The 268878-nt window shown below is 45.3% G+C and overlaps 1 protein-coding gene across 2 annotated transcripts; it reads right to left on the bottom strand.

Moving 5' to 3' along the window:
* Window positions 1-110569: 110569 nt before the first annotated feature.
* On the bottom strand, window positions 110570-264175 carry Stac (SH3 and cysteine rich domain). 2 transcript variants are annotated; one of them, XM_045136795.1, is made up of 11 exons: window positions 264046-264175; window positions 206235-206478; window positions 168093-168193; window positions 166047-166128; window positions 164940-165055; window positions 160979-161057; window positions 146224-146357; window positions 144904-144992; window positions 126998-127049; window positions 125978-126115; window positions 110570-111562 (listed from the first exon to the last, which is right to left on the bottom strand). In XM_045136795.1, exons 1-11 carry the CDS (start codon window positions 264160-264162, stop codon window positions 111464-111466), a joined length of 1251 nt encoding a protein of 416 aa, XP_044992730.1. In that variant the 5' UTR covers window positions 264163-264175; the 3' UTR covers window positions 110570-111463. The 2 variants fall into 2 exon arrangements, with proteins under 2 accessions (XP_044992730.1, XP_044992731.1); XM_045136796.1 differs by lacking the exon at window positions 206235-206478 and having other exon boundaries at window positions 264046-264072.
* Between the last annotated feature and the right edge of the window lie 4703 nt (window positions 264176-268878).

Below are 268878 nucleotides of genomic sequence, written 5' to 3'. Positions count from 1 at the left end.
ATCTTGGTGCAAAAACTGCTTTGTTAACATGTTGACCTGACATGTCAGTTACAAACACTGGTTGAAAACCACAAGCATGCAAGAGACATCGCTACTTTTGTTGTCTGTCTATCTGATTCCACTTGGGCCGTGTCACCCCACCCTGCATGGGGGTGGATGGCATTCATTCCACAGGGGACCACAGCTGTGAAGCCTGAAAAGAGAGCAGCTATTCTGACCCTCAGCCATTAGGCCCTCAGGGGCTCCTGCTCGGGCACCGGGCCTCACGGCTCGCGTTTTGTCGTCTCTCAGTGACCAACGCAGTCCGCTGTCCGGTCTCGTCTCTTCTGAGTGCCACACGCACGCACCATTGAGGGTTCTGCAGGCGGCCAAGCCACATCCCTTCTCTATAACTGTTCAGTCTGTAGCTGAAACTCTGGGCCTTGGTTCATGTAAATGGAGCCCCCGGGGACTTTAGTCCAGCACCATGAACCTGAAACTAACTGAAACCCTTGGAGAATGTCTTGACACCACCCTGTGATTTTCTTTTTCCTTTATCAGCCAGATAACATGGCTTATGTTTATATGAAGAACTTGTATTATCATACATACGGGCACGTATTCAAATAGTTTACAAATCTTGAAGAGAGCTTCAGGTCCCCAGCAAAGTCCTCAGGGTTGGAACCTGTTCTATGGCCGCACAGCCTTTTTTGTTGATGGTGAAACAAAGAAATGGAATTTTCACCGTTTGGGCAGCAGGTGGCGCTGCTGGCATTTGGGATGGCACTGGCGCTTCAGCCCTAATCCGCGGGAGTTGCACTGCAGTGGGCAGAGCCTAATGGGTCCGTCACATTTCCTTATTGTTTATTTTATTTTATTTATTTATTTAGATTTTTAGAGGTAGGGTTTCACTCTAGCCCAGGCAGGCCTGGAATTCACTATGTCGTCTCAGGATGGCTTTGAATTATTGTTACTATTATTTTTTTGAGACAAGGTCTTGTTATGCAGTCCAGGCTATCATTGAACTTGTGATCCTCCTGCCTGAGCCTTTTATACCCTGCGGGTTTGTAGCTGTTTAAGCTTTTTTTTTTTTTGAGGTAGGGTCTCCCTGTAGTCCAGGCTGACCTGGAATTCACTATGTCACCTCAGGCTGGCCTCGACTTCACAGCAGTCCTCCTACCTCTGTCTCCTGGGTGCTGGGTTTAAAGGCGTGTGCCATGTTTAATCATTTTAAAATACCCTTTCTGGCGGGGGAAGGGTGTTGGGGAGATGGTTTAGTGGTTAAGGGTCTTGCGTGCAAAGCCAAAGGACCCAGGTTCAGTTTTTCAGTAACTACCTAAGGCCGGTTGTACAAGGGGGCACATGTGTCCTGAGTTCACTTGCAGTGGCTGGAGGCTCTGGCGTGTCCATTCTCCCTCTCTCTCTAACCTCACATAAGTAAATAAATAAAATACTTAAGAAATACCCTTTCTGTAATGAACTTATGTGGGCTTGCTAAATCCCACTTGTCCCAGGCCGAAGAGGGACTACATTCTCTTTTTCCAGTGTGTGTGTTCATGTGTGTGAGCGCAGGTGTGCATATGCCATGACTCACGTGTGGAGGCCGGAGGGTAACCTCTGGCATCGAGTCCTCACCTTCACCGCAACCTCCTACACTTCAGTTGGGTATAGCTCATTTTCCAGAACATTCTGTCTCTTGGCGCTCTCTCTCTCTCTCTCTCTCTCTCTCTCTCTTTCTCCTAGGATTGCTTTAGTAAGACCACGAGTGGCCATGGCAGAGACATGGAGATAGCACTTTCTTGTCCTCACCTGGGTGAAGGGACCCACCCAGCACATCCTGACTCCTCTGTCAGAGGTGATGTTTAATGGTACCTCAAGAAAGAAAGTATATTGATTTATTTTAGAAGGATGAGCTGATATTTGTTGAGTTTTCCCTCATCATGCTCAGTAACGGGGCCAGTGACATCTTGACAAATGGACAGGAGTGAGAAAGGATTGACAGCACAGAGAAGCTTTTGAGTTTCTGGAAACAGTCTTTTGGTTCAGATACCGAGGGATTCTTCAGGCCCAATAGGCTGGCATTCCACAAGACAGTCACCAGGTGGCGCTGTAGACAGCGTTCCGGGCGGCGTCTCCCAGGTGAGCGGGAACTGTCCTTTCCTACTGGACCCTGCCAGTCTGGCCTGGGGAGCTAGCCTGGTCCTCTCATCAGGGAGGGCAGAGGGTTTTGCCTGGATGTAGTAGGGCCTGGGCTGACCCCGTCCCCGAGAGATTGGAGCTTTACTGGCTTCTGATAAATGCTTTCTCGATAATCTGCCTTCGGTATCTTTCTCATTTTCTGCCCTGCTAGGTTGAGTGTCTCAAAATAGGATGTTTCCGTCTGACAAGATAAGGGTTGCATCATCACGACAAGATGTTCTCGGCTCAGACAATGAGCAGACTCCGCAGTGTGAAACCTCCTGGAGCTTTCTCTCACCAGAGGGCAGGGTGAGAGCAAGGTTGGGGGGCCCAGGCCCAGATGTGGCCTGGTGCTGGGAGAAGGGATGGGGTGCAAGAGGCGAGCGTGCCATGGAGAAAGGTTCAGATTCGGAATTCTTTTTTTTTCCGCCACATGTTTTATTTATTTATTTATTTATTTATGAGAGACAGAGAGAGATGCGGATAGAGAGAAAGGAAGAATGGGTGTTCCAGGACCCTTTAGCCACTGCAAACAAACTCCAGATGCATGCACCCCCTTGTGCATCTGGCTTCCGTGGCTCCTGGGGTATCGAACCGGGGTCCTTAGGCGTCACAGGCAAACGCCTTAACAGCTAAGCCAGAATTCTGCTGAAGGGCACAATGAGGCTGCAGGAGGGTCTTAGGTATACTGGCAGAACACCACAAGTGCCTTTTATTTATAGATGCTAAAGAGGCCAGACAAAAACGTGCTGACGTTGGAAGTGTCCATCGCATTGCTGCTTGCAAACATGTCTCCTCTGGCCTCACCAGGAATCACTTGTAATATAGTGGTTCTGATAGGGTGGTGGGATGGGAAGAGGGGGCAGAGCCAGCCGTGGGCTGTGACTATAGCTAAGGGCTGCAAAGCCATCTGGGTTCACCTGTGGTCAGTCTCTGAGAGAAAGTTGGAGAGGATTTGAATATGGGTTCTGGAGATCTCTTCTTTTCTCTCCCTCTCTCTCTCTTTCCTTTCCCTTCAATTTCTGTTTTCCTTGCCATCTCCAGCCAACAGCCCAACTTCTGAATCAAGGAAGTTTTGCTCAGGATAGTCCAGAACTGGCTGTCGTGAAGGAGAGAGAAGGTCTTGGGACTGAAGTATTTGTATTGTACATTTTTTTTTCTATTATTTTTTCTATTGCTGACAGTTGTGAGACCTACATACTTCTAACCTTTAAAAAGGCTAAAGGATCAGCCAACATTTTCAAATCAGAAAACCGAAACATGTTGAACATGCCCAAGACACTCACTGCATAGATTGTGAGTTTTCATATTCTGAAAAAGACCAGTTTGTTATAAAAGAACTCTCTATTTGCATTCTTTTAATTTCTGAATACTGCAACGCCTGAGCTTTGGAAATTGGGAAATTGTGTGTGTATGCGTGCGTGCGTGTGTGTAAGGTGTCACCGTTTGGGAATTTACTATATTTACTTTTGTAGGGAAGTTTACTTATTCATTCTCTAGGATTGGTTACACACTTTCTAGAGCCTTCTAGAATGCTCCTAAGTTCTAGGAAAAAGCACTTTTTTTTTCTACAGAGACAAGTTAGGCCAGAGACATGGGAGGGTGTGAACACATGATAGGAGGGGTGTGAACATATTGTTCAAAGTTAAAGCATCTCACAGCCGCTCCCATAGCTCCCTGCCTGTCCTTCCACCGGAAGAGAAGGACCCAGACTTATCTCCCAAGTCTCCGTGGCTATCCCTGCATTGACTAGCCTCTTAATTAACTTAATTTTATTTTTATTTATTTATTTAAAACAGAAAGAGTGAGAGAGAGGAGAGAGAGAGAGAGAGAGAGAGAAAGAGAGAGAGAGAATGAGAATGAATGGGCACACCAGGGCCTTCAGCCACTGCAAATGAACTCCAGACACATATACCACCTTGTGCATCTGGCTTACATGGGTCCTGGGGAATCAAACCAGGGTCCTTTGGCTTTGCAAGGAAATGCCTTAACTGCTAACCCATCTCTCCAGCTATCCAAGTAGCCTTTTTGACAGGGTATTTCATGAGGTTTTTATTTGCAGTTGTGTGTGTGTGTGTGTGTGTGTGTGTGTGATACAGAGTGTCTTTCTTGATCACTCTCAACGTTACTTACGGAGGCAGGATCTCTCACTTGAACTCGGAGCTCACTGGGTGCTGGGATTACACACAGGATGCCACAGTTTACCACAATTTCTGTGGGCCTTGGGGGTTAAGGTCCAGTTGTCATGCTTGTGTGATGCTCTGTCTACGGAGCCATCTCTCCAGCTCCTTTTGTGAGATTTATGTTCTTTTATTTTTTTGAAGAAAAATATAATGATTGTCTCGGCCAACTAAAGTCTCAGTGACATCCGTTTCTTTAGCGCATGCTGGGACAGGTCAGCTAGATGTGTGGCTTGTCCGGAGGAAGCAGCGTAGGGCTGGGCTGTTCATCGCTGGCACATCTTTGTACTGGCAATTGCAGTGGTAAAGATGGAAGGTCCCAATGCAAAAGCCATATTTCGATCCCTCACTTTTACACTCAGATTCCAAGGGCCAAAACAAGTTTTATAGTTGATCCTAAAAACCACAGAGCTAAGATGCCCATCCAGGGGGAAATGCAGTCTATGAAAAGTATATGGATGGAGGTAAGTGAAGAAAATTGGTCCCCAGCATGGAATCAACCACAGTGTGCGTGAAACTCTGCCTTGAAGATCTCAGTGGCTCTGCATTACCTTTAGCCTGATACTCATGGCTAAACACAATCTTTCCCTCACCGTATCCTAGAGCCTCCTTTTAATAATTCCTCCCGCCTCAACTCCTGGCCAAACATGTTCTAGCCGTGCTTACATTTCTCGGAGGGCTCCTGTCTAGGTTTTGTTTGCCTTATCTCTAGCCTAACTCCATAGATGGATTCGGGCTCTGCTTCCTCCAAGTTGCCCTGGCCTGCCTGTCGACTTGCATTATTGATCACTCCCTGTGGTTACGGGGGAATGGACCAGTCCAGCGGCCATCATGCTGTGAAGTGCTTAGCACAAAGCTTTTTTGCCCAGGAGCTGGGAGTGAAGCAATGATAAGAAAGTGGCTGGGCTGGGGAGATGGCTTAGTGGCTAAGGCGCTTGCCTTTGAAGCCTAAGGACCCAGGTTTGATTCTCCAGGACCCATATCAGCCAGATGCACAAGGTGGTGCATGTGTCTGGAGTTTGTTTGCAGGGGCTGGAGGCCCTGGTGCACCCATTCTCTTTTTATCTACCTCTCTCTCTCTCTGAAATAAATAATAAATAAATACAAGTAAATAAATAACACATTTTTTAAAGAGAAAGAAACTTAAAAAAAAAAAAAGAAGTGATGCTTGTAGGTCAACTGTAAAATGCTCCCATAGGCTCCTGTGTTTGAACACTTTGTTCCCAGACAGTGGCACTGTATGGGAAGGTTGGAGAACCTTAAGGAGGTGGAGCCTTGCTGGAGGACATGTGTCACTGCGGGTGGGTCTTGAGGTGTGTAGCTGGCTCCACTTCTTTTTAATTAATTAATTAATGAGAGAGAGAGAGAGAGAGAGAGAGAGAGAGAGAGAGAGAGAGAGGGGGAGGGAGGGAGGGAGGGAGGGAGGGAGGGAGGGAGGGAGGGGGGGGAGAGAGGTACTTACATGGGTCCTGGGGAATTGAACCTGGGTCCTTAGGCTTCTCAGGCAAGCATTTTGACCTCTAAGCCATCTCTCCAGCCCTGGCCCCACTTCTTGCTCTTCCTCGGTATCCTGTGCTCCCGCCCCAGCCTGTCACACTACAGTGGACCCCGCCTCTGGAGCCGTAAGCCAAAATCAACTCTTTCCTTCTGTAAGGAGCTTCTGGCCAAGTTCACAGTGATGAAGGTGACTGATACAGTGGCCCTTGTAGACTTGGGGAGGCTGGACCTCCTCCAGCCCTGACACGCTTATCTTTCACACCCCTGTTCACGTTTGGACCTGGCTGAGACAGAGCAAGTCACCTGATGCTTTCAAGTCCCGCTTGACACCCTCAATCCTCAAGTCCATTGCTATTCTGTTTGATACCTGATTCCCAGCCTCATCGATCTGCTTCTATTTGTTTGCTTAGAATTGATTAGTTGGCACTCTAATTCATTTGTATTAGCTGGATAATAAACTATGAGCTTATGAGTTGCAAAACCACTTTTTAAGAGTTTCTGACCTGCCCTAGGATTACCTCAGGGTGTTTTCATCTGCTGTCCCCATTCCTGGAGAGCTGTCATGTGGCCTTTCTCAGAGTCAGGGAGCACAAAGAGCTGACGAGTTACTGAATTGCTCTACCCCCCTAGATTTTTGTTTCCAGTTTTAAAGATAACATGAGAGATGGTGTCAAGTACTGAGTATCACATGTGCACTTACAACAAACACGTGTTTTTTGCATGTATATGTGGTGTCCATGTGTTCGATGTATGTGAATGCACATGTGTGTGTGTGGTCAGCCACTTATGAATTCTCATGTTTGTGGAGACTCCATGTAGATTTCGAATCTCTTCCTTAGCTTCTCCCCAAGTTTTGAGTTTTCAGCATGCGTGTGTGTGTGTGTGTGTGTGTGTGTGTGTACATGCCAGAGTCTTGCTATTTGTAAATGAATGCCTGACCAGCTTTATGTGGGTGGCTGGGAAATTGAACTTGGGCTAACAGGCTTTGCAAGCAATACATCTTCCCAGCCCCTCCACCTTATTTTTGGAAACAGGGTCTCCTATTGAGCTACGACTCACTGATTGGATGAGACTAGCTAGCCAGTGAGCCCTAGAAATTCCTTGTCTCTGCCTTCTCAGTGCTGGGGTTGCAAACCTGTCTTCTTTTATTTTATGTGGACATATAGACTCAGACCCTCATGTCTGCACCACAGTACTTTAATAAGCCTTCTCACCAGCTCCAAACACCCTGTTTCTCTCTTTTTGGTACATATATATATATATATATATATATATATATATATATATATATATATATATTTTTTTTTTTAAATGAGAGAGATTCTTGCCAGGACCTCAGCCACTGCAATCAAATGCCAAATGTTTGTGCCACCTTGCGGGCATGTGCGATCTTGCACTTGCCTCACCTTTATGTGTCTGGCTTATATGAGATCTGGAGAGTCCAACATGGGTCCTTAGGCTTCATAGGCAAGGGCCCTAACTGCTATGCAATCTCTCCAGCCCTGGTTAATAACTTTTTATAAGTGTATATATTGTATTTTGATCATAATCTCCTCTTGTTACCTTCTCTTTTTCCCCTACTTCCTGCCCCCTTCACTATATCTCTTCTTCCTTTCTTTCTTTTTTTAAATTTCTTTATTTGAGAGAGAGACAGATGGACAGACAGAGAATGGGCACACCAGGGCCTCCAGCTGCTGCAAACTAACTCCAGATATATGCACCACCTTGTGCATCTGGCTTACTGGGGTCTTGGAGAATCAAACCTAGGTACTTTGGCTTTGCAGGCAAGCACCTTAATCACTAAGCTATCTCCCCAGCCCTAAACCTTTTCTTTTTTCCAACTAGTTCCTTTTCTACTTTGATGTCTTTTTTGCCCCTCTCCATTATCCATGACAGAATCTTGTTGAGCCCAGTTTTGTGCAGATCTTGTATGGGTAATGATAGCTGAATGAAATGGCCACTTCATGTCCAGGAGACATTGTTTTTGAGTACACCTTTCCACCCTCTGTTCTTTTTTTGTTTTTTCTTCACTTTGTTTTGTTCATTTTTATTTATTTATTTGAGAGTGACAAATAGAGAGAGAGAGAGAGAGAGAGCGCATGGGCACACCAGGGCTTCCAGCCACTGCAAACAAACTCCAGATGCATGCGCCCCCTTGTGCATCTGGCTAACATGGGTCCTGGGGAATTGAGCCTTGAACCAGGGTCCTTAGGCTTCACACGCCAAGCCATCTCTCCAGCCCCTGCATCCTCTGGTTCTTAAATTCTTTTTTTTTTTTTTTAAAAAAAATTGTTGTTTATTTTTATTTATTTATTTCACAGCGACAGACACAGAGAGAAAGACAGAGAGAGAGAATGGGCGCGCCAGGGCTTCCAGCCTCTGCAAACGAACTCCAGACGCGTGCGCCCCCTTGTGCATCTGGCTAACGTGGGACCTGGGGAACCGAGCCTCGAACCGGGGTCCTTAGGCTTCACAGGCAAGCGTTTAACCGCTAAGCCATCTCTCCAGCCCTTAAATTCTTTTTTTAAAGAATAATTTATTTACTTATTTATTTTCAAGCAGAGAGAGATAGAAGACAGACCAGACAGACAGAGAATGGGTCTGCCAAGGGCCTTCAGCTGCTGTAAATGAATGCCAGATGCATGTGCCACTTTGTGCATCTGGCTTTTTTCGTGGGCACCAGTGAATTGAATCAGGGCTGTTAGGCTTTGCAGGCAAGTGCTTTAACTGCTAAGCCATCTCTCCAGCCACTTTTACATTCTTTTTAAATATGTTTAGAACTGGGCATGGTGGCACACACCTTTAAAAATCCCAGCACTCAGGAGGCACAGAGGTAGGAGGATCACAGTGAGTTCAAGGCCACCTTGAGATCAACTAGTGAATTCCAGGTCAGCCTGGACTAGAGTGAGACCCAGCTCAAAAAACCCCCCAAAATAATTTATTTATTTGCAAGGAGAGAGAGAGGGAGAGAGAGAGAGAGAGAGAGAGAGAGAGAGAGGAGAGTGAGTAGGATGTGTCAAGGCCTCTTGCTGCTGCAGACTAACTCCAGATGCATGCCCCACTTTGTGCATCTGGCTTTTCATGGTTCTTGGGGAATTGAATTTGGGCAGCAGGCTCTGCAAGCAGTGCTGTTAGTTACTCAGCCTCTTACAGTTTTCCTGCCCCCTCTTCTGCAGTGGTCCCTGCGCCTTGGTCAGCATGACAGATGTCGCAGTCATGATACTCTCAGTCCCCTGATGAGCTTTCAGTCTTCCCAGGCGTCAGTGCCAACAGCCTCTGTAGGCAAGTGCCGTGCTGATTGGTGGGCATTCATGTGACTATTGAGAGGGAAATTTGAGGGTCACCACGCAGTCTTTTAGCCAAACAGCAGCAGTAGCTTGACCCTTAGGAACTTCCTAGCCATGGGGTTTTGACTAGACTTTTAGTACAAGTCGTGAATTCTCTTCCATGGAGCAGAGACCTCACGTCCACTCACAGAGAGGCTTGTTACCCCCATAACAGGCATGCCACTATTGTACTGGCGGGGGCATTTTTCCTGGCTGGTCAGCTCTGTGGCTTGTGGGGTCTGCTGCTATTGATGGCTTTCCTCCCCTAGTGGCTTAAATAGCACTTTTTTTTTTTTTTAAACCAGCACTGTGATAACTAGCTAGCAAGGAGGCTTCCAGCTTAGTTTCAACTTGATTTTCAGGCGTCTTGCAACTTAAGCATGAACCCCTCCCCTATAATTTTATAGTGGAAAAAATTTCAGATATCCCCTCAAATAGAGAAAACCATGAACTTTCATTTATCTCACCCAGATTTAACAATTAGAGCCCTTTTTTTTTTTTTTTTGCCAGTCTTGCTTCATTATTCCTTCCACCTTCTATTTGTGGAGATTGAAAATCGAAATATTATGCCATTTCACCCATTTTATTTTAGGGAGGAAGGGAGAGAGAGAGAGAGAGAGAGAGAGAGAGAGAGAGAGAGAGAGGGGGAATTGGTACATCAGGACCTCAGCTACTGCAATCAAACTCCAGATGCTTGTGCCACCTAGTGAACATGTGTGACCTTGTGCTTGCCTCATCTTTGTGCATCTGGTTTTTGTGGAATCTGGAGAGTTAAACCTGGGTCCTTATGCTTTGCAGACAAGTGCCTTAACTGCTAAGCCATCTCTCCACCTGTCACTCTTTTCTTTAAAAAAAAAATTCTTTTATTTATTTATTTAGTTAAGAGAGAGAGGCAAATAGAGAGAGAGAATGGGTGTCCCAGGGCCTCTAACCACTGCAAATGATCTCCAGATTCATGTGCCACATTGGGTATCTGGCTTACATGGGTCCTGGGGAATCGCACCTGGGTCCTTTGGCTTTGCAGGCAAGTGCCCTAACTGTTAAGCCATCCCTCCAGCCCCATTTTCCTCTTGTATACTTACAACGGTCTGTCGATAAATATTCCCCCTGACCACTATATTTCCCATTGTCTGTAGGTCTCTGGTTTCTGCCCAGCGTATTTTGCATTTAATCATGTAGTTGTGCAATGTTTTTTCTTTGCTTCTCCAGGAAAATTGCAAACAAGAGAGAGGAGGAGATTGCTTTAGCCTTGACCCCATGATTAGCCAGATGGCTATCGTGGTAGAATCATTATGTGCAAGAGAAAGTGTTGCAACTAATCAATGATAAGGGAGGGTGGCACCACGGGAGATGCCACTGATACATGGTACATATCCAGGTGGCTGGACTGTTTATCAGCCCCTTAGCCTCAACTGCTGGTTGATAAGTGAGTTACCTATACCATGTGAAGGAAACTGTAAGCCTAGGGGAAAAGTAGCCATAGATGAGCCCACGAGACCATTAGTGGTGACATGGCTCACTCAGCATGACAGGTTGACAGATGCCAGGCTGGTCTAGGCACCTGAGTATCTGATACTCGGTCTTTTATTGTTGATTTGCCTCTATGCCGTGTACAGTCTTCAGCATTCTTGGAAGAGATTCTGAGGCCGCCTAAGGCCTTGAAGGAGCTCTCGGGTGGGGATGGTTTGAATGACATCTCTCCTTTAGGCTCCGTGTCAGAATTCCTCCAAAGAAAAGTTTCCATGGGGAGGGGGCTGGGGAGATGTCACAGTGGGTGAAGTGCTTGCTACATGTCATGGTCTGACTCAGGTGTCCCCCATAAACTTTGGTGTTCTGCATGCTGGGTTCCCAGCTGATGGAGATTTGGGAATTAACGCCACCTGGAGGCGGTGTGTTTTTGGGGGCGGGCATGTGGGTGTGAGAGCCAGTTTCCCTTGCCAGTGTTTGGCACACTCTCCTGTCTCTGTTGTCCATCTTACGTAGGCCGGGGCTGATGTCCACCCTCTGCTCATGCCATCATTTACCCCGCCACCATAGAGCTTCCCCTCGAGTCTGTAAGTCAAAATAAACCCTTTTTCCCATAAGCTGCTCTTGGTCAGGTGATTTTTGCCAGCAGTATGAACCTGACTGCGACACATGTCCTTCCCCAGAGCACTGTCCCTCCCCTTTGCTTTCCCTCAGAGTCCTCTGAAGCGGTCAGAGGTCACCCAGCCTCACGTAGGCACAGTCCAAAAAGCAGAAGAGCTGCACCTGTTTCTTTCTCATTGCGTGAACAAACCCCTGACCAGAAGAAGCAACTTAGAGGAGGGAAGAGTTCACTATGGCTCACAGCTCCAGAGGGCAGAGCCCATCTCGGTGGGGGAAGGCGTGATAGGAACGGGAAGTGGTTGTCACGTGACAGGCAAGAAGCAAAGGATGAGATGGAAGTGGAGCCAGGCTAAACAAAAATTTCAAGGCCCATCCCCCCAGTGATCCACTTACTGTGGCATGGCTCCATCTTCCCAAATAGCATCACGGACCAAGCGTTCAAGCACATGAGCCCTTGTGCGGGGGTGGTCAGTTTGCATTCAAATACCAACAGGTGTAATGCCCGGGTGGCAGCTGCTATGTGAAGGAGAGTAAAATGGACTGAATTCTGTGGCCTCTCCATCTTCTTCTGGGGTGATGTTGGGGTGTGGTTTAAAGTATGGACAGATACAGAGCACTCACAGGTGGCTCACTTCCTGGTCGCTGCCTGTGGTGCCCTTAGATTGGGGTCTTCTGGCTACTCCATCCTTCATCCTTAACTCAGGCCTGTTCCTCTAGGAGCCTTAGGTCCACTGATTTCGGCGAGCCCTTGGTATTGTATGGCACTCACTTGCAGCTGGCCACTTTAGCACCCGTCCACCCCCACATCCAGCTTTTACACACAGCCTAACATTTCCAGTTACAAGCCATCCTATGCCTTTACTGGGAGATGCAGCCCAAGGGAGTTAGAAAGGGCAGGTTTCCAAGGGGTGGCATGATTGTTATCATAATGCCTTCTAATAAGTAGTCTGTTTTAGCAAGGTTTTAGATTAGCAGAACCACAGAGAGTCCTTCTGCATTCCTTTATCCCAAACAGTTCCCCTTAGTGTGGGAAACTGGTACTTGTCAACAAACCAACTTGGGTATATTTCTAATAACTATAATTTGCCCCTTTAGGTTAAGCTTGATTTGGGGCTGTATAGTTCTATAGGTTTTGGTATGTGCAAAAAGACATACACCCTCTGTATTAATTACTTTTCTCATTGGTGCTTAAGGGAGGGAACAGACTAAGGGAGGAAGGGTTTATTTTGGCCCACAGTTTGAAGGCACACAGTCCATTATGGTGGGGAAGTCATGGGAGGGACGAAAGCTTGTTCTCAGCCCTCTTTCTCCTTTTTTCTTTATTTTGTTTAATAGAGACAGAGAGTGAAAGAGAGAGATGGTCATATCAGGGTCTCTAGCCAGTGCGAATGAACTCCAGATGCATGTGCCACCTTGTGCATCTGGCTTACATGGGTCCTGGGGAATTGACCCTGGGTCCTTTGGGTTTGCAGGTAAGGGCCTTAACCACTAAGCTATCTCTCAAGCCCCCTTTCTTCTTCTTATTTATTAGCGCTTCCTACCCTTAGGGTGGGTCTTCTCAGCCTAATCCGTAAGTTCCCACACAGACGTGACTGGGGGTTTGTGTCCTCTGTGATCCTAGATCCTGTAGCCATCACTGCGCGTCATAGGGAAGTGTTTTACCACCCTCAGCCTCACCCACGCTTTCCTGACTCATCCTTCCTTCCCTCTCATTCACTTAGCCCTTTGCCGAGTTCCAATAAATGGATGGGAAAAGGCAAGGCCGTATTCTCAGATCCTGGAACTACAGGAATAGCTTTTCCTCCTGTCTCTGGCTACATCAAGTAGGCTAGATGGGCCCCTTCAAGCCGTTCATTCATTCATGTGGAAGGGCTCCTTACACGGAGCAAGTGGATAAAGTGCCCAGCATGTGGCAGGACGTTCATGCCAGATAATGCCTCTCCCTGTGCCTCTGCAGTAGTCAGCTGAGGTCAGGAAGTTGGGCAGAAGGTTGCGCTGTAACCCAGATAATTACAAATTTGTGTGTGTGTGTATGTGTGTGTTACTTTAAACTGCATCTCTGAGATGCTGAACAACAAGGATTTTGGGTCCCAGGCCTGGTGGGAAATTCAATTTTCTTTGTGAGTTTATGAGAATCAGAGGCTGAAACTCACTCATCACCGTGAGAGCCCTCTTTTGCTGTCACGCTCCTGAGCAGCACCTTTCAATTTTCTTGGGGTCAGCTGTTCAAAGACGCCCACATTAACTTCTCACATTCGTTTCTGACGCACCCTAAGGCCACCTGCGGCAGGTCAGCTCCCTTCATCGACACGTCCTCACCTCTCACACATTGCTTTGCCAGTGAGCTGCTTCTTTATGTGGACTTTGCTCTTGATTTTGGTTTGTTTTTTGAGGTAGGGTCTCGCTGTAGCCCAGGCTGATTCACTGTGTCGTGATAGCCTGGCCTTGAATTCATGGTGATCCTCCTACACCAGCCTCCCAAATGCTGGGACTAAAGGCATTGCACCACCATGCCTGGCAGGATCTCATAACACTGAGATTTCTCTCATCTCCAGCTCCCACAACACAGATCAGAAATGATGTGATAGGTGAATTAGGAAGTTTAATTTACAGTGTAGTGATAGATAATGGTTCTAACATGAAACTCAGACTAACACTCCACCTGGACAGGAACAAAGTTGTTGCTTACAACTCTGACTTCGTCTTAGAGTGGGTCTGGGCTCAATGTAGGCCAGGAGCAGTGATCTTGTCAGGAGGCAGGGAGAGGGGAGGCACATGCAGATATAATTTAGGACAGTTTCAAGAATGGGTGTTTGCAAGGGTGTGGATGGACACAATGCTTCATCGAGGACTAACAGCATTACAGAACCCAAATCAGTAGAGGCCACAGGGCTTTCTCCTCCCTGAACAAGTCAGAGATGAGAGTGGTGATAAAGGGGCCAGGGGAGATGGTTCAGCTGTTAAGTGTTTGCCTGTGAAGTCTAAGGACCCAGGTTCGAGGCTTGATTCCCCAGGACCCACGTTAGCCAGATGCACAAGGGGGCACATGCATCTGGAGTTCGTTTACAGTGGCTTGAGGCCCTGGCACACATTCTCTATCTATCTGCCTCTTTCTCCCTCTCTCTCTGTTGCTCCCAAATAAATAAATAAAAATAAATGACAAAAAACAGAAAGAGAATGGTGATGAGATGTGGAAAAAGCTACAGCTGCTGGAGAGGGATTACCCAGAATGAAATGTGACCTTAGGCGGTATGGTGTTCTGAATCACATGTCCCCCCATAAACTCATGTTGGGGAAGTGGATCCTTGTCAGAAGGAGGTGTGTTTCCGGGGCTGGGTTTAGGGGTGTTACAGCTCAGCTGATAGCTCTTCTGCTGTGGCAAGAAGTGATATTGAACCTCTGCTCCTGCCATGCTTTCCCCTGCCATCGTGAAGCTTCCCCTCAAGACTGGAAGCCAGAATAAACCCTCTTTTGGTTACCTGCTCCTGGTCAGGTGTTTTGTCCCAGCAGCGTGAAGGGATCTACGACAGGTGGCTAGAGATAGAGCCAGAAATACACACGTAACTTGCCCTTCATTGCTTGTTAGTAACTCCACTTGCCAAATACCACCAGAATCCAGAGGCTAAAAGAGCCTAGGTTGGTGCATCCCACACAGGGCAACGCTATGGGACTCACAGGAGGCCGGTCAAGAGCTGGAGAGCAGTAAGTGGAGAGATCCCTTGCTCAGATGGAATCCTAAGCTAATCAAGCTGGGAGAGTGGGGGCTGGGGAGTGGCTCACTCGGTGAAACACTCGTCTTGCAAGCACGGGGACCTGACTTAGGATCTCTAGTGTACACACGAAATGCTAGACACGGCGATGTGTGCCTGTAATCTCACACTGGGGAGGCAGACGCAGGGAATCCCTGGGCCAAGCTGGCTAGAGACCAGCCGAAAATGTGAGCTCTAAGTTTAGTGAGAGACCCTGTCTCAAATAACAAAACAAAACAAAACAAAAACCAAGGTGGAGAGTAAGTCTGACCTCCATGCACACACACATACATGTGCATGAGCAACTGTGCCCACATGTGTACCCACACACATACACACATGCATACACACACATGCACACCACAAACACACACCCAGCAACATATCCAATTGTGATGTGTTCCCCTCCGGACTTTAAAGGACTAACAGAAGGATTTAGAAATATATATTCTTTCCAATACATGTTATAGGATTCTGATATTTTCAGTTTACATTAATCAATGGAATTTTTTTTCTATATAAGAAGAAAATCTCACTAAAATATCCACAGGAAAGTAACATGTGAATCTGATATTCTTTAAAAATTTTTTTTTAATGTATTTGCAAGGGAGAGAGAGAGAGAGAGAGAGAGAGGGAAGCTAGCCACTCCAAACAAACTCCAAACTCATATAACACTTTGTGCACGCCCCCTTGTGCATCTGGCTGATGTGGGTCCTGGAGAGTCGAACCTGGGTCCTTTGGCTTTGCAGGCAAGTGCCTTAACTGCTAAGCCATCTCTTTACCCCGGGTCCACACCTTTTTAACACGTGGGCTTTCAAGGAGACATTCACTCAAACCAAAGGAGAGTCTGTGGTTGTAGCAGAAGTGTCGATCTCCTGCTTCAACAAGTATATTGCCAAGTCTCTCTTTACCGGAAGATGGTGATTTAGTTTTTTGGTTAGCTATGCAATTTGACATCACTTTACTTTTTGTTTTCCTCTTTGACGCAGGGTCCCATGTATCCCAGGCTGGCTGGCTTTGAGCTTTCTACATGGCTGGGGATGACCTTGAACTTCTTTTTTTTTTTTTTTTTTTTTTTTGATTTTTTTAAGATAGGGTCTCACGCTGGCCTCAAACTCACTGCAGTCCTCCTACCTCTGCCTACTGAGTGCTGGGATTAAAAGCATGCGCCACCACGCCCGGCTGATCTAGAACTTCTGATCTTCCGGATATTTGATCTTCCTGTCTCTACCTCCCAAGTTCTGGGATTTACAGGCTTACACACCACCGTGACCCATTGACATGGTTCTGGGAATGGAGTCAGAGCTTTGTGCATGATACATAGAGCTGCATGCTCCGGTAATGATCACATCCATCAGGGGATGAGGGGGTGAAAAGAAAGGAATGGAAAAATCACATGGGCTTAAAAATTCAAACAAGCCTGGTTTGTAAGGGGCTCCCTTATTACGCTATGCCAAATCCTTCCACATGATGTTTGTATCCATTCAGATGGGACTCATTTCCCTAAAAGTCATTGTAAATTTTAGTGATGTCACTGACCATTTTCGTATCGATTTTGCATGTTGAGGGCAGAGGCACATTATTGATTGGTCTTAGAAGATCAAGGTTGCTTCTGAAGGCAGTGGGCATGTGGATTACTTTTTCCTGTCTGGCAATGGGTGGGGAGAGGGTGGAGGCGAGGGCGTAGCAGGGTCTTCTGACGTCTCCCTCTCTTACCCTTCCCCCACTGCTCATGGTTTTGCACGTGGGCAGGTCCTTGGCTGGTGTGGCAAGAGCTCACCCATCCGCTCTACACTCTCGCCCGAGCAATGCATTTGTGGCCACTCTCTTTGTCATGGTGCTTCTCGGTCTGTCACCACTGTTACCGATGCTTCAGGTGTCCTTCCACAGCTGTAACAAACTCTAATTAACATCGGTGACGCTGCCCTGGCACAAGTCTAGTGCAGGGAACGGCCGTTCTCGGCAGCTCTAGTTCAGAACGTTAAGGATCCGTTGAAGACAAGAAATCAGATGTCGTGCCAACAACTCTGCTAATAAGCGACTCTCGGAAGGCAGTTTAAATGCGTGTCATTGACGACTATAAATCTTATATGCTTCCCGCTGATAAGGTTAGCGATGCCACATTATTAATGACTTTGCAAGCTGGGTATCTAATCCAATTAAATTTCTCTGTTTTACATCTGTGACCATGCTGCTTTTATTTCTTAATTAATGCTTACCTATAACGAATGGCTGCGGACTGAGGGCCTTTCAGAAGAGGCATCGGGCTTTCAGAGCTTAAACGAAGGGATGCCCAGGTGAGGAAGAAGGATGAGCTGGTTCCCTCAGAGCACACAGCCCATGGGGTTGGGCAAACTTAGAAACCGACCTCTTTGAGGTGGGCATCTGAATTCATTCTGCCTAGCCTTCTTTGGACCATTCAATTCTTTCCCTATTTTTCTCTGTTCTGACTGCTCTGAAACGTTTGCAGGAAAAGGGTTTAAAAATTATTTACAGCATACTGTTATAAAAAGACAAGTTATCTTGTTAATATCACTTCTATCAGATCTAACTTTCTTCCGAGCTTCTTCCTTGCTATGCGAGGAAGACCTGTCTGGGGCTTCCGGGGCTGACTGGCTGGGTTCACTTTTTTCTTTTAGGCGTGAACCTTCCTTCCTCATGTCCCTTTCTTGGCTGAGAGAGCATTTGCCTTGTTCTCTTTTCAGGGCATCATAGATGCAAGAGAGGAAGACACTTGTTTTCTGATAAGGGGATATGAGCCAGATGATACCTAGGAAAAACGCACTTGTATTTGAATTAAATGTGCTATGAGACTTTTCTTGCTCTTGGGTGAAATTCAGATATAAATGTCACAATGTGGTACAATGAGAGACTTCTGCTAGTATTTTCAGTGCATAGCTTTAGTAGATGGAATAATTAAGATCAAGATCCTTTTTTTTTCCTAAGGCAGAGTCTCATGCTAGCCCAGGCTGGCCTCAAACTCAAAGCAAGTGCTGGGACTAAAAACATGTGCCACCGTGTCCAGTTCTGTTTTTCTTTTCTTCTTCTTTTTTTTTTTTTTCTTCTGAGGTAGGGTCTCACTCTATCCCAGGCTGACCTGGAATTCCCTATGTAGTCTCAGGGTGGCCTCGAACTTGTGGAGATCCTCCTACCTCTGCCTCCTGAGTGCTGGGATTAAAGGTGTGCGCCACCACGCACAGCTTTTTTTCTTTTTTTAAATTGAAGTAGGGTCACAATCTAGCCTGCTGCTTTCTCCAGGTAAGGTTTCACTCAAGCACAGGCTGACTTGGAATTCACTATGTAGTCTCAGGCTGGCCTCAAACTCATGACAATTTGAGACAGGGTCTCAAGTAGCCCCTGCTGGCCTGTAAACTTGTCATATGGCCACAGATAAACCTGATCCTCTGGGCAAAGCTTCTGAGCGAGTACCGGAATTGCACGTGTTTGCCACCATACCCGGTTGCTCAAGGGCTGTTAGAATGATAGTTTTGGAAGAGTCTTTAGTCTTGCTGATAAAATATCTTTATTTATTTATTTGTTTGTTTACCCGTTGGAGACTGGTCCCAAGCTTCGGTGGTGTGCTCTGTGAGCCAGTGACCACTCTGCTGTGATAGCGGGAGGTGGGTATGGGGCCTGTCTGCTCTGTCATTATAAAAGGGTCTTCACCTCAGCCACAAGTTTGCTGCCACAGAAGCTTCATCTCTCACTGCCTCCGAGCCAATCACAGGAGAGGGTTTAAATTCTCCAATGGGGCGAGTGTGGCTTTCAGTGAGCCAATCACAGGAGAGGGTTTAAATTCTCCTACAGGGGAGTGTGGCTTTCTGTACTTCCTGCAGAATAGCTTCACACAGCCACTTCTTTCAGAGGAAGACTCTTAAAGTTAGTTGAATTCATTGTCCCCATGGCGACAGCTCAAGGTTTTTAATTTTTTTATTTATTTAAATTTTTTTTTATTCCATAGGATGTCATCCTCCCTGTCACTCACTGCCCAGCCTCTGAAACTGTAAATGTATGTTTGACTTGTAGATTTTTTTTTTTTTTCTGATTGGCAAATATTTGACTTTCTCTTTTGGTTATAAGCACCATGCTGAGGAGGCAGAGCATGAATTTTGGATGTAAGCCTGACAAGATGAATGCTCGAATGGCCCCAGTGGTTCATATGCAAAGTACAGATAAACCTTTCTTCCTTTTCTCTTCTATCTTTCTTTCTTTCTTTTTCTCCCGTTTTTTCACAGTATGGTCTCACTCTAGCTCAGACTAACATGGAATTCATTACGTACTCTCAAGACTAACCTGGAATTCATTATGTACTCTCAAGGTGGCCTTGAACTCACCATGATCCTCCTACCTCTGCCTCCCAAGTGCTGGGATTAAAGGCGTGCGCCACCTCACCCGGCCCTTTCTTTGTTTTCTTCGCTCTAAAGCACTACGATTCCTTTTTGAATCTATGTAGTTATTTTGTTTGTACATATGGTAGAAATGTGTGTGTGTTATGTATGCGTCTATGTATATGTGTGTGGTGTGTGCGCACACATGCACGTGCACAGGTGTTTGTGTGCAGGTCAGAATTTGATGTTGGGTGACTTCTCTGATCACAGATAGGCCTTCTCAGTTGAACCCAGGGCTCACTGATCCACTAGGTAATCTAGCTAGTACATCCTGAGGACCTTTGGGTTTTGCTTCCCAGCACTGGGATCATAGGCATGTTCTAGGCTTGGCATTTACACAGGTGCTGGGGATCCAAACTCAGGTCTTCCTGGTTGCAGGGCAACTGAGCCATCCTCTCACCCCTCTTTTGAAGCTTTTGTTTTCCCCTTAAAGTTCAATAGTGTAACCGTAAAATCCGGACAGAGGCAATCACTCACTATACGTAGAGCTTGAAAGCAACTGTATTTGCATGGTAGATAAACCCATCATCAAAGCAAGCACATAGCATGTTTCATGAGCACAAGTTAATGCTCAGACATTTAATGATGACAAAACAATACATTTCTTGGAAAAAAATAGTTTTTCAACTTATTTATTTATGTATGTGTGTGTGTGAGAGAGAGAGGAAGAGAGAAAGAGAGAGAGAGAGAGAGAAAATGGGTATGCTAGGATCTCTAGCCACCCCAAACTCCACATTGCATGCACCACGTTGTGCATCTGGCTTACATGGGTCCTGGGGAAGTGAACCTTGGTCCTTAGGCTTTGTAGGCAAGCACCTTAACTGTGAAGCCATCCCTCCAGTCTGGAATTTTTTTTTTTAATTTTGTTTTCTTTGTGTGAATAACCTTACTTTAAACCCAAGACAGGCGTGCTGGTTATATTTCCATGTAACAGACTGCCACAACTTAGTTTAGAGCAATATGATTTGCTGCCCACTCTTGTAGATAAGGCGGGTTCTCTGCCCAGAGCCTGCAGGTTGCATTTTCACCTGGTGCTTTAGGGACGAATCCATTCTCAAGCTTGTTAGGGATATTGGTAGAGCCCAGTTTCTTGTGGTTGTCAGACCAAGGTTCTGTCTTCTAGTGGGCCCAGCTGATCAAGTGTTCTCTTAAGTTCCTTTCTTTATTTTCAAAGTCACTGGACCCTGGGGGATCTTTCTGCACCTGTGACTTCTCTTCCCGTCAGCGGGATAGAACACTCTGATAAAGCTAGGCACGTCCCACCCATCTCCCATTTAAAAAGTTATTTTGAGAGAGAGAAAGAGAGAAAGAGAGGGAGAGAGAGAAAGGGGCAGCTAGAGAGAGAAAGAATGGGCCCGTCAGGGCATCTAGCTGCTGCAAATGAACTCCACCTTGTGCATCTGGCTTACATGGTCCTGGGGAATTGAGTCCTTGTCCTTTGGCTTTGCAGGCAAGAGCCTTAACCACTAAGCCATCTCTTTAGGCCCCCCCTTAAACATATTTTTTCCCCCATCTCCCATTCTTAAAGTCAATGGTGCCATTTAACAAAACTTAATTACGGCAGGGATTTCTCATTCTAGTCACAGGGGCTGCCCACTCATAGATGGTTGGTCTTCATGGTTAACATCAACTTGACTCGATGCAAAATCACATAGGAGACATGCCTCTGGCTGTGTCTGAGTGGGCATTTCTAGAGAGAATTAACTGATGGTGGAAGAGCAGCTCTTAGTTTTGGATGGCTTCTTCCAACAAGTGGCCCGGAGTGAAGAGGCCTGAGAAGCTGTCATGTGTATATGATACCTACATCCACTTCTTCAGACGTCCTCTGCTGACACCAGGCTCCAGCGTCTTTCACCTTCCAGTGTGGACTCCGTCCCAGTGACTCTCCTGGGAGCATTGTGTTGGGACTGCAGAGGCCTCTGGCTCCCTGTACTGAGCAGCTACTGGATTTTACACTGTCCAGTGCAGACAGCCAATGTTGGACTGCCCAGCCCCCACTGTGTAAGTGAACCCGAGAGATCCCACTTAGAGAACGCTGCCTCATGCACAGGGCTTGGAGAAGGGCACACATCATTGAGGAGTCAGCTTAGTGTTCTGCCCGCGATTATCACGGTGGTGACAATGGCTGTGTGTGGCAGTTATTCTCTCTGGCTCTGGCAAGCAGATTTGAGCACGCAGATCTGGTAACATGAGCAGAAGTATTTAGTTTTGGAAGAGAGGAAAGGTGACCATCACGCTCCCCCTAAAAACAGGATGGAAGTGAGTGAAATTGCTAGAGGTTAATCAGATGTTAGTCTCCCCCATGTTCACCATATGCTTCTGTTACCACCAGGTGTAGTGGCTCACGCCTGTAATCCCAGCACTCAAGAAACACAAGTAATGAGCCGGGTGTGGTGGTGCATACCTTTAATCCCAGCACTTGGGAGGCAGAGGTAGGAGGATCGTTGTGAGTTCGAGGCCACCCTGAGACTACACAGTGCATTCCAGATCAGCCTGGAAGTGAAACACTACTTCGAAAAACAAACAAACAAACAAACAAACAAACAAACAAACAAACAAACAAACAAACAAACAGAAACTCAAGCAATGATGGCCATGAGTTTGATACTCACAACATAAGATACATAATATGTTCTAGGTCAGCCTAGCATACTGAGTGAGATTCTGTCTCAAAAAACCAGCTGGCCACCTCAACAAATGAATGAACAAACACAAATCAATGCAATCTTTTTTTTTTGTGTGTGTGTTCCACGTACTGACCTTTCTGAGAGAAGACAAGTAGGTTGGACCCTGGTCTCTTTGCTCTTTGTCCTGATCTTTGTGATCCCAGAAATTCTGGTCTTCATTTGGCTTTTGAGGATAATCACAAGTCTTTCACCGATGGCTCTGTGGTGGGTGAGCTTGCTGACAGTTTCCACTCTCCCTCGTCTATCAGAGAAAGGGAAAAGTTTCAAACCTAATTATTTTTTTCTGTTGGTATATTAAAATGCAGAAATGCTTGAAGCTGGCTACTTTATTTAAAAAAAAAAAAGAAAGAGAGAGGAGAGAGAGAGAGAGAGAGAGAGAGAGAGGCTTCTTGAACTCAGGTTTGGAGACTGAAGGACCACATCGGGCAGTCTTCTCTGTTGGGTCTGCAGTAAGGGCCTCATTGAAGGCTGGATCACAGAGGTGGGAATACATACAGCGAGATCATGTGATGAGACCAGAAACCAGGGCGATTCACCTGTCAGGCTCATCCATTTTCCTCATAACCATTCCCTTGGGAATTAGCTGGTTTTGTGAGATCAACAAGAATTCCTTCAGAAGGCAGGGCTCCTGAGAATTGACCACCTTCTGTCAGGTTTCACATTTTTCAAGGCTCTACAACCTCTTTTTTTCCCACATATACCTGTATCATGTGGATGCATGTGTGATGTACACATATGTCCATATGTGTATATACACATGTGTGTGGGTGCACATGTGTGCACATAGACCTTTTTTCATGCACACATAAACCTTGCGCATGCACGTGTGATATACATGTATGTTCATGTGTGTGTGTGTGAGTGTGCAGGTGCACGTGTGTGCACATGTGTGTGGCGACTTGCTAGCCAGCGAGCCTCAGAGTTTCCTGGTCTACATCTCTCCAGTGCTGTGATGAGCCACCTCTCTCCACAGGCCATCTACCACCTTTCAACACTACTGTGCTGTGTACAAAGCCAATTGCAAATAACTCTTTGTGGGGAGGGGGTGGGGCAAGCTGCAAAAAAAAAAACCCCAACAACCTGAACCAAGTCAATAGCATCCGATGGCCCAAGGACAACGAAGTCCAGTGGAGGAGGAGGAATTCTCTAGTCCCTTAGTTTGCTTCACAAGGCTTCCCCAGGAGGTTCCCAGTACAGACCTGCTCTCCCTGGCTGGACCCACCTCCATCACTGTGGCTCCTGAGATCCTGGGGTGTGTATCACTGTTACCCAAGTCCAGACCTGCTCTCCCTGGCTGGACCCACCTCCATCACTGTGGCTCCTGAGATCCTGGGGTGTGTATCACTGTTATTGTAACAAGGCATTTAGTGACTTTAGAGGGTGAGAAGTGAAGCAAAGCGATTCCACCATTCTGGTTATGTATCTGTCATATTATAGAGAAAAAGATGTGAGTCATTTCTTTCTTAAGTTTTTTTTTTTTGTTGTTGTTGTTTGGTTGGTTGGTTTTTGAGTTAGAGTCTTGCTGTAACCCAGGCTGACCTGGAATTCACTATGTAGTCTCAGGGTGGCCTCGAACTTATGGCGATCCTCCTACCTCTGCCTCCTGAGTGCTGGGATCAAAGGTGTGTGCCGCCACGTCTGGCTCTCTTTTAAAAATTTTTGCACGTGTTTATGCGCATGATTGGTGTGCATGTATGCCTATGCATATGCATGTGGGCGCACGTGTGGGTTGGGGGGGCTGAGGTTGATATATAACATCTTCCTATATCCCTTTCCACCTTATTATTATTTTTTTTTGTGATAGAGTCTCTCAATGAACCCAGAGCTCACTGATTAAGCTGGACAAGTTAGCCAGCAAGGTCTGGGTATCAGCCTGTTTCTGGCTCCTCAGCCCTAGGATTCCAGTCACATGCCTTCACACTCAACATTGATACATGGTGCTGTGGACTGAATTCAGGTCCTCATGCTTGTGTGGCAAACACTTTACCTACTGAGCTATCTCCCAGCCTTACTCGAGTAATTTCTAAAAGAAAAATATCTAAAATATAAAATTGCCTTTGTATAAAAGTCTACAGAGAAAATAGAATGAAAATAGAAATTCATAAAAAAGCTTATATAAAAGGCAAGGAAAACGTATTCATGTATTTAAAAATATTTATTTATTTATTGAGAGAGAAAAAGAGAGAATGGGCATGCCAAGGCCTCTAGCCACTGCAGACAAACTCCAGACGCATTTGCCTCCTTGGGCATCTGGCTTACGTGGGTCCTGGAGAATCAAACCAGGACCCTTAGGCTTCTCAGACAAATGCCTTAACAGCTAAGCCATTTCCCTAGCCCTCATGTACTTGTTTTTAAATTGATTTGGTGGTTGATAGATTATCAAGTCATGATGGCACCTAATTTCCATTGGCAATAGTTAAATGAGTTATATATAAGGTCTGATTGTAAAAACATCAACATTCATCATATACTTAATAGGATAGCCTTTATAATGATTGAAGCTTATAAAGAAATGTGTGATTAGGTACATTGTTTGTAAGGTTTTCTTTAGGATATATTTGAAGATCACCATATAGAAAGCTAAACTTGAATGGCATGTTAACAAATGACTCTTCAGTATAAAAACTTTGAAGACACTAACGTGCCAAGTTCAAGTTTTGTTCTGCACATGAGGCATCTGAACTGCTTTCTGAATGTGCTCTAATGTCTCTTCAAATCTGAGGTTTCATTGTTAAGGAAGAGAGCTAAGTAAAACTCTATCTATATCTTTGACCTATGATCTAGCAATAATAACACAAAGGCAGGCTGAAGAGATGGCTTAGCGGTCAAGGTGCTTGCCCGCAAAGCCAAAGGACCACGGTTCAGTTCTCCAGGACCCATGTAAACCATATGCACAGAGTGGCACACGTGTTTGGAGTCCGTTTGCAGTGGCTGGAGGCCCTGGTGCTCCCATTCTCTCCCGCCCTCCCCCTGTCTCTCTCAAATTAAAAAAAAAAAAATATATATATATATATATATATATATATATATATACACACACACACACACACACATATACATATGGCTGTGTGTTTTGAATACTTGGTTCCCAGCTAGCAGCAATTTGGGAAAGTTGTGGGGCCTTTGTGGGGTGGGGTCTTGGAGGAGGTATGTCCCTGGGACAGGCTTTGAGGTGATCTGTCCCAGCTCCAGGCCCCGTTGAAGAGGTTGCTTCCTTCCCTTTGATGTGGAAATGTGACCCAGCATTCCTGTCCCGGCCTGACCTTTCTCTGCCGTCACGGAACTTACCCTCTGAGACTGTAAGCTGAAATAAACATTCTTCCCAGGTGCTCTTTTGTTTTGTCCCAGCAATAAGAAGGTCACTGTGACACAGTGTGAAGGAATGGGCTGATTTGATTAAGAAATGAGGCATTTTAGAATATTGTGTAACTCAAAGTAATGGTTGTTCTTATTCATTTCCCTAATCTTGGTACTAAATGAAACCATCTCCCTTTAAGAAACTCTCTAAAGACAGAGTCTAAACTCTGAGAGCCTTATGGTGGGGTATACGAACCCATGAGGCTTTTGTGTGGCTGGAAACCCTAGTTTATTAGTTGTTCAGGAGATATGGTGGGATAGGGTGCAAAATGTAAGATACAAAATTTAGAGATATCACACTCGACTTTTAGGACGCTGTTGTGGTAGAGTTTTGTAGCCATGTCTACAGGTCCCCAGAATAGATGAGTTCATCTTTCTCTCTTACTGGAGAGAATTTCACTGAGAATGTTTGAGGAAACTGTGTCATTCATCCAAGGTGGCCCATAGCAACATGAGGGAAGACCCCAGGTGCCATCAATGTTGCATTTCTCATTGTACAGATGTGGTCCTTGTCTGGTCAAATCTCTGGACAGAATATCTGTGAGAAGTTTGCAGAATCTGCAGGACTCCTGGAAGCGGTTTCTCCTGGCCTGACATTCAAAGAGCCACTTTCTTCGCTTGGGATATGAGGAGGTCGATACCTCATTAACAGTGGTGACAGATTGTGGAGGCTCCAAGACAACCTCGTGGCAAATGTGAAACAACCAATATGCTTATGAAATCATTTAACCCACAATTATGGCATGTAATGAAAGAGCCGGGCGGCTTGGCATTGACATTTATAAGACGCTTGCTGTGATGTGTTTTTGTGGATTTAAAAACTGTAATTTAGAAAGCAATGAGAGAGAGAAAAAAAAGGATTCATCTCTCGGTAATTCTTGAAGCTTGTTGAGGCAAGGGTGATGTCTTTAATCAGCCCAGGTATGTTCACAATTCACACGTCAGAGCTTTTTTTCTGTTCTTCACAATCACTGTGACTCACATCACCTCTGGTCCTTGGCATTTTATCAGGGGTTTGGGGAAGCAGAGGGGGAGACACTCTTTTTTTATTTTTTTTTTGCTGATTACAAATTTGCTATTTTCCAAAGAGTCAATAGATTTTTTGTATTGCAATTCGGGGACAATGAAGCTACGACGTTGAACCCACTGCTTACACTGACCTTGAAAAATTACCCAAGTTGCCCATTATCGGATAAACCGAGAGTAGTCATCTGGCCTTGAGAAGACAGCAGACAGAGCATCTGTGAGGTTTCTATACACTCTGCGCTTCCCCATCATTTCTCACAGTAGAATGCAACCTCTGTCTGAACTTTGGCCACACTAACCTCTAGTTCAGATGGCTGTTAATCCTCACAGCTTTTTAATTCCTTTATGACTGCCTTAGAAAGACCTCTCTGTCATTATCCATCATAACATATCTACATCATGTTTTGGATGATAGCAATATATATATATATATATATATGTGTATATATATATATTTGTTCAATGAGGCCCTGTCTACTGTGGCCTTTGGTGTCTAGTTGGAAGGGAATGGTACTGTATTAATTTGGACAGAGGTTATGAGGATTAAACAGTCAGCAGGTGCTTTACATCCAGCACCGTGGTGCTCAGCCATGGACACCACCACATCATGAAGATTGGCTTGGGCATGGAGGGCAGCGGGAAGGGGCTCTTTGTTCTCTAGGTTTTTGTGGGGGGAGGTGACCCCCAGAACTCATCAAACCGAGGATGTGAGCATGTAGGTTGCACTTCAATAATACCCAACAACGATCTGATGTGTGTCCTTGCTGCATGGGTTATGCATGCATTTTTATAGCTTATATGTATTTTTAATGCACATGTATATGGGAGTTGCACATGAGGTGTGTAGGCGTGTGTGCACGTCTGTGTGGTGGCCAGAGGACGACCTTGGGTGTCATTCTTGGAAACACAATCCATTTTTTTTTTTCTGAGACAGAACCTCTCATTGGCTTGGAGATGGCCAATTAGGCTAGACTGGCCCCAGGAATTTTCCTGTCTCCATCTCCCTGGTGCTAGGATTACAGGTATATACCATCATGTCTGATATTTTATGTGAGTAGTGGGGAATCAAACTCAGGTCCTCCTTTTTGCTGAGTGAGCTATTCTTCCCAGCTCTGTGTGTTATAAGATCTGTATTTTGTGGAAGAAAGAATCCTTTGGTTTAAGTTCCAGCTATTCCCATGGCTTTTGAATACATCGCTGTTTATGCTACCATTTCATCACTAGTCCTCTGGGTTTTAGTATCACAGCTTGTTCTGATTTGGATCATAAATGTCCCCTGGAAGCTCATGTGTTGAGGGCTGCGTCTTCAGCTGATGGCATTGTTGAGTGGTGGTGAAAATATTAGAATGTGGGATTTGGTTGGAGGAAATAGATCACTGGGGGAAGGCATGAAGGGTATTTTATTTTTTTTGTTTTTCGAGGTAGGGTCTCACTCTAGCCCAGGCTGACCTGGAATTCACTAGGTAATCTCAGGATGGCCTCGAACTCATGGCGATCCTATTACCTCTGCCTCCTGAGTGCTGGGATTAAAGGCGTGCGCCAACACGCCCAGCTACGAAGGGTGTTTTTTTTTTTTTTTTGTTTTGTGCCAAGCCCCTTCCTCTCCCTTTCTGCTTCCTATAGGTAGTGAGGTGAGTGGCTTTGCTCCACTCTACCCTCCCTGACATGATGTTCTGCCTCAACACAGGCCCACAATGATTGGACTAAATGATGAACAAAACCTCTGAACCTGTGAGCCAAGTAAATCTTTCCTCTAAGTTGATCACCTCAGGTATTTGGTTGCAATATCAGAAAACCGGCCAACATAAGAGGGAGATCTCTGGGGTCTGGATCCATGGCTCAGTGGTGCTTGCTTGCAAAGCCTGATGATGTGTGTTCAATTCCCTAGTACCCATGTATAAAGCAAGATTCACAAAGTGGTGTGTTAATCTGGGGCTTGTTTGCAGTGGCAAGAGGACTCGGCACACCCATATTCTCTCTCTCTTAAATGATAAAAAAAATTTGAAAACATAGTAATATTTCTGTGTCAAAAATACTGTCTGAGAGTAGCAGAGGTCCGTGGAGTGGAAGGGTTGGCACTGGAATTCTGTTTTTACCATGCGTTATCACAGTGCCTCACTGTATTTGTTTGGGATGTTTGAGTCATCCCAAGTGTTGGTGACAGATGTTGCCTGGAGACCTTAAGATGATGCTTCACAAACCTTACTGTGACTCAGCATCCTTAGATGCTTTTCTTTGTAGCACAATACGATTGTCTAATACTCATTAGTTTAGTCTTGGTTAGCATAAAAATAGGAATGTTTGTCCAATTTCTCCTTAATCTTTTTTGGTCATTTTTATTTATTTATTTGAGAGGGACAGAGAGAAAGAGGTAGGAGAGAGAGAGAGAGAGAGAGAGAGAGAGAGAGAGAGAGAGAATGGGCGTGCCAGGGCCTCCAGCCACTGTGAACAAACTCCAGATGCATGTGCCCCCTTGTGCATCTGGCTAACGTGGGTCCTAAGGAATTGAGCCTCAAACTGGGGTCCTTAGGCTTCATAGGCAAACACTTAACTGCTAAGCCATCTCTCCAGCCCTCTCCTTAATTTTTTGAGACACACACACACACACACACACACACACAGAGAGAGAGAGAGAGAGAGAGAGAGAGAGAGAGAGAGAGAGAGAGAGAGGGAGAGAGAGAGAAAATTGGCATGCCAGGGCCTCAGCCACTGCAATCGAACTCCAAATGCTTGTGCCACCTAGTGGGCACATGCAGCCATGCACTTGCTTCTCCTTTGTGCATTGGCTTACGGGGCATCTGGAGAGTTGCACATGGGTCCTTAGGCTTTGCAGGCAGGCATCTTAACCACCAAGCTATCTCTCCAGCACCCCCCCTTTTTTTAAGAAAGAGATGCTTGTTATCTTTACAGAAATAATGTGGAAATGGTTGTGCTGATAAGAATGTTCAATGTAGCTCTGTTTAAATAATAACAGTGAATAGTAACAGTAATAATCAGGGATCAGTCAGTCATTTGGGGCCAGAAGAGGATTTCCCTTTTGGTACCAAATGCCTGGATGGGGTACTTAGGTGTCCCTGGCAGAGGGACCAGATGCAGGCTGGCCTTCAGTGAAGGAATGGATTCTATCCATTCTTGGTCTAAAATCAGGCAAATACAAATAATACAAATACATCCAAGAACTGGAAAGGGTTAGGGAGCTAACCCACTTAGTTAAGTGATTGCCTTGTAAACACAAGGGCCTCAATTGGATCCCTGGAACCCATGTTTTGTTTTTTATTTTCCATGCTGGACATTGTGGTGTACACGTGTAATCTCAGTATTGGGAAGATCGAGACAGGTGAATCCCTGGGGCTTGTTGTCTAGCCCAGTTTAGCCTGCTTGGTGAGTTCCAGGCCAATGGAATACCCCTGTCTCAAAAAAAAAAAATGTAGATAGGAGGCTGGGGAGATGGCTAAGTGGTTAGGAACACTTGTCACTTAAGCATGAGTGCTTCCTGGGCCATAGACTGCCAAGAAGCCATGGAAAAGGTTGATTATGGTCACATATGTCCCCATGGCGGTGGAGACCAGAGAATTGCTGGGTCTCACTGATGGGCAGCAGCTGGAGGGCGAGGGAAACAGTGGGTGAGTGGGACACCAACATTCTCCTCAGACTTCTGTGCTCACATGCATGGGGCACATGTGCCTGCATATGTGCGAACACACATACATCACACACACGCCACACCACATCACACGTACACTCTACACACACTCACCTCGCCTCCCTTCTCCACAACAATGTGGACTGTATTTCTTTTTTCTTTTTGTTTTTTAAATTTTTTGTTTATTTTTATTTATTTATTTGAAAGCTATGGTCAGAGAGAGAGAGAGAGAAAGAGGCAGATAGAGAGAGAGAGAGAATGGGTGCACCAGGGCCTCCAGCCACTGCAAACGAACTCCAGATGCGTGCGCCCCCTTGTGCATCTGGCTAACGTGGGTCGTGGGGAATCGAGCCTCGAACTGGGGTCCTTAGGCTTCACAGGCAAGCTCTTAACCACTAAGCCATCTCTCCAGCCCTCTTTTTTGTTTTTTTAAGGTAGGGTCTTGCTCTAGCCCAGCTGACTTGGCATTCACTCTATTCTCAGCATGGCCTTGAAGTCACAGCGATCCTCCTACCTCTGCCTCGCAAGTGCTGGGTTTAGAGGCCTGCGCCCCCACGCCCGGCTGTGGGTGGTATTTCGGAGGGTAACACCCCAGGCTGTCTTCACACACACACTTGCACTCTCCCCCACACAACCCAAATACCTGCAGAAGCTTGTCTCTCGACTCACTTGGCACAAAAGCAGTGCCAGTCTTTGGGTTTGTCCGGTTATGGGATGGTCCCCTGGACTGGGCCCTTGGTCGATGCTGGGTGCAAGGACAAGCGGCGACCGGCAGTGAGGAGAAGAGCGAAGGGAGAGGAGCCTGAGCAGGATCGCCCGCCAAGGAGTAATCAGCGGTGCTCCGGGGGTGACTGTGTTAAGGAAAGCTAGGGGACTGGCTAAGCTTTCACTGAAGTTTCAGCTGGAAGTCAATGAGGCGACATCTGGCAGATTTATAGTGTGTGAGTCATACACGCAGGACAGGGAGGAAAGGGATTTGCGGGGCTTCATAACTCATTACGATGGTTTGGTTTCCCCGGGAGGGAGACGGCATCTCACTTTCTTTAATCAGAAGAGAAACAGGGGCTTATTTTGCATGGGAGCCACAGCCTGGTCCTCTCGTTGCCTGGGAAGGAGAGTCGGACAAGGATGGTGAGTAAAGGTCAGGTGCGTGAGGCCGGTGGAGGCTTCTGGGGAAATTCCTTTGAAGCCCTGCCATTGTATCTCTCAGTTCCTACATGTCAAAACTGTATGAAAACAAAAGTAAATTCTGGGCAGGAGAGATGGCTTAGCGATTCAGGCACTTGCCTGCGAAGCCCAAGGACTCATGTTTGACTCTTCAGATCCTATGTAAGCCAGACTCATGAGGTGACGCAAGCACGCAAGATTGCATGCGCGTACAAGGTGGCACGCACACACATGTCTGGAGTTCGATTGCAGTGGCTGGAGGCCCTGGTGTACCGATATTCTCTCTCATAAAAATGTAAATTGCAATGTATTTAATTTATATTTAGCAAGACAATAAATAAAGCATAAATAAAAATAAAACTAGAGGGCTGGAGAGATGGCTTAGTGGTTAAGGCGTTTGCCTGCAAAGCCAAAGGATCCGGGTTTGATTCTCCAGGACCCAGGTAAGCAAGATGTACGAGGTGGCACATGCACCTGGAGTTCATTTTCAGTGGCTGGAGGCCCTGGCATGCCCATTCTCATACATACATTCTCTCTCTGCCTCTTTCTCAAATAAATAAATAAAATATTAAAAAAATAAAGCTAAAAATATTAAAAAATACCTGATCCTACAAAACAATGTGAGTATTCTTAGCTCTTTTTGAATGTAATGTAAATATGTACATATTAGTTAACATGAATATTCAAGCGCTGTGTAAATAGCACTGTATTTTCCCCTACACATTCTTTTTAAAAAGGTCATTTAGTTAGAAAGTGGCCCCTGAGATATAGCTCATTGGGTAAAGTGCTTGCCAAGAATGCATGAAACCCAGTGTTTGATTCTCCCCAGCACCGTATAAAACCTGTCATGGTGGAGTATGCCTTGTAATCCCAGCACTTAGGAGATGGAGGCAGGAAGGTCAAAAGTTTAAGATCATCCTTTCTACACAGTGAGTTCAAGGTTTACCTAGGATAAATGAGACTATGCTTCCAAAAAGGGGGCAGTAGTGTATTTTTTTGATACATGCATGAAAAAATAACTTGCATGTAACTAGGCCCCATGGTGTTCATTGTGAATATCAAAATAAATAATTTTCATCTTCACATTGGAATTCTTTTAAAAACACACTTATTTTTTAATCTCTATTTATTTATTTGAGAGCAACAGACAGAGAAAGAGGCAGGTAGAGAGAGAGAGAGAGAAAGAGAGAATGGGCATGCCAGGGCTTCCAGCCACTGCAAATGAACTCCAGATGTGTGCGCCCCCTTGTGCATCTGGCTAACGTGGGTCCTGGGGAATCAAGCCTTGAACCAGGGTCCTTAGGCTTCACAGGCAAGTGCTTAACCGCTAAGCCATGTCTCCAGCCCCTCCTTTTTATATTTATTTATTTTAGAGAGAGAGAGGGAGAGAGAGAGAGAGAGAGAGAGAGAGAGAGAGAGAGAGAGAAAATTGGCACGCCAGGGCCTCAGCCACTGAAATTGAACTCCAGACACTTGTGCCACCTAGTGGGCAAGCGCGACCTTGTGCATGCCTCATCTTTGTGCATCTGGATTATGTGGTATCTGGAGAGCAGAACATGGGTCCTTAGGCTTTTCAGGCAAGCGCTTTTACCGCTAATTCATCTCTCCAGCCCCAAACACACTTATTTTTGTGTGTGCACATGTGTGTGTGTGCGTGTATAGTTGTATGTTTGCCATAGCATGCGTATGAAGGTCAGAGGATAGCCTTGGGGTGTTTGGTCACCTCTTTCCACCTTGTCTGAGAGAGGGTCACTCTTGTTTTGCCTTGGGAAGGCCAGACCTGCTGGCCCACAAGCTTCAGGATTTTCCTGGTTCTGCCTCCCGTTGTCAGAGGCGCTCTGGGATCACAGGTGTGCGCACGTTTGCATCCAGCTCGACACTGGCGCTGGGGATTTGCACTCTGGCTGGCAGGCTTGTGAGGCAACAAGCACCTCGCACTGCTGGGCCATCTTCCCACTGTCAACTCATTGGAATCCTAACATCTAATTCTGGAATGAACGTTTTAACTGTTCTGGGTCACATCAAGCAGATTTTCTTTTTTTTAAAAAAAATATTTTCTTTTTATTTATTTGACAGAGAAGGGGGAGAGAGAGAGAGAGAGAGAGAGGGAGGGAGAGAGAATGGCCTCCAGCCACTGCAAACTCCAGATCTGTGCGTCCCCTTGTGCATCTGGTTAACCTGGGTCCTGGGGAATCGAACCTGGGTCCTTTGGCTTAGCAGGCAAATGCCTTAACCACTAAGTCATCCCTCCAGCCCACATTAAGCAGATTTTTTTCCCCCTTTGAGATAGGGTCTCATTCTGCAGCCTGGGTCTAGAACTCGCCTCAAACTCATGGTGATTATCTCGCTTCTGCCTCCCGAGTGCTGGGAGCCACCATGCCTAGTTCAAGCAGAAGCATTTCGTGGTCCTAAAACAGAGTGTTCACTCTCACCTCTGAAAGAGATGCTTCCTGGCTGTATAGACTTTCCAGGCCACCTTTTGCAGAGCTTGTTTAACTTTGGAGATGAGGACGAGTACTTCTTGAAGGCCAGTCTCATAGAATTTCCCATTTTTCACTTTCTTTAGGAAGCCAGTGAAATGATATGCTACATAGGATGTAGGTAGATCTGCCACACCACCACGACCATCATCACCACCACCATTTCCATCAGTTACGAATGACAGATTCGTTCACTAACGTATCTATGAGTCAATGCATTGCGCTGTTAGATAGTAAACTGAATCAGCTTCATGCTGTTGCTAACATTATAGTGTTAGGTCAGGGGCCATGGAGATGGCCCCCCCCGGTAGGGCTTTGTGTGCCAGCATGACAACCTGACTTTGATCTCAAGAACCCATGTAAAGAAGCGGGGCATGGTGACACATGATTGTAACCTGGGGTCTGGGGAGGTTGGTACTGGAGGCTTCCTGAGGCCCCCTGGCTAGCCAGTTGTTGCAGTCAGATTTGCATTGCTGGTACAAATCACCCAGCTGAGAGCAGCTTCTGGGATAAAGAGGTTTATTTTGGCTTACCGGCTCGAGGGGAAGCTCCACTATGGTAGGGGAAAACGATGGCATGAGCAGAGGGTGGACATCATCCCCCCCACCCGCCGGCCAACGTAAGGTGGACCATAGCAACAGGAGAGTGTGTCAAACAATGGCAAGGGGAAACTGGCTGTAACACCCATAAGCCGGCCCCCAACAATACACCGCCTCCAGGAGGCATTAGTTCCCAAATCCCCACCAGCTGGGAACCTAGCATTCAGAACACCTGAGTTTATGGGGGACACCTGAATCAAACCACCACACCAATTAAGCCTAATTTGGTGAGCTCCAGGTCAATTAAAAAACAAACAAATGAACAAACAAACAAAAAACCATCTTCCTGGGTATGGTGGCGCATGCCTTTAACCCCAGCACTCGGGAGGCAGTGGTAGGTGGATCACAGTGAGTTCAAGGCCACCCTGAGACTACACAGTGAATTCCAGGTCAGCCTGGGCTAGAGTGAGACCCTACCTTGAAAAAACAAAAAACAAAAACCAAACAAACAAAATCTCTAAAGAAATGTGGACAGCACCTCAGAGGAACAACACCCAGAGTTTCTTCTGGCCTTTTCATGCACATGCACATGCACACACTTGCATCTGCACATACATGAACAAGCATGCACACAGACACACACACTCACACACACATGAAACTTGTCAAACTACCAAGGAATTCAAATTGTATAAAAGCATGTTAGATGCATTGCAATGAATGCTGTCATGTACAGTAGAAGCTCTGAGTTAACACAGGTGCTTTTCAAACACAAACTAATAACCAGAAACAAACAATCAGAACAATCACAATAGCATAAAGTGTACAAAAATCTCCCCAGGGCTCTGGAAGGAAAGATGACAATTTTGTGATATTTGGAGAGAGGAATGATTCTTCAAGTTTGTGTTTAAGCAGATGATTAATGCCCGATTTTAGAAGCCCAAAGGACAATTCTGCCTGAGATGCTTGTTGGTATTGTCATTATGTCAACATTTTGCTGATTTTTATGCACAAAGGAAAACAAACTTTTAATGAGCCAAGGCTCTTCCTCATGCTTTGTTCACATCTGATAAGCTTCATTCCGTGACCTGAGCACCGTATGAGGGTGTGTGTGAGCTGGGATTGAGTGAGCTTCACCAGGTTATTTTCTGGGTAAATTTGAATAAGATGATTTGTTTTCTCCCCTTAGCCTTAGATTTTTCCTCTGTAAAAATTCCTGTTTGGTTTTTAGATAGCATTATATGGATTAAATAAGATAGTCCATCTAATAGCATTGAACTCCAGACACACGCACCACCATATGTATCTGACTTTACGTGGGTCCTGGAGAATCGAACCCAGGCCATTAGCCTTGTAGGCAAGTGTCGTAACCACCTGAGCCATCTCTCCAGACTCTGAAGATGTTATTTTTTTATGTTATGGGGTTTTTTTTTTTTTTTACAATCACTTCTTATTGAGAATTTTAATACATGAACATAGACTGCAATTTGGTCACTTGTCTCCTGGAGATGGGGTTCCATAGTGACCCTAGAGTTTCATGTTTTTGTGAGCTCCAACAATTTTCTTGTCTGTGCTCCCCATTGGACTGGAGGTATAGATGGACGTGGGCACACAGCCTATTTTATTATTTTTTTGCATGTGCTTGGGGCTCATATGCGCACATGTGGGCATGTTTGTATGTGGGTGGACATATGCGGTTGAATGCCCAGGCACATGTGGGTCTGTGGAGGGGCACAAGCTGATGTCATGTGTTCTCCTCTGTCACTCTTCACCTTAGGTTTTTGAGACAGGGACCTCACTGAACCTAGAAGTGACTGATTCAGTAAGACTGGCTAGCCAGTAAGCCGATGGGACCTGCCTGTCTCTGCCTCTCCAGGTCTGGGATTATGGGCACGTGCCAGCAAATGTGGGATTTTACGTATATCCTGGGGAATCTGAATACAGGTCCTCATATGTGCTTTAACTTCATACGGCGACCTCTCCACTTGTCCTTCACTTCCTTGTACGCCCATAACATTTCCTGTGAAATGATTTACCTCCTACATAGGTTATATCCTTTGAATCTGATATAGGGATGTTGGAAGTAAATTCTTTGAGCTTTCGTTTGAAAATCTTTTTATTTCACTTTCATTCCTAAGGACTTTGGGCATAAAGTTCTAGGTTGGGGGCCTGGAGAGATGGCTCAGCAGTTCAGGAACTTGCCTGCGAAGCCTGACAACCCAGGTGCAATTCCCCAGTGCCTGCGGAAAGCCAGATGCACAAAGTGGTGCATGCATCTGGAGTTTGTTTGCAGTGGCAGGAGACCCTGGCGTACTTACTCTCTGTGTGTGTCTCTCCTTTATCTCTCTCTCTCTCTGTTTGCAAATAAATAAATAAATAAAAAATATTTTTAAAAAGCTCTGGGTTGGAAGTTTTTTTTACTAAGCACATTGAAATTATGATGTCATGTCTATTTTTTCTGTTGCTAGGAAGAATGCTGGCCCTGACTTTTCTTGTTTCCTTTCTCCATCTGTGGTATTTTATTTTGTAGCCTGTCTTTTCTTCAGTTTGGCTACTATATGTCCAGGCATGAGCTCAGTTTTAATTTATTCTGCTTGAAATTCATTTAGCTCCTTTATATCTGTGAAGTGATAGTTTGATTCAGCTCTGGAACATTTCCAGACATGTTCCTTCCCATCTTGTGCCTGTCCCTCTTTTCCTCCAAGGAATCTGTGAATATGTGCACTTGATCATCTTATTGTATTTTCTACATTTTTATGTTTTCTTTGATTAGTTTCCATATCTTAACTTCTTTTATGAAAGAGAGAGAGAGAGAGAGAGAGAGAGAGAGAGAGAGAGGGAGAGAGAATTGGCACACCAGGGCCTCTAGCCACTGCAATCAAACTCCAGATATGTGCCCCACCTTGTGCGCTTGTGCAAACTTGCACATGTATCACCTTGTGCGTCTGGCTTACATGGGATCTGGGGAGTTGAACATGGGTCCTTAGGCTTCGCAGGCAAGTATCGTAACTACTAAGCTATTTTTGTGTTTCTTTTTGAACAATATATTCTCTATAAACCAGGATAAAATTCCTCTTCAGCTGAGTCTAACTACATGACAATTTTATTTAGCGTATTTAAAAAAATGCTTAATTTCATTGCTGGGAAGATAGTTCAGTGGTTAAATGCTCTTGCTTGCATAACTTGCCATACTGAGTTCAATTTCTATGCCAAAAAAGATGCAAAAAAGTGGCACAATCATCTGGTGCTCATTTGCAGTGGCATGAGGTTCTGGTACGCACACACACACACACACACACACACACACACACACACTCCCACAAGCAAAATAACCTTAAAACTTCTTAACTTCTATTTAGTTATTTGACAAATCCGTTATGTTACTCATTAAAATTTTCACTTTTCCCCCAAAAGTTTTAAAGTTGGCTTTTTAATGTTGGAATCAGCAAGCTACATAAGTCTGTGTTGGAGAATTACAGTAAGTGAAGTCTGTGGGAACTTGCTGTGTCCAGTGTCTGTTGGTCATTGGTCATGGTGGCTTGTTTGCTGGTGTGCCAAGGTGTCTGGTTACATGTTGTCTGTTACCCTCTTTTTTCCTCTTAGGAATGGCTTCATGCCAAATATGGTTCTTTTCCTTAAGAGAGTTTCTCCTTTTTTGTTGTTGTTTGGTAATCTCTCTTTTTTGTAAAGACAAAACGCTTTGTCTAACTTTTTAGACCTCTTTAGCTGGAGGCATGAGATGACTCATTTTGACTTCCATTATGAGAAGAACGAACTCATGCAAGGTTTTTGAGTGGAACATGACATATTTGGTATCAAACACTTAAAATCCACTCTGTGGATGTGGGAAGAAAGGCAAGAATGACAAAAGCAATAAAAGATAAGAGTTGTTTGGGCAGAATGGGTAGGTGGGAAGTTTTTGACATCGGACCATGTGTGAGATTATGGATGAGCAGCAGGTAAATACAAAGGGGGGAGGATAGGGTAAAAGCCAGCTTCCCAGTGTAGCAGTACTAACTCCATACGGGTTATGCCATGGGAAAGATGTTCCTCCTTCATTCCTCATGGGCTGTCCCTATGCCTCTTGAGCTATGCTTTATACCATAAGCCATTCATTGTTTTTTAAAGAATATTTTTATTCATTTATCTAAGGGGGGGAAGCACATAACGAGAGAGAATGGGTACACCAGGGCCTCTAGCCGCTGTAAACAAACTCTGGACCTATGCACTACCTTGCGCATCTGGCTTTACGTGGGTACTGGGGAATTGAACCCGGGTCCTTAGGCTTTACAGGCAAGTGCCTTAACTGCTGAGCCATCTCTACAGCCCCACCCCTGTATTCTTTAGTTAATTAATGCGTATTTTTTGCACGTGTATTGAAGTGCAGGTGTGTACGTGTCACAGTGCACTTGTGACAGTCAGAGGATGATGTTCAGTTGGTCCTCACCTGCTCAAGTCATTAGAGGCGAAGTTTCTTGGTCTGGATCCCAGCTCTGCCACACTTGCTGTGCTTGCCGTGATCTTCTGGGAAGTTCTCCTGTTTCTCTCCCATCTAGTCAGAGTAGGCTTGTTGGGATTACTGCAGCTTGCCCATTGCTTCAAAATTTAAAAATATTTTTTTTGTTACTTTTTATTTATTTATTTGAGAACAACAGGCAGAGAGAGAAAGAGGCAGATATAGTGAGTGAGAGAGAGAGAGAGAGAGAGAGAGAGAGAGAGAGAGAGAGAGAGAGAAAGAGAGAGAGAGAGAAAGAGAGAGAGAAAATGGGTGAGCCAGGTCTCCTAGTCACTGCAAAGGAACTCCAGGCATGCTTGTATTTGGAGTTTGTTTGCATAGGCAAGAGGGTCCTGGCATGTCCGTTCTCTCACCCTCTTTCTCATTAACATATAAACATATAAAGATATTAAAAACATTCCCGGTATTAAAATCTCTGTGTTGGAAATACCTGGAGAGATTTGGTGACTAGATATTAGCTGACACACCTGGAACTAAGAGTAGTTGTTTTGAAGGAAAAGTGGAAACAAGGACTTTGCTGGAATCTGGGACATCCTTTGGCTGCCCGAGTGCAGAGGTCAGGAAGGTGGATGGACACGGACCTAGACTTCACAGGCAAAGTGAAGAGGTCCAAAGTCAGGACCCACACGTGTATACATTTCACTGAAACCTAGGAAGAGAAAAAGAAAACAAAGGGGCAGGATCTGAGGGCTTCCCCGACAAATTCTCGCATCCAAACGTTCAGGAGGAAGGAGAGGTAACTGGCAGAGGTAAGAGGAAGGGAGTGGTCAGGGAGGTAAGAGGAAAACCAGGGAGGTGTGACGTTGCAGAACTGGAGAGGGGACTGCAAGAAGACATTCCAGAAGGCAGCAGGAGACCCAGTAAGAGGAGATGCGCACAGGACCCTTCAGCATTGAGCAGCGCTCTGTCTTGGCAAGAGTGGGTTTTTGGCAGGGGTGTGGATTGGTCGGAAGAGAGCAAAACCAGCTCTGAGGACTCTTTTGCTACACACGGACGTGGAGGACTCTCTGGCTGCCCGCTACTTCTCCAGCGAGGCCCTTGATCACACTGGACCATGGGCTATGGACAAGGGCCTCTCCAGGGCCGAAGATGAGCAAGTGAACTTATCCATTCAAAAACGAAATTTCTTTCCATGTGGGAGACATGAATCAGAGGGGCTAGCTTGCGAGCTTGCCAACCATTTCATTCTCCAGTGCCCATGGTCATGTCAGATGCAAGGTGGCCCATGTGTTTGTGACCTCGACATGTCTAGGACAATGGGAGGCGGAGCAAGGAGATAACGGGAGCTCACAGGCCAACTAGGGGAGAAGCCATCAGGAGAAGCCTGTCTGCAGCTGAGTGGAAGGAAAACAAAGAGCCCACAGTGGTCCTCAGACCTCCGCATGCACGTTAAAGCTAGCTGCCTACACAACATACACAACATACACAACACCACATATGCATACACCACACACACACAAATATACACATATACAACACCACACACACACACACACACATAGCACCACACATACCACACACACATATATACACACACAAACACACACACATACAAAACACCACACATGCATACACCACACACACACACAAATACACACATATACAACACCACACACACACACAGCACCACACATACCACACACAAATACACACATACACAACACACACACATGCATACACCACACACACACAAATACACACATATACAACACCACACACACATATATGCACACCTCATATATACAATACCACACACCCACAGCACCACACATACCACCCGCACGTATACACACAAGCACATATACAACACCACCCACCCACATATGTACAACAGTATACCTCCCAAAACACACCCACATATACATATACATACACATGCATAAAAATGAAGTCTCTTGGACTTACATTTAATAGCAGAAGGGGTTGGTATGAGAGGCACACTGGACTGTGCTGACAGGGCAATGTTCGCAATGGTGCAAGCTCTGAAGAAGTGAAGCAGGTCACTGGGTGTGTTTGGTCCTAGAACAAAGCCTCAAGGTGGCCTTGAGGGCGCTGCACACCCCACGAGTGAATTCATTTCCCCCCATCCGTTCTGCTATTGGTTTATTGTCATCCCAGTAAGGAGCCATTCAGACATTTCTTTTTTCTTCAGACCTTTCTTTCTTTAAATTTTTTTCTTCTATTTATTTGAGAGAGAGAGAGAAAGAGGGAGAGAGGGAAAGAGAGAGATAGAGAATGGGCATACCAGGGCCTCCAGCCACTGCAAGTGAATTCCAGACACATGTGCCACCTTGTGTATCTGGCTTACGTGGGTACTGGGAAATCAAACCTGGGTCCTTAGGCTTTGCTAAGCCATCTCTCCAGCCCCAGACTTTTTTTTTTTCTAATTGCCACCCTATCATAAAATTTCAAATCATAAATATACTATATATGTGTGTATACACATATACTGTATGTATATATCCGCTTTACTCATGACATGATTTAATTTATTTTTGTTTAATTTGTTTATTTATTTTTTTGAAGTAGGGTCTCACTATAGCCCAGGCTGACCTAGAATTCATTATGTAGTCTCAGGGTGGCCTCAAACTCATGGGAATCCTCCTACCTCTGCCTCCTGAGTGCTGGGATTAAAGGTGTGAGCCACCATGCCCAGCTCTATTTTTTATTTATTATTATTATTATTATTATTATTATCATTATTATTATTATTATGTGTGTGTGTGTGCGTGTGTGTGTGCACATGTACATGCACATGTGGTAGCCAGACACTGACATTGGGTGTCTTCCTGGATTGCTCCCCTTGTTATGTATTGATTGAAGGTCTTTCTCTCACTTGAGCCCAGAGCTCACTGATTCAGGGTCTCTCTCTCTCTCTCTCTCTCTCTCTCTCTCTCTCTCTCTCTCTCTTTCTCTTACATAAGTGCAGAACTCACTGATTTGGCTAGTCTGGCTACCCAGCTTGCCCAGGCAATCTTCTCTTTCCACCTCCCATGTGCTTGGATTATTGGTGATCTCCATGCCCACCTAGTATTGATGTGGGTACAAATTCCAGTCCTCGTGCAGGTAGAACAAACACTTTATCTGCTCAGTCATCACTCTAGATCCTCAAATACTTTGCCCTCCTAAAAATCAATTTTAGTAGGGTATCACCTCTATAGAGAATTCATGGTCTAGCATAACTTTTTATTATCTGTAGCAGGGCCCAGTACAAATTTTCTGTAAAGGGCTAGATAGTAAATACTACTTGCATTTGCTCTGCAGTCCTCGTCAGGTCTCCAGTCTCTGTGATGTGCCCTTCTTCCTTTCACCGTCCCTCTCTGTCTCTCTTCCTCCACCCCTCCTTCCTTCCCTTCATCCTTCACTCCTCCCTCCATTAACTCGCAAAATGGTTTTTATATCCTCTGTTTTCTTGGCCTAAGAATGAGCTTTGAATCAGAATTGACTCCCATGGTAGAACTCGTTCACTCCTTGATGTCTAACGATAAAACAAGGTTAAAAAAAATCAAGTTTAAGCCGGGCGTGGTGGCGCACGCCTTTAATCCCAGTACTCGGGAGGCAGAGGTAGGAGGATCACCGTGAGTTCGAGGCCACCCTGAGACTGCATAGTCAATTCCAGGTCAGCCTGGGCTAGAGTGAGACCCTACCTCAAAAAAACAAAAAACAAAAAACAAAAATCAAGTTTAAATAAACATCTTCTCAGGTTTGTTTCCTAAAAGTTGTAAATGTATAACTGAGTTTTCTATATTTTTTAATCTTTAAAAAAACCTGTATTTGTTCATTTACAAGGAGGGGGCGGAGGATGGGCATGCCAGGGCCTCTAGCCAGTGCAAACAAGCTCTAGATGCTTGAGCCGCTTTGTGCACCTGGCTTTACATGGGTCCTGGGGAATCAAACCCGGGCTGCTAGGCTTTGCAAGCAAGTGCCTTAACCATGGCGCCATCTCTCCACCCTGAGTTTCATATTTTAAAGTTTATGCAATATTCACTCATTTGCCATCTAGTGACAGACCACTTCTCGTGTGTGTGTGTGTGTGTGTGTGTGAGTGATGGTCAAGCAACCAGGTAATATCCTATCAGAGTAAAATCAGTCGTGAGTTCAGTTCAGCGTGTGGTGTGGGGGTGGAAGAGGGATGTGAGGGATGACCTGGGGACTAGACTCAGGGAGAATCAGGTAGTTGGAATGACTCTGCACTAAGCTCTGTCTAGTCTCATGAGCTTTGACACAACCCTGGGACCGGGGACATGGCACAGCCGGTAAGGGAGCTTGCCGTGCAGACGCGAGGGCCCCAGTTCAGTCCTCAGCACCCGTGTAACAATCCAGGCATTAGTTAAGTGGTGGTTGCACACACCTTTGATCCCAGCCCTCGGGAGGCAGAGGTAGGAGGATCTCCACGAGTTCAAGGCCAGCCTGGGACTTTGTAGTGAGTTCCAGGTTAGCCTGGGCTACAGCCACACCCTACCTTACAAAACAAAACAAAACAAAACAAAACAAAACAAAACAAAACAAAACAAAACAAAACAAAACAAAACAAAACAAAACAAAACAAAACAAAACAAAACAAAACAACAAAACAAAAAGGCCAGGCGTGGCTATGAACACTTACAACCCCAGTCCTGTTCTGGGGTGAGGCGGGGTGGGGGGAAATTTCTGGCACTCAGTGGTCAGCCAGTCTGACTGAGAAGCAGCAGCTTTGGGTTCAGTAAGAGGCTCAATCTTGAGGAGAAGCATCCAGAAGAGCAATCGAGGAGGACACTGGATGCTCTCCTCTGGCCTCTGCATGCATGTGTGTGGGGCAAACACATCTGCACCCACACGTGCGTATGGTATGCATACACATCACATCATGTCACACGCACCACAGACACACACATACACACACATGAGTATTTAACCTTTTCCAGCCTTATGGTCTTTAGCTGACAAGGCAGGCGGCAACAGAAGCATCTGGCAGGTTGCTGGGTGGCTTGATGTTGGGAACGAAGGAAAGGGCTGGGTCCCTATAGTGGCACTTTCTACTCTTTGTTTGTTTTAAAGATGTTTAATTAATTAATTTAGGAGAGGGAGACAGAATAGGAACGCCAGGGCCACCAGCAACTGCAAACAAACTCCAGACGCATGCGCCCCTTTGTGCATCTGGCTAATGTGGATCCTGGAGGGTCGAACTGGGATCCTTAGGCTTTGCAGGCAAATGCCTTAACCGCTAAGCCATCTCTCTCCAGCCCCTCTTTATTCTCTTCTCCTATGATGGGGGTGGTTCCAATGCAAAGCATTCCCCGTAGCCTCATGTACTTGTGGTGAAGCCTCCCAGTGAGTTCCCCCGGCTGGAGGAGTCTTTGGGAGAGGTGGAGCCTTGCTGGAGGAGGTGTGTCGCTGAGGGCAGGCTTGGGGATTTTATGGTCCAGTCCCTGCTGCTGATTTGACACGAGGTGACGTTGTGCTATGTGTTCCTGCCGTGCTTACCCCACTACGAGGAGAGACTTTGCCTCCAAGACGTAGGCTGAAATAAGCCCTTTCCTTCCAGAGGCTGGGCTTTTTGTTCCAGCAATGGAAAGGTTGCTGCTGCCTACAGTCCGGGAAGCGTGTGTGAGCGCTGTCACGAAGTACATCAGAAAACCAGGCACAGTTGGATTGCCCCCCAGAGATGATGATGTTTAGTGACAAGCTCTTTGTAGCTCTTTGAATTTCTTAAGGAATTCAGGAAGCCCTTAATCAGCTAAGGCAAGTCTCTGAGGCTCTTGAGAGCTTCTGATGTTGACCCAGTGTGGATGACCCTGACGAGGTGCCACACGTGCTCCATCCACAAGAACCAGCCCCCCCACCCCCGCCCCCCACCCCCAGAAACACAGGTCTGGCACTGAGAGCCCTGCTGAGGGTCTGTGGCAGTTGCTTTCTTGTTTGTGGGTCAACCAACTGACCAGGAGCAGTTAAGGGGAAAGTAAGGGCTTATTTCTGGCTTATAGCTTCAAAGCAAAATTTCATCATGGCGGGAGAAAGCGTGGGAGGAACAGGCATCTGGGCATCCATCTTCACATCAACAGGAAGGAAGTTGAGAAAGTGAGCTGGGCTGTGCAAGTTAGGCTGGGCTGTAACGCCGTAATGACTACCCCCCCCCCCACCAGGGACATACTTCCCCAAGCAAGGCTCTGCCTCCCACAACTTTCACAAACAGTGCCACCAGCTGGGGATTAGGTACTCAAGCACATGAGGCCATGGGAGACATTTTACATTCCCATCTGCACAAGGGCCAGGGATCCGAGGAATACATCGTTTTCTCACCAAGTTTCCTGGCATTTCTTTGGCAGGAAAAGGGTGAAACGTTAACAGGTTTCGCAGAGAAACATGGTCTGTTTGATCCAGGCGCAGGTTGACAGGCCTGGGTGCCAGGAAGATGTTGGCCCCACAGTATGGTCTGAGCATCTCACTGGTTCGAGGCAGGGTCTTGGGCAGGGGAGGGCCCAGGCAATGGGACTAAAGTCAGGAAGAGGGGATGAAAAAGATGGGTTTCTTTGGACTCAGCCTTACACTGATGGGGAGAAGCAGGACGGAACCACTTTTATCATTCCCTAGCTGGATAACCGTTCCACAGCCCTTCGCTTTCACAAATGCAGAGCAGGACAACTCGTAAACAGAATGCTTAACACACGTGGCGCGCTGGGGGTTTGGATCCCAGGCACGTGTGTGAATGCCGGCCGTGTTGGTGCATCTGGACTCACAGCACCGAGAAGGCAGAGGCACCAGGACCCCTGGGGCTTGCAGGCTAGGCTGTCTGGCTGAATCAATGAGGCCCAGGTTCCGTGTGAGATCTTGTATGAAGAAAAGTTGGTGGTGAGCATCAAAAGACATCTGACCTTGACCTCTGGCTTCTACACACACCTGCTTGCACACACACACACCCTCCCACACACAATCTCTCTCTCTCTCTCTGACACACACACACACACACACACTATTTTTCACAGACATCAGTGCTCAGAAACAATTCCCAAGCCCAGGGAAGACGTCTGTTTTGTTCGCTGATGTCCCGCACATAGCGCGCGGGGTCTCAATGCACAGCTGGGTGTCGTGTAGCTGGAGCTCTCCAGGGGGCCTAGCTTTAGCGGTCAGGAGAGGAATTCAAATGAGCCTTTAGCATCCACTCTGCCTCTGCTGGAAGACCAGAGTTTATCCCCGTGATTCCATCTTTTTTTTTGTTTGCAGACGGAAGCACAATATGTTCATACTAATCGGATTGGTCTGTTTGAAACTGTTTTCTCCCATCCTAACGAATGCAGAACGACCCACCATTATTTACAAGAGCTCCGTGTAAAAATGTACTCCTTATACATGAATGCAAAGTTAATTTTGTTTGGAAACAGTGGAGTTTAAAAATGAGAGACACAAATGTCTGTCAGCTCTTTTGCCATCTGCATGGATTTGAAAGCATCAAGCGCTTTTAATGCACTGCTCCAAACATAGCGAGTATTCAGAGCCTTGAGCACATGTCTGGCCTTTGAAAGGGCCTCAGTTGCGTGCTGTGAGTTTGTGCAGGATGAGAAGGACAGAGAGGCCAGGCAGGGGGTCAGCCGGCACTGTTCCGGATATGTGGTCTGAGAATGACCCCAGCCTACCAACGGTGCGACTTGCCCTGGAGGAGACAGGTGACTGCAGAAATGAATCAAACTCTACAGTTGGCCACACCCAAGGCATGACCTGTGATTCTGTCCTTGAGTGGAACATAGTCCTGCTGGCAAGCTATGTGGTGAATCGTGGGATGTGCGAACTGTTAATGAATTGCACTTAATAGGGCCCCATTAAATGTTAAAAGGGACTATTTTGAGCTTAGTGTTGCGTGGCAATGAGCATTGATGTGAGATTGTTGCTGTGATACGTTGACTTGGAGTCCCAGGTGCATAGCCAGGAGTGGCTAAGTCATATAGAAGATCTATTTTTATTTTTTTTTGAGGGACCTCATATTTATTTCCATAATGTTTCTATTATTATTAGTTATGTACACAGTGTGTATTCAGCCATGTTGGTACCATCGTTAGCCTCCTCTCTGTCCCCTCCCTTTCACAGGGACCCTCCTGGTTGGGGAATGTGAGTCATGCATTGTGGGGTTAGCCATCAGTTAGGGGGAAGAGGCAATGTCTCCATGCATAATGTCCCAAGGTGTGGCTCTAACAATCTTTCCGCTCCCTCTTCCATGAATTTCCCTGAGCCATGGTGGGTTCGTTTTAGGTCTACTTCAGTGATAAGGTCTTGGGAGCCTCTGTGTCTCTGGATCTCTGGTTTGGTAGGAGCTGAGTGTTCTCTGTGTCTGTCTCCTTCACCCTTGTGTTGGTACCAGGTTCACCAAGCAAGCAGCACCCTTGCTCATTTCCCCAGTTCCTCTATGGTTTCAGCTGGGGCCCTGGTGAGGTGCTGTTGCAGTTCCTTCCTTATTGCAGGGACAAACGCCTGACCAGAAACAGCTTATAGGAAGACAGGGTTTAATTTGGGTTTACAGATTCCAGGGGAAACACTATCAATGGAGGAGGAAGCTGTCTCACTTTAGCATTTGAGAGAGAGAGAGAGAGAGAGAGAGAGAGAGAGAGAGAGACCCACACAGCAAACATGAACAGCCAGAGCTCAAACCAGCTCTTTACATCTAGTAGGGTTGCACTAAAAGATCTACCCCCAGTGACACTTCTTCCAGTGGGCAGCTGGAGAAAAATCCCTAAGGCAACGGGGGACATTCAAACCTCCACACTTCTCCTTTTAATGGTTTGATCAGTCATCTTCCAGCTGCTCATTCTCTACTCAGGGAAAGTTCCTGACCAGTGACTATATATTACTGTTTAAATCTACCACTTGGTGATCCCCCTAACCCAGCTCACTTATCGAAATATTCATTCAGGGAGATGGCAGGAGGCACTGGGGAGACTCAAAACTCAGCAAAGCAGAAAATCAGGGGCTGCCAAGTGCTCACTGCCAAAGGAGACCTTTAACACGCCTGCCAAGGCTCAGGGAAGGTACGAGCCACAGGGTGGAAAAGTGTACTCTGAGGAATTGTCATTGCCCCTCCCCACAGGAACCGGCTGGTGCATTCCTGACCTCCCGGTGAATACCAGTAACCCCACTGAGGAGGGCTCCCAGTGGAATGAGGGCAGGGGAGAGGGAACATATGAGAATATGACCAGTTTGCAATATGTTCGCATAATAAAGTTCTCAATGATAATCATAATAATAACTAGGTGGTTTCTAAACTAGAATTCGACTACATGAGAAAGGGTTCTCACCCACTATTGTGGGTGTAGCAGGCACAAAGCGGGAGCCCATGGTTGGTGCTTCTGCTGATTGCTCTTGTCAGCAGCCATGTGGAACAGAAGTGATTCCAAACCTATCTGCACACGTGCTACCATTCTAGAACAATGATTCGCGTGTGTGTGCATGGATGTCTTAGTTCACGTGTGCGCAAGTACGTATGTACATGTGTTTACGTGGCGGCCAGAGCGCAGTGGAGCGGGGGTTCCTCGCCTGTTCTGACGCAGGGTCGCTCACTGGCCACGAGTTCACCGACTCGACTAGGCTAGAGCGACGACTCTGTGCGCCCCAGGGTTCTTCCTGCCCCCACCTCCCCAGCCTACCAACGGTGCGACTTGCCCTGGAGGAGACAGGTGACTGCAGAAATGAATCAAGTGTGCCCTGCTATGCCAGCTGTGGCGTGCAGTGGCCTCCACAAAAACTTTTGAACACGGGTTTTTTGTCAAAAAAAAAAAATCTTTACTATGTCTTCTGTGTACAACTCACCACAGTTCTTCAAAAACAGAATAAGCCTTTGGAAAGTCTTTGCATGAGCCACAGTGAGCAAGGCCCATGCACCCCCCCCCCCATAAATCACGCTATTGTGTTGGGGTGCACCGTCACGACAGGCCACATTTATCTCCCCAGAGCAATCCTCCCAGGAGCATGTTCGGAAAGCACTGTCGTGTTATCTTTCCAAAGGTTAAGCGAGGGATTTGCTTATCTATAATGATTTATGGAACTGACAAATGGGTGTACCAATGTGACCGGGAAATGCACAAGAACAGACAGAATGGCTTAAAACAAAATTATGGTGTCAGGACATGAAACCAATAGCTCCATTCTGTAATGGGACAAAGGAGTCGGGATTCATAAATCACATTTGTCAAGAATAAATAAAAGAGCATGCAGTGAGGCCAGTGGCCTTGTTGTTTCTATCTTGCTTATAATTTGTTGTTCTGACCTGCCAGGCTCCGCCCAGCTCTGAACTCTGTCGGGGATAAGAGCTTCTATTGCTGTCTTGCTATCTCCAGATCAGGTCTAAACGCCAATAAATAAGACACACCTGGCTCTGTGAGTGTGTCTTGTCCACATTTGACTTTCCTAGTGACTGCCAAATGATTTTCTGTGACTGAACAATTTAAGCCATGAACAGAAATGACTGGGCAAGACCTACGCCAGCTCATCTGAGGAACAAGCTGTGTGTGCGTGTGGCTACAATGGCAAAAATGATGGATTCCAGGAGCTTCCTTTGCAACACATTTAGAAAATATGCTCTTCACCCACCCGTTTGAGGTCTGAGAGCAGAATGGGGAAGGGTCAAGAACTATCTGAAGACACTCTGGGATGCCCAGACCCAAAAGTGTTTCATTACCAAACAAGTGTGGGGGGAGGCAGGAAAATATGGGCCAAGTCAATTTGAATAAAGACATGTTTGACATCTCTTAAAGGGAGAAATGAAGTCAATGTATGCTGGATTTGCCAGTCTGTCAGAATTAATTCTGAAATTGTATCATTGAATTTAGAAGACTGGCATATCATTTGCAGACTTAATTGACATTTTATTTATTTTTTTAAAAATATTTTTACTTATTTATACCCAGGCAGAGAGAGTTAGAGAGAAGAGAGACAGAGAGAATGAGTATTCCAGAGCTGCCAGCAGCTGTAAATGAACTACAGATGCATGCACTACTGTGCATCTGACTTTATGAGGGTCCTGGGGAATCGAACTCAGGGTGTTAGGCTTTGCAGGCAAACACCTTAGCCGTAAGCCATCTCTCTACCCCTCAATTGACGTCTTAATACTGAACGAACTGTTTTGGAATAAAAATATTTCAGAACTTTTTGGGTTTTGCAAAACATTGCCTCCTGCATTTTATTTTATTTTTTAAAATATATTTTATTTATTTAACAGAGAAAGACATAGAGAGAGAGAGAGAGAGAGAGGAGGAGAGAGAGAGAATATGGGTGCTCCAGGGCCTACAGCCTCTGAAAATGGACTCCAGACACATGCATCCCCTTGTGCATTTGGCTAGCGTGGGTCCTGAGGAATTGAACCTAGGTCCTTTGGCTTTGCAGGCAAATGCCCTAACTGCTAAGCCATCCCTCTGGCCCAGCTTCCTGCATTTTACAATGGTCCTAACAAAATTCAAAGACAAACAAATTTTCAACATTAGTGGCTCTCCTACCCCTTGGGCTATTTTAAGCCCTCACTTCACCACAGGTATCAGTTGGCATAAATATCTTTTCAGAAACCCTTTTTTAATCCCCTAGGAAGACTGCATTCAGCACAAGCGGTGAGGCTGGTACCCATGCATGTATTCATTTGATGTGTGAGTTGAGGACAAACGTCATCTCAAGACCATTGTCAGGACTGTAATATGGAAGGCATCACTACATCAGACTATCTTCCCGAGTCCCCCTGGCAGCTCCGTTCCATGCCTGAGGACCTCTATCCTCAAAAACCAGATGTCCCTCTCCCCATAGCCTCAGATCCACCCTTACAGTGACTGGCTCCTGACTTGCAAGCTTCATCTCCATCATCCAGATTAGTGCCTACTATGGTCTTTCTTTTTGCATGTGCATGTTTAGTGTGTGGTGTGTGTGTGTGTGTGTGTGCTCTGTATGCATGAATGTGCAGATGCATGTGCCCCATGCATGTGTCCAGGTGGAGGCCAGAGGAGACAGTTGTGTGTCTGCTGTCACTTATCCTTGTATTTTCTTGAGATGCTGTCTCTTTTTTTAATCTATAACTGCTGTTCCTCCCCTCCCCTCCAGTGATTCTCTGGTTTCTGCTCCCCACAGGACTTGGGTTACAGGCATGTGTGTTGGGAATCAAACTCAGGATGAGTCAGGCCCTCTCAGGCCCTCATGCTTGTGTGGCAAACTCTTGCTCACTAAGTCAACTCTCCAGGCCCTCGATGTTCTTCCTTTCTTACATGTTTCCATGGACTCCACCAACAATGTCTCAGATAAGAAGCCCATTCCCAGTTCCAAAGACCCATATTTGGAAACTGCCTTTAGAATAGAGGGACTTTAAGTGAGATATTGAAGAGAAATGGCATGTGTGTGGCCTTTGGGAAGAGCCCTTCCCTACCGCACGACAGCGATACTGCACGCCTACAGAAAGGCTCTACCAGCCCTGTGGGAGATAGCTCAGTTGTTCAAGTGCGCGCGGCACACAAGATCGAGGGACCTGAGTTCGATCCCCAGAACCCGTGTAATCAAAGCCGGGCTTTGCGCGCATGCCTGCGTGGTAGAGATGCAGAGTGTGGAGCCAAGCAGGGTGGACACTGGTCCTCCACTGTCAGTGGGATGAACGTGGACAGGTGCCTGTCTTGAGTCCACTCGGTTTTCACATAAGCAGTTAATGTGTCCCTCTGAGTGTTAGGGGAGTTAAAAGAGAAAGGAGCCAGGCCTACAATGCTGCCTTTTTGTCCTGCTGGGTGTGCAGACTCAGGGCGGTCGCCCCTTCTCCTCGGCCACAGCACACGGCCCCCCTTGTTTCTATGGAGCCTCCCTTGTTGCTCTGTTCACAGCCCCTTTCCGTCTCCCCTTCTCGGGCCTGTGCTCTGCCCGCGGCGGCCCCTGCTGCTCCGAGTCTCCCCCCCCCCCCCGTAGGCTCACCTGACTCATGGTAATAGTCCTTATCCACAGGGGAACATCAGTAAGTCTACATTTTAGTCTCCAAATTGTCTGACCTGAGGCCATGTGCCCGTGGGTTGAAGGGCTGAGCTGGGCTTTCAGGGCTGGTTTTCAATTTCATTTAATCTACACAGTAGCCAGATAATGTACTTCAGTGTGGGCTGGGCTCTGCATTTCAGGATTATCTCTAAACAAATTCTTTGTCTCTCTGAACACACACACACACACACACACACACACACACACACACAGACAGACACACAGACACAGACACACACTCCACGCCACATTTTCTTTATATTTAGCCCTTTTAAGCATTGCAGTTTGGAACTGACTCTGAGCTGATGGACTGAATGCAGAAGTTTTTTTTTTGAAAGTAACACCTGGAAGAGTTAACACTGAACAGAGAGAAGACTTAATTTCCAGGTAGTCAGAACACAGGCCTCAGGAGGTGCGTGTCCTGTGGAGAGCTATGGAGTTGGGACAGACTCTCCCAATCAGGTAAGGGGCCCAGCATCCGTGTACTTGGAGCTTAGTTCACCGAGGAGGCTAATGTTTGGATCAGGCCAGGCCCTTTGCCCAAGGGTAGCTCCTCTGGAGGGACAACAAGGGAATCCATCTCCACTCTGAATTGGGGATCAGGACAGGCTCTGCAAAAATCTGCTGAGGTCAGAACGCGTCTTTATTCTGGAACTTGGTTTTGCTAACAGCTGTAGCAAGAGAATTTAAGAGAAACTTTATTTGACCAGAAACTCCTGGGGGCAACTAATTGGGCACAACAGACCCGGGTAGCTTGGGGTAAAGCAGAGTGATTTGAATTATTCCAGTGGCTAGGGATGAGACTGGATAAAATTCTCTGCCAATGTTATCAGAGGAGGGGCGGCGGTTCGAACGAAATGTCCCCCGTAGGCTCCTGCGCTTTGAATACCTCGATGCCAGCTGGCGGCAATTTGGGAAAGGGGTGAAACCTTTGGAAGCCTTGCTGGAAGGAGATGTTTTATGGAGGGGCAGACCTTGAGGTTTATTAATCACTCGGACTACTTCCTTCCAGCTTCTGTGACAAGATGAGAGCCAGGTCTCCTGCTCAGGCCTGGTCCCTGCGGCGATGAAACGTCCCCTTGAAACGGAAAGCTGACCTAACCCTCCTCTCCCACGCGCTCCTGGCGCAGGCGGATGTGCGCGCGGACTTTCCTCGCTGCCTTTTCATCAGTGCGGCGGAGCGGAGAGTGTGGGACTTAATGAGGAGTTAATGGCCAAGTACAAAAAAAAAAAAGATGTGGAATCATTACTGCAGAGCTTGAGAACGCAGTTAGTATTAGCTCCATTTAAAAACAAAGTTGTTGCTTGTTGAGCCGGAAAAATGGCTCAATAGCTCTTGCAAAACTTATCAACCCTGGTGCAATTGCCCAGTACCCACGTAAAGCCAGAATGCACAAAGTGGCACATGCCTGGAGTTTTTTTTGTAGTGGCTGGAGGCCTTGGCACATCCTATTCTCTCTGTCTTTCTTCTAGCGTGTTCTGCTTGCAAATAAATAAATAAAGTATTAAAAAGAAAACCAACAAACCAACAAGCTTGCGCCAAGGACACACAGTCAGCAAATGCTACAGCAAGAAATTCTGTTTCAAGCCCTGTGATATTTTCAACCCCTTTGATCTATAAGTACATACTATGCTTTGTCAGGGTTGCATGCCTCACAGAAGATGAGGGTATAAATAAAGCCACCACTCTTAAAACGTGTGTGTGTGTGTTTTTTTTTTTTTTGAATTTATAATACTATAAAGAAAGATTATGTGTTGGGGAGTTTTGTGACAAGATTGGAAAATGCTGGGTTAAGCCAATTAAACTGGTTTCTCTCTTTCTTTTTTTTTTCCCTAGCAGAATTTAGGTTACTGTGAATCTTGAAGAGGAGTCTGCAAAATTTGCCAATTTAGTTCACTATGAAATACCCTTTTCTTTAGCAATACACTTTTGGGAAATGCTGTAAAATACTGGTCTTACTGGTAGATGTGATTCTATTTGTGTCTGTGTACACAGAATTAAAAGACCCACGTAAACTTGATCTTGATAGTTGGCTAATCCTTCATTTTACTTGGTAGTTTTCAAAATTAATCCAGCTTTCTTTTATGAAAAAGCTATTTTATTAGAAGATTTATACCAGTGAAAGGGCAATCAGAAGCTACCCCAACCTTACATTTGTGGAGTGATATTCACATTTTTTAAAAAATTTTTATTTATTTTATTTGAGAGCGACAGACACAGAGAGAAAGACAGATAGAGGGAGAGAGAGAATGGGCGCGCCAGGGCTTCCAGCCTCTGCAAACGAACTCCAGACGCGTGCGCCCCCTTGTGCATCTGGCTAACGTGGGACCTGGGGAACCGAGCCTCGAACCGGGATCCTTAGGCTTCACAGGCAAGCGCTTAACCGCTAAGCCATCTCTCCAGCCCGATATTCACATTTTGATACATATTCTTTCAGAAACTTTAAAGTTCTGAAACTTTATCTACTTATAACACATCTGCTGATATTATATTATTATATTATATCTACTTACAATTACCAAAAATGAGATTATATCCTCAATTATGTGCCATCAATTTTCAGTGAATAATAGGACATATTTTCACTCAAAGTCTGTAGCTAATTTTTAAAAAATTGTTTTGTTTTTATTTACTTATTTGAGAGCAACTGACAGAGAAAGAGGGAGAGAGAGAGAGAGAGAGAGGGAGAGAGAGGGAGAGGGAGAGGGAGAGGGAGAGAATGGGCGCGCCAGGGCTTCCAGCCACTGCAAACGAACTCCAGACGCGTGCGCCCCCTTGTGCATCTGGCTAAGGTGGGTCCTGGGTAATCGAGCCTCGAACCGGGGTCCTTAGGCTTCACAGGCAAGTGCTTAACCGCTAAGCCATCTCTCCAGCCCTGTAGCTAATTTTTTTTGTTGATAATTTTTATATGTGTATGTAATGTGTTTTGGTTACAACCTCCTCTATTTACCTTCTTTGGTCCCCTCTACCCTATTCTACCTTGACTGAACTCCCTTTTTCCCCCCAATGACTCTCTCTTCTATTTTGATAACTTTGTTTTTTGTTATCTTCCACTATCAGTGGTGGAATGTCGATGGGCCCAATATAGTGCAGGTTTATTTACACAATGCTGTGAGATCAGGAGTGTCACAGCCACTTGATAGCACCTCTCCTCATCCTCTGGCTCTTACGTTCTTTCTGCCCTCCTCTCCAACGTTCCCTGAGGCTTGGAGCAGTTGTTATTCCCATAACAGTCACAGCACAATTGCACCAGTGGGCCCATCTTGCCTGGCTACATCGGTTGTGTAGCTTGCAGTGTCCACTGTTGGGTAAGACTACTGATGCCTTTTCTTTAGCAGCCTGCATAGCATTTTCTAGCCCTATGCCATCTCCCGTATAGCTAACTCTTTATGCATACTCTCTCTTATGTCTTTATTATGAATCTTGAAGAATTTTTAAATGCTCCTTCTCCATTATTGTCCTCTTTGAAATAGGACACTGTGTGTGTGTGTGTGTGTTTGTGTGTATGCACACATGCACATGTGCACATTTGACATGTGTGTAGATACACGTGGAAACCATAGGTTAGTGTCAAGTGTGTCTTATTGCTTTCCACTTCATTGAGACAGCGTCTTTGAGTTGAGGTCAGAGCTTACTAATTCCGTTAGTCCAGCTGCCCATCTAGCCGCAGGGCTCCTCCTGCCTTTGCCTTTACCGTAGTGGGCTGCTATGCCTACTTGGCATTTACATGGATGCTGGTGATTGAACTTCAGGTCCTCATCCTTGCGTGCGGGCACCTTACCCACTGCACCATCCTCCCAGTCCTGGATCGGACTTTTGATGTTAACTTATCCTGCAAGGATATTATGAGGATTAAGGTAAGGATTCTATGTGACTCTTTAGATTACTGCCTAGCATTTAAGAGATGTTGGATATTGATAGTTGATCATGACATTTAGTAATTTGTCATCCTAACTGGCCGGGTCACTATTGCCTTTATCCATCAGGTGCAGGTCAGTGTCTTTCTCCCCTCACCTCCCAAACCGCCTTCTTTGCCCAGTGGAGCCTTCTTCTGATAGTCTGAGATCCACGTCTATAGGAACCTTCATAGGGGTATCCAGAACATCGTACAGGGGCTGCACCTCATCCCCACACGAGTCCTCAAGGGCCTGAGCCAAGAGCATGGCTTCGTCATCCTACATGGGTTACTTAACTTCATAGTCCAAAATGATAAGTTTAGGTGCATGCTCTGCCCACATTAGCCCCTCTTTCTTGGTTAAAGGAGAAAAAGGATGTGAACACGGTCATCTCTTTCATTAGTACAAATTGCTCTTTTTTAAAGCTTTTTTTTTTATGTGAGAGAGTGAGACTGAGTGAGCGAGTGAGGGAGAGAGAGAGTGTGAGAGAGAGAGAACGGGCTTGCCAGGCTCTTCAGCCACTGCGGTCGAATGCCAGTGCGTCCCCTTGTGTTCATGTGCCCCCTTGCGGCCTTGTGTCACTGTGCGTCTGGCTGATGTGGGTCCTGGAGAGTTGAGCATGGGTCTGTAAGCTTTGCAGGCAAGTGCCTTAACTGCTAAGCCATCTCTCCAGCCCAAGTTGCCAATATATATAACTTTATTTATTTAGTAGAGAGAGAGAGAGAGAGAGAGAGAAAAGGGCAGAGAGGAAGAGTGGGTGCTCCAGGGCCTGTAGCCATTGCAAAGGAACTCCAGATACCACCTTATACATCTGCCTTACATGGGTACTGGGGGACTCAAACTTGGGTCCTTAGGCTCCAGAGGCAAGTGCCTTAATCACTAGGTCATCTCCCTAGCCCCAAATTGCACTTTCTTACCTTGATACACAAATCACAAACACATGAGGCCACTGGGACACTTTGTATTCAAACTGCCATACTTGGTCCAGGCCAGCTTTAGCAGGCTGCTGTTTGGGTTGGAAAAGTGTTTTACTCACACTGCTGGGATGTCATTTCAGAAACCTAGTGCTGTGATCTCAGCAAAGGCCACTGGTGAGCGGTCCTCTCATTCTCCAAGGAAGGAGAAGAAAGCGAGAATTACTGACGGTAAGGGAAGGACTGTGTATATAGAGCCCTCTCCCAAAGAATTTGGTGGTTAAGGCAGTGCAGGTGTGATATCTTGCAAAAGTCATAGGTCAAGGGACCTCTCCTCCTTTTCCTTTCCTTTTCCCTTCCCCCTTTCCTTCCGTTCCCTTTCCTTCCCTTTCCTTCCTTCTCTCTCTTTCCTCCTTCGCTCTCTCCTTACCTCCTTCCTTCTCTCCTTACCTCTCTCCTCCTTCCTTTCTTCCTTTCATTCTTCTTCTTTCTTTATTCCCTTTTTTCTTTTCCTTATTTTATCTCATGTATTCTCAGCTTACCTCAAATTTGCTAAGTAGCTGGAAGTTACCTTGAACTTTGGTTCCTCCTGCCTCTGGACACCACCATGTCTGGTTTATGTGGTTCTGGGCATTCAGCCCAGGGCTTCAGGTATGATAGACAAACACTGTACTAACTGAACTACAGTTTTGGTTCACTTCTTTTAAATGGAGGGAATTTTTCTTTGCAGAAATTCCAGAGGGATAATAGAATGAATGGATACTTTTAGCTTACATTCATTGAGAGATTGTATGGCTGATGCTGTTATTTTGTTTTTATTAATCAAGGCCTTAAAGACAGGATTATATAATGTTTAGTCACTGGGAAAGTGGATGACTTCAGCCTCGCGTGAGTGTGTGTTTGTGTGTGCGGAGGTTTGAGGAGAATTCAGGTGTTATCTTTGGGACATGAAATCCACTCCATTTTGAGACAGGGTCTCTCAGTGGCCTGGAGCTCACCAGTTAGGATAGACTGACTAGCCAGGGAGCTTCAGAGATCCCCCTGTCTCCTTCTCGCCAACACTGCCATGCCTGGAATTTTCTGTGGAAACTGCATCAAGCTCAGGCCTTTGTGCTTGTAAGGCAAATACTTCAACCCACTTAGCCATCTGTGGTAGTTTGAATGTGTGTCCCCTATATATTCTTTCTTGTTAACTAGATGAAGATGATAAAAACACCTTTCTCCCACCATCCTGCAACTCCAAAGGGTTCATCATGGTCATAGAAGAGGTAACTTACATGTCCCAGAGCAGGTGATAAATGTTTGTAGTCACAGAGAGGCCCAAATCAGATCAGTCTGCCCCCGCGGACATCTGGCCCTCCTGTCTGCACTCCTTCCAAGCGTGGGCATAGGGTGGCTTCTTAGCAAATGCACTGGTTCTCTGGCGAGAAGTTCTGTTTCTTGGCTAGATGGGGCCAAGACAGCTGGAACCCTGGACGATTGCATCCAGATGTTGCCTTTAGCTGGAAAACGGAGCCTCCCTCTGGGCCCAAGAGAAGGGAGTTTGGGTTTGACTGTGCTTCTCGGTGGGTTTGCTGATGTATTCCTTTTCATTTGGAACCAAATGTTCTGAGCTCAGAGTTTGCATTGTGTTTGCCAGCTATGCATAAGAATGCAAACAAAGCCGGTGTCTGCACACCCCAAAATAAGTGCTCTTTATACCATAAGTGCCACAGTGTGCAAGCTTTCTGAACCATTCTCCATAACTGTGTATGAAAGGATATATATTCACAATTGCATGCATGTCTTCAATTTCCTTTGATTACATGGCATTCTCTCTCCTACCCTCTGGCAATGAGAACTCTTTATTGCACCAATTACTTCCTAAATTTGATACGAGTTCCTGTGGGGTGGCACGAGGGGCATTTTCTGATTGGAGCTGGGGTGAAAGGAGCAGAAAGAAGACATGGAGGAGACATCAAATTCTGAATGCCACCAAGAAAAAAAACCCAGGTGGAAACTATTGCATCCCACTATTCTTCTCCCAAGAACCTCTGTGGGCAGAATAGACTGGCACTGCGGGTGGGGGCACTTCTCTCTGGGTGGCACACTTGTGTAGCCCTATGTGGAATCTGGTGTTTTGTGAGGTTTGTTGGGTAAATATAAACCTTGAAAGGACTAACCATAGGCAAACAAAAACAACAACCCCCAAACAATAACAATAACAATAACAACAACAACAACAAAAATACACGGAGAAGCGGTCCCCAATGTCCACCCCCATCATCCATGTTGGGGACAACAGTGAAGAAGTCTTGTAGGTGACCTTGCTACCTGACTGCAGTTTTTCAGCGATTATGTGTGTGTGTGTGGGGGGGGAGGGTGCTGGAGAGAATTTTCAGGATCTGGTAAGCATCTCTTGTCTACATTTGATTTCTCCATACTGCTTATTGGGAATTCATGCTCCTTATTAGAAGGTAGGGGCTAGGAAGGTGACATAACACCATCTTGGTTTTCTTTTGTTTTATTTTTTTGGGTGTGTGTATATGGGTTTACATGCATGTGCATGCTCATGTGTGTGGGGGTCAGAGGAGAATTCAGGTGTCATCCTTGGGACATGAAACCCACCTCCTTTTGAGATAGGGTCTCTCACTGGCTCGCCAATTAGTATAGACTGGCTAGCCAGGAGCTTCAGAGATCCTCTTGTGTCCTTCTCTCTCCTGGCATTTTCTGTGGAAACTGTGGATCAAACTCAGGTCTTTATACTTGCAAGGCAAGTACTTTAACCCACTTAGCCATCTATGATAGTTTTGAGTGTGTGTTCCCCATACATTATTCGTTGAAAATTCATGGCACATAATTGAGGATATAACCACATTTTTGGTAATGGTAAGTAGATATAATATAATAATATAATAAATAGATGCGTTATAAGAAGATAAAGTTTCAGAACTTTAAAGGTTCTGAAAGAATATGCATCAAAATGAGAATAGCATTCTACAAATGTAAGGTTGGGGGAGCTTCTGGTTGCCCTGTCACTGGTGCAAATCTCTGGGGGGGGGGCCCTGTTGCTTGCTGCCCTGTCATGCTTGCTGCTTTTGGATTTTCTTTTTTAATTTTTTATTTATTTGAGAGCGTCATACACAGAGAGAAAGACAGCTAGAGGGAGAGAGAGAGAATGGGTGCGCCAGGGCTTCCAGCCTCTGCAAACGAACTCCAGATGCGTGCGCCCCCTTGTGCATCTGGCTAACGTGGGACCTGGGGAACCGAGCCTCGAACCGGGGTCCTTAGGCTTCACAGGCAAGTGCTTAACTGCTAAGCCATCTCTCCAGCCCTGCTTTTGGATTTTATGGGTTGTTTGGTCTTTTTCTCTCTGCCTGGATGTGTGGAAGAAGCTTCTTCCACCATGGATGGAGCTTCCCCTGCCTGGATCTGTAGGCTTGTAACAAATCCCTTCTTCCCCTAAACTGTGCCTGGTTTGGATGGTCATCCCCCAGACAGGAAGCTGACTACTGTATGATCTCCTCGGCCCTCATCCTGCTTTTCCCAAGCCTCTTCAATGCTGGTTATACAAACTTCACTCTGGCCCAGGCTGGGCTCTGCAAATTTTCTATTCTCTCCTCTCTACTTACCCAGCACCATCTTCCTGCTCCTTTCCCGAATGCTTGATATCTTTGACTATTGCTACCCATATATTTTTCAGGCAAAAGGTTACTCTACCAAATACAGTTCTACTTTTCTTTCCTAGGTAGTTGTTCACACTTTCTTTCTTTTTCTAAAAAATGTTTTATTTATTTTTTGGAGAGAGAGAGAAAGAAAGAAAGAGAGAGAGAGCACACTGGGATCTCCAGTCACTGCAAATGAACTCCAGCTGCATGTCCCATCTTGTGAATCTGGCTTATGTGGGTATTGGGGCATCAAACCTGGGCCCTTAGGCTTTGCAGGCAAGCGCCTTAACTGCTAAGCCATTTTTCCAGCCCATGTCTGCTTTCTTGATTAACATCTGCACGTCTGTAGCTTTTCCTTTGGTCTTCTATGAATAAATCTAATACAGTTTCTTGGACTTTGGTAATACAGGAGCTCAATGACTGGGAGGTTAATTCTTAGAGAAATCTACCACTGCTATAAAACACCACTTACTGGGTTGTGTATGCAGTGAGATAACACTGCATGTGGGTATTCCCCCAACATTTCCTCCTCTAGCTGAGGTGCTAGGCATACATCATTATCCCATGGTAGTCAGTGGAGAGACCATCAGTACATTTCCAGACTTGGGAATGTAATTGGATCTGTTTGGAACAGGAAGACTGGCCTTTCTAATAACAACCTAGCCCATTTTGGGATTTCCAGGGTTTTTCTCTGTCCAGTTATAGTTTCCTTTGTGTTCCTTGTCCCCGGTACTCAGTGTGCTTGGGGACAAGTTTCATACGCTCCTCTAGGGAATCCAATATGGGTCCAACAGCAATCATTTATACCATTGCATTGCTGTTTTCTTCTTTCAGAAACAGGATTCTGAGGCCAGGCCCATGCAGCGAGATCTTTCTAAGGGACAACACTAAGGTTCTTGAGGTGCTGGAATAGACGAGAATGAGGTGTCAGACCATATTCTGGAATGTGATTATGCAGTGTACCCGGCGGTGGCCCTCCTTAGTGTTGGGCTGGTGTGCCTACCTTCCTGGTGCCTGTGGATACCAGCTGCTGGTGTTTCGTAACTCCTCATCTTGTCTGGGATATGATCCTAGGCTGCAGGGAGTCACCTGGTCTGCAGAAGTATGGGAGTATAGTTCTTTTGCCTTAAGAAAGGCACTTTAAAAAGAACTTTTAAGAAAAAACTCACTGACAACATTCATGCGTCTACATAATGCGCCCTGATCATCACCCTCTCCTACTCCTCTCCTCTGTCAGCCCTCCCAGGCCCTCCCCCACCGAACCCCCTCTTCTTTCCAAGTAATCTTTCTTCTATTTTTAAAAATATTTTTGTTCATTTATTTGCAAGCACAGAGAGAGGAGACATACAGACAGAGAAAGGACCTGCCAGGGCTTCCAGCTGCTGCAAATGAACTCCAGGTGTACGCACCACTTTGTGCACCTGGCTTTTAGGTGGGTCCTGGAGAATTGAGCCCGTGTTGTTAGGCTCTGTGGGCAAGCATCTTGAACCATTGAGCCCATACCCTATTCTATTTTTATGTCTTTTTTTTTTTTGCCCTCCTCCATCATCCATGACAATGTATTGATGGGGCCAATATTATTCAGGTCTTGGGCAGTAGAGACAGCCCCAGTGAGGTCATGAATGGAACCACCACCGTATCCTGAGGCACTCACCATTCTTTGGCCTCTACATTCTTCCACAGCGGCCTCTGAGCCTCAGAGGGGATGGAAGAGGTGTCCCACCTGGTGCTGAGCACTCATAAGAGTTTTCATCTCAGAACACAGAATCTCTGACTCTTATTCAGTACTTGTTTGAAGTTTATCTTGAATATTGTTAGGTGATTGGAAAAGTACTTGGTGACAAATCCTTGTTGTTGGGGACAGCATTTCTTTCCTCACTTTAAGGGCTTTTGCCATCTTCCCGGGGACTCATCATTCATTGTCTGTGGCCCCAGTGGTTTGCTTTGATTTACCCCATCTTTTTTTTTCTTTTTCTGGAAGGATTAAATGGGACCCGAAATAGAAACCAATCCCTCTTGGGAATAAACCAGGGGAGTATGGTAATTCCTGTGCAACAGTCACTCTTCTAGAAGATTAGAGGGTTTAACTGTTAGGTTACTTCATGTGCAACACACTTGAGAAAATCACTTAGTTTAGTATGCAATTTTTGATGTTTGAGAGAAAATACTGCCTGTAAGAGTTTTGAAAGTCAGTCTTCCTTCTGGCTTGTATCTTTCCATACATATAGCAACTCTCCACTCACTGGTGAGCTCTTTTTTTTTTTTTAATTATTTATTTGAGAGCGACAGACACAGAGAGAAAGACAGATAGAGGGAGAGAGAGAGAATGGGCGCCCCAGGGCTTCCAGCCTCTGCAAACGAACTCCAGACGCGTGCACCCCCTTGTGCATCTGGCTAACGTGGGACCTGGGGAACCGAGCCTCAAACCGGGGTCCTTAGGCTTCACAGGCAAGCGCTTAACTGCTAAGCCATCTCTCCAGCCCACTGGTGAGCTCTTGTTACTCTCCTACACCTGCTGAACCAGTGGTCACTGGCCCTTGCTCATACCAGCTGCTCTTCTGTCTCCCGTAAGGCTGCATACAGCGCAGCCTTTCCCAGCGCTCAGTGGGCTGGGCTACAGGGACCAGGAGCTCTTGAATGTGTCCAGCTCTTCTCTCCACTCTGCTCTGTCTTGTTCATATTCCCTGCTCATATCCCAGCGTCCTTAAAAAGTCCGTTACTAGACTGTGGTGCCCAGCTGTTTTCTCTTAGGTGAGTTCAAACGTTTTCTTAGAAGTTATCCAAGAAAATTCCCTGAGTATCATCTATCTATGTGATATTGGCATATCAGCAATGTTGTACAGCCCCCCCCCCCCCCCGCTCTGACTGATTGGTTATGGCTACCAGGTGCATTGTGTTGAGAAGACATTAAAATAATAATAATAATAATAATAATAATAATAATAATTTTGGTTTTTCAAGATAGGGTCTTGCTCTAGGCCAGGCTGACCTGGAATTCACTATAGAGTCTCAGGGTGGCCTCCAACTCATGATGATCCTCCTACCTCTGCCTCCTGAGTGCTGGGATTAAAGGCGTGTGCCACCACACCCGGCTAAAGTCATTGTTTTTATTCTTATCTTTTTGTGTGTGTGTGTGGTGTGATATGATGTATGTTTTATATACATGTGTGCAGATCCACTTACCCTATGCGCACATGTGTGTGCAGGCCAGAGAGGAATGCTGGGGGCTCTCCTCTTTTCACTCATCCATGTGACTCTTTGAGACTCACTCAACTCAGACCTAGTGTTTTCATCTTTTTTATTTTATTTTAATTAGTAAGCCCTGGATATTATCTGGTCTCCATACCTTTCCTCCCCAGGACTGGGATTACAGGCATGTGTATGTAGCCTAGCTGTTTACATGGGTGCTGGGGAACTGTATTTGGGGAGTCTCAAGCTTTTATGCTTGTGTAGGCAAGTGCTCTTAACCCCTGAGCCATCTTCCCAGCCCTGAGAAGATATTAAAACAAAAGTATGCAGGCTAAATGGGAAAAGCAAGTGCATGGGATTCGATGTTTAAATTTATATGCGGATGTTTGCCCTCAACATGATGGAACTTGGAGGTGGGGCTTTGGGAGGGATCATGAAAGGTGAAGTCCTTCTGATTAGGAGAGCCTTGACAAGGAGAGAGCGAGAGAGAGAGAGAGAGAGCGAGAGCGAGAGCGAGAGCGAGAGCGAGAGAGAGAGAGAGAGAGAGAGAGAGGGAAGAGCTAGTATAATTATTCAGGTCTTGGGCAGTAGAGACAGCCCCAGTGAGGTCATGAATGGAACCACCACCGTATCCTGAGGCACTAACCATTCTTTGGCCTCTACATTCTTCCGCAGTGGCCTCTGAGCCTCAGAGGGGATGGAAGAGGTGTCCCACCTGGTGCTGAGCGCTCATAAGAGTTTTCATCTCAGAACACAGAATCTCTGATTCTTGTTCAGTACTTGTTTGAAGTTTGAAGCCATGAGAACACACAGCGAGGAGGCAGCTGTTTATGAGCCAGGAAATGACTTTCACCTGGATCTCCTCACATCTTTACCTTGTATTTACAGACTCGAGGACTAGCAGGAATACAGGTGCATCATTTAGCCCATAGAGTCTACTGTATTTTTGTTACAGCATCCCAAATCAGACAGGAGGTATGTATGAATCGATAGTCATATGCTCATGTGTTGCACAGCAGCTGGCTCATCACGGGAGCCTAGAAAGAGTGCTGTTATCTTCAGTTAGACCTGCAATCTGATGGCGCTGACTTCCAGGGTGGTGTGTGAGTGTAAAATGTCCTACATCGTCTCGTGGGTTTGTGATTAAGCCTCACAAGTAATCCCATCTAGTGGAGCCTTTGTGCGGGAGAGCCTCGCTGGAGGAGGTGTGCGCCTGGGTGTCTGCAGCTCAGTCTTTCTGCTACCTCCCCTGGTTGATGTGAAGCCTGGCACTCTCCTCCTGCCATGCTTCCTCCTGCCCCCCGTCGTGTGTAATGTCCTCTTGAAGCTGTAAGCCAGGAATAAACCCTTTCCTTCTTGCACAGGCAGCTTCTGGGCAGGCGTGTTGTCCCAGCCACGAGAACATGACTGCTACATCTGGTGCTGCATGAGCTACGTGAGGTGGAACATCTCCATGAATACTATGCTCGGCGTACTAGCTCTGCACCATTGGTGAAGCCGTTGTGTGCCTCTTGCCTTGCATTGGAAGCATTTTTTGAGACCTTCTTCTAGATTGAATGCTCACTGGGCAATTCAACAATGTGTCTCTGAGGCCTCCGAGCTAGTTTCTGGCACATAGAAAGCATTCTTCGCAATGGACCATTAATGACTTGTCTAGACAAACAGTACCTGTTGGCTCCAAAGGGATTATTGTTTTCTAGTCAAGAGCTGCTCCTGGAACCTTTCCAGAGTGCTTAACCTACAACCAGGGAGAGAGACATGATTAGAAGAACCAGAAGCAAGGCTACAGCTTTCCCAAGGGTTGAAAGGAAGCAAGTGAGGCTTCAGTTGACCCAGACATTCAACACATATCCATTTTCCAGTCGGGGCGTGTGGGGGGTACTTTTTATTTTGTTTTCAAAAATTTTCCATGGCAAACAATGATTTACAAAAGAAAACCACTAATTAAAGTGGACTTTAAACTTAAATTGGATCTCCTCATGGAAAATCCATTACAAATTATGTCTTTATTAAATACATGCCCATGAGTACGCAAAACCACCAAATTTAAGAACATTTTACCCATTAAAAGCAATCCTAGGAGAGATCACATTACTCAAGGGACAAATAACATATATTCACAATCTAAACTCATTAAACAAGTTGGGACCAGGGTCAGCCATGAATGAGAAACCTTCCTGTTGTAACCAAAGACAAAGGGTTTGCATTTGGGTAAAACCAAAACAAGTCCAGCCAAGTGACAAAAAAAGAGCCGAGGAAAACTGTTACTTCTGCATGCAGGGGCTTTCAGGGAATCGCTCCTACAACGGTGCTCTCCCTGAGTAACGGGAGGGCTTCATTCATGAAACCTGTGTCTATGGAAAGGCACGTGAGAGAGGCTGGGGGAGATGGCTCAGTCAGTAAAGTGCTTGCATTGTAAGCGTGAAGACCTGAGCTTGATCCCCAGGACCTATGTAAAAAATAATAAAAACAAAAGTCCAATTGTGGTGGCATATCTTTGTAATTCCAGCTCTGGGGAAGCGATGACAAGCAGATCCCTGGGGCTTGCTGGCCAGCCTGTCTAGTGTATGTGGTGACCTCCAGGTCAGTAAGAGACCCCGTCTCAAGAAAAAGGAAGTTGGGTGGCGACTGAGGAAGGACACTTGGCTTGTCCTCTGGCATGTACTTGTGCATGCACACTCATCCAGGAATGTCACGCACAAAGGAAAAACATGTGAGGGGTGTCATGCGCAGTTTTAAATGAACATTACTGGACGTGCTTCTTTTTTTAAAATTTTTATTTTTATTTTTTTTATTAGAGAAAGGGAGAAGGAGGGAGAGAGAAAGAGAGAGAGAGAAGAGAGAGAGAGAATGGGTACAGCAGGGCCTCTAGTCACTGCAAATGAACTCCAGACAAATGCATCACCATGTGCTCCTGGCTTATGTGGGACCTGGAAAATTGAACCGGGGTCCCCAGGCTTTGCAGGCAAGTGCCTTAACCACAAAGCCACCTCTCCAGCCCTGGACATGCTTCTTGAACTATGGCTCAAGAAAGAAAGAAAGTGTGCAGGAATCCTTCTGGATATGTTTAGCTTATGTGGTTAAGACGGTGGGCAGGGAGACTTCTGGGCACAGTTAGCTAGCCTCTCCAATGATCCATAGAGAACTCCTGGACACACTTTAATTACATCATAGAGGGATGAATGAAAGATTCTTGGGCATCCTTAGCTTGTATTATAGATAAGATACAAGGATTGTCCCAGAAAATTCCTCATGCAGAGGTCATTAAGCTGTGTCCAAAGGAAAGGCCACTTTGAAGGTGATTTAACAGTGAACTCCTCTCCCTTGGGTTTCCTAATTCTCATAGCTGCTAGAACTATTTAATTTGTAAACATCCAAAGTTTTTTTTTATTTTTTAAAAATATATTTTATTTATTTATTTGAGAGAGAGAGAAAGAGGTACAGAATGGGCCTCCAGCCACTGCAAACAAACTCCAGATGTATGCACCTCCTTGTGCATCTGGCGTATGTGGGTCCTGGGGAATTGAACCAGGGTCCTTTGGCTTTGCAGGCAAATGCCTTAACTGCTAAGCCATCTTCTCCAGCCCCAAAGTTTTTCGTAAACATTTAAAAAATATTTATTTGTAAGCAGAGTGAGAGAGAGAAAGAGAGAGAGAGAGAGAGAGAATGGGTACACGAGGGCCCCCAGCCACTGCAAACACACTCCAGACTCATGTGCCCCCTTGTGTATCTGGCTTTATGTGGGTCATTAATCTTTGCAGGCAAGCACCTTAACCACTGAGCCATCTCTCCAGCCTGATTCCTGAAGGTTTTGATGTACTGAAGCTCACTTGTTTATATTTGACAAAAGTATCCAAAAGCTATGGGACAGACAGAAGCATTTGATTGTTTGGGGAAAAGCATGGAAAGAAACGGTAAGTTTGAAGCTCATTCAACAAGACAACATGGAGGTAGGCTTTTGGTGACACTGGCCAGTGAAGGAGTGAACACTATGGTTTTATTATGACCCCAAAATGCACACAAATGAGTTGGCTAATGGGAGCCAGACACTGTTCCAGGCACCACAGGCCTTACAAAGATGAGCAGGCACAAAGCGGCGGGAAAGAGAGTGGGTCTTAGGCTCACACAGTTGCAGATCCATATCTGGTGTGGTAATTAATTGAGGGAGTCTGGGGAGGTCACTGACATTTTTTTTTTTTATTAGATCTATAATCCAGTGATGCTGACTTCAAATGCTTCATGAACTGGGTGAGGGGGAAAAGCTGTAAGGACAGTTGAGAAGGAAGAAAAGCGTCTTGAATACCACTTGGGGAGCTGTGGTAAAAGACTGCATGGTGTGGGGTGGGCGCTTTGCTTGGTAAAGGGAGGTGCGTGAGTCAGAGAAACCAGACCAGTTGGACACAAATACGCACACACACACATATACATGAGTACATGTATTTGCATGCCTCTATAAATCTTTCCTTCCCCTCTCTGTTATGGAAGTGGCTCGCAGTACATAGGGAGGAGACATGTCTGAAATCTATAAAGCAAGCCATCACTTCGAGTTTCTATGCTGTTATCCTGAGGCAAACTTCTTTTTATCACAAACCTCGGTATTTCTTCTAGAAGCCTTTGAGTGGTTGGTTGAAGCCCACTCATGTAATCATGAGTAAACTTCCTACTTAAGTTTGATAGACTTAAGTGTTCATCTTGATTCAACTTCTACTTAAAAAGATCCCCACAACAATGTTTAGAATGGGTGTTTGCAAAGCAAATGGGTGCTTTGCCTAACTGGATGGTCACGTACGACCACAGGGGATTGAATTTTGTGTGACTTTTGTATGAAGTGAGGAGAGCGCTGGGGAAGTTGGTGGAAGAGCGGTGGTATAGTCTTGGGTTGGTAGATTGTGCAGTAGGATGTTTTGCAAAACGGCAAATGATACCCGAGGAGAGGTGAGGAGAAGCCGTCCGCTGAGATGGGTGACTACACACAGGAACGGAGGCTCCAATAGCAAAGAAGGAACAAAACCCTCCCTCCCCACCCCCTTTCTCTCTCTCTGGGCACATGTGCAGAGTTCAGAGGACAGCCTTAAGGTACTGGTCCCTTCCTCCCACCTTCTCCGAGACAGGGCTTCCGCTTCTTGTTTTGCTGCTGCTAACACCAGATCAGCTACCCTCCCGCCTGCAGGGTTCTCTTGGCTCTGCCTTCCATCGCCATAGGTGCAGTGGGATTACAGATGTTTGCCCTCCCGAGTCCAGATGGAACTTGAACTCGGGTTGTCAGGGTTACTGAGCAAGCACCTTTAGTCATTGAACCATCTCACCAGCCACATGGAAATAAACTTTAGAAAGTAAAACAGGAAGAGAGAGAGAGAGAGAGAGAGAGAGAGAGAGAGAGAGAGAGAGAGAGAGAGGGCGCATTTGGAAACTCATCTTAAAGGCAAAGAGAGCCTTGGGAAGTGTACACCATATGTTCAGTGCCAGATAGTCTGGACGGCAGTGAGAGACAGGGACAGGGAGGTGGTGGAAGGGACAAAGGCTGAGGGAAGGGCAGAGACCAAGGGGGAGTCAGAGACTCAAAAAACAATTAGTCCTGGGTTGGAGAGATGGCTTAGCGGTTAAGTGCTTGCCTGTGAAGCCTAAGGACCCCGGTTCAAGGCTCGGTTCCCCAGGTCCCATGTTAGCCAGTTGTGCAAGGGGGCGCACACGTCTGGAGTTCGTTTGCAGTGGCTGGAGGCCTTGGCGTGCCCATTTTCTCTCTCTCTCTCTCTCTGTGTCTGTCTCTCTCAAATAAATAAATAAAAATTAACAAAAAAACAATTAGTCCTTATCACAGAAATCTTGGGCTCTGCATACCATAATAGTGGATCCTCAGGCTTTGCAGACAAGCATCTTCACTGCTAAGCCATCTCTCTCCAGCCCTTGTGAGTCCCTTTGTTGCAGCCTTCTGAGAGCTGCGATTATTTAGGTTGCCTGGATTTCTTTTCCTCTTTCTTTTCCTACTGCACCTTTAATGGATCTGCTCTGTAGCCTCCCATCTTTGTTGTTCCCTCCTCCTATTTTTCTCTATCGCTCTAATGCTAATTGCTGCCCTTATCCAGTACATTTTCTTTTCATTCCTAGCCTTAGGCAATACTACCTTCATGTACACCACACAATTCTTGTTCTTTTATTTCCCCAGAGTTATTGGAGTTGAAGGGGCATTTGTTGTTGACTGGCTATTTCTGTGTTTTCGTAGTGGGTTTATCCATCAGTCATGGTTCCTTCTGTATGTAGGCAGTTTCAACTATAAGGCTAGTGACGGGGTCAATCACGATCCAATGTTGCAGTATGTGCGCAGAGGATGGGCACCCTAAATTCAGTCAAGAGAGACTACCCCACAATCCCGCTACAACGTCATCCCATTCAACTCTTGCCAATAACAATTCAACTGAAAGAACAGTTGTGATTAAAAAATCCAAGCAGGGCTAGAGAGGTGGCTTAGCAGTTAAGGCACTTATCTTACCTTCAAAGCCTAACGACCTGAGTTTGATTCCCCAGTACCCACACAAAGCCAGATGCATAAAGTGGTATATCAGAGTTCATTTGCAGCAACTAGAGGCCTGAGCATGCCCATTCTCACTGTCTGTCTCTCTTGTATCTCTCTCTTCTTGCAAATAAATAAATAAACAAACAAACACATAAATAAACAAACACATCGAAGTGGAGTGGAGGAAACGATGATTGGCTGAGACAGGGTGGAGGAAAGGTCATTGAAAGTAAGGCAAGGGACTGCGTGACTCTGACGATGGCTGTTTTATGTACATGGATGTGGCAGTGACCAAGGATGAAGAGGAGAACCGAGAGGAAGGTGAAGGCCGGGAGGCGGTGGGCCGCTCTGGAGGCCTGCAGGCCGGAGGGGCCGCAGGGGCCTTAAGCTGTTGGCATGCTTTGCAAAATAGCTGAGGATTTCAGAGGTGGAGGGAGGGAGAAAAAGAGTTCCAGACGGATCCATGAGGAGGTCGAGAAGGTGGACAGATCTTTATCTGCCTCCCTTTTTTGGTGAAAAGGAGTTGGATATGGGAGAAGTCAGGCAGCTCCTGGGGGGACTGGCGCACTCGGTGTCCATAATGTCAGAAGCTGAGAGAGTTAAAGGAGGTACTTGGAAGATGGCTCTGTGTGTGAGCTGCTTGCCATACAAGCATAAGGGCCTTAATTTGGATTCCAGCACTCACATAAAATGTCTGACATGGTGGCACATGTATTTAATCCCAGTTTAGCTGAGGCAGAGATGTGTGGAGCCCTGGGCTTACTGGCTAGCTACAATAGCTGAATGGGTGAGTGTTAGGTACAATGAGAGACATTTTATCAAAAAAAATAAGTGGCAGGCTGGAGAGATGGTTCAGTGGTTAAGGCCTATAAAGCCAAAGGACTCTGGTTTGATTCCCCAGGACCCAAGTTAGCCAGATGCACAAGGGGGCGCATGCATCTGGAATTCGTTTGCAGTGGCTGGAGGCCCAGGTGCATCCATTCTCTCTCTCCCTCTCTTCCTCCTTCTCTGTCAAATAAATGCATAAATAATAAAATAAAATAAGATAAAAAAACAAGTGGAAAATGACTGAGGGAGACACCTGACATTGACCCTTGGTTTCTGCACGCATATACACACATAGGCATGAACACTCACATACCTGTGTGTATCCATATGCATATGAACACACATAAATATGTACACACAAAAGACCTGAGGTGGAATACTGAACCCCTTTCAAGTGAATAAGTTGCAATTTCCAATCATCAGAAAATTGTTAATAGAGACATGGACATCAGGTCTAAGGAGAGAACTTACTTGAATAAGTTGCTGAGAGCTCTTTTTATCCATGGCAATAAGCCTAAATTATAGTCTTTTGGGGTGAATGTTCAAAAGAGAATTGCTCTTTTATCCCATTGAGAGTTCTTACAGACATATTCCGTGAGTTAGAGGCTTTTAGTTCTATAAGACTATAACTTTTACATCAAAGAGAATCAATTGTACTCCCCCCCCAAAAAAAATCAGAAGGAATTTTAATCTGTATTTTGCCTGGAGGAAGATGTTCTTTTTTATTAAGATTTTATTTTTGTTTATTTATTTTTTAGAGACACAGAAAGGGAGGGAGGGAGGGAGGGAGGGAGAGAGAGAGAGAGAGAGGGAGAGAATGGGCACATCAGGGCCTCTAGCCACTGCAAATGAACTCCAGATGCATGTGCCACCTTGTGCATCTGGCTTACGTGGGACCTGGAGAGTCGAACCTGGGTCCTTAGTCTTCTCAGGCATGCACCTTAACTGCTAAGGTATCTCTCCAGCCTGGAAAGTGTTCTTTTTAAAAATGTTTTTGTTCATTTTTATTTATTTATTTGAGCGTGACAGAGAGAGAAAGAGGCAAATAGATAGATAGATAGATAGATAGATAGATAGATAGATAGATAGATAGAGAGAGAGAATGGGCACGCCAGGGCTTCCAGCCACTGCAAACGAACTCCAGACACGTGTGCCCCCTTGTGCATCTGGCTAACGTGGGTCCTGGGGAGTCGAGCCCTGAATCGGGGTCCTTAGGCTTCACAGGCAAGAGCTTAACCACTAAGCTGTCTCTCCAGCCCTTAGTCCCAAAGAGAATGCTTTTTAAAAGGGCATTGCTTTTTTTTTTTTAATTTGTCATCATTTTCCTCTAATGAACACTGTGCCAAAGGTCTCAGTTTTGGATGAATTTGCTTGAGGAAATAATTTAGAAGCATTGAACATGAGAGTGGGTTAGAAGCAATCTTATTAAATTTTATTTATGTATAGAAAAACAAGGCGCCATCTGTTTATGGTAGAGCTGGAAGGAGAATTCATCTCTGTGACCTTTTCTCCTGTCACCTCCTTCCTCCGACAGCCCAGAATGTTCTTCCCCCAGCTCGGATGTTCTATCACCTTGTCTCAAAGTTGAAGCAAAGCTGAATATGATGTTATATTCCCATATGTAGAAATACAGGAATGAAGTAGCTTTTATAACTGGAAGCCAATTGAAAGCAAGTAAATAGAAATGGGTGCACAGAGTGTTTTTTTTCTACCTATGCATACCACATTTACTTATTTATTAACAGATTATGCTCTTTGTTTTCCCTCTCATCTGTTCCCATTTCCCTGGGGCCCTCCTCTGTGGGGTTATAGGATTCACTGTGGGGTCACAAGGGTCCCAGTCAGTCCCAATGGGATAGTCGGGAGGGGTGTGCCTCAGGGTATTCCTACCCACTCTGTGGCTCTTAAAATCTTTCTGCCCCTTCTTTTGCAATGTTCCCTGTCCCATGGCACACCTGTTGGCAGTCTGATTTCATGTTGAGTTCTTTGTACCCTCTGGCTTCTTGCCTTGATGAGTTTTTTTAAATTAATTTTGTTTATTTATTTGAGAAAGAGAAACAGGTAGGGAAGGAGAGAGAGAGAAAGAGAGAGAGAGAGAGAGAGAGAGAGAGAGAGAGAGAGAGAGAGAGAGAGAGAGGGAGAGAGAGAGAGAGAGGGAGAGAATGGGCACTCCAGGGCCTCCAGCCACTGCAGACGAACTCCAGATGCATGTGCCCCCTTTTGCATCGACTTACGTGGGTCCTGGAGAGTCGAACTGGGATCCTTTGGCTTTGCAGGCAAACACCTTAACCACTGCTAAGCCATCTCTCCAGCCCCTTGATGAGTTTTACTTGATCACTGTAGTTGTGGCCACCACCATGGAGAGCAGTAACAGTGGCGTTCATGGTGCTTCCTCCACTGCAAGTTCTCCCGGGCCATGGCAGATGTGGACATGTGTCAAGTCTTGTGGTGGGTGGCCGGTTATCTTCCTGTCTTACGGGTGGATCTGGACTCTCCTTCATTTTCTCTGCCATCTGTAAAGTAAGGCAGATTCTACAACCAAGAGTGAGAGCAGCTTGGGTTAAGGAGGTGGGGAGATGCAAAGTTATGAGAGATATTTTTGGTGTGCAGGCCCACTCTTCTCCAGAGAGCAGTGGGGACTTCTCTCTGATGTCTGAGTTTCCTGCCCATGGGATCTCTGACTTGATTCCCAGCACCAGATGTGAGTTCTGTCCCACTGAGTGAACCTCATGTCACGTCACAGAACGGTTGGTTGCCTGCGTGGGCTGTGGGCACTACTGCACACGTGCCTCTGGCTGGTCGATGCCGTAGTCTGCAGGGTCCCCTGTTTGTTCACCCTGATGGTGGCCATTGTCTCCCAGCAGCTCCCCCAATGCTTTCCAGCTCTAGGAGGGCTAGTCAGGTGGGACGTAATTTCCCTTTTGTTGTAGCATACATTGTACCTTTTAAAAAATTATTTATTTGTTTGTAAGCAGAGAGAGAGAGAGAGAGAGCGAGAGAAGACAGACAGAGGGAAAGAAAATGGGTATACCAGGACCTCCAGCTGCTGCAAACAAACTCCAGATGCACGCACCATTTTGGATATCGGGCTTTATGTGGGTTCTGGGGATTCAAACCTGGGTTGTCAGGCTTTTCAGGCAAGCCTTAACTGCCGAGTCATCTCTCCAGCCCCATACCACCTTTGTTAAAGGAAAGAAGGGAGAAGCTATCAGTTACGGCGTGCAGAATGTTCAAACCATGTGTTGCAATTGCTTTTGGGAAAGAAAGAAAGCAAAATTGTAATCTGTTTATTGTGCCTCAATTTTTATAGTTTTAGTTTATTATGGGAAAACAAACTTCTAAAAGCCAATGTCAAGAGAGTGATTTCTTTGCGTTTTTCTCTCAGGTTAACATGTGATTATTCTTTTTGGAACAAACAGACTCTGTTATAAGTGTACGTGGGTTAATCTGAATTACTTAAGATTGCTTTACTTAAAAATACTCATTTTACTTCTGTTGTGCATATGGAATGTCGTCTATCAATTCCTGCCAAAATGCTTACAGAAGCCTCATTTTAATGGCCCATAATTGTGGTACTTATACTTATTTAGCTTATCATATGTCATATTTGAGAGCTTTTCCTTTGAATTCCGAGTCAATAAATAACCAGTTTTATTGTATGCCTTCTTATGTTGCAAATTCAGCTTTTCTTTCTCCAGCACACAAGAAATCAACCTGTTGTTTGCAAAGCAGCTGGTGCTCACTGTAACTGATCTTTTCCAACAAGAGTTAAGGTTAAGAAAAAAATGTAGAAGGAAGAAGGTGGGAAATTTGGAACTTAAATTTTCAACTTCACGAGTAGGTTAAGTGCATTTTCACATTCCCCTTGACGCTTTACAGTCCTTGGTAGAACAAACCCACACTGATTGGTTAATTGTTCATGAAACTATGTGCTGATAGGATAGAAAAGTGAGGGCATAGCAGCGATGGCTAATTTCTGCTGTTAACTTGACTGGGTCAGGTAAGAGACACGCACCTTGGGCAGATCTGGGAGGGTATTTCCAGTAAGAAAAGCCTTCCTCCAGAGTGTGTAGTCCTTTGTTGGGAGCCTAAAGGCAGCCCCTTTGGCCTGCCTGACCTTGCTACTTGCTGGATGAGTGCATCTACCCTGCTGCTGCCGTCCTTCATGGACATCAGGACCCGGCTTTTCGGCCTGTCAGCAAGGAACTGTGGACCCAAGACCAGGAGCTAACTAGGAATCCTCCAGGCTGAAGCACCAGATTGGGACTGCTGAGGCCTCCAGCCCTGCGGATGTTCTCAGACCCTCCAGCACGCCAGACAGCCATCGTCGGACCAGCCAGCCCGCATTGTGCAAGCAATCTAACTGATCCCTCTTGTAAAGTATATCCATTCCATCCATTCTGCAATAGAGTCACAGCCCCGAGAGAATGAAAAGGGTCAGTGGTGATGCCCTGGCAGGTCGGAGTGGAACAACATGGCATGGATGTGTGAGTTTGCCACAAAAGCCAGCTTAAGTGTGAGCCTGAATGCCAGCATCAGCGTGGCTGAAGAGATGACCAGGGGGGCTGAAGAGCCGCCGCAGGTCTGGGAGGAGGGTCAGGAGGGAGCTTTGTAAAAGCACAGGTTTTCCACCCTGCGTGGTTGGCTTGCTACCCTTGGTATACGTGGTGCTTGGGATGAAATGGCACCACATGCTCCTGTGTTTTGAACGCTTACTGCTCAGTCGGCAGCAATTTGAAAAGTTTGAGAGCTTTTGCGAGGTAGAGCCTTGCTGGAGGAGAGAAGTCACTGGGGGCGGGCTTTGGGGAAAAAAAGTCCAGCTCCACACCCAGTACATAGACTACTTCTTTCCCACTGGTATGGAGATTGGACCCAGGCTTCTTGGTAAGGACTGCCATGCTTCCTCCACCATGACGAAGCTGCTCTCAAGAGAGGACGCTGACAGACGCCCAAGGGGGCGCACGCGTCTGGAGTTCCTTTGCAGTGGCAGGAGGCCCCGGTGCACCCATTCTCTCTTTCTCTTTCCCTCTCTCTCTCAAGTAATTAAATTAAATTGAAAAGAGACAGTCAGCCAAAACAAACCCTTTCTTCCCATGTGATTTTGGTCTGGTCTTTTGCCTCAGCAACAGAAAAGTGACCGCTCCCATATGTAAGCACCTGGCATTGGAACTGTCCCAAACGCCCCCCCTCCAACTTTTCTGTGTATGACACAACTTGACGACTAAAATTCATATCTTTATGTGAAGTTGAGTGTGGGGGAAGATGTGTTTACCTGTGACTATGAATATTAAGTGACGATCATATACATATAATCCTTATAGTCATGCCCGTGTTATGCTAAACAGCATAGTCTGATTTAGTTTTCTCGTTGTTGTGACAGAGTACCTGACCAAGCAAAAAAAAAAAAAAGCAACCTAAGGAAGGAAAGGCTTACCTAGGCTCATGGTTTGAGGGCGCGCAGCCCGTCATTTGTGGAGGGCACCGCAGCAGGAGCATGAGGCAGTTACACCTGAAGTCAGGTGGGGGAGAGATGAGCGCTGGTGCCCCTCAATTTCTTTTCATTCTTTTTGGGACCCAAACCCATGGAACGGAGTTTCCCATATTCAGAGTAGATCTTGGCACCTCAACTAAATCCCCCTGGAAATGACTGACCTTACAGACATGGCAAGATATGTATCTCCTAGGTGATTTTAGATCCCATCAAATTGACAGGAAAAAAAAATTATTGAGAACCTTATTATATGAACTTATTGCAAATTGTTCCTATTACTGTTGGGTTATAATTATGTACTTTTAATTAATTAATTAACTTATTTTTATTTATTTATTTATTTTTTGGTTTTTTGAGGTAGGGTCTCACTCTAGCTCAGGCTGACCTGGAATTTACTCTGTAATCTCAGAGTAGCCTCGAACTCTCGGCGATCCTCCCACCTCTGCCTCCCGAGTGCTGGGGTTAAAGGCATGCGCCACCACGCCCGGCATATAATTATGTACTTTTTTTGTTTTGTGTTTTTTTGAGGTAGGGTTTCACTCTAGCCCAGGCTGATCTGGAATTCACTATGTAGTCTCAGTGTGGCCTTGAACTCATGGTGATCCTTCTGAGTGCTGGGATTAAAGGCATGTACCACTATACCTGGCTAATTGTGTACTTTTTAAAGTAAAAAGAACATTATAAATTGGAGGGAGAAAAGGAGAGAAGGATTAAGATCTATCTATTACACACACAGACACATATAGCTAGAGAGAGAGAGGAGAGAGAGAGACAGACTGAAAATCGAATGGCATCATAATTAAGCCTCTGACAACAGAAGACAAAAATTCTTGAGGGAAGAAAAAAAACCCAACAATTTGAAAGAGCATATTTTGAGAGAAAGTATCTTGAGAGAGCAAAGAAAATAACTAAGTTGGGTGTGATAGCTCATGCCTATAATCTTAGCTCTTGGGAGAAAGGGGGTTGATATAAGGGCATCATTTGCTGTATATGGTGAATCCAGACCAGTCTGTGTGACAGAGTGCCATTCTGTCTCAAAACAATGACAATGACAATTGGCATGGTGGTGCATGTCTTTAATCCCAGCACTTGGGAGGATTGCTGTGAGTTCAAGGGCGACCCTAAGTTGAAAACTAACCAACCAAATAAAACAAAGTTAAAAACAATAGAGAGGAGCAGTATATAATGATGAAATGGTCAGTCCATCAAAAGACACATAATTTGAAGGACAAAGGATCCATAGGTACCAAGGCAGAGTGGCTTGGTTGTTTTCAGGGGTGGAGAGAAAAGGAAAATTAACCTATAATTCTGCACTCTGTGAAAATATCCTTCAGTGATTAGGGTAAAATCAAGACAATTTCACACGAAGGAAAGCTAAAGAATTTGTTACCAGTAGACGTATCCTAAAAGAAGTTCTCAAAAAACGTCAGTGTTGCACTCAGCCATTCATTGCTGGTAGAAAAAACCCGACCAAGAGCAGCTGTGGGAGGAAAGGTGCATTTTGGCTTGTAGATTCGAGGGGAAGCTCCATGATGGCATGAGCAGAGGGTGGACATCACCTCCTGGCCAATGTCAGGTGGGTAATAGCAGCAGGAGAGTGTGCCAAACACTGGCAAAAGGAAGCTGGCTATAACATCCAGAAGCCCACACCCAACAATACATCACCTCCAGAAGTCTCCAATTCCCAAATTGCCATCAGCTGGGGACCTAGCATTCGGAACAATAAGTTTGTGGGGGACACCCAAATCAAACCACCACACTCACCATATAAAGGAACCCTGAAACATGATGAAAGAAGAAAGAACAAAGAACGTGGTAAGTCAAAGCATGAATAAACTATAATGGCCTCTTCTTCCTCTTCTGAATTTTCTTTTTTAAAAGCATTTTTCATTTCTTTATTTATTTGCAAGGAGAGAGAGGAAGAGGGAGAGACACTGAATATGGACAGACATGCCAGGGTCTGTTGCCACTGCAAACGAATGCTAATTCCATGTACCCCTTTGTGCATGTGGCTTTATGTGGGGCCTGGGGGATTGAACCTGGGCTGTTAGGCTTTTCAAGGAAGCACCTTTAACCACTGAGCCATTTCTTTAACCTCTTTTTTTTTTTTTGAGTTTTCTAAATTGTGGTTCTACTTTAGACACTGAGGAGATACTTAAGAGTATTGTGTAAGTGGGAAATCTGTTTTCTATTCAGCAGAGTAAGTTTTCTACACTAGAACCTGCAGATGTTGAGCTTGAAAAACTACAACAGGTTTTGTCCATACGACACAGTATCTGAAGAAAACCCTTAAAACTTGTGAAAAACCCTCAGAAATGCTGAAGATAAATCTATAGGAAGTCAGAAGATGAGACCAAGGAGATAAAAGTAGAGCAGAAAAAAAAAAAAGCTGGCAAACTTAGGCATTATAACATCAATACTTATATTAAATATAAACTTCCTAAATATACCAAGGTTACTTACAAGAAACTCACTTCAAAATTGTCTATAAGCAGATTGAAAGTAGAAGGATTGAAAGATGTATTATGTAAACACTATTCAAAGTGAAAGAGGGATGATTATGCTAATATAAGATATAGTGAATTTCAGAGCAAAGAAAATAACTAAGATGGGTGTGATGGCTCACATTTGTAATCTCAGTACTGGGGAGGCAGGCAGTTGATGAAAGTTCAAGGCTAACCTTGGCTACATAGGGATTCCAGGCCGGTCTGGGTTACAGATGCCACTTTATGATAAAATAACAAGTTAAAAATAAAGAGGTATAGCATGTCATGATGAAAAGATCAATCCATCAAAAAGACATACAGAGCTGAAATGGGCATATAACAAACATAAATAAATATACCTGTCTCTTTCAATCTATATATCTGTCATCTATCCATCTATCTTTACTACATATATAATAATTATCAACTATATATCAGTTTTGAGGTGGGGCTTGAAGTCCTCAACTATCATTATAAATTTTATGTGTATATCAGAGATATTACACATAGATTTATAATACATGATATTATATGCAATTAATATATAGTTATATTATATGTAATTATAAATTCAATATTTGATAGATATGAATTGACACAAAATGTGAGCATATTAATATAAATGTGGGTGCCTTCTGCATGCGTATAGTATATCATGAATAGTTTACTCATGAATAGTTTTAATGTAGAATGATAACTCCATTCTGGAAAACAATTCATCAGTTTCTTAAAACACTTAAAAACATCCAAATATTGGGCCTGGAGGGATGGATTAGCAGTTAAGGCATTTGCCTGCACAAGCCAAAGGACCCAAATTCGACTCTCCAGGACCCACATTAACCAGATGCACAAGGGGGCACATGCATCTGGAGTTCATCTGCAGTGGCTGGAGGCCTTGGTGCACCCATTTTTTCCTCTCTTGCTCTCTGCCTCTCTCTCTCCCTCTTTCTCTGTCAAATAAACAAATAAATAAAAAATAAAATATTAAAAAATATTGTAGTATCACATGATTTAGTAATTGTACTTCTGGGCATTTATCCTAGATAAATAAAAAAATTAAAACCACATGAAATTTTTGCATAGATGTTTTTCTATAACTGTGGTTCACAATACCCCCAAACTGAAAACAACCTAAATGGTTGTCAATAAATAAATGTTTAAAGAAACCATGGTATATCCAGGTCATAAAACAGTATTCAGCAATAGAAAGGGAAGCACTGTGCATAATGGCGCACATTTGGGTAATTCCGGCACTTGGGAGGCTGAAGTTGGGGGACTGCCGAAAGTTCAGGTTCAGCTCAGGCTACAGCACGTTCCATGTCAGCCAGGACTACACACTAACAGCACATCTCAACAGTAAATTAAAGAAAAAAAAAAAAGACGAGGACTGGACGACGACTCAGCGGTTAAGGTGTTTTCCTGCTAAGTCAAAGGACCAAGGTTTGATTCCCCAGGCCCCACGCATGAGGTGGCGCATGCGTCTGGAGTCCGTTTGCAGTGGTTGAAGGCCTTGGCTTGCCCATTCTCTCTATCTGCCTCTCTCACAAATAAATAAATTTAAAAAAATTTTAAAAATGGAACATGCTTTTGATACATGAACTAATCTGCATGAAACTCCTTGTTATTTCTTTTTTTGTGTGTGTGAATATATGTGTGTGTATGTATGCATGTATGTGTGTGTGTGTGTGTGTGTGTGTGTGTGTGTGTAGGTCAGAGGATAACCTCAGGTGGTGTGGTGTTGTGGATGTAAAAGGTCCCTCAGTCTCATGTGTTTGAATGCTTCATGCCCAGCTGGTGGCGCTGTCTGTGAAGGTTATGGAGCCCCAGGGAGCCCAAGCCTTGCTGGAGGAAGCATCTTAGGTGGGGTGGGGAGTCTGGAGTTTTATGCTCTGGCTCCACTCAGCTCTTTTCACCTCCCGCTGGGGTGCAGATGTGGTGTGGGCTGTCCGCTCCCGCCATGCGCAAGTTTCCCCTCCAAATTATAAGCTCAAATAAACCAGTTCCTTCCTTAAGCTGGCTCTGCCCCAGCAAGGAGAAGGTAAGTGATACAGGCGCTATCCGCAGGAACACATCCACTTTTTTTTTTAAATGTGTGCTTGTGTGTGGTATCTGTGCGTGTGTGCGTGTGTCATGTGGGCACGTGTGCTTGCAGCGTGGAGGCCAGAGGATGATGTTGAGTGAGTTTCTTGATCATTGACCCGAGGGAGCATCTCTCACTGAAACTCAGGGCTCACACATCGGGGTACTCCAGCTAACCAGGGTTACCTCCTCTTTGCCTTCAGTTCTCTGGGGTTAATTGTGGCCACTGTACCTACTTGTGGGTTCTGAAGATCTGAATCCTTTATAAAAAAATATTTAAAAGACATTTTATTTATTTATTGGAAAGAGACAGAAAGATAGAGAACAAGAGAGAGAGAATGGGCACCCCAGGGTCTCTAGCCACTGCAAAGGAACTTCAGACACACGTACCCCATGTGCATCTGGCTTATGTAGGCCCTGGGGAATCAAACCTGTGTTCTTAGGCTTTGCGGGCAAGCACCTTAACCAGGAAGCCATCTCTACAGCCCAAGTTCTTTTTCTTCCTCTTCCTCTGCACCCTCCTCCTCTTTCTCCTCCTTCTCCTTCTTCTTCTTTTTGGTTTTCCAAGGTAGGGTCTCACTGTAGCTCAGGCTGACCTGGAATTCACTATGCAGTCTCAGGGTGGCCTTGGACTCATGGTGAGATGATCCTCCTACCTCTGCCTCCCCAGTACTGGGATTAAAGGTGTGCGCCACCACGCCCGGCTCAAGTTTTTTTTTTTTTTTAAGGTAGGGTCTCAGGCTCAGGCTGTCCTGGAATTCACTATGTAGTACTGGGTGGCCTCAAGCTCTTGAGACCCTCCTACCTCTGCCTTCTGAGTGCTGGGCCCTGCATTATTATTATTATTATTATTATTTTTTGGTTTTTCGAGGTGGGGTCTCACTCTGGTCCAGGCTGACCTGGAATTAACTCTGTCATCTCAGGGTGGCCTTGAACTCACGGCGATCCTCCTACCTCTGCCTCCCGAGTGCTGGGATTAAAGGCGTGCACCACCACGCCCGGCTCCTGCATTCTTTATATCATGCTGTGTAACAAGTGCTTTAGCCATGGGTCTGCCTCTGCCCTTCTTAACTGTTTCTTCTACCTGCACACGAGTCTATGACAATCTCAAAACAAAAAGTCTAGGTTTAAGTCCACCAAGACTGCAATACTTTCAATCTTAGCTGTTCTAATCCATATTTACCTGAATGTCACGGCTCAAATGTAATCCAAGTTAATTGTTTAGGCAACAGTAGCAGGCCGGTCTGGGAGAAGGCAGGCTCACCTTCCCCATCTCACGACTCAGGACACACGCTCCTATCTGTGGCTCCCGCCCTGGCTAAGGCCTCACTAGTAAACCCAGGATGAGCTTGGTGAAAGAAGCAAGAGTACAGAGTGACACCGACCTTGAGTGGCTGACCTCTCGGCTGACATTCTGTGGCGGTGTGGGATACGGCAAGCGCTCCGGGCCAGAGGCCTTCAAACCACAGCGAAGGACGAGGGTCACAGGCTTTCGTGGATAGGCTTGTGCCTGGAGTCAGCATACGTTCAAGCAACTTGGAAGTAAGTAAAAGGACACAGATGCTTTGGCTTTCTTGTTCTGTGTCGAGGGCTTGCAGTGTTTCTTTTCAGACTCGTCCTAGGCATTCACACTTGTCACCACGGGCAGATAACCCAGGAGAGACTCACGGGTGAACCCGTGCATTGTAGAACAACTTGCTCTTCTCTAACAAGGACTTTGTTTTTCTATTGTTCGGTCCCTGCTCCCCCACCCTTTCTCTCTGTGCCTCCCTCCCTCCTCACCCTCTTTCTCAATCCACATACACACAATTTTCATGTAACAAAAAAAGTTTGGGCTGGAGGGATGGCTTTGCAGTTAAGGCATTTGTCTGCAAAGCCAAAGGACCCAGGTTCGATTCCCCAGGACCCACGTTAGCCAGATGCACAAGGGGACGCACACGTCTGGAGTTCGTTTACAGTGGCTGGAAGCCCTGGTGTACCCATTCTTTCTCTCCCTGTCTTTCTCTCTGTCAAATAAATAAATAAAAATAAAAATATTAAAAAAAGTTTGCCCTCAGGTTGTGGTGATGGCTCCGCAGTAAAGGCACTTGCTTGTAAAGCCTGATGGCCCAGGTTCAATTCCCAAGCACCCACCTAAAACTAATGCAAAAAGTGGATCATGTGTCGGGAGTTTGTTTGAAGTAGCAAGAGACCTTACACACTTGTGCAAATAAATAAAAGTTTTAAAAGTCCGCCTCACATTCTGTGGCGGAGCCTTGTTTACTTTAGTCATTCCCTCTGGCCCCATATATCGGCTGTTTCCACATTTTGCTATTACAAGCAGTACTCAGTCAAACAACTTTGGGCAAAATACTGTTTCTCTGTTTAGTAGTTTTCCATTTATGAGAAATAGAATTCTTGGGCTTAAGACTACTGAATTTAAGGGCAGCAAGTTTATTTTGTCATTCCTGCTTCTTCTAATTTTTTTTTTTTTTGATACCCTCGTAAGTTGCTGGTGAGCTACATCATCCTCTCGTGGGCTTAGCAGTTCTGAGGAGTTCGAGAAGCTGAGTTCTATTTCTGGATCTGGTGTGAATGCCGCAGTTTGACGTGTGATTAGGGTCTGCTAGTCAGCATGCAGGAAACTAGGCCTGAGGCGCTGTCTGCTTGCATGGCCGCCTCTCATTCTTAAGAGGTCCAGTAATATTGAACTCTGGGTCAATCACCCTTGAAGTCTCAGAAAGGGGAGGAGGGGTCAGCATTGTTGATGGGTCATTCACATTCACAGTTCACCCCTCCTTCCTTTCTTCCTTCCTTCTTTCCTTTCCTCTCTTTTACTCTCTCTCTTTCCCTTCCTCCTTCCCTCCTATATCCCTCCTTTCTTTCCTTCCTCCTTCTTTACCTCTTTCCCTTTCCTTTCCTTTCTCTCTCTCTTCTTTCTCCCTTCCCTTCCTTCCTTCCTTCTCTTCTCTCCCTCCATTTCTCTTCCCTTTTTCTTTCATTTCTTTTAAAAAATAATTTATTTATAAGCAGACAAACGAGACAAATGAGAGAGAGAGAGAAAGAGAGAGAGAGAGAGAGAGGGAGGGAGAATGGGTGTGCTAGGCCTCTTACCACTGCAAGCTCCAGATACATAAGCCACCTTGTGCATCTGGATTTATGTGTATACTGGGGAATTGAACCCAGGTCATTAGGCTTTGCCCCTCATTTCTTTTGTTTTTGTTTTTTCTTTTTTTCACTTGAGAGCAACAGACAGAGAGAGAAAGAGGCAGATAGATAGAGAGAGAATGGGTGCGCCAGGTCCTCCAACCACTGCAAACGAACTCCAGATGCATATGCCACCTTGTGCATGTGGCTTATGTGGGTCCTGGGGAATCGAGCCTTGAACCGAGCTCCTTAGGCTTCACAGGCAAGTGCTTAACTGCGAAGCCATCTCTCCAGCCCTTGTTTTTCTTTTTGAGACAGGGTTTCATGTGCCCAGGCTGGTCTTCAACTCACAGTGTAGCCATGGATGGCCTGGAACGATCTATCCTCCTGCCTTCTCCTCCAAAGTGCCATGGTTACAGGGGTGTGGCCCAAGATGCCGGGGATCAAACTCAGAGACCTGTGCGCACTGGGCAAGCAGTCTACCAACCGAGCCCTATCCCTATCCCCATCTCTCTTTTACTTTTTATTTTGTTTTTTTTTTGAGACAAGGTGTCATGTAGTCCAGGCTGGTGGCTAAGCGACTATGTAGCTGAGGGTAACACCTTCTTCCCACCGTCCTGCTTCTGTCGATCCAGTGCTGGCATCGCAGGGAGGGGCACACTACCACCCCTGGTCGAGTCACGCTTCTTCACTCAGAACGTTTTGAAGGACCGAACAGCTCCTTCCTGGGCGACCGCTTTTACAGGCCCCATGGGTGCTGGCAGTGCCCCCATCACTCAGGCTTTCGTCTCCCTGGTCCCAGGCCCTGGTCGTTTGTTGATCAGCTTCGTGCTGGAGCTGCTCTTCCTGTCCAGTCAGCTCTCCAGTGCTTCTCTTGTGGCCTTTCTGGTTTCTTTTCTCTGGGAACTCCACATGTTTTTTTTCCTCCTTATCTCTGGTTTGTGAACTAAATGTACCCTTTCTCTCTATAAATGCATCTCTGGCATTTTTCTCTTAGAGGACTTTATTTCTGTCTTAGAAGAGTTTGCTGGGTCCCGCCCTTGCTCCTCTGGTGAGGTTGCTTGAGGGTTTTCTCAGCTTCCCCTCATCTCGTGTCTGTCCCTTCCCTTCTCTTTACTCCACACGTGATCTCTTCTGCTTCCTGTTAGAACGCAGCAGGGTAGGACCCGGATGCTCCAAAGAGGAGACGGCAGAGGCCTGGGTTAGCGGAAAAGGCTGACAGACCACTGCTGGGCAAGCAGTGCGGTCTAAAGAAGTGAGTGTGCACTTTCCAGCTAGAGGGATGTGTGCACATGTGCACACACATGTGTACATGCATGTGCATGCGTGTTAGACAACAGAAAGTGGAGAAGCAAGTAAAGGAGAAAGAAAACACACCTTTGGGTAGTTAAAGGGCAGACATAAATCATCAGGAGCTTTAGAAACTCTAGAAGAAGGATGAGAAGTGTTGAGAAGTCCTGTTGTTTAAGAAAAAGAAGAGTGGGCTGGAGGGATGGCCTAGCTGTTAAGGCACTTGCCCGCAAAAGGCAAAGCCCAAGGACCCAGGTTCAATTCCCCAGGACCCACATTAGCCAGATGCACAAGGGGAGGCATGCATCTGGAGTTTGTATGCAGTGGCTGGAGGCCCTGGAGCACCCATTCATTTTCTCTCTCTCTCCCTCTTTCTCTCTGTAAACTAAATAAATAAAAAATAATAAAATATTTAAAAAGTAAAAGCAGAGTGGGGAAACCAGACTGCTTGGAGGTAAATAAAGAAGGAATAAGATGGCCATGCAGGCGCTGCTACTGTATGCCTGGGTTCAAGCCCCAGCCCCAGCACACACGAGCTAATTGACATAGGACCTCGCCTCTCGCCTTGCTTTTCTAGTTCTTCACCGTGAAGCAGGGACAGTGACGGTGCAGCCTCCTTGGACTGACGTGAGGACTAGAGCCCGCCCATGCCTGACACTCAGCTCAGGATTGACCAGGGACTCTTCAAAGTATGAGAAGATACAGATTTTCTCTCAAGACTTGACTTTTCACTTCTAGAAGCCAGAGGACAAGTCTTTGCTACTCTGGGTTCTCTTCATCGAGCGGCAGCCGTTATAAAATAGTCGTGATGGTTAACCTCGATTGCTGACTTGATTGGATCGAGAATGACCTCGGAGACAAATCCCTGGGTGTGTTGGCGAGGTGGTTGGTAAATTAGGTTAATCGAAATTGACTCTAACAGTAGGTGGCGCCATTCCCTGGGCTAGGGTCCTGGACTGAACAAGACAGCAGTCATCCCTCTCCTTCTCTGCGTCCCGAAGGCAGAATGCAATGTGACCAGCTGCCTCACGCTCCTGCCACCATGCCTTCCCCCATGGCGGGCTCTATTTTTTCCAGCTGTGAGCCGAAATAAACCCTCCCTCCCTCCCTCAAGTTGCTTGCTGTCAGGTACTTAGTCACAGCAATGAGAAAAGTCGCATATGGTAAGTGTTAGCTCCATCTTCCTGATAGCAGCTGGGCAGGATAGCTGGGTGGGGTGTGAGGCAGAGGCCAACCAAGACCTACAAGAATGATCAGGACCTTCTCCCCACATCTCTCTTCTACCCACAGAGCCGGTCAGTGGTTGATGCGCAAAGCTGGTGTCCTCGACTGAGAGGCAGCAAACACATGTGGAGAAGATGAAGGAGGGGCCTCTAAGAGAAGAGTCCCTGGTCAATCCTGAGCTGAGTGTCAGGCATGGGCGGGCTCTAGTCCTCACGTCAGTCCAAGGAGGCTGCACCGTCACTGTCCCTGCTTCACGGTGAAGAACTAGAAAAGCAAGGTGGTGAGCCGGTGGTGAGGGACTCTCAGCGACACTGTGAACAGGTGCTTGGTCTCAGGTGCCTCTCACTGGACTTTAGTGCACAGAAAGCATGGTGGCTGCTCCTTACCTACATTCCAGACCCCACGCACGCTTGCTTTTGTGACCTACCCAGAGCATCTGCTGTGGTCAGAATGCAAAATGTCTCCCATTAGGCTCACGTATGTAAACACTTGGTCCCCAGCTGGTGGTGGTATTTGAGAAGGCTGTGGAGCCTTTAGGAGGTGGAACCTTGCCAGAGGAAGTGGGTCGCTCCAGGAAGACGGTCAGGTTTTGCAGCCTGGCCCCACTTCCTATTTCCCTCTGCTTCCTGTCCGCCATTGGGAAGATCGAGCTTCCGTTCCTGCCACCACGCATTCCCCAGCACATGGATTCTAACTCCATGGAACTGTGAGCTAAAAATAAACACTCTCCTTCGTTAAGTTGTTCGTTAAGTTGGGCATGTATTTGTTCATAGCACCAAAAAAAAAAAAAAAAAAAAAAAAAAAAAGCCGATACACCATCCAGTGCAGGAAATCCTGGCATGTAGCGCCAGCTCAGCTATGTCTTTGTGGGATACACGTTAGAAGCGGAGCGGGCAGTGTGTGATCATACATGTGGACTACCAGAATGTCTCAGAAGAAAGGTGGAGGGCTTTTGATCGGAGGAAACTAGCAACAGAAAGAAAGGTAATAGAGATGTATGTTTGGGGCGCAACAGGGTGCTGTGAACCTTCTCCCCCTTTCCTGCCACAGTAGCTGACAACCATATCAAGCTGGCAGCCTGGCGAGAACTCTACCCTTCCCTAGGCACAGAGATCCTCTCTTAGCCTCTTAACCCCCTCTCACTTCTCCTTTCCTCCTAGGCAGAGGGCTACTCTGCCATGGACGCTTGGTCCCAGATGGAAAGTTTGTGTTTCCCATAACGGATACCACAGTGCACACCTTTGGCATTCTGGCTTAGTTGCTCACACTGACTTTGACTCCGATGCTCTTATCCACTTATGGCAACCTCTGCCGCAGCACAGCCCCTCCTGTATTCCATACCCGGCCTGGCCATGTTAGGCCAACTGTGGACGTTGTCTCTAAGGAAGCCAGTCATGTCTCCAGGACTTCTTACCACCATACCTGGACCCTCCCCAAAATGCTGGTTTTCCTATGTAAACTCAATGTGTGTGCACATAAGGAGCGAAGAGCCTGCTGCAAGTCCTCTGATTTATTCCCTTCAGGCCTCAGTTTATTTGTGCGGAAGATAAGGATGTCAGCCGCTTCCCTCAAAAGGATATTCTGAGATTTTCGTGTAGAAGATTTGACATTTATTATGTGGGGGCATATGAAAGTCCTGATTTAATCTCTGGAAAAAAAAATGCTTTGAGCGTTTCAGGCATAGGGACCATATAAGCATAAAGAATTTTGTCAATAGCTCTCCAGAAGAGGCAGTAGTCAGCTGACAGGGGTGTGGGCCAAGCCTGAGCTTGCCTACCTTACCCTCAGGTCTAGACATGTGAAGGGGAGAGTCAGAGGGGGCAGGCACACTATGCTGGTTTAAATTTTTTTTTTTTTTTTTTTTAGCTCTTAGCCACTTACATTCTGAACAAAGATATTCTGAGACTATTGGCCATGTACAAGGATAGAGGCCTATAGTCAAAACTTAATAGGAAGGCAATAGTTTGGGGAACAAAAGCAAAATGATTGTTTAAATCAGCATATATTCATTGTGTATAATTCTGGGTTTCCTAAGAACATTTCCACACAAGTATATGATGTGCTTTGAGCATATTTCTCTCCATTCGCTCCACCCTCCCCTCTCAAGCCCATTATCTCCTGCCTTCTAGTCAGCTTCACGTTTACCTTCATGGCATATATACACGGATAATTTTATGTATGTGAATAAAATCTAGGATCCATGTATGCTAGAAAGCACGTGGTATTTGTCTTTCTGAGCCCGACTTAATTTGGCTAAATGATAACCTCCACTTACATCTTTTTTTTTAACCTATTGTAAACAATGATACAATAAACATTGACTTGCAAGTATCTCTGTGATTGTTGTCTTAGAGTTCTTTGGGTAAACATGGATGATGTAATTTTAGTTTTCTGAGCAACCTCCATTGTGATGTCCAACCATAAAACTTGAGATTTCTCTAAAGGGAAAGTCACTAAACTATTCCCTTTCACATAAATATCTTCCATAATTCTTTCAACAATCTTTCCAGGTAGATATTATTATCTCAGAAGTTCAGACAACTTAAGTGATCTGTTTAAGACCACAGCCAGTAAGGCGCTAATCAGAATTTAAGCTTATATTGCTCATATAAAAAAATCCATAAAGTTCTCACAGTATTATTAAACATTAATAGTTGCCTTTGGGTCCATAGCTGTATTGTTTATCACTTATTACTTATGTTGGTTTCTTTGTGGTGAATTAGAAGTATAAATAAAATAAAGATTAAGTAAGTTTAAAGGATGATATGCTTTATAGGTATTGTATTTTATGGTACACACTTGAATTCATAGTATATTAAGAGCAAATAATATCACTGTTCTTGGGTATTGATCAGATAATACTCCTTGGGAGAAAGATAGTGTTTAGATGGATGCCAATTACAGCCGAGCTCCTGTTAAGGGCAGGCCAGTGAATTCAGTGCGGGGAGTTCCACGGAGCTGAAGAAATATAGCTGTTAAAGTTTCAGAAAGCGAAGACATTCTACTTTTTTTTTACATGTAGGGACTGGCTGTAGCCCAGGCTGACCTAGAATTCACTATGTAGTCTCAGGGTGGCCTCGAACTCATGGTAATCCTCCTATCTCTGCCTCCTGAGTGCTGGGGATAAAGGCATGTGCCACCATGTCCAGCTGCAAAGACATTCTAAACTCCACTCATCAGCTCAAGTAAACCCATGAAGACCCAGGTCATTCCATTTCTGTGGTTTGGTTGGGGCTATAATTTATATTTTTCTAACAGTGAGCTATCACCAAGAGTTCCTAATTGCTTCTTGCCCCCCAGTGTGCCGGAAAGGATGTTTTCCAAAAGTAATTTATTTCCTGTAACTATCCAGATGTTAAACTTGTGGGCGGTCACACCAGCTGTTAGCCAAGGAACTCTGTAGAATGGTCTCTTCTGGACATGGCATGGTCATTGCATTCAGGAGCTCACAGCCGCTGTGGTTAGCCACATAAGACCTGCCCAGGACAGGGTCCATCAACATTGGACTGCAGACAGGCGGAGCTCAGGAAGAACTAAGGGCAGTTAATGGTTGTTGGGGGAGGGGAGTCATTCTCTTTCACTGTGTAGCCACTGGTGAGTGGCGGGCAGAGGGAGGGTTTCAGTGGGAGTGGTGGAGGGATAAATGACAGCCATGAGGGAGTACATGACCATGCTGTATGACAGGGCCAAAGAGCAAAAGAATACAACGAAAGAGAGAAAGTAGTGAGGTGTTCAGAGGTAGGTGCTAGGAAGGCGCTGTGAATTCAGCGAGGGGCATCTCTGCTTGCTGGCCATGGCACATATTGGGAGGGGACCCTCCATGCTGTGGACAGAGGTACGTCTTCTAGGACAGCTGCCTGAATAAGGGCTTGGAGAGAGGGAAGCCCCTTGGTGCGTCTCCAACTCACTGTTCTGAGTGGCTGGATGTGTGACTAATGACGATCATATTTACGTAATTTGTAACTTTAACTGTCACTTAAGCTTTTTTTTTTTCACAGAAAAGAGGGCTTGTCACATGCTCTGAAGACCCCTGGTCTTGCTGAGTACTTTCATGAGCTGATGTGCACATAACAAAAGGAGCTCTTTCTGCTTAGAAGGCAGGAACTTGAAAGTGAGGGCGGCAAGGTGGCGGAGAAGGCAGAGAGAAGCCGGGAGGTGGTGGAAAAGCTGAGCACTTGGGGCCTCTCCAGGGTCTTCTTTACTGATCCCGCCAGATCAGGTCTGCTAAGCTCAGCACGTGATTCACGGGGTGGATTTCCTGTAAACAGTGGCGGGAAGACGGGAATATTTCTGCCAGCTCTGGGCAGCGCAGCTCCGAAACAACTTGGAAGGTCAAAGAAAACAGGGTTCCAGAAAACAGTATTTAGGACTCTCTCTTATTTTTATTGTTGCATGCTTATGGGTGTATAACGTACATGTGTGTGAGTATGTGTGTGGGTGTGCACGCATGTGCGCATGTGTACCTGTGCATGTGGAGGCCAGACGTTGATGTTGGCATCTTCCTTAATTACTCTTTACTCTTTGTTTTTTGAAATAGGGCCTCTCACTAGACCTAGAGCTAATGGATTTGGCTACATTAGTTAGCCAGCAAGCCCTGGGGTTGTCTTTGCTTCCCCATGCAACAGGCGCACGCTGCCGCACTCAGCTCTTACGGGGTTTTTGGAATCTGAATTCAGGTCACCAGGCTTGCGTGGCAAATATTTTACTAAGTGAGTCATCTGCCCCTCTTGGGGATTTTCCAGAGATTATGATAAGGGCTTTATATCTGCCCAGACTATATACGGACTTGGAACTTTCAAGAAACTCTTTCAGATTCCCAAATAACTCAAATTGGTATGTCTGTTTTGGATACATATTCAATTTAATGAAAAATGCTCACTGGTTATTCAACACTTAGTGCCGAGTACAGGGAAAACAGATTTGGTGATATATTCCACAAATGTGTGCTGCATAAACTATGGAAAAGATGGCTTTCCCTCCATACAATGAGAGGAGGACAAGCTTCCAGAGCAGAGTAAGGTAGGTAGTCCTGGCAGGGCACGGAAAACCAAGAAACAATAGATTGTAATGAGAAGAGGGGCTCCAGAGGCTACAATGTCGTGTCTGATATACCAGGATAGATATGTCTCACTGAGTAATAACTGTGCACCATAACCCGTGCTGAGATCTTTGTATCTAGTTTTGAACCACCCTGTAGGAAATGGCATTGTTGGTTCATGGCTGAAGAAATGGCCAACACGTTCACACTGTTGGTGAGTGTTGAGTTAATGTGGAGGCTGCCTAGTCAGAGCACAGAGCTCACATCATTGCTGCCCTCTTTGGGAGCATCTGGATGGAATGTGTACCCTTCCTCTTCTGGGTACCAGCACAAGCAATCCCACTTGTTTTCAAGAACAGATTTTACTCAGCAGACCTCACTTTCAGCATCGCTCACAATATGAGACAATCATGAAATGCCAACAGTTTCTATTTCCTCAGCTTTCCCCTCCTTGCCCCAGCTGTCCCTGAAAGGCTGGAGGAGTTAGATGTACAGACGGGTCTGCTGGGACAGCCTGCCAGCGAATGTCCTTAGGTTCTTAGTCCAGAGGCGGGGGTGGAGCTACAGCTTCCTTCCTCTGCCTATGACTGGCAAGGCTGAAGTCCCAGCCAAAAACAGGCACAGTCACGTCTCTAATCCAGACTGTAAACTTGATCTCTGCGATGGCTAACCTCTGATGTTAACTCTACGGGGCTAGGAATCAAGTAAGAGATGTGCAGGTCTTGGGTGGCTCTGTGAGGAAGGAAGGATTGATGGAGAGATGAAGAGCTTCCCTTAGAGCGGGACAGCATTTTCAACGGCAGGCTGCACGTAACACAGTCTCAAGGGATCACAGTGCCTTTTGCCTGGCTTCACCTCTTGCTAGTGCGCCCACATACTCTGTTGCTACCCTTCATGGGTACTGGTCCCCAGCTTCATTACATTACAATGTGGGCTGAAGACCAGTGGGCTGAAGGTTCTCTACCAATCCAGGCCTTCGGGGTCACATTGGGACTGACAAAGCATTCAGCCTCATGGACTGCATAGCTGCTGGGTTTTTCATACTCTCCAGTCTATAAATAGATACTGTTGGATTGTCTGCTGCCAGTCTAGTGAGACTCCATCATGCATATTCATTCTGTTGGTTCTGCTCTTCTAGAGAACCCTGACTAATACGATCTCTCTTATGGGCTTTTTTTTTTTTTTTTTTTGGCAAGTTAAGAGAGATTTATTTTAGGAAAAAAAGTAAAATAGAAAGCAGCTCCCGGGTTGGGAGGGTTCCTGAGTGCATGGCAACTTGACTCAGACTTTTTTGTAGGCTAGGGGATGTCAATTAGGTGTCAAGTTGGGATGAGCTTTATGGGTTAAGTTTAAATGTGTATGGAGGGCCTTGATTAACTGGTGGCTCAGGAAAAAGAGTGTAGACTCAGAAAGAGCTTGCCAACGGGGAAAGAAAAAATAGCTGGTGAAAAATTTCAGGAAGAACCAGGAAGTAAAACCAAAGGCTGACCCTGATCGCCATCTTGAATCAGGTTCAGGTTCAGACTAGAAATTTTTGTCTCACCAGGTATGGCGGTTTGATTCAGGTGTCCCCCATAAACCTGGATGTTCTGAATGCTAGGTTCCCAGCTGATGGAGATTTGGGAATTAACAGCTCCTGGAGGCAATATATTGTTGGGGCAGGCTTATGGGTATTATAGCCAGGGTCCCCTTGTTAGTGTTTGGCACACTGTCCTGTTCCTGTTATCCACCTGATATTGGCCAGGGGATGATGTCCATCCTCTGCTCATGTCATTGTTTTCCCGGTCATTGTGGCGCTTCCCTTGAGTCTGTAAGTCAAAATAAATCTTTTCTTCCCCACAAGCTGCTCTTGGTTGGGTGATTTCTACCAGCAAACCTGACTGCAACAGTAATGTTGGTGCCAGAAGTGGGGTCATTTGCTGCTAGACACCTGACTGTGTGGTTTTGGCCTTTTGGAACTGATTTTCAAGAGGAATGTGGAAAGATTTGAAACCTCAGAGATGCCTTGCAGTGTTGTAAGTACAGCTTGATGGACTATTATGGTCAGAGTTGAAAGACCTGAATGCAGTAAGAACTATGGACTGTGAGATTTGGCTTATGAGGGTGAGAAAGAGCTTTGCTTGGACTGGGCTTGAAGCAGTTTGTGTGGGAAGCTTGCTGTTTTGCCCTTGTCCTGAGAACTTGTGCAGGGTTGCATTTCATAGAAATAGTCTGATGTGAGCAGAGGGATATGACACAAAAATGAAATATTTGGGTTGAAACTTTTGCCCATTCAGCTGCAGCTATATGAGAGATTGCAACCTTTGAGATTTGGCCAGTTGACCTGCACTGGGGCAACAAGAAGAAGGTAGACTCTTTAGAAGGGGCCTGAGTGCTCAAGGAGTGTCCTGTTCTTCAAGGTCTGCTTTATTCCCCTCTGGATTAACAAATTGGCACCCTACCTGGTATTATGGAGTATAAGAAATGCAGGAAAGAGAGGGTCATTGAGTTTTCAATGTGGTCTTGTGTTTTCTAAACTGCCATGGGCAGCGTGAAGTAGGCTTGCTGGATGCCTGCATGGAGATTCAACAGAGGATGGACTGTGGATTGCGGTGGGGACCCAGGGGAGATGCCAGGACCACAAGATGGCGCTAAGGAAAGCTGCTGGTCCAGATGAAGTTTTCCATGATTGCGAGTAGCCTAGCTGGAGGGACAGAATTGGAATTCCAGAGACATGTTGCTGGTTCAAATTATTGGACTTGGAGACTTCACTGACTAGAGTTGTTGGACTTGGAGCTACAGAGTATAATGTTTGCCCTGTTTAAATCTTGTATTGATAGAATATTTCTTTGCTATGCCCAGTGCTATCTTTGGCAGTGTGAATGTTTATTCTGTGCTATTATGGGTTATTTGGGTATTATAGCTCAGCTAAAAGATCTTGGATTATGGGGATGTTTGAACATCATTGGTAGTGATGGAAACTGTGGGGACTTTCAAAGTCGGATGAATTCGTCACATTTTATACCATGTATGCTTATCAGTTTATGGGGACTGGGGGTGGAATGTGGTGGTTTGATTCAGGTGTCTCCCATAAACTTAGGTATTCTGAATTCTAGGTTCCCAGCTGATGGAGATTTGGGAATTAATGCCTCCTGGAGGCAGCGTATTGTTGGGGGTGGGCTAAAGGGTATTATAGCCAGTGTCCTCTTGCTAGTGTTTGGCATGCTGTCCTGTTCCTGTTGTCCACCTGATATTGGCCAGGGGGTGATGTCCGCCCTTTGCTCATGTCGTCATCTTCCCTGCCTTCATAGAGCTTCCCACTGAGTCTGTAAGCCAAAATGAACCTTTTTTCCCCACAAGCTGCTCTTGGTTGGGTGATTTCTACCAGCAAAGCGAACCTGACTACGGCAACAGGGTAGGCCAGTCTCTATGGTCTTTTAGGCTTGCATGCCTAACCAACTACTTACAGAAGAAGGCTACTTTACTCCTAGTCTCTATCATTTCCCCACTCCCTGACCACCATTAGGGAAATGGGATGAGGACCATTCTAACTTCTTCAAACTGAGCAGGATTGCAGGCTGTGGTGGTCAGTGTTCTCCTAGAGGGAATCTTATCTAAAGGTCCAATCCCATCTTATAGGCGTTGTTGAGTGACTTACCTTGCTATACGCAGAGGCCATGGTCACTACTGTCACCTCCTGAATATGCTTAGAGCTGGGAGATAGCTGACAAGCACAGGTGAGGTTTTTGTGATGTTGCTGAAAGTGTGAGTAGTCTGAACTTATCTAACTTGGGATCCTGTCCTCATGGAGTTTCTAGTCTATTCACTGGAATGCATTGCACAATTTACTGCCAGAGAAGCATGAAGTGATCACTGTCAATTGAGCCACTCTGCAGAGTTCTGCAGTCTCAGCCTGTGGGGCTTTTCCAGGGAAAGAGTGGATTATAGGGGATGGGCTGCCTTCTCATGTAACCCTGGACTGGTCCTGGAGAGGTTTGTTTGGAGAGAAAAAGAGAGAGAGAGAGAGAGAGAGAATTGGCATGCCAGGGCCTCAGCCACTGAAATAGAATTCCAGACATTTGTGCCACCTAGTGGGCATGTCCAACATTGCACTTGCCTCAACTTTGTGTGTTTGGCTTATGTGGGGTCTGGAGAGAGATCAAACATGTGTCCTTAGGCTTTGCGGGCAAGCGCCTTAATTGCTTAGCCAGCTCTCCAACTTCCTGGAGAGTTTTGAACAGGTCAACAAGGGAATCAAAATGAGACAAGGTTGTCTCTGAGGAGCAACCAGCACAAAAAAGAAAGAAAGAAAGAAAGAAAGAAAGAAAGAAAGAAAGAAAGAAAGAAAGAAAGAAAGAGAAAGGCTGTGTCAGGATGGGGGCATTGAGAGTGCACAGTGCCCGCAGGATGCTGTCAGGCAGGCCGGCTAGCCTCGCTGCACCACCATGGAATTCCTGTTGCTTCTCTGTATGGCTACACGCAAGGCTTCCTTCTAACACGCTCCCTCCCTCGTTCCAGAGAGTGTCTTACCTTCTGTTTCATCCCAAACAAACTTTATTTTCATCCCAACTCATTATAGAATATTGATGTCATCCATCCTTAATGGTGATCCATAGGCCTCCTGTGAGATTTCTTCTGACCTTCATCCCTTCAAGCATTCTTCTTATTTCCCACAATCCTCTTTTGATTGGACACCCTTTCCTCTCACGCTTTGTCTGTTTTTCATATAAATCGAAGACATATCTGAGAAACAAGTCGCAGCCCCAGGTAGCAGCATGACTTCTCTAAACATCTCTCACCCTTCAGCTCGAGCTCACCTTTAACTCTGCCTGCCCTGTGCTGAATTACACGAACGCTTAACTTCGGTCTTCCCAGAGAGAAATAGGGATTTAGAGAAAGAAAGCATACTGGAGTCCTCTGCTGAGGCCTTGAAATTTGTAAGATGTGTGAGATGTATTAGTTTCTTAAGGAGGCCTGGGTCATTTCCAGGTTTTGGTACAGTTCCAGGGTGATCATGGTTCAGGGACAGTGAAGGAGGAAAGGGTTAAAGAGAGCTACAAGCAGGGAGGGTGCAGGATACTCCCCAGCGGCCGGGCGGACACACTCTTTGGTGTGGTTACTGGCTATGGTCTCATCCTCAGTAGAGGAGACAAATGATACTGACATTACCCCTCCGTGCAAGCTACTGGCCACATCTTTTCATGGTCAGAGGAGAGCTGCGTGAGGGAGTAATAGTCCTCCTGCATTGGTTACTCATCTTGTTCTCTCTTTTTGAGTTTGGAAGCCTTCCCCCGCCACCCTCCCCCCCCCCCCGCGCCGAGGTAATTTTTTTTTCTTTTCAAGGTAGGATCTCACTCTAGCCCAGGTTGACCTGGAATTCACTATGTATTCTCAGGGTGGCCTCGAACTCACAGCTATCCTCCTAACTCTGCCTCCCGAGTGCTGGGATTAAAGGCGTGCGCTACCACGCCTGGCTTCATTGTAGGGTTTGCTTCTCCTTGGCAGCAGTCTTAAGGCACAATTGTGGGCTGCATTTCTCCCAAGTCTCTCTACCCTTCCTGTGTGTTTCCTAGATATGCTTTTAACAAGTGACCACAAACTCAGTGTTTTAAAAAATATTTTATTGTATTTTAATTTTTTTAAAAAACTATTTATTTGAGAGCAACAGACAGAGAAAGAGGCAGATAGAGAGAGGGAGAGAGAATGGGCACACCAGGGCCTCCAGCCACTGCAAACAAATTCCAGACGTGTGCACCCCCTTGTGCATCTGGCTAACGTGGGTTCTGGGGAGTTGAGCCTCAAACCGGGGTCCTTCAGCTTCACAGGCAAGCGCTTAACCACTAAGCTGTCTCTCCAGCCCTTAAATATTTTATTTTTATTTATTTATTTGACAGAGGGAAAGAGGCAGAGTGAGAGAGAAAGAATGAGTGCTTCAGGGCTTCCAGCCACTGCAAATGAACTCCAGCTGCATGCACCACCTTGTGCATCTGGCTTACGTGGGTCCTGGGGAATCGAACTGAGGTCCTTTGGCTTTGCAGGTAAGCACCTTAAATGCTAAGCCACCTCTTTATCCCAAACTCCGTGGTTTTAAATGATAGAGTCTCACCAGGACACAAGAGACCCAGGAGAATTTCTCAAGAGTTCAAGGAGAATCATCAGTGGTCTAGGGTGTAGGCTCTTCAGCAAGACATGCTTTCCTAGAGTCAGGTTAGGCTTAAGCTATTGCCACTTCAGTTGGTCCCTTGAAGGTCTCACAGCCCAAGCTGAGGACCCTCGAAGTGTTTCTTCTTTCAGCAGACACTGACCCCCCCAAGAGGTCTGATCACTGCAGTCTGCTCAGGCTTGCTGCCTCGAGGGCACCTGGTGCCCCATCAGAAGGGTCCAGTTCTCTTCCTGCTGCTGCCCTTTCGCTGAGGCCTTGAACCCTCGCTGCCCCACTTCTCTTTCTGTAGAGCAATCACTGTGTCACAGATGGCAGCTGGATTCTTTCATGATTACAGGAAGGGTTTCTCGGTCCTATGGGTCCCATCGACTGACTTCTAGTCCTGGCTCAATATGGATGCTTCATTTCATTGAAATTTTATAGATTTGTTATCACATGTTGTTTTTACGAGCTGTAAGTTTTTTTCTTAGTGTTAAAAGCTTTACTTTCAGGGGCTGCGGAGGTAGGAAAGTGCTTGTTTTGCAAGTACGAGGACCTGAGTTGATACCCAATTCCTGTGTTAAATGCTTGGCATGGTATCATACACCTGTAATCCCAGTGCTAGGGTGGCAGAGTCAGGTGGGTCCTGGGGACTCACTGACCAGCTAGTCTAGCCCAATTTTTGAGCTATAGATCAACAAGAGACTGTTTTGGATGGCACTCCTGAGAATAGCCTTGAGGTTGTTCTCTAGTCTCTACACATGTGTGCGCATACATGTATATCCAACTGTACATATATGCACTGTCCCCACGCCAGAATGCATATATACATGTGTACCACACACACAGGCAAACACTTTCTTATATAACTTTCAAATCAGAAATGATGAAACTCACATTGAATAGATATTCCTGGTGTGTGTGTGTCGGAAGTGGGGGTGACTTTACCATGTGAGGGGTAAGAAACTTTAAGTTTGGAATTGCTCATTGGAAGTTGGAAGGCTCGCATGAGACCCAGTATGAAGGTGACAGAATTCTGGCCCTCCTCCTCACAGGATGCCTGGACCCATTTTTAGAAAATATTTTTATTTATTTAAGAGAGAGAGTGAGAATGGGTGCACCAGGGCCTCTAGCCACCGCAAATCAACACCAGACGCATGTACCACCATGTGCATCTGGTTTACGTAGGTTCTGGGGAGTCGAACCTACGTCCTTAGGCTTCACAGGCAAGTGACTTTACTGCTAAGCCACCTCTCCAGCCCCTGAAACCTTTTTTATGCCTCTGTTCTACTGGCTATGAAGAAACCATTGTCTTGGTCTCTATCTTGACGGTATTTTAACCATTATTATTCTGTGTATAATTCTTTTTTCTGGAGTCCTAAACATAAGGACAGATATGAAGAGAGTGGGGCTTATGTAGGTGGCTCATTCTTTTGGGGTCTTTTCTTATGAACTGAGATAATGAGTCATCTTTGGAGTGAGGTATGGCATGAGTAGGAAAGCCATTTCTCCCTTCTGCCCCCATGCCTCCGAGTAGCCCCACGCAGCCCCTTAGCTCTTCCTTGCAGGCCCGTCTTTCCCTCCCGGTCTTTGACTACCACTGGACTACCACTGTCAGAACTCCAACAATATTTGTGCTAGAAGTTAAAAGGCCTGAGGAGGTGGCTCAGCAGTTAAGAGCATGTGCCACTTCAGCATGAGGGCTTCTTGGGCCAGAGGCAGCCAAATTGTACTTCCAGGAACTCACACACAAAGCCAGATGTGATCATGCATGTCTGTAATCCAAGTCTGGGGAGAGGCAGGTGGTGGAGGTTGGAGAGTCACAGCTCTGGGTTGACTGAGAGACCGTTTCAAGGAAATACATAGGTGAGCCATAAGAGGACACCCTATGGGGTGTGGTGGTGCACACCTTTAATCCCAGCACTTGGGAGGCAGAGGTAGGAGGAGCACCATGTGTTTGAGGTCACCCTGAGACTGCATAGTGAATTCCCGGTCAGCCTGAGCTAGAGTAAGACCCTACCTCGAAAAACCAAAAGGAAAAAAAGAGGACACCCTATGGTCTTCTCTAACTTCTACATACATGTACATGGGATATATGAATCTGCATACACACATGTGCATATTCCACATATCACACACAAACCATGCCACACGTGTGTTACACACACACACACACACACATAAACACACATACATGCTGTTTAAAAAATACCTAATCTTGGGCTGCAGAGATAGCTTAGTGGTTAAGTGCTTGCCTGTGAAACCTAAGGACCCTGGTTCGAGGCTCGATTCCCCAGGACCCACGTTAGCCAGATGCACAAGGAGGCGCACACGTCTGGAGTTCATTTGCAGTGGTTGGAGGCCCTGGTGCGCCCATTCTCTCCTCTATCTGCCTCTTCCTCTATCTGTTGCTCTCAAATGAATAAATAATAAAAAAATACCTAATCTAATTTCATTTCATCTCCACAAAATCTATATTCAAGTTCAGGTGAGACTGAGTTACTTCACATGTTGAGAAATTAACACAGAAAGATTTAGAAAGCTATGAGGTCACTTCATATTTGAAATTGTGTTGGGAATTAGAGAGCATTTTTAGTATGAATGTTTTGAACTTTTGCAGACTTGGTTCTAGTGGAGCCCACAAAAACTCCAGCATGCTATTGTGGTTCCTTCTGTTATTGTTGTGACATTTAAAGATATTTTATTATAATTTGTGTGAGTAAGTCTTTCCCAATAGATTGCAACAAACATATATTGATCTCACAGCAAAAATAACAACCATTATGTCTTGAGAGTATTTTGCACAGCTGTAACAGAATGTCACAGACAGGGTCACGTATAATGAGCGGAAATTTATTGGCATTTTGTCCTACCATTCAGTATCAAAGTACGAGTGTCTAGTGAGGGCCTTCTCACCACATGGTGGAACATGTGAGCACAAAGCTCGAGGGCAAGGCCAGACTCTGTAATCATGACAATCCTGTTATGACGGTGGAGTTGCCACAGCCCTAGCACCTCTCATGAAATTCCACTTCGGGCTGGGAGTGTATCTCGGTGGTAGAATGCTTGCCTAATATCCATAAGACCCTGGATTCAAGCCCCAGCACTGCAGAACAAAGAGAACAGAAGAAACGAGTATCTCTTAAGCCCTATCTGCAGTAGTGCTTCATTGAAGATCATGTTTGGGGGGGCACGTTGATGCCATTGCAGATTGTAATGGCCGACAGAAAAATTCCATGTCCAGCCAGCTTCTCCATGTTACTCCCTGTGCAGATCTAGAGACTCTCAGGCGCGATGACTTCTCATAGGTTCATGGTGTGCTTCTGCCAGTCTTGGAGGGGATTCATTCATCAGATATGATTGACATGAGGTCTACCCAAAGCCCAATCTTTGGGAACTTGGACATGAGGACATATTTTTTTCTTTATTATTATTATTATTAACAACACATTTCATGTGGATACATCATGTGTTGGTACCCTCTTTTCCTTCATCCCTGCCCCCATTCCACTGGGGACCTCGGTGGGGTTGCAGGTGTTCCTGATGGGGCTGTGGTTTATGTGTTGTGGGAGCAGCAGTCAGTTATTTTGGTGGGGAGGGAATGCCTCTGGGCATGATGTCTCAACCTGTGGCTCTTACAATCTTTCCGTCCTCTCTTCTACAAAATTCCCTGAGCCATGGTGGGTGAGTTTTAAGTCTACTTCAGTGATGAGATCTTAGGAGCCTCTGGATCTCTGCTTTGGTAGGTGTTGAGTGTCCTCTGGGTCTGTCTCCTTCACCCTGGCGCTGGTTATCAGGTTCACCATGGAAGTGGCATTCTTGCTCGTCTCCCCAGTTCCTCTGTGGATTCAGCTGCGGCTTGGCTGACGCGTAAGTAGTAGTTTCTCTCTTTCAGTCTCGCTACCTTCTGGAAAAGAAGAACAGATTTTCCAATGGGGAGTGAAGTCAGCATAGTTTAAATGGAGTAAGCATTATTAATTTAGGGAGAATTTGATGTAAACGAGGGTATATTTTTGTCTTTAAACTTAAACTGTACAATTAACAGAGATTGGATCAAACCAAGAGCAATGCAACTCATTTTGAAAAGAGACACTTTGTGTTTAGCAAGGCTTGGAAGTAAGGGGCATGTATGTCCTATGGGCACCTAGGGAGATATGGACAAGAGATCACAGAACAAAAGTAAGCACTAGCCACAAAACCCTGGGGTGCAGGACAGGGAGTCTTGTCCAGCAGCAATTCCCCTTGGTTAGAGCATTTCCGTGGTGCCTTGATGCTTCCAGGCTGTCATTGAGGTGTCGTCAAAAAATTCCCATGGGTTCTTTTCAGTGTATAAGTGACATTCCACGAGGCTGCTCTGAATGAGAGAAAGTGAAGTTTGTCTGTCAGCATGGTGACTATGCTGTTTTCAATACTGGTTCATAAGCGAACTTAGGAGGCAGTCTTTGTCTGGGTATGTGTAATGTGGTGTGTGTGGTGTATATGTGTGTTTGGGCCCCTGTGTTCCCAGTGGGGGCTTCTTGCCTGTGGTGGTCTTGTTTATGAGCCAGAGTTTTTTTTTTTTTAACTGATTCTGGAGCTTGCAGGGTTCTGACAGTTCTCAGATCCCTTCTTCCCTGTGGGGCTCAGGGATCCTATAGGTATGTATGGTCATGCTAGCTGCTTCATGTGGGGTCTGGATGTGTAAACTTTGGTGGTCTCAGGAGTCCTCAGGCCCTCATGCGTGGGGAGGAAGCACACTTAGCAGTTGAGCCATCTCTCTAGCCCTTATGTGAATTCAACAAAAAATATTCTCCATGTCAAGCTCTCACTGGTTTTTGGCTAAAAGACAGGTTAATCCATCAAACTCTCTCTAAATTATTAATGCTCAGCCCATTTGAGTTATGCTGACTTACTCTCCATTGGGGCATCTGTTCTTTTCTAGAAGGCAGCAAAACCTGAGGAGATAAACTACCCCTCACACTTCAGGCAAGCCCCAGCTGAAATCACAGAGGCATTGGAGAGACGAGCAAGAAGGCAGCTTCCATGGTGAGCCCGACAATCAGTGACGGGGTGAATGGCACAGGGAATTTTGCAGAAGAGGGGGCAGAAAAATTGTAAGAGTCACTGACTGCTGCTCCAGCAATGCATAACCCACAGCCCCATGGGAAATACCTGCAACCCTACTGAGGAGGGTCCCCAGCAGAATGGGGGCAGAGATAAGGAAAAAGATGGTATCAACACATGATGTATCCATACTAAGTATGTCTGTACTAAATAAAAAAAAAAAAAATATTTCCATTTATTTATTTGCTGGGGGGGGGAGAAAGAGAGAATGAATGAATGAATAGAAGAATTTGTATGGTTGTGTCAGCGACTCTAGCATTGCAAATGAACTCCAGATTCATGCACCACTTTGTGCATCTGGCTTTATGTGGGTACTGGGGAAATAAACCTGGGTTGTTAGGCTTTGCTGGCAAGTGCCTTAACTACTGAGCCATCTCTCCAGCCCCTTAAACTCTCTCTCTCTCTCCATATATATATATCCTCTTTTTTGAGGTAAGCCCAACAGATTGGCCTTTTATTTTTATTTTTAATTTTTATTAGATATGGACATGTTTAGTATGTAAGTAACACATGTTGGTACCATCCTTTATCTCCTCCCTGCCCCTTTTCTGAAGATGCATTCCTCATTGGGGATGTAGATCAACCCCATGGAGATTATGGGAGACTTAAACAATGATCTTGAGGTTGGTGGATATAAATTTTACCCTGAGAGGAGTTCCCCTCAGTGCACTGACCCATCAGATGTCTGAGTCTGCAAGGCTTGAGAGTGTGTCCTATGCATCCTGGGAAATTCATGGATCTAATGCAAAGTCTTTTGGTAACGTCTTTTAAATATTGAATGCATTTTATCGCAGTCATCCATAAACTCATGAGCTCAAACCTATTTCTATCACCATCAAAATGATAATAGTGTTTTTTAGTAAGATATGACACTTATGATACTTGTTTCTGTCCAGAGTTCTGTGACTAACATATTTGACCTTGAAACCCAACTTCAAACTGCCTAGAAACACCAGAGTTGCTGTTATAGGTCCAAAGCTGGGTTCTACCCTTTACTCAGTTCTGTGACCTAATGTTTTTGAGCCTCAAATTCTCCATCTGTAAAATGGTTGCAGTAAGATTCAGCTCTTAGTATTTCTTTCAGAAATAGATGAATTCTTTTATTTATATTTATTTATTTATGAGAGATAGAGAGAGTGAGAGTGAGAGCGAGAGCATCAGGACCTCTAGCCATTTCAAATGAACTCCAGATGCATGTGTCACCATGTGCATCTGGTTTCCTTGGGTTCTGGGGAATTGAACCTAGGTTCTGAGACTTCACAGGCAAGTGATTTAACCACTAAGCAATCTCTCTAGCCTAGGAATAAATGGATTCTTAATATAAAACATATTTTTTCTTACAGCAGAATTCACTCAAATCAACATTAGCAATTCTTGGCTATTCCTCTACTGGAAGTTATTTGTCAGTGTTTCTTTTCTTACATGCCTATAGAGAAGAGCTCCATTATCTTATAATTAAGAACTCATGAAGTATTCTGGGTTTCTCAGAACAACCTTGAGCAGCCTTTTAACAGTGATTGAAGGTTTCACTATGAAGTTTCTGATCAAACTCACTGATCCAAATTCTCTGTCTTTGGTGTTGATTATATCTAAACCTTTTCACTTAAAAGTGGTCTCTGTATAGGTTAGTTCATGAGGTTAAAGAAAGCATTTATTTAAGACATGACCAAAACAATTCATTCTAAACACAGAAAGGGGAGTCCTGGTGAGATGTTGGCTGCCATTTTCTCCCTCCAGACTATACCAGGGAAATGACTGGTGGGCCTGGGAAGATGTTTGCATTTTGGCATCCCTGTTGATGGTTCATTTTTTTTCTTTTTCAAGGTAGGGTCTCACTCTAGCCCAGGCTGACCTGGAATTCACTATGGAGTCTCAGGGTGGCCTTGAACTCACAGCAATATGCCTACCTCTGCCTCCCAAGTGCTAGGATTAAAGGCGTGTGCCACCATACCCGGCTGATGGTTCATTTTTTAAAAAATAGTTTTTCAAATTTTTCATTTATTTGAGAGCAACAGGCATAGAGAGAAAGAGGCAGATAAAGAGAGAGAATGGGCCTCCAGCCATTGCAAACGAACTCCAGATGCGTGCGCCTCCTTGTGCATCTGGCTAATGTGGGTCCTGGGGAATCAAGCCTTGAACTGGGGTCCTTAGGCTTCACAGGCAAGTGCTTAACCACTAAGCAATCTCACCAGCTCTAGTTCTTTTTTTTTTTTTAAAGTTTTAAATGTTTACAAGAGAGAGAGAGAGGGAGCAAGTGGATGAGAGAGAGTGAATGAGCGTGTCAGAACCTCCTGTCATTGCAAACAATGTCAGATGTATGCTCCACTTTGTGCTTTTGGTTTACGTGAGTACTGGAGAATTGAACCTGGGCTGTCAGGTTTTGCAAACAAGTGCCTTTAACTGCTGAACCATATCTTTAGCTCTCTGTTTATTTATTTTTTTGTAAATTTTCTTCTTCCATGACAACCTGTTGATCAGCTCAGTATTGTTAGGTAATGACAGCTGCTGTGAGGTCATGAATGCAATGGCCATTTGTGTCTAGAAGATAGCATTCCAAAGCATTCCTTCCTATTCTCTGAGTCTTAAATTTTTTATCCTACCTCTTCCACAATATTTCCCAAGCCTTGATTGGTTGGAGTGCTGAGCTCTCAACTGTCACTTCTCAACACTGGTGTAAGTTTTGGGTCTTCCTAGTAGTCATAGCCATGAGCCAAAGAAAGGTTCTTTGACCAAAGGTGAAAGCATGTGGGCATAAGCATAATAGGGTAATTTTATAGGCTCCATCCAGTTAGCCAAACAACAGTAGTAGCTCCTCCCAGCTTGCTACACCCACCCCACCAGGGACTATGACCTTCCAAGCCATAGGCTTTTGAGTAGGTTTTCAGTACCAGACATGACTAATTACCTCCCATGGAATCCAATGAAAGAGTAGTTAGTTACTCCAATACCAGTCATGCCACTATTGCATGGGTGTGACACTGCTTGCCCTGCTGGCCATGTGTGTAGCTCATACGCCCATGGCTGGTTAAGATTATTGATGACCTTTATCCTCCAGCAGCCTGCATATCACTTTCCAGCACAATGACATGTTGCTGGTTCTAAACAGAACACATAAGCAAACAATAAATACGAATACAGATAATCTGAATACCTTAAGGATTTATTACATAGATACATATTGAACTGATACATGGAAGACTTGATAGGTCTATCCCCCTTCCCCAGCATCGATTGAATTCTATAGATATTGATCACATGTTAGAACACAAAACAAATTGCAATTCCTCAAAGTAGAAACCATGCAGAACATATTTTCCAGCCACAAAGGACAATGGCTCATTTATACACACAAATACAAAATTTTAAATCAAAACTATAATTACATAATATTTAGAAATGAGTGAAAATGGATATAGTTAGTTAAAGTTAAAATTAGAAAAAATAGCCTTAGATTGCCTTTTTACTTCAATAAAAATAAAAATAAGTGACACAAGCACACTATTATCCATAAACTGACAGAAAGAGAAGATAAAGAAAAATTTGGCCATGTATAGAAAAAAATGGAATCAGGAAATTAAACCAGAGAACCTGAGTAGATGATGTGGTATAAAAATTCTTCTTTGTCTTTTTAGCTTTTGGGACATGGTCTTATTTTTATTTACCAGTACTTGGAACTTTCTATGTAGGCCAAGATGACTTTGAACTTTCTGTAATCCTCCTGCCTCTGACTCCCTAGTGCTGGAATTACAGGTGTGCACCAATAACTCTGGATCAATTCTAAGGATAAACTACCATTGTCCTTGGAAATGTATCTTTTCATTTGCAGGGTATATTTCCATTTCCAGTACTTTCCAGTACAAGTACTGCCTGACTTCCAAAATGACATGAAAGATGCTCAGTAGTTATTTAAGTATAATAACATGATGTTTAAAAATGTATCACGTCTTCAACTTTACAAAGGATCTTTTAACATAAGTTGCTATGATTTTTTGAACATTTCGAGTTGTGGCTAAAAGTTACCATTACCTACAGGAAGACTGAAGACTATTTAAAACTCTTCATTGGAAGCAAAGCACAGAAAAACACATCCTAGGGGGTCAAAAAACACCAGGTGTTGTACAAAATACACAACGGAATGGCAACCGAGAAGAATCTCAGAGACAGTTGGAGGATGCCACTTATTAGTTTGAATTTTCTGTCCAAGATGTTTTTAAGGGCTTTTGTTTGTGGTGAGTCTACAGAGCACACCTGCTCACTTAGCCACCTGTGGCTGCTATTTTGAGCAAGGCCGAACTTTCTTCTACTGCTTCATTTGTACCAGCCTGATGCCTGCTGGTTCGCATTCACTAACGCCCACAGCGTGTGACAAACCCACTGGACCTCCTGACGTTTCCCCCTCTGGAGTCCACTGGCGTCCACTTTTTCTGGCTCAACTATGGTCCCAGACTCCAGAGCATGTGCTCGTGAGAGCTAGTCCTTTCCAGTTCTTCCCCTTTCAGTGAGATGCTGGAAGAGCAGGGGATGCGGGGGCGGCGAGGTTGTTAGGAGACTCCATATTGTATGAGAACTCTCCACTGCAGAGTTCTCCAAATCATACGCCAGGAGAGGCTGTTCTCCTGTTCCAAATCCTACTTTTGGATATTTGTAAACGGAAGGCTTGTGGAAGTCCTGAGTAAGGAAGGTCAGTGAAACCTCAACTGGAGCATGTGATAATTACAACTGCCTCTGCCTGGGTTTGGCTCTTGGCTTGGGCTGGCCAGGATATTTCCTCTCTAGCTCTCTCTCTCTCCTCTGCACCAGATTTAAAATGTATTTTATTTATTTATTTGAGAGAGATAGAGGTATAGAAAGAGGAAGATACAGAGAGTGAGTAGGGATGCACCAGGGCCTTCTGCCACTGTAAATGAATTCCAGACGCATGTGCCACTTTGTGCATCTGGCTTTACATAGGTACAGGGAATCAAAACCAGTCCGTCAGTCTTTGCAAGCAAGTGCCTTTAACCTCCAAACCCATCTCTCCAATCCTGCACCAGCATTTGAGCCTCAAGGTTGTGTGTGTGTGTGTGTGTGGTTATGCATGCATTCATGTGTGTGTGTAGTGATGCATGCATTCATGTGTGTGGTTATGCATGCATTCATGTGTGTGTGTGGTGATGCATGCATTCATGTGTGTGTGTAGTGATGCATGCATTCATGTGTGTGTAGGCTGGAGGATGGCTTCAGGTGTCCTCTTTAATTACTCTCCACCTTCATTTGAGTCATGGTCTTTCAGTGCACGTGGAGCTCACCAAACTGACTAAACTAGCTAGCCCGCAGGCCCCAGAGGTTTCCTGCCTCCATGTCTCCAAAGCGTGGGATTACAGATACATGGCACCATACACAGCCTTTCTGTGGGTGCTGGGGTCTGCACACAGATCCTTATAATTGCATGATAAACACTTTACTGAGCCATCTACTTAGCCCCTCATTTTTTGTACTAGTCTGTGTACATGTACGACTTTCCCTTTTTTTTGTAGGCATTCCCTTGAACAGCCAAGAAGACGTGCTCTATTAAGTTCCTGCTATATATCACCCAATCCATTCCTTTAGCTATGAAATCCGGATGTTGGACTCTTCCTCACAAGGGGAGTGCTCCACCCTCTCCCTCCTTTTTCCCTCCCTCCCTCCCTCCCTTTCTTTCTGTATGTATCTGATGAGTAGCTAGGGGAGAAAATGACCTACGAATCATCTCTGATGGTAGCCATGTGGACATCTATTCATGGTCTCTTTGCAGCCCTATTGTCCACATTAAAGGTCCTACAGAAGTCTGGTACTGATGAGGTTAAGAAAAGTTCTATTCTCCATCTTCTGGATCCTTGAGAAATGTTCAATTAGGTCTTCATCCCAAATTTGCCTTGGTAGAACCATGTCCTTCAGCACTGATGGTGAAGTGCAGGGCACAGCAGCCCTGGGGTAAAAACAGGCTCATCCTCCCTGCTGCTGGAGGCAGTGCAGGAAGTGAGGAGACACAGGGTGACCCTCACACTATGGTCAATATCCCCAAGCCCTCTGTCTTCTTCATATGGACATTTCCTATACTTTACAGTCCCCACACCAGAATTTGTGTCTTAAGGCCTTCACCTTGTCTCCCTTCCAGCCACTTCTTTTGAAAAAATTCATTTATGGGCTGGAGAGATGGCTTGGCAATTAAGGCACTTGTCTGTGATGCCGATGCCTAAGGACCCAGGTTTGATTCCCCAGTGCCCACGTAAGCCAGAGGCACAAGGGAGCACATGTGTCTGGAGTTTGTTTGCAGTAGCTGGAGGCCCTGGCATGCCCATTCTCTATCTGCCTCTTCCTCTGTCTTTCTCCTTTCCTCCCTTCCTCTCTTCTCTCTCTCAGATAAATAAATAAAAAAAATTGTTAAAAACTGCTTTATATAATTATCTTCCTTATAGATTTGTGACCTGGACAAAGGACCAGTAGTGCTCTGGTACATTCTGGAATGTGTGATCTCTGCATAGGCTCTGTTGTGTATAGTGGCCTCAAATATACACTCCTCACATGGAGAAAGGGTATAATGTGACGTGATGGCCTAGGGTTGCCACAGTGAATTTTCAGAGAGATGAAGGCAGAAGCAGTAAGTTTTGTCATGTACTGTCACTTCTGGAACATTTTACTGGCCACATAAGACCAGCCTTGATTCATTGTGGAAGAGGTTGTCAAAGGCAAGCAAATGAGGAGGCTGGGACCATTTCAGGGACTATGCTGGGGGCTTGATACCACATCCTCTTTCCGTTCAATCTGAAAGGCAAAGGGATGTTTCAGTGCAAACTAGACACCACTGTACCCAAGACCTTCAAAGGACATCACTTTCAAGAGAAGAGGTCAGGACGCATTGTTTTCTTTAATACTCCTTTTCATCCACTGGGCTGTCTTTATTAAATGGAAAATTGAATTGGTGGCAAAGAGTGTCTGCATTCAGCATTCAGTTTGACAGAAAGGCAGTCATGTGATATATGCCTGGGCTCCCAGAGAACTCATCTTAACCCTGCAGCTGGTTTTGCATGTGGTATCAGAGAGGGAGGAGCCCGGATGCTGGCTACGGAATGGCAGCGCCACATTCGACCTACTATGAAACCAACACCTGTTCTTGTCTCAGCTCCCAACTTCATGCTGGGCGGTGGCAAAAGGAAGGCGGGGAGACCAGTGGCGTTTGGTTTGGGGGAAATACTTACGTGTACTAGATGGCTCCACGTAAGTCCTTTAAAAACCAACGTTTCTAATGACTGTATTTGCTCAGTGGCAAAAATCAACCGAACCGAACCGACATGAATTCCGAAGTCACTGAATTGCAGTAGAAGCATATCAGTGACTGCTAAGGAGGCAGAGCTGAGTGCCTGGAGGGGACTTGGGGAGGAAGGCATCGTAGTGTAATATGTTTTCGTAAACATCGGTACCAGCACGGAGCGGCCAAGACTCCCTTAGATGGTGTAGATAGGCCCCTGCTTCATTCCACAGGGATGAAGTATTGCGGGTTTGTTTTCTTCACTTTACATCTGTCAGAGTTAAAAAAAAAATGCTGCCAAAAAGAATAGATTCTGGGCTGGAGACATGGCTTAGCGGTTAAGGCGCTTGCCTGTGAAGCCAAAGGACCCAGGTTTGATTCCCCCAGGACCCACATAAAGCCAGACGCATAACATGGTGCATGCATCTGTAGTTCATCTGCAGTGGCTGAAGGCCCTGGTGTGCCCATTCTACCTTCTCTTCTCTCCCTCAAATAAATAAATAAAAGTAAAAGAGTAGATTCCAATTTGGCTACATTTATTCTAAGATGTTGTTGTAGGCAACGCCCCTGCCCCTGGCTCCCTGCACGCTGTGTGTGTGTGGCGGGGTGGGGGGGTGTGTGTGGGGGTGGGGTGGGGTGAGGGTGGGGGTTGGTCTCAGTCTCCACAGTGGAGTCCTGCGAGGGAAAAGCAACGGCCCTAGGACATAGCATGTGAAATGAAAATGGAGTTTTGTTCTACCTGCTCTTCCCTAGCTCCTCATCCTAGGTGGACGGGCTTCTTCATTTTCAATACATAAAGGCTCATTTCTCAGCTTCACCCATCTATCCTCTGTTTGTCTCTGTCACCCATGTGGGTCACCAGAGCAACAAGGCTGATGGCCTGTTAGCAAGTGAGGGTATAAGTCAGATCTCTGCATTTGGTGCCACGTCAGCTTAGCTGTCCTGCGGACTGCGCATCACTAAGATGTGCCCCGAGGATTGAGGAGGAAGGAAGAGAGATCCCACTAGCACATTCTCAATGGGAGCAGGGCCCGGGTGTGAGCCCCGGGATGTCAGGAACCCAGAGGTCAGCCATCTTGATTCTCTGCAGGAGTGGACGTGATGTTGATCGACCAGCACTGGGGACAGTAGTCTGGAATCTAGAATAACATTTGGCTACCCAACTCCCAACCTGTCACTGGGATCACACCACTGAGACCGGGAACACACTGCCAGCCTGGCACGTGTAGAAAGGGAGGGAACTGAGTCCTGGGGCAGCTGAGGCTTAAGCCCTGCCGCCTCTGCCAGCTGCCCACAGCTCCCCGCTGCCGCTGTCGGCTGGGCCCTGCCTTGGGCAGCCTGAACACGTGGTGCGGTGGGCCCGCTTTGAGGATGCTACTGTATTCTCAGATCCTCCAGTCTAGTCTCCTTGTTTCCTGGGGGCTGGTCAGTGCGGCAGCTCCTCTGGGTGGGCACAGTGATCTCAGCAGAGGTGGCCTACTGCAGGCAGAGGGGGTCCCCACAGTCATACGTTTTCCAGGACATCCAGTGGGACCAGGCCTCTCTTCTTCCCGCTGAGGACTCTGATGAAGCCATCTTGCTCTTCTTCAGAAGTCACACAGATCTGAATGCAGTGGGAGAAGAGACAGAAGCCTGGGAGTCAGACATGGAGACCTGTGGCTTAGGTTAATTCTGACCAAGGGTAGAGGAACATCACCCTGGGGAAGCAGAGATGGCTCAGGGTGGGAGGACATGATGACACGAGGAAAAATTTGATAAAACATTAGATGCAAACCTGGCTTTGGAGGCAGGACCCCACACAATATACATATACATATACATATACATATACATATACATATACATATACATATACATATACATATATATATGTATGTATGTATGTATGTATATTGGTTCAAGCATTATGAAAGGGGATTCACAAAGTGTAATTAAATACTCGGGTTTCCTGAAAAGTTGTGGTAAGAATAGAATGATGAAATGTGTATCATAGAGCCTGACACGGGGCATGCAAGCTTTCAACACACGATTCTGAAGAACCCAGATAATGGCTATCGTTCACAGGCATGTACTCGGCATTTTACATCTGCCTCATACGATACCAGAAATCAAGGGACCGTGTCATTCCTAGCTCCAGGAAAATAGATGTGAGCATCTCCCACATTCTAGCATGTGAGTTTTAAGAGGAAGTAGTATGTATCAATTTGGGTACTGTATTGATTACTCATTGCTGTGACCGAAGTCAAGAATCAGTTTAAGGAAGGAAGGGTTTGACTGACAGTTCCAGGAGACCCTTTCCATCATGACACGGAAGGCATGGTGGCATGGTGACATGGTGGCATGGACTGGGAGATCTGTCCGTCTCAGTGCACTCAGACAGGAAGCAGAAAGTGATGAATACTAGTGCCCAGAAGTTAGTGTTCTAGATGATTCTAGGTCCTGTCAAGTTGACAACCAGTATAAGCCACCATTTATCTTTGTCATCCACTGCTGGCTATTTCTCAAGGGCACAGAGGGGATGTGGTCAGACGTGAGTAAAAGCAGATTTCTGGGGCTGCGGAGATGGGTCAGTCAGGAAAGTACTTGTCTCCCGGGCATGAGGACCTGGGTGGGGGTGTGGCTCAGTGCACAAAGTGCTCACCGGAAACAAGTGTGAGCGCTCAAGTTTGGAACTCTAGCGCCTACAGAAGCGGTTGGATGCTGTGGCAAATGTTTGTTTTCCCAGCTCTATCATTAAGTGTGATATCTTACTAAAAATCATTATTTATCATTTTGAAGGTGACAGAAATATGTTTGAGCTCATGAGTTCATGGATGACTGTGAGAAGATGCGTTTGGTCATGTAAAGATGTTGCCGGAAGAGTTTGCATTAGATCCATGAATTTCCCAGGATGCATAGGACACTCTCTCAAGCCTTGCAGACTCAGACATCTGATGGGGCAGTGCACTGAGGGAAACCCTACAGGTGAGAAGGAAAGGTGAGATGGGAGAATCTGCCAGAAACTCGGGGGCCAGCTACCTGCCCGACAAAAGCCACAGTGAACAATGTGAGATGGTATCTCACAGGAAGTGGAAGATGAGGACCAACGCCTGAAAATTGTTCTCTGACCACCACACATGCACTGTGGCACTCACATACCATCCCCCACAAATAGACACATGTACAACAGCCCCCCAAAAGGCATGAAGACCTGAGTTTGTTCCCTAGTACCCATGTGAAAAAGCCACGCATGGTGGCATGTGCTTGTAATCCCAGCCCGGGGGAGATGAGACAGATGGACCCCAGGGGCTCAGCGGCCAGCCAATCTAGCCTAATGAGTAAGTAAGCTCCAGGCCTAGAGAGGGCAGCGGGATGGGCAGAGGAGGAGCCTAGCAAGGCTGTGGGCTCAGCTGGAGAGGAGCCTGTCTGACCCACAGGAGCTCTAGAGCATGGGCTGCCTCGAGCAATGTCTCATTTTGAGGCAAAAGATCTGGTTGACTGGGCCTTGGGTCAGGTGGCACTTGGTGCTGGCTGGGCTGGGACAAGAGATAGGTTGATGCAGTCTCTAAGGTGAGGCAGCCCTGTTCTCTTAAGAGGGCTGGAGAAGGAGCTAGGTGGTGGTTGTCTCTAGGGGGCAGGTGTGTCCACCAGTGAAAGCACCCCCCGCCCCACCACCAGGGCTTGCCAGAGTGGATTCTCAGTCACACAGACAGTGATAAGGCATCATCTGTGACTTGAAACACAGCGGAATAGTATGTGAGTTGTATTTCGGAAACCTGCAAAGGGGAGGAGGCCATGTCATGACAGCAGCTAGTACAAGATAGCAAAGGTGTCTGGGGTGTTGGTCATTTGTGAGAGAGAAATAGTCAGTACCATGTTGGGTCTTACCTGAGCCTAACAGGTAAGCTGAGCTTTAAAGTGAGGACCACCTGATTCTGAAAGGCTGACACCTGCCTTTGCCCATTCCAGAAATGCTATAGGATGGGCAGGGAGCGTATGGTACATGTCTCTCATCCCTGTTCTTGGGAGTTAGGGAGGATTAGGAGTTCAAGGTCAGCCTTTGCTACCTATAAAAGCTTGAGGCTAGCTTGGCTACATGAAAGTCTGTCTCAATAAACTAAAATTAAAAAGCTTCATACATTATGTTTAATATAAATATTGGAGACAGTTTGGGTATAGCTATGTATCTTGAGTGCTGCTGGGAAGAGACATCTAGTGAGCAATTACAAAGTGGTATAAGTGCCAAGGCCTCACTGGTTTGCCCTTTGTCCTAGGAATGACACTTTCTAAGCTGGAAGTCTAAAACACTACTTTTACTTGAGGAATTAATGAATATATAAAAGGATGCTAGTGGGAATATATACATGGTAGTCTGAATCAGAGGCCTCCCATAAACTCATGCGGTTTCAATGCTTGGCTCCAGATAGTGGCAATTTGGGAGGTGGAGCCTTGCTGGAGGAGGTGTGTTGCTGGGGCAGGCTTAGGGGTGTTATAGATAACTCCTCTCTTCTCAGGGCTTGGCTCATACTCTTGCCACTGTTTTCCACCTGGTATGGCAAGGTGACGTCCATCCTCTGCTCATGCCATGCTTTCCCCTGCCATCATGACGCTGGAAGTTCCCTTGAGACTATAAGCCAAAATAAACTTTTTGTCCCATCAGCAGCTTTTGGTTGGGTGTTTTATATCAGTAGTGTGAATATAATTACATGATAGTAGATATCATCTATCTACCCACCTACCTACCTAATCTAGCCAGGGGGGTGAGGAAGACCTTGAAGAATCGACATTTAAGCAAAGAGAAATGAATACCAATACACAATGGGCAAAGTTTAGAGCAGCCGTGACAGGTGCAGGGGTGAGGAGTGAGGGAAGAAGCCATCCTGACCCCTAGTAGGTTCGTCTAGCCAAACAATTGCAGAATAATGTAAAATATCATTCATTTCTCAAGTCAACAGAAATCAGAGACAGTCATGTTGCACTTTGGCAAGGACGTGGTGACCTGAATGTTCTCATAAACAACTGGTGTGGACATGAAAGTGGCCTTTCTGGGGGGCAATTTGATACTACATATCAAGAATGGTAAAAGTCTTTGATCTGTGTTTTCTTATAAACGCTGAGGAAACAATGAGAGTTACAAGGATTTAAATTGAACGATGTTCATCATCGCTTTCAATAATGGTTGAAAAGAAGCCTCATGTGGGAGACATGGCGCAGTGGGTTACACACTTGCCAACAAGCATGATGACCTGTGTAAAAGCCAAGAGTGGTGGTACATGCCTGTCATCCCAGCCTGTGGTGGGGGGCAGAAACAGGAGGCTCCCTAGGGCTTGCTTGCTAGCTAGTCTGGTTGCATTGGCGAGCTCCAGGTTCAGTGAGAAGCCCTGTCTCAAAACACAAGGTGAAGGGGTGATTGAGGAAGATCCCTGATGCTGACCTCCTCTGGCCTCCAAACACACATGCACACACACATATGTGTTCTCACATACCTAGGAACATGCACATGCATGTGCACACCATACACATGCAAAAAATTAGAAAATTGTGTGTTCAGCAAATAGGGGATCATTAAATACATTCTTGTACATCTAGACTAGTGTTCAACAAATTTAGTCCACACACAAAAAACCCACAAAGTATTGGAGGCTTTGTAGGTCACATGATTTTTGTTGTAGTGGCTCAACTCAGTAATTGCAGGGTAAAAGAAGTCACACATGTATATATGCATGCATATATGTGCAGTATGTATATATGTATATGTATGCATATGTGTGTGTACGTGCATGCGTGCTACAGCTTTTGCAATACTGGGATTAAACCCAAGGCCTTGCATTCTAGGCAGTCATTCTACCACTGGCAAAGCCCGGTGTATGACAAACCCTGGTGTAACTATAGTCTACAAAAAATTATTTAAAAACAGGGTTGGCCAGATTTGGTCAATAGGCCATAGTTTGCCACCCCAATTCTATATGTAACTTATAGAAACTGTGTTTTGTTGAGTATGCAATGACTACTTTAAAACTGGAAGTCTAAATAGAATATGAGATTAGAAGATGAATTAAGGGCTGGAGAGATGGCTCAGTGGTTAAGACGCTTGCCTGTAAAGGATAACAACCCAGGTTCAATTCCCCAGGACTCACATAAAGCCAGACACACTAAGTGGTGTATATGTCTGGAGTTCATTTGCAGTGGCTAAAGGACCTGGCTTGTGTGTGTGCATGTGTTCTCGCTCTGTTTGCAAATAAATACATAAAAATTTTAAAAAAGGATGAATCAAAAAGAAAGTTTGGTTTAAAATACATCAAGGTGTTTATGTTAGTAACTTGATAGTTGAAATGCTTGTGGTTGCTATTTTCTTCCATTTTTAAAAATATTATTTTCCTTCACAATAACTGCATTTTAGTTTGCTAACCTAAAATAATTATAAAAAATTTGATAAGACACAAAGAATCAATGACAATATTGAGAGCTATGATAGAACTGTGGATGAATTTATAGAAATAGTTTTAAAGTTTTAAATTTGATTTAGTTAGGATACTTACTTATAAGTTTAAAATAGGAAGAAAAATTTTCTAGTGTCAATGAAAACTCATGTGTTCATAATGAGTAACTTAATTCTGGTTGGATGCTCAGTGAAAAAATAATACAATTATGAGAGATTAACCCCAGAGGCAGAAGTGTGATTTAATAAAAAAATGCATTGCATTTATTTTCAGAATCAATTTTCTTCTATTTCCCTGTTAATGACCACTTGCCTGTTTATATTTTTAGAGTCATAAATATCACTGTGGCTATATTATTGTGCTTACCGGGGTAACTCAGGGTGTCATTAACTACTGCAGATGAATTCTTTGTTTAGATTTTGCGCTAAGTTACTCTGGTGGGAAATGACCTTTGTTAAGTACTTGTGGCGTCCAGGCACTCTGATGGCTTTATACAGGTGGCTACACTGAATTCTCATGTCAAAAAGGAGATTTTACTATGCTGATTTTATAGGTGACTTTTAGAAGTGATGGTCTAAACCACAGAGGATACAAGTCAATTCCTGCATGACATTGGGATCTGTGTTCTTTTTGCTATATTACATTTTTTTAATTAGTAAGTTTCAAAATCTTCCATGTGAAATGATGTATGGTACTAATGTGGAGGTCAAATTTAAAATTTGTTTTTAATAGCAGATTTTTTAATGCATGTTTTCTTAGAGTCAGACATGTTACCATTGTATCATGAGGTCCCATCACCACTTTCCTTTGAGTGGTTGATCTAGTTCATAATCGGTCTTCATGGTAATGGTAAAGACTGAGAACAGAGTTTGTATAAAGAGACTCTCAGAGCCTTCCGTTGACTGTATGTCATTGGATATGACCCATAATAAAGACATACAATGCTTCTTGTTGTCAAATACCTGCAGGCCTTAATGTGAGGTGAGAGAATTGAAGGGCATTCTTAAATTTTAGCTTTGGTCAGAATACCCAAGGAATTTGTGACATAGACGGATGAGGGCCTTTATCGGAAAGTTTGGTTTAACAAATCTGGGCTTGGATCCAGATATCTGCATTTTCTGTCATTCTCTCTCTTTTTTTTAAATTTATTTATTTATTTATTTGAGAGCGACAGACACAGAGAGAAAGACAGATAGAGGGAGAGAGAGGGAGAGAGAGAGAATGGGTGTGCCAGGGCTTCCAGCCTCTGCAAACGAACTCCAGATGCATGCGCCCCCTTGTGCATCTGGCTAACGTGGGACCTGGGGAACCGAGCCTCGAACCAGGGTCCTTAGGCTTCACAGGCAAGCGCTTAACCGCTAAGCCATCTCTCCAGCCCTGTCATTCTCTTTTTTAAAAAAAATACTTTTATTTATTTGACAGCAACAGACAGAGAGAGAGAGAGAGAGAGAGAGAGAGAGAGAGAGAGAGAGAGAGAGAGAATGGACGTGCCAGGGCCTCCAGCCACTGCAAACGAACTCCAGATGTGTGCGCCACCTTTGCATATGGCTAACATGGGTCCTGGGGAATCGAGCCTTGAACTGGGGTCCTTAGGCTTCACAGGCAAGTGCTTAAACGCTAAGCCATCTTTCCAGCCCTGTCATACTCTTTTTTCCCCTCTTTTTTTTTTTTATGAGAAAGAGAGAATTGGCATGCCAGGGTCTTTAGCCACTGCAACTGAATTCCAGATGCATGCACCACCTTGTGCACATGTGTGACCTTCTATGGATCTCTCACCTTGTATGTCTGGCTTACATGGGTTCTGAGGAGTTGAACCTGGGTCTTTAGGCTTCATAGGCAAGTGCCTTAACCACTAAGCAATCTCTCCAGCTCCTCTTTCTCTTTTTTAACAACTGTGTATATGTGTACATGAGGGGGTCAGAGATCAATGGTGGGTGTCACCCTTAGGAACACTGTCCATCTTTACTGAGATAAGGTCTCCTGCTGGCCTGGGGCTCACCAGTTGGGCTAGGCAGGCTGGTAATGAGCCCCAGAGATCTTCCTCTCTCTGCCTCCGCAGGCCTGGGATTATAGGTCCATGCCATCAAGCCCAGCCTTTCTATGTTGGTGCTGGGGCTTGAACTCAGGTCCTCACGCTTGTGAATCAAGCACTTTACTAAGTGAGCTATGTTCCCAGCTACTGAAGGCTACATCTTCTGGCCTGGATGAGTTACCAAGGGTTCTTGCATTTCCTGGAGGTGTGCGCAGGCCCCTTTGGTTCCAGGCTCAGGCTGTGAAGCTATGCTGTATCTTGAGCCCACACAATTGAAGAGGCTGGTTGTCCACATCACAGCCTGATGCAAATGCCTGGCAGACTGTCATTTCTAGCCACAGGGATGCAGTGCGTGGGGACTTTGAGGGTGAGACCCACCCCCAGAAAATTCGCTTTGAGGAAACTGCCAAAGGATGGCACGAACAGGTGTTCCGCTTTTGAAAATCTATCAACCTGGGAAAATTATAATTTTCCTTCTGGCTTCACTGATCTTTATTTTAATAACATAAAAATCGTGCTTATATGTGTGAAAATACCATAAAGAAACCTGTTACTTTGTATGCTGGTTGAAAAGTAAGAAACAAAAAACATCTCTTAATCTCAAATAGGGGGAAAAAGTGGGTAAATCCACATTGTTCTGTGTCAAAAAAAAAAAAATCAAACATGGCAGGACTAGAGAGATGGCTTAACAGGTTAAGGCGCTTGACTGCAAAGCTAAACGACCCAGGTTCAATTCTCCAGCGCCCATGTAAAGCCAGATGAACAAGGTGGCGCATATATCTGTAGCTCATTTGCAGCAGCTAGATATCCTGGTGTGCCTATTCTCTCTCCCTCTTCTCTCTCTTTGTTTGCAAATAAATAAATAAATAAATACATAAATAAATAAATAATATTTTAAAAAGCAAACATAGTAAACGGAATTTTTTTTGGTAATAAAGATGAACATCCTTTCTGCATATATTTTACTTAAAGAATTTCTATTATTTTGGAACAGGAAGGATATAGTTGGGAAACTTACAGAAACCAGAAGTGCTGGCACCGAGGTGAAGCAGGACATGGGAGTCAAACTGGACTAACTGTGCATTTGCTGTGTGGCGTGGGCATGGCATTATGGATGGGCCGCAGTGCCAGGATGATGGTTCTGATACTGGGAACGTAGGAGAGCTCCACACGGAGCCCACGTGCCCTCCCGGGCTCCTCTGGTCTCCCGGCGCTTGCCTTTACGACTTTCCCTTACCCCGTGAGTCTCCGTGGTTCTTGGTGGCTCAGAGGTTTTCCCACATTGGCCAGGCCGCAGGGCTCCGTGAAGGCGCTCGCTGGGATGCACAAGTTTGTGTTTATGTTCCAGGCAGGCCTCTGCCCCTTGAGCAGGGCGTTATGACCTTGGCGACCCTTTGTTCTCCCTTAAACAGTATTTTATTTATTTAAGAGAGAAAGAGCAGAGAGAGACGGAGATGCGGAGGGAAAGAGAGAGGAGAGAGAATAGGCTTGCTGGGTCCTTTAGCCACTGCAAACCAACTCCAGACGCGCGAGTCACTTTATGTGTCTGCTGCCGGGGAATCAAGATTGTCTTTAGGCTTCACAGGCAAGTGCCTTGACTGCTAAGCAATCTCTTCATCCCTGTTCTCCCTTTTTTTAAAAAAAATTATTTATTTGAGAGGTACAGACAGAGAGAGAAAGAGGCAGATAGAGAGAGAGAGAGAATGGGTGCACCAGGGCTTCCAGCCACTGCAAACGAACTCCAGACGCATGTACCCCCTTGTACATCTGGCTAACGTGGGTCCTGGGGAATTGAGCTTCGAACCGGGGTCCTTAGGCTTCACAGGCAAGCGCTAAGCCATCTCTCCAGCCCTGTTCTCCCTTTTTATCCAAACATTTTAATTTATTTATTTGCAAGGGGGTGGGAGAGAGAGACAGACAGACAGACAGAGAGAGGTAGAGAGACAGAGAGTGGGCATGCCGGGGCCTTCCACCACTGCAAACGAGCCCCAAGGGCAAGCACGACTTTGTGCATCTGGCTTTACGTGCATACTGAAAAGTCAAACCCAGGCCATCAGGCTTTGCAAGCAAGCTCCTTAATCACTGAGTAATTTCTCTAGCTGCTTCCTCTTTGGTACAACAGGAATACTGCACACTGAATCCACAAAATCTGCAGGATGTGTTCATGAACTCAAAGAAAATGTGGGTCTCTAAGCTCTGTGAGTATTGCATAATCTCTACGTATGACCTAGCTGAATGATGATGACTTAAGACACTACTCAGAACAGTTCTTAGGGAGGCAATGTGTAGGGCCGTATGCATGCTCCCTTTCAGGAGGCGGACCCCGTGCAAGCTATCACAGTCTAAAACGTGGCATCAGTGTGAGGGTCACGTGTAGGTTACAGGGAACAGCCGTGCGTGGGTCTCTGCTGGTGGGGGAGGACTCCTCATGGGTGCTATCATGCCGGGGTGTCCGTCACAGGTAGATGATACACCCTGCTGTCACCTCTCTGGGGAGTGTGTCTGCAAGGGGTGTGTGCTGGCAAATGCCACTCGCAAGGCTAGGCAGCAAATTTGGGTGGAAAATCTTGCTAGCACATCCATGGATTTTGATGCTCCATCTGCAGCGATCAGGTAAATAGAAGTTGTACAAGCTACAAAAACACAGTGTTCTCTCAAAGTAAGCATACTGTGTAAGCAATTTTGCCCCAAAACTTTATCATTTCTTTACTTGCAGGTAGGTAGGTAGGGAGAGAATGAACTCCAGATGCATGTACCACTTTGTGCATCTGCTTTATGTGGGTACTGGGGACCTGAACTGGGGCTGGCAAGCTTTATAAGTAAGCTCCTTTAACTGCAGAGCCATCTTCCTAATCCAATAATTTAAAAAAATTTAAATTTTTTATTTTTAAAATTTATTTATTTATTTCAGTGGGGAAGAGAGAGGTGTGTCAGGGACTCTTGCCACTGCAAGTGAACTCCAGATGCATGTGCCACTTTGTGCATCTGGATTTATAACTTTTTTTTTTTCATTTATTTATTTGAGAGCAACAGACACAGAGAGAAAAGGCAGATAGAGAGAATGGGCACACCAGGGCCTCCAGCCACTGCAAATGAACTCCAGATGCGTGCGCCCCCTTGTGCATCTGGCTAGCGTGCGTCCTGGGGAATTGAGCCACGAACGGGGTCCTTAGGCTTCACAGGCAAGCGCTTAACCACTAAGCTATCTCTCCAGCCCCCAGACTTATAACTTTTTTTTTCAATGAAAGTAAAGCATTTTAATTATAAGCAAAGTTATAAAACCAAGGTAAATTCATAGAGACCAGTGTCTCAATTTCCTATATTAGAACTCGTAATACCTCCAAAGCACCACAGAGCATCCATCTGGGTACATCTGGGGGCATTTGTGTTTAGATAAGTAGCCATGACTGCCATGGGATATGTCAATGTGGGGGGTCTGTGTACCCACATTCACGCCTGAACTTGCAAATGTGAACGTGTGACCCCAAGAAGTTTTCATGGGAGCCTTCTCCTTTTACACGATTAGATTCAAAAGATAAGCTTGAATGTCTTTGTTTGTCTTGTATTTAAATTTAGTTTTAAAAATTTATACTGTGGGGCTGGAGAGATGGCTTAGTGGCTAAGCACTTGCCTGTGAAGCCAAAGGATCCAGGTTCAATTCCCCAGGACCCACATTAGCCAGATGCACAAGGGGGCACATGCATCTGGAGTTCATTTGCAGTGACTAGAGGCCCTGGTGCACCCATTCTCTCTCTCTCTCTCTGCCTCTTTCTCTCTGTCTGTCACTCTCAAACAAATAAATAAAAAGAAACAAAATTTATACTGTGACTATGATTTAAGAGGAAAAGAAACATACCCTTAACTAAATCCTGCATTTCTTCACCCCCTAGCTATTTATATTAACTTTTCAGTACTGTTGAAAGAGACCCCAGGTCCCTCTTGCCTCTTTAAAGGGAGGTCTGCTCCAGCCCACAGCCCAGGGATTGGCCACTGTGAAAACCTCCTCTGAACGTTCTCTCCGGCAGGCCACAGGGCTACCCGGTATTCTAGGGTTAGGTGTGATTTACTCCTTTCTGATCTTTTACTCTACTCTGGGCCACCTGATGCCATTGAACCCCAAGCTTCAATGCTGCCCACAGTGGTGATGAAGGCAAAGTGGACAGTGACAAGGAAGCCTTAAATGTCTCTGGGCCACACCTGGCTCCATCTGGCTGTTCACTGTGATTCCACCGATGGACCCAGAGCTCCGGGTCCCTCTGCATCTCTTTCAGAGAATTTTCCTTCAGAGATCTTTTCACCTGGGAAGACCACTTCCAATGTTCTGTCCATAGAAACTACCACCACATCCTCAGAACTACGTTGTTTCCCAACATTCCCTAAAGTAAGCATTATTGTTAAGTGACCGTCTATCATTGTGCAAGGGGTCCTAACTGTCACTAGGAGCATCACTCTCGTGATTTTTTTTTTTTTCTGGCATAATTTCTCCTCTGTGCATATAGTATTTTTCTGAGTACATTATAGAAAGTGGAGTTACTGCATGCACGAGGTTGAATAATTAATACACAGCTTCCAATCATTACTAAAAATGAGCGGACTGATGTAACTTAGCATTCGCAGTAAGCGAATCTCACTGTCTCCATCTGCCACCTTTATTAAATGTGTGGAGATTAGTTGGGAAGAAGGAGAGGCTGAATGGAAGGAGAAGGGGAGTAAGAGAGGAATATTGGAGGGGTATGTTCAAGCTATATCATATATAGGTATAAAACTGTCAAAAAGAAAAACTTTATAGAAAAAACAATGCTTAGATTAACTGGTGTACTTTCTTTTTCTTTTCTTTCTCTGTTGTTTAAAAACCTTTATATTGGGCTGGAGAGATGGCTTAGCAGTTAAGGCACTTGCCTGCAAAGCCAAAGGACCCAGGTTTAATTCCCCAGGACCCATGTAAGCCAGATGCAAAAGGTCACTCATGCGCCTGAAGTTTGTTTGCAGTGGCTGGAGCTGGGGTACCCATTATTTCTCTCTGCCTATTTCTTTCTCTCTCAAATAAATACATAAAATAAAATATTTTTAAAAACTTACTATTGGGCTGGAGAGATGGCTTAGCAGTTAAGCGCTTGCCTGTGAAGCCTAAGGACCCCGGTTCGAGGCTCGGTTCCCTAGGTCCCACGTTAGCCAGATGCACAAGGGGGCGCACACGTCTGGAGTTTGTTTGCAGAGGCTGGAAGCCCTGGCGCGCCCATTCTCTCTCTCTCCCTCTATCTGTCTTTCTCTCTGTGTCTGTCGCTCTCAAATAAACAAATAAATTTAAAAAAAAAAAACAAAACAAAAAAACTTACTATTGACAACTTCCATATGTAGAGACAATAATATCATGGTCATAGTCCCTTTGTTTTCCCCTTCCCAAATGCCCCCTCCTCTGAATCCCTTCTTTCCAACTAGCCTCTCTTCTATTTTGATGTTATTATTTGCTTTCCTCCTATTATGCAGGCTTGTGTAGGTAGCATCAGACACTATGAAGTCTCGAACGATGGCACTTTGTGTGTGGCAGCCAGTCTTGTAAACGGCCCTCCCCTTCCTTTGGCTCTTAAATTCCTTATTCTACCTCTTCATTAATGGAACCTGAGCCTTGGAGGGTATAATAGAGATGTCTCATTTAGTGCTGCCTACTGAATACAGCACTTTGGTGCATGTTGCACTATTTTTTAATAATTTTTATTTACTTGAATCTAAAGCAGTAGGTATTAAGCATTTGTAAAATCTATCCTTCATGTTATAATTTTTTCTTTAAATGTTTCTTTTTAGGGAATGGCCTCAAAAGAAAGATAGATTATTATTATTATTTTTTTTTGAAAGCCTTTTCCTCCCAAACTGGGGATCAAACTCAGGGCCTTGGGCATGCTAAGCAAGTGCTTTGTCACCAGGCAACCTTACCAGATTTTTTTTTGTGTTTTGTGAGACAAGATCTTGCTATGTAGCTCAGCCTGGCCTTCAAAATTCAGTAGGTAGTCCAGGTGTGTTGGTTTGAATCAGATGTCTCTCATGTGTTCTGAATGCTTGGTCCCCAGCTGGTGGGAGTTTGGGAGGCGGAGCCTTGGTGGAGGGAGTGTTGTTGGGCAGGCTTATGGGTGTTAGAGCCCAGCCTACTCCCTTGCCAGAGCTTGGCTCACTATCTTGCTACTGTTTTCCACCTACTGTGGCAAGACATGATGCCCAGCTTTAGCTCATGCCATGCTTTCCCCTGCCACCATGAAGCTTACCCTTGAGACTGTAAGCTAAAATAAACTCTTTCCTCTCATCCGCTGCTTTTGTCCCAGCAATGAGAAGTCACGTACCATGCCAGGCTAGTCTTGGTTTTGAGATCTTCTGGTCTTTGTCTCACAAATGCTGGGATTACAGGTGCGAGACATCATGTTCGGCTTGAGGATGTGTTTGCTATTTGGATAAAGTCATTTGGGGCCACACGTGGCATATAAAATTGCTAATCAGCTGGGTGTGGTGGCGCATGCCTTTAATCCCAGTACTCAGAAGGCAGAGGGAGAAGGATCGCAGTGAGTTCGAGGCCACCCTGAGAATACATGGTGAGTTCCAGGTTAGCCTGAACTAGAGTGAGACCCTACCTCAAAAAACCAAAAAAAAATAAAATAAAATAAAAAAAAATAAATAAAATGGCTAATCAAGTTGGGTCAAATGAAATTTAAGAATGATACATTGGGGGGCTGGAGAGATGGCTTAGCGGTTAAGTGCTTGCCTCTGAAGCCTAAGGACCTTGGTTCTAGGCTCGGTTCCCCAGGACCCACGTTAGCCAGATGCACAAGGGGGCGCATGCGTCTGGAGTTCCTTTGCAGTGGCTCAAGGCCTTGGCACACCCGTTCTCTCTGTCTCTACTGCCTCTTTATCTCTCTGTCACTTTCGAATAAATAAATAAAAATTATTACAAAAAAGAATGACACATTGGGAATAATTATAAAGTTAAAATAATGATGTGTGTGTGTGTGCACGTGTGTATGCACACGCATGCACACATGTGCCTATCTCTGAAGGCAATTCTAAAAAGAAGAATACATTCAGGGTATGATTTAGGGAACTATTGAATAGATAAATATGAAAATTATGAATGCATTTGTTTATGCCAGGGCTCATCCATTCCACCTAGAGTCATCCACCATTGCCTTGAGAAATATTAGCATTGTTATGGCAAGAATGTAGAAAGAGGCAAAATTTTGACTTTGAAAAGTCCAAAGTTGGACATTGAAATCTATTGTGAGACTTTGTTGGGAGAGAATGAAAAGAGATTTCTAATTTTCCACATCCGTCTCCCAGTACTTCCACAATAACCTTACAAGTCTGAGTGTGTGATTGTGTCTTGTAGGAAGGACACAGCCTGTGACACGAGAGGAGGAAGGCATGGGGAGAAGGGCACCTTTCCTGTGATGGAAGAAAACAGAGGGGATCAGGACAGAGCTGGCATAAGACTAGCTTTTCTCACCTGGAACACTTGGTACCCTCACTTACCGCGGCTGGTGTGTTTGGTGGTGTTAGTTTTGGTCACAGTTGGTGCCTTGCTCACCTGGTTTTCTTTCAGTGTTATCTGTCCCTGGTCCTTGCAGCCGATGAAGGTTCTAACACACCTAAAAATCTTCTCATGTTGTTCTACTCTCTGAACAAAGTTCGCTGGAAAGAAACCAATCCTGTCCTGAATTTTTCCCTAAAAGGAAAGAGGAGGTATGCTTGACTGTTGCAGCACTTACCATACCCATAATTACCAAAGGAATTTTCCCTTCTTTCCTTCCTTCCTTCCTCCTTCCCTCCCTCCCTCCCTCCCTTCCTTCCTTCTTTCTTTTTTTTTGGCATATGCATGTGTATGTGTGTGTGGTATGCATGAATGTATGTATGCATGATCATATGTGTGTGGGGGAACTTGCACATGTGTCAAGGTCAAGGTCAGTGTTGGGTGTCCTTTTCAGCTGTTCCCCCCCCAGGTTTTTTTTTTTTTTTAAGACAGGGTCTCTTACTAAGCTTAGAGCTCATAGACTAGCTAGCCATAGTGGTTTTCTAGTATTTTCCTCCCCTGCTCTGGGATTATAAGCACATACCACTATGCCGGACATTTTACATGCGTTCTAGAATTCTGGACCTGGATCCTAATGCTTGCATAGCAAGCACTTTACCCACTCAGCTATATTCCAAGCCATGATTTTTTTTTTCTTTTTTTTAGGTAGGGTCTTACTCTAGCCCAGGCTGACCTGGAATTCACTATGGAGTCTCAGGGTGGCCTCGAACTCACGGCAATCCTCCTACCTTTGCCTCCCAAGTGCTTGGATTAAACATGTGCACCACCATGCTTGGATGATATTTTTCTTTTTTAAAAAAGAAATAGTAGGCTGGAGATATGGCTTAATGGATAAGGTACTTGCCTGCAAATTCTAAGGACACAGGTTCAATTCCCCAGTACCCATGTAATCCACATGCATAAGGTGGTGCATGTGTCTGGGGTTAGTTTGCAGTGGTTAGAGGTTCTGATGTGTCCATTCTCACTCTCTCTCTCTCAAATAAATAAATAAAATATTAAAACAAGAGAAATACCTACTTTCCACCAATCTTCATTGGAATCTTCTAGAAGAGTAATCATGTCTCCTGGCCTAAAATGAAGAATGGATAAGTCAGGTGGGGAACTAACAGGAAGAAGAGAAAATATACTTTAAAGCTAGTGGGGTAGTTTTTCATTTATGCAAATAATCCTAAGATAAATAGAAGTAAATTAAGATTTCACTGGTTCTTCCCACATAAGAGAATAAAAGAAAGTATAATTTACATGCTTTGGTTTTTTTTTTTTTTTTTAACCCAAATCTCTAGAAGGCAAATTTAGGGGCACAACATATAAATTTAGCCAAAACATAAGTAGTGTGTTTTCCTCTAGGGCTTATGACTTTGACAGCCACAAGCTTTTGATTAGGTTTTCAGTACCAGACATAGACTCCCTCCAGTGGAGCTGGCCTCAAATTCGATGGGAGAACAGTTGTTTACCCTTGTAACAGTTGTGCCACTATTGCACCCGTGAGCACATCTTACCTACTTAGTTGGTTATGTAGCTTGCAGCATCTGCTGCTTTATTATTTTTTAATGATCATTGTCTCTATTTTTATGTATTGATGAATATGTTTACATTTCAAAAACTCTACAACTTAGAGGTTGATAAGCATCAGAGTATATTTTTGCCCTACACTCTTCCTCTCATGTTCTGTGCATCTTCCTACTTTCTTTTCCATGCACTTAAACTTATGTGTAGATTTGTGCTTATATTTTGTTTTTATGTTACTGTGTAGTACTGAAACCTAAAATTAGTTAATATGGTTATCTATATCTAGCTTTTTTTTTTTTTTTCTTTTTTTGGTTTTGGAAGGCAGGGTCTCATTCCAGGCCCCTCCCTGCTTCCTGGTCCATTGTAAGTGATGAGTATCAACCGTCTGCCAGTCTCACTATAATAAACTCTGTCGTACCTTCCCCACCGCAATGGGTTGTACTGTAAGCCAAGATAAAACTCTCCTCCCTTAAGCTGCATTTCCTCAGGTAGTTGGCTCATAGCTAATGCAGAATCTTCCCAAGACCATCTTGAAATTTAGAACATGTTGGCTCAGTCCCTCTTTCCCTGCCTGCAGCCATTGTTTGGTGGTATAACTTGGAAATTTGGTCTAGATTTGTGCTCTCGTGTTCACACTGTCCACAAAAAAATCATTAGTCTTTTACCTGATGGAAGTGCTTTGTGGCGAGTGCCCGTGTAGATGTGTGTGGCCATTACTGGACACTTCTTTCTTTTTTTTTTTTTTTTCACACCCGATGTGTATGTTCAAGTGTGTGAGTGTGGGCTTTCATAGCTTTTCTTCAAGGAGCTGTGACAATCTGGAGACACTTTTCACCTTGGGAAATTTCCTTTCCTGTATCTTTCATGATTTTCTCTCACCCATTTCTTTCTTTTTCTCTTTGAGGAAAAGTTTTATTTTATTTGTTGATTTGTTTGGTTGTGATTTAGGGTCTTATGTAGCCCAGGCTAGCCTTGAACTTGCTATGGAGCCAAAGATGACTTTGAACTTCTGATCCTCCTTGCCTCTATCTTCTGTGTTCTAGGAACACAAACCTGTGCCAGCTACCACGATAGGCTCTCCTTCAAGAGCTTCTAGTTGGCACATGCTGGATGTTCTGTCCACCCTCTCTTACCTTGATCATCACATATTTCTCATATGTTTTTGTCTCATATTTCTTTTCTCAATTTAACCCTAATCATTCATTTTTATCTTTAGGCTCATATCTTCTATTATTTATCATGATGCTGAGAATTAGAAATTTTTTTATTTTTAGAAAAAAACATTGATTTTTTTAAAAGGATTCTTTGTTATTTTCTGACAGCTCTCTTTGTTTTCATTTCTTGACTGTTTTCTGAAAATGCTCTTAAATTTGCTTTCTATTATGGAGGCAGTATAATAATAAATCTCTGAGACTATTATTATATATCAAAACAATATTTGGGGGCTGAGGAAATGGCTGAGCAAGTAAGCGTACTTGCAACACAGGCGTGAAGGTTTGATTCGTCTTGAGTTCCATTTCCAGCACCCAGATAAGTAGTTGGGCATGGTCATGCAGGCCTGTAACCCGAGTCCTGTGAGGAACAGAGACTGAAGAATTGCTGAAGCCTGATGGTCAGCCTGTCTGACCAATAAAATGCTATCTCCCAATTCAGTGTGAGACTCTGTCTCAAGGAAGCACATGGGTATGTGATGGCAGAGGACACCCAGGGGTCTCTTCTGGTCTCCTCCCAAGTGTGCACCAGGCACACTTCTGCAATACACATGCATAGCACACATACCCTGCACATAAAAAGAACAATATTCCTTTCCCCTTATTGAGACCTTGTGTCCTCTAGGATTCGGGGAGGAAGCAATTGTCTCATTACTGCTCCATGCCAGACAATTTCCTTCAATGTCTGCTGTTTCCTGTCTGTAGTAAGGACTGAAATGGAAGCAGGTGGGTGTGGACAACTGGACTCTATGGTTTCTCTCCAGCCGGAAGGGCTGTTTTCACGGAGCTTGGTGTAAGGCAGCGGGTGTGTCCATCAGGGCATTTCACTTTCGCATACTTGAAAACCTGGCCGACAGGCCACCGGGCTTCCTGCCGCTGTCCCAGTGATGAATCAACAGTGTTTTCTTCACCCTTGTGAGAGGGGGGTTCAGCGTAAGTCTATTCTGCTCCTAAGGAGAGACTGCTTTTTTTCCCCGGGGTTCCAAATGCAGGTCCTCATGCTTGCAAACACTTTAATCATGGAGCCAACTCCCCGGCCCTGGAAGATATTCTCAGGAGCTTAAACAGAGATAAGTAGATTCATTGTGCTCATTTTGCTATTCTGATTCAATTTCCTCTGCTGCCATGGCCAATGTTCGGTTAATATCTATTTTCACCTGGGATTCCAACAGAACAGATGGGTAGTACTGCTGAAATCTAGGTGTCACGCTCCTCCTCACACGAGCTCTATGGAAAGTTCTGGAGGTAGAAGTTAGTAGAAGGAAATGGACTAATTCAAGGGCAGCTGTGAAGAATTAGACAATTTTCTGTCTTGAACTTTTACCTTTAGGAGGCTCAGGGATGTGAAGGGCTTTTTATAGGACACTAGGTGGCTAAAGTGAGGCAATGGGTGGGGAATCTCTGTGCTGGGTGCTGTTTTTCTTGTCTGTTTCTGAAAATGTTCTGAAATTTACTTTCTTATTTTTTGTTTATTTTTATTTATTTGAGAGCGGCAGACAGAGAGAGAAAGAGGGAGGGGGGAGAGAGAGAGAGAGAATGAGAGAGAGGGAGAGAATGGGTCCTCCAGGGCCTCTAGCCACTGCAAATGAACTCCAGATGTGTGCGCCATTTTGTGCATCTGGCTTTAGGTGGGCACTGGGGAATTGAACCCAGGCCATCAGGCTTTTCACGAAAGTATAACTGCTGAACCATCTTCTCAGCTTGACTTTGTATTCTTGATCTCTTTTGTAGAGATTTTATATTTGAACTATTTATCCCCCTCCCCATTTTTGGGACAATGTAATGGCATCCCAAATACTTTAAACACACTTGCTTTTAGTCAGAGCATTCTGAGTTCAGATGAAAGTTATTTTGACACTGCAAATTATAATTTTATATCATACCACAATATATAATGCAATTCATGACAATAAAAGCATTTGTTTCTTACTTGGTGAAGACAGATCAAGGTTACACTATTGGCCCTTTGCCTGTTTTTTTTTCACAGTAAAATTTGTTGTAGGCTCAGAGGAAGATTTTCAGGTTGGCTAACATAATGTGCTGTGGTTTCAATGTGCAATGTCTCCTATAGGCTCACGTGTGTGAATACTTGGACCCAAGTTGGTGGTGCTATTTTTGGAGGTTATCAATCAAACCCTTTCCCTCCCTCCGTCCCTTCCTTCCGTCAGGGTCTTACTCTAGCCAAGGCTAACCTGGAACTCATAATGATCTCTTACCTTGGCCTTCTGAGTGCTGGAACTAAAGGCATGTACCACTACACCTGATAACTGTTCTTTCTTTTCTTTTTTAAAAAATTTTTGTTTATTTTTTATTTATTTGAGAGCGACAGACAGAGAGAGAGAAAGAGGCAGAGAGACAGAAACAAAGAATGGGCATGCCAGGGCCTCCAGCCACTGCAAACAAACTCCAGATGCATATGCCCCCCCTGTGCATCTGGCTAATGTGGGTCCTGGGGAATCGAGCCTTGAACTGGTGTCCTTAGGCTTCACAGGCAAGCGCTTAACCACTAAGCCATCTCTCCAGCCCCAAGCTGCCTCTTGACAAAACTCAGTAAGACCTTCCCATGTCCCACAAACATCCCTTCATGGTGGCTGAGGGCCCGAGGAGCTGGTGGCAGTTAACCATTGCTGGGGGTGAGGGCCACGGTGTTTTCAGTGGCATAGTCACACATATGTTGCATGTGCTCAGATAAGTAACACCCACACTCATGCAAGCAGCCCTAACTAAGCTCAGCCCTTTTTTTCCTCTCTCTCTCCCCCACAAGACATCGAGGTAGAATAGAGACTAGCTGGGAAGAAGGGGTTTAGAGGGAGAAGAGGGTGAAACTGGAAAGTCATGGGAGGTGATTATGTTCAAAACATATGCATGTACAAAATTATTAATAAAAAAAATAAAAACAAAAAGTCCACATTACGATGTAGGCATTTTTACCATTTAAAAAAAAATTTTTTTTAAATTTTTTTATTTATTTATTTGAGAGCGACAGACACAGAGAGAAAGACAGATAGAGGGAGAGAGAGAGAATGGGCGCGCCAGGGCCTCCAGCCTCTGCAAACGAACTCCAGACGCGTGCGCCCCCTTGTGCATCTGGCTAACGTGGGACCTGGGGAACCGAGCCTCGAACCAGGGTCCTTAGGCTTCACAGGCGAGCGCTTAACCACTAAGCCATCTCTCCAGCCCCATTTTTACCATTTTTAAGATCTCTTACCCTTCCCATTGATTAAGCAAAAAGAAACCCTAGATCAAGCTTACAGCAATGTCATGACTCAGTAAAACTAAGCCAGTGGGAGCTGCAAAGGGAGCTGGCCAAACGACTCCATCAATTAGAGAGCCACTGTCTTTTCTAACCTCCATCCTAAATCTGGGAGTGCTTCCCGTCTGGGCACAGAAGCGGGCAGTCAGGAAATCCTGGACTTTGCAGTTTGATTTTCATCTTCAACCTGAAATCCTTAGGGCTGTTTGCATTTTCCCAAGTCCATATACCAGCAAGAACATTCGGCTGAAGGGCTATTTGGAGGGGATTTGGGCAATATTCCTGAACTGCTGTGGATCACGCTCTCTAGAACCTAATTGAGAGAGGCGTTTGAGTGAGAGGCAGGCTGCTAAACTCATTAGTGGCATTCGGGAAGATCTGGGCTTCTTGACATAGTGCAGTTTCAGAACATCATATGCATCAGAGACTTTCCTCAAATAGCCTTAATTGCATTTTGATGTCCTGGTGACTGTGAAGATTATTTTTAAATCAAATTGGTGCATTAGAATTACATTTAGTTTTAATTAAGTTGATGCATTTGCCAAGTGGTAATGTACTTAGAGAATGGAAAGGAGTCGCTGGGGGAGTCTTGTTCTGTTTTACTGTCTCCAGCGCTCCTCGTATTTTACAGAGGGTGTGTAAAACCTGGTGAGGCGAAGGGCGTGAGAGCAGGCCAAAAAAGAAAAAAATCAAGTGCAGACCTAGGCATAGACTAACAGCGGGGAATCAGAAAACCTTCGTTCTGTTTTTAAGTCGACCACTGACAAAAGGTGTCACAGCTGGATGAGTCATAAGCAATCAGAATCCAATGGGACATTCCAAGCAGGATGTGACTTGAGGTGGAGGTTGACTCTCCTTTAAAAAAATTTTTTTTTGTTCATTTTTATTTATTTATTTGAGAGTGACAGACACAGACAGAAAGGGAGAGAGAGAGGGAGAGAATGGGCGCACCAGGGCCTCCAGCCACTGCAAATGAACTCCAGACACGTGTGCCCCCTTGGGCATCTGGCTAACGTGGGGGATGGAGCCTTGAACTGGGGTCCTTAGGCTTCATAGGCAAGCACTTAACCACTAAGCCATCTCTCCAGCCCATGACTCTCCTTTTAAATAATATTCTCCAAGAGATTTTTTTTAAAAACATGTGCATGTGAGAAGTGACATACCATAACATGCTGGGATCTGCTACTATACTGTCTAAACCCCTTGGCCACAACTAGGGAGGATGGATAACAAGAACAGGAGGAGAGAGCAAGTTTCCTGTGTTCTGTAGCACAATAGGGAAGCCATGGTTGACAACTTTAACTTTATACTCCAAAGCAGCCACTAGACAGGATTTTGAATGTTCCCAACAAAAAGAAGTGGCAAAACTTCTAGGATGATAGGCATGCCAATCAATCACCCTGAAATTCCATCAAAACACATCATATACATTTACTCAAATAACTGTATCTCACAAATACATACAATTATGTGTCAAGAAAAAAATAAAGTGAAAAAAAAATAAAATCAAGCCAGGCATGGTGAGGCCGAGGTAAGAGGATCACCTGAATCTGAGACCAGCTTGGGATACATGAGTTCCAGGTCAGCCTGAGCCCCAGTGAAATCCTTCCTCAAAAGAAATAAATTCTGACTCCTGGGTCTAGGGAGGTAGTTCAACAAAGTGTTTGCCATGCAAGCATAAGGACCTGAGTTTGGAACATGGGCACGCCTGGAAGAGCTTGGCATAGTGGCATGTGCCTGTAATCCTAGTGCTGGAGTGACAGACAGGAGAATCCCTGAAACAAGCTGAATTGGTAAACTTCAAATTCAACAGAAACTCTATGTCAAAGAAAGAAAAAAAATATGCTGGAGCGGGAATTAAGGAAGACACCTGACATTAACTTATGGCTTCCATACATACATCCTTATGCATACGTGCACACCTGCATTTATGCTCCCACACACTATGAATACACACACACACACACGTGCATGCACACCACATACATGTTCCACACAAAAACTGCTGACTTTCTCGCAGAAGAAATATACTCCCATTAACACAGAGTAGAAAATGCAGGTGGAAGAAAGGTGACAGGAGCCAACCTTGGGCTCCAGCCTCAGACTCTACTTCCTGTCTGTGAGTTCTCACGTCTCCCTCTCCTACCTGGCGTGGGAGAAAAGCCTCAGAGGAAGGTGAGCCACTGGCTGGGTGCTTACGTTAGAGCCATCTCTTCAGAATCATCAGGGGAGTGAATGGCTAGCTATATATGCTCTGCCCTAAATGTCCAGCATCCCTTCCCCCAATTTGGTACTCCTTACCAAAATCCTTTTATTTAGAAATTTAACTTTTCTTCCTTATCCTTTCCGTGGGAGGTTCACAGCCAGGCTTCACAGGCCCCCTGATGGCTGGGTGCTTTGATGTCCCTTTGGGATGGGATGCAGCATCCTGACAGCGTGCCCCTGTAGCAGACGTGACTTCTGTCTACTCTCCTGATGTCCCTTCCTCATGCCACTTGATCCCTTCACCTTATTGAGGACACATTCTTGGAACAGCCCCCACAAAGATTAAAATGACGACTTTCAAATCCATGTCAAGTTGTGCTCTGAGAAAATCCAGAGGAAACGAGCCCAAACCGTGTCATCTCTAGAGACCCTTGCAAGTAAGAGCTGATGAGACAGCAGACTGCCTGGTTTCACTCACGCTCGCCCCCAGAAGCCTGAGGCTCGCTGCTTTCGAAGAGTGGTGACTCATAACTCAAAATCCTGTTTTGGGGGGTTAAAAAGAAGATGTGTTGTTTTTTGAAAGCCCCTGTCCTCATTGAGGTGTTCTGACATATACTGAAGTGGTAATTAACTTTTGCCTTTCCTAGTATTTGATAATACTGAGAAAGAAGTTCTTGCCTTTTGTTTCTTAGCTCATAAGCCCTCTTTCCCCTTCATATTTTCCCCCTTAAGACAAATGGCCAGTATCATATAAATCTGCTTGGAGGAAGCTAATAAAACAGAAAATGACTTAGATATGGAAAGTCAAAATAGATTCTCTGGAATAGCATTACATGGCCACTAAAATAGGCATTTGAGCATTTAATCTTACTCTCAATCCTTTATTTCCAAGTCCCTAAGAGGCTTTAAGTGTTTGTGTTTACTTGGAGTTATTTGCATATTCTGATTAGTTACATGAAATATCGATGTGGCAAAGCTGCAAAGGTTTTTTTTTTTTTTTCTCTTGTTTTAAAAATAGTGCCAGGGTGTGAATATGAAGTAATGACAGAGCGTTTGTTCCGCAGACTTCTCAACCCTAAGGCAGTCAAGGTACTGGGAGTGGCTACGTGGTGAGTGTGGAGCATCGTTCTTTCCTGGAAAAGCTCAGCATAGGTTATCAAGCTTTAGCGTGTGGGAACAAATGTGCACCTGACTGTGCCTGAGTATACGAAAGTATGTATGCATGTATGTGACTCAGGGGCTGAGCACACACACACACACACACACACACACACACACACATACACACACCACACAAATAAGTGTACACACTCATACGACTGGGAATATATTATGGGGGAAAGTATATACAGATGAGTGTCTAAGACACACTTACACACTCAGTAGACCAGAAGAATGATTTGAGATGTTCTCTATGTGAATTCATAGGACAGTGTATAGATGATGAGGTTGTCATGGCCCATTCTTTTTGGTGTGCATGTGTTCACGTATGTGAGAGCAAAAGTGCCTGTCACGACGCATGTGCAGAGGTCAGAGGGCAACTCGGGTTTCAGTCCCTGCCTTTCCCCTTGCTGGACACTGCTGGGTTAACCAGACTCGCCGGCCTGTGCGGTTTCTGGCCGTTCTCCTGTCTGCGCCTCCCTTCCTGCCCTAGGTGCACTGGCGTCGCAGACGTTCGTGCTACGGCATACCCACTTTGTGGGGGGTTCTGTCTGACCTCGGGCACTCAGGCTCGTGCGAGTGCTTCTAGTGGGGTTCTCTAGCCAGTGTTTCAAGTAGCATCTTAAAGAGCTCTCCTCGTGAACTGAGCTGGCAGTTCAAGTATCATTCCCAGGCTCTCTAAAAAACCGACAATACAGATCACAAAGCTAAAATGATGTAAGACCTTTAATTACAGGCCCTCGGCAAGCCTGTTATGTACCCTCATAAAAAACCCTCTACTCCACAAGCCTGTTAAGCAACCCCCCCAAAGAAAACCTGGATGATTCTTTAATGTCACCAGATTTCAAATCATCAGCAATGGCTTAGAGACTCCAAGCACAATGGTGTCTCTCTCTATATATATTTTGGTTTCTTGAGGTAGGGTCTCACTCTGGTCCAGGCTGACCTGGAATTAACTAAATAGTCTCAGGGTGGCCTTGAACTCACAGCGACCCTCCTAATCTCTGCCTCCTGAGTGCTGGGAATAAAGGCGTGCGCCACCACGCCCAACTCTGGTTTCCCATCTTGAAAACACTTACAACATGTTATGCCACTGGTTGCAAAACTTAGTTCAAAGGTAAGAACTGAGCCCCACAGCCTCCCTGTAACTAGACTGATCAGGCAGCTTCTCAGGATAGGCTCATGGATGAGAGACAGCCTTGGAACATGTTTTCTATGGTATCTGTAGGGTGATGTTTATGAGGTTGTTTGGGAGACTCTGAATAAAACATATAGTGAAAAGATGCAAATCAGGAGGCTGGGAAGATGGCTAAATGGCCAAAGGTGCTCCCTTGCAAAGCCATCTGGTCTGCGGTTCAATTCCAAGCCACCCACATAAACTGGATACAAAAAGTGGCCCAGGCATCTGGTGTTTATTTATAGTGGCAAGAAGCCCTGGCACACCCTGTATGCTCATATAAATAAGCCACAGTCAAATAAATAAATAATTTTTCATATTTTATTTTTATTTATTTGAGAGAGAAAGAGGGAGAGAGAGTGAGAGAATGGGTGTGCCAGGGCCTCCAGCCACTGCAGACAGACTCCAGATGTGTGCGCCCCCTTGTGCATCTGGCTAACGTGGGTCCTGGGGAATCGAACCTGGATCCTTTGGCTTTGCAGGCAAACACCTTAACCGCCAAGCCACCCCTGCAGCCCATAAGTAATTTTTAATAAACTCCAACAAAACATTTTTTTTGAGAGATGCATATTAAGAGAAGATATCTAAAATATACTACGATGTCATTTCATCCTGGCCATGAGATTCCCACATTTTATTTGTCATTTTGTTTAATACCCAGTCTTTCTAGGAATGAGAAAAACCGAGCTCCAAGACATGAAATATTCTGTAAATTGATGCAAACAGTAAATGTCAGAGCTGGGTACCAGACCTCATTGATCTGGCTCCCAGATTCTGCTTTCTGGTCTTCTCTGACCACCGGGCTCTCTCCCACAGTTGCTTGTGGTGGTGGAAATGTGCCAATCTGTTGTGGGCACAGCTCCAGAGGGATGGGTGGGTGTGATGATCAACCTGTCTACTGGTTACTTGACTCACTGCTGTGACCAAATACCAGACAAGAAGCAGTTTAAAGAAGTAAATGGCTGTCGTTCGAAAAAGCCCATCATGGCAGACAAGGTGCGGCAGCGGGGGCAGGTGGCTGGGTGGTCACTTCATGGCCAGCAATCAGAGCTGGAACAGGAAGTGGAGCCAGGCCACAAAACCAAAAGGCTCACCTCCAGCGACCTACTTCCTCTACTCGGGCTCCACCTGCTACTGAGCCGACTCCCCAGCCCCCGCTAGGACTCATTCTAACGGGGGGGGGGGGGACTTATAGTTAGTGTTTAGGTTCCACAACCTTCCAGAATAGAACCACTAGCTGAGATCCAAGTGCTCACACACATGAGTCTATGGGGGACGTTTGACATTCAAACTACACTAATCTCTGCCATCAACTCGATCCGAGCTAGGGTCACCTAGGAGACAAATGTTTAGGCACGTCTGTGAAAGGGTTTCTAGGTTAGCTGAGGTGGGAAGACCCTCCCTGAATGTGATACCATCTCATGGGCTGGGGCGGACTGAATCGAAAGGAGAATACTACCTGAGCATCGGCCTTTATTACTCTCTGCTTCCTGACTGTGGAGTGAATATGACCAGACATTTCATGTCTCTGCCACCATGGACCCTGATCTGGGACCCAAAGGATGGATAATATTCAAGAATGACAGGTTTTGTGAGCGCCAGAAAGAATTACAGACCAAGGAAGAAAAATCCCCTGACCCATGCCAGTGTGATCCTTTTGGGGGAAAAAAAAAAAAAAAAAAAAAAAGGCCCATGTAAATGAAACAGAAATTGAAAGCAATGACAATGTCCCAGTCCTGCAGTTCCCATAAATTCTGCTTTAATCCAAGGGCAATGGGAGGAGACTGGAGTATTTGACAAGGCTGAGTGCTATAAGGCAACATAGGATTAGTTCCTTCTACTTGTCAGGAGGCAGAGGCTCCTGATGGCTTATACAACTTCTCCAGGACTCACAGGGTCATGGCTAGGATCTAAATCACGTCAAGTGATGCCTATACTTTCACAGTTTTTATTCTTGAACATTATGTAATGCTGCTATTCTCTCTGTCTTTCTCTCTTTCTATCACCGTCTTCCTCCCTCCCTCTCTTTCCTTTCCTCTCTTTCTTTCCCTCTCTCTGTCTCTTTCTCCCTCCCTACCTCCTTCCTTCTTTCCCTCCATTTCGAAAAGAAAGAAGGTACTTTTGGAGCCTATTGGAGCTGGACATGATGGTACATGCCTATGAGCCCAATGCTCAAAAACTAAGACAGGAGAGTTCAGAGTCTGAGGCCAGCCTGGGAATATATATGTATCTGTATGTAAGATTTTATGTGTGTATGTAATATTCTTATCTCAACACAACAAGAAAAGGCAACAAGCTTCGAACCGACTGAAATTGACATGGCTCCATCCCTACAATGTACTAGATATTGTCACTTTTGTAATAACTTCATCCTAGAAGGGCAGACCTGGCTAACTCATTTTCAGTATGAGAAAACTGACGCTTGGGGTCCAGCAGTGCGCCTTATCGTTAGGAGAGGAAGAGGAGGCTATGAAGGCGTTACCTGTCCCCCACAGTTTCAGTGCATCCGCGAACACTGCACTGTGCCTTAGCGCACCCTCCGTCCACAGGGGGTTGGGGTGCTAGCACGCAGACTTGGCCTTCAACAGCAATACGGTGTTGGGTTGGGGGGACGGCTATGGTGGGCGTTAGCAGAATATGTCGAGCATGGATATCAAATACGTTACAGGCTGGGGGCAGAGGGCGACTCTAGGAACAGGCTTGTGGGAGGGAGGGAGGGAGGCAGTGCTGATGCTCTGTTGCTGAGGTAGGATGGAAGGTGGGCGGATCTGGAGGTCGGTGGTGGGCAGGTCTGAGCCACTGGCCTCTGGTAGAAAGAGCTTTCCTTATTATTGGGCAAATATGTGAGGAATACTTACTGAAGTCATGGCACATCTGTGGCTGCTGAGGCCTTGGTTTGGCCATCTGGGCATTTCTGACCTCGAATTCACATTGCTAACATTCCCTATACCTCATGCCTTTGTTCTTTCCTGAGAACCCAGTATGTTCCCCTGGGTCAGCATGCAGATAGATAAGAATGACATCTTATTGAAAGGAATTTTTCCCCTTTATGGTTTTAGGAGAGAGAGAGACAGAGAGAGAGAGAAAAAAAAGATAATTCACAAAGTCACAGTTTACTCCAGGAATTATATAAAATTCTCAAAGTCTTGCTTTATATGTTTTCAATCAAGTGTCTGTTTTTTTTTTTTTTAAATGGGAACCTACCATGTCTTGGAAAAATAAATAAATAAACAAACAAACGAACTAAATAAAATGAGTGTGATTTATCACTTCACTCCTGCAGCCTATAGAACGCAGACATTTCAGTCCTGGGAATGAATTGCCCTGGTTGCCTGGAAGCGGACTGCAAATGGTGGAGTCGTGACGAGACGACTTGACTTTTAATGGCCTACAGCCAACAAGAATAAACCACAGCGCTAGAACCACCAGCAGAAAGCCAGACGCTCCTCAGCGTCCTTGGTGACATTGGCACTGCTCTGCAACTGCTTTTTAAAATCTGGTCACTTCGGAATATTCTTCTAATAAAACTGTGGGATCTGTATAGTAAAGTGGTTGTTGCATCTTAGATTTTAAACACCCAGACGGGAATCTCAAGGATCCTCAACTTAATGCAGGTCACCGTTTTCAACAGACAGCTCATTGTAAGCATCATCTAAAGGTCTCATTTCAGCCACAAGACATAGGCAGACTCCGCTGTGACACAGTTTGTCCCATCTCTGATAGAGTAGTGTGGTGGCTTGACTCAGGTGCCCCCCATAAACTTAGGTGTTCTGAACCCCAGGTTCACAGCTTACGGAGATCTGGGAATTACTGCCTCCTGCAGGCAGTGTATTGTTGGGGGAGGGCTTATGGGTATTATAGCCAGTTTCCCCTTGCCAGTGTTTGTCACCCTCTCTTGTTGTTGTTGTCTACCTAATGTTGTCCAGGAGGTGATGTCCACCCTCTGCTCATACCATTGTTTTCCCCTGCCATCACAGAGCTTCCCCCTGAGTCTGTAAGTCAAGATAAATCTTTGTTACCACAAGTTGCTCTTGGTCAGGTGATTTCTGCCAGCAATCTGAACCTGACTGCAATAGTAAAGTTGGTACCTGATAGACACTTGATTGTGTGGTTTTGGCCTTTTGGAGCTGATTTTCAAAAGGAACGTGAAAGGATTTGAAATATTGGCCTAAGAGATGCAAGTACAGCTTGGTGGACTATTCTGGTCAGAGTTGAAAGACCTGAATGCAATAAGAACTATGGACTGTGAGTTTTGGTTTGTGAGGGTGAGAAAGAGCTTTGCCTGGACTGGGCTAGAAGCCATTTGTGTGAGAGGCTTGATGTTATGCCCATGTCCTGAGAATGTGTGCAGGGTTGCTTTGGGTAGAAACAGACTGATGTGAGCAGAGGGATATGGCACAGAAAAAAATGGAATCTTTCAACTGAAGCTGCTGCCCATTCAGCTGCAATTGTGTGAGAAATTACAAAACATTGAGAATGGGCCAGCTGACCTGCACTTGAACAACAGACAGAATGCAGTCTTTTGAAGGGTTCTGAATGCTGAAGGAGTGTCCTGTTCTTCAAAGTCTGCCTTATTCCCCTCTAGATTAACAAATTGGCATCCCACTAGGTATTATGGAGAATAAGAAATACAGGAAACAGAGGGTCATTGAATTTGAAACATGGTCTTGTGTTTTGGAAATGGTTATGGGCAGTGTGAAGCAGGTTTGCTGGGTTGCCTGCATGGAGGCCCAGTGGAGCCATGAGGATGGAGTGTGTGTTGCAGTGGAGACCCAGTGGAGAGGCCAGGACCATGAGATGGCTGCTAAGTAGAGCTGCTGGCCCCAGAGGAAATTTTCCAGGACTGTGAGTAGCCCAGCTGGAGGGGTGGAATTGGAACTCCAGAGATAGGTTGCTGGTTAGAATTATCGGACTTGATTTGTTACTCACCAGAGTTGTTGGAGTTGGAGCTATAGAGTTTGATGTTTGCTCTGTTTAAATCTTGTATTGGCTCCAGGTTTGCTGGCACACACCTTTAACCCTAGCACTCAGGAGGCAGAGGTAGGAGGATCGCCATGAGTTCAAGGCAACCCTGAGATTACATAGTGAATTCCAGGTCAGCCTGACCTGACCTAGAGTGAGACCCTACCACACAAAACCAAAATAAAATAAAATAAAATAAAATAAATAAAAAAGAATCTTGTATTGGTTGAATATTTCTTTGCTATGCCCAATGCCATCTTTTGCAGTGTGAATGTGTATTCTGTGCCATTATGGGTTTTTCGAGGTTGTTTTGGTATTATGGCTTAGTTAAAAGATCTCAGACTGTGGGAATGTTTGAACATCATTAAAGATCTCAGACTGTGGGGATATTTGAACATCATTAGGACTGATTAAAAACTATGGGGATTTTTAAAGTTGGATGAATGCACTGCATTCTACTTCATGGATGGTTATCAGTTTATGGGGGCCAGGGTGGAATGTGATGGTTTGATTCAGGTGTCCTCCATAAACTTAGGTGTTCTGAATGCTATGTTCCCAGCTGATGAAGATTTGGGAACTAATGCCTCCTGGAGGAAGTGTATTGTTGGGGGCGGGCTTAAGGGTATTATAGCCAGTGTCCTCTTGCTAGTGTTTCGCACACTGTCCTGTTCCTGTTGTCCACCTTATGACCCTCTCCTCAGGCCATCTTTTTCTCCTGCCATCATGGAGCCTCCCCTCGAGCCTGTAAGCCAAAATGAACCTCTTTCCCATGAGCTGTTCTTGGTTGGGTGTTTCCTATCAGCAGTGTGAACCTGACTGCAACAATATTATAGCCAGTTTCCCCTTTCCAGTGTCTGGCAAACTGTCCTGTTGTTGTTGTCCACCTGATGTTGACCAAGAGGTGATGTCCACCCTCTGCTCATGCCATCGTTTCCCCCTGCCATCATGGAGCTTCCCCTTGAGTCCGTAAGCCAAGATAAACCTTTGTTCCCACAAGCTGCTCTTGGTCAGGTGATTTCTGCCAGCAATGTGAGCCTGACTGCAACAAATAGGTCCTCTTGACAAATGCCATGTGCCCACTACCGCCAGCATACCGAGGGCTGATCAGGCAATGTTCAAACCCTGGCAAGTTCGCCAAACAATGAATGGAGGAAACTCAGAAATACAGTGTCAAGAGAGAAGGGTGGAGAGTGATGTCAAAATTAGTGTATCAGGGCTGGAGAGATGGCTTAGCGGTTAAGCGCTTGCCTGTGAAGCCTAAGGACCCCGGTTCGAGGCTTGGTTCCCCAGGTCCCACGTTAGCCAGATGCACAAGGGGGCGCACGTGTCTGGAGTTCGTCTGCAGTGGCTGGAGGCCCTGGCGCGCCCATTCTCTCTCTCTCTCTCTCTGCCTCTCTCTCTGTCTGTCACTCTCAAATAAATAAAAATAAAAACCAAAAAAAAATTTAAAAAATTAGTGTATAAAAGAAATAAGACTAGACTGTCCACCGATACCAACATGCAATAGACAGAGCTTGTGCAGAAAACGTGTGTGCTATTCAAAGAAATGATGAGAGACCGATCTCCATCTGCCACGCCTGGGTACTGCTGAGCTCTCTTCTGTCTAATTCCTTCCTGAGAAGGGCTCTCTTTCTTAACAAACTGTCTTCGCTTCTACCGCTATTGATGTGCCCTTGTTCAGTTTACTGTTCCAGGATGCAAGAGCCTAGAAATGTTGATGAGTGACCTCCTGATTCACAGCCTCGCCTAACACACATCCCTGTGTGAACAAAGTCGGGGAGAAAGGACGCAGGCCTTGCACTCTGGAAATGTCTGCGCATCATTTGGAGGCAGACCATAACCTATTACCGAAGCGAAACTGAGCTGCCGTGTGAGGCAGGGTCATGGCCAGATCCAAGTACCACCTGCGGACCTGTTGGTGGGGTTTTGCTGGTGTGCTGTGCACATCACAGAGTGGCTGACCTGTAGAGGATGACTGCAAAGGTGCTCAGAACCCCGGAAGCAGGGTCTGGCTGTGGCCCTTCAGTGGCTCTGATCTTCACCTGGACTTTGGGGAGAAAGCTAATGTCTCTGGAGTGAAGAGCATGATGGGAAAGGCCAGAGGCTGAGGAGGTGGAAGGCCTGTGAGCTCTGTGGTGGAGAGGCGAGGCCTTCTGGAGCCATCTGCTGAGGTGACTGCTGACTGGAAACCTTGCCTACGCGTATCCAGAAAGCCACATTCCGACGGAGGCACCTTCCCCAATGCTCTGGCAACAAAGTGGTTTTCCGTGGGGGTCTGCCTCTCGCCATTATCTTCAGAAGAGAGGAGAGCGAGTCTCCAAGGGCTCCTTTCACTAGGAAAGTGGGCTGTTTTGCCCTTCTTTAGGGTGGGAGAACACAGGCGCTCTCTCCAGAGATCCTGTATGACCTAGGGTCAGGATGAAGGGATGACAAGGGCCTTTTCCTTGTGCACGCCATGATAAAAAGAAAAATGCAACAGTTCCCAGTTTCTCAGAGAGTGTGTGATGCCTGGGCTCAGAACCATGCGTTCACACACTGGCCCCGGCTTACCCCTCCCCGAGTCACCTCAAGCTGTGCCCAAAAGCAAAGCTCGGGTCTATCAGGCTCCCAAGACTCACTGAACCCCCCAGAGGGCCTCAGTTTCACAAAGCCCATGGTCCAGGTCACGCCGACAGTTTTAGCTCAATTTTTCCAGTAATGCTAGTTTAGGGATTAGACAGATTTGTGTGTGCATGCACTTGTATCCTGCGTGTGTGTGTGCATGGGTGTGCACATGCCAGGGCTCACGTGTGGAGGACAGAGGACAACCCCTGTTGTCCGCCCTTGCCTTCCCACCTTGTTTGGGACAGGGTCTTTCTTGTTCCCCACTGGGAACACCAGACCAGCCGGCCCGTGAGCTCTGGGGTTCTCCAGACTCTGCTGCCCATTGCTGCAGGTACGTTGGGCTCACAGACACGTGCAGTACGTGTGCTCACTTTGCTAGAACTCCTGGCGGGGGGGGGGGTCCAAACTCATGGGGGGGTCCAAACTCTCTGGCTATTAGGCTTGTGCAGTAAGCACTTTGAAATACCGAGCCATCTCCCCAGCCACATATTAATTTTGATGCTCTATTATGCTCAAATGGGTGACAAGTGCCTCGAAGGATTATCTTTGGGGAACTACCCATTAGTAGCCCTATGTACCATGTACTACAGCAATGCTTCCCAAAGTGTGGTCCTCAGGCCAGCAGCTCACACAGTTCTACCTAGTCAGAAGCCCTGGGGACAGGACCCAGCAGGCAAATTATGTGTTAGCCCTGCAGATCAGTGGATGGATGTGAACACTGAAGGATCACTGTCATGCACAACTATGGAATTGCTGAGATCATTATCTTTTTTTTTCCACATAGAATAAACACCGTAAAATTGTCTTTCATTCACCTTTTTCCTTTAACAAACATGTTTACCTCATCTCCAAGTCCTCATTCTCCTGTGGTACAAATTTGTACAAGGCAACATAGGTGTTCATCTGTAATGGGTCTTTGGAAAGAGATCCCTGGAAGAGAAAATGAAAGGCAAATTGGAGAAAGAAACTGAGATAGAATAGAACAAAAAAAAAAAAAAAAAAGAGGAATGGAGATGTTACCATAACAACAATTTTGTTGTATGGTTGTCAGGTGTAAAAATATCTGATCACAATTAAGATTTTCTCTCAACCTTGGGTGTACTTATAATTTCTGAGTTCTATTTTATTTCAAACCAGTAGAAAAATTACTTAGAATTCATTGTTAGAAATACTGTGATGTACAATAAATTGTAAATAATTTTAATATAGTTCATTATAAAAAAGTCATACAATTGGCCTCAGGAGCAGGAATACTCTTTATGAAGAATAAGGGACATGCCCATAGGAATAGACAGCTCTTGCTCCCTAAAACTGACTTTTTCTCGGTTGGCTGGAAAGGACATTGGTATTCAGTACATCAACTCACGGTAGGTGCATCCATCAGGCAGTTAGACCATTCACATTGAGGTAAAAAAAAGGTTTTGGCATCTGACTTATATCATGGTACCACCATCTACTGATTTTGAACTCTTACAAAAATGATAATGAAAGTTACCAATTTTGATAGTTTACTGGGTTCCAGGCATTATATTACTTGCATTTGCATATCTGAATCTTACAACAATCCTGTTTGGTGGATTTTATTATAGTCTCCAGTGTACTAGACTGTAAAGGGTTCTTATCAGTGTTACATAAATAGTAGACATTATTGCTGACCAAAATTTTAGTGTGATAGACACATTTCTTTCTATTTTATGATATACAAGTTGAATGTGATGCAATATGTAATGGCACAATTCATTTGGTATATCATATAATAAATTTATGCTATATATGAACACAAAATGTGAAAAGCACTGCTGTATGCATCCTTTTCTACCTATGATGCAGCTTATTATTTAAGGCTCAAGTGCCTTATGCCACATTATTCTAATCGATTATACTTATATACATATATGTGAACAGACATATAACTATAATAACCACAAACTGCATAGGATAAGTACTATCATAATATAATTCTATAACACATCATGGAGTGTGCGTGAACTTGCATGTAGCACATGTAACAGAAACAAGCTGTAAACAGTTCAATATTTATCATTTTTACCTCTCATATGTGGTGACATTTCTATTAAGTGTGTGTTATTGTGCTACATTCTGCTCTATTTTATTGTCTGACAATGCTGAGCCAGACCCTTACATAGATTTCATGACCTACTTGGGTGATGTCTAGCAGTTTGACCTGAGAACTCCCTCTTGATCTGTCTTCTGTGACTTCCGCAGAGAGCTGGTGGTTTGTGGTCTTTGTTTGGTCTCTGAAGTCATCAGTGCCGTTTTCTGGATATGTGAACACTGAGGGAGGCAAGAGAGAGAGACAGAGAGAGGGTGCTTTGGGAGGCCCGGCACCAAGTGCGGACACACTTGAGTGTTTATCTTATGCACCAGAGTGTCAGCTTGCCTCCTTGCCACCCTGTCTTCCACCCACTTCCAGGAGACGCTTTCCTACCTCTTTACCGAGCACCCTGTGTTCCCACTCTCCACAGCCTGCGAGCACCCGGCAACACATCCTGGTCATTGCCGGGCAACTGTGCCTTCAACACTTAGTCTTGTTCATGGGCTGGAGAGATGGCTCAGAGGTTAAGGCGTTTGCCTGTGAAGCTGAAGGGCCCAGGTTTGATTCCCCAGGACCCATGTAAGCCAGATGCACAAGGTGGCACATGCCTCTGGAGTTTATTTGCAGAGGCTGAAGGCCCTGGTGTGCCCATTCTTTCTCTGAAATAAACTCAATAATAATCATAATAATAAAACTTAGTCTTGTTCAGCAGTGTTTTTCTCAGAATCAGGGCCATACTGTTCATCCTCGCTGAGCTGTGTGGAATCACTTGTTAATGGAATAGTCGTGGACAGCTGTGGTTGAAATTTAGTTGCTTTTAAACTGTCTTTTCAAAGTAGGAGCTGTATATTCAGTAACTGGAATCTTATTTGATAATGGAATCTATATTCTGTTTTGAAGATTAAAGCTTTTGTTTTACACTTCAAAACATTTCCCTGATTGCTTACTCCTGGTGCCTTGGGGCTATTACCTGGTTTTCCTTTGAGCTTATTCTTGGAATGTAGAATACTTTTTTTTTTTTTTTTCTTCCCTGCATTTAAGTAGTCCTTGTGGCAGTTTGAGTGTAAAATGTCTCCCACAGGTTCATGTTTTTGAATACTTAATCCACAGCTGGGGGTGCTGTTTGGGAAGGTTCTGGAACCTTTAGGAGATAGAGCCTTGCTGGAGGAAGTATGCCACTGTGGGCTGGCCTTGAGGTGTTACAGCCCCTTCCTGCTTACTTTCTATTTCCTCCCTCCTTATGCAGTGACGGTGACATTGGCTTTCTGCTCCTGTCATGATTTCTCTGTAATGGTCTCTTCTCTATGGAACTGCAAACCAGAACAAACCCGTTCTTCTCATAAGCTGTTTCTGATGGGGTATTTTGTCACAGCAATGAGACAGTAGCTGATACAGTCCCCTTGAAGAAGGCCTTGGATAATAAAGCAATGTCACTTCATGATAGCTATTTCTCACTGTCCACATGTACAACGGCTGGGGCTCTTTACTGAGGCTTAGTGAGCTGGACTAGCCTGGTCTCATTCGACAATGCCATATCCATGTGACTCTCACCAGATGCATCTTCCTTACGTTGAAAATATGGGAAGTATTCCCAAGTCACAAGGTACAGTTGTGGTGTTTAAATTAATCAACATTAAGATGACCTGACATTTTATAATAACCCATGGATTTTTCATCTGTACCTTGTACTTCCCTTCAGAGCATCAAGAAAATATCAGTACAAGGGGAAACCCACCATGGGAAGCTATTAGTCTGGGCACACTCTCTACTGTTGTCCAAATAGACTCAAGCAACAGTGATGCAGAAGTCATATTAGGAACAAGAGTCCCTGAAAATTCTTACCCCATTTACAATTCCAAAATTTAGGGTTACCATTCTATCACCCCAAGGATGCCCATATACAGTCACCGGTGTTACTCTAGATTGTCAGTAGGTGGAAGACAACGTTCAAGTCCACAGACTTTGTCTGACTCAGTATTTGGTCATTTAACTTGGTGTTTACCACTCTAAAAGGGGTGCAGACCAAGGGCAGTTTTCTGGTATTGTATCACTCTCTGAAATCCTGGTAAACACTTAATTCTATAATTCTAAAATGGGATTTTTTTTTCCCAGAAGAATATTAAATATTGGGTGGAAACATTCCAAAAGGAGTTAGAAAATTCTAGATTGTGGTTATTAAAAGAAATGCCTTAAGATGTATGCATACTCAATGTTTGGGCTGATTTTACAATTTTGTAATTTCACACAGTTTTAGACTGCTATTCAATACCCACCTGGGCTTCTGGATCAACATGAGTAGCTTTTGTTGTGAACTATACTGAAAATGATTTGAAGCAAGCTTCAGTTTTTGGCTACGCATGTGGTTGTAAGAAGAATGGAAACAGGAGAAACAGGAGGATTTTTCACCCGCTCCCATTGCCTTCTTTTTACCATCTCCTCCCTCCCCTTGAACCCTCTCTTTCCAGCTAGTCATTCTTCTGTTTTGATTTCTTCCCCCTCCTCCATGATCCGTCTTGTGCAGGTAATGGCAGATGCTGAGGGGTCATGAATACAACAGTCACTTCATGTTTGGAAGACAGCATTCCAAAGCACTTCTCCGTGTCTTCTGACTCTTACATTCTTTCTACCCTCTCTTCCTTAATGGTCCCTAAGCCTTGAAGGGCACGGCAGAGATGTCTCATATAGTAATGACCAGTCAGTCCACAGTCACTTATTATCAGTATTTTGCAGAGACCTGGGTCTCCCCAGTAGCAGCAGGAGTTTCGAAACCAATTCCTCCAAGCCACGTCTAAGATTGATTTAAGCAAAAAGGAGATAAGTAAAGGGGTTATCTTACTACAGTGTAACTTCTATTTCTGGCATTTTAACTTCTTTTGTGGAAAATAAGTTGGTTGCTTATTCCATGACAGATATGCAAAGAATCTGTCCAATATGTACGTATTTTTGTTGTTTACAGAAGCAAAATAAGTCTTAACTATTGCCACGTCCTCCAAAAGACTTTCTTCTTTTATTTTTCCATCTTCTATTTCGCTTTTACTTTGCAGACCTATGAGGCCCATGACAACAATATTTCCTGAGATGACTACTTACATTCTTTTTTTTTTTTTTTTAAATATGCTTTATTTATTTGAGAGAGAAAAACAGGCAAGGGAGGGGGGAGAGAATGGACACAATAGGGCCTCCAGCCACTGCAAACAACTCCAGATGCATGTGTCCCCTTGTGCATCTGGCTTATGTGGGTCCTGGAGAGTCAAATCAGGATCTTTTAGCTTTGCAAGCAAATGGCTTAACCGCTAAGCCATCTCTCCAGCCCTTGTATTCTTTTTTTTTTTTTTTTTTAACATGGTCATAGAGTAAATTAAATGACTGAATTATCTGATATTGGCCAAAATATGAGTTCTTGGGATAAGTCCAATGTGATTATTATGCAATAACCTTTACAAATACATCATTGGATTCAGCTCACATGAATTTTACTTCATATTTCTGCATCTATATTCAAGAGAGAGACCAGCCAGTGATTTTCCCCTCTCCGACCTTGTTTGGTTTTGAAGTGCTGTAATAACCTCATAAACCAAGTTAGAGAACGCGGCTGCCATTCCTCCTTGCTGTGCTTCGCTTCTCGGAAAGAGCTTATGTAATCTGGAAAATTTTTTTTGTTGTTGTTCCTTAAGTGTTTGGTAGAATTTACCTATAAAGTTGTCCAGGCCTGACATTTTTAACTATGCAAAAATTTAAATATTGATTCAGTTTCTATAAGGATTAGAAACACATCAAATTTTCTATTTCTATTCCTTCTGGAGTTGGGCCATTGTCATTCATACCTTTTTGGTATTGACCCAGTTAGAAAAGCTTGCATGAATTTGGTTATGATATTCTTTTTTAAAAAGTTTTTGGTTTATTTTTATTTATTTATTTGAGAGTGACAGACTTTTTGATCCTCCTGCCTCCACCTCCTGAGTGCTGAGATAATGGGCATGTGCCAGCACGTCCTGTTTCTGCGGTGCTGGGCACTGGACGTAGGCTTCGTCCATGCTGGGTGGCCCGCTTCCTGCTTCGCTACACTCTCGGCTCTTAGATCAGTCCTTTTTTTTTTTTTAGACTTTATTATTTTTTAATAAAATAAATTTAAGGCTAAATACATTAGCCCCAATTTTAATGCTGCTCTACTCATTATGATAGAGTGTCTTAATTATTTGCTTTGCATACCTTCCAACTCTAATTATGAGTTCCTTTTGACATATTAGCATTCATTGGTTGAAGTCTTCACTGTATGCATATATTATATATTGGTCATATTCCCTTCTCCCTGCCCCCAGTCCACTGAGGGCCCTTCTCAGCAAGGCTGCCAATGTTCACTGTGGGGTCATGAGTGTGCCAGTCAGTCTCTGTGTGGGGAAATAATGCCTCAGGATACTCCTTCCTGCAATTTTTCTTCCCCTTCTTCCACAACACTGCCTGAGCCTTGGTGGGCATGTTGTAAGTCTCCTCTATGGCTGAGCACTCTGCCTCTCTGATTTTCCACTTTGATGAATTGTGAGTCTCTGCCATGTCCACTGCCACCTTCCTGGAGGAGGGTCTCAGGCTTTGGAGTGAGAGCAGCATTTGGACGCGTGAACATTTAGGAAGAATGCCTTCATTTGCTAACGGGCTGAAGATTGATTTCTATCTTATATTCATTATAGGCAGAATGATGTGTTCCTCATAGTATTTGTTCTTTGAAATTTATGAAGCTGATTTTGTGGCCTGCTAGGTGAGTGCTTTTTACAATTTTTTCCATGAGTTTTTAAAAAGACTGTGTTAGATGGAGTCTTTTTTAAGTTTATTTTTATAAGTTTTTAATATTATTTATTTATTTATTTATTTATGAGAGGGAGGGAGAGAGAGAGAGAGAAAGAAAGAGAGGACGGGTGTGCCAGGGCCTCTACCCACTGCAAAGGAACTCCAGATGCATGCACTACCTTGTGCATCTGGCTTACATGGGTACTGGCAAATAGAACCTGGATCCTTAGGCATTGCAGGACAGTACTTTAACCACTAAGCAATCTCTCCAGCCCCGATGGAGTGTCTCTTAAAAGTCAATCAGATTAGGATATATCAGTAAGTCATGTACATCTGCAATGAACCTTTTCATCTAAGAGGTATCTCACTATGAATGGATGCTCATTTTCCTAATGAGGTGGTCAATTTCTCAAGTTTCTGTCATCTTGAGACTACATCACACCGTAACAAATTTAGAACTTGTAACTTCTGAAGTGAAGGTGCCCACAGAATGATGATTTTGGTCTCTAGTAAAATATATTTTTGCTCTTATTGTCCATTTTCCTTATATTAACATAGCTGTCTATTTTTTCTTTTGCTTAATATTTGCACAAAATTTCCCCCATTTGTTCATATATCTGAAAGTTTCTTCCTGATTTTTCTTTTTTTTTAAAAAAAAATTCCTGTGGTAACTTAAAGCACACTTTACTTTACAACTTCCTATGTCCATTATAGTTTAGATATTAATTAATAGTGCATGCCCATAAAAATATATTCTGAGGAAGCTGGGGATGTGGCTCAGTGGACAAGGAGTTCGCTGCTCAAGCTTGACCACTTGAGTTTGATCTTTAGACCCCAAGTCAAAAGCTGGAAGCCATGGCAGGCGCCTGAGTCCCAGAACTTTTGATGGTGAGATGAGAGGTGAAGACTGTAGAATTTTCTGGAAGATCTCTGTGAATACAGCAAAAAAAAAAAAAAAGAACAATAGCAGAGTGATGTGGAGAACCATGCTTCAAATGAGGTGCTAAGGAGAGGCCTGAGTGTTGCCTCTTACCTCTGCACACATACAGTGGCATGTGTGTGCCTGCATTCAAACGCATGAACACACATATACATGCATACACATGTGCACATAAATAAGTAATAAAACAAAATTAAAAATCTACTCTGAGCTAGGCGTGATGTTGCTCATCTGCAATCCCAGCGTTTGGGAGGCTGAGGCCTGAGGATCACAGGGAGTTTGAGGCTGGCCTGAGTCACCTGGTAAGTTGAAGGTTGGCCCTTAAACTCCTAAACAGCAAGGCCCTATCTCAAAACAAACTAATCTAGTCTGATATATTGTATTTTTAATTTAAAATACTTAGTTATTTTGTATTGATTTTGATTACTCACATTTGGACTGCTTCTTCCCAGTCATTTTATCTAGGAATTTCAATCATTTAACATTTTCCAACCTTCAACTTTCTTACTTCACCCACTTCCTTCCTTCCTTCCCTCCCTCCCTTCCCTTCCCTCTCCTTTCTTCACTGTCACCTCTCTCCCTTCCCTGCCTCTTCCTTTCCTCCCCTCCCCTCCCCTCCCCTCCCCTCCCTTCCCTCTCTTCTCTCCCCCTCCTTCCTCTCCCCTTTTCTCTCTGTCTCTCCAATTTAACATCTGAGAGCAAATATTATTGTATGCTAAAGGCAAAATAAATCCGAGCTTACCATTTTCTTTTTTTCAAGTAAAATTTCTTCACTTAAGTGCAGTGAGCTAATACCGGGTTTTGTAATACCCTCAAGTGGATAGGATTAACCCAGTTCTTTTGAAAGAAAATTTCTAGGAATTTGTAGGGCTTGTGTTCTGAACTCTGTTCCTCTTCCAGGAAAGCTATGATCACATACAGTCAAACCGAAATGCAATTATTGAAGGCGGACATTAATGTCATTATTTGACATTTTGAGCTGAAATGGATAGCTGGGTATTGCTTCTCCTTTTGCTTTGTTACGGGGAAAGTTTCTAGGAGTTAAGCCACGGTAAAACCCAACAACTTTCCCTGACTCTGTCTATGATGTATCCAGGAAGAGCATCGAAAACAGCAACTGGAAACATTCAGATGTGCCCAAGACAGTTCGTGAGACAGAAAGCAGACTGCTGTCCAGTCGAGAAGTTAATACTCAGCCTCTTCTAACGGTGGCTGCCCAGGTATTCGTTAGGAAATCTGTCATAATAACAGACTAGAAAAGAGAACATCTGCTTGTATTCTTCATGTTTTCAGGACATAATAAAGCGTGTAATACATCACTGATTGTGACCCATACCCTTGCTTTAGAAAAATCCAAGCCTCTTTGTCCTGATCAAGAAGCCAATAGTTCAGCTAGAGAGACGGCTTAATAGTTAAGGTGCTTGTCTGTGAAGCCTAAAGGACCCAGGTTCAATTCCCCAGTACCAATTTAGTCAGATGCATGAGGTGGCACATGTGTCTGGGGTTTATTTGCAGTGGCTAGAGGCCCTGACATGCCCGTTCTCTCTCTCTCTAACTGCCTCTTTCTCTGTCTCTCATCAATAAATAATAAATAATAATAAAAGAAACAACAACACTTGCACCATGGGAGGGTATTCATGTCTTCTCTTAAAACCTAATCAGTAGCCTGTGGCTGGGAGGCCATACATCCAATAGTAGAAGCTAGTAGTGTTATCTGGCTAAATAGATGCCCACTAGTATGCCCACTAAAGTGTCCTCTTTGTGCATCTGGCTAATGTGGGTCCTGGAGAATTGAGCCTTGAACTGGGGTCTTTAGGCTTCACAGGCAAGCGCTTAACCACTAAGCCATCTCTCCAGCCCTATGCCCATATCTTTTAAAAATATTTTTGTTTATTTATTTGAGAGCAACAGACAGACACTGAGAAAGAGGGAGGGAGAGAGATAGAGAGAGAGAGAGGGAGAGAATGGGCACACCAGGGCCTCCAGACACTGCAAAGAAACTCCAGATGCATGTGCCCCCTTGTGCATCTGGCTAACGTGGGTCCTGGGGAATCGAGCCTCAAACCGAGGTCCTTAGACTTCACAGGCAAATGCTTAACCACTAAGCAATCTCTCCAGCCCCAAATATTTTTTATTTATTAAGTTGAGAGACAGAGAAAGAAGCAGAGAGAGAGGCAGATAGAGAGAGAATGGGCATGCCAGGGCATCCAGCCACTGCAAAGAAACTTCAGACACGTGTGCCACCTTGTGCATATGGTTTATGTGGGTCCTGTGGAATTGAACCTAGGTTCTTTGGCTTTGCAGGCTAGCACCTTAACTGCTAAGCCATCTCTCCAGACCTTTGCCCATATGTTTTTTTTTTTTTTTTGAGGTAGGGTCTCAGTTTAGCTCAGGCTGACCTGGAATTCTGCTGGGATTAAAGATGTGCGCCACCACTCCCGGCTTTGCCCATATCTTAATGCTGTTGTAACTTTTGGTTAGAAGGGCTTCTCTTTTCAGATGGCAGTGATTACTGGGGTAACTCCAAACTCACCAACGTGCTAAGAAGTGACAATGGCATGTTCAGTACTAAGTGAGACATCTCTATCACGCTCACATCCTCCAAGGCTTGGGATCATTACAGAAATGGCAGGAAGAATATAAGAGCTCAAGGCAGGGCAGGCATGCTTATAAATACCGTCTTCCAGACACAAAATGACCTGGGTAGTCATGGACTCACAGAGGCTAAAGCTACCTATGCCAGACCTGCATAACAGGAGGAAAAATGTTGAAATCAAAATAGAGGAGAGACTAGCTGGAAAGAAGAAGGAAATCAGTGGAAGGGGGCTTGGGGAGAAGAAGCAGGGTAGGTGGTGGGAAGGGACTATGGTCTATGGAAAGTATATGGTATATATGGAAGTTGTACATATGAAAGTTGTGTTTTTTTTTTTAAAGATACTGGAGAGGAATTTTTCCATATTATCTCTCAAACCGCATGGGCAGGGATTAAAAATCAATCCAAGGGAAATATTTTGAAGCAAAATGCTGCATAATTAATCCCTTCAGCTTCTCAGGGCATATTGTGAAGAAAGCTACTGCTGATCAGAGGAACTGGTAACAGACGTTCAAAGCTTGTTGGAGGTTTGTAGCTTGCTAAATTCTTTGAACCAATTTCTTTTTGTGTGTCACTTTAAAACTTTCTTTCCTCTCCCTTCTTCCTTTCCTTTCCTTCCTTCCTTGAGACAGAGTTAGGCTATGTAGCCCAGGCTGGCATGGAACCTGTGACTCTCCTGCCTCAGCCTCCCGAGTGCTGGGATCACAAGCATGTGCTGATGCGGCCAGTTCAATGGATGCCATTCTTTGCTAATGTATTTGTTTTGGAGGAGAGAGAAGGTAGGAAGTGTGGATACACCATGGCTTCTCATCACTGCAAATGAATTCCAGATGCCTGCACTACTTTGTGCATTTGGTTTTGTGTGGGTATCACAGAGTTGAACCCAGGCTGGCAGACTTTGTTATTAGCAAGTACTTTTAAGCACTGATCCATCTTCCCAGCCCCAGAGATCTTTTAATAAAGCCGGGAGACGCCCCATAGCGTGGAAGGGATAGAAAACAAGCAACTCAATCAACTTTGTGTCTTTGACTGTATTACTTTCTGAGCCTTTCTTTTAACTGTATGAAGTGGTGTGTGTGTGTGTGTGTGTGTGTGTGTGTGTACGTGTTTGCCTATTGGAGGGAAGGAGTAGGAGTGACCTCTTATCATAGTCCTCAAGCTTTGCACAGATCTCTATGCACATTTTGACAGCCCACCTGACCGGCCTGACATTCTGAATTTCTAAGAGACTCCCAAGTGATGTGGGGTCTGCTGGTCCACAGACAGGTGGGGATAGTGTCTCTAGCCTTTGGGGAGCTTTGATCATGCCGTGACTGTGCTCCTCATAATGTTTCCCAAGGGCAGCCTTTGCACTCTAAAACTCTACTTAAGACCCCCTTTTCAGGGAAGAAGTCTCCATGGTAAAGGCGGGGCAGGGGAGGTGGTCAAAGTAATGGGCTTCTCAAAAGCACACTGACGTAGCCAGACCAGGATGGTTGAGTCAGGGAGTGAAACGGTGAGCCTTCCATGGGTATTCTGAGGTGCTACGGATGGGTGGATCGCTGAAGGGTTAGATGTGGAACTGTGAGAGCCGCAAAGAAGAGTTGGGGCTGACACCAAGGAATTTGGAATTTGGCCTCATCAGCTCTTCAAATGGAATTCCTGTTTACTGAGCAGAGACTGGTGAGGTGGAGGTGGGTCGTTGGCTAACAAAGAATAGCTGGGCATGGTGGCATACGCCTTTAATCTCAGCACTCAGAGGAGGCAGAGATAAGAGGATTGCAATGAGTTCGAGGACAGCCTGAGACTATATAGTGAATTCCAGGTCAGCCTGGACTGGAGCGAGACTCTACTTCAAACAAAACAAAACGACCTTGTGTGTCAGCTTTAAGGTGGCTGTTCTGGGGCAGGAGAATGGAATAGACTGCGAGCTCTGGAAGACCTTACTCGAGGCCTTACAAAAATCAGCATATGAAGCCAGGCGTAATGGCGCCCGCCTTTAATCCCAGCACCTGGGAGGCAGAGGTAGGAGGATCGCCATGGGTTCGAGGCCACCCTGAGACAACAGAATGAGTTCCAGGTCAGCCTGAGCCAGAGTGAGACCCTACCTTGGAAAACCAAAACCAACCAACCAAACAAACAAACAAAAAAGCATATGAGCAAACCAGAGGAAGGCTGAAAACACTTCAGCAAGGCCCAATAAAGGCAGTCCCTGGTGCAGCAGAAGCACCCCACAGTGGCTGAGGTGACCTACGGCTCATTATGATACTAATACACACACCCTTGGGTGAAGACTTAAGATGGTTATAAGACATGAGGTAAGTGAAATTGCTTGTATAAGTGTGTATAATACTTAACAGCATTCATGGGCAAGCTCAGGCTCTGCAAATGGGCCCCAAGGCCCAGTACTCTGTGGACCCCCACCATTGAGCTCCTAAGCTTTCTTTCTGTGCTCTGAGCAGCTCTGCCGTCCTGGAAGTGTGCTGTTCCTTAATAAACTCCCGCTGCTTCCGCTGCAATGTCTCATTTGGGGAACACAAGAACCTGAGAGCCTCTGGGTACAAGCTGAGGCAGCTCCTCTCCGAGCTTAGGAGACGACAGCCATGGAGGGGGGCGCGGCATAAAACCCCAATGCTCCTGAGCCTGGCCTCACCTGTGTGCGCGCGTGCGCGTGCGCGTGCACGTATATGTGGGCATGTGCTTGCGTGTGTGTATACGTGTACGTGTGTGCACGTGTGTGTGCGTGCGTGTGTGTGTGTGTGTGTGTGTGGTATCGTGTTGCTTATCTCATTCAACGATCCCAGTAGCCTGGTGGATTTAGTTACTGAAAGAAGCTTAGACGAAAGAAGAAGGAGGAAGCTGCTTTTGCAGAAAAGTACTGGCTTCCCACGTGAGCCCCTGAGGGAACTAACAGCAGAATAAAGGTCTGGCATCTCTGACTTCATTTTCTTTCTGCGCCTTGGCTGCAGAAGCTTAGAAATAAGTGATTGTCCTTAACCTTTCCTCTTGAGTCAGCATGAGTTCTAGGAAGAGCAAAACCTTCCTGATGAGGACAATCTTGAAGCTCGGCAGCACCGCCAACGAGCAGAATAATAACTTACGGACACATTGGGACACGGTGTCGAGTGAAGCTGAGCTAATGAGGAGTCATTGATGGGCCGAACTACTTAATGACACCTCTTGCCCTGTATTTAAGCCTGAATCTCATGTCATAACCCTGAAGATGGACTTGAATTATTGGGTTCTTTTTAAAATATATTTTATTTTTATTTTTTATTTTATTTTATTTTTTTTAAGAGAGAAAGGGGGGGGGGAATGGGCGTGCCAGGCCTTCAGTCTCTGCAAACAAACGCCACAGGCATGTGCCACCTTATGCATCTGGCTTATGTGGGTTCTGGAGAATTGAACCTGGGTCCGTTAGCTTTCAGACCAGTGCCTTAACTGCTAAGCCATCCCTCCGGCCCCACTGGGTTCTTTTATCTGAGTTTCTTTCCAATGAGGCCACACTGAATAAATCTTCCTTCTCTGCTTTTTGCCATCATTTGTCTTTTTTGTTGGTCTGTTGCAGATGAGTAGTGAAGCCCAGCCTATTCTGACTACTGGAGCCTAGCTTTTGCTATAAAAACCTAGTATCATAATTATCTTAGTTTTTTTTACAATGGGGTGACTGAGGTAGAGAGAGGCCAGCCTGTGCCTCCAGATCACATGGTCACTAAGTGAAGTCCAGAGAGTGGTTTGCCCAAATCCCACATGTCAAGGGTAGTTCGTGGAGGAGAAAAAAGAAAAAAATATCAGAAAATGGGATGATGGTAGAGATCAGACTTGGTACTGAGTGACTGACCAGACTTGAGGCAGGAACATGCGAAGCTGGTTTATACGCCAGTCTCTGGGGACTTAGTTTTGGCGATCTTGAAGTCTGAGGTTGTGAACTCCATTCAGCTGCTGGATGTGCCAATGCCAGACAGACGTGAGCTAGGAGAGCTCCTGTTCCTTCCTGCTGTAATGTGTCTCTGTCAGGAGACTGCTAAGTGTCCAGCAGCAAATGCTTGCTTTCTTCCAACACCGCGGTTTTTCTGTGCGATGGTAAAGAACCCTTGCCTTACTAATGCTTGTTTAGATAATTTTGTTTTTGAAGTACCTGGTGCAATGCCTGCTATATGCTGTACTTAATTTTTTATGATATACTTTAAATAACATGCTTTACATTTTGTTTTTGTTTATGATCTATGACTAATTCAATGAAATAAAGATTAAGATATATATAATAAGGATAAAAAAAGAATCCTTGCCCTGGCAGTGAACGTTAGCAGATGTTTGTGGGGACTTGTCAAGGGGACATGGCGGATGCTGGTGCTGATGCAGCTGAGTCCTGGAGGCAGCTGAACACATGGGGCCTTTGGGACTTGCGGAGCACCAGGGAAAGACATAGCGAATTCCCAGCGTTCAGGATGTGGAAACCAGACTTCCTAAGATGGTTACAGTGAAGGGGCCAAGGGGCTCAGGTAAAAAGGTTTCTGCTTCCAGGCCGGAAGAGGCCAGGTTCACTGACCAGGAGGAAAATCTGTCCAAGACAGGCGTGCAGGGATTGGAGCCTGGAGGGTCACTTCTGCCATGAGAACACATTTGGCTTAACCTGAGTCAGGACCTGCCCTTTGACTCCAAGCCAGTTGAGGACACATGTTGTGACTGATGTGTTTTTGCTAGTGATAGCAGATGCCTCACAGATGTGTTTTTTTTAAAAAAAAAATTATTTGAGGGTTGGAGAGAATAAATAAATAAAAATTGGTTAGGAGCTGGCCTGCAAAGCCAAAGGACCCAGGTTCCATTCCCCAGGACGCAGGTAAAGCCAGATGCGCATGATACATGTTCCTGGACTTTGCTTGCAGTGAATCAAGGCCCTGGCACACCCAAATTTATCTATCTAAATCTCTATCTATCTATCTATCATTTATCTCTCTCAAATAAACAAATAAATAAAAATATTTAAAATAAAAATTTAAAAATTAAAATAAAACCCAGGTAAAAATGCTAGGCATGGTGGCACGTGCTGGTAATCCCAGCCCTGAGGAGATGGAAACAGGAGGATCCCTAGGGCTCGCTGACCAGGCAGTCCAGCCCACTCAGCAAGCTACAGCCACAGCCAATAAGAGACACTGTCTCAAAAGGAACAGGAGGAGGGAATTCCACTGAGAGTTGTCTTCTGCCATCCTTCCATACTCATGTGAAGGTGCATCTGTACCCGCCCACACATGCACAGCAAGAGGCGGCTTTTAATATTAGCAAGCAGGGCTGGAGAGATGCCTTAGCAATTAAGGTGCTTGCCTGCAGATCCTAAGGACCCAGGTTCGATTCTCCAGGACACATGTAAGCCAGATGCACAAGGTGCTGCATGCATCTGGAGTTCATTTACAGTGGCTGGATGTCCTGATGCACCCATTGCCTCCCTTTCTCTCTTTTTCAAATAAATAAATAAAAATTTAAAAATACGAACAAACGCCAGGCATGGTGGCGCACACCTTTAATCCCAGCACTTGAGGAAGAGGCAGGAGGGTCGCTGTGAGTTCGAGGCCACTCTGAGACTTCATAGTGAATTCCAGGTCAACCTGAGCTAGAGTGAGACTGTACCTCGAAAAACAAACAAAAAAAAAACCCCAAAACAAAACAAAACAAAATACTAACAAGCAATTTATATAACTAGCACTCCATAACTCTTTTAGAAATCACTACAAAGGATTATTAATAGAAGATATAATATTGATAAAAAATTATCCAAGTAGATAATATATGTTTTTTTTTTTCCAAAAGAAATTGTGTGTATGTGTGTGTGTATGGACATGCCAGGGACTCTTGCCACTACAAATGGGATGCCAGAGGTTTGTGCCATGTTTTACATGCAGCCTTATATGGTTGACTGGGTAACTGAACTGGGATCAGCAAGCGTTGTGAACAAGTACCTTTAACTCATGAGCCATCTCTCCAGCCATATATATATATGTATGTATGTGTGTACATATATATATATATATATATATATATATATATATATATATATATGTGTGTGTGTGTGTGTGTGTGTGTGTGTGTGTGTGTGTGTGTACATATATATATATATATATGTATGTATTAGGTCTAAGTGTCTTCCAGGAAAGGAAGGGCATTTCTTCTTTCCTGGTTAGTGTCATCACTGACCTGCTTCCCCTACCTCAGATGTGTGCACCAAGTAGTGTCCCTGTTCTGGGGTTACCAGATCTGATCCAGGTCAGTGGAGGAAACAACAGTTTCACAAAGACTTGAGAGGGACTCATGAGCCTCTGCATAGCCATGCCAGAAGGCCTGGGAGCTTAGGAGGCAGAGCACCAGGACATAGAGGCACTAGAATCACACAGAAATGATGATGCCCGGTTGCCTTCTAGAATACTAAGACTCTTGCTCATGTCAGGTTCCAGAGCCGGCAGAGAGAGGGAGGGGCCTGGGAATGGACTCAGCCTCCGGCACACCTTGGCTACAGCACGCACGCTCACATCTGCACGCGGAGGTGGGCGGGGCAGGGGTGTTCCTTCACTCACCACTGTTGCTGCGTGTTCTTAGGTCAGACGCGTCTCCTGGCCCATCAGCTTCTTCAGGAACCTCCACGAGATCTGAAGTCTTGGAGGAAAGGGGACACAGTACGGCATGAGCAATGGCACATCACGAGCCCACCGAACAGTGGTCGGATGCCAGTGACAACAGCGAAAGCAGGGGCTGGAGAGATGGCTTAGTCATTAAGGCACTTACTTGCCTGCAAAGCCAAAGGACCCCGGTTCAGTTCCCCAGGACCAGATGCACAAAGTGGCACATGTGTCTGGAGTTTGACTGGCATGCTCATTCTCTCTCTCTCTCTCTCTCTGTCTCTTTCTCTCAAATAAATAAATAAGTAAATAAAATATCTTTTTTAAAATGACAAAATGGAATTTCATGGTGCTTGTGAATGTGATGAAAGCTGCCTTGTCCGTGTGGGCTGATTTCAGAGAACCTGTGTTCTCCTTCCTGTCACCGTGCCTTTCATCAGGTCTCTGCAGCAGGCTGGGAGTTGACCTTGACAGTGCTGTGTTGAATGGTGAGCCCAGGTGCACAACCACAGTTAGGCTTTGGGCAGGTTTGAGGGGAAAATCCCCCCCCCCCAACACTCACTGGCTCCTATGTTTGAGCGCTGTATCCTAGGTGGTGGCGCTGTTCAGGAAGGCTGTGGAACCTTTAAGGTGGAGCCTTGCTGAAAGCAGCGGATCACTGCGGGTAGCCTTGAAGTTTTATAGCCTGTCCCTGCTGGCTCTCTCCCTACTTCTTCCCTGATGATGTGACAATGTGAGGCCTTCTGTGCCCTGTAAGTCAGAATAATCTCTTTCCTCCATAAGCTGTTTCTGAGGTATTTTACCCCAGAAATGACAAAGTAACTGATGTAGGCTTTTGCCCAGGAGCAAATAGCCAAGAGAAATCTGAATTTCTGCTCATGTCCTGTTCTTGATTTTTTTTTTTTTTTTTCAAGGTAGGGGCTCAGTCTGGCCCAGGCTGACCTGGAATTCACTATGTAGTCTCAGGGTGGCCTCGAACTCATGGTGATCCTCCTACCTCTGCCTCCCAAGTGCTGGGATTAAAGGTGTGCACCACCACGCATGCCTTTTGTTCCTGATTTTTTTTTAATTTTTTGTTTTCTATTTTTATTTATTTATTTGAAAATGATGGAGAGAGAGAGAGAGAGAGAGAGAGGCAGATAGAGAGACAGAGAGAATGGGTGCGCCAGGGCCTCTGGCCACTGCAAACGAACTCCAGGCGCGTGTGTTCCCTTGCGCATCTGGCTAATGTGGGTCCTGGAGAATCAAGCCTCGAACCAGGGTCCTTAGGCTTCACAGGCAAGTGCTTAACCACTAAACAATCTCTCCAGCCCATGTTCCTGATTTTTAATAAAACTATAGGTTTTTTTTGTATGTGTGTACACATGTGGTTTGCATGTGCGCATGTTTGTATGCATGTGGGGGCACAGATGTGTGTAGGTCAGAGGACTACCTTGGGTTCCATCCTCAGAAAAGATGTCCATCTCTTTCTGAGACAGGATTTCTCATGGCCCTGGAGCTCACTGATTGGACTAAACTGGCTGTCCAGAGAGCTCCAGAGATCTACCTGTCTCTGCCTCCCTAGTGCTGGTGTGACAGCCCATAGTAGACCTTTGTAGTCTGCAGAGATGGATTGAGGGTTATAAAGTGCTTGCCTGCAAAGCCAAAGGATCCAGGCTCAGTATTCTAGTACTCACATACAGGTGGCACACGTGTCTTGGAGTTGATTTGCAGTGGCTAGAGGCCCTGGTGTGCCCATTCTCTTTCTCTCTCGCAAATAAATAGATAAAATACTGGGGTGGAGACATGGCTTAGCAGTTAAGGCGCTTGCTTGAAAAGAACACATGCTCAAGTCTCCAGGTCCCACACAGCCAGACGCAAAGTGACGCAAGTGTGCGGTGTCACACATGCGCACAAGGGCCTCACACATCTGGAGTTCATCCCCAGTAGCTGAAAGGCCCTGGTGTGTCCATTCTCTCTCTCTCTTTCAAAAATAAAATTAAAAAAAATTATTCATAACCTAGGTAACTCATGCCCAGAATGGTTTCTTAAATTCACTTTTTGCTGTCCTCCCCCAAACCATGCCTCAGTTTATATTCTAGAACATTTAAAAGCATGTTAAAGAAAACATAATGAGAGCTGGGCGTGGTGGCACACACCTTTAATTCCAGCACTCGGGAGGCAGAGGTAAGAGCATTGCCATGAGTTTGAGGCCACCCCGAGACTCTATAGTGAATTCCAGGTAAGCCTGGGCTAGCGTGAGACCCTACCTCGAACCCCCCCCCCCAAAGAAAAGAAAACATAATGATTTGGAATAGAAGGCGGCTTCCTAACAATGTGAAGCAATTGCTCCACGGCTTTAGGAGAACGGATGGCCTAGGGAGAAAATAGGTGTGCCAGACTGCTCCGCCATGTGGGAAGTGGCTGTGTCAGGGAATGGTGAAGGCCTGAAGTTCATTAACATCTCCTTAACTGCAGGAGAAGGCCAAATTACTTAAGAATACCAATTCATTGTTTCTGTTTCCTTCCACTGAGGCAAGTAGGACTTGGGGTAAAAGAGGCAGTGACAGGTAATTTAAGTAGAATTTGATTTGCCTTTGTCTCCCTGAAACTCTCAGAACAATGCCATCCGTGAGAAAAGAAAAAAAACCAACGAACGTTTCCTGAGGGAACCAAGGCCAGCAAAGCTAAGTGATGGTGAATGACGAATGACGTCATACTCATGCGCAGAGGCTGCACTTTCCAAAGCTGAAGTCAGGGGCCAGAGGGCCGGACCGCGTAGAGGTCATCTGGGTCTTGCCTGAAAGTTCCCAACCTCGCAAGTGCCGTGTCACAGGAACCAGCAGCTGGGCACAGTATGCCCTAAAGTGGCAATGTGAACGGGAGGGTCTTTTTCCTCTACGTAGGAGGATTGGTGGCCTTCTGAAAGGGCTGCGGATTTGAAGGCCCTCTTGGAGCATGGTTGGAAATTCCGAACAGGGCATCCAGAGGAAGAGTAACCCCAGGTCACTGCAACGTGTGGGCCAGTTTATTATTATTTATTTGAAAGAGAGACAGAGAGAGAGAGAATGGGCGCGCCAGGGCCTCCAGCCACTGCAAACGAACTCCAGATGCATAAGCCACCTTGTGCATCTGGCTTACGTGGGTACTGGGGAATTGAACCTGGGTCCTTAGGCTTCACAGGCAAGTACCTTAACCGCTGAGTAATCTCTCCAGCCCATTCCTTTCCTTTCCTTTTCTTTTCTTTCTTTCTTTCTTTCTTCTTCTTCTTCTTCTTTTTTTTTTTTTTTCCGAGGTAGGGTCTCGCTCTAGCTCAGGCTGACCTGGAATTAACTAAGTAGTTTCATGCTGGCCTTGAACTCATGGTGATTCTCCTACCTCAGCGCCCCAAGCGCTAGGATTAAAGGCGTGGGCCGCCCTGACTCCCCGGCAGTCTTTTTGGATCAGATAAAGCCTAAGGGAAGTATTTGGAAAGGTGAGTGCCCTTGGAGTGAGGTTCCCCCTGAGTTACAGGAAAAGCACCTCTGGGAAGGCTGGTTTTTTTTTTTTTTTTTTTTTTAATATATATAAAATCAAGGGATGTCCTCTACCTTAGAAAGGCCTCACAACACGTGGGAAGCCGTTTTCTCTGAACTGGGATGTAGCTGCAAGGAGAGAGGCAAACAGGGCTTTTTTTTTCTGCTCTGTTTGAGCCAAATATTCCCTATTGGTTGATGGACACACTTTGCAAAGCCGGCAGGAGGCTGGAGGAGGGCAGCTGCATGGGAAGATTCACGGAAGAGGGTCTGTGAGCAGGAAAGACAGGCTCTCTGAGTGTGGGCAGCAGAAAGATAACCCTTAGTGGGGAGAAGGGGGTGCAAACTTGGTGAGATTTCCTGCCCGAGGCCAGCCCTGCTCGGATACCCCAGGGCACCCGGGATGGAAAGCAAAGGCTGGTTACCGAGGTTCTGCGGGGCGAGTCGGAGCCGCTGCCGGAGCTGCTCTTCTTGGTCCTCTGGGCCAGCGACGTGCCGAAGCGCAGCGTCTCGTAGACGGGGTCCACCTTGTTTCCACAAGCTGCCAACAGCAGAAAGGAGAAAGGCTCCCCTCAGAGAGCAGAAGCGGGCTGTCTGCAGCCGGGCCTGGCTCGCTCTGTAAGGTGGATGCCGCACAGGCAATGTGGACCCGGGCCCGGATCACCCAGCAGCAGTGGAAAAGGTTTTACATGCCATGTGCACTGCATGGAGGTGCACGTCTGTGGTCCCATCGCTGGGGAGGTGGAGACAGCGGCGCTCCCCGGAGCCTGCTGGACACCTGGTCTAGCCAAATCCGTGCACCCCAGAGCCCTTGCCATAACAAATCAGCTAGTGTGGGACGGGGGTGGGGGGGCACTCGATACTGACCCCTGGTCTCTGCACTTACATATTTATGTGCATGCATGTGTGCTTACACACATGCAAACATGCTTACCACATACACGCCAAAAAGAGTACAGGGGATGGAGGAATGGCTTGCCGGTTAAGGCGCTTGCCTGTGAAGCCTGAGGACCCAGGTTCTACTCTCCAGATCCCAATACGCCAGACGCACAAAGGTGACGCACAAGGTCGCATATGTGCACAGAGTTGCCCACGGGTCTGCAGATTGATTGCAGTGGCTGGAGGCCCTGGTGCGCCAGTTCTCTCCCGACCCCTCCCATAGAAAAAGAGTATGAAAATTGACCGCCTTCATCTAATGGAAAGCTTTATGGTTTATAAATTTCTAGTTTAACATCAGTCCCACCATAGGCATAGAGATTTTCAGGAACAGAAAATAAAATAAAACAAGCAACCAAACAACAACAACAACAACAACAAACCAAAAAGCACACACATGTACACAGAACTTAAAATTCAAAAGCAAATTAATGAATTTATAAAACTGATAAACCAATAAGAAATCAGAGGCAAACTAAAGGATATTGTAAAAGAAGTCCATTGCCAGGAGTGGGTAAGAATTAATATTCACCGAGTTCCCATTCTCAGCATGGGCTTTTAAATATGTGCGCACATGCGTCACGGTCCCAACTCACCGATGGGCATGACTTCTTTAATGCACCCGAACTGTTCGTGAATGAGCAAGGGGGAGCTGTAGTAACGTCGGAAGCCCTTGGGCTGCAGAGAGAATGAAAAAGAGAAGGGCTTCATGGTTACAGAAAAAAAATGGAGAAAATGGAGAAAACCATGTAACAATTCTAAAAATAAAGCCAGCTGTTTTTTTTTTTCTCCTTTTCAAGTGCTGATGTGTCCTATCAATTTTCTAGTTCACCACTGAGGGGAAGGGGGAGGGAAGAGCAGCTGGCGACAAGCTTTGGTTCGCGCAGAAGGCAAGCTCCCGGCCTCACCAGCTCTGCCTCCCGCCGCCTCCTGACACCCCCCTGCAATGTGCAGGAACCCCATTATTTCCCAGGGCATCAATGCACCGCTTTTATGTATTTCATGACGGTTTTTATTTTTCTTTCTCTTGGGTCCTTAAAATTATGAAAGTTCAGGGCAGGGGGAAGTAGAGCTCAGGGAAGTCCAGAGGACCCTTGTATTTATTCAGAACATCACCAGTTTCCCAGTCTCTGCTCTCTCCACATTCTGATGTTTTCTGGCCTCTCACCCAGGGCCTTTTACCTTTGTGGACACCATATTCTGGGAAAGCCGAAGGGGCCGGAACAAGACAGGCAGGAGTTTAAGAGAAGGGACCGCTGCAATACAGAATTAGCTAGGGGACTTTGCAAGAATCAGGACTTACTGCACTCCAGGGCAGGAGGGATATAGGTGACCTGGTTCCTGCAAACATCTTGGATTCTCTCACTTGGTTCTGGAAAGCACTATCTGTCTTTGTGTGACCACTTCCAGTGATTGGAGGAGGTAGGGACGGGTACAACTACCCAGCCCTGGAGGAAGGTCTTGGGGTGACATTCTACTGTCAGAACACTGTCTGCACCTATCCTGAGTATTTTCCACAGAGCCATCAAAGATAATGGGATTTAATTTCCGTGATGTGACATTCTCAGGAGATGGTTATTTATTCTCTGCGGTATGTGCAGTCATCCTTTGACCATGCTGGTTTGAAGGACCTTCAAATGTTCTCTGGGTCACAACAGGACTGAGGCCCACGCCACTGAGATGGCTTAACCAGAATGCTCCAACATTGTGATGATGGCCTTTACTCTGGCCAGCATGTTTCTCTCACTCTGAAGTAGGGTCTTATCACTATGTGCAAATCTGTGAGGGGTAAACTCCAGGCCTGGCTTGGCATCCATGGAGCTGAAGGTTAGTGAAATGTGGGGTAACAAAGCACCCTACCTTGCCTCTGGTTGAAGGGGCTCCTGTGATGCATTAACTTCCACCTTGAGAACCTGAACCATCTCGGGATTAGAGGCTTATGTTGTTAGAGCTGAGGAAAGCCCAGGTGGGGAAAGCTGACCACTCGGTCAAGGAACCTGACTCTTTTCCAGTGAGGCGCATTTGAGCATGGGCTTGACACAGCTCCTCTGAAGGACAGCCTCATTGGGTCATTGGGGCAGGCAGGAGAGCTGGCCAGGGAGTTCTGGGGGTTACATCTGGCATTGGTCCTGTGGTGGTTCGAATGTAAAATGTCACCCACAGACTCATGTGCTTGAATCCTTCATCTGCAGTTGCTGGCGTTGTTCGGAGGGCTTGTGGAACCTTTAGGAGGTAGAGCCCAGCTAGAGGAGGTGTGTTGCTGGGGTGACAGGTCTTGGGGTGTTATAGTGTAGCTCCACTTAGCCTTTTGAGTTTTCTACTTCCATTCAGTAGATGTGAAAATGGGGTGCTGGCTGTCTGCTCTGGCCATGTTTTCCCCCACCCATGGCAGACGTCAAAAGTGAATGCCAAATTGGGCGTGGTGGTGCACACCTTTAATCCCAGCACTCGGGAGGCAGAGGCAGGAGGATCGCCATGAGTTCGAGGCCAGCCTGAGACTACATAGTGAATTCCAGGTCACCTGGGCTAGAGCGAGACCCTACCTTGAAGATACAACAACAAAAATGTAAGCCAGAATAAGCCCTTCCCTTCCATAGGCATTTTGTCCCGGCAATGAGCAGTTGGCGGCGACAAGCCCTTACCAGCTTGCCCATGCACCGCTGGGGAGCGAGGCCGTCCACACACTTGTGGTGGACGCCCATCTTGCAGGCGCGGCAGCGCAGTCCGTGCTTGGCATTTGTTCCTGTCAGGCACATGGAAAACTCTGGTTAGAGACAACCTGCCCTATTCTACTGACCGATTTCCAATTGCTGAGAAAGATCTACGCCTCTAGCTAGGTAATTCTTTACAGGGATTTTTTTTTTTTTAAATAGATTTTATACATTTATTTGAGGGAGAGAATGGGCATGTCAGGGCTTCTAGCCACTGCAAACAAACTCCAGATGCCTGCGCCCCCTTGTGCATCTGGCTCACGTGGGTCATGGAGAATTAAACTAGGATCCTTTGGTTTTGCAGGCAAACGCCTTAACAGCTAAGCCATCTCTCCAGCCCCTGGGATTTTTTTTTTTTTTAATGAAATTTCCACAACAACAACAAAGATAGATTCTGTCCCCTACACCTATGTTTTTTTTTACCTCAGGTATCAGCTCTGGTTCTCTCTACATTTTTTTCGTATTCATGTGCTAGTAAATCTGAGACATCTTTACTTTATTTGTTTCCTTTTTTTAATTCAAGCTAGTAAAATCCACATTAAAAATATTTATTTGAGAGCTGGAGAGGTGGCTTAGCAGTTAAGGCACTTACCTGAGAAGCTTAAGGACCCAGGTCCAATTCCCCAGAACCCACATAAGTCTAATGCACAAGGGGGTGTATGTGCATCTGGAGTTTGTTTGCAGTAGCTAGAGGTCCTGGCACACCCATTCTCTCTCTGTGTCTGCCTCTTTTTTTCCCCCTCTCTTTCTCTCAAATAATAAACAAATCAAATATTTAAAATTATTTATTTGAGAGAGAGAAGAAGAAGGGATGGAGGGAGAGAGAGAGAGAGAGAGAAAAGACGGGGAGAAAGAGAAAGCATGGGCATGTTAGGGCCTCCTGATGCTGCAAGTGAATTCCAGACTCATGTGCCACTGGAGACTTGAACCCAGGTCATCAGGCTTTGCAAGCAAGAGTCTTTAACCACTAAACCATCTCCCCAGCCCTAAAATCCACACTCTTTGCTGTCCATATAGGTTATCGTTTTCTCCTCTCCTGATTCTGAGTGATGATGAGTCTAACGTAGGATTTGGGCTCTCAGAAAACTGGTGAAGATGGATGGCAGGGTATGTGGGAAAGGAGGCCCATAGTCTTCCCATGGTTAGGGAGTGCGGGACTCTGTCAGAAACCACACGTGCCTAGGGAAATAGGAAGAAGGCTGGTTGCCACAAAACCTTTGGTGCACAGTCACGTGGATCCTGAGCCAAGCTTTGCCATTATGGGGTTAAAAAGGAAGGAGGCAGAGGGGGGGTAGGAGGCAAAGAACCAGCAGCCTAGTAACTGCGGTGCTGCACTGAGGCCCAAGACAGGAGCAGTGGAGGGAGGCAGGTAGGCTGGGGGACCTCCTGTGGGTGGCGGGTGGAGGCTACAGGACATTAGACCTGGATGCTTTCTGCCTCCGTGCAGTCCAGAACAGGAGTACTCAGAACAAGTGGTGCCAGAAGGAAGTGGTCAGGCCCAAGCAGATGACCAGGAATCGCAACACTTTAGAACCCAGGAAGGAAATTGAGGGAGTCAGGAGAGGATTTCTCTCTGGAACCCTTTGGGTCCAAGTCTCATCTTTCTTCCATGTGCCACAATGCAAAGGGTTGGAGGGGCTGTCTTGTCAACTCAGTCCCACCTAAAGGTCTTCAGGGAGACACTCTGCAGTGCCTGGCTTGTGTTTCCTGGATCTTGTGGGACACATGGATGTGGGTTGGGAAAATGGTAAGGTGACAAAGTTGGGTGATAAGCCTGTGAGGACAGATGGCTTTGCAAGCATGGCTCTCATTTGGTAGGAAAGGGTGCAGGAGGTCGGAAGGCGTGTGCTCCTCGGGACCAGCCGCGAGTGACGTGGAACGATGCCCAAGAAAGCCACCTGCAGGGGAGCCCACTCCAGCAATATGGTCTCTAGAGTGGAGGGGTGAGTGCAGATGTGTCCGTGTTAGGGTGAATCATGAAGCCACAGGCATCACACTGAATACTGTGGTTGACTATAGACCTGCAAGGAAGATGTGACAAAATCCATCCTTTTCCCCACCACTCTCCCTCATCGTCACTGTCCATAGCCCCCTTCATCTGTTTTTGCCCTTTTCTGTTCCAATTTATAGACAGTAGCCTGAGACATACTTTAGAATTATAACTGCATTTCCTGTCTCTCTCTTGCTTAGAAGGCTCTCAGCAGGTACCCCTGTCTTTTTGTATAGTGTGTGTGTGTGTGCGTGTGTGTGTGGTAGTATATGTATAATATATGCACATGTATAATGTATATGCCTAATGTATGCACATGTATAATGTAACATGTATAATATATGCACATATGTGTGCCTTATCTGCACAGGTGCTGAGGCCAGAGAACATTGGGTGTTTTCCTCTACCACTCTTCTGCTTGTTTCCTTGAAATGGAGTTTTTCACTGAACCTGGAGCTACCATTTCAGCAAGCCCCAGTGATTCTCTTACCTGGGCTCCGCCTGCCCCAACCCCCTACAACTGAGATTACAGCCACATGTGGCCGTGCTTAGCTTTTTACAATGAATAAAGTAATAAATTCTTCCGTAGTTGCATGTGTAGCGCAGCGATGGTGACTGGTTCAAGACAGTTTATGGAAACTAATCCTTTGACAGTGTTCGAGAGCTTAAAGGGGCCACCAACATGCATGATTTAACCTGAACGCTAAGATGCTAGAGGATCTAAGAGGGAGGATCGTTTGCCCCAAATCCGAAGAGATCCAGCCTACTTTTACTCACTCACTGCTTAGCTCAGATATTTCCTGGCAATTTTGAGGGGTTACTTAGCCTGCATGAAGAGGAAGCTGGTATTTATTACCTAATACAACAACGAAGCACAGAGGATCTGAAATTCACCTGGAAAAAGCAGCGGACCACAAGGCATCGCCTGAAAGCTCCCTTCTGCAAGCATCGCTGAGCACAAGGCCTGTGTGGGGCTACAACTGCCCACCGAAAGCTGAAGTGACACACGCGCGCTGTGTTTACCGGGTGCGTGGCGTGTTCTGAAACGCGGGTGTAAGAGCCCCTTGCTTTCTGAGAGCCGCCGCGTAGCTGGAAGAGCGCTATGTTTTCAAAGGCTGGGCTTGGAAAGCGCTTCGCTTGTTTTTCATTCCCTATTTTGTGCCTATGTGGGAAGGCAGGCATGGACTTCAAAGAGGAAAGTAGTTTCATTGTGTTCTATATTCTGAAACTGTATCATTATATATGTGTATTCCCATACGTGTATGATTATATATGTGTATTCCCCCTCAGACCCAGCCATGGTGATTTTGGCTTCTCTGTCGGTTCTCATAGTCCACTGCTCTGTATGAGTCAGACCACCGGCAATTATTTGGTTTTAGGTGTTCTCATTTCCACAGTGCGATAACAAGCATGACTGAGGAGGAAATTGTGCACGCTGAAGTCCTGAGAACAGCTCAAAGGAATGACTCACACCGCAGCCGTACCGTTAGTTTATTGTAGCAGGACTTGGAGAAGCCACTGTCTGACTTTGTTTTATTGCTCGTGACTTCCACCACTATTGCCGCATGTCTCCCTTAAGCCTGAAGAGTGGGAAATACTTTTATATGTTTATTTATTTGAGAGAGAGAGAAAGAGAGGGAACAGGCATGCCAGGACCTCCTGCTACTGCAAACGAACTCCAGAAGTGTGCACCCCCTATGCATCTGGCTAATGTGGGTCCTGGAGAATTGAACCTGGGTCCTTTGGCTTCACAGGCAAGTGCCTTTAATCACTAAGTCATTCCTCCAGCCCGAGAAATAGTTTTAAACTTTAATATGTCCATGCTGCCTCTTCAAAGTTAAGAAAGCAGATGATATTTCTGAAACCTAAGCTACCTCGTCATCAAATGAGAACTGCCTGCTTATGACCAGGGTGGATAATAGAACCCTATGAAAATACAGGCAGTCCTTGAATTATAGTGGGATTATGTCCTGATACACTCATCACAAATCGGAAATATTGCCAGTCAAAAATTGATTGAATACTCTTACCCAACCATGCATACTAGCTGATGTGAACAGTGCACATAGAGAACTGGTTGCTTATCTCGTGACCAGGTGGCTGTCTAAGAGCTGCACCTCCAAGCCGTTGTCCAGCATCGTAAGAGAATGTTTTAAAGTTGTGGTGCTGGGGAGAGAGCTGGGGGTAGAGGGCTTACCTTGCAGTCATGTTTGAACCCCAGTACCCATGTAAAAAGGCTGAGCATGGCGGTGTGTGTCTGTAATAATCCCAGAGCTGGGGAGGTGGAGACAGGAAGATCCCTGGATATTACCAGCCGGTCAATCTGGCCCAATTAGGTCAGTGATTTTTGTCTCAGAGGAGGTGGGAAAACCTTCCTGTGGGTGACACTTGAGGCTGTCTTTTGCCTCCACATGCACACATGCATGCATGTCACCAAGCACTCACATATACATGGGCATGTACACACATATACACAAGAAAGAAAGAAAAATAGTATTTTACTATTTTACAGCTATATTGGTAATTGGCCTGGGAAAAGTTCAAAATTTGAAGTACAGTTTCTGCTGAATACATTTGACTTTTCCATAATAACACTGAAAATTCAATGTACAAGGTCTGTGTTAGGTTTAACTGCCTGGAAACAAAGATGTCAGTGGATTTTGGGAATAGTCACATGAACTATGTCACTTGGTCATGCTGAATCCCACCAAAGTTACCCTGTGGGAAATAATAGCTTCCCATGCTGAGCAGCAAGAACAGAGGTGAGTTGAACATCGATTCAGGAGATGGGAAGCCAGTGGAAGCTCATAGGAAGTTTAGCAGAAGACATGATCACTGGGGTTCTCAGGAGCGACTTCGAAACTGGAAGACCACAGAACTTCAAGAAGAGTCAAATTCCAAGTTCCGACAGAAAACAATTTCTGACCTAGAATTTTATATTCAGCCAAATTACCAAATACATGTGAAGGTAGAATAAAGCTATTTTCCAAACTTTAGAGATTCAGAATATATACTTTCTATGTGTTCTTTCTTAAAAATAAATGAAAAAAAAAAGAAACTACTGGACAATGTGCTTCAGAAAAGTGATGGAATAAGCTAAGGGTCAAACAACAAAAATCAGATGCTGGGAGATGGCTCAGCAGTTAAGAGGCTTCCTGGGCAAGCATTAGAGCCTGAGGGGTCTTGAGACCACACAGGGACAAAACTCCAGACCCAGGTAAAGCAATTAGGCATGGCCACATATTTCTGTACTCCCAGTCCCACAGTGGGACAGAGACCCCGGAATCATTGGGGATCCCAGAAAACCAGTGAGAATCAGGATTAGTAAGAGACTCTGGCTAAAACAAGATGGGTGGAAAAGTGATGGAGAGGGGCACCCGACTTTCTGCTGCAGCCACTGCAGATGAGTACTCTCTACAGTAGATGCAGTGTGTGTGTGTGTGTGTGTAGATACTGTACACACAGATATCTGATGTACTGCAAATACAGGTGGCATTGAGGTAAGGCAGATCCCCTCCATAACAACTCTGCAGTACCCCCAGAATGGAGCTACAAGATGAAGTAAGGCAATAGACGGGAAGAAAAAGAATTTAAAAGTTTGTTGGTGTCTGTGAAGTCTGGATTTTTATAATAGAAAGCGTTTAAAAATTATAAACATGAAAAGTTAAGAAGGTGAAAAGGTGGTTTTTAATTTGAGGGAAAATAAAATACACACAATGAATGAAAGAAACATAGTCATAGTATAATACTAGAGTCAGAAATTAACGATAGTTATTCATAGTGTCTAAAGTGACCTTCTACTTAGCACAGGACTGTGATAACAACTATTTGAGAAGAAGAGAGCAAGGGAGAAAGACTGTGATATACCTCTTTTGTAAAGGTCAGGATAAGAAAGAAAGGAGAGAGTATGGTGTTAATAGCCCGAGAGCTGAATCCTTATCTTCTATGGCACAAAGCCAACAATTGTCTGATTAATCAATAAAGAGCAGCTGAAGCAATGTGTTGAGAAATACTGAAATAAATGCCAGGAGAAACAATGAGAGGATGAAAGAGGTTGCCTTTCAGAGTGAATCTGGGATAAGATTGTTTCTACTGGGCACTTGAGGACCATTTATCTTGAACTATTCTCATGAGCTATGGTGACAAGAGACAGATAAGAAACTTAGTCTCTGGAGACTGGATCAAGGTGGTCCCATGAGCTGGGAGGGGGGGTGTGGTGGTATATGGAGTTGAAGGGAAACCATGCGGGGGCATTTCATTCCAGAGACCATCGGTTCTTCCCTAGACACTGAATAGATCCAGGATGGCTTTAGGGGTTACAGTGGAAGGTTATCAAAAGTGCCAGTCACAACTTCAGATGGAGTGGGGGGATCCCAGTGCAAGTGAGGTTACTGGAGGTTACGCACTGAGCAGATTCATGATCACAGTATCACTTAACACTATGGATTACTGACCTGTTTTTATAGACCCAAATGCCCAACTCCCAGAGAAGTCTACATATAAAAAACTAAGTGTCAGGAGAAAATATTGGGATTTTAAAAACAAATATTTATTTATTTGAGAAAGAAGGAGAAGAGAGAGAGAGGGAGAGGGAGAATGAATAGGTGTGCCAAGGTCTTCTTTTGCTGCAAATGAACTCTAGACATATATGCCACTTTGTGCATATAGCTTTACGCGGGTACTGGGAATCGAATCCAGAGCATCAGGCTTTGTAAGCAAATGCCTTTAACTGCTGAGCCATCTCTCCAGCACTAAGGTTAAGAATTATTTCTCATCGCTTGTGGCTGAATATATATAAACAACTGGTCAGGATGTTTGTTTTCTATTTTGTTATAAGGTACTTTTATTTATTTTAAAGCAGAGAGAGAAAGAGGAGGGAGGGAGGGAGAGAGAACAAGAGTGAGAGTGAGAGAAAGGGCATGCTAGGACTTCCAGCTGCTGCAAATGAACTCCAGATGCATGCACCACCTTGTGCATCTTGCTTTATGTGGGTGCTGGGAAATCAAACCTCAGTCATCAGGCTTTGCAGGCAAGTGCCTTAATGGCTGAGCTATTTTTCCAGCTCCTCTTAAAAAACTTTTTTTTTATTATTTGTAAAGTTTTAAGTTGAACCCAGAGCCTTGAATATAGACAAGTGCTCAACCACTAAGGTATATCCCTGATACTTGCTTTATTATAGAGACAATGGTTGGCTATGTAGCTCAGGTTGGCCTCCAACGCATCACTCTTTTACTTCTGCCTCCTGAGGGTTGAGAAGGCAGGTGTGTGCCTCTACACATGGCTTGGCCAGACCAAACGTGACAATGCTTTGCCATTGAGACAGTGCTTAACTGTTAGTCATTTTTCATACATCAAAGTTAAAGATAAAACAATGGTTTACAATTTATATTGATTAACTGCAGAAGTTATTTGGAGAATGAATATAGACATGCATGGGTAAGAAAAGAAATGTAACCTTAGTGTAATATTTGAATTAGCAGTGAATAGCGGTTCTACATTTCACTGATATTTGGTATCTTTAGTCTTTTCCTGTCAGGGAATCACCATCACAGTTTATTTGATGAAAACTAATGTCACTCACAGGTTAAATTTTTTTTTTAATTTCTATGCACAGTTATGTATCTTAGATGGCATCTTTAAAACTCACTGCTTTAGAAGAAACATAATCATAGAATGGGTCACAGTGGAGTGAAAGAGAACCATCCAGAACATAGGGTGCATTTCCACGGTGTGCCTAAGCTATCTCTCTTAGCTATTCAGTAACGATGCAATGCAATTTCTTTAGAATTTATTCATTATCTGGGTATAGGTGCACGTGCCCTGGTGCACGTATAGAGGGCAGAGGACAACTTGCAGGTGTCTTGGTTACACTTTCTTTGAGACAGAGTCTCTTGTAGCTGCAAATGATCTTCCAGACTAAAAACAAACCTCGGACTCTCTGGCCCCTGAGCTTTCCAGTCTCCTGGCTCCACTCCCCATTGTTGCCAGTGTGTTGGGATCACAGATGCATGCATCTTTATATGAGGCATTCTGGGAGAACTGAACCTGGGCTGCAGGCTTTTTAAGAAGAGCCTTTAACCACTGAGTGATCATCCCCTCAGCCTCTGGCAACAATGTCTAAAATCCTAAAGCTACACAAGGCTGAATGAAGCCACTGGATATAATTTTGTCCCTGCTTATATGAACAAAGGGTAATTTGATTGAAAAACAAATAAGTAGGAGAAAATAGTTTGCAAGATTAAAAGAACTTTGTCAGTGAATATATAAACACACACACACACACACACACACACACACACACACACAACACACACACACACATCTGAAAGGGAGGAAGGAGCTTTTCCAGATGTCAGAAATTCCAATTCTTATTCTGAGTCTGTAAGAATGGATTAAAAATCATTCACAATGCTTATCCCCTTTAACCTATTCCTATCTCACTCACTGTAGGAGAATCTGCTTTTTCTTTTTCAGAAAGCAGGGGGAACTGAGGACAACCATAATCTACCAACAAGATAAGAATAGATGGCTCCCAGGCAGGAGATGAACCATCAGCAGCCAGGGCCCAGGCAAAACCACAGAGGAGCAGAGTGCGCCTGACAACCTGCTCCGCAGGGAGGGAGACAGACACTGAGGATACTTGAAATGCACCAGCCAGCGCAGGGACCCAGAAGCCACTGAGAGCTCAACACTAAAGTAAATAGATGTAAGTCACACCCACCGATACTCAGGGAAGTTTGTGGAAGAGGGGGTGGAAAGAATGTAAGAGCCTTGAGGTGGGGAGAAATATCCAGAGACACAGTCCTCCCCACAATAACAGACTGTGCCCTCACAAGTCAAAACCTACAATCTCACTAAGAAGAGTCCTCCTTGGAGTGGAGGCAGGAAGGAGGGAAATGATGGTACCAAAGTATGATGTGTCCATACAAAGTTTCTACTTAATAGTAGTTTTTTTTTTAAGTATAAGAAAAAAAAATACATCTTGTGATGCATTCCCCCTAATAGCTTGCTTGGAACTTTATAGTGAATAGGTGAGGAGTTTAAAATTTTCATTTTATTATATTTTAGGAACCTTGAGTTGAGGCTTGGTTTTTGGTTGTTAGCCCCCATGTTATTCAGTGGGATGCTTTAACGAATGTGTTATTGAGCTGGAGAGATGTCTCCGTGGTTAAGGTGCTTGCCTGCAAAGCCTGGATTTGATTCCACAGTACCCATGTAAAGCTCATGCATTTGGAGTTCGCTTTCAGTGACTAGAAGCCCTGGCATGTCCATTCTCTCTCTCTTTCTCTCACTTGTTCTCTCTCCCTTTCCCCTCTTAAATATGTATCTTGAGAGCCAGGTGTGGTGGCGCATGCCTTTAATCCCAGCACTTGTGAGGCAGAGGTAGGAGGATCGCCGTGAGTTCAAGGCCACCCTGAGACTACATAGTTAAATCCAGGTCAGCTTGGGCCAGAGTGAGACCCTATCTTGAAAAAAAAAATATGTATTTTGAAATCATTGAGATCTTGTGCATGGAGAGAGATAAATTCCTGCATGATTCCTCATATCATTGCTAAACCACTCTTAGGTTTTGTATATGAAATATCATATAGACGGAGGGAGGCAGGGATAGCTCTACAGTGGAAAAAAAATCAACAAATGACTATGATATGAAGCTTTGCCCTCTGTGACCGATGGTCCTCTGAGGTACATTTCCATGCTCTCATTTCTAGACAGGGAGCTGCAGCCTGAGCCCATGAAACTTGAGAGGAGTCTTGTCTGTTGTTTTTGTTTGTTTTAAGCCTTTATATTGACAACTTCCATGAATACAGTCAATATATTATAATCATAATCCCCTCCCACCACCTTCCTTTTCCCTCTCCCAAATTTTCCTTCTGTTGGACCTCTGCTTCTTTCCAACTAGCCTCTCTTTTATTTTGATGTCATCACGTTTTCCCTCCTATTATGCAGGTCTTGTGTAGGTCATGGCAGCCACTTTGAGGCCACGCTGTGTCTGGAAGACACCATGGTCAGCAGTTCTCCCCTTCCTTTGGGTCTTACATTCTAAGTCCCTCCTCTCTTGTCCCTAGTCTTTTGTAGGTTGCTTTTTCTTTTTTCTTTCTTCTTCTTCTTCTTTTTTCTTTTCATACTAGCAGGTCTCAACCCTCAGTTGCCTAGATTTCTTCCGCTGAAATCAAAAGGGTAATATTAGAAGGACATTTATGGCCCTCTCCAGTCTGATTCTATCTTCCAAGGATAAAAATGAAAATACAGAGGTTGATGGGAACAGGGGGCAAAGAGAAGTAGCAAGAATTTCGAGGCACTCGAGGTTTCCTGAGAAGACTCTAGCTGTCCTGTTCAAGCACTCTCTTTGGAGGAGAATTTCTGATGTCATTTGGGGTTGATTGCCTAAAAATGGGTTCTCAGAGTCCACTAATGTGAACCAGTCTTTTTTTTTTTTTTTTTTTTCCTGAGGCAAGCCCAACAGACTGGCTTTTTTTTTCTTTTTATGCGGGAGGGCAAGAGTGAGAGAGGGAGACAGAGCGGGAGAACTGGTATACCCGGGCCCCGCCATTGCAGCCAAGCTCCAGACGCCTGTGCCGCTCTGTGGGCAGGTGCGACCTTTCTCGCCTGTGCCGCTTTGTGCGTCTGGCTTATGTGGGACCTGGTGCGTTGAGCCTGGGTTCTTAGGCTTCTCAGGCAAGCGCCTTAATCGCTAAGCCACCTCTCCAGCCCTGAATCAGCCTTTTATTTGCAGTGAGTCTGCAACTATAGTGATGGGGCTTAGGAACATATTCAAATAGTGGATTCTAACCTCTACTGGTCTGAAGCCCAGTGCGAGCCCTTGAGAACACGCAGCACTACAGCAGGGTAAATAGAGAATTCGTCCCATCACACACACACACACACACACACACACACACACACACACACACACACGATTGCTGAGCCTGCTAAGCTGATTATTGCAAGCAGGAACCTGTTTGGAGTTACGGCTGCTAAGGCTCAGCCAATATGCTTGCATTGCTATTTCTAAGTTTGTTATGTAGCGCTTCTGGGACTTAATGTTTTACTTTGAAAATGACATCAAAAGATAGCCTTCCTTCAATAAGATAAAGCAGTATTTTCATCTTGGTTGATTATTTTAAATGGAAGAATACGACCGGGGTAGAGAAGTGCAAATGGGAGACTGCAAAAGTAGGGCAGTTGTTCAACAAATTATTACAACTTCTACGCATAAGCTATATTTGGATGTTCATTGCTGGATCTGTGTGCATGTATATACACATGTAATTTATGAGGACATTGTGGCGGGTGGAAAAAGCCAGGCGTACAGCATTAAGAGGTTTGGACAGTAGTCCCAACACACTCATCTCTGAGCCATGGTGGTGGTGGGAGGGGACACACGTGGTGAGATGGTTGGAGCTGTATCTCTTGTAACTCTGAGCAATGACTGTCCCTGGGGTTGCAGCCTTCAGATTAAGACTTTAAATCCTTAAGTCTGAATGTGTTCTGCCAAACCGACCAGCACAACCTTGCTTTGGCACAAGTCTGAAGGCACCATTTCTTCTATTTGGCATGTGCCATTTCTCTATCTCTGTCGTAGCTACAAACATGTGAGTTAATTCCTGCCATATAGTAATCTTTTTTTGTTTGTTTGTTTGTTTTTGTTTTTCAAGGTAGGGTCTCACTCTAGTCCAGGGTGACCTGGAATTCACTATGTAGTCTCAGGGTGGCCTCGAACTCATGGCGATCCTCCTACCTCTGCCTCCTGAGTGCTGGGATTAAAGGTGTGCACCACCACGCCTGGCCATATAGTAATCTTAAGTACTTTTTTGAGTGTATATGTGTGTGTTCACGTATGTGCTTATGTCATTTAGGTGTACTGAAAAAAGTGTCAGCTGTTGCTCCTTGAGTGCTGTTCAGCTTTTGTGAGACAAAGTCTCTCAGTGACCTGGAACTGGTCAAGCAGGTTAGACTGAGCCCCAGGGATCCCCTTCTGCGTCTCCACTTGCCCAGCACTGGGATTATCAGCACACACTACCACACTTGTTTAATTATTACTGTCTTTGCTTCTACCAAGGTTCTGAGCATTGAACTCAGGTTCTCAAGCATGTAAGGCAGACATTTCACCTATATCCCCAGCCCTAGTCCCAAATACTTTTTTTTTTTTTTTTAAGACAGGTTTTCATTGTAGTCCAGGCTGTCCTTAAACTCACAGTGATCCTTCTGCTGTAGCCTACTGAATGCTGGGGTTAAAGGCATGTGCTGCCATGCCTGGCTTATCCAAGTACTTTTTGCACATGAATATTGCATCAAATAGTAAATGAATTTTATCGTTTATAGAACTCACTCTGAAGTTCTATCAATACAGTTCACACTTATCAAATAGAAAAAAAATATTTCAATTTAAATAATGTTGAGCATCTATGCAAGGTCATTGGTTTAGTATTTGTGGGATAAATTAATTGTTGAAGGAACTCTAATCACAAAGGGCAGATCATATTGCTGAAAGTTTGAACAGTCATGGTTAAATGAAGATTAAAAGTGCTGTTGACAGCATGCTGGAAGTAATATTTGTCCTAAACACTTTTTTTTTTTTTTTTTATGAGAGAGAGGAGAGAGAGGCAGAATTGGTGCCCAGGGCCTCAGCCACTGTAATCAAACTCCAGACACTTGCGCCACCTATTGGGCATGTGCAACTTGCACTTGCCTCACCTTCGTGCCACTGGCTCACGTGGGATCTGGGGAGAGATCAAACATGGGTCCCTAGGCTTCGCAGGCCAGTGCCTTGACTGCTAAACCATCTCCCCAGCCCTTGTCCTAAACACCACTACAGATGGTACAAGGCGGGCCTTCTGCAGAGTCCTGCTTGAAGGTTCATCAGAGAGCTAGATAGATAGATGGTCAGGGAGGATAAACTGTTACGATGAAAAAAAAGTGAATGAAGCAAAATGTGTGAGGAATAGGTATGTACTCACACTGATAGAAAAATGGACCACCCAGATGGCAGATCACGGCAGAGTCTGGGAAGTCCAGTGAGCATGACGGGGGTATTGACGGCACCACGAATGCCAGCTGTCCTGGCTCAATTCCATGTCCTATGCGATGGTGAATCTTGGTTGTTAAGGTTGTTGACAGGATTTAGAGTCACCATGGTTAAAAAAAAAAAAAAAAAAAAGCCTGGGCATGTCTATGAGGGATTTTCTAAATTAGGCTCACTGAGGTCGAAAGACACACGTGACATGTGCTCAGTGCCATCGCATGGGCTCAGATCCTGGACTTCGCAAGGAGACAGCAAGCCAAACACCAGCCTTCATCTCCGTCAACTCCCTCCCTGCGGATGTGACCAGGCCACTCTGGCTTCCTGCTCCCGCCATGATGTGCTGAAAGCTGAAATAAACTCTTCCTCCCTTAAACTGATTTTTTTTTTTTTTTTTTTGGTTAGGCATTTTTTTTTCCCATCTATGAGAAGAAGTTAACTAGTACAACATGTGAATAGTAGGAAGGTGAAAAGAAAGGAAAGACTGGGGTGGAGGGGTCTCTTCTGGAGCTCACCTGTTGGGAGGGACAGTGGAGAACATCCCTTCCCTACTGGGGTGCTGATCTCTGCTGTGTGGAGCCACCGGTACCATTTATGATAGCGCTCATAGCTTGAGAAATGCTTTGCTGCCATTTAATGAAGCGTTTTACAAAAGTGGTTTGGGGGCCAATCAAATGAACATGTATTTAACAGGAGGAAATCAGATATCTCTCAGCTCCTCTGAAATACACCTGTCTCAAGAATCCAGAGATCTCGCTAGCTAGTGGAGGATTACACCAGAATAAAACCCTTTAACAGTATCTTAAAAAATAATTTGTAACTTCTGGGGAGGAGTTAGACATGGGGTATGTTTCTTTTTGCAGGGGGAAATGATAAATCATGTACACTCTGTTGGCCATTTGGTTTCTGACGTAAAGACTCAAATATGCCATGGTGACATGAAAAGCGATCATAATAACTGAGAAACTGGCTGTGGCTCTGTCCTCACACATGCTGGCATTTGACCTTCATATAGTCTTTATGTGTCATGAATATTCATCTTTTTATGTTTTTACAACATGTAAAAAAATCTCTAAAAGTCTTTTTTATTATTATTTTTTTCTTGCAGCACTGGGTAAAAGCCTTCCTTCCTTAGCTTGTGGACTTCACAAAAATAGGCCACGAACCAGATATGGTCTATGAGCTTGAACTTCCCTCTGAGTTTTTAAGAATTGAGGTGTAATTAACATAACATACAATAAAGCATTTAGAAGTGGGAAACACAATTCATTGAGTACGTTCATAATACTGTATACCTTGCCTCTATATAGTTCCACAACATTTTCATCATGTTAAAGAAGCCATGGATCTATTAAACAATTGCTCCCCAGTGCATCCTACCACAGCTTCTGGCAACAAAAGGCTACCTGGTAATCGAATGACTAGATGTATTACAGTTTCAATTATCAGTAAGTGAGGGAGAGAGTAATTCTGTTCTAACAGCAGAAAGAATGCCCGCCCATCTGAGGTGGATTTCCATGGTTCCTAATGATGCACCTTAGACGTTCTTCCTGGCGGTGAAATGACACAGCTCTTACTAAGGCCCTTCAGGCACCACCACCTTATCAACTAACCAACGCTCAGAATTCTCCCCATCTCTGATCCGCCAACTGCATTTGACAATACTAGTTATTTTCTTCTCTTTCTCTCTCTGCTTATAATGTCTTTCTTGCTTATTTCCATCACACTGGTCATTACTTCCCCTTTGCTGGTTCTCCTCCTCCTCCTGGCTTTTTTTTTTTTTTTTGAGGTAGGGTCTCTCTGGCCCAGGCTGACATGGAATTCACTATGTAGACTCAGGCTGGCCTCAAACTCATGGTGATCCTCCTACCTCTGCCTCCTGAGTGCTGGAATTAAAGGCGTGTGCCACCACGCCTGGCTCCTGCTTTTTTAACATTGAAGGACACGGGGCTCAGTCCTTGATCCTTTTCTTTCTCTCTATAGATATGAAAATAGAAAGAGTACTATGAGTTTGGATAAGTGACCTAAAGATAGGGGAAAGAAAATAAGAGGATAAATAAATATATGTGTCATGAAAGCAGAATGGGGGACTACTTTGTGGGAAGAAAGGGGATCAGTGTAGGGGAAAAGGGAGATGAATGAGAACAAAATATAATGATAAACATGTATTAAAATGTCATAATGAAACCCATTACTTTGTATGCTAACTAAAAATAAAATTAATCTTGAGGGGTGTATGCCTAAGAATTCCAAAACAACTTTGAAAAATAATCAATTATAAAGCACAATAGTAATTAAGCCAGAACATTGCTGATGCTGGGATAAATAAAATATGATAACTAAGAGAGTAAATTGAAAGCCTGAAATAGTATCTTTAATAATTTAGTGTTTGGTAAACATGATTCCTCCAACCAGCAGTGAAAGAAAAATTATTCAACAAATATTGGTGAGTCATCTGTTTAGTTATTTAGTGAAAATAGCAGATGCCTAATTCAAACCATAATTTGAAATAAAGTTTGGATGGGTATGGAACTTGCTTAAAGTTGAAACTATTGAATGATTTTATGTAAATGTAAATAATCATTTGTTAAGTAGAGAAACTACCTCTAAGCATAATTGTGTGAGAAAAAACAATATACAAAAATAACAAAAATTTAGTCTAGTACAAAACTGAAAGGCAGATATATTGGGCAAGATCACTGCCTTATATAATTAAGGGTGTCATATAGGATTTAGAAGTAATTTTTATAGGTTGATAAAAATAGCTGACTATCCTAAAGATGTATATGATTACCCAAGGGCACAACCGACAATGTATGAAAGAAATGGAACAGAAGTTAAGCATTTCATAAATGGTAGAATCATAACCAAAGAACAGGAAAAGCTATTTTTCCCCCTCTGTCAAATATACAAAGATTGCAAACAGACAACCCCATTATTGGTCACGTCTAGAGTGACAGTCACTCTTCCACACTGTTGTTGGGAGAGAGAAATGTCATCACTACTTTTAGGAAAATTTGGGGACAAATATTTCCTTGGAACCATGTTCCATTCTAACCATCACAAGCTTTATATATTTGCTGTTTTAGCCACCTTCCCATTATTTTAACAGAATGATTGAGATGATTAGCGTAGAAAGACATAAGGTTTACTATGGCTCATATCTCTGGATCTGTTCTAAAAGTGTGTTTGGAGTAGAAGCGGTTCATCAGCGGCTCATCAGTTTGTGCCTCTGGCAAGGAAGCACATTACGGTGGGACAAAGTCAAAAGAGGAAGAGAGGGAGGGACCATGATCTTGCTGACTTTAGCAATGGCACACCCCAATGACTTAAAGGCCTCTCACTAGATCCTATCTCCCAGAGCTTCCACCACTTCCCAATAACACTGTCCTGAGAATTAAACTATTCACCCATGAAGCTCTGGGCTCATAGAATCATTCTTGGATATAGTAGTTCTTGTTTCAGAATTAGGCTCTGGGAAAATGACTATACTTGCGAAGATTTAAAAGCAAATGCGCTCATTTCAGCTTTGCCAGTAAGACTGAAAAACGGAAAACAACAAAATATCATAAATAGGATGTTAATTAATGAATTTATGGTATGGTCATAAACAAAACACGTTTTTGGCCACTGAGATAATTTTTACATTAATCATGGCTGACATGATGTCACTTTATGAAGGTAAAGTAAGAGCATCAGAGCCAAAATCAGTATCTTCAAAAAAATAAACTCATTAAAATAGAAACACACACAATAGAATACAAGGGCGTACAGGAAATGTTAATCATACTTCTATGTGGATGGTATGATTATAAATATTTTCAGTCCTTGTTTTCGTTTATTTTTATTTTTTTCCCTTTTCTGTAATTACTGTATTTTCTTTTTTGAAACGAGAAACAAGGCAGGGCAGGCTTTTGAAAGGAAGCCTTATTACTTTTGTAGAATTCTAAAATGAAGTCACGTTGAAATGAAAGGAATCACTGTGGCAGTTTGGTTTTCCTGAGTCCCCCCTGTTGGTCACTGTGAGGTATGAGTGTAACAGCTTAGGGGATTGACAAAGCAGCAAGTTTCTCCTGGTTGTTCACGTCTATAATCCTAGCACTTGAGATGTGGAGGCGAGAAGCCCCGGAGTCCAAATTCATCCTTGGCTATAATCATGAGTTCAAAGTCAACCTGAGCTATATGAGACCTTTTCTCAACACCCCCCTCCCACAAAACGGCAGCAACCCCTCCCACTCTCCATGTGGGGGGCCTTCCATGGGAGTCCGGCCATAGTTCATACTTCAGTAAGGCCCCCCTCCACCTCCCCCTTGCATACTGTCTTACTGTGTCAGTGGAGGGTACCAGTGGACAGAAGGCCCCGGATTCCTTCCTGGACCACACCCTTGAAGGTGGGCCTCTACCTGGGTGAGGGTTGAACACTGGCATCACCCCTGTGAGACCCTTGGTTCAATTTCTGACACTGCAAGATAAAATCTATCCATTAAGCTTTGAAGAAAAAAACAACCCAGACATGGGCACTTTGCTATTGCCAGCAGAAAAACAGTTGGAAACAACACAGTCTGGAGGCAGGTCTGCCTTCACGCATGGTACTGGGTCTTCCTGCTGTCTTTTGCTTGTCATTTCCCCCCCATTATTCAGCGAGGATTGGCTCGACCCACTAGCTCAGATTTTCTTGTTACACTGAGATCCAAGATCTTTGGTTGCTCACAGTTTGGAAACCATGAATGGAAGGAAGATAATGCTCTGGACCTATTTTAAAGGACCAATTCTGGTCCAAAGCCAACCCAAGCGTGAAACTGCTTGTTTCTTCTTTCGGGGCGGTGGGGGGGGGGCCCTCCCTGTGAGAACCCTATTGGGAGATAGGAGAGGCTGTGAAGAAGCTGGATGAGCCTGCAGACTATATATCCATTTCTGAGAAGTTAGGAATGGCTTTGCTTTTGGTACTTTTCTGAGTGCATGTGTGTGTGTGTGTGTGTGTGTGTATAATTGTGCATGTGTAGATGCACGTGTGTTTAGAAATGTGCACGGATGCATACACATGTATGTGCGTGCATATGGAGGCTAGAACTCAACTTCGGGTGTTATTCCTTTGGAAGGTCACCTACCCTTTTCTGAGACAGGGTCACTCATTGGCCTGGAGCTTACCAATTAGACTGGACCAGCTTACCACAGGTAGACCCAAAAGGTCTACCTGTTTCTGCCTCCCCAGTGCTGGGATTACAGCACATGCCTGAGATGTTTTACTTGAATTCTGGAGACTGAACTCAGGCCGTTACGCTCGTATCTTCAGCACTTTACCAACTGAGCCATCTCCCCGGCCCTGGCACTTTTTCAGAAAATATGGTGAAAGCAGAGGACTCCCTGCGTTCAAATTCACGACCTCTTCCTCCTTGTCCTCTCTTGCTTGGTTTTTACTGGCTTTTTGTACGTGCCTTTGTTTAGGCATCTGTATCCTCCATCACTTGCTGAGTCTACAGGATCTACTAAATATCGGTGGGGGAAAGAATGGCAAATACCTATGCAACGCAGTTTGGAAATCTTATCCAAATAGCTATTTCCTCAATTATTGCTACATTTTATTTTCTCTACCTACAGTGCCCAAGGACTTCTACAGAACTTCTAGTGAGTGGCTAAGCTTTAGAGCCACAGTATTTAGAAAGGAAGATTTTTTTTTGAAAATTTTGATTCGTGTGGGTGTGTGTGTGTGTGCACGCACACACACGTGTGCATTCCCACATGCTACGGCAGGTTTGTGGAAGTCAGAGGACAACTTAGAGCTGTCTGAGCTTGACTTCCTTTGAGACAGGGTTTTCCTGCTCCTGCAAATGAATTTCCAGGCTGCAAATGAACATCAGACTAGCTTGTCTTGGGGGGCTCCGGATCCTCCTCACCCTGCCTCCGTTGTGGTAGTTTTGTTGGAATGATAAATGCATGCATGCATCACTTTGCATCTGGCTTTATGCGGTGCTGGGAAATTGAATGAGGACTGACAGGCTTTGCAAGCAAGCACTTTTCTTCTGTTTTTTTTTTTTTAAATTTATTAATGAGAGAGGGAGAGAGAGAGGGAAAGAGAGCGAGACAAAGAGAAGGAAAGAGAGAATGGGCATGCCAGGGCCTCCAGCCACTGCCAACAAATTCAAGATGCATGCACCCCCTTGTGCATCTGGCTTATGTGGGTCCTGGGAAATCGAACCGGGGTCCTTTGGCTTCGCAGGCAAATGCCTTAACCACTAATCCATCTCTCCAGCCCTTTTAAATGTTTCTTTTTTGGTTTTTAAAATTTTTATTCATTTATTTGAGAGAGAGAGAAAGAGGTAGAGAGAAGGAAAGAGGCAAGCAAGCACTCTTAACCACTGAACCATCTCTTCAGCCACAAGGCAGCAATATTCTTAAACTCAGAGTGTTTAAGAATGGACCAGCATCCGCTGGCATCATCTGAGACTGTTAGTGATAGAACATTTCCGAGCTCAAACCCAACCCATTAAATCAGGGTAGGGGCTTTCACAAGACTTCCGGGAGATTTGTAGACACATTACACTTTTAGGAACTTCTGCCTAATGGATCACAGCAGCTTAGAGAAAGCAAGGCTGTGACATGGGAGAAGTACTTAACTCATGGTAGACATGACTCCTTAATTACTGCAGTTTCCTCAGAGGTCGGGTGCAGTTTCAGGAGCTTTCTTGGTAAGTCCTAATCAGGATGGAAGCCAATTTATTCTGCCTGGTTTCGCCTGTCCACACTTCTGACCAATAACTGAGGCTCATAGAAGCAAGGTGGTTTGGTTGCTATCACACTGCTGATCTCTGACCTCCTGGTTGGATGGTCTTCTTGTTACACTACTCCACGTTAAGCAGGCTCAGGCTTGAGATGATCTCTTCTTTCTCGTCCTACCCAGAGTAACCCTAGATTGCTTGTTACCTGTCCCACAGACCCATATACTAGAAAGAGCTCGGGCTGGGGAGTTGGAGCCTCACGCTTCAGATTGCCCCAAATCCTAGACAATCCTGTTGTTAGAGAGTTTTCTGTTAAGAGAGGAAAGGGAGCAGGCTTCTCATCACAGCTGCACTCTGGTCATGGGACCTGATTAAAAATAACTCACCCCATCTTTCTGAGCCTGAGCTCTATCCAGAAGTTGGTTCCAAGTTTTCAAGGAAACACAACAATGTAGTGAAACCACTAGTCACCTTTGAAATGTCATTAAGCTACTAGAAATCAGCCATTACAGCTGTGAAGGCCCCTGGACCGTCTTTCCCCCTCTGCTCCCCACTCCTTGATATAGAACCTCATTTTCAACCCTGTCCTACATCTTAAAAAAAATTAATGGCATTCATTGTTTATAAAGGCCTCTGTTGATCTTTCCTATTTTGGTTCCTGACGACCAGTGGAAAAACTCTCTCTTGTTTCCCCCGCCCCGCACCCACAGTTGGCTTTAAAAATAGCGATGGGAGTTAGGTTGGCTCAGAGCCTCCTGTGTTTAGAGTTCACAGCCTTTGCCCCGGGGGGCCATCAGTTTGCATCGCGATACGTGGCTGGTAAGTGTTTCTTCTGTGATGCATGTTTGGCTTAAAGTTTAGGAAGGAGGTGTCCTTCTGAGTGGTCACTTTCTCATGACCATGTGGGGAACATGTGGGTCTGATGACCTGACCCTGGCATCGGTACGCGCTGCTGCTCTGGTTTTGGTTCCTCTTTACTTAAGTCTTCAGAGTTCAGAGAGTCATTTTCTTTCTTCAAAAATTGTTCTGGCTTATGGCTAGAGGCATTGTCTTTACCTCAGTCATCACACATAGCCTGTCCTTGCCCTCCATCTTCAGAGTGCCTTTCTTTTGGAACATGCACATGTGGGGCTGGAGAGATTGCTTAGTGGTTAAGGTGCTTGCCTGCAAAGCATAAGGACCCAGGTTCGATTCTCCAGGTCCTATGTGAGCCAGATGCACAAGGTGGCGCATGCATATGGATGGAGTTGGTTTGCAGTGGCTAGAGGCCCCAGTGTGCCCATTCTCTCCTCTTTCTGTCTTTAATAAATAAGTAAAAATAAATCTTGAAAAAAAACCGAAAATGCACATGTGTGTGCTTGTTTGTGTGCGCACATGTGGTGGCCATTCTTAGGAATGCCGTCCAATCCACCTTTACTGATTCAGGGTCTCTTAGTAGCTTCAAGCTATAAGACTTCTCTTCTCCTGGAGAGAAGACACGGGCACGGTGGCAGGACTTGAGAGATCTCCAGGGGCCTTCATGTCTCTGCCTCTCCAGAACTGAGACAGCGGGCACCACTGCACCCAACATTTTTATGTGGGTTCTGTAGATCAAACAGGCCTGCGTGCCTATGAGGCAGGAAGTTTACCCATGGAGCCATCTCCCCAGCTCCTCCAAAGTACTTCGCAAGGAATTTAATTACTATTAACACTAACTTGCCTTTAGTGCCTTGTTAAGAATCAAATACAGAGCCTTGCACATGGTAGGCAAATGGTATCCTGCTAAACTACATCTTAAGCTCCGTTTCTAAAATTTTTATTTTTTTATTGCTTTCCTTCTGAACTTTACTTATTAGCCTTAATAACAGCTTTTGAGTTGTATAGTGAGAACACTACTTTTGCAAGTGCCATTTTAGCTGTCAGTCAATTCCACAAATTAGTGTTATAGCCAATCCTATTTGATTGCAGGAAGGACAATGAGTGTCTAGTTTTCCTCCATCCACCTACTCTGGGCTGCCTTCTACCCTCTACCTTGCTCCTAAACATGCCTTGCAGGTCTCTACGTTGAGCTCATACTTATCAGTGTTCACCAGGTGCACTGACTGTGACCATCAGTAATGATCAGCTTCACTTTCTATCAGTCTGATAGAAAAGAACCCTTATTTCCCCTTTGCTGGTGACTGAAGGTTTTAGAATAAGCAAGAAAAAAAAAAAAAAGAAATAAAAAGCAAACAATCTCAGGAGCTAGAGAATGGACCTTTAGGGGAGGAGACGGAGCAGGCATTCTTGAGCGGAGCAGCCATGTGATCCCAGCTTGCTTCCAGAAGAGATGTTGGCAACCGGACAAGTAGATGAGGAGACACAGAAGGGCGATGCAAGTCACGTGATTAGGAAGCTATTGAAACAGCTCGTGTGACGTGGACTGAAGCCTGGACTGCCGTGGGAGCATGAGTGGGGGGACAGGTAGGGATGACGGCAGGAGGACTCAGATGCAGAGTTGACCCGGTGTGCCATGGGTGCTGGGGGGCGGTGAGCAGGTGAGGTGTAGTGTGTGCCCAACAGGAAGGAAGACACCTGTGAAGGGCAGGACGTGGCCTAAGGAGCCAGTTTGCCTCACTGTACTCACGTCAGCACCGCCAAGGCATCGGTGTGGCCCAGTTCTGACAGGACCGGATGTGGGGAGCACAGCAGCTTGCCCGACCAGCACATGCCCACCCCCCCACAACAGGAAGCACAGCAGAAACAGTGGAAGAGCAACCACAGAAAGTGTCTAAGAACTCCTGCGCCGGGATCGACCCATGCCATCTTCTCAACCATTCCATCAGAGAGATTTTTTTTTAAATTTTTTAAAATTTATTTATTTGAGAGCGTCAGACACAGAGAGAAAGACAGATAGAGGGAGAGAGAGAGAATGGGCGCGCCAGGGCTTCCAGCCTCTGCAAACAAACTCCAGACGCGTGCGCCCCCTTGTGCATCTGGCCAACGTGGGACCTGGGGAACCGAGCCTCGAACCGGGGTCCTTAGGCTTCACAGGCAAGCGCTTAACCGCTAAGCCATCTCTCCAGCCCAGATTTTTTTTTTTAATTTCTACTTTTAAAATGATAAAAATAAATTGATGCTTAGAAAACATGTCTTTCTCTTTTGTTAATAGTTTATTGGGCTGATCTCAGGCCAAGTCATATGTAGTCTTTCCTGGTCCAACAGGGTGAGTTTGCCCATCATCCTGCTTCAGTTTATTTATTTATTTTTGAGAGGCGGGGGAGGGAATTGGCGCACTAGGGCCTCAGCCACTGAAATCAAACTCCAGAAGTTTGCGCCACCTAGTGGGCATGTGCATCCTTGCACTTGCCTCATCTTTGTGCTTCTGGCTTACATGGGACCTGGAGAGTTGAGCCTGGGTCCTTGGGCTTTGCAGGCAAGCTCCTTAACTGCTAAGACATCTCTCTAGCCCCTGCCTCAATTTTAAGAAGACAGGAGACAAGGTCCTTCTCTCAGTGGTGTAATAAGTGGGGTGAAGATGGCATTTGGCACTTAGGTGGCAAAGGGTGAGCCAAGGCTGGTGTGTATGTGAAGTCTTATACTTAATGTTCTTGCTGCATCAGTAGAAACATGTCTCTCTGGTTGGAAGCGGGAGGATGTGTGTGTGTGTGTGACCCCTTCTGTGTGGGGTATATGCACATGCATGTGTCTTCTTGTACCTGTTTGTTCACTATTGTGCTATCAAGACAGTTTGTGTGAGGGAGTGATAGGTTTCTGTATTTTCTTTCCTTCTTTTTTTTTTTGGTTTTTCGAGGTAGGGTTTCACTCTGGCCCAGGCTGACCTGGAATTCACTATATATTCTCAGGGTGACCTCGATCTCATGGCGATCCTCCTACCTCTGCCTCCCGAGTGCTGGGATTAAAGGCGTGCGCCACCATGCCCAGCAGTTTCTGCATTTTTCTTTTTCCTTATTTATTTTTAAGAGAGAGAATGAGTGAGTATGGGCATGCCAAGGTCTCTTGCCACTCAAAGGAGCTCCAGATACGTGGGCCATTTTGCATATCTGGTTTTACATGGGTACTGGGGAGTAGAACCCAGGCAGGCAGCTTTTGCTATCAATTGTCTTTAACAGCTGAGCCATCTCCCCAGCCCTGTTTGCTGTATTTTCTTTCCAGGTCAGCTTAATATTTTCTATAATGATCTGGGTTAAAGTTTTTATATGTATGCATGTGTGGTTTGTGTTTCTATGTGTGTAGATACATGTGTGTGTGTGGGGGGGCAGAGGTCAATGTTGGGTGTCTTCCTCAGTCACTCTCCATCTTTTTGTTTGGACCTAGGACTGAACCTTGAGCTCATGGGTTTGGTTAAACTAGGTAGCCAGCAAATCCTGGGATCTGTCTTGTCAGTGCTAGAATTACAGGTTTGCCTCCATGCAGATCTCCATGTGGGCACTGAAGACTCAAACTCAGGCTTTTATGCTTGCATGGCAAGTACTGTATCAACCGAGCCATCTCTGCAGTTGCTTTGCTTCTAATTGATGAAATGTGGAGAAAATACCTGAATGGTGTTTAGTCATTAACTTTTCTTCCTCCCTACTATCCATCCTTGAAAGCTCGGCCACAATATGTAGATAGTTCCAAACACGTGTGTATACATGAACACACCTAATGTGCACACGCCGCTCACACATACCCCTGCCTGAGGCTTTGAACCCTAGACACGCAGACACGTCTGGTCTATTTTATATTACTAGCTCAGCTTTATCGCTGACAAAATCATGTCCTCTGTGGCTCCGTGGCCCCAGTGACCATCCCGAAGGCCTGTGGGGGAATGCCTGTTACGGCAAGTGAGTGGTGATGCAGGACACATTGCCAGGAAATGACATCCTATTTCTGTACATCCCTGTCCTCCAAACCTGCAGTGCATCATGAATCAAAACCAGGAGCGACTCAGCATTCATCACAGCTTTGGCTAACCGCAGCAGGCAGCAGAAATCAGCTACATCTACCACAGGGGACTCCAAGTCTGGAGACTCAAAAGTGAGTGCATGGCTCTGTCTCCTTTCTCTCTACTTCCCCCTTTCCCTGACTCCACCTTGATTGATCCTTCCTCCTTTCCTTCTGCCCTAGAAAATACTCTTATTTCTTCCTAAATAGGAAAATAAAAGAAGAAAATATACGAAGGACAATGAGACAGAAGAAATGTGTTCTGGATACACGTGCTATAGTTTTACCAAGTGCTGTCTGTGTGGCGAAATCTAAGTAACTTCTAGGCACTTACCAAAATTCTGTCTTAAATCGTCAGGCTCTCTTCTATGCCAGTGTACTAAAACTGTCTTGCTAGGTATTTATTTTACCCGAAGTGTGATTTTAAAAGGCTCTTAAACACAAATCTTTTTTCTGGGGCAGGATAAACATTACATTTTTGAGAAGCCACCCCCCTCCATGATATCTGGCTCACTTGTGAACATCGTGACCCACAATTTGAGAGATAGCCTGGCCTGTGGCTGGTTCCTTGTTTAGGTGCCTACCTCCAAATCTGTCCATTTCAAACTTTATCCAATTACTTGTAACACAAACAGTTTACAGGAATAAAGGTCCTCATTTTTTTTTTCTTCTTCTTATAATGATAACAGAAGTGTCTGGTAACTTGGGAAATTTTCTATTTTCCCAAGGATAGTGGTGTGCCTATGAAGATCCCTCTGGAAACCAGATCCTTTTCTCATTCTTAATGAGAGTTGTAAGAGTCGGGCTGGGCCTGGGAGGGTGGCTTAGTGGGTCAAGTGCTTGTTGTACACACGAGGGCGTGAGTTGGGACCCACAGCTTTTAAAGTGCCAGGCATGGTAGCCTAAGCACGCGGTCCTTATGCTGCGGAGGCTTAGCGGGCGGATCCCGAGAACTTGCTGGCTAGCCAGCCTAGCTACGCCAGTGAGTAAGCTCTGTGTTCAGTGAGAGGCTGTCTCAAATAGTGAGGCGGGGAGTGACTGGAGAGGACAAGCACAATGTTGACCTCTGGCAATATATATACATACATACATATATATATATATATATATATATATATATATATATATATATATGTCTGCACACATTTACACACAAACATATATGAACATGCATATAAGCATGCACACACACACAACACCACACGCATACACACTTTAGCAAATTACTTTCACAAAAATCAGAAACCAACAGTATCTATCAGAGGGGACTCCAACTCTGGAGACTCAAAGTGTATGCACAGTTCTGTCTCCCTTCTCTCTACTTCCTCCTTTCCACGGCTCCACCTTGATTTATCCTTCCTCCTTTCCTTCAGCACTGGAAAATATTCTTATTTCTTCCTGCATAGAAAAAAAGAAGTGCATAGAAAAAAAAATGACCTCTGGATCTGCCTTCTAAGCCCCTCCCCACCAACATGAGGATCGCAGGCATGGGCCCCCATTCCTGGCATTTATATAGATGCTGTGAACCCGAACTTTACTTTTAGTAAAGGACTTTGAGGGCTGGAGAGATGGCTTAGCAGCTAAGGCACTTGTCCGCAAAGCCTAAGGACCAAGGTTCAATTCCCTAGTTACCCACATAAGCCAGATGCACAAAGCAGTGCATGTGTCTGGAATTTGTTTGCAGTGGCTAGAGGCTCTGGAGCCCCCATTCTCTATCTGCCAGTCTCTCTCAACTAAATAAAATATTAGAAAAAGAAAGATAAAAAGGACTGTGAACATTAGCATGTGTAATAGATAGACAGAAACATATTTGGGCAAAATGTGTAAGTATGGTCAATATCATGAGACAACAGCTCTCTCAGTCTCCTGACTTCCCAAAGTGGTACCCAAGTGGAGTTCCAGATATAGGCCCAGAGTGACATGGCTTTAAGACACCCCATCCTGATCACCTACACAGGTAGGGAGGGCCTTCGAAGGGAATTATGGTCCTGTTGGGCTCTCTCTGTCCACTGCCTGCCCAGTTCATCACGGAGGAGGCCCTGCACGTATGCATCTTCAATCGTTGGACTCCCTTCTTTCTCCTAGCTTCTAGAAACTGCTATGTATTTTTTCTCCCTCTGCTACAACTAAGTATCCTTGCTGGAATTTATGAAGATGTTGCACTATGCATCCCCAGATATCAACACAGGGACCAGTATAGCGTTGATGCTCAGTGAATCGTGGAAAATGGCTCCTGGGATGATCTACAGTTCTCCTTCATAATCTTGAATGCTTTCCTTTTGTACAATAATTTTTTTAAAAAAATCACAACTTTAATTCTGATAATAATATTTCTCACTGGTTGAATGTGCATTACTCCTTGTATCCCTTGACTAATCCATGTTGGATAAGACAGCTGGACAGGTGGATGCTTAATGCTGGGTGGGAGTGCCATAGCGCAAGGCATGCTGGTCTCCCCCCTCTGCAGTTCACACTTCCATACTAAGTATCCTCTGATTTGACATGACTGCATTAGGAGTCTTACATCCTTCCTGCTTTTCTAAAATGCCACACGGAAAGACAGACCTTGAAGGACAGGAAACAAAAAGCTTTAAACAAACAAAAAACTATGGGCAATATCTGCTTTTATTTTTATTTTATTTTTTATTTTAGAGACAGTGAGAAAGAGACAGACAGGCAGAGGGAGAGAGGAAGGCACGCCAGGGCCTCAACCACTGAAATTGAACTCCAGATGCTTGCGCCACCTCGTGGGCTTGTGCGACCTTGCGCTTGCCTCACCTTTGTGCAACTGGCTAATGTGGGATCTGCAGAAAGATCTAACATGGGTCCTTAGGCTTTGCAAGCAAACGCCTTAAACCGCTAAGCCACCTCTCCATCCCAACATCTGCTTTTGACTGACAATCATATATAAGACGACCGGATATCACAATGAAAGTATCCGAAGCAAAATCTGAAATAAATCTGAAACAGTATTTGGTGAAGACAGGGAAGCAAAACTTTCATAATCATAAATCTTTATTAGAAGCAGAGAAAGGTGGGACTGACAAAGATTTAATTACTAATACATAAAGCAGCAATTCCCAACTTCGGGGGTTTTTATAGACTGGCACAAAAAAGAAAACCAAACCTTCTACGAGCATCAATGAAAGAAGCTCAGGCAAAGAAATAGTGTAAAGGCTGCTGGTGATGTTCAGTTAAATCGACACAAAGCCCTGTGTTCCAATCTACTCATCAGTGCGCCCTATCTATGACACGTCTGTCAGCTAAGTACATGGGATTCACAGCGCATACTATCTTGTTTATTTGATACCCAGTTTTCCTTTTTTTTTTCTTTAAAACAATAGGGAAAAGAAAAACAAGGGCTGGAGAGATGGCTTAACAGTTAAGGCACTTGACTGCAAAGCCAAAGTTCAATTCCCCAGAACCTATGTAAGCCAGGTGCACAAAATGGTACATGTGTCCGGGGTTTGTTTACAGTGACCACAGGCCATGGTGTACCCATTCTCTCTCTGCTTCTTTCTCTATTACTCTCTCAAATAAATAAATATAAATATAAAACAAAGACCAAAAAAAAAAAAAAAGAAAAAAAGAAAAAGAAAAAAAACCCATACTAGTCAAAATATAAACAGGATAACTGTAATAATAAATAGAATAAGATAAATAATTCTTAAGAATAGAGAAGTTATGTTATAATAGAAGCAATAGTGAGTTTGCTTAAAACTAGAGCTAAGTAGATGGAGAGTCTTGTAGTTAAATGCATGAATGCCATAAGCTTATACTCAATCAGAGGCATGAGTCATAAAATATTGCAATAACTGTAATATCTGGAGCTGGGCCTATAGCTCAGTGGTAGAGCATTTGTCTAACATGCACAAGGCTCTGGGTTTAATCCTAGGACACACTCACACACACACCAACACCAACCAAGCTGAGAAACGTAATAAAATCTGGACTAGAAAGAGTGGCAAGAACTGACAGTACTATTTACTGCTAGATGAAGAGTTGGGGGCTGGAGAGATGGCTTAGAGGTTAAGCGCTTGCTTGTGAAGCCTAAGGACCCCTGTTCGAGGCTCAATTCCCCAGGACCCACTTTAGCCGATGCACAAGGGGGCGCACGTGCCTGGAGTTTGTTTGCAGTTCTCTCTCTCTCTCTCTGCCTCTTTCTCTTTCTCTCTGTCACTCTCAAATAAATAAAAAGTAAAAATGAACGAAAAAATTAAAAAAAAAGAGTTGGGACCCAAATTTTGGTACGTTTACCTGAAATAACACTATACTGACTTTTTGCAGTGTGTGTGTGTGTGTGTGTGTGTGTGTGTGTTTGTGTGCGCGTGCCCGCTTGCCCCTGTGCGTTGGCGTGTGGGAATGCAGGTGTATGGGTCAGAGGACAACTTTGGCTGTTGGTCCTCCTCTCCCACCTTGCTTGAGGTGGATCTCTCATTGTTTACTGTTAGCCACGAGCTTCTGGGTGATTCTCCTGTCTCCACTCGCCATATGGCCGTAGGTATGCTGGCATTCCAGAAGCCCGCCGTAGCTTCTGGCTTTTACCCGAGTCCCGGGGAATTTGAGCTCAGGAGCTCCTGCTTCTGTGACTAGTTCCTTATCTCCCGATCCACCTGTATCCAGCCCTACCAAGACGATGCACATATTTTTACTTGAGCAATAGAGAATGTTTTCTTTGAAATCCTCAGGTGCAGTCATTAGTAAAAGAACATATAATGTATCTTTCAGAAACAAAAGTGGTTATTCAAAGGAAAGAAATTTTTTTGTTGTTGTTTTGAGTCAGGGTCTCACTCCAGTCCAGGCTGACCTAGAACTCACTACGTAGCCCAGGCTGGACTCAAACTCATGGTAACCCTTGTAGCTCAGCCTACCAACAGTTTAGGATTAGAGACGCGGGCTACCTAAACGCCACGCAGTGGGCGCACCTGCGCAATGGGAAGGGATAAGAGACACCAAACGGAAGCCGCTTAGCAAAGAGGCAGAATGAAGCCAGATGTTTCACCTGACACTGCTCGGAATCCGCTCCAGCTTAAGTATATATATATATATATATATATATATATATAAATTAGGTACTGTCACAAAGATGTGGAAATCCCAAGTAAGTGTATTTTCAACAGAAGTACCTAGATCCCTCGGCACAGCAAGCCAAGTTAGAAATGTGGAAATAACGGTAGGATTCATGGCGCAAGCGCTAAACAGAGCCAGAGGGCCTCTCGCTTGGGGACGGGTGTGATGATTCACGGTGAAGATGGCCCCGTAAGGGCCTCTGCGCCTGGTTCCACCTTGCATTGTAACGTGGAACTCAGAGAGGACGTGCAGGAAGGGACAGCAGATGAGGAAGCGAGGCGGGCACGTGGGCAGCTTTCCCTAACGCAGGCTGGGGTCTGACGCCCAGGGAGCAACTCACGGCACCGATTAGGATCTTCCCATGTTCTCGTGTTTAAACAATATTTTTGCTTTCATCTTCGCTGTTCTAAGTTTGGAAAACTTTTTTTTTTAATTTTTTTTCCTCTGCATTCTCTTGCTACATTACTTTTAAATGTAGAGTCAGGGTCTTTCACTGGCCTGGAACTAGTCAAGTAGGCTATACCGGCTGGCCTGCGAGCCCCAGGGGTCAGTCTGTCTTTCCCTCTCCAGGGCTAGGTTACAAGTACATGCTGCCATGTCCAGGTATATATTTTTTTTTTTACATGGATTTTTGGGATCTGGACTCAGGTGGTCATGTTTTCACAGCAAGCATGTTCCCGACCGAACCATCTCCCCCATCCAAAACTGCTTCTCACAGTGTGCCAGGCCACTGCTGCAGGGATGGGCAAACATATTAGGGTTGATCATGTCTTTTAGGATTTTACCAAAATCCAAGCTAGTTGAGGAAATGCCATGAACGTTAAATACACACACACACACACACACACACACACACACAGACAATTGACATAGAGGCTAGAGGGAGAGACGTGGCCGAAAGGAAGGGTACTGCAGATCTTCCGGAAAGCAGAGCAAAATGCTGAAGCACTGACAGTGAGCCCAGAAAGTACCAGAACCTTCCATAGAGATGAGGTTGTCTGCGGCAGTGTGGAGAAATAGTAACAGGCAGTCCTGCCCAACTCCTCTTGGCCTGTCTTTCATTTGGCAACAGACCATAGGTTTTTGCCCTTTCAAGATGATGGCATGCAGGCTCCTCACGCCACCTGAGTGGAGCACCTGTCCCTCACCACTGCAACTTCCCTTGCCTGAGACCCTGCATCTTTGAAGTCTACTCACATCAACTTCTGCTTAACCTTTCCTGGAACAAAGGTGGTTTACTCATTTTGATTTAAGTGATTCTCAACGGGAGATTTCTTAAAATACGCAGTTCTTGGCAGCAGGCATGAAATTTCAGAAAAATAATAGCAGATACAGTTTTAAAAGCACTTTTTTAAAAAAAAGTTGAAAGGTGGCATGCCCATCCCATATTCATTTATATTTGATAATCTCAATGATAACGGTGGACCCGAGAGTGAAGTCTTAACAACTCTGTGATGAACTTGCCTTTGCAAACGTTCTAGGGTCTCTCTGGATTGGGCACAGTGAAGACAGACAAGCCACGTGGTGTTCCAGAGCAGACACGCGACACCAGGGAGCATTCACGTGAGCAGGGAGGTGCCCTGAGTTATCATCCACTTACCCGCGTCTCCGCGCTCCACTGGTAACACCCGGGTCACCTTCAGTACAGTGGGGCTTCAGGCTGGGAATGTGTACTGTGAGTACCCAAGGGGCATATAGCCCACAGCCTGCTCCAGACATGATTTTGCTCTCTCCCCAAACCCCGGAGCCTCTAAATCGCTCCACACCGCTCTTTCCGTAGTGCCTGAGCCGTGTCTGGCCATGCCAACCTCCACAGTGCACCCGGGGAGTGAAGTCAGCTTAAAGGTCCTCAGGTGACAAAAGGGTCATGCTCTCCTAAGACGTTTCACATTGAACACTGTCACCTCTCCAAAAGGTCCTTTGCTGGCAGTCACCATCCTCTTACTGTGATTGTTCTAGTTTTACTTATCCCTTTTTTTGTTTATGTATTTATTGCGGGGGGGAGGGAGGGAATAGGCATAGCAGGGTCTCTCACCTCTGCAAACAAACTCCAGACACATGTGCCACTTTGCGCATCTGGCTCTACGTAGGTAGGTACTGAGGGATTGAACCAGGGCCAAAAGGCTTTACAAGTAAGTGCCTTTAACCACTGCGCATCTCTTTGGTCCTGTTCTAGTTTTTCTTTCTTTAACTTAAAATCAGGTACTCAGAGGCAACAAGATTCTCTTTGCAGAGGGCCAAGTGGAAAACAATAAAATAAAAGAAAGGAGCCATTTGCCTCTGATGGGCTGGACACTGCCATGCAGTTTTCTTCAGCAGCAAAGCTTTTAAGCTATAGATACCAGAGCTCAGTGGTTCCACTGGCCAAGATTATGAGAGCTGGACATGGCCTTTCAATGTGGTAACGTTATGGCCCAAGGGAGGCTTCTGCTGGTTGCATTTTAAAGGCTTTAGAGAACATTTTATTTTCTTATTTACCATACTGCCCCTTAAAACATTTGTCCACTTAAATAATCGCCAGTACCTTAAAGGCTCTGCTCTGGAATGAGAACACACAGACTCGACATCTGCTTTCTGACATTCCCCTCAGCCTCTTTAGCCTTTCTCCCCCACAGACCACATCACTGGTGAGCACACACTGTCTTCTTGAATGCGTGCTGGCTTACGCATATGTGCTCACGCGCACGTGGGAACACGCGAGGAGGTGAGACATCACCGTTGGGAGTTTCCCCCTACTGCTTCTCCATGAATCTTGGTCTCTCACTGAACCAAGAATTCACTGGGTTTGCTGGACAAACCTGCCAGAAAGCTTCTGGACTCTTCCTTAGTGCTGGGACTACAGACACACATGACTGTGCCCAGCCTTTCATGTAGGTGCTGGGAATTGGAACTCAGTTCTCAATGCTTGCCTGGAAAGCACTTTTCACGAAGCCCTTTTATGTTATGTGCATGTGTGGAGATATATGAGGCTTCTGCTAGATGCATTGCAGAGGACCAAGTGGGAAAAAAAAAATAAAAGAAGGGAGCCATTTGCCTCGGATGAGCTGGACACTGCAATGGAGTTTTGTACATACATAATGTATGTACACACACACATATATATATAGATATTTATTTGTGTATCTCTATCTCTATCTATCTATCTACCTGTCTATCTATATATATTCTATAGAAGTTCAAGTTATTATTTTGAGCAGCAGGATGCCCCAGAATAGGTCAAGAAACAAGCTAATGATTAAACAAGAGCACAGAAGAAATGTCCTGGCTTGGAGTGTAATGTAGCATTTCCTCATGTTACAGGATTCATTATAATGGCAATGCATTGCTATGGGTTGGTTCTATACTACCAAGGTCCATGTGAATTTATTTTGCCTGTGTGTATGTGGTGTGTGTGCACGTGTTCAATGTGTGTGTATATGTGCATGTGTATGTATGAGTTGGTGCACATGTGTATGTGTGTGTGGATGTATAGGCCAGAAGATGATAACCTTGGGTATCATCCTCAGAAGTGTCATTCACCTTTGTTGAGATGGGGTCTCCTCCTTGGCTTGGAGCTCAATGATTAGGTTAGGCTGCCTGGCGGTCAGTCCCAGAGACCTTCTGTGTCGGCCTTCCCTGCACTAGGATTACAGGAGTGTGCTGCCACACCTAACATTTTATGTGGGAGCTGGAGATCTGAACTCAGGTCTTCACGCATGCACGGCAAGCCCTTTCCCCACTGAGCCCTCTCTCCAGCCCATCCCTTGAATTGCAAATGCTCTCCAATGGGTATGTTGGATTCTGTCGGTGGCTTTTACCATATCTCATTTTCCATGCTGGTGCTGTGACTGTTGCTGTTAATGAATGAAAGATAACTCCTCCCCTTGACATACACACTTTTTAAAATTAATTTTGAAGACAATTGTCCTTAACCAAATGGGATCCTCCTTGGATGGCAACTCCCCCCCCCCCCTTCCTAGTTTCTGTGGCAGCCATCGTCAATGACTGCGTGTAGGTGGTCGCTCGTCACAGTGAAAGCCTCAGTGGGATCACTCTGCCACAGGCTCTTCCTATGACCACACCTTTGCTTAGCGCCTTCCCTTATCCCTCCTGTTTCCTGGGATGTCCTGCTCCCATGGGCACAATAAACTGCTTTCATAAGAACCCTTGCTTCCAGAGATCCTCACCCAAGAAAAATTATTAATATTTTCCCTGTGGTTTCCACTTGCACAATTATGAAGGTCAATGACACTACAGTGACTATGTAAGGAATGTTAAGAATTTTTGTGTGTTCAAGTATGTGGTATGTTTGTGTGTGTGCATGTAGTGTACGCATGTGACTCTGTTTATAAAATCTGATTCCATTCAATAGGCTGTGTGTTCTAAGTGAACTCTAGCTAGAACCATACGGTTAATTTAAAATAGCTGGATATGTCTGGAGAGATGGCTAGGTGGTTAAGGCATTTGCCTGTGGAGCCTAATGACCCGGGTTCAATTCTCCAGTACCCATGTAAAGTCAGATGCACAGGGTGCCTTTGTTTGCAGTGTCTAGATGCCCTGCTATGCCCATTCTCTCTGTCTCTGTTGCTCTTCTCTCTCTCTCTTCTTGCCAATAAATGAATTTAAAACAAGATTTAGAAATATATTTTAAAAACTAGCCTGATAAACAAGGTACTGGACAATAAACGCACAAGTGGAGTGCCTGGGGGGCAGACTCATCGTGGAATTAGTCACAGCCAGAGCACATGCTGACCTGGGGAAAGTGCCTGAAATTCTAGTGATGCAGACTGGCCCGAGGATTCAGTGCTCTCCTCAGCGAGCCACTGCCAACACTCCATTTAATGTACCATCGATGGAATCCAGTATCAAGGCTTAAAGGTCGTATTAGTTGATCTTGGAGGAGGTCATGTGTTCACCCGACCAAGCACCTCGGTCAGTTCAGAATTCTCCCCACTTAGGTTATCGTCTGAAGTCACAGACATATGTGGCTTAGGGCTGCTCGTGTGTCTCCATGGACAACTAGGGGCTAATAAATCTCACAGGTCTCTCCCCAGTGACACATCACCTGCAAGAAGGCTTCATTCCCCGAACTGCCACAAGCTGGGGACCAAGAATTCAGAGCGCATGAGTTTATAGGGGACACCTGATTGAAGCCACCACACTTTTGGCCTTACAAATCCTCGACATAGACATCCGATTAACTTCACTTTGAAGAAGTCTCCATCAGCTGTAAAGTGCGCAAACGATATTTGCTTCTCCTCTGCCACCATGAGGCAACCTTTGCTTCTCAGTGGAAAGGAAGAAAATGATAGCTTTCGTGTGTTTTGGAAAATGTTATTCTAAGGGAATCACAACAGGTGGTCTTTTCCTAGAATCTAGAAAATGAAGGTGACCTTTTATGCTGAGATAGGAGGCTCAAGTGGAGGGGAACAGAAAGAAAAAGTGACCGATCAGTGGGGGTCCATTATTAGCAACACACACACACACACACACACACACACACACACACACACACAGAGCGAGCGAGCGAGAGAGAGAGAGAGAGAGAGAGAGAGAGAGAGAGAGAGAGCGCTTTGGGAAGACAGAATATGTTTACTGTCTCTGCTTCTTCACAATTTCTCTTCTCTCCCCTCTTTCCCTTGCCTTTTCTCTCACTCTACATGTGTCCTCTCACTTGTCTCCTCTGAGCCCCTTTCTGCTTTCCTAGCAAGAGCTGGTCTCTGGTTTACTTTGGTTCATCCTTGGGGGGAAAAATGTGATTTACTACTTTTCTTTCCTTTTGGTCTTTTAAATCATTTTCTTAGTTATTTGCGGGGAGGGGTGGTTCATGGATGCTGCAGGGCCTCTTGTCTCTGTGAAGAAAGTCTGGATACACGTCCCACTTTGCACCTCTGGCTTTACATGGGTACTGGGGAACGGAATCCACGTCATTAGGCTTTGCAAGAAACCCCTAGTAGCCCCTGAGCCATCTCTACAGAATGTTTCTTTCCTTTTAGATAAAAAGTAGGGGCTGGGGAGATAGCTTGGTTAGTCATTTGTTTGCTTTGCAAGCCTGAAGACCTGAGCTCCTTGTCCGCCACGGTAGCCCACACTTGTAATCTCAGTGCTGCGGAAGAAGGGACACGTGGTCTCTGAGCCGGTAGTCTGGCCCAAGTACTAAGCTCCAGGCCAAGGGCAGTCCCTATCTCAAAAAAAAAAAAAAAAAAAAAAGGTGGACAGCAAATGAACCCAACAGCACTCAAAACTGTCCTCTGGCCTCCACACCTATATCCACGCACACACATGTATGTGCAAATACACGCACACGCATGAGCACCCCACCCACAACATGCACAACATACACACATTAACACAAGATTTAAAGGCAGCTGCCATGAAAATTTCATTCGGAGTAGAACTGCATTGCGCTATGCGATTCTCTTTAGCATGGCATTTTTTAAAAAAATGTGTGTTTATTTATTTATTTATTTGAGAGGCAGAGAGAAAGAGGCAGATAGAGGGAAAGAGAGAATGGGCACACCAGGGCCTCTAGCCTCTGTAAACAAACTCTAGATGCATGCGCCCCCCCACGTGTATCTGGTTTATGTGGGTCCTGGGGAATCCAAACTGTAGTCCTTAGGCTTCACAGGCAAAGGCCATAACCACCAAGCCATTTTCCCAGCCTGGGTTCCTTCTAACATTCATGATACAGCCTTACAAAGTTGTTGCTGTACTTGAGGTGTCCCTAGGCTCCCCTTTAGGGCAACGGCTGTGACATTCCTCAGAGGTGAACACATTTCCATTACTCATTCTTAAAAACACTTGCTCCTTGTCTTTTTCACAAGCACCACGATGAGATTTAAAATAGATACGCGGCACCGCGCTTTCAGGGTTATGAATAGTGCTGTCTTGAAAAGGCCTGGTGGAAATTGAAAGTGACGCATCCCATGGGGAGCCTGGCATTCATAAAAACCAAGCAGAAGCCGGGGCTGCCTGAGGGCTTTGGAGCATGGAACATGATGGTAGCCCTCCAGACCCCTACACTAGCCGCCAGGGGCCAGGTGATACTTCCAGATGGAGATGTGTGTGTGTGTGGGGGGGGGGGGGGCACGCGGAGAGCTAGGAACTCTAAGATCTAAAACAAGCTTAGAATATGCCAAGCAAGAAGAATAGGCCATCCAGAGGCCACCTGACTTATGCCGTTTTCCTGGTGGCTGGCATGTCTGAGATGAAGTAGACCTTTCACCTCCTTATTGACTCAACCAATAGCACTCAGCAGAACTTGCAGGGCATGGCCTTCAGCCCAAGGCCTTAAGGAGCTTGTGTAAGCCCACTCGTCCTTGCCAGGACGAGGATGTGGTGTGACTGAGCCGCTGGCTCAAGGAAAGGGTGCTAGAGGAGAAAAAATGTAATGACTGAGGTTCACCGGGGTCACCCAGACCCCGTCTGACGGGCAGATGCCAAAGGGAGAGTTAAAAGATGGTGATTCTTTGTGCCTCAGTTTTAGGGTTTTTAGTGCTGTTATGGTGGAAACCCCTGATGAGCACAAGCCCAGTTTCTCAATGAGGCTTGCCTGAATGAAAAATAAAATGAGCAGCAAAGAGAAGAGAATGGGAGAAGGTAACCCTTTTGGGACAACGAGGGCAGGCCTCGCGTGTATGGCTGTGATAGGACTGCCATTGTTTCCTGTTTCGAACATCCTACCCCTTGGCTAGGCCTGGCTCAGGGGGAGGGAATGCAGCATTGCACATTCCTGGCCACACCGGCCATCGCTGATGTGTAGAGTTACAGAGATAGCAGACACTGGCCTCTGGGAAACACGAAACCAACTTTCCAATTCGTCTCTGTTGCCCATCTTCAAGGACAGGCTCAGGAAGATATACACAGGCCAGATGCAATGTATATATAATCACAGTGGGGTCAGAGAGATGGCTCAGTGGTTAAGGTGCTTGCCTGTGAAACCTAAGGCTGCATGTTCAAATCTCCAGGTCCCACATAAGCCAGGCACCATGACGCAAGCCTGCAATGTTGCACATGTGCCAGAAGGGGGCGCGTGCAACTGGAGTTCGTTCACAGCTGCTGAAAGGCCCTGGCTCGCCTATTCTTTGCCCTTTTCTCTCTCTTTCTCTGTCTCTTTCTCTCAAAAACAAAATAATAAAAACAATTATAGTGTTTCAGGGTTCCTGGGGGTCCACTAGGTCTTTGCTATAAGTAAGTCACAGCCAGTTTAAATCTCTCTGCTCAGCCCTTTCCTCTTCATAAGTACTCTTCCCCAAAGCCCCACAGCAACCCTTCTTCTGCATGAAGTTCTCAGGATCTGAGCTGGGGCGTGAGGTACCTGAACCTGGGTACATGGCTCTCACACAGCTTCCCAGGGGCACTGCGGCAACAGGCATGCAGACGGGCCTTACCCACTATCATGTGGTTGCAGACGTCACAGAAGGTGGGCTTCTTGAAGACATGTTCCTGGAAGGCGTGGGCCTTGCCGCTGCCGGGGTGCAAGCCGGCCCTGGTGGGGGTGGACACCAGGCTTCCAGGAGCGGGCAGTGGGCTGGGGCCCGGGCTGCCCCCAGCCGGCGCATCTGCTTGCAGCTTCGCATCGCTGTTGGCTCGCGGGAAGAAGTTGTCAGCGCTTTTGCTCCGTAAGCTCTTGGTCTTGAAAGAAAGTGATCGTTTTAGTTTCTGGAGCTGCAATGCAATGACAGAACAGTCTTCCTTACGATCTGTTGATCAGTCACGCAGGCTCGTTGCTAGGGTTGAGGTCGACTCCACACCCTGCACTGTCCTGTCCCTCTCACGCCGCAGCCCCAGGGGGCTTTGCCGAGGCCCTGGGCGTGTAGGGTGCAGTCAGGGCCTAGTGAGATGGAGCGCAGTGTCCTACCCCATGTCGCCTCGAGCCAGATGGCAGGCAAGAGACTCTGCTTTCCCTTAAGTGGTGGCTTGAATGTCAAACGCCTCCTCCACCCCCCGTAGGCTAACATGCTTAGACACTTGGACCTCAGTCGTTCAGGAAGGTTGTGGAAGCATCTGCAGGTAGAGCCTTGCTGGAGGAGGGGTGTCGCAGGAGCAAACCCGCTCCTGCCGTGCTCTCTCCACCTTGACGGGCTCTACCCTCCCGATCCTTAAAGCCAAAACTAAGCTCCTTCCGTCATTTACTTCTGGGTGGGTATTTTGTCGCGGCACTGTGAAAGTAACTGATACACCTTGCTTTTGCCTCCTCCCCTCTTCTGCTTCCTTAGGCCCCACCAGTGCGTTTTCAGAGTACCCCAGGATGATGGTTTTTGACACCAGTTTCCCTTTGAGTTTGGGCAGATGGACACGAGCTATGCAGTCCAAGGCTTCAAGCCCGAGTGTGTCTTCTGTCTCTTGTGACATCTTTGCAGCCACCTGTCTCCATGGACAGCGAAGCAGACAATGTCACTGTCTGATGGGACACCAGCCTGGCTAGATTACTCCCGTGATGCGTGCTTCTGAAGCATGTGGGCAAGAAATGCATACGTGTGCAAGTGTGTAAATATATGCTTGCATGTGGCGGGTGTGTTTTGTGTGTGTGTAGCATGTAGTATGCGTGTGCAGTGTGTAGTTTGCGGGCATGTGTGATCTGTGGCGTGCAGTCTGTGTGGTGAGTGGTGTGTACGCATGTTTATATGTATAGTCTGTGTGTATATGTATGTGCTGTGGTTTGTGTGTGTGAGATATGTGTGTGTGCACATGTACAGTGTTTGTGCATGTGTCTGTGGGCATTAATGTCTCAACGGTCTGTGAGGCTTTCCTTGCCATTCCTGTGGCCTTGCCTTGGGTTTTCAGCAAACTAGACCCTTTCCCTAGTTCCACTGGGATGTGTGAAGAGGCACAGAATAGCCTTGAAAGGACACTCAAAATGAAAAACAAATAAGAAAAGAAATCTGCGGGATATAGTTCGGCGATAGACTGCGTGCCCGGCATGCGTGAGACCGTAGGTCCGATCCCCCAGGGCCGCAGACGCGGAGGCGGGCTCTCTGCTAGGAGGCCGCCCCGAGAGCCGGTGCCACGGTGGCGCCTTCAAAACCTCTCATGCTATGGACACTGTGCCACTCAAACCTCACCAAAAAAAAGAGATCCAGAGTCTACAGAGAAAGCAACACTAAATCAGATCTTCCCCACCAAGGCTCAGGGTGGATGGGATTAGCCTGAGACACCATGTTGCCTCCATCCCTGCAGAGACTAACTGAGGCCTCTTGGTTCCTACAATGAATACCAGTAACCCCACCAAAGACTCTGAGCAGAATTGGGGCAGGGGAAGTTGGGGGGGGGGGTTTATGTGTGCAACTGTTTTATAAAATATCAATAAATTTAAAATAAAATAACATAAAACACAACTCTCATACGTATTGTGTGTGTTCATCACCAGCCTTCAGCAACCAGGTTTCAGTCTACCCAGATAAAAAGGGTGGGCCATGTACAGGTTGTGGGACCCTCAACGGGTCGTCCTTTCGTCTTTGAGGTGGTCTCCTTCGGTAAATGAGTACCCACAGCTGTTTTCCCTACTGCTTGGACTTCATGTCTGTGCTGCAGCTGACCCTGCTATGAGAGGCGCTCAGGGCTGTAAGAGTCTGCACGCAGTAGGGCCGGGCTCTGATCACACACGAGAGAAGCTGCTGTGGCCTGGTCAGGCCGGCCACCTCCACCTCCACCCCAACTCTATCTCGGAAGACTAGGTAGTGGCCATGTTTACAGAGCTGGGGGCACGCCAGGGGAGTCCATGTTTCCCTACCTGTTAAGCATGCCGATGCCGCTTTGTAATGACTGTCATTAAAAGTGGTGCGGGAGCGACGGCTTAGCAGTTAAAGTGCTTGCCTGTGAAGCCCAAGGACACAGGTTCAATTCCCCAGAACCCAATAAGCCAGACGCACAGGATGATGTTTGTGTATAAGGTCATGAATGCACACATGGGGGTGTGCACGTCTGGAGTTTGACTGCAGTGGCCAGAGCCCCTGGCACAGCAATTCTCTCTCTTTCTCTCTCTCTCACCCTCTCCCATAACAAAAAAGAAGTAGAGCCTAAGGATGGAGAGATAGCTCAGTTGGTCCAGTGCTTTCAGTGCAAGTGTGAAGACTTGAGTATGATCCCCAGAATCTGTGGGCCAAAAATCGGGTGTGGTGGCATGCTTGTATAATTCCAGTGCTGAGGAGGTCGAGACAGGTGGATCCCTCTGCTTCTTTGGCTAGCCAGTCTGGCTTAATAGGTGACCTTTGGGTCAGTGAGAGATCCTGTCTCAGGAAAAAAATATGTGGATAGCATCGAGGAATAACACCTGGCCCCAACAGGCATGTGCACACGCGTGTGCAGGCACCTTTTACCACTGAGCCATCTCAGCAGCTCGTGTCTGTTCTCTGTACACTGAAGTCCATTACTGGCACAGGGATGTTCCCCCAGCGTCCGGGGTGCATGCTGGGTGGGATTTTGCTCACCTGAAGTTAGTTGTGGCTGTGAAAAGCCAGCCCTCCACTTCAGGAAGCCATGCAATGGAGAGGGCTTGCAGGGTCCTTTACCGTATCAGGTCCCATAATGGCCATGGTCAATTAGAAAAGACCAGTCAGGGGCTGGAGGGATGGCTTAGGCATTTGCCTTCAAAGCCAAAGGACACACGTGCCATTCCCCAGGACCCTTGTTAGCCAGAGGCACAAGGGGGCACATGCGTCTGGAGTTTGCAATGGCTGGAGGCCGTGGTGCACCCATCCTCTCTCTCTTTCTCTCTCTCTCTCACTCTTGCTCTCGCTCGCTCTCTTCCTCTCCCTTTCTCCCTCTTTCTCTGTCAAATAAATAAATAAATATTTTTTTAAAAAGAAAACAGCAGTCAGGAGGGAAGCAATGACTTCCACAGAAAGGGCAAGAACATTGGCCCAGCCAGGACTGTCTCATTTTCTCTGTCCTTAAGCTCAAACCTACCAGAGAAGCTGGAGCTAGAGAGAAGGAGAGGCCATGAGTTACATGACTTGTGGCTGTGGCATCGCCTAGAATATTCTGGCTTATACGAGGGCGTGAGCTTACAAAGCCTTAGGAGCTTGGGTTTCATTCAGAAGAGGTCGCCTCTGAAAAAATTGGAGTTGGAGGAGACTATAGAACCATAGTCTCTGAGACCGAGCCCAGCCCAGTTCCCCCTGGAAGACCCCAGGAAACAAAACCAATCCTGTGTAGTTTGAGTCTTTAAGTCTAGTAGGTAAGGGAAAAAATAGTTATGGAATATAAATCTGGGTGAGTATATGGGCTACAAAAAAGATACAAATAAAAGTGGAGCCTGGTGTTAGAAGGTGACCATGTTGGCTTCTCTGGCAGGTGACATTTTGAGCAGAGCTGTGGAGGAAGCGGTGTGTGAGCGGCTGTGCAGAGGAGCATTGTGGGTCACGGGATACACCAGCAGTGTCCATGGGTCTGAGGAGCGCCGGTGAGCTGGTGTGTTTGCACCCCAACAGGGGGGGACAAGGGCCCCGATGCAAAGATGGTAGGTAGCTTCAGGCCAGGCCCGTCAGTCTTGGCACGGGCTGTGGAATTCATCCTAAGGGCGATGGTTCTGAGCGAGGTAATGACAGCAGCTGAGAAATAAGGACCACGCTGACAGGTATGAAAGAAACAGATGGGTTGAGGGCAAGACCAGAGCAGGAGGACCGGCTGGGGGTGCTTACAATCGAGTGTCCCGGTGAGAAGTGACTTCCACAGTTACGGTGGTTGAATTTTGAGTTTATTTTGAAGGTAGAACCGTGGGGCTGATGAGGGTTTGGATGTGAATAAGTACGTCCACAAGGACTGTGTGTGTGTGTGTGTGTGTGTGTGTGTGTGTGTGTGTGTGTATGCTACAGGTTGATGTGTTGATGTGGGGTATCTTTTTCAGTCACTCTCTACTCACTATTTTTTTTTTTTTTTACTTTTAAATTTTTATTTATTTATTAGAGCCAGAGAGGGAGAGGGAGAGAGAATAAGAGTGACAATGGGTGTTCCAGGGCCTCTAGCCACTGTAAATGAATTCCAGACACACATGCCCCCCTTGTGCATCTGGTTAACGAGGGTCCTGGAGATTTGAACCTGGGTCCTTTGGCTTTGAAGGCAAGCATCTTAACCACTAAGCCATTCCTCCAGCCCTACCTTACTATTTTTTAAAATACTTTGTTTTATTTATGAGAGACAGTGAGAGGAGAGAGAGAAAATGAATATTGGTAGGCCAGGGCCTCCAGCCACCGCAAATGAACTCCATATGCTTATACCACCTTGTGCATATTCATGTAAGTGTTTATGTAAGCCATGATCCTTATGGGGCCTTAGGCTTCACAGGCAAGCACCTTAACCGCTAAGCCATCCCTCCAGCCCTACCTTACTGTTTTTTATTTTTATTCATTTAAGAAAGAGAGAAAGAGAAAGAGGCGCGCACATACACATGCATACACACAATGAATATGGGTGGGCCAGGGCCTCTAGCCACTGCAAAGGAAGTCCAGACCCATGTGCCACTCTGTGCATCAGGCTTTTTGTGGGTACTGGGGAACTGAACCCAGACCCTCAGGCTTAGCAGGTAAGCACCTTAACTGCTGAGCCATCTCTCCAGCCCTCCATCTTACTCTCTGAGACAAGGTCTCTCACTGAACTTAGAGCTCACTGATCCTGCCAGGGCTTTGCCTCCCAGGTGCTAGGATTACAGGTGCATATCACCATGCCTGGATTTTTTACGTAGGTGCTGGGGATCTGAGCTCAGGCTCACACAAGGGCAATCATCCCAGCCCCTAATCCCAATGTTTCAGACTGGTGCACATGGGTGAACTGAGGTTCCCTTTGTTGGAAGGAAGATCATCAGAGAAGAAATGGGTTGCTATGGGAAGTGGGTGGTTCTAGATGCTTATTTGGAATTCAGGTGGGGACACCAGGTTGGCAAGTGGGATTCAGGAGGAAGGTCTAAGCTGGGGTATTGAGCAGAGGGTGGGCATGAGCATCTAGATGATATACAGAGGGCCACGAGACCAGATGGAATTGTCATGTGGGTGGTAACAGGTAACCCTGGAGAGATTGTATCTGAGGATGAACCCAGGACACTGTGATTTTAGAGGCAAAAGAAGGCTGGGAGAGCAGGTGTGGTAGTTTGAATGTAAAATATCCCCCTTAGACTCCTGTGCTTGAATACTCAATCCCCAGTTGGTGGCCTTATTCAGGAAGGTTATGGAGCCCTTTGGAGGTAGAGCGTTACCGGAGGAAGTGTGTCCCTGGAGGTGGTGGGCCTTGAGGTTTCTTACCCTCGTCCTAGTTGCTGTTCTTTTGCTCTCTCTGCTTCCTCCCTGTGGATGGATCAGCACGAGGCCGTGACACCCAATTCCTGCCCCCTCCTGCTTTCCTTGCCGACTGAACGAGTCTGCGCTGTGAGACTGTAAGCTGAAACAAACTCTTCCTTCCAGAAGTTGCTTCTGGCCAGGTGTTTGCTCACAGCAATGAGAAAGGAACTGATACAACAGTCAGGAAGGAGGGGTGCTTAGGAAGGCCCAGGGGAGGTCTTGAAAGTTAAAGGAAGAAAATGATTCCTACCCGCCCCCCTCAGAAAACCCAATAACACCAAGTTAATCCTAATAACAATAGTAATCATGTGAAGTTTAAAGATTGGGTATTGCATTGGACCAAGGGAAATCTTTGAGAGATCTTACCAGTTACAACAGATTCAATGAAGCCTCTGGTTGGATCAAGTGGGCAGGGGGAATTTGCCTGAGGAATGTGCCATGAAGCAGATTTGTGCAAAGAGGTGGCATGTTGGCCGGGGGGGGGGGGGGCGGGGGCATAGTATCTCTAGGGCATATGTCACATGTTGCCTAAGTGGTAGATAATTTCACTATGATTTTAATCTGATGATACAAATAGGGTGGTCATGTTGGAGCCCTTTTCTTGGGTTGACAAGATCAGGTAGAAGCAATGCACAGGAAGTGGCTTCCAGGTTGGAATGAGGCATTTATTTTATCCTCAAGAGAGCAGCAGGAACAAGCAGGTCAAGTTGGTACTGGTTGAATGTGGACCTTTTTTATTTTTTTAACTATTTTTTTTAATTATGAGAGAGAGAGAGAGAGAGAGAGAGAGAGGGAGAGAATAGGTATTCTAGGGCCTCTAGCCACTGCAAACAAATTCCAGACACATGTGGCACCTTGTGCATCCTGCTTACATGGGACCTGGAGTATTGAACCCGGGTCCTTAGGCTTCACAGGCAAGTACGCTAACCACTAAGCCATCTCTCCAGCCTGCATGTGGACCTTTTGACTGTCCTTATTTTCTTCATGAAAACAGAACAAGTTCTGTGTCCTGAGTGAGAAGGAATGAGGAGAGATAGGAGGTGTTGGAAGCTGGAAAAGAGCCATTAGCTCAGAGGTGGAGGAGAATGGCTGCATCCAAGGGCAAGGCGTCGCGGCGGACGGGGTTGGAGGGAGGCCCCGGGCAGCTGTTTCTGGTTGTTACCTCATTTTATAGGTGAGAAAACAGAGGCGTGGCGCCGTACTCCAAATTCAGTGCCGGTCAGTTTAAGGATGAAGCTCGGCATACAGCCTGGCTCTCAAGGTCCTTAAGTGAAATGAACTCTGGGGGGAAGGCAGTCCACTGTCAACCTACAACCCTTCAAACCCCATGTCATTACTATCCTGGTGCCACCTGGAACTTTGGGCTCTTATCTAAGTGACTGCCATGCTGAGTGACATATGACAATGAGTTAGGGAATGCAGAGATTGGGTGTCCCAAAGAGCACACGGAGAATTCACCCCGAAGGTGACGGTCACAGAGGTACGTTTATTCCCCAGTCTTTTCCTCGGTTGCAGTAAAGCTGATTAGCCAGCGTGTGCTGGATCTTTCCAGCGAGGACCTCAAGTTGGCCCTATGTGGGCAAGAATGGTACAAACCAGTCTGCCCAAGCTGTCAGCGGCCCACGAGGAGCATGCTTCCTGGGGGCACACAGCTCAGTTTCCTGCCTGGAGGTGCTTAACCATGAAGTCAGCTGTCTCTAGAACACTATGGAGTCTCAGGGTGGCCTTGAACTCACGGCGATCCACCTACTTCTGCCTCCCGAGTGCTGGGACTAAAGGTGTGTGCCACCACGCCCAACATCTTATTGCCTATTTAAGAGGGTACCAGGAGCTCAGCAGCTTTTTACCTGTGAAGGTGAAATTTGAACAGGGTCATTGGAGAACCTGTGACGAGCAAATATCTCATCCTTAATATTAGTATGTGATCTACATTTTTGGTGAGTTAAAGTGCACACCTGGGCTGGAGAGATTGCTTAGTGGTTAGTGGTTAGGGCACTTGCTTATGAAGCCTAAGTACTCAGGTTTGGTTCCCCAGGACCCACATAAGCTGTATGCACAAGGTGGCACATGCATCTGGAGTTCCTTTGCAGTGGCTGGAGGCCCTGGTGTGCCTATTCTTCCCTCCTCTCCCTCCCTCTTTCTCTCTCTGTACCTCTTTTTCTCTCTCAAATACACAAATCAAATAAAATAAATAAAATGCACACCTTATTTTTCTCTTTACATTTTGCCTTCTCTAAAATAGTTCTGTCTTCAGTTGAAACCCTCACTGTTTCCTTTCTTCCTGTAAAGACATTATTCAAGCCAACGCACGGCATCTAAGCATGAAGGAAATGAGGTACTTGGCATGTGGCACCACAGCAGTTCTCGATCATTGCCTCTGAGACCCACTCCCCTTCATCCTCCATCAGCCATGCAGATGACTCACAGCATCTATTCCAACTCTGGCTGGTGCTGTGGTTTACTGGAGCACTTCCTGCACTTATCCAAGGCTCAATGGACAGAGAGTGTGCCCTGGGGTCTTGAGAAATGCACTGTCTGTGATGAGAAAAGCCTTTTTCACCAAGGTTTTTTATCCACCCACGAACTAATTTGTTTCACAGCAAGCTTTAAAATGCATTCTAGGTCTGATTCACTCTGGTTCAGACAGCAACTTCAAAGTCAAACATATTCTTCCTGCATGTTCTGTCTGCCTGGCTCTGTCTCAGCTAGTTGCAGACGCCAGCTGTCAATGAATATACTGGTAAATCAGTGGTTAGTGATCAGAACTGACTAAGTGCTCTGCCCCCAACAACTGCATTGTCTCTAGACCTAAAACCTCTTGGCTTGGGTTCTAATAACAGGAAGGATGAATTCAGTGCTTCCAAAGTCCTGTCAACTTTGACAGTGCAGGACACTGAATCTTACAGAAGACCAAAGAGCTCATCCTTCAGACATGTAAGGTCTAATTATAGAGGCAGGTACCAGGGCTGAAAGGTCTCCGGCGGAGAGACATGATGTCTATTTATGTTATCAAGTGGTAGGCAGAGGTCTTGCTTGATTGCTTGCCTACTCTGTACATCAGGGAAGGGAATCATCAACCGGGCCTGGAACAGCTAAGGACTTTCTTTACAACTTGGAGGGATGTTCTCAACTTTACAACCCATAATTGACTGTTTGAATGTTGTGAAAGTGTCCCTCACTTCTACGTAACATCTGAGCTTCTTGTTACGGGAGAAGAGGCTCATCCCGATGGACATGGCACCATCTGTTTATTCAGCATCATCTCCAGGCACCCTCTTCTGCCTTGGGCACATGGACACAGCCAGAGCAGACCCTGGCCATGCCTTTGTGGCTGTGTTCTTCCTGGGAGGTCCGTGTCAACCTCAGTCTGCCTGTTGTCAGTACACCTGTTCTGAAAGCTCATCTTAGGTGGTGTAGCTCTCCTAGGATGCTGAACTTCTCTCTGGGACCTTGCCAGGCCCTCCCTGCAGGTGGCTTCTTTCTCCTGTACGATCCTAGCTGGTAGACTCCCCTTCTGTCTTCTCCTTTGGGTTCCCCACAGACACAAGGTTACTTCTCACATCAGCACAGTGTTGAGCACATGCATTGATCCTACACTAGCAAATGCTTGTCAGAGTCTTATGATAATGCAAGACTTCAGAATAGGTATTGCAAGGAGAGAGAGAGAGGAGACAGACAGAGAGAGGATGGGCATGCCAGGGCCTCTAGCCACTGCAAACAAACTCCAGATGCATGCGTCTCCTTGTGCATCTGGCTTATGTGGGTACTGGGGAATCGAACTTGGGTCCTTTGGCTTCACAGGCATGCACCTTAACTGTTAAGCCATCTCTCCAGCCCCAGCCTAGGTATTTTAAGTGGCTCTTTCTTTTATTTTCACATAAATCTTTCAAGGCTAGGTACTATCAAGGTAACTTGAAGGTGGGTGTCTCTTCCTCTCGCTTTCTTTCTGGCTTTAGCTAAGGAGACAGTGGCAGAGAGAGGTTGAATTCTGTGCCCAATATACCCAGAAAGTTTCATAGGCCTGATACAAGAACCGAGTAGCAGTTTGACTTTGGAGCCTAAGCTCTTAACCTCTATCTGCATGTGTTAAGAGAGTGACTGATGGGTTGAGAAGATGCACAGGGGTGATCCAGGCACATTAGTTTGAGATGTTGGACACGGGTTGAGTACAATGTGAACCAGCATTCAGGGGTCTCCCACAGAAATCACGTAGCCCTTCAAGAGGGCCCCACCAGTTGTCAACAAATCTATTCTGAAAGCCTGGTCTGGTGGGCACTGTGTGTGAGGGCTAGACTGGGAAACATCAACAAGAAGCGTGTTTGGGCCTGTGTGTGTGCATGTGGCAGGTGACCTTGACGGTTATTCACCGCAGGTTCTCCACAAAGCGGAAGCCGGCTCTGCAGAAAGCAGGATGCCCAGAGGACCAGGCAGAGAGAGCATCGGAGACCCGTGGGGAAGGGCCGGGCTCCGCCACTGCGATGTTATCCCCAGAGAAGTCTCCGCGGGGCTCCCGAGTCACTAGCTGCAAGCACAGAATGCAGTGTGTTTAAGTCCTAGCTACCTCTTGCCCGTTCCTCTCCATGACAGGGAGTGAAGACTATCAGCTTCCTCAGACTTTGTCTTTCTCTCTGGAGTTTTTTTTTAATGTTTTGTTTATTTTTATTGATTTGAGAGCAACAGAGAGAAAAAGAGGGAGAGGGGGGTGGAGAGAGAGCATGCAAGGGCTTCCAGCCTCTGCAAACGAACTCCAGACACGTGCGCCCCCTTGAACATCTGACTAACGTGGGTCCTGGGGAACTGAGCCTCGAACTGGGGTCCTTAGGCTTCACAGGCAAGCGCTTAACTGCTAAGCCATCTCTCCGGCCCTCTCTGGAGTTCTTGATAAGGTAGGAGGTATGTGTGTGTGTTTCCCTACAGATAGTCCTATTCATATAATTTAGGCCAGCCTGGTACTATATTGTTCAGTGATAACGTCAAGAAGATAACACCTCACTTTTTGGTTATAGCAATACACACACACACACACTGTTTTTTTTTTTTTTTTTTTTTTGGTTGTTGTTGTTTTGTTTTTGAGGTAGGGTTTCATTCTAGATCAGGCTGACCTGGAATTCACTATGGAGTTTCAGGGTGGCTTTGAACTGTCTGTGATCCTTCTACCTCTGCCTCCCAAGTGCTGGGATTAAAGCGTGCACTACCATGCCTGGCCACACACACACTTTTAATCCAACAGGCTTTTCCTTGAAATGTTCCTTTGAGTCCACCAAAGCCAGTATGATCCTCATTGAAGAGATGAAGAAAATGTGAAAGAAAGTCGTTAGATACAAGGTGTTCAAGGTACCCAGAAGGTGAGACAGTTATCCCAGAGGGAGCAAGTGTTCCAAGGGGTCATCATTCGTGCAGGGACAGAAGAGTGTCTCTTGTTAGAGGATGGGACAGAGGAGGGCTCCTTGCTTTGGAGCTCTGCTGGCTTTCACTAGTGTGACCATAGGAACATTAGTTCATTTCTCTGAGGCACAACTTTCCTACCCATATAGAGATCCTAACAGTTCCTTGGCAGGTCTACTGTGAGGGCTAAATAAGATAAAACAACAACAACAAAACAAGAACAAAACAAAACAAAACAAAACAAAACAAAACAAAAACAAAAACATTCAAAGTTCCTGGCAGAGTGCTGATACTCAGGAATTGTCTCATCCACTTAACTTTCCAAAATCCCTGCCACACATCTGCTATTCCTGGACACCACGGGGCTGGGGAGTGTGGCTTTCATTCCGTCTCCTGAGTATGATGTCATTGGAGCCACACCGAGCAGTCACAGCACCTCCAGAAGCCCCTTATCAGAAGGAGAACTTGGGTTTCCAGAAGGAACGTCCCAAGGAGCCACCTGGCGAGGAAGGGTGGAGCCTAAAGGACCAATCAAAATATATAAAGAAACATGGTGTGACGTCCTACTGGGCCCAAGGAGGTTCGCAGGCTTATAGATCCAGGCAGGCGCTCGGTAAGGGTGGGTCGATGGTGTGGTGGCCATGCAGGAGCCGGGCTGGAAAGGGCAAGGGAAGATAAATGTAGGAGTAATTAGGGAAGACATCTGTGGATAAAAGAGACTGCTGGGTGGGGTAAACCTGCATTGGAAGTCTGTTTCCTTTTTCTTTCCCAAATCATCAGCACAGTCTACACTGACCCTTGATATGCAGGCATAGGACTCCTTGTAAAGTGACCCTGAAGGAAAGCTCGGGAAAGCCAGCTGCCCGGGCTGTGGTAGATTGTGTGGCATGTATCCGTGACACTTCCTGGCTCTGCGTCCTCCCTTGTCTGACCAGCACAAACGTTGACCTGAAAGAATGAGTTCAGAGACCTCTTGGGCTCTCACGGGTAGTGAAGCCAAGATGCCCATGCTGTGGTCGCCGGGCCCCAGTGCATATGGCCGTGGCTGGTCCCCTCTTCCTTGGTGAGCTGGTTCTCATGGGTGAGGCAAACCCGTGAAGGAGGGAGCCAGCCCTGATTCACACATCCAATGCACCTACTGCTTAAGGAACTGGTGGGCGCCACAGTACAGTGATGTGCACTGAAGTACAACGCGGAGCTTTGCTTATCTGTCCCTGTCTTGTAAACAGAAGTTTTACTGGCCGCGGTCTAAACCGTGTCCTCCCTGATTCTTAGGCTGAAGTCTCGCCACCCCACCCTGTACCGCAGAATGTGACTATGTTTGGAGATCTGGATTTTTACAGACGTAATTAAAGTCAAGATGAGGCCATCAGAGTGTGCCTGAAAGCCATCTGAACTGGTGTCCTTACGAGAAGAGATGTGAACGCAGGGGAGGAATGGCCACGTGAGGACAGGGCGAGAAGACAGCCCTCTGCAAGGCAAGTTGAGGGAGGTTTCGGAGGAACGCAATGTTTTGTGTGGGGGAGTGTGGGTACGTGGGTGTGGTTTGAATACATGTTCGTATGTGTGTGGACACGTGTGTGTGTGTGTGTGTGTGCGCGCGTGCGCACTGAGAGGCCAGAGGCTAATACCAGGCATCTTCCTCATTTACTCTTCACCTTATTTTTTGAGACAAGGTCTCACACTAAACCTAGATTCATTGATTTGGCTAGGCTAGCTAGCTAACAAGCCCTATGGAGTCTCTTGTCTCTTGTCTCCTCACTGAGAGGATTATAGTCACACATTACCACACCCAACCTTTTAACATGGCTGGAGATCCAAACTCAGATCCTTACATTTGTATGGTAGGCGCCTTAGCCATGGAGCCATCTTTCCAGCCCCTGGAACCCAACACTGTAATCTTGGATTTCCAGCCTCCATCGTGGAAAGAGGATAGGACTGTTGTTTCTGTCATCCTTTCTCCGGTGTCTTGTTATAACATCAGTAGCAAATGAATGCAGTCATTACTAAAACCTTGCCGAGGGGAAGGGATTGGTAGGGGGTCGTGCCCCTGGTGATACACTGCCAAGAGTACATTCTGCCCACTCTCACCTCTTACACAGAGGTGAGAACTATTCCTTTTGTTTTGGGATCCTTACCCACACGTGTGGAAGTTGTCATGAGAGAGGGGTTTTGTGTTGAGTGAACAGTGGAGTGACTGAACTTTTGCTTTCCATGTTTGAATTCTCCACATTAAATGTGGGGATGAGGGATGGAGAGATGGCTTAGTGATTAAGGTGCTTGCCTGCGAAGTCTAAGGACCCACGTTTGACTCTCCAGATCTCATGTTAAGTCACATGCACGAAGGTGAGGCAAGCGCACCGCAGCACATGGCCACTAGGTGGCGCAAGCATCTGGAGTTTGATTTCAGAGTCCGGGATCCCGTGTGAGTAGGAAGAAAACTCAGTAGCAGAGGCCGGTAAGCTAGAAAGGGGATATAAAAGGAATAGAAAGGAGGGGGGACTTAATAGGATGGTATTGTGTATATGTAAGTAGAACAACAGATTAATGGGGGTAAAAGGCCTAAGTGAGGTCAGGGGAAGAGATTGAGTAAAGGAAATGTGGAGAGAGGGCTAATCAAAATCTAAGAGGATATAAGTTAAGTCATATGGAAACTTACTTTTTTGGACAATGAAACACACAGGAGCCATATATTGTTACTAGAAAATTTTCAGTGCCAGGGATGGGATACTTTCCAGTGAGTTGTTGGCCAGGGAGGTCCCTGCTGCCCCCAAAACATTACAGGTCATTGCCGAGGCCCTTGGTTTCCTACCAGGAATAGATGGTAAGACCCTATTGCTGAAGACTCCACATACTTGGGCTGCAAGGTCACTGGGAAGTCCTGCTGAAAACCTCTTCCATGTGGACCAGCTGACAGAAAGCTGGAAAAAGCCATGCTGCATGTAGTTCAATGGTAGAGAGAGAAACCACCAGTGAAGATACTCAACAGTGGACACTGCAAGCTTTATATTTGGCTAGCCAGGCCAAATGAGCCAATGGGTGCAATAGTGGCATGTCTGTTATGGGGGAAAACCACCTGTCCTCTCATTTGATTGGAGGCCTGCTCCGTGGGAAGGAATACATCCCTGATACTAAAAACCTACAACAGGGGCAGTCATGAGCCCTATGGGCGTAACGTCTGCTGCTGTCTGGCTAAATGTATATACTATGCTCACCAAACTTCCCAGTAAACACTTCTCTTACTGTTCATACCCATATATTAATGCTACTCTCACTTTTGGTTAGAGAACCTTCTCTTTTCAGATGGCAGTGACCTTGGAATGGCTCAGAAGGCACCATGGTGCTGAGAAGAAGTGACAGAGGAGTTCTCAGCACTGCAATATCTCTATCACACCTTCCAAGGTTCAGGGTCTATTGTGAAGGAGGTGGTGGAAAGAATGTAAGAGCCAAAGGAAGGGTAGGACTCCTTACAATGTGCCCCTCCAGATACAAAATGGCCTGGATATCCATGACCTCACAGTGCCTGACAGTACCTACACAAGACCATCACATTAGGAGGAAAAGATGATGGCATCAAAATAAAAGAGAGACTGATAGAGAGGGGGAAGGGATATAATGGAGAATGGAGTTTCAAAGGGGAAAGTGGGGGGAGGGAATTACCATGGGATGTTGTTTACAGTCATGGACGTTGTCAATAAAAATTTAAAAATAAATGAAAAGAAAAATAAAATAAATATGGGGACAGGGTGACAAAGAGGTATCCAAGCATTGTTCTTATCTTGTAGATACTCCGAGTCCTCCTTTATGTCATCTTGAATCCCATTTTCCTCCAGTAACCAAAGCCAGTATTCTGTGCTTTGAAGACCTCTCTTCTGGTACCTTCTCTCGAAACCATTCCAATTCTGACACTTTGCATCTGTGTGGTAGCCTCCTGTCTCTCCCTTCATGACATATTTTTACAAGCTGATCTTTCAGGGGTATGAGTCAGGCAGGGGAATCAAGGGTGCAGTCAGCACACAAGGTAATTATAGACTGGTAATCAACAATAAAAAAAAACAAAAACACCCAGGACACATGCACAAGTGCATGCAACATAGAAGACTTTTGCATGAGATTTGAAACCTAAGGATAGAAAAGAGATTTTTCCTCTCCCCCCTCTGCAGTTCTAAAACCAAACCAAGAGTCCACAATCCAAGTCTAAAGGGGACAAAAGAGGCAACATGCCTAGTAAAGGCTAAAGATCCTCAGCGATGGTTTGGCAATGAGCAGGCTTAACAAACGAAATGAGTGTATAGCCCTGACGTGGTCTATGACGTACAAGGGAAGGGGCATATTCCAGGGTATTTATATTAGTTATCATGGATGGAGAGAGAGAGAGGGTGGGGGGAGTGAGCTGCTCTGAGAAGGTTCCAGCATGTTCTCCACCTCACTCAGGTTGCTTCTCGCAGATGTATGAACCACCATGCTTGCACAGTGGAGTCTTGGAAGTCACTTGGCTCTCCCCTCCTGTATTCTGTGGGGTGGCACTGGGACTTGAGGCTTATAGTGGTGTCTTCACAGGTCACATAAAGCCATAGGAGTCTTATGGAAAAAGACCTGTGAATTGCTGACCCTTGTTCTCTCGAGAGCCTCATGCAGCAATTTCCCCCTTATGCTCTCATTTGATAGACTCCCAATAGTAACACTTCATCGTTTTTCTCCGGTTGAAAAGGCAGCAACATCTTTGACTCCAACTGTTGCCCTGTACTTCATATACTACCCAGTACATTCGTCAGATATTTCAAAGAAAAGATATTTCTTTTCTTGTGTGTGTGTGTTTTTAAGGTAGGGTCTCACTCTGACTCAGGCTGACCTGGAATTCACTATGTAGTCTCAGGATGGCCTTGAACTCACGGCTATCCTCCTACCTCTGCCTCCTGAGTGCTGGGATTAAAGGCGTGCGCCACCACGCCCAGCTAAGAAAAGATATTTCATCAGATGCATACAATAGGTTAACATTAGTGACACAAGTGCTCAGAATGGACCCCACTTCACTCCCGGCCACCCCCACCACAGCAGTCCAGGGTGACGCTGTGAACCGCAGCTTCTGCACGGCCTCTCTGCATAAACACAGAGACCACACCGTGGTTCCGCGCTCTGCTTTCTACAAAGTGGACACACGGGATTACATCACTTAGAAGTGAGCTCAGGGGCTGGAGAGATGGCTTAGCGGTTAAACGCTTGCCTGTGAAGCCTAAGGACCCCGGTTCGAGGCTTGGTTCCCCAGGTCCCACGTTAGCCAGATGCACAAGGGGGCGCACGAGTCTGGAGTTCGTTTGCAGAGGCTGGAAGCCCTGGCGTGCCCATTCTCTCTCTCTCCCTCTATCTGTCCTTCTCTCTGTGTCTGTCGCTCTCAAATAAATAAATAAAAAATAAAAAAAAAAAAGAAGTGAGCTCTGCACCCTTCACTCTGTGTCTAACAGCAGGATCCTGTCACCTACTCTCCCTTTCCAAGACCCTTTGTGACCTGACTACTGGCCCTATGGTTGCTTCTCCTTCTCCTCTTTGCTGGACCCGCTAGCCTGTCCCCGCCTCACGCTCTCCCCTGTTGGTGCATCTCCCTCAAGGTGCTTCCGTTCTCCTGCTTCCTTCCAATCCCTCCCCTAGCTCCGACTCTGCCCCACTTCACTTTTCACAGTGCTTGGTGCTATTTAGCTTAGGTTTAGCCTTTTAATTTGAACCCTGCCAATTCCAGTGAATTCTGTCATCTATGGAGACTGACCAATTATTAAGATTTTCTAATATTTGTTTTTTTTTTTAAATTTAAGTTTTTGAAAACTTTAATATATGAACATGTGGCAAATGGCTATGTTCCTACCAGGTTTTCCTTTTATGTACCCTACCTTGTCCCTCTTTGCCTGAGGATCCTGTTCAGTGGATTGTTATTAGTCACTGTAAGGTCATGAAGACACCACTTGGCTTTTGTCAGGAGGACAGAGTCCAACAGTACACCTTCCCGTGCTAGGGCTCTTATATTCCATCTGATCCCTCTTTTCCTTCTTTCTTTCCTTCCTTCTTTCTTTCTTTCTTTTTTTTTTTTTTGGTTTTCCAAGGTAGCATCTCACTCTAGCTCAGGCTGACCTGGAATTAACTCTGTAGTCTCAGGGTGGCCTTGAACTCACGGCGATCTTCCTACCTCTGCCTCCCAAGTGCTGGGATTAAAGGCGTGCGCCACCACACCCAGCTCTGACCCCTCTTTTCAATGTTCCCTGAGCCTTGGCAGGTGTGTTAGAAGTCTCCTTCAGCATTGAGGTCTTGGCAGCCCCTCATTTTCTGCTCTGATGAGTTGAGTTCTGAGTCTCCTCAGTGACTACCACCATTTCCCTGGAGAAGGTTCTCAGGCTCGTGGTGAGCAGCACTCCTATTTAACCTGAATCTGCCACTTCCTGTGTAACGCTGCCTGGGTGCGGTCATGCGTGATAGAGGTGACTTGTCTCATATTCCCTTTTGACCGATAAATATGATTATTGTTATGATTGCTACATGACAGGTATAGCTATCCTCTATACATAACTTCTTTGTTATATATTTCTTTTTTAAAAAATATTTTATTTTCCTTTATTTATTTTAGAGAGAGAGATACAGAAATAAGCAGATAGAGAGAGAGAATGGGTGCACCAAGGCCTGCAGCCGCTTCAAACGAGCTCTAGATGCATGCACCCCCTTGTGCATCTGGCTTACACGGGTCCTGGGAAGTAGAACCTGGGACCTTTGGCTTTGCAGGCAACTGCCTTAACCATTAATCCATCTCTCCAGCTCCTTGGTGTATATGTTTCTTAAGATCAAAAATATTTCATTACGTAAGCACAATAAATTAATATAAATACAATATATGAATCATACTCAGATTTTGAAAATTGTACTAATATCTCATGGAGTATTAAAAATTATTCTCAGTATCTTATCTTTTATTTTTCATGTGTTTTAAGTCCCATTTGAATTAGAATAGCATTTAGAGGTTTCTTTGTCTCTTGAGACATTTTTATTTTTAAAGAGTACAGAATCATTGTCTTGTAGAATGTGTTTGTGCATGAGCTTGTCTTCTGTTTCCTCACAACTCAGCTCACATTTTACGTTTTGGAGGAAATGGCGCAGAAGTGATACTATGTCTTCAGTGTGACATGTCAGGAGACAAGTGCTGTTCCTCTCTGTCTTTACGCTACACATTCAAGTCCTTGTTTGTTGATTATCTCCCTCCTAAGCTGTACGATGGCAGAGAAAGTCTGCTTTCTCTGGCCATTTGTCTTTTAGAACTTCCAACAGAGACTAACCCATTATAAATGCTCAATAAACATTGGCTGAAAGATTGAATCCAAGTGTGACTGTCTCTGAAATCCAGGTGCATTTAACCACCAAGCAGAGTTCTTGCCAAACTGGTCCCCAGAGAAGACAACATTTTCCCTGTCCTACATATTCTTGAATAGAATGTCAGGCAGCCACCAGATACTTTGAGGACATAGCAGGATAGAAAGACAGGGAGAGTGATGGGGACATGAGAAGGCAGAAGAAACCCCTCAGCCTGGAGTCTGCCCGCAGAGAGCCAAGACTTCCAGCACAATTAACGACTGTGTAAGGCATTTCTCCCTTCCCTGCTATAAGCCTGTCATTTTCTTTTGAGAGAGAGAGAGAGAGAGAGAGAGAGAGAGAGAGAGAGAGAGAGAGAGAGAGAGGGAGGGAGAGAGAGAGAAGGAGAGAAAGAGAATGGACACGCCAGAGCCTTCAGTTTCGATGAATGAACTCTAGATATGTTTGACCCCTTGTGCACATGTGCAACTTTGCACACTTGCATCACTGTGTGTCTGGTTTATGTGGGACCTGGAGGTTCAAACATGCATTCTCAGGCTTCGCAGGCAAGAGCCTTACCTGCTAGGACATCTCTCCAGCCCAAGCCTGTAATTTCCTTTTATTTAAAAAATTATTTATTTATTTGCAAGCAGAGAGAGAGATAGACAGAAGACAGAGAGATAGAGAGAAAATGGGCATGCCAGGGCCTCGAGCCACTGCAAAGGAACTCCAGATGAATGCGCCCCCTTGTGCATCTGGCTAACGTGGGTCCTGGGGAGTCGAACCCGGGTCCTTTGGCTTTGCAGGCAAATGCCTTGACCGCTAAGCCATCTCTCCAGCCCAAGCCTGTAATTTTCAAGGGATCTCACCAATCCCATTTACAGGGAAATAACACGCATTGAACTCCTTGTGTAACCCAAGTGGTTCCTGCCTCCACTTGAATCAAGTTGTGACCCCATCCAAGACATCCCCACAGCCACTCTATCACCCCACTTATCAAAAGAGAGAGAGAAAAAATAAAAGAACATTTCTTAACGACTTTCCCTGATGGAACCCGGGCACCATGTTTTCAGAAGGCGATGAACAGAATGATTGAATTCCAACCCAACACGTGAGAGGCACACGGCAGGGGAACAAATCCCATGGCCGAGGAAGGAGCACTGAGCTCAGCCCTCTCCATAGGCACTTACTCGCCCCTGTCTGCATTACAGAACTTCGTCCCATGTATGGTACTTAATCTCATCTTGAAACATGAGCAGGATGAAATTGAGGTGTTGAGTCCACATCTGGGGGTCTTTTCCACAGCCTGGTTTTGCTATCTGCTACTGTACAAACTCATGAAAAACTTCGTTCTGTCTTAAGAAATGTGGTTAATGAAGTAAGTCAGTTTACAAGCTGAATCCTTTGTGTATCGCAAGCAATGTGTGTGATCCTCAACTCATTTTCAAACCACTGTGGAGTCCTTCCACCACGGCAGCTGGCTTCATAGAGCTTAGCAAACGACTTCCTAGCAAACAGCTTACAGCTTCAACAGCTGTCTGGAGAATCAGAGCAGCGTGGCCCAAACCCCGGCTCTGCTTAGAACCTCAGCGGGCACGCTTGCTGATTTGAACAGCCTTCCCAGCTAGAGAGATGATCAGGGAAGATGCTAAAAGAGCAACAGTGATTTTGCTGAGGGTGTGAGGGGGTGAAGAGGGTCAAAGTATATGATATACTTGTGTGAAAATGTATTTATGAAGCCCATCACTATGTATAACGAACACATTTAAAAGAAGAACTATCCTTGAGTTAGATTCTACCACATGAAGGGGAAAAAATACCTACTCATTTTTAAACATTGAAACACATTTTAGTATTGGTGAATTTTTCTGAACCTTTCAATTTAGCAGGTCTCCAAATTCCATTATCTATGAAAGACTAACCTTGCAATAATTTACATGACCTATTTATTTTTCTTTTCATATGTGTGTGTGTATGTGTGTGTGTGTGTGCGTGTGTGTGCGCGTGTGTGTGTGCGCGTGTGTGTGTGTACACCCTCACATGTGTGTGGAGGCCAAAGGACCACCTTGACTGTTGTTTCTCAGGACTATCACCCACCTTTTGGAGATAGGGTCTTTCAATGGCCTGGGGCTTCCCAAGTAAGGCAAAGTGGCTGGACAGCAAGCTCCAGGGATCTTCCTGTTTCCAACTCCCCAGTGCTGGGATGACAAATAGACATTGCCACACCTTTTCAAGGGCTATTGTCAGTTTATTTTTGCGGGATACTCATCGGTTTGGGTGTATCTGACATTTTCTTTTTTTTAGATTGAGGTGACATCATTAGTCAGGGACCTCCTAATACATGTTGGGAGACACCTGATGCTAAGATGCCCCATGGTTAGTGATTTACTTTGGGTGTGCAGACAAGGTGATGTTTGCTAAGTCTTTCTATTGGAGATATTATTCTTCCTTTTATAATGAGTGACTGTCATGTAACCATGGGACTGTTAATACTCTTCCGTCCTACTATTGCTCTCTAACGTTAACATCTACTGATTAACGCTGCCCGACACGCTGACTACCTGGTATTTGTCCAATGGCAGTGTTCTGTTCCCATCAATTCTTCTATATTGAGTGGTGCTGTCAGCTTAACAATTCCTTTTTGATGGATTTTTTTTTTTGTTTCTATTATCTTCTTGAGGCATAGACCTGTGGTTGTTTGGTGAAATCTGGTTTTATGTTCTTGCTGGCTTCATGGTTAGAATACATTTGGCAAAGCTTCTGACAGAGAGAAATGCAGAAATGGGCATGAGTTTGTGCTGATGGAATATGAGATGCTGTGTATCACTTCTGAAACTAGGCATTAAGAGCACACACATGCCAGTACCATTTTCAATTCCTTTTTTAAAATATATATTTATTTAGAGAAAGAGAGGAAGAGACAGAGAGGCAGGTAGAGAGAATGGGTGCACCTGGGCCTCCAGCCACTGCAAATGAACTCCAGATGCATGTGCCCCCTTGTGCATCTGGCTTATGTGGGTCCCAGGGAATTGAAGCTGAGTCCTTAGGCTTCTCAGGCAAGTGCCTTAACCACTAAGCCATCTCTCCAGTCCCTATTTCCCTTTTTAAACTGTCCTCAATATGGATGTGGTGGAGATCATGTTCAACCATAGATGGTGTGATCATTATCACTAATGTCACTTAGAGTGGCATCTTGGGAGGAAGTGGATACTAAAAAGACCACAGGGATCAGAGCTGTTGTGATAACCTAACGGCCTACCTGGAGACACAAGTGAGAAAGGAACGCACATCTATACTTTTTGAGCCGGTGACTATGGGATTTCTTGATTACAATTGCTTATCCTTACCCAGTCTAGCATACTTCCTATTATGAACAATACTGGAATGAACAGAGCTGCCCACAGCCAGTGATATCTTAAAGGTACAGTGCTGGGATGGGATTTACTGGGCTGAAAACGTACTTTTCAATTCATAGTTCTGCTCGTGGATGTGAGAGCATGCCTTAACCTCTATACCTTGGCTATTACTAGTCACAGTTAATTGTGCTTGAAAAGCTTTACAAGTTAAAAAAAAATTACAAACCCAAACAAAACTTATAATTTATGTCTTTTTAATACTTATAAGTCAATTTATGTGATTTAAATGAGCAAAAACATATTGTTGATAACTCAGTCATTCTAGCAGGTGCAGACATTTTATCGATATGCAAATGTTTAATAGATTTATTAAACATTTGCCCTCTGTGTGCAAATATTTTCTTCTGTTCATCACTCAGGATTGACCTTATCCACTGAATATGTTCTCAGTGGATGATTTTAGACTTCGTAGGGTCATTGGTGGTGCTTGTGTCGATAAGGACCAACATGTACTGAAGTTCTATCATTTACTTAGCTGGTTGTAGAGCTGGTCCCTTACACTTATTTCTCTTTGAGCTTATAATATAGTACAAGACTTCTAATAGCCTTCATATGAATACTAACGTGATTGAGGTTACAGCAGCTCATTCTCACCTATTTTAGTGTATTTCCCACTATGAACAACACTGGAATGAATGCTTTGTTTCTGCATAGTTGCATGATACTTTTCTTGGTATATTTATGCACAGTTTCTGGCTCAAAGCCTTTTTCATTTAGGAACAATTGAACAGAAAACACAAGCTGCCATTCTGGTGTCTGTGAAAGCTTCCAAGACATAAAATGAGTAAGGGTTATGATACTCAGGTCATATGGAAGGACGTCTTCATGAAAGGGTTTTCTACTGGAAGAAAGAGTAAAGTTGTTATGGCCTGTGCTTGGTGCTCTCGATCCATTTGAAGAACTGTACTCTTTAGAATAAGATGTGAAGGCCGGGATGAGCAGATGGAATGGAAAAGGAGGGTCTGGAAGAGTTAAGGAATGAGTGATAGCAACCAGGAATGCATCATGAAAGTCAGGGGACCAGGTAAGGCCAAGGTGACAAGGACCAGCTTGGAATAGGGGGGAACCCCAGGATAGAGGGTGTTTGGGAAGCAGTGGGGACTGCACAGTAAGGCCACGATAAATTGGAAATCACAGGAGATAGCAACAATAGAGGAGATGTAGAGAAACAACGAGGGGACTAGGAAGATGGTTGAGCTGTTCAAGGTACTTGAATGCCAAAGCCACTGGCAAGAGCTCAGTTTCCAAGTCACCCAGGTAAAAGTGGTGCAAGCATCTGACATACCTTTGCAGCACAAAGACACCCTGAGGTGCCCCTTCACACATACGAGTAAGTAAATAAAATTTTAAGCTATTTAAAAAAAAACCAACTGGATCCCAAAGAATATTTCACTATTGTTACTTATTTATTTGAGAGAGAAAGAGAGAGACAAAGAGACAGAGTGAGTATGGGCATGCCAGGCTCTCCTGCCACCACAAATGAACTGCAGATGCATACCCACTGTGTCCACTCTGTGTATCTGGCTCTATGTGGGCACTGGGGAAGCAAGCTCAGGCCGCCATATTTTGCAGTCAAGTGCCTTTAACCACTGAGCCTGAAGAAGCTTTCAGGGTGACGGCGGGAGGTGAGTCATTCAACAATAAGATGAGCGGGCTCCTGGGCCAAGGAAGTCAAGGGGACCCAAGGCTGCCAGTGGGGGCTTAAGTACGTGGTAGGCCAGACTAGTGAAAAGACTTCCCTTGTCCCACCAATGCGTGGAAGTGTCCTGTCAAATCACGACAGCACAGACCTGAAGGGCATACAGGTAGACCATCAGCAACACAGGCCGAGCACCCAGAGGAGCCCCAGACTCTCCCACCCCATGGAGCCATGCAAGACTCAGGTATAACCCGGGTGCACGGCCTGAAGACTCAGCACCGCCGAGGAGCAGGGCAGAGCCAGCGTGCCAGGCAAGCGGGGATGGCTGCACTTGGTGCCTCCAAGACATTCGCCACCAGGGCAGTGCAGACAGAGTGTAGGTGACTGGTGTGAGTACAGGTCACGAAGAAAATTGAGAAGTGCTTTAACAGTGATTAAAAAGGACACAGGGGGTGGGGAGGGCTGGAGAGATGGCTGAGCAGGCAAGGTGCTTGCCTGCAAAGCCCAAGGACTCAGGCTTGATTCCCTAGTACTCCAATGTAAGCCAGGTGCCCAAGGCGGCTCGTGCGCTGGAGTGTGTTTGCAGTGGCTAGAGGCCTTGGTGTGGCCATTTTATTTCTAGTTGCCTCTTTCTCTCTCAAGTAAATAAATTAATATTAAAAAAATAAAAACAATCACATGGATTTGGAATGAGGACGTGGCTCAGGAGTTAAAGGTGTTTGCTTGCTTGCAAAGCCTGTCAACCTTGGGTTTAGTTCCCCCGTCAACCATGTGAAGCCAGATGGGCATTCGTTTGCAGTGAGTGGCAAGAGTCTTCGGTGAACCTACTCATGCGTGTGCACACATATATACGTGCAAATAAACAACACATTTTGAAATGCCTTGAACTGCTGTAGCAAAAAACCACTGGTGGAGGGACCGGTGAAGGAAACCTAGTTTTGGTCACTTCCTCATGTACATTGAAAAGCAACAGTGACCATGCCAATGGCATCAGTCACAGCTGGCATCTGAGTCCTTCTGTTTGATTGTGATAGGACTTTGCATGAATCCTCTCTTTTAATTCTCCAGTCACTATAAAGACTCATTATCAGGCTGGACAGATGGCTTAGTGGTTAAGCCTGTGAAGCCTAAGGACCCCGGCTCAAGGCTCGATTCCCCAGGACCCACGTTAGCCAGATGCACAAGGGGGCACACGCATCTGGATTTCGTTCTCAGTGGCTGGAGGTCCTGGCGTGCCCATTCTCTTTCTTTCTCTCTCTCTCCTTCTTACTCTCTCTGTCTGTCACTCTCGAATAAATAAATAAAAATGAACAAAAAAAGAGTTATTATCATGATCATCTTTTAGGACAGGAAATAGGTGTGCTAGTCCAGCCTCTGTAAATAACTACAGGCATGTAGCTGCAATAAGTGATAAGTAGGGTCTTCGGAGATGGCTCAATGGTTCAAGGTGCTTGCTTTTCAAAGCCTGCTGGCCTGGGTTGAATCCCCTATCACCCATATAAAGCTTGATATGCAGTAGCAGAGACCCTGGCACGCCCTACCTCCCACACATGCAAATAAATAAAATTTTAAAAAGTGAGTGATAAGTAAGTGTTCTCCACTGGATGCCAGCATTGGCATTTGCATCAGGTTCAGGAAACAAGAGTGTCTTTGGATCCATGGCATAGAAGGTTTTGAAGGTCAGCCAGATGTGGTGATGCACATCTGCAGTTCCAGCACTCAGGAGGCTGAGACGGGAGGGTCACTAAGAGTTTGAGGCCGCTCTGTGGTACAGAGTGAGATCCTATCTCAAACAAACAACAGGTGAACAGTTTCAAAAGCTGCCATTGGCGCATTCTGCATATTTAACAGCTATACGTTTATTGGAAGCTAGGCATCATGGCACAAGCCTGTCATCCCGCGCCTGGGGGACTGAAGCAGGAAAATGGTGAACTCAGGGCTGCTTTATGTCACATAGTGAGTTCTAGGCCAGCCTGAACTACATACCAAAATCCGCCTCAAAGCACTAAATTGGTAAGTAAACAAATAAATAAATATCAATTTATCACCAAAAAGTTCATAGAGAAAAAACAAAAGGAAAAATTTAAACTAAAAAGAGTTGAGCAGTGTGGTAAGGAACATGTGAAATTGTGGAAGCAGAAACTAAAATGAGAGTATGAAATTAAAATGTAAGATAGTAAATGATGATGGATGATGTTTCCTGCTAGATGAATTTAAAATAGGTTTTAAAGTATTTTTATTTATTTACTTGACAGCGAGAGTGAGAGAGAGAGAGACAGACAGAGAGAGAAAGAGTATGGGCCTGCCAGGGCCTCCTGCTACTGAAAAATGAACTTCAGATGCATGTGCCACATTGTGCGTCTGGCTTTCTGTGGGCACTTGTATGTACCACAAGTTTCCACTTGAATGGAAAATCTAAATGTGAAAGAATTAAAGGTAATAAATGGGGCTGGAGAGATTGCTCAGTGGCTAACGTGCTTGCCTGTAAAGGTTAATGGCCTACGTTTGATTCTCCGGTACCCACGTAAAGCCAGATGCACAAAGTGGCTAGAGGTCCTGGCATGCCCATTTTTTCTCTCTCTCTCTCTTCCTCTCTCTCTCTCTCTCTCTCTCTCTCTCTGTCTCTTTCTGCTTGCAAATAAATAAATACATATTTTTAAAAGGTAATAAATGAGTAAATGACAATGTGGAACACTATTTCGGACCTTGGGTAGGAAAAAAAATGCATAAGCAGACTCAGTAATCACAGACAACAAAGGAAAGGACATTAAAATGCAAACTTTGGCAAGTACTTGACATTGGTCTACAGCGCGAGTAAGGAACGCCCACAGTGCTAACCCATGTAGGTCTGTGGGTTTCGTTTCAGCAATTAAACGACTGAACCACACCATTAGCACATCAACGTGGAGGCGAGCATCACGCGTGTCTGGTGCCATGCACTGGGGTCTGGCAAGAGGCTGAGGACATCTGTTTCTACAAGAGAATTGCCGATGCCTCATGGAGAAATGGGGGTTAGCACACAGGATTTTCATTGTAACAGAGCAGGGGGCTGAGAAGACGGCTCAGTGGATTAAAGCATTTGCCCTCAAACTGGAGGACCTGAGTTCAATCCCCAGACCCCACCTAAAATGCCAGAAGCTGTGGCAAGCTTCTGGAGAACACAGCATGCTGATGCTGAGGGTGAGACGGGAGGCGGAGGCAGGGGAATTTCCTGGAAAGTGGCTCGTGGTGAGTATGACAAAGAAAAGCAGAGCAGGAATCCAGAGGTCTCCAATGAGGTGGGCAGGCCACGACCAGCCTGACAGTTATCCCCTTAGTGCGTTCACATACAAACACACACAGCAGCTATCGCAGAAATCTAAGCCATGAACACGTCCTGTCTTGTAGCCTTAGGGCTGCCACGCCAGGAACCAGGTGTCGGTTCTTCACCCTTATCATTAAAACCCCACAGAAGCGAGTCGGGCTGCTCTCCATAGAATACGAAGCCCTGGAGAGTGGAGCGCGGTCTGTTTTGCTCACGACCGTCTCCCGGGCGAACAGAGCTGCCCGGCGCGGGTTCGCTCGCCCCCCGAGACTGCCGGAAGTGTACCGAAGAGTGAACCATACTCCTGATATGCAAGACTTGCTACAAAATTCCTAATAGCATTTTTAAAGTGATTTTTTTTTTTTTTGAGACAGGGTTTCATTTAGCCTATGCTCCTGGTACACTTGCTATGTAGCAGAGGATGACCTTGAACTCCTGGTCCTCCTGCCTCTACCTCCTAAGGGACGGGAGCTCCAAATGTGTGTGTCACTATGCCCAATTTATGTGGTGCTGGGGGTTTAGTCCAGGGCATGCTAAGTAAGGACTCTACCAACTGGGCTATATCCCCAGGCCCTCTACTGATTTTTGTTGCTGTTGCTTTGTTTTTTGAGATAGGGTCTCGCTCTAGCCCAGGCTGACCTGGAATTCACTTGGTAGTCTCAGGGTGGCCTTGAACTCATGGCAATCCTCCTACCTCTGCCTCCCAAGTGCTGCTGGGGTTAAAGGCATGTGCCACCACGCCTGGCCCTAGATTGATTATTAAAGTTATTTTCCTTGAATGTGTGTGATGTACATGCGTGTTTTTTTTTTTTTTTTTGTTGTTGTTGTTTTGTTTTCTGAGGTGGGGTCTCACTGTGGCCCAGACTGACCTGGAATTCACTGTGTACTCTCAGGCTGGCCTCAAACTCACGGTGATCCTCCTATCTCTGCCTCCCGAGTGCTGCTGGGATTAAAGACGCACGCCACCACATCTGGCTCATGCATGTGTTTTTATATGTTGGGTGGGGGTGTGTGTGCGTATATGTGGAGGCCAGAGGTCAGCGTTGGCTATCTTCCTCATCTGCTCTCCACGGGGTCTGCCACTAGGCATGAAGCTCATGGATTCTCACTAAGCCAGTCCAAGAGTTTCTCTAGTCCCCCTCCACGGCACTGGGATGGCAGATATGCTGCTAACCCCGGTGACTACATGGATCCCGGAGATTCAAACCCAGCTGTTCATGCTTACAAATCAGACACACGAGAATGGGACAGCTCCCCAGTCTCGCCCTTTGCTTTATTAACACAGTGAGCAGAAAACTTTGAGGTACACATGTGGCCTGGGTTTTCATTTTATTGGATGTCAAGTGCTTATTCAAAGCACTGACTGACACACAGTGGGTACTGAATGATGCCGAATGAGAGTAAGTAAGCTGCTTCAGAAGAGTTGCTTAATAAGCCATTGTTTTTTTTTAATTTTTTTAAAAAAAATTATTTATTTATTTGAGAGCGACAGACACAGAGAGAAAGACAGATAGAGGGAGAGAGAGAGAATGGGCGCGCCAGGGCTTCCAGCCTCTGCAAACGAACTCCAGACGCGTGCGCCCCCTTGTGCATCTGGCTAACGTGGGACCTGGGGGACCGAGCCTCGAACCGGGGTCCTTAGGCTTCACAGGCAAGCGCTTAACCACTAAGCCATCTTTCCAGCCCCCATTGTTTTAAGTTTCACCCTATTCAGTGCTATGCTCTTACATGGATCCAGAGGCATAGGATTTAAGGAGGAAAGGGTGGCTCAGTGCCGGAATTGGCACGGTCTGGACCCTGCGGGGCTTCAGAGGCTGTGGCAAGGGACTTGGGTTCATTCTCAGGGTGACAGAGAGTCACTGCGAGACCTTCATATTAAAAAAGATTGCACTGGGCTGGAGAGATGGCTTAGCAGTGAAGGCACTTGCCTGCAAAGACTAAGAATTCATGTTCGAATCTGCAGGTCCCATGTTAGCCAGATGCCCAGTGGCTCAAGCGCGCAATGTTGCACATGTGAACAAGGAGTCTGGAGTTAGATTTCAGCAGCTGAAGGCCCATGTGTGCCCGTTCTCTCTCTTTCTCTTTTTCTGCTTTTCTCTCTCTCAAATAAATTATATTTAAAAAGTATTGTGCTAACTTACGCATGGAAATGAAACAAACAGCTATAGACAGATGATGCTATTAGCTATGGCCATGGAAATGGTAAGAAGGGACGTGTTCTTGATATGTTTTGGAGTCAGAATTGTGGCTGCAGGTGCGCTGTGAGGAAAGAAAAGTGGGCAAGGAGATTGTTTTTAAAAAATTAATTATGAACCTGTTGGTCCCATTTCCTTTGCGTCACCCTCTTCTATCCCCTCTCGCCTGCACCCATTCCAGTGAGGGGCACCCTTGGTGGGGGCGGGGTAATTGGCAGTCGCCATGGTTACAATAGCCATACAAATCACAGAGAAGTGCTGACTTTTGAGTCGTGGTCATTGATGAGGTGTGACCATTTACTAAGATGGCTACAGTGGCTTCAATATAAAATGTCCCTCATAGCCAAGTGTCTGTGATTGACATTCCGAGTTAGTCCTCAGCTGGCGGGGCCTCTGGGAAGTGGAGCCCTGCTGGAAGTGGCGTGTCAATGGGAATGGGCCTTGCGGTCTATTAATCCACCGCGTGCCGCGTGCTCAGGGCTCACCCGCTCTTGCTGCTTCTGCCCTGCAGCTGAGATATGAAGATGTGAGTCTGTTAACGCACTTCGCCGTGATGAGCTTCCCCTTGAAATCGTGAGCCTGAAATAAGCCCATTTCTCCCATCAGCTGCTTTTAGTCAGGTGTTCCCCCCACCCCTCCAGCAATGACTGCTACAATGACCTTCAGTGTGAAGAGGTACACCTGACGTGAGCAGTGATGGGTATTTGGCCATTATCTCTCACAGGTTGAGTATGAGACGGTATAAAGAGAGATCAAGCTCTCCAAATGTCTAGAAAACACTCAAGTGTTTGCATGAGCATGCGGCCAGATGGCAAGGTATCAGAGCGAACCATACGGGTGGAGAGATGACCCTGAAGGTGAAGATAAAATTCAGTCACGAATCACAGACAGGCTGCGATTTTAGTGATTTAACCTCGACGCGTGGCTGAACATATCATTGTGTTACCGAGAACATAAATATGGTTAGCTAATTGTCTTCCTGAGGCAATACATTGATTTAATGAAGAAAATAAGCATTGATCTCCATTAAGATTATCCCACCCCAACTAAGAATGTGTACACACACACACACACACACACACACACACACACACACACACTTACATATGTAAACATGTTTGTCTGTCATGCAGCCTAGCACTATGGTCAGAGGCTCTAGGGAGCACATTGTCCCAAATGGTCCAGATGCCTAGGTCTGCCTTCTAGCATTGATTCTGAATGGCTCTATTAACCGCCTTTAGAATGGAAAATGTAGGCTATTGAGCCAATTCAAGGAGATAATCCCCCCTCCCCCACAAAAGCTCTTAGCTCTGTCATGGAAACTGCCTCAATGCAATAAACAGCTGTTAGCTATGTCTCTTTACATGCACAGTACACTGGAGACACACAACCTATTGTATGCGTCCATCACACCCACGCACCGGTGAACTTGTGAGAAACCAGACACTCGTTAGTCTGTGAGGATTCACATGCACACAGGCAGGCGGAGATGTCTTCAGATTTTTCACTGCACCGTCCCCCCCCCCCCCCCCCCCCCCCCCCCCCCCCCCCCCCGTCTCCTCGCTTCTTAATGCTCTTTAATGCTCTTCAAGAATGGAAAGATTATTTTTCCTTTCTTCCCAAAGCTGGCTATTCCCATTACGCCTGCCATGGCTCAGAGGCTGCTGTACTCTTGAATGAGTGGCAAAAATCTTTTGTAAATCATTTTCTCTAAAAATAGACAGCCCCAGGTGAACTTTAGCTTCAGATCTCATTTCCATATACCTTCAGGAGAAAAAGAAAAAAAAAACAAACATCCATCCTTAGGGCATTCAGGGCTCTTCTATCTCACCCAGTGTGGCTCAATGACCATGAACAAACCTCCTCTCAGTGTTTGCCGGATGCTCGTTTCACCTCGTCTGTTTATTGGATTTATAGAAGATAGACATGCAGGGTTGGCAGGTTTCTCCAGACAGTACCAGTGGAGTCGTGGATTTCACCAGACTCTTCCAGTTGAGCGCTCATTTGGTATGGCCTTATAAAACCATTTACTTGAAGTGCCCCACCTTGATAATTTAATGCATGACTTGCTTTCATTATTTCTTCCTGAAGGTGTAAGGTGTGCATGGATGGATTTAGTGGAGACAAGACAACGTTCAAGCCAGAATTACTGCATAGAATCAGATGTCTTATTTGTACCACAAGCCACTTAAGCTTTTTAAAACATATTTTAATATTTTGTTTCTTTTTTTTTATTTATAGACAAGAGAGACAAACAGAGAGAGAATGGGCATGCCAGGGATCCAGCCACTGCAAGCAAACTCCGGATGCATGCACCCCTTGTGCATCTGGCTTATGTGGGTCCTGGAGAATTGAACTTGGGTCCTTTGACTTTGCAAGCAAATGCCTTAACCGCTAAGCCATCTCTCCAGCCCCAATATTTTATTTTTATTGATTTATTTATCTGACGGAGAACATGGTTTTATAAGGCCATACCGAGATGGAGAGATGGCTGAGTGGGTAAGCGCTTGCCTGTGAAGCTTAAGGACCCCAGTTCGAGGCTCCATTCCCCAGGACCCACGTTAGCCAGATGCACAAGGGGGCGCACTCGTCTGGAGTTTGTTTGCATTGGCTAGAGGCCCTGGCACACCATTCTCTCTCTCTCTCCTTGTTTCTCTCTGCCTGTTGCTCTCAAGTAATAATAATAATAAAACAAATCTGCTTCTCTCTCTATGGTGAGCAGGGGAGAAAACGGGTTTCCAAGGTGCAGCTGGGGATCCCAAGGCTTCCCAGGACTGGTTCTCTCTACGTCACTCCTGCTCAGGCTCCTGAAGCTGCAGATGCGTTTCCTTGGATTCCCTGCAGCGCTTCTAACTATAGCTCCAGTTTGACACACTTGCTATTTTCTATCAAGGTCCTTAAAGGTAGGTTGCTGCAAGGTTTTGGAAATAAAGCAACTTACAGCTTTCCCCCCCCCCCTTTTTCTTGTGAATGGCTGTGAAAGGAACGAGCATGGAAAAACCCTCTAGAAATAGGCTGGAAAAGTAAGTCATGTCATAGTTGGACCATAAGGTATCTTTGAATGCGAAGTGTCTGCCAAGGAAACGCATGGCTGGGAGCTTTCTTTGCCTCCCGTGACCTGCCAGTGAATCATCTGTTCCTTATTCCCAGCACGGACAGGCACTGCCTCTATAAGCCAGTGATTTCAAGGGGAATTGTAGAGGCTTGATTCCCCATTATTATGATTTTTTAATGAGTAAATATGTAGCTTTTATATTTTATTTATTTATTTATATATCTACTTGAGAGAGAGAGAGAGAGAGAGAGACAGAGAGAGGATGTGTACGGACACTCCAGGGTCTTCTGCCACTGCATATAGACTCCAGATGCATGTGCTACTTTGTGCATCTGGCTTTACATGGGTCCCGGGGCATCGAACCCATGCCATCGGGCTTTGCAAGTAAGTACCTTTAACCGCTGAGCCTTCTCTTCATCCAGCCCCCTCCATTCTTGTTTAAAATGAACACAATGTACTTCATGAACTTTGTACATGACAGTCTCTGCTGGACAAAGCTCTCCATTGCTTCCTTCACAGCTGGGGAAGGAAGCACAGGCTATGAGAATCTGGACAAAGCCAGCACAGTCCTACCTGACTCTTGGCCCACTGAGTGAATTCTGGCCATCCATGGTCTGACTGAGCTTGTTATCCAGAGCCCTTGCACAGTGAGGGAGTGTCTGCAGACCAGCTCAGGCCTGTAATTGTGCCCAAAGCCATCCACTGATGGCTTGAACATTTCAGGCAAGTGGAGTAGATAGTCACCTCTGGAGCAGCTCACTGTGTAACTGTACCTCACGGTGGCTGTGGCTACCTGCACAAGACTTGCATCATATGAGTGCAGGAAAAAAAAGGCATCAAAATAGAATGGGGACTGGTTGTAAATAAGCAGTGCTTCACTGTCAGAATATCTATATCTATATCTATATCTATATCTATATCTATATCTATATCTATATCTATATCTATATCTATATCTATCTATCTATCTATCTATCTATCTATCTATCTATCTATCTATAGAGAGAGATTGTCAAGAAAATGTTTTTTAAAAGCCATATGGCCTGAGGACAGGGGCGCCTCTGAGATGCCCAACTCCAGAGCCTGGGTGTCAGGAACTAAGGGGAACTTGATGAGAAGTCAAGTCCTTGTTACACTTGTTTTTCCTTCCTCCCCACAGGCTTCTCCAGAGAGCACACTCCTGGTACATTACAGGACACTTTCAGGTTCTCCAGCCTCTGCTTTTAGACACTCTCTCTTAAAGTATAAGATAATCAAAAAAAAAATCTATACTACACATTCTATTCAGCAACACCAACTTATATGCTGGAAATGGTCCCTCTGGGTCAGACCTGCATGGTTTGATGAGTGATTCCCTTCCCTTCCCTTCCTTTTCCTTCCATTCCCTTCCCTTGGTTTCCTTTCCCTTCACTCCCTTCCCTTGGTTTCCCTTCTATATCCTTCCCTTCCCTTCTCATCCCTTCCTCCTTTCCTTTCCTTTCTTCTCCTCTCCTTTCCTCCCCTCTCCTCCCCTTCCTTTCCCTTCCCTTGCTTTCCTCCCTTCTCTTGTTATTAAGCTAAGAAACTTTTAGGTGACACCTTAGTGTGATGACTGATGGACAAGGCCAAGGCTCGCTCTCCTCAGGAGTCTCCTGTCTCCGCCAAGCGTCTGTAAAGCAGGCATGTGGACTCAGAGAGCTGCTCTCTGCCCAGCCGTCCTGCCTCACTGTGCTCAGAATTACAAGTGAGTTAAGAGACGGGGCGGCACCTGACATAGGAAGCTGCAATGCTGGGACTTGGGCTTCTGGCTCTTGATATACTAGTTCAGTGCAGCTGTCATCATCCACGTGATTTACTGGAAATTGAATTTTTTTTCCTCTGTCTGGTTGATTATAGAAGTCACCAACCAGGCAACTTGTCAAAAAAAGTTCTAGAAGAAACTAAGCAGTCACATATGAACAATAAGTATGTTGCTTCCTCAGACAAGTTCATGCAGTCCATGGAGATGTAGAGCACTTGGGCTATATGGAAAGGATTTCTTTCACAGTGACCAGAAATAAGAACATTCGAGAGGCTGCAGTCTGACAGGACGGCACCTGACCTTATACCACATTGCTTCTCATATTCATGGGAAAAGCGTGTTTTGCTATATTTTTTATATTTTAGTTATGTATTTGCATGTTTGCAAGCACAGGGAGAAGGGTGAGAGAATGAGTGGGCATGCTGAGGTCTCCATCCAGTGCAAATAAACGCCAGACACATACACCACTTTGTGCGTCTGGCTTTAAGTGGGTACTGGAGAATTGAGTCAGCATCCTTAGGCTTTGTAGGCAATCATCTTAACCACTGAACAATCGTTCTAGCCCCCACCCCAGAGCAAATTTTAATTTTGTTAAGTCCGATTTCTTTGTCCATTTCTCTCTTTTTTTTGGGGGGGGGGAGATACATGTAGTTACCCACGTGTGCAGAGACCAGGAAAGAGTTCGGGTGTATGTTATAGCTTCTTTCCCTGGCACAATCTGTTGTTGACCCAGAGCTCACTGCTTATCAGTTAGGCTGACTGACTAGTGAGCCCCTTGATCCTTCCATCCCTGCCCACCCCTTGTCCCCCCAGCGCTGGGGTAACAGGTGCATGTGGTCATATCCACTTTTTAAAATTTATTTATTTATTTGAGTGAGAGAGAGAATGGGTGCACCAGGGCCTTTAGCCACTGCAAACAAACTCCAGATGCATGCGCCGCCTTGTGCATCTGGCTTACGTGGGTCCTGGGTAATTGAACTTGGGTCCTTTGGCTTTGCAGGCAAATGTCTTAACTGCTGAGCCATCTCTCCAGCCCAATGTTCAGTGCGTTTCTGAGGATAAAATTCAGGTTCTCATGCTTCTGCAGCAAGTACTCTTACTTGCTGACATCTCCCCAGCCCTCCCTTTTGCTCTTTTATTTTTGCTTCATGCAACTTACTTATGGAGCAGTATTTTGATCATTTTCCCCATGGAAAATATTTACCTGAATGGGAGTATAGAATTTTTAATCTACTTACTAAAAATTGACAGTAATGAAATTTCATATATAGGACTTTATCTTTTTGTAGTTAATATTGAGGTCAGGGCCCACTGAGGGTGGTTATCAGCAAACTAATTAGCAGGCTAATTATCCAGCAATGGTGTACTCATGAAACAGATACCAGAAAATTCAGCTTAGTCAATTTGCCTTTTAAGCAGAATTTAAGAACTACCAAACCTGTCTGGTGCACAGCATCAGACAAAGTGATGAATAGAACATAGAAACCAAAGCCCGATGATGAACAGACTCATTACTCGTTGAGCAACGGAAAACAAGCATGGGCTGGGGAGACGGGGTGGCGGGTAAAGTGTTTGCCCAGCAAGCACGAGGAGCCGAGTTCAGACCCACAGCACCCGAGTCAGAGCTGAGTGTGGTGGCACGTGCCCGAAACCCCAGTGCTCACGAGATGGAGTCAGGCTGATCCCCAAGGCAGCCTGGATGGTTAGTCTAGCCACGTTAGTCAGCTCCAAGCTCAGTGAGACACACTGCCTCAAAAGCTAAGGTGCAGGCTGGAGCGATGGCTCAGCGATTAAGGCACTTGCCTGCAAAGCCAAAGGACCCAGTTTCAACTCCCAAGGGCCCATGTAAGCCAGATGCACAAGGTGGTGCATGTGTCTGGAGTTCATTTGCAGTGGGCCTGGGGCACCCATCTCTATCTCTCCCTTTCTTTTTCAGATAAATAAGAAAATATATATATATTTTAAAGCTAAGGTACTCTCTTCTTCTTCCCCATTAATCTCCATATTACTGTCATACCTTTGTTTTTAACCCATTGAGTTAAATTAGGTGTCAACAGGAGAGGGTACTGGTGGATAAAATAAGAATACATGATATCTATGCATGAAAATGTCAAAAAATGGGAGCTCGGAGAGGTGGCTTAGTGGTTAAAGGTGTTTGCTTGCAAAGCCTCAAGGTCTGGCTTTGATTCCCCAGCACTCTCAGAAAGCCAGATGCACAAGGCGGCGCACGCATCTGGAGCTCCTCTGCCGTGGCAGGGGGCCCTGGCGCTCCTATACTCACTCCCTCTGTGTCAGCCTTTCTCTCTCTCTCAAGTAAGTAAATAAAATAACTTTTAAAAATGGAAATAATAAAATTTTAGAACATCAGGTGGAGAGCAAAAAGATAAAATAAAATAGACACTTGACATCAACCTCTGGCCTCCACGTGCACACACACACACACACACACACACACACACGTGCATCCGCACACACACATAAGCCCAGACACATCTCAAGGAAATGACGCAGAGGTTAATGGAGGAGGCCATGCCTATAAGCCCAGCGCTGGGGAAGGTGGAGGCAGGGTTATTGTTGGGGCTCCCGACAACGTAAGCACCAGGTTCAGTGAGAGGCTGTCATAAGGAAATCATGTGGAAAAGCGATACAAGAGGATCTCCGATGTCTGCCTCTGGCCTCTGCACACGTGTGTGTCTGTCCCATCGTGACGTAAAAATTGAGGCTTTCAGAATATGGATTTGGAGGTAAGTACATGTGTTCAGTTCGTAACACTGTGGACTCTGGGCACATACGTGACAGACTCCAAGCATACTACTACTAAACACACACACACACGCACACACACACACACAGACTTACAAAATTCCCAAAGCTTCTCAAATGCTATATATAGTCACCACTAGGATGATGAAGCGTGGCTCCCCTTTGAGGAGCCTACATTCCCCTTTGGTTATGTCTTACCCTTTCTGAGCTCCTCATTTCCTCAGCACTCATGCCTACGACCTATACTGTCAACTCTTTTAGTGAACCACAACTCTACTTCATATTGCCTTGTCCTGAAATTCCTTTGCATGGTGTGGGCCAAAGGTACGATTTTCCCTGAGTCCAGATCCGTGAATGATTCTCTGAGCGTGACGGAATGGCACTATGTCTCCATCCCTGCCGCCTCGGACAGGGGGAGACAGAAAAGGTTTAGAATCGAACCCATGTGTGGGAGAGTACGGCGGTGTGCACTTGGGGTCACCAGGGGAAACCTGCCTGCTAGCTACAGAGTTCTACAGCTTAGCTTAGCACGTGGGACAGTTGTTTGAAGTAGTTAAGAAAAGAAAACCATGAAAATAAGAAAAACAAAAATGCTTTGAAATTTACTAAGCATTTGCCATCTGTTATGACACATGTGAATGAAATTCCATCCTGCAAGCCGGGCTATAGGAAGATTCACAAGGCGAAGTCCTCTACTGGAAATGCTCCCAACATGTCCTTGCCTCTGCTGTCAGTGACACTCATTTTTTTTCTGAGCATCTCTGCCGGCTACATAGCTTCCTTGTACTTCTCTGAGATGGGAAGAACAGATTTTCCCTAAAACATGGAATTCCAAAAAAATAAAAATAAATTTTACAAGTCCCTGATAAAGATGAGTAGGAAAGCAACTCTTCAAAAATAGTTATAATGTTTCACATAGTTATCACCATCATTCTCAAGCATGAATCTGATTTAAAAGTTGGTTCATTCCATTTGTACCATGCGATTTGTACTGTTTACCCAGTGGTATTTCCCCAGGGAACCTTACCTCCAACTTCTCAATGAAAAGCAGTAACAAAATTTAGCAAGCAGAGATTGGAGACATGATGAAATTTTCAAGTGCATGTATAACTTACGTAGACTCTGCTTTGATGAAATTTTGGGTGCATATCTGATTAAAAAAATATATGGAGCAAAAAATATCGACTAGAAAATCAGATTAAATTTATTAATCTCCAGGGAGGAGACTGGAAGTGTGCTTTTAGAGTAAGGTCCATTTGGGAAGGAGGATATTTTTTTTTTTGAAAACCATGATCAGAGTGGTGTTTTTATTGTGAATATTTATCAGAAAGATTAGCTGCAGGACATTAATCCAGCTCAGCGCCTTTCTACTTGGTCCTTCCTCACTTTTGGTTTTTAGTTCTGTGCTAGGTCATGTGTTTTCTAACTGTGTGATCTGGGGACTTGCTGACATCTTGTCGCCCTAGTGATGTGAGTGTAGGTTACTGGGAATAACAGCTAATCACCATGCCTCCCCGTCGTCTGACCCCCACATGGACAAGGGACACACAGAAGAGCCTCAGTGAACAGCCACAGCGCCGGCCTCAGTTCTCCATGACTTCACCCCTCTTCCCATCCTGCCTCTTACCTTCTGCAGGGCCAATGCTAGGTCGAAAGCTTCTGGACTCTCTTGATTCTTATGGTGCCCCATGGTACCTTCTCTGTCTTCAAACTCTGTTATTCTGACCATTCGCGCGGAGCTGTCTCCGCTAGGGACGGATGCTCCGGGCTGAATCCACCTTCTTCCCTTGTGCAGATTCTGAGGAGTGCCTCCCTGGGAAGGAACTAGACATGCCTACTGCCTTGGAAGCTCCTCTCATGCAAGCTCTTTGCTCTTTCTTCCCCTTCCTTCTCTGTAATGGTTTAAGCCTGGTTTCTTCACCTCCCTGGTGGCCAGTGACCTCCAGCTTTTCCTTCAATATTCCAATCTTCATCTCAACTCTTATCCTCACTTTTAAAATCTGAACCTCTCTCCCTCCATGCTCGGCATCTTACCAGACTTCTTCCACCTTCTTGCCTGTCTCCTCCCGATTATAGTGATTTCACTTTTGTGGCATCATCCATCCCATCTCCTTCCAGTTTACCATGAATGCTACCTGTATACATTTGCACAACAGTTCTTGGCTCTCAAAAGGTTGATGGATGTATTGCTTTTGATTCTCCTATTGGCCCGCGAGGGTCATCTTGGAGTCCCTTTTCTCCTTTACTCATGTTCATAGCAAGCCTTTTTGATTTTACTTCAAAATACATCCTAAGGTCAATTACTTCTTAAGTTTTCCACTACTAATATGTGGTTTAGAACACCAGTCTCCCCATTCTAGATAACTTTAGTTTTTCTAAGTACTCTTTTGCTTTCCCTTTCTCAGTGTCCCACAGTGCCCTAGTAGACAGTATGACCACAACTTCTGTGAAACGTGAGTCACATACTGTCCATATTCACTCCTCCCTGGCTTTCTATCAAACTTAAGGCCAGATGTATCTCCTCAGCATGGCCAGTGAGGTCCATAGGATCTAACCAACTCTGCCCATTGCAGGGGCGGGGAAGATAGCTCAGTGGGTGAAGTGGTTGCCCTGTGACCATGAGGACCTTAGTTCCCTCCTCAAAACCTACATTAAAAAAAAAAAAAAACACAACTAGGAGTGATGGTGCATTCTTATAATCCAACCACAGGCAAGGAAGAGAGAAGCAGATTCCTGGGCCTCTCTGGCCGGCCACTTTAGCCTACTTGGAGAGTCCCAGGACAGTTAGAAACCCTGTCCCATAAAAAATGGTGGAAGGTGTTCCTGAGGACAACCTCCGAGGTTGTTTGCTCTCATCCACACATGCACACACACGTTCATGCACACATATGCCTGCACACACTCACAGACATGCATGCACATGCACACATTTTCTTCAGTGATGATATTCTTCCATGCGTTAGATTCTATTCATGTGCCTTCATCAAGCATTTGGAACGCAGCTAGCATCACCCAGGAGTTGAGCATGAAATTTTTTTTTTTAATTTTGAGCATGAAATTTTAATCAAGTTCAATATCAAGGTAACCATCCAGCTGTGATTGATGTCTACCACAGCAACCACTGAGCTCTAGCCTCTCGACAGGAGTAGTTTCTGACTCATTGCTGATCACTTCTCTTCTTGTTCACAGAGCAAAAAGTGCCTGAGATTTCTCATTACTCTTTGACAATGCAAGATTTTTTTCCCTCTTGGACATTTCCTCAGGCTGTCCTACCTTCCCTTCTGACCAGAAATCTTCACATGACTCTTGACCTCTCACTCCATACTGGTTTCTGAGTCAAAAGTGACTTCGACATAGAATCCTCTCCTGGCCACTGCTGTAGTCCATTGGGACATCTACAACAAGAATACCACCAAGTGGTGGCTTAAACAGCAGGTCATTATGTCTCATAGTTCTGGAGCCTGGAAGTCTGCAATGTGAAGTCAGAATGTCCACCTCCTTAGGGAGGTGCCTAAGGGGGGCTCTTCTCACGATTCAGACAGCTGCTTACTGGTTCTGTGCTCACACAAAGGAGAGCTGAGCAAGGAAGCAAGCTCTGCACCCTCATGAGAACATCACCCTGTTACAGGGTGAGGTTTTTCAGAATATGAATTTGGAGGTGGGGGGCATGTGTTCAGTTCATAGCCCTGTGAACTCTGGGCAGGATAACTCCTTGGTCCTCCTTCCTTACCACATAGATCCATTCCTGACTGGAATAATGTTCTTCACTATTGCCTTGTTGAATGTCTGTCATCTCTACTCTCCCCAGGCATCCAGAAATAAAGTGAGTGGGAAACTGGCTGAGGAAGGCTTGGCTTTCTCAAGAATCAATACAAAGGGGGTTGAGAGGATTAGCAAGAGAATAATTACAGCCATGGGAAAGTAGAATCTGAGGAGCTAGAATGGGAAAGTGTCGGTGAAGAGGGTACTTGATAGTTAATCAACTCTGTGCTCTGGTGGGGTGCAGAATCCCTGGAATAGGGGTGTGCTAAAGGGAAAGATGTTCACATGAGCAAAGTTCAAGGCAAGTTCAGAGCAGTGCAAGCCACTGTGGAAGACAAGGCCATTGGAGGAGAAATGTTTAAGGACTTGGAAATCCGGGTATTGGGCAAGGTAAAGGGAGAAGTTGCAGTATGAACTTGAACGCAGGTGAGTCTGGCTCTCCCACAAGGAGAATGGGGGCTACTTAGTGTTAGGAAATGGCTGCTGAAGACAGCAGTGGGCGGAAGAGCCTGAGAGGTATAGATTTTTGCAGCTGTAAGCTTTGGTGGAGTGAACAGTCAAGCTAAGTCCCCAACTAGTCCCCTCCAGGTCTGGAGGAAGAGAAGAACTATCACTTGAAGGCTCCACAGGGCAAGGACTAGATGCCTAAGCAAGGACAGAAGGACACATCAGAGCGAAAGCTGGCGATGGCTCAGTTGATGCTGAGTGTGAAGTCCAGAGGACAGAGGTACCAACTTCCCGGGATGGCTAGGTAAAGCGCCAATTATCAGAAGCGCTGACCTCCATGGAGACGGAACTGAGAGAGAGAGAAAAAAGCCCTGAAGTTGTGTACTACGTTGGAGATTGGATATCCCTTGGAGAAAGAAAGCAACAGGATTTTTTTCCCAGGATCCCAGAATCATCTTGTTTTGATGAAATGGAGAGTGCTGTGATGGGGGAGGAAGGGGATGTGGGGTCTTATTAAGGGCACCGACAACTTGATATCTCTTTTGTTCCCCTGAAGCCACTTTGGAGGAAAATAAAACATTGGTATTTATAGATAATCTGGATGCCCCAGGCCCCTCTTCATTCATCTTTGTTTTATGTCCTCAATCCCTCATTCTGTGGCCACCCTGGTCTGAGGAGACATTACAGACAGGTCGCATGTGTCAGTCTTGTTTTCAGATATATACAACACCTTCCAGGAGGCCTAGACCTCCTACTTCCTGTTCCCTACTGCCGAACAGACCCTCTAAGCTCGGGCGTCCTCCCAGTGGTCCCGGATGACCTCCAGTTTTCCTGCTTGGTTGACATTAAGGTTGATGATTATCTATGGATGAGCATGCAAGCTTAGGAGCATACATGCACTGAAGTGACATTAAATGGAGACTAATGATTTAAGTTGAGCATAGATTGAATTTAAAATATAAGCCTTGGGGCTGGGGAGATGGCTCAGTGATTAAAGGTGCTTGCTTGCAAAACCTGCCAGTCTGGGTTGAATTCCCAAGTACCCATGTAAAGCCAGATGCACAAAGTGGTGCATGTGTCTGGTGTGCCCATTCTTTCTCTCAACTAAATAAATAAAAATATATATTTTAAAATAAAATACGGAGCAGCTGGCTCAAAAGGCAGTAGATATACTGGTGCTCAGAAAAGCGATACCCAGATCTGATTTGGATTTGCGAATTATCATCTGAACGAAATCCCAAGGACAGGTAAGGAATGATAACCTTACAAAGACACAGAGGGTCCATGGAGTGCTGGGGAAGATGAACATATGAAAGTTGGGCAGAGAAGGAAGGGGCAGGCATTAGGATTGGTAAGGGTAACAGGAGGGGACCAAGAAAGTAAGAGCTCTGAGAAGCAGCACGTCTTTTCTCTCAGCAAGATAGAGATCTGAGCTCTGGTGTTGAATGTTCCTTGTGCTAGATCCATATCTGAGGGTCCAGTTTATATGAAAATAGAGAGCTACAAAAGGGTTGTTTCCAGGATGGAAGCCCACAGGGTTCCTGCTGGACCTAAGGTGAGATAAGATTGGAGGAGGAGCCTCTGGCTGTCCTATAAGCTTATCCAGAGACACAGCAAATATTCAAATGAAATGGAAAAATTTCTGGCAAATGTTTTTAAACAAATTAGACTAACCCTGATGGATCAAAAGGAACAGAATAAAACGTGAAATTAAAAAAAAATCATATATTGCTAGGTGCAGATATTATTGGCAGCATTTTACCTCCTGAACATTCAAAGAGGAGATTAATTCTACATTGTATAAACCATTCCATAGGAAAAAAAACAAACCAAAGCCATGCATGGATATCTTCCCAAATCAGATTTTAAGTTTGGCATATCCTTAAAAATGAAAGCTGTCCAAGAGCACAAAGCAACATATAGCATCATCTCTCATATGTGTGTAGATGCAGAAGTAATAACACACTGGCAAACACTCACCAGAAATTTATTAAAAGAAAATCCCCATGGCCAAGTAGAACTTGTGCCAAGAATGCAAGAAGAGTTTAATATTAGGTTATCTATAAATATAGCCCATCAGATAAAGAGGCCAAAGGGCACAAAACAATCCCATGATGACTTCAATCTCTGTCAGAGCATTTTGACACAATTCCATATCCAGTCCTGACAGAAATTCTCAGTAGGCCAGGCATGTTACCCACCTTGAACACAAGGATTGTCATGGTTCAACTGTGAGCATAATGGGGAGGAGGGTGTTTGTCTAAGAGGGACCCTATGGAATGACTGAGTTGGAAATGGATTTTTCTTAACGGTGAGCTTGTGATGCACCATATGGGTTTCTCGGCTGAGTTCCTCATGGAAATGTCTCTAGAGCCGGTGGGGCTAGCAGGAGGGTTAATACCCATCCCTCAGCACCAGCTACACAGCACTGGAAAACCTCAGTGGCGCTGAAAGTAGGTCAACATGAGCCTAATGCCTCCAGCAATGCTCTCCATAAACTACACAGTTTGCAGTATTTTGTTACAGAACCTGAACAGATACGCAGGAAGCAGTTAATGGGTAATTGGACAGAAAATATTTAAACAAAGTCCCCAAATACTTTTGGGGAAGAATGAAAACATTTAAAAAACAAATAACTATGTTCTATGGTGAAAAAACCTCATTATTGCAAAAGTTTCACTAAGATGATCTTACATGTTTGATGCCAAATATGTTCAAAATATTGTTCATTAATTGTTTTAATTTAAAATTACTTTAATTAATACATAAAACATAGAAGTTGTATATATTGATGAGATACCATGTGATGTAATATTTCATACATGTATTCATTATGTAATGTTTAAATGAGCCCTCACAGTTGGATAGGAATAGCAATTACTGATGAGCCGGGCATGATGGTGCACGCCTTTAGTCCTTGCACTTGGGAGGCAGAGGGAGGAGGAAAGCCATGACTTTGAGGCTGCCCTGAGATTACATAGTGAATTCCAGGCCAGCCTGAGCTAGAGCAGGAGAGCAGAGATAGGGAATCACCTGGTCTCATGAGAAGGACAGCAACCTCTGAGAACAGTAAGAGACCCTGGCTCAAATAAGAAAATTATAAGAGCAATGGAGTAAGACACTTGATGTTCCATTCCAGTCACCCCAGGCCGGTGTACCCTGCTTCAAATGGGTTTGTGGGTACATTCATGTACCCACACACCACACTATAACGCACACAATCAAAAAACAACAACAACAAAAAGCCCCGGTGAACACAGTAGGGTTAGTACGGGTGTCTTTGTATTGCACAGGTTAAAACAGCTACAAGAAAGAAGTTAGATTATTTTTCCATAAAGAATATTTTAACCAAAATGTTACTTTTGGACTGAGAAATGATAGTTCTGTGGTACAGCATTTGCTTAGCATACTCAAGGTTTGGTGCTCAACCCTCAACACCACAAAATATTGTTTTTATTACTTGATAGAGAAAGAAAAAGGCAAGGCTAATGGAGATAAATTACTCAACCTCTGAAGAGAGAACTCGTATTAACAATGATCAAAGTCTATTCTAAAGTGACAATAATTAAAATGTGAGAGTAGTGTCAACATACGTTATAATACCAAGTGCAAAAATGCATTCAAAACTCACTGGAATGTAACAGAAGATTCTAAAACAGACTCTAGAACATTTTACCATTTATTATATAATAAATGTAGCATTTCCTATGAGGGAAAAAGAATAAATTATTCAGCGAATGATTTTAAAGTGATGATTAATCATTTTTGAAAATTAGATTTCTTTTGTATTGCACAATGACATAAATTCCAGGTAGTTAATAATGTGTTATTAATAAAAATTATAGGTTTGGGGTTTAGATTAGTATTTTTCTGTTCTCAGGCTGGGGAAAATTTTTCAAAATATAAATAAAAGGAAGAAAGCATTCTGAAAACAGTTGAGATACTGAATACCATGAGAAATTTATGTTTAAATGTAATAAAATTGAAAAATTTTAACATGGGAAAATGTTTGCAATGCAAACGAAAGACCATTGTTTTAATACAGACAAAGAAGTTAAATTTAGAAAAGAGCAGCAGGAAATGGACAGACACTGTCAAAAGAGACAAGAACATGAATTAATCATTCATAAAAGGGAAAAGGACAAGCAACAAAATAGCGTGAAAAGTGAGTTTCCTTGGTGAATAAATATAATTTAAACAATAAAACCCAATACTTTTTTGTCCTTACATTTTTGATCTTTCCTCTCTCCTTTCTACTTTTCCTTTTCCTCTTCTTTCCTTATCAGTGTTTTTTTTTTTTTTCTCCTTTATTTGAGGTAGAATCTGCTATGTAGGCCGGGCTGGTGTCAAACAGTGCAATACTCCTTCCCCAGCCTCCTGAGTGCTGGGTTTGAAGGTGTGCACCACCACATCTGACTAAATTTTCTGATTTAAAGAGGTATGATATGACAACTCACGAACAATATCAACAATGCAACAAAGAAATAGATAAAGATCTCTAATACACTGCTCTGCACATGGAAGGATACAAACAATGACCAAATGACAGAGAAACAGAAGTTGAAGCCTTAATGAGATACCTCTTTAATCCTATTAAGATCAACAACAGCTGGGCGTGGTGGCGCATGCCTTTAATCCAGCAGAGGTAGGAGGATTGCCATGAGTTCGAGGCCACCTTGAGGACTACATAGTGAATTCCAGGTCAGCCTAGACCAGAGTGAGCCAGAGTGAGACCCTACCTTGAAAAAAAAAAGATCAACAACAACAATGAGAAAATGTCAGGTGTTGGCAAAGCTGTAAGCAAACTGGAGCCTGTGTGCATTGCTGAGGAGGAGAAATGAAAATGGTGGAGAAAAGAGCAACAATTCCTCAAGCAACCAACATGGTATTACCATATGATCCACTGATTTCGCTTCTGGTATATAAGCAAAAGAAATGAAGGGAAGGATTCAAACAGATATTTGTGTACCATCTTCAGAGCAGCATTATTCACCATGGCCAAAGCAAACATCTACTGATAGATGAATGGATATGTATTTCCACAACAGATGAGTGGATGTATATGCACATGATAAAACACGTATAGAATAGCATATTGCATATACTTGTGACAGACTTTGAACAGACATACAATAGAATATTTTTATACATAAGGTAGAATATGTATATACACATGATAGACTACTGTTCAACCCTAAACAGAAGGGAATTTTGACATGTGGCACAACATGGAACAACCATGGTGACAAGTAAAATAAGTCAGTCACAAAGGACAGTTTTTTTTTTTTTTTTTTTACTGAGAATAGTCAAATTTATAGAATTGTGGTCAGAGGCACTTGGGTAAGTAAAGATAGGGAAACCAGTGTTGGCTAAGTACAGAATTAAAAAAAAAATGTTTCATTGTATTTAGCGAATGTATATGTATGTGGTAGAGAGAGAGAGAGAGATACATCAGGGCTTCTCACACTGCAAATGAACTCCAGATGCATGTGTTACTTTGTGCATCTGGCTTTACATGGGAACTGGGAAATTGAACTTGGGCTGGCATGCTTTGCAAGTGCCATTAACCACTGAGCCATCTCTTCTGACCTTGTGTACAGGGTTTTATTGGGGATGGAATGTTCTGGAGATGCATGAGTGGTGATGGTTGCCCATTAATGTGAAAATATATAACACCATCAACTTACACTTACAATTATTAAAATGGTAGGTTTTACATTCTGTGCCTTTTGCCACAGCAAAACCAAATCTAGGTTGTTGGATTTTAATGACTTTAATTGGAGGGGAATCTGAAAAAGAGAGGAAGATGTAGGAACAACCTTCTTAGCACTCAGGTTGATGATAAATATTAGCTTGGAATTAAGGTGAGCGAAATTAATAAGTGAAAATATCTCTCTCCGAATTTCTTCTAATCACAGATCAGCCTTCACATAGATTTGAGGTTGAAATTTATATCACAATGGTTGGGCTAGGAATTCCCAAACTAGAAAATTAAATTAACAAGTTTATTTCTCAGCCAATGATGGCCTGGGGACTTGGCAAAGACACACATACATGCTGGAGTGAGACATATTAACGGAAGACTGAATTTTATATTGTAAACATTGAATAGGACATGAATAAATGAATATTCATGGGCAAAACATGAATATAATATTACATGTGCATTCACTCCAAATAGGCTTACAGCCTCAATGCGATCCCAGTCAAAATCATAGCAGATGGTTTTGTAGAAACTGATCAGGTGATTCTAAAATGTATGGAACAAGGCAACAAGCCAAAAATCACACACACCAAAGTCAGCTTGACAAAGGAGACCAAATGCCACAGGGCTCAGCGCACCAGATATGAAGCTGTTATTTTAAACAAAGCCATTGCGCTTAAGGCATTGTAGCACTGGTGAAGGATCCACAAAGACAATGACCTTTATATAGTCGCATTGATGAAGACAGAGGTGATAGGTCAGAGCCAAACCTTGACCTTGACCTCACATCATACCAAAGCAGCGTTCTCGAATGGATGAATGGGAGATTTATCTGTGGAAGTTACACTGGTTACACTTCTAAGACACAGTCTTGGAGAATGCCTTTATGACTGATGAAGGCGGAGATTTTGTAAGCAGGACACACAAAGCCCTCCCATGAAGGAAGAAATCAATGAATTGAACCACATGAAATTAAGAATTTCTGTTAATGTAATCCGGGTGTGGTGGCTCATACCTTTAATCCCAGCACTGGCGAGGCTGAGATAGGCAGATCACTGTGTGAGGCCAGTTTGAGCTGCAGAGTGAATTCCAGGTCAACCTGGGCTAAAATGAGACCCTGCTTCAAACTAACCAACAAACATAAAACAATAACAACAACAACAACAAGGAATTTCCATTAATCCAAAAAAAGAAAAGTCTTTTTCTTTTCAGCGTATGAGAAAATACATACATGACACCTGGTTTCTCATATACAGAATATGTAAAGATCTCCAACAAAACAGGAAGAATATATGCACAGTAGAAAAGTAAACCAAAGGTCTGAGCAACTATTTAACAAATAAATGTCAACCAATAGATGAGAACCTGGTAATCTCACGAGTCGCTGAGGACATTCAAGTTCAAATCATGTTGCGATCTTCATAAGCATCTGTGATGCAGTTAAAACGACATAGGCAGATGACAGAAAGTGCAGGAAGCACAAGGAACAGATCAAATATTGCTGTGAGGGACATGAGCTGGGGTAGCTACATGGGGAAGGTGACAGCATCTATACATGTAAACGGACGCACCATGACCGTCAGGGTCATTTCTAGATATTCGCCTAACAGAAGTGTTCCATGTGTGTCACAAACGATATGTACAAGAATGGCCAGAGCTGTACTTTCTTGCAGCCCCACCAAAGAAATAACCCAATTGTCCATCATGAGTCAGGCTGGTGAACAAGTTGCATTGTACTTGTACAATATGGAAAGTGAAAAAAAAAAAAAAAAGAAGAAGGGGTTGTGGGCTGGAGAGATGGCTTAGCAGTTAAGCGCTTGCCTGTGAAGCTTAAGGACCCCCGTTCGAGGTTTGATTCCTCAGGACCTATGTAAGCCAGATGCACAAGGTGGCGCACGCATCTGGAGTTCGTTTGCAGTGGCTGGAGGCCCTGGCGTGCTCATTCTCTCTCTCTGCCTCATTGTCGCTGTGTATGTTGCTCTCAAATAAATAAATAAAAATAAACAAAAGTATATTTAAAAATATGGTTGGGTGTGGTGGCATAATCTCACGTCAAGTGGAAGGATAAGTATCCAGGGATGAAATGGTACATTCTTGTTCTCTGTTTATTTATTGGTTTAGTATTTATTTGTGTGGGTGTGTCAGGGTCTCTTGCCATTGCAAACAAGCGCCCATCCAGCTTCAAGTGGGTGAATGAATAATTGAACCAGGGCTGGCAGGTCTTGCAAGAAAGCTCCTTTAGCCACTGATTCATCTCTTCAGCTCCCCAAATGGTGTATTCTGATGACTTCATTTGTCAAAGGATCAAAATCAAGCAAAAGTAACAACTTATGGAAATGAGTACGTTGCAGACCTTTGGGGAGGAAGTGACTCGAAGGAGGCACAATGGAGATGCTGGGGATGACAGTGTCATTCTAGTTTGTGATTTATGTGGTGGCTACAATTACCCAAAAGTAAACGGTTTTTTTTTTTTTTTTTTTGGAAAATTCATTAAGCTGTAATCTTAGGTTCACTGTTTATTGGGATGTTATGTTTGAGTGAAAAGTTTGCTGATAAAGAATGATAGAAGTTTTCTTGAGATCCTTGGGATCATGATAACAAAATATCTTAGAATTGCTTAGACCCAGATCTGGTAATTTTCCATGAATCTAATCAGAAATAGATGTAATGCTTATGCATCAGGATACACATTTTAACATTTCTCATGTGTATGAAAACTGGGAAAGAACATACATGTAACATTAGAAGGGATGATGAAAAGCAAATTAGTGGAACAATGAAATGAAACTGATGCCACTGACCACGTAGAGGATGGGGAAAAGTGTCTGAGAAGCATTAGAGGGGAGAAAAGACATAATGTGCACTTAGAAAAACTGCATTCCAATTTTAGTCTCATTGAGTATCTGCATAAGAAAGGAAGTAGTGCATTTGAAAGAAATATAGCAACTTAATTTTTAAGGGTCCTTATCTTCCAGGGTGAGGCATGGGAATTATTTTTGTATTTCTGTTTTTCAGTTGTCTGCATGAGGCACTTTTCTTTTTTTAAATTTCAAGTGCCTGGAAATAACTGAAATAAGAATATAGCCAGGCCCATAAATCTAGCTGCTTCCGAGTAATGCTTAAACTGATTTGGCAGTATGATGACAATAAACAAGTCACCACTGCCAAAGCCATTTCTTTGGAGGAAAGTGTAAGTAAGTGGGAAGGGAAGACAAAGATGGTGACTAGGAAGAGCTCTTTCAGGTTTCTTGGCTAGAACAAAAAGATAGGAAGACATGAAATCTTCTCTAGGATATCCCATAGTCCTTAGAGTCTAAAACAGAAAAATACCAGTGCCTATGAATTCAGAGATTTCAACTTAGGATGTCCAGCCTAGCCTGCTTGTCCCTGTTGATTTTAATGCACTTTGTTTTTTTTTTTTTTCCCTTCAGTGGAAGTTAAACTGTTTATCAATCATAACTTTATTGGTATGTGTGGGAAATGCTGAGCACAAGGCAGACACTGAATAAACCATCCTCACTGACAAAGAGAGAACCTCTCTTGAGAATTTCAGGGTATGTCACATGGGTGGAGACTCTTTGCTCTCAGGTTATGGGGGGGTCTTTGATCAGACAGAACTGTTCAGGAATGGGGTGTGGCATAGATGGCTTACACCACACTTTCAAAGACTATGCTGTGCATTGGAGGATACTGGTGATGTAACAGCTGAACTGAAATCTTGCCTCAGTCAATAATATAACTTAAAGTCCAAGGAGAGAGAGAGGGAAAAAAAAAAACCCAGTTATATTATTGGAAAAGCCAGTTGTGGTTATTGCAATGATTCCAAATAATGGTGATGATGACATTTGGAGTTGGCTAGTGATAAAGTCCCCCAATTTGAAACAAGAAGAGAAAATCAACAGTAGTTTGCACTTATAGGGTTAACAACATATTAAGTGTTTCATACTTTTGGAGGTTTGACATAAAATATCAATTGGGAATTCCTCACTCCAGAGGTGGGACGCTCAAGCTTGGGGACACTGGGCCACTCGCCCAGAGTCACAGCAATGACAGTTGGTGTGCAGGTGTGGCATCTTCTCTATTTGTTCTCAAAGCCTATTGCGCATCTGCAGCATTAGAATGGGGCCTCAGGTCACAGCAGTGGTGGCAAAAGGCATCCGCATCAAAGCTTCACATGTAGTTTGATGTGGCCCTCGGGATATGGGTTGAATTTGCCTGCATGGTGTGGCCCATGGGCTGCGGGTTGGATGAGCCTGCTTGAGACTCCCCACAAATTTCCTTTGCTGTCACTAAGTAGGAGAAAACACACTCATTGAGCAAGACAGTGAAAGATGAACCATTCCTTTGGCCCACTGAAAGCTCTTCCCAGCACTCCAAATAAACTAGTTATGGTCTTTCTGTAACAGCGAGTGGAAAAACAGAGGAGAAGGGTATGGTACATTAGTGGCTTTCAAACTTTTTCAACTTAACTAATGAAGGGGAAAAAGCACAAGTCCCTTAAACTTCATGAACTGCATGAGGCTACCAAAACTGGTTCTAAGGAAATCATCCTGGGAGCCAAAGTCCAAGGCCAAGACAGGGCTATTAATCCAGAGCCTTGATTGTACCTACCTGTGACCCCTCAGATAAGTCACTGCCCTTCTTTGGAACCTCATCAGAGAAAGAGAGAGAGCAAGAGAGAGAGAGAGAGAGAGAGAGAGAGAGAGAGAGAGAGAGAGAGAGAGGGTACATATCCTTTATATGTTTAATATAAGCCATAAATATATTCCCCAGACAACATGCACATACCTGCACACCCATAGCTTTGAATACTGGTTCTATTTACTTACAGAGTCTTTAAAGATCTTTCATTGTTGACCACTGGAGAATAAGCTGACCTTTGATGAAAAACACCTCACTTGCCATATGTACTAATGGAATGACAGGTTTACCCAGAGATCCCCCTATCTTTTAGGGTTGCAACTTGAAATAGTTGCAGGTAAAGTGATTTGGTAGCTGGAACTGGCTTTATTTTTAATTTTTTAAAAATTTATTTGAGATAGAGAGAGAGAGAAAGAAACAGAGAGAGAGAGAGAGAGGCACATAGAGAATGGGCATATCAAGGCCTCCAGCCATTGTAAACAAACTCCAGATGCAGGCGCCACCTTGTGCATCTGACTTACATGGGTCCTGGGGAATTGAACCTAGGTCCTTTGGCTTTGCAGGCAAGTGCCTTAACTGCTAAGCCATTTCTTCAGCCCTGGAACTGGCTTTTAAAACAAATTTTAGAAATGATTTTAATGATGCAGCCTGTGGGCTGGGGAGATAGCTCAGTGGGCAAACGTGCTTGCTGTGTAAGCAGGATGGTTAAGATTCCTGGAACCCAGGCAAGCCAGATGCACTAGTGCCTGGGAAGCAGAGACAGGAGTCGCCTCGGAAGCTCACGGGCAAGCTGGTCAGACATACACAGCAGCGAACAACAAGAGACTCTGACTCGAGGAAGATGGAGGGTGCGGATAGACACCTCAGGTTGTCCTCTGGCCACACATGTACACACACCCGCGTACACACATTAACAAATGATCCAATGTGGGGAGAAGAAGTGTAAGAGATGGAATGATAAATAGGAAGTTGGATGATTCAGATTCGATGAGGAGTCTTTACACTATCAGTCTTCTTCTGTGCAGACTGGAATTTTCCATACCGAACTAGATGAATACAAGCAAATAATATGCAATTTAAGTAACACCTGGTGTTGCAGTCAGGTTCTCATTGCTGGCAGAAATCACCCGACCAAGAGCAGCTTGTGGGAAAAAGAAAGGTCTATTTTGGCTTACAGACTCGAGGGGATGCTCCATGATGGCAGTGGACGACAATGGCATGAGCCGAGGGTGGACATCACCTCCTGGCCAACATCAGGTGGACAAGAGGGACAGAAGAGCATGCCAAACACTGGCAAAGGGAAACTGGCTATAATACCCATAAGCCCAGATCCAGCAATACACTGCCTCTGGAAGGATTCAGTTCCCAAATTGCCATCAACAGGGGACCTAGCATTCAGAATACCTAAGTTTATGGGGGACACCTGAGCCGGACCACCACACCTGGAATAGATGATCTCCAAAGTCACCCACTTTAATACTCCATGATTTTAGCTTTCTGCAAAGAAAATGGATTTCTGGAGATATTTTATGCACCCGTTTTATGTCTGGAGATGTTTGTGTATTTTACATACTCTGACACTTCATGTGCATTTTTGCATCTGGGGCTGTTTTGTAGACTCTCTGGACCATCTTCCAGGTGGTTCTATGATACCCCATTTAGTGGCTTCCATAAATATACTTTGGAGAGAAACAATAGCACAAGAGGCTGAGTCGAGCCAGTCATTATTCACTTCACATGATAACCTGATTTGGTTTATTTAATTGTTCGCTTATTTTTGCAGGACTCCAAATGGAATCTTGGGTCCTGACATATATACTGAGCTATGCTGACAGCTCTTGAATTATTATTATTATTTTTTAATTTTTTATTTATTTATTTGAGAGTGACAGACACAGAGAGAAAGACAGATAGAGGGAGAGAGAGAGAATGGGCGCGCCAGGGCTTCCAGCCTCTGCAAACGAACTCCAGACGCGTGCGCCCCCTTGTGCATCTGGCTAACGTGGGACCTGGGGAACCGAGCCTCGAACCGGGGTCCTTAGGCTTCACAGGCAAGCGCTTAACCGCTAAGCCATCTCTCCAGCCCATCTTGAATTATTTTTAAGATTTCCTTTTTGATTTGAGTGTGAGTGTGTGGTGTGTATGGGGGTACACATGTGAGTGCAAGCATAGGTGTGTTCCTGCATATGGAAGCTGGAGGTTGACGCTAGGTGTCTATAGCTTTCGATCTTCTTTTATTTATTTATTTTAATATTTGGGTAGTGGGGAAACAAATCCAGGATGGCAGACTTTTCAAGCAAGCACCTTTAACCACTGAGCCATTTCCCTAGTCCTCTAATAATTTTCATTATGACATTTTCCACACAATTTTTGTTTCCCCCTCAACTCCCCTTCCCCACCTTATAATTTCCCTCCTTATTCCTTTTGACAAAGGCTTCTGTAGAACCGACAGCTCACCAATTTGACCAAATTGGCGAGCCACCGAGCCCTAGGGATTCCTCCATTTCTGCCTCCTGAGCACGGGATTACAGGTATGCACGATGCCTGGAATTTCACAAAGGAACTGGGGATATGAACTTGGGTCTTCATGCTTGTGTGGCAAGCACTTTTCCAGGAGTCATCTCCTCAGCCCCGTTTCTTAAGATTTCTTAAGAAAGCACAACCAAGCCAGGTGTGGTGGCTCACGCCTTTGATCCCAGCACTTGGGAGGCAGAGGTAGGCAGATCGCTGTGAGTTTGAGGCGGCCCCGAGACTACATAGTTGATAGTCTGGTCTAGAGTGAGACCCTACCTTGTAAAACAAACAAATAACAAATCAAGGCACAACCAGGTGGGTGCATGCCTATAATCCCAGCTAAAGAAAAAAAAAAAAAACATGTTGGAGGAAGAGGGAGGGGACAACACTAATAATACTAATGCTGCAAAACTTTCTTGGTGGTGTCTTAACCCCCCAGGAGAACAGGGGGAACGAGCTGATGTAAACAGTGCACATATGAGAGGCGGGTGCAAGAAGGTCTTGAGAATGGTCATTATGAGGGTTCTGCTCTCTCTGGTGTCAATCCACCAGCTACATGACCTTGGTAGGTCACCAGACCTTTCTGAGCAACCATGGCCCTAGCTATAAAACGGATCTTGTGCCAGAATCTTCTACTTGGAATTTGAAGGTTGTACCAGACATAGAGGAAACATCTAGTGGACACTGCTGGCCTCTCCACTAAATCAACATGAAAAAGAACAGGAATATGTTAAGATAGTGATCAAAATACTGTCTGGGATTATGAGCCAATGAGTGATTTTTCTTTATTTTTTTCCCCCTGAACTTTTCAAATCTCTACAGAGCATTTGTTATTCTAATAATTATAAAATAAATATATGTTTTTTTCTCTCTCTCTTTCTCTGTTTTCTTCATGTAGAGTCTCACTCTTGCCCAGACTGACCTGGAATTTGGTCTGCAGTGCAAGGCTGCCCTTGAATTCATGGTGATCCTCCCGAGTGCTGGTATTAAAGGCAAACACGTGGCTTTCTCTCTCTTTGTTTTTGTTTATTTGAGACAGGGTGTCTTGCTATAGCTATAGCCCAGGCTGGTCTTGAACTCACAGCAACCTTTTTGCCTTATCCTTATATGTAGTGGAATTATAGATGTGTGCCACTGTAGTTGGCTAAGAAATACTTCTTAAAAAGTAACTTCAAACACCTTTCTTGGGAAGGCTTAATGCCCACAGGGACCTGCATCATGCTTCTTCCGAATGGCATTTAAGAAATTATGAATGTTAAGCTGGGTATGGTGCACATGCCTTTAGTCCCAGCACTTTGGAGGCAGAGGTAGGTGAATCGCTGTGAGTTCAATGCCATCTTAAGGCTACATAATTTCAAGTCAGTCCGGGCTAGAGTGAGACCTCGAAAAACAAAACAAAACAAAAAAACAAACACAAAATGTTGTTAACTGACATCTCATGATTGTATTACATTTATGGAGTATAATGTAGTGTTTGTTTGTTTTTTTTTTTTCTCCAGGTAGGGTCTCACTCTAGCCCAGGCTGACCTGGAATTCACTCTGTATTCTCAGGGTGGCCTTGAACTCACGGCGATCCTCCTACCTCTGCCTCCCGAGCGCTGGGATTAAAGGCATGTGCCACCACGCCCAGCTAATGTAGTGTTTTTTTTTTTTTTTGACACAGGGATCTAATGTGGAATGATTCAATGACGCTAATTCACATATCCATCACTGCTGCACTCGACCGTCTCTGTGGTGATATGTTTGAAGGGTACTTTATTGCCTTCTTTGATGTACACATTTTGAGCAACGAGGCTGCTTCATGGGAGGGTCAGGGAGAGAGGTCAGCCCTGCCTTGTTCACGGTGCCCCATCCCACTCTCGCCTCTTCAGGCTGGGGTGGGGGGCCTCGGGCAAGCCCAATGAGCTTCACAGTGGCTGCCCCTGCCTCTGCAGGGGGGCACCCTTCTCCTCTGCTGTTCCATGCCATCTGTGCCCCTCACCATACAGTCCTCCACACCAGCGGCTGAGAGGCATGGAGACTCTGGGGGCAGCCATGGATGGAATATCAAGAACCAATCTCATGCAGGGCCCACTATGATGTGTTCCTCTTCCTGGGTTCACAGGCCTCTCCAGAGCTCATCTTCAGTGGCTAGGATGCCAGTGCCATGGCAGCGTGGGGAGGGATGTCTGGACACACATCAGGTGTGCAGATCCCTGTGAGGAACAGGGAGTCATACCAATGTGAAACCATAAGCCACTTAAATTGGCGGATAATTAAGGGCATTGCATAGGAGGCTTTTGCCTTGCCAAATCATTTACATTAGGACGTCTATAAATAGCAAGCCCACACTGTGTGTGTGAACTGCGCTGCCATTTAGGCAAAATGCTAAGACCTTTCCAGAGCACACACCTACTGTGGAGCTGCAGGCCCAGCTCGAAGTTAGAAAGCCAGCTCCTCTCTACAGAGTTCTAGATCGCGTCTGAAATGGTCACGGGGTGGCGGGGGGGGGGGGGTCCATGACGCCTCTGGGAGTGAGGGTCAGGTGTCCACAAGCATGAGATGCCCCTTAAGAGGTAGGAGAGAGGTCGGTGGCGTGTGTGCGCGCCGGGGAGCCTGCTTTGGAGTGGCTCATCCAGTGTGGTGCGTTCTACCTCCTTATCTCAGGAAGGGAAAGCTTCATAAGCCTTACCCGGTACCAGCATGGAAACGCGGTGATCTCCCCTCTACCTCCCCCATGCGCCTGCCCTCCTTTCCAAATGAATTTCTGAGGAGTTGACACACATGCCCAGATCAGATAAGCCAGGGATTAGTTTGGGAGGGAGCTAAATTGTCTGTTTCGGGTTACCATCTTTGACAGGGAAGAAGTTTTCTGTCTTAGGTTACCATCTTTGATGGGGGAACTGGACACTGGACGATGTACAGGGAGAACCGGGTCGAACCCCAGCACCTGGTGGGCTCTGATTTTTGATGCAGCCAACTTATCTTATTTTATTTATTTATTTTTAGTGGCATTCGTGCTTCTGCATTACAGAGCCAAGGGTCCCACCTGTGCTTGCCCCATCCCACCTGCATTCCCCTCTCCTTTGCTGCCCAGGGATTGCTCTCGGCTTCCTAAATAGCGTCGGTGCTCACAAATACATCTGCGCAAAGAAGGGGGAGCCCTGCGCTTCGAAGCGTCCATGTAGCTGTAACTCCATCCTACGAGCGAGATCCCCTCCCAGCTGAGGTGCCATTTGGCCTTGCTGCTGCTGCTGGCAGCCACCCCTTGGACTTGATCCTCTTCCAGCATTTTCAAGCATGTGCCTGGAGCCCACGCAACTTTCAGAGGAAGTGTAATAGTGACAGGAGACGGGCTGCTGCGGGGTGGCTTTGTGTATATGTGTTACTGTGACTCTTAAAAAAAAAAAAGACAAGTGGAAGTTCTTAGGAGTAGCAACTTTCAGAAGAGGTACATTAAGTTTCTTGCGATCACAATATTTCTCTTTGCCTAGTCCTTCTGTCTCCCCCTCTCTCTTTCTTCCTTCTTTCCTTCCTTCCTTTTTCTTTCTTTCTTTTTTTTTTAAACTCTTGATATCTGAAGATAGGGACAAACCTTAATCAAAGGGACCCTGAGACCCTTGGATGAAGCACATTTTGATAGCCCAGTGCCTTCGCTTTCGGGTAGGTGCCTAGCCTGTCTGCAACCTTCAACCTCTAAAAGCCACTGGGTACCCATCCAGCGCCGGAGAAACAAGCAGGTTCAGAAGCCAGAAAAATCCAAGTCCCCTTTGAGTCCTCCCCAGGAAGCCATCCCTCAGCTGGGGTCAGGGCAGTAAGAGCTGGGAGTATAATGCTGGTCCTGCTACTGGGAGACGTGGTCCCGCGCCCTCAGCAGCGGGTCCAGCTGGACAATCCTGATCTAAGGAAGGGCCCATCCCTGAGCTCTGGCTCATGCCAGCTCTCTCAGTGCCAGGGCAGAGGAGGAAAGGGTAGTCCAGAGACCGAGTGTTAGTGTTTTCTGCGGCAGGTGCGCGGTAGGTACCTTGGATTCCAGGCTGCTGGTGGACGCTGGAGAGGGTGGCTGCTGGGTGCCCGCCGCTTCCTCCTCGGGCAGCCGGTCCCCGCCGCCGTCCTCGCGGGCGCCTCTCGGAGGGATCATCGCTGGCCCGCGGGAACCGTGTTGGGTTCCGCGGGGGAACCGCAGGCTCGTAGAACGCTTCGGGGCGCGCGCAGCCAGAGCGCTCGCTCAGCTCCGGGTCCCAGGGATGCCCATCCCTCCACGCCCGCCGGGTGACGGGCGTGCGCCCTCGGGTGTGTGAGTGTGGTGTGTGTGTGTGTGTGTGTGTGTGTGTGTGTGTGTGTGTGCGTGAGTGTGGGAGGGAAGCCTCTCGCCCTGCTGGGTCCTGCCCACCTCTCCAAGGGCCTCCGCCGCCACTCCCCGCCGCTGCGCCCGAGGCCACCTCGCCGGCGACCGATCGCGAGTGGAGTCGTGACTGCCACCCACCGCAGCGGGCGGGTGGGCCTTGGCCGGCCCCGCCGAGGAGGAAGAGGAGGTGGCGGCTGCTTGGGGCGGGGCTGCTGCGCGGCCGCAGCGCCAGGGACCTGGGGCGGGAGGGGGGCCGCGCCCACCCCTGGGCTGTGCCAGGGACCCGCGGGCGCACCAGCAGCCAGGGATGCGCTAGATGAGGGGATGGACAAATTAATAATAATAATGATAATCATCATCATCATCATCATCATCATCATCAAAGCAACGAATAGGAAACGAACAGAAATGAACGACTGGGCCACGAGGGACCACCTGCAGCAGCCTCTTCTTCAAGGCTGGCCCCAGGAGTGACAGAGATTGCGAGGGGGAGTGGCGCGGGGGTGGGGGGACTCTTAGCTAAGCTATTTATAGGGCTCGGTGACAGCAGGGACCAGAGCTGGGAATCCCCCGACCCACGGGGCACTACGGTTCCCAGCATTCCTCTCTGACGTAAAGCAGGTGCTTGTGTTGTGGACACCTGGACTCGAACGTCTCCCCTGCACTTCGCCAGTTCCAGATGAGGAAACGCGAGTGTCTAGGCATTTTTACTTTAAGTCACCCAAGGATTTAGAACCATTCAAGCTTTCGGATCCACTCACTTAAGGTGTTTGCCTGAATAGCCACTCACTTTTAAGACCTTGTCTGGATAATTAAGGAAAAGAGAGAGAGAGGTCTAGGAAAGACACCCCATGTCAACCTATGGCCTCCACGTGCACATCCACACACAAATGCAAAAGCATACACAGATGCAAAAAGGAAAAAAAAGAAAGTTTAAAAAACTAAGGAAGGAGCTTTGCATGATAGAGGCACTCCATTCTTCTCCACTCCCAAGAGAAGCTAGACTTTTCTGTGCACAGATGCGTGCGCTGCGCAAGGTCTCTCACCTGGACTCAGCGTTGGCCGGCTAGGGTAGCCTCGCTGGCCAGCCTCCCTTCAGGATCACCTGTCACCCTCTCCAGAGGGCTGGGGTTGCAAGCTAGAGAGGCATTTATTCACATGGGCGTTATGGCTCCAAACTCGGGTCCTTACACTTGCAGGGCAAGTTCTGTACCCACGGAGCCATCCCTCCAGTCTCTTTTCCTTTTGAAATTAGTTTCATTTATTTATTATTTTTAGTGAGAGACAGACAGAGGGAGAGAGAGAATTGGGACGCCATGGGCTCAGCCACTGCAGTGGAACTCCGGACGCTTGTGCCACCTGGTGAGCATGTGTGACCTTGCCCTTGCCTCACCTTTAGGCATCTGCCTTACGTGGGATCTGGAGAGTAGAACCTGGGCCCTTAGGCTTTACAGGCAAGCCCCTTAACCGCTAAACCATCTCTCCAGCCTGAATCAGTTTTCTTAAAAAAAAAAAATTGTATTTAGTTACTTGAGAGAGAGAGAGAGAGATTGAGAATGAGTGTGCCAGAGCCTTCAGCCACTGCAAAAAAAAAAAAAAAATCTTCAAACTCATGTGCCACCTTATACATCTGGCTTAACTGGGCACTGAAGAATTGAACCTGGATACTTTGGCTATTCAGGCAAACACCTTAACCTCTAAACCCTCTCTCCTGGCCCTAGTTTTATTTTTTATTTTCTTTGAGGTAGGGTCTCACTGTAACTCAGGCTGACCTGGAATTCACTATGTAGGGTGGCCTCGAGCTCACAGTTGATTCTCCTACCTCTGCCTCCCAAGTACTGGAGTTAAAGGCATGTGCCACCATGTCTGGCTTTTTAAAAAAAATTTAGTCAGTATGCAAAGCAATGGGATTCATTGTGACATTTTCATTCACACACACACACACACACATATATATATGATAAACAAAAATATATATATATGATAAAATATAGATCACACTTACATATACTTATGCATATACACCATACTTGATTCTCATACTCCATATCCATTGCCCTCCTCATCCTCTTCTAAAATTACATATTTTAGAATCTGAGGCAGGAGGATTGCCCAGAGTCCCAGACCAGTCTGTGCTGCAGAATGATACTGGGTCTAAAATTTGAAAAAAAAAAAAAAAGCCCAACGGACTCATGGATGTGCCCTTGGCCAGTGGTCTGAATTTGGAAATGCTGTTGCTGCCATCTTGAAATTCTTTTCCCTCCCTATTTTTATAATGAAATTCTTAAAAAAATTTCAACAACTGGCTGCATTTTCATTTTGCATGGACCTTGCCAAATCCCGTATCTGGTCCTGTATGCTCGCCAGAGCTCCTGTCCTTTGGAAAGAACTCACTACTCTTTCCATCCCAGACGCGAGCGGGAAGCTGCTGTGCTAAGGGGCGGCCTCTCGTCAGGCTCTCAGCATGCTTTGGTTCCCTCGAGACTCTCAGCTTGCCTCTGGCCTGGCCAGATGGGCTAACCCCAAAGGCATCGGCTTTTCCTCCTCAAAATGCAAGTCCTGATCGCTGAGTAGAGACAAAGTTCTATAACCCTAGTCACTGAGGTCACAGCAGCAGCCAGCAGCGCTCAGGGACATGGGGGAAGAGCCAACGAAGCTTCACCCAGGTCTTCTCTCTGCCCGATGGTCAAGAGAAGCTGTTCCTATGGGGAGAAAAGAAGGCTCTAGGACTGTTGTCCTGGATATGAAGTGTGGTGGGAGAGATGGATTGATCAAATCACACACCCACATCCACACACCCACACCCACGCGCACACACACACACACACACACACACACACTTTAAAGAAATGGCATCAGAGAGAAGTGCAAGGCGCTGACAAGTGTGTGCTGATGCACGACATAGACAGATAGAGGGCCAGTGAGGGATTTTCTGGAGAAATAACACTCCCACGGGCTTCAGGCAAACCACCTTAGGAAAAGAGCACATCATGGCTTAAGACAAAAAATTCACTCACTTTTAGGTCCCCCCCCCCCCCAAAATTAATGATGCCTTGCATAGCACTTCCGTGCACTACGAGAGTTGGTCAGTAGGAAGGAGGGTTCTAGTTCAGTTCCAACTTGATTTCTCTATGCCCTGCAATCCACAAGTGTGGAGTTTTCAGCAAGAGGGTCTCGCTTTTCAGTTTGAGTTGGGGCCAGAAGTGTGGTAGATGCCACAGTGTGATCAGGAGTGTGCTGGAGCCAGGTTCACCGAAGGCAATCGTGTAATTTTCAGAAAATTCCAAGAAGTGTTTCAGATGGTCATTAGTGGTACAACATTATGCAAAGTTACTATTAAAGCTAATAAATATTCAAAACTCACAAATACATGCTACTCCTCATTTTAGTAAGTCCTCTACTCTCGTTAGTAATAGTGTTAGCCAATAGTCTACATTTAAGTATTGCCTTTTAAAAGAAAATATTGGGAGCTGGGAGTTAACCCAAAGATATTTGTGCATATTAGGCACATACTCTACCAGTGAGCTATGCAAAAGCCCCACCTCCAAATTTTTGTTATGGTTTTCTTTTCTCTTTCTTTCTTTTTTTCCTGAAGTAGGGTTTCACTGTAGCCCAGGCTCACCTGGAATTCACTAGGTAGTCTCAGGGTTGCCTCGAACTCACGGCGATCCTCCTACCTCTACCTCCTGAGTGCTGGTATTAAAGGCATGCACCACCATGCCTGGCTGGGTTTTCTTTTAAAAAATATTTTTATTTATTTATTTGAGAGAGAAGGAAAGATGCAAGGAGGTGGGAGGAGAGACAGAATGGGTGTGCCAGGACACCCAGCCACTGCAAACAAATTTCAGACATGTGCGCCACCTTGTGCATCTGGCTTAGGTGGGTCCTGTGGAATAGAACCTGGTGCCTTTGGCTTTGCAAGCAAGCAACTTAATTACTAAGCCATCTCTCTAGCCCTTGTTATGATTTTCTTTTGAGTTGAGTTCACACCCATTGACCGGGAAGACCTCAAATTCCTGAACTAAATGATGCCCCTGCCTCAGCTCTGTGAGCACCTAGGGTTACAGTTGCCTGCCAACACACCTGGCATGAAATTGTGGAGAAACTGCCTCTTGTCACCTTCCCTTGTGCTATTAACAGAACTCCCAGGTCTGATTTACTTGCTTAGAAAGTGATGAATTAGGGCTGCGGAGCCCGCCTTAGTGGCTAAGGCTCTTGCCTGCAAAGCCACAGGACTCAGGTTCAATTCTCCAGGTTCCACATAAGCCGGATGTCCAAGGTGGCACATGTGTCTGGAGTTTGTTTGCAGTGGCTGGAGGCCCTGGCGTACCCTTTCTCTCTATCTGCCTCTTCCTCTGTCTCATAAATAAATAAATAAAATAAAAAGAAAGGGTTGAAATATCTATACCATCTCAAATGAAATGAAACTTTTGCCCATGTGTTTCTAGTAAATCTTTCTACATCGCTTCATTTTTTTTTTTTTTTTGAGGTAGGGTCTCCCTCTTTCCC

This window comes from Jaculus jaculus, chromosome 17 (genome assembly GCF_020740685.1).
Source record: "Jaculus jaculus isolate mJacJac1 chromosome 17, mJacJac1.mat.Y.cur, whole genome shotgun sequence".
NCBI classification, from domain to species: Eukaryota; Metazoa; Chordata; class Mammalia; order Rodentia; family Dipodidae; genus Jaculus; species Jaculus jaculus.
The sequence above is the reverse complement of the archived record's forward strand: the minus strand, read 5'-3'. Positions and strand labels throughout refer to the sequence as shown.

Excerpts from the sequence above, each read along its gene's own strand:
- Stac (XM_045136795.1), bottom strand. The coding sequence starts at position 264,162 with ATGATCCCTCCGAGAGGCGCCCGCGAGGACGGCGGCGGGGACCGGCTG. Across the intron at positions 166,129-168,092 it reads AGCGGTGCATGGGCAAGCTG|CCCAAGGGCTTCCGACGTTA; the intron begins GTAAGGGCTTGT and ends TTCTCTCTGCAG. Across the intron at positions 144,993-146,223 it reads AACTGCTAGACATCACCCAA|GGATCTCTTTCCAAAGACCC; the intron begins GTAGGTCATGAA and ends TTTCTCTTCCAG.